Source organism: Argiope bruennichi, chromosome 6 (genome assembly GCF_947563725.1).
Source record: "Argiope bruennichi chromosome 6, qqArgBrue1.1, whole genome shotgun sequence".
Classification (NCBI taxonomy): Eukaryota; Metazoa; Arthropoda; class Arachnida; order Araneae; family Araneidae; genus Argiope; species Argiope bruennichi.
The window spans coordinates 134,246,518-134,534,875 of record NC_079156.1 but is presented as its reverse complement, the minus strand read 5'-3'; the positions used below and the strand labels follow the sequence as shown (position 1 = coordinate 134,534,875).

Below are 288,358 nucleotides of genomic sequence, written 5' to 3'. Positions count from 1 at the left end.
TATTTTTCGAAATATTGTAAATGAATTCGTATTTCAAAATGAATACATATGTAGGGTTGTCACTTACTAATGTTTTTAATTACAATAATTTTTGATCCTATGTTGCTGAATCGGGCGAGTGATTCGGTGCGATCGTATGCTTATTATTTTAAATCGAAGAAAGTAGTCATGTTGTTAAACGGTTTGTTAATTTTTATTATCAAGGATTATTCTTCAGAATTTATTCGGTGAAAATTTTTTATCTGCTTGGCATGCATTTTTTCCCTAGGTTTTTTTCTGGATTCTCAATGTTCTAAAAGAAATGTTATTGGATGAACTGATGAATTCAAACATCGCAAGCAACATTAAATAAATTGATTAAATTTACGCACAACAGTTCGAACTACTGTATTTTAGCTTTCCTTAAATACGATCCTCCGCTATTCAGTGACTAAGCAAGTATAAATGGCACTCGGACATAATGTTATTTTTTAATACACACATCATAGTTGGCGTTGGCAAACGCACTAACATTATAATTACATAGCATGGGGTATAAACCATACCTTTATACTCCATATGTTTTTTTAACGCACATCCGAATTAGCCATAAGACAGGTTTTAATATCACACGAACCAAATTCTTTTTAAGCTTGTACAGAGTTGTTAACGTCCGATGGAGTATATGAGACAACAATTTTACTGATTATATTAACAGTGTTAATTTCGAATGAATTCACAATCGAAAATTCTTTGAAGGAAGGCGATTTTTTGAAGTTACTCTCTGAAGGGGAAGGGGGGGAGGTTAGTCACCATCCAAAAGAAATATACGGTGGATGAGCGAATACTTATCCTTGAAGTTCTCGGAACAGCTCCAGCAACCGAGCATTATATTTTTCCTAACACGAATCCTAGATCGCCATGGAGAGAATCGAAGCTTTTTCCCCGCCCACCCTTTCGTTACGTGAGACCTTGACACTTTTTTTTTTTCATTGCTGCCACCGCCGAAAAGTTGCGCCACCCGAATTCCTCGTGACAGGTAAGAAATTCCGGGTGTTCCTCTGTATGACGCTTGCCGTACACCTACCAATGTGAGGTAATTATCTACATGTGTGATTTTTTTTTATTTTTTATTCCTCGTTAATTGCAAGCTCACGCTGATCACCCAGATGCGGAATCGGGTTACACGTTTCGAACATTTTAAATTGGCTCACTCGTTGCCAACAATTGAGCGGGAATTGTTTAAGTATTTCGAGTAGTTTCTAATGAATTTTCTTGTTGCTGCTGATGTGTCGCAAGAGTATCTTGTTAGTGCTAATAGATTAAGTTGTAATGAATGAACTGAATTCTTTCGGTTTATATGATTAGAATATTTGCTGATCGATTTTCAACTTGTGGACAACGGAAGCTTTAAACATGTTTCTACCCCATAAAATATAATACATGAAAATATGATGCTACCCCATAAAATATGATGCAGGTTAGCTTTTATTTCCATAAAATATGGTAACACTTTGATGCAGGTTACCTTTTTGCCCTCATAAAATGTGGTAACACTTTGATGCAAGTTACTTTTTTACCCTCATAAAATACGGTAACACTTTGATGCAGGTTATATTTTTATCCTCATAAAATATGGTAACACTTGATGCAGGTTACCTTTTTCTCCCACAAAATATGGTAACACTTGAATGCAAATTACCTTTATTATAGTGTTTCCTGCATTTTAGGGCTATTGTTTTTAAACTCTTGCACGTTTCTTCTTTTTGGAAAGGAATGCTTTTACTTAAGACATTGTAAAATAATGATCTAAAAAATAAATTCAGGCCTTAATTCATAAATTTAAAAAAAAATTGATGATTTTTTTGCAGTTCTTTGTTAAATATTTTTTAAATTGATATTCTCAGATACAATGCAATTCGAAATGCATAAAAACTTCTTTAATATGTCATTTAAAGCATACTGTTCTGAAAATACGTGTTATCCGATCCTAGTTCAAAAATGCGATGGATTACTTACTGTAGATATAAATTATAGCGATATAGGTCTACTTTTTAGTGCGCTATAATAATTATTTTTACATTCAATTATATTTATCTTTTTAGACACCTTTTAATACATTCCAAAATGTTTTTAAAATTTTTGGTATTCTTATATTTTTAAGCATTTGAACAATGCCTAATCGAAATTACAACATTTTTATTACCCCAATAATTCTTGAATAATCATTTACTATCACTTCTTTTTTATAAATAAGCTACAAAACATATTGCAATATGCATTTCTCAATATTAGATATATCGCAATATTGTGAATAACTTTATAACAGGATATGGAATTTTCTTTCTTTTTGGAAAAGGGAATTTGCAAGACTGAATAAATCTAAAGCTTGACTGAATGTTTTATTTTACTTCTGTTTGTTTCAAAAGTCTTGATGCTTGAAGTTGGATTTTAATCAAATCTTTATGAATTGCATCGATATTATTAAAATCTTTTTTTCCTCCTATGGTGTTAAAATACTTACGTCGAAATAACTGCTCTGAATTATAGATTTTTTATATATTGCAATGAATTATGACCATATCAAAATGACATCCTTGCAAGAACATTTTAACAACTATCTAAAGAGGTTTCAATGCATTTTAATTTCAGTCACAAAGTGGTATTTATGCATGGAGAATACATCATAAATGTTTGTGGAACATCTTAGATTTTTCTGAATTCAATCCATTTCTCAGAAAAATTGGTTTTTAAAAGAAATTACTTGACCATTTGAAGAAAAACTTATCTCCAAATGAAACTGTACGTACTAAAAAAATGGGCGCAGCTGTACAAAACTAAATTAATTAAAATGTATTTTGGAAAAAAATTAATTAAGATGTATTTTGGAGTTGATTTTCTACTGAAAAACCATGTTGAAATGTATTCCAGGCTTGTACAAAAATTTATGCGATACGAACTGAAGATTTTATTTTAGTGAAACTTAAAAATTAATATTAACTGGCTTTGTAACTTCTCATTTTTTTTATTTGTTTATTGAAAAGTTTTGCTTATAAGATAGAAAAATTGCATGAAAACATTTTGTTTCGTTTTAATCGATGCTCAAGAATTCTGTCTGTGGTATCACTGTTCTCCTGGAGAAAGAGTGGTTGGAACCGACGTAGGCTTCGAACCAAGTCAAAAAAGAAAAAACAAAACTAAGTTATCTTTTTCTTCCTTATATTTTTGCGCCCTTATGACCGGATAACCAACATTTGGTGGAGTACATTCTGCTCTCAAAGCATCCTCTGCGTATCGCTGAACTCTTATGCCCTACCATAAATCCGTCTCTCACTACAGAAACCGTCCACGAACCCATAAATCTGTCTGTCCGTCGGTCACAAATTTCTCCTCAGCACCTAATCGAGTCACTTGTCTCGATCGGGCATTTATCGCATCCTCAGTGCACTTTGTACAAGAATGTGACTTCTTTTTTGTGTGTATGTATATTTGTTTTAATGGCCGTATTTGCGCTTCATCTCCGAAGTGTCTGTCAATTACGCTCGGATTTCCTGTTCTGCCACGAAGAGGCGATGTTGACATCTTTTCTGCGCTGTGAGGCGGCGGAATCGATTAAAGAGTCATCAGTTGCCTTCAAATCCAATGTGGAGGTGTTCTTAATTCATTGTTGTCTCTTTGACCTATGCTTCAGGTGAAACATGAACTGGTTTGATGAGTTGTTGAGTAAAGTGTATGCGCAAACTTCAAGGATTTAATTTATTTTAATTTGCAGAAAATATTCGTGCAATTTCAGATTTATAATGTTACCACCGTTGTAGTTCAATGAAATTGTAGTATTAAAAAAAGAAAAGAAAGAAAGGAAAAAGAAAAGAAAGAAAGGAAAAAGAAAAACGCAACGGTATTTTTATCGCTTTGAGTTTTCGGTTTGGGCATCAAAACATACGAGCGGATTAAATAAAGTAGGAGAGGACAACTGAAAATCCGTTTTGCGCGTTCAAATATAAGGCTGTGTACAGGCATTAAAAATAGTATATAATTATAGCTATTAACAGAAAAGCCATATAAAATGGGAGATGTCGATTGTTAAGATGTATTGTGATTTTTTTAATAATTTCGGTATCATTCATTCATTCGTTTGTTTTGTTTGCATCCTTCATTCTAATATATAAAGAGAGGAAGTGCTTGCACTCATCGAAATTTAAGACCTCTAGATCTAAAAAAAACACAGAATCGACCCATTTTGCCTTGCTAATTGACAGAAATTTAAAAATACATTTCTGTTGTTACGTTTGTCTATGAAGGGCAAAATTTTGTATTCCTCTTACACCGTAATTAGTGATTCCTCTCAAATTTTGAACGGAATTTTTCCATATGAAGTCAGTCTTACCATCTGTATACATGTAAATGTGATAAAATGCAAGAAGTTAGTAGAATGGTATTTGTTATGGATCTCAGGAAAGGAAACTGTATTTACATATTAGGTTATCGATCTATTAGGTAAAAAAAAAAATGAGGATTATATATTCAGTTCTCTATATTATATTACGATGTTAATTACAAAAGTTGCCGTGTTGTAAGAGTGTGAAGAAAAGTTCAAAGGAAAACATTTTCTCTGATTAAGCAATTATTCTTATTTGGATTTTAAATAGGCAGTAATTATAGAAAAAGTGGGATATTTGAATATCGGAGGATGATTTCTTTTCCATTCTTGAAGAAACAATTACAGTAGTTATTTTGTTTATACTAACCGTCTTTGGTGACTAGTTTGCTGGCCAATTTATTTATTTTTTAGGCTGTTTAATAATTTATATAAAATGAAAAAATTCACTTGTTTATTGGATACGACTGGAAAACGAATCCAACTGAATCAGTTTCCCACAGATTAAAAAGTGTATATATTACGAAATAAAAGATGAAGTGAAAATTCTACTTTTTGGAACTAACAGTTGATATAAGCACGTAATAGAATGTTTTTGCGGGTGAGTTTTAATTCCATTATAACATTTTAAAAACATTGTATCAAATCAAATTAAAAATATCATTAAAAGTAAGGAGGAAATTGTACAGAAATGAAAAATTGAATAGCATTAAAAAGATACATTTTTAAGTCTTAAAGCAGTACAAAGACGAAGGTAAAACAATAAGGTAATAAATGCAAAGAACATTTTTACCAGATAATTGTTTTAAGAGATATGAATATTCAATTTCTACAGTCATGACGATTACCCATCTGGCGATGATTAAAACCTACTTTTTAATTACTTTTATATTCGCTTTCCTTTGATTTTGGTGACACAGTGAACACTCTCCAGAACATTTCTAATACCTTTTTTGCAGCTCCATTAATTAACAAAGTGAAGCGCTCAATTCAGTGCAGCTGTAAAAACGTTCATTGAAGAAATGTGAAATTCGTCCGATGGTTTTGTTTACATTTGACTGTTGCCATTGATAATAAATAATAAGAGCGATTTCTGTGCATTATACATTAATGTTTTATGCATGTGAATGCTCTGTGCAATTTTACAACATTGTCTGTAGATTAGTTTACTTACATTAACGCCAAGTTAACGTAACGTTACATGAATCTAAAAAGCAAGCTTTGTTTTAAAAGTTTCTGGACATTAACTTTATTTTTAATTTCTGAAATATCTATTTGGTAATAAGTCAATTCATGCTCACATGATACTTGTCAAATTCAATTTTTGCATAAATTGATACCGTTGTAGAAAATGAAAATTTTTTGTGAAACATATATTTTCGTTAAGGTGTGAAATCCGTTATTGCTTAGAATACCTAGTTATTTCACAAGATAACAGATCAAGTCAGTTAAAACGTAAAAACTTATTTGTATTTTAAAGTTCAATGAATTATTTTATAGGATGACTATCTGTACCCCATTTAAAATTTCATGTTAGCATCATCAGCTTCTAAGCTCAAAATTTAAAAAAAAACCAAAAAAAAAAAAAAAAAAACTGTAAATTGAAGGATCTTAAAACACATTCATGTGATACGCAACATATAAACAAAACATATATTAGATAATGTTCTATGTAATTGAAAGTGCTGTTTTAGTAAGTCTTATTGTTATAAATAATTTATATTATTTATTTATCTGTTTATAAATAAAATTCTGTATTCAAATAATCCAATTATTTCTTATATTTTAATTATATATCATTAATAAATTTATAGACTAAATTAATTAGTTAATATATATTGAATTATTAATTAATATGTGCAATTATTAATATATGACACACTTTAAGTGACATTACCAATTGCGAAGTAATTAATTATTTTTTGGAATAACCAAATTTTATACTTTAACGATATAGAGAAAAGTATATTGCATGAGAAAAAGAAAACGATTGCACTCTAATATAGATTTTATGATCTGGACTGTAGAAGTTTACTCAAAAATATAACTGACGAATAATAGATTCATTTTCGAAAATAACATTAAGAAAAACTCTGTAACCTAGAAAAAAAATTTTGAGATAAAATCAAACATTTGTTTGTTTACAATGAAAGAACTTTTGCTCTATAAAAGCATCGCGGTAAAACAGAGCGAAAAAGCAAAAGCATTTATTCATATCAGGCATCTATTATTAATATCTTTCGATATTTCCATTGTTTAAAACTTTTTTGCATTGTTGGTGCTTTCAGTTTTCTAAGAGCCACGCGTCGCTTGACGGGCGCAGAGCCAAGGTCAGCCTCGATAACACCCGCAAAAGCAGCCCTTTCCAGCCTCCGATAACCATCAGACCGGGTCATCATCCCACTAACTCAGTTTCTTCAGCCCAACGTTTCATCCTGTGCGTCTCTGCAGAGCGTGTCGCTGTCGATAAACCGGGGAAAATAGTTTTTCGCACGGATAGGATCGGCAGTCAATCCGAGAGATGCCATCTATTTTTACGAAAATTATTGTTTTGATCTTCGACAACGTTTTTGCCGGTGTCTGTTCATTTCTATTCAACTGGATATTTAAGAATTTACAGGCTGCTGGAACTACTCTATAGATTTTTTTTTTCAGACGAGTTTTCGATCACCAAACCCGTTGGTACAAGCCTACCAACCTGACCGAAAAATATTGTACAGAAATAAGGTTTAAAATCTTTTCTCGCCTTGATTCATGTAAGAATCCGTACTTCTTCATTTTCCCTACTTTACATAAAAATAGACACTGAAGAACAAAAACTATCAGTATTTAGAAAGTAGTTAATTTCTAAAATGTACAAAAACAACCAGCGGGTTTTTTTCTTCAAGACTTTTTCATTTAAAATGCTTTCTCTTTAATTCACCTTGTAAAAATTTGTATTCCCGTGTGTATTCCAAGTCATAAAAGAACAGCAAAAGTCGGAATGTGAATAACACGACCTGTGCCGGAATAACACAATGTACGGTGCGTTTAGGTTGCGTAGTATCTTGAAGAAACCCGGATGTGACGTTGGGATACCTTCCTTATGGCCGATTCGGTATAAAAATGTGATAATGTTTATAAGTTTGGTCACAAGAATACATACTAAATTTAATCATGAAGTTCTGTACAGTTTTGAGTTATCGATCCACGTATATACGAGTAAACAGAACGACAGATGATCAGATCTTTGACGCTCTTTGTCTATACTTTGCTATATGGAATCTTTAAAAGAACATATTTTATTGATGGAGTAAAACACTTTTTAAATATTCTTTATAAAGAACTGTCGGAAAAGTTGAGCAATTGAAGGAATCGAAGTAGTTCTTTGGGTTCGTCATGATGCCACTGTTTGGCATTTTGGAGGGTATTGGGTTCTGAATGAGTTGCCGGTTCTCGGTTTTGTTCTTTAGTGTTTTCACTTTTGCTTCAACTTGAGCGCAGTTATCTTATCAAGCTCAAGCGGTGTTGAAGCTAGAAACGAAATTTCATTTTTCTAGTTGAATATTTTGTTTTTAAGTCATTGAGTGTATTGTCACTGAAAGAGAAATCCAACGACAGTTTTTATTATTATTATTATTATTATTATTCAGGGAACGCTCAAATGTGAAAATGTGCCACAAGGTGTCGAATTTTTTGTTGATTGCAATATTTTTCTTTTCATATTTCTGACAGGGAAAATGCAAAAATAAGTTGAGAGAACCGCTTATTGAAGTACACGCTGTCTTCAATTTACAACGAGCTCTGTCTTACCGACAAGCCGGATGTTGGAACTATAATTTACCAAACTATTTTCATTCAAATGTGTTATATAAACACATTTGAGTGTACATGATAGGAAAACACATAGTATATCTATCCTCTGTTATACGTGCCGTAAACAAAAATACAATAATTGTGTTTTATTTTGACATTTTACTTTTATGGTCGCAAGTGCTGATGGCCTAAGTCGAAGAAAAGGTGTATTGAAAATATTTGGTCTACTTTCTCTGTTTAGTGCATTTTTGGAATTAAAAAAATCCCTTCATTTTTTTATGATGTATGATTTTATCTCTAAAATCAACTGCATGGTATTGGCATTTTACCATTTATAAATCTATTAAGATCGGATACAATGCATTTTTGGTAAAATGTGTCATATTTATATGACAATGTATAATACAAGAATATTGTATTATAACATTAATGAGATCATAAATAGTAAAGTTTGCTGCCACAGATATTTGCATTTTTTTAGAAGTGTTGTGTATAGAATTTTATTGGACGAAGAAAACAATTGAGATTCCGAGATGTACAGGCTGATCTTATTTTTGATATATTTAAATTAATTTTTTATAGAATTAACTGCAATTGACATAAATTAAAACTTTTTTTCTGTAATGAATATAAATAATTTCTGTAGGAATTACTATTCCTTTATTTCTTTATTATATCAGAAAATTATCTATTTCTATGATTTTTTTTGGAAAGTTGTTCACTTATTTTTCTTCTCTTCGACTATAATCAGGGTAGATTATCGCATTTTTTCCATCTATTATTTCAATTCTTAATCCTTCCTCGTTTGCTGATGTGTTGTTTGTAACTTCGATTGAGTTTAGTTAAAGTTCACTTTTGAAGCTACACGAGGGCTATCTTAGGACATACCTCATATTCTCGAATTGAGATCAGATGGGGAGTGGATATTTATAAATTAGCAATCTCTATCCATAATTCCATGCCACACCAGCGGAATGACTTTTGTCTCTTGAAATCAAATTTAATATGCACCAAACCCTCATTTTGGTTTTGAAGTTGCAATAATCTCCGCAAGCCACTGCAGCACCTTTATAACCTTAGAAGCATCAACACCCTATAAATCTTCGAATGAAATAATGATGTTGAGAATATACGATTTTTTGAAAATTTAGCGTTTTTGGCAAGTCATCTTGAATTTCGGTATAAAAGTGCTTTATACCATCAAGGCAATTATATTCTTTGAAAGAATATTGACGTGAAAATTACTTGGAAAGAAACTGAGGAATAATGAAATATTGGGCTGGATACCATTTTCATTTTCGAAATTTAGATAAACAAGATTAGTTGTTCTCCTTTGGAAAGTATCACTCTGATTATGAGTAATAAAATATGAAGTTTCAAAAAGAAACGAAATATACTGGTCTTTGTTGATTTTCCTTTTTTTTCTTCTGCAGTTCAGTGGTAATCTACTTCTTATTTTTCAACATTTATGAATGAAAGCGTTAATTATTGGAAAGCAACAAAACTCACTTTATAGCTGTATTGAAATGTGACATTTCCTTAATCAAATTCTAGATAAACTATGTTTATCCCGTGAATGACACTCCCTCTTAATGTCCTCGACCTCCTTTGCCGCAGAAACATGCTCCTCCCTAGAAATTCTTCGCACAAAATTAACATCTGTTGTCAGGCTAAGGCATTTAAAAGATGTTTTTCTGAAATGTGAAAACTTTTTTATTGCATTTTGTAATCCACTTTCGAGCATTCTAGTTATTGATAAATTTTAAAGTGTCTGATTTCTGGTTCAGTGCTAGGCTGCTTAATAAAATTAAAAATACTGGGTGCTTCAAAACAATTATCAGATTTTAATTCACTATATTTCAATATGTATTACAGGTATAAAAATAATACACAAAAAAAGTCGAAAACATTTCAGTTTCAAAAAATTTCGAATAGTCACTAAAATTCTGCAACTGTAGAGATATTTACCTCATCTCTACAACTGTAGAGATATAACAGTGTGCATTTCTGAGGTGGTTCCCCTATAGAGGCTGGAACATGTTTTTCTCTCTTTTGGTAAAAGGTAAAAGCGTAGATAATGCAGTCATTGCGCTAGCTCACATTCGATTTTCTGACAACAGTAGGCACGTACAGATTTTTTTTCGTTGTCATTTCAAAGAAAGAAATCGCTTATCGTAACATCTGGAGTCCTTAGGGCCCACTTAAATAGGACTAGGTCGGCATCCCACATCAGCCAATCCAATGTCGAGGATACGAGTTCCATCTGGAGACTCGCATGGAAAAGTGAAAGTATGCAAGCTAAAATTTGGCATCGGGTTCTATTTTATTCAATTAATATTGAAATATGTAATTTATTTAATATGATTCTTACAGCTTATCAGTGGATACGATTGCTTTTAAAAAAGAAACGACTAGAAAATGTGGCATATTGTTTTATCATTACGATTGAAAAACGGAATAAAATTGTTGAACTAATTCGTTGACAGATTGACTACCCATTTACATAGCCGAGAACGAAAAAAAAAAACCTAAATAAATAAAATTTGATATTTGATTTTTCCACCAACATTATACATCTGTTGCTAATTTTAATTGCAATGAATCTGCAGGAAAAAGTCTAAAAAGCGTTCTCGCTTTTAGACTTCCTCTTGCATTTCTTACTGTAGTGAAGTATCTTCAGTATGAAGCATAATGGACGCCATATTAAATATTGTGGGTCTGCAGGAAAAGTCTGAGAAGCGTTTTTGCTTTGACTCACTAATGTTCGTCATTTCTATGAAGTGACGTCACCTTCAGATAACGTTACTAATTTATCGTTTGGTTTCTTACTTTTAATTCATTAATCTTGCCCACAAAGAATCTAGAAAATATCGTTTGACGTTTCCGAACTTTTTTTGCTTTCATTATCGCACTTTTAAAATACACAACTTATATTTATTCTTTAATGAAATTTTATATTTCTTTTACCATACTTTACGACTTTAACCGTACTCTTAGGAATTGTGTTTCTTAAAAGATTCTGTAAATATCAGAATATAATTTTGAAATCAAATTGGCATTATACTTATTGGATTTTACCACATATGCAATAATTTCCAGAATATTCCAATAATAACGAACTTTTGTCGAATTATTTATTATGTTGAGTTATTTATTACTTTCAACTACTACAATGACAACTACATTATGAATCATAATGCACGCAATATTGTGTTAAACTGATATGCGAACACTCCAACTTATTTCTTTATTCCTAATGCTAAATCGAGTGTTTACTTCGCGAAACCGGTCATTTAGGCAGTGAAATCGTTGCTGAAGGTCGCTTCTGGAAAATCAATTAAAGAACGTCTTCGCATTGCTACAAGCCAATCGGCTACTTGAAATGCGGACAAGGTTTCTTCCTCTAAGAAAGCTGTCATGCCCCAATAAGTGGAAGATCATAGAAGCGAGAGAACGCGTCGTCTTCTCTGTGATTTAAGGGGCGGACTGGACGAGTTAACCGTACCTAAAGACCCATAATGGTCGGGTTGGTGAGTATCCAAGTGAGTGCTTCCATTGATTTGTGAGCTGTGATTTGCCTTCCTCTTCGTATCTACCTCTGTATTTATTATGGGGGGAGCGATTTCACGGGAGACTTCATTTGACGTGCTAGTAATCGGATTAGAGCTAGTCTTTTTTTCCCCCCGTGTTTGTGTCAGAAACGAGTGTTTTTTATTCAACGACTTTTCGTTGTATATTGTTATTTTGAAGTACAGTAAATTCTCGATTTTCCATCGTTTTTTTTTTTTTTCCTTTCTCCCAAGATACTGGAAAAAGCTTTCGATCACAAATTTAAAACAAAGGCACTTTAATGCCAAGTAGGAGGGGGAAAAAACTACTTTTTTTATTGTAAAAAAGTGAACCTTTAACTTGTGAATTAATACACTGCGTATTAATTCATTCGTAGTTATTGGCCTCTTATTATTAATAAAAACATTTCAAAGCTATTTCTGTAATTATCCTTTTTTTCAGTCATTTTGCAGAATTCCCTCAACCATGACTTCTGCAAAGTGGCCCATTCATGAATATTTCCATATTCCTAAATTTCCGCTTGTAGAAGTGTTCTTTAAATGTTGTTGTTGTCGTGTCCATGGAAATGCAAAAAGTGAAGAAAGAAAGTCTCAGATATTGTCAGAGGTCCGGAGGACCACTGCCGCAGCGTTGGCTCTTCATGACTTTAAAGGATCTCCCGAAGTGGATGCATCATCAGCAGCCAGCCAAGCTTTAATATATCTGCTGTAAGAGATGGGCACTCGAAGATGTATCTCGGTGTGAGCTGAGTTTCCGGGCAGTTCTTGCAGTAAATATAGGTTCTTGTCCCATCAGAAAGGATCTTCATTTCCTTATAATGATTTTGTTCTTAATCCAGCCAGTGTAGTTCTTGAATTTGTAGGGAAATTGTTTTTTAAATGTTTTTATTTAAAATAATTTGTTTTATGTTATAAAATTGATGTTTTGTATTTGATTTTACGCTCCCTTCCTAATGTGCTATAGTTTCAAAATGTTTTGCACTGTTGTGTACTCAATGACAATGTACCGTTTAATTATTTTCAGAACCATTCCTTTGTTAATCATTTAATAAATTATATTTTGATTCCGTATCTGTGACAAAATTTGCCAGTGAGTTTGAGAATAAATTTAACTCAAAATTTATAAGTGGAAAATAATTTTCTGCTGTTTGATAGGTTAACTAAAGTTGAACAATAATAAAAACATATATAGAAAATCTGTTTTTAATTAAATTTATTACTTTTGACTTTAAATTCAGTAAAATATATTCGAATTATTGATGATATTTTCGCATTTTATTAGTGAGAAATTTAGTATATCAGTTAACCATTCAATTAAAATTAAACATTTTCTGATTTTTTTAAAAAAAATTATTACTGGAATAGGTGACAGCCCTCTGCAGGTGTTTCAATGACCCTAGGCCAGATGTTTGAATCTGCAAATAGCCAAACGCCGTTAAATATCTTCTTGATAATTTCGAAGATACCTCGACCGCCCTGAGGAAATGCGGCGGATGATGAAGCGCTAAAAAAACCTCGCTATCTGCGACATTTATTTCGGTGTTTCCTTTTCCCTGGGGTCTTATCTTCAGGGATGTCAATGGCAACGGAAAGAACCTTCAAAAAGAAGAAAGTAGGCCACCTTTTACGGACGATATTCGAGATAAGATTCTCCCCTCGGACGCTACTTGAATAGCGATGCGCGACATGCTTGACAAAGACCCTGGTCGAGCATCAAGGTCCGATGTTCTAAACTTGGTCAGCCTACCATGGAAAGGGAAAAAGTCTCCGCGGCAAACAACAAAAACTGCTGGCCAAAAACAATCGAGAGATTCGAAGAAGTGGAACGCTGGACTCGATATCAGAGGAAAATTGCTGGAATAAAAATGAATTTGTGTTGTGTTTTGTAGTCAACGAGGTTTTTTTTGCTGAGTGTCGTTTGTCATTAAGTTTCACTGGGATCGTTTCGAGGATTGATGGTAAGGTGTTTCGCTTTCATCTTCGTTTTATTCACTCAGTCACATTTCAAGTGATTTATGATTGCTAGAGAAAGAATTTTTAACGTAATAATTAATTTTCTTTCAATATTTGGGTCATATAAAATGGTAGGTAAATTATTTATCTTCATGTCTGCGGTTCAATGATAATGTATCCAATTTTTATTATCATATTTATTTTTTATTATCATGTTGCATTCTATAGATCAAGGCCTTGTTCTTATATTAGCTCTTATATGCCTTGTTCTTCGTTAGAGAGAATAAAAAATTAAACTCTTTTGCATATAATTTTTTGCTAATAGCATATGTAATAATTAATTTTTTCAAAATTTGTAATATGAAGTTTTATGTTTTGATGTACAATATTTTTGTTGGTATAAACTTCGCATTTTCAGATTTCTTTGCGAAAAAGATCATAATAATTTACTTTTTCCTAATTGATTCACTTTCCAAATTTGAATATGGCATATGCACACGATATTTCATTACTTTTTGTGCTAAATTAGATATGATTAATAAAAATACTTTTTTATTTTTTATTTTCATTTAATTACTTTAATTGCTCGAATTTTATTTATTTATTTGTGTTATAAAATCTTTTAACAATGAAACATTGTAATCCTTTTATAAAATTTGTTTAAAATGAAAAATTTTCCTGATTTATTAGTATGAATTGATTAAACTTTCCCATGCAAATAGCCGCTAGTAACACTTGCATCTGGCCGTGAGAAAATAATTTAGAACAGTTCTTAAAATATTTTGCATAGTCGCCTTTATTCCTCTTTGTTCTTAACGCTTGTTTTGTATCAAATAAATTTATTATTGACATTGGTGTACTGAGGACCAAAATTTATTCTAAATTGAGAACCAAACGATCATTTTCATAAGTATTGAGAATAATGAGATTTTGAAAAATAAAGAATAAGGATTTGGCATTTCTACTCTCTAGTATAAGACAGTTATAACTTTTGAATTCTACTACTGTTGAAAGAAAACATGATTTCGGTTTCAATAGAACGTCTAGCGAAAATTATACATTGAAAAATTGATTTTCAAGATATCACTTGCTGTATGGATTCTTGCTAATATTTTACAATTTATTTTAAAACTAAATAATATGATACTCTACAATATTGTCATTCTGTTATCTTCATTTAGTCTTATCTGCTTACGCCAATTTGAATTTATTCTATTGCGATTTTTTATTAGCTTTTATTTGCAATTAGCTTGCTAATGTAGAAAGTTGATTGGTAAGCTTTTGAAACAATTTTTTTGTGAAATATATTTTAATATATACTTCTTATGTAATTTTAACTTTTATTAAAAAGTGACTTTTGATTTATTAGAAATTTATTATTTATTTGTAGACCATTTAATACCTAATATCCGAGATTTATCTTCTTTAAAAAATAGTCTATCATCATCACTTTGAATATCATTGGATTATTCTGCGAATATATCCTAGTTTTCTTAAGACGCATTTTCCCATGTAATAATTTTTTTTATTACTATGATTTTATCAATAAATTTAACTTTTGATACTTAGATCTACTTTTGCTTATATATTTTTTAAATGTCATACTTCAATTCCAATATGGAATTTGTAAAAAAAAAAAAAAAAAAAAAAAATCGTATTACTTTTACATATTCTTTGCTGTTGTTTATAGGTTGTTTGTTAATTTCCGAAAGATCTTTTATGCTTCTGAAAATTAATTTAAAGCTTGTTTTAGATAATAGTGTTAATTCTCTGAGCACTAACTTTCTTGCGGAGATATTTTCATTTGCACATGAAGAATTTTGCTAAACATAAAGTTGTGCTGAAAAACTCATTATCATTTTGCATATATATGATTTCAACAATCAGTTACTATTTTAATAAAATTAGAAATATGAAGTTAGTCAATCTGCATTTGTTAATTTTTATTTCTGAATTAGTTGTAACTAAGAATTAATAGTAATTATCTTTCGTACTAATGTGAAATTTAGTTATTCATTTTTAGTTTTTTCTTAAACTCCTTTTCCACTAGTATAAAGAAATTCCACTGAATAAATAATTTTAACACAAGTTATCTTTATTAACATTTTTTTTGCATTTACATAAGATTTTTTTTTGTCATTATATGACTTAATATCTGTAAACAGCATAATGAATAGTTGATTATTGATGATAGTTTTTGGCAAAACTCTGCGCCATAAAAAAGCCAAACACTCAGCCAAGCAAGCGTCGGATTTCATCAATGCCGCTGATGTTGACAGCAGTGATTATTATTATATTTTTAAATTTTTTTTTTGTTCAATTTAAGTTTCGGCAAGAATTATTCTCGGCATGTTAAAATTATTCTCGTACTAAAATTCTTAAGTTTACTAGTTTTAAAATTCATTGTAAAAAATTCAGAATCTGCAATATTCATAGGAAATACGTCACAGAAATCACATATTCTAAATTGAAACAGTTGAATAAATGTTTCATTTAAAAACTCTCGTGAAATTTCTTCATTTAAAAGGCTATATTCTCATTCTCCCATGGAAAATATTTTTATCTCTTTCCAACCGCTAAATGGCCATCTCATCTCATTCCACCCTAATTTTTGATGTTATGACTTTAAATCAGGGGTGGGTAGTAAGTAGACTGCCATCGACCGGTGGACCACCAAGACATTTTGGGGTGACCGCCTTTACTAAGACGCGTATACTAAAAGAAACACGTTTATGGGACATAGTATTATCTTTATCTCTTGAGGAAAGTGAAATTTTTCTCCTCCAAAATGACATAATTTTAAAAGCACGTTGTTCAGAATCTAAAGATAACGTTCAGAATTGAATAGACGTATCCTAATTTTTTTTTTTTTTTAAAGTTGCATATCATTTAACTTGATTCTTTGACTCTACCTACCTGTGCGAATCTGCATTTTCAACGATGAGTACAATTCAGACAGCATATCGTTCCCGTCTCACAGACGACCCCTTAGAGTCCAGGGCAAGATTAGCAGTTAGTTATCATATAACGAGATATTGGCGGACGGCATATAACCGAACTATAACTACGAGAACTAACTTTAGATGAAAAATGATTTTCCAATGTATTTTGAATTGTTTGATATTAATTGCACCATTTGATATTATTATATTTGTGGCTATTATTATTATATTTGTAGTTATAGTGGTAAGTGCATTTTTAGCCTTTATTATTAAGTTATAATAAATATTGTAGACTTGCGCCTCTGGGTGAACCGCAGCACCTTGAAAAAATTAGAAGTAGCTCGTACCCTGAAAATGTCTGCTCACCCCTGGTTTAAATAATTTTTAAGTTAGCTTCAATAACCTTCAAAATTTATTGTCATCGCCATTATATTGTTACTTAATGTTAATCTCCATAAAGCCCTTACAGCCGAACCTTATTTATTTTATAAGCTACTTTATTCGGGATTTCACCATATTTCAAAGAACCACTCAGGGAAAAAAAAAAAGAAAAAAGCACTCGCATTAAAACTGTAACGAATATCTAGTTCAAAGATCTTGTTACTAGGAAACACTAATAAATAAATAATAATTAAAAATTGTAATCATTATTATTTATAAATATTTATTTTAGTTTTCAGATAAATATTTATGTATTAGTAATTAGATAAAGCAGTTTGTTTTAATTATAAAGACAGTGTAATAATCTCTCCTCCCTTTACAGGAGTATGATCTGGAGCAGAAGATCGACTTGGAGATCAAAATGCAGGAGGGCACCAATAAGCTGCTGGCCGCCTGTCGCTACCAGCTGCAGTCCCTGGAGGCCCTCAAATCACTCCTGACTTCCAACGAAAGGATCAGCGCTTATATGCTCGAGCTGCAGCGTCGGAAATCCCTCAAACAAACAAAGTTAGTTGGTTTTGCTTACTAACGAACGCTCATTTAGGGTAATCAAACTCACAGAAAAATTTGACTTATTTTGCACCTGCTTTGTCTTTTGCTAAACATAAGATTATTAGCTGGTACGGTTTTGGCATTTTTATTATTTGTATTTACCATGCTCCCACTGGGGGACACCATAAAAATGCGGTTGATTAGCTTCCGGTTTGGTGGTTGGTTCCCACTTCCCCTGTAGGTATAGAAAGAGGCGGGGGTTGGCTACCTCCCATCGATGATGGGAAGTACTTCCCTAGAGAAGGGTTGTGTCGTTGCCAGTGATGGACCTTAGGACTCAACCACAGTTCCCGCCAGTGTTGCTGTCGCGGTGGTTCGGTCATTCAGTTTTAACCGTGTGCTTACGAGCAGGTAGGAGTAGTCAATTAATGGTTACCACAAAAGATTTTGTCTACTCTTATTGCGTTCGAATAGTTCATTTATAAACGTTAGAGATGGATGGATATATTCAGTTAGCCAACTGATGTACCGCTGAAAAGATTATTAAATCCAAATTTTTATTCAGTCTTTTCGCCCTATTAATCGTATCTTGTAAAATATTTTCGAAGCTTTAAAATCTTAGACTAAAAATAATTCACACTTCTATGACAAAAACTGATCGACTTATGAGCTTAGATATTCTTTATGTGTACCTAATCAATGACTGCCGTAAACAAGTGTACGAACCAAACCTCGTACTGACATCGAGTTTTTAGTCCATAATTTTGCATTTTAAATTATATATTTCCTTTCTGAAAATGACAAGATACGAAATTATAATGAGCGAAATTTAAAGTCTCATTTAATTTCCATAGCAATAATTTTAATTCGTCAATACGCTTCTGTTTAAACAAAAATGTCGGTAAATGCGGTATTTAATTCTCTTCTGAAATTGATTATTTAAAACTACTGTACATGTTTCCCTGATTTATTGAGGAAGCAAAGTTTTGGAAACTACTATTTTGAGATGTTCTTTGAATCATGTGTGACTGAATTTATCCATGGTTATTATCTGATCAGCGGTGCTTTTCAATTTTCTTTTATAGTTTTTACTTCTAATTTCCAATACTTTTTAAACTGTCATTCCCCTCATTTCTTTCTGTAATTGCCTTATAGAGTCTCCTCTTATTAGAATTGCCGATCAATTATTGCAGAAAATAATGATGCTAAATTTACCAAATGTCCCTGAAATTTGATTTGCTTCGATAAAATGTGACCTTGCTATTTCTGTCTGTTAAAGGACGTAATGTCTGGTGTTATAACTTCACGGACTGAGGTCAGTAGGATCAAAACAAAATATCACTGAAGGCCCATTGTCTGTTTCGAATGGGTTCATGTAAGTTCGTCTTAATTCAGAACTTACTCACGTTTAGGTGATGCGGAAGTTGAAAAAAAAGGGATCACCGGCCGAGGTGTCATTCTCATCATTTCAAAAGAAGACGCATACCACCGTGATTTCCATCTCTCATATCATATTCATAGCTTCTAATTCAAATTATAGTCTCGATGGAGAATATGTCTAAAAATGTGCGTTTTCTACTATGAATTCAGTCTTAAAAACTCTTCGGTTAACCGAATTGAGGGGGATTTTTTTTTTCTTAACCAAGTATACACTGGCCACGGTGTATTTTCTGTGCATCAAAGTTGTTTCTTTGACCAAAGTTTGACTTGTCAGTGTGGCACCGAAGAAAGATCTATAAATCACGTGATCAAAGCCTGTGCACGATGGTGAGAACACAGACTCAGATAGCCAAGGAATTGGATATCTTTTGATGCCGAAAAACTCATAAAAATTCCAGTCATTAAATCTTCTATTAAGGGCATTTTGTCAAAACTTTTGTCTTTAGCTCTATCCTAATGTAAAAAGTGAACGCTCATTTAATGTATTTTATGCATTTTTAATGTTTCACAACTTAATACGTAATGTGTTTTTTTTTCTGTTCTTTTTCTATACCAATATGCGTTTTCCCTAGAGGGTCCTTTATTGTTTGCAAAGGTCCAATGTCATCAAGTGTAGTTTCTTCCTTCGTGCTAAGTGGAGTTGCTCTTCGGTGGCCCCATCAAGTTCCCCGCATGGCCTCTGGCTTGGGCGGGATATCGCACATCTACACTATGAAGTCTAAGGAAAATAGGAACCATGAAATCTCACTTATTCATTTAAATATGTGGTTTTACATACTGGTCACACTCTAACAGATATTAATAATATTGTGTTTTAAATGTGTGGGAATGGCAATTTAGTAACGAATACAGGGTGTCCTACAAGGTATGCAGTGTCTAATATTTACAAATTCGGATAGAACACTTAAGACGAGTATTTTGATGTATAACATGCAGGATCCTTGAGTAGTCTAGTCATAGTCTAATTACCCACATGCTATACATTAAAATACTCGTCTTAACGTATTCTATCCGAATCTGTAAATATTAAACACTACATGGCTTGTGGGACACTCTATACTTTCTACGTGCAGTCAATAAGAAGAGAAAAAAATTTATTGAAGAGGTTTTTGTTCCTGTAGCGTTCATAATGCTATTAATTGATATTTCTGAATAGTCTATTTCCTGGTTATTACTCTTTATTAATTTATTTAAATTTATTAATTAAAAAATGCTAAAGATTTAAAATAAAAGTCCGTTACCAATATATTTTTAATATAATGAATTAAAACATTTTCTTTTTCCTACAGGAGTCCTCAGAAAACGCCTCTTCTTCCATGTTCGGGAAAAGTAGCCATAAGTGGTCAGTTGCTCTTTTATATACATCTTTGTAAATTTTGAATTAATTATATCATTTGCATATATTTACTGGTTACCTAAGTTGTATTACTTCAAAAAGTGAATTCATTATTATTTTCGAAAATTTCCATTATTTGTTCAAATTATAAAAGACTGCATGAAGTTTTAATACAAACTGTATTAAAAATTGAAGTATAAAATTGTATTAAATATTGAAGTATTAAATTGTATTAAATATTGAAGTAGTAAATTTTAATTTCAGCGTACAGATTAGCATTGTTACAAAGTTAGCATTTCTTGTCAAAGACTAAATCAGACTATAGTATAATGAGTTGGTAGGGTACTGGATTCGCATCCCTTGGGTTGTAGGTTCGAACCCCGCCGGTCGAAGACCCTCCGTGTGCAAGGCGGCTGGTGCACGTATAAATCTGTCGCAACCACAAAGTCCTCCAACTCGTGGCAATACCCCTGGGGGTACTGGATCAGAGGTGACCGTGCTCTGATTCAGGTCAAAATTACAATCTGTGGATGAGTGGAGGAAATGTATCAGTGAAGTCAGCCCCGTAAAAAGGGCTGTGACGCATGAGTAGATAAGTCGTACTTTTGGCCTAGATGCAAAACTAAAACATTGCTAGACTAAAACAAGAGACGCTAAAACTCGGCTTAAAATCGCTAACTTCGTCAACGGGCTTGTCTATGATCAACAACAGCATAGTATAATGAAGGATTTTTTGTCAAACAAGTAAATAAAGAAACTTTATTTATTTATTTTTGCTTTGGTTTTTAGGATGATTGTTAGTTTTCTCGTTACAATTCCACACTGATCCTACAGAAATGAGAAATTGCTTTAGAAGTTGTACAATGCCATTCACAATAAAGAAAAGTAGATGTTCTTTATAAATATTTTAACAGGAAAAAATAAGATGTTGTAGTGTCAATTTTTCCCTCAACTATTATGATGTAATTAAATCTATGTAAAGCTTTCAAGAAAAAATACCTCTCTAAAAGCTTTTGATTTTAGGAAGACAAAATTATTTTTAAAATAAGCCTAATTCATTTATTCTGACAAATTGAATATTAATACTCATCTAAAAAACACTACTTCATTTTTTTAAGTGGCAAGGGATGTTTGCTTGGATCTTTCAGTTTTTTTTTTTTTCAGGTGTAACTTTTTTTTTTCAGTTTTCGATCGATGAGATTCGTCAATAGTTATAGAAAAATGTCCAATAGAGCAAATTATTAATATTTTTATTAACTAATAACAGGTATGCGATTCTTCACGGGTTCGCGGGTTTCCAGTTTTTTTTTTTTTTTTAATAAAAAAAATCTGTAATTTATTAGACTGTAGGAAAGTTCTACCGTAGATGGAATGTAGAAATTATTTCTTTCTTTTGACACATCCCTTCACAGCTATCTTGCAAGGCTGTCAAATAACAGAGAAATATTCATCAGATCCCGAGGTTTCAAAAATTTCTTCCACATCTGAATCTTGATAATGAAGCTGATAATTGTATCAATGTAGCTGATATTCTGAAGCAAATTATGAAATGCCATTTGAGATATGCCGATAAAAGACCTGAAAAAACAAAAAAAGCCATTAATATGCCCGAGATATGCATCAAAGGTCCATTGACCATTTAAATATTTAATGTTTGTTAAAATATGTTACTGAGGTATATTTGCAGTAATTTATAGTACAGGTATATTACAGTAAAGCTTTTCGCTCATATTTAAATATATTTGTTGTTCTATATGCATACATTTTACCTTTGTCCTGATAATATACTTCTTAAACTGTCTTTGGGAAAATCTTATGCTATTGATTGCTAATTTTTATAAATATTTTGAAATGAATATAAAAGCCAACTGGTATGTAGTATTGCTAGTTGGACATCGTTTATAGTTGTTGGATGGCTTTCATTGTACATTAATTATTTAATTTATACTTTTTGTATGTTTTTTCTTTGTGCTTTGTTTTGTATCACATTATTGGATTCTCTCTCTCTCTCTCTCTATATATATATATATACTTTAAACTAGAAACAGAAAAAAAAATCGTTTGGGTATCAAAAATGTTTACAGTGAAAGTCCCTTCTATTTATTTAGTCTACTCTCTAAATCTACCCTCAACGAACTTCATTTTTATTTCCATATAGAGGAAGAGATAGTGAATTTCGATTTGATTTCCTATGTTGTTTTTCGGTGTCCTTTTCCCTCCCTTTTCACTTCATAAGATGCTCAGGATCAGGAACATGAAGTGAATAGATTTCATCGAGGTTGACTGGGTTTCTATCCTTGCCGCTTGGAGGGCTTCAAATGGTAGTTGATAGGATATTTTTTAATATTATGTGTATGGGCCAAACAAAAACTGCTGTTGAAAGGAGTGACCGTTATTTAGGAGCGGATACTTAAAGAAGTCTCAATGTTATTTTAGGAGTCAGCAAGAGACCCATATGCTTATGCTTCAACATACCTCATGAAACAGAGGAGTAAGTTCCTGAGTGTGTAAGAATTAAGATTAAGATTCTTAATTTATGACAAAATGAACTTCTTGTAAATTCAGATGTGTCATTCAAGAGAAAAGTAACATCATTGCTCAGTAGGATTATCATGGATATATATATATATATACAGTAGACTCCCGATTATCTGCGGGCGGGTTATCCGCGCCTGCCGCACAAAGTTTTTTTTTTTTTTTTTTTGACTGATTTTTTCAAAAAGGTGCAGTTTTACAGTTATGCTTTTGTAATTACATAATACATTACAGTATTAAAACAGTACATATGTATTCATTTTTCTGTGTATCCTTGACGCTTCTCGTAAATACTAAGCACTTTTCTGTTTTCATTAACAAAATGCATTTTAGGTTAGTTTTGAGTGATATTCTAAAATATTAAGCGTTAGTTAAACATTTCCTGCTGTTTATTTTACGTTTTATTGTACATAAAACGATTTTTCAAAGTTGGAATGACTGTTTTCTCTTTTATTATACCCGTTTTTAGCTTTTTTCGGATTATCCGCGATTTTTGTTATCCGCGGCGGCCGCGCCACCCAATTCCGCGGATAATCGGGAGTGTACTGTATATATATATATACTAGCTGACCCGGCAAACGTTGTTCTGCCATATAAATTAATTCTAGTGAATATTTTGGTTGTTAATTAAAAAATAACGAATGTATTGTAAGTGGGGGGGGATGGGATCTATGACATAAAGAGGAATGGAGCGATGTAGACGATGATCGCCGAGAAAAAAAACATTCATTTTCTTAATACAATGTATTTCATTAACGTAACGAACATATACATTGTTTGATCTCTTAAAAGTTAAACGTAAAGTGAAAAAAGTAATATATTTTTTATCCTAAAGTATAAAAATGAAATAAAGAAAATCAATATTCATTTCGAAGATCAATTAAATGTATGATATTTTTTGTCAGTCCGTCTTTAGCCAACACAAATAAACTTGACGATTTGCCCACGCGAGAACATGCCACGTATAATTGTCCATAAGAAAAACGTGGTGTTCCCAAATCTAAGCTGCAAACAGTACTCACTCATACCTACCAAACCTACTCATACCTACCAAATACACATAAAAAATTTCATAAAAATCGGTCGAGCCGTTTCGGCGGAGTACGAACACAAGCACCACGACAAGAGATTTTTATATATTAGATATTAAATCCTAATTAATTTCCTAATTTTTATCTTAATTTAGCCCATATTAACTTCATGTTAAAATGCTCCCTTATTTACTGATTCAATTCTACATTTTTTGTTTAATTAATGCTACCGAAACTCTGAAAAAATGCTTAAACAGCGGTTCTCACACTCCGAGTGAAGGGATAAAAATTTGTTGATCTGAACAAATTCTTTTAAAAGATCCCTATAGTTAATTCCCTTACCTAAGTCGACACCTATAAAGAAATAACTATCAGAATCTCACAATATCATGGGGATAAATATTTCGTTGGCTCTTTTCTCTTTTCGCTCTTGTGTCGCGCTGTGAATTGACGTGCCTCGGCGTGTCTTGCTTCTACATAAATTATGCCTCTCGGGATGGAATAAAATTTTAAAATTACAAAAGTGCCCTCCCTCTTCGGCGTCGGAACTGCTCAAAAATAAGTGTTTTACATTATATATATATATATATATATATATATATATATATATAAAAGCTTATTGTGTGTGTATGTGTTGGCGCTCTACAGGCCAGACCGTTCGACCTATAGCTACCAAATTTGGCACATGCATACCTTGGAGGTCGGAAATGTGCACCTTTTGTCCCTTTTTTGAATTTTTAATTAGAATTTTAATTATTAATTAAAAACTAACTTTCCCGCCAAAAAAATCTTTTCATTTCCCCACCGCCAAATGAGTAAGGCTTCAGTTTTTTTTCCGACGCTAAAGAGGATAGGCTTAAGAAATTTTCGGCAGATTATTTCAAACGATTCTATTTATTTTCTTAATGTTTGATGCATTTAAAGTTAAACATTGTTAATTAATAGATCTTTCAGATTCATTCTGTAGTACTTTTGAATTAAAATAGAACAGAATAAAGGAAATTAAAAATTTCTAATCTGCATAGTGTTGCCCCAACTGGAATAGAAAATTCACGCATTTGCGTTGCCATAATTGGCGTTGAAAATTCACTCATGCGCATTTGTTCTGATTGTTGACAACTATTTTCAACGGATACGACTTGGTTTTGAAGGTTTAATATGTTTTCGACAGATTATTTCAAACGATTCTGTTTATTTTTTTAGTGTTTGATGCATTTAAAACTAATCATTTTTAATTAATCGATCTGTTCATGATGAATCTGAGAAAATTTTGTTGAAAACTTCTTGAGATATTATGTAAATTATGAAAAATATTATTTAGTACCCATAAGGTTTAAATGCTCAGCAACTCTGTTTTCAGTACTCTTATTGAAAATAGATGCTTCATTTCAGTAAATATATATATATATATATATATATATATATATATATATATATATATATATATATATATATATATATATATATATATATATATATATATTGCAGTTTAATCATTTCCATAAAGCATAAATTCTACGGGAGCTAACAGAAAATTAGAGAAATACATATTACGTTATGGCTGAAGGCTTTTATAATATTATGAATGAATTATATGACTATTAAAATTTGAAGCTTTAAAATATTTTAATGAAGAAGCAATTAAAATGGGAGTTCCATAAAATATTTAATTATTAAAATTTTAACGTGCATTAAGATTGGCGAACCGGCTGGTCGCCAAAGGCGGCTAGTATATAATATGTCGCTTTGTAAAACATCGCAATTAAGTGAATAGTAAATGATTAAAGAGAAATATATAGATAAAGAAATGGTTCTCCCTTATGACTGACTTTCTTTTTCTTTTAGATATCCGAATGCCTTTGATCTGGAAGGACAGCGACCATTTCAAGAACCGGGGCGATTACCGGCGCTTTGCTGTGTTCTGCCTGCTGAAAGTCGGCACCGAAGTATTCGACACAGCGATGATCAATAACGTGGATCGAAGTATGACGGATATCGCATTTGAGGACGTCATTACGTTGTATGTATTTGTTGCAAGTTAACTGTCGTAATTTAAAAAAAAATAATTTTATTATTTTTAATTTATTATTTATATGAAGCCAGAAGCATGCTCAGATTTCAAACCAGTTTCTTACATACTGCTTTCTTTAACATTTGCACATATATATGAAATACAAGATTCAGAAGATAAAAACATGATACAAATTAAATTAATTCATTTAAGGTTTTGATATTAATTTGAAATTGACGAGAAAGATAATTTTTATATTCTTAGGCGATAGTTTAAGTTATCCAATCCATAATCGATTGTTATGAAACCACGAAATTCACCGTTGAAGTTTAAAAGAAGAAAGAGATAGTTGGCAACGCCTCTATAGCATGTATAAATTCAAACTTTTGCCAGCTTTCCTCATTTGGAATGGGAAACTAAAAAGTTTCTGTGCCATCCATTCAAACTGAAACTTTCGATAATGGATTGCTTCGAAAAATAAATCTAGCGAAGTCGTAGTTCGGTTTTCAGAATATGAGTGGCTTCGACAAAAAAAATCTAAGTGACAGAGTAATTGTATTTAGAGCATATATATAATGAAATAAATTTTTATGCACCTTAAAATTGATTCTTTCCCAGACCACTTAATTTTAAAATAAAAATCTTCTAACTTAATGAAAATATAAAAGCATTTCTGCTTTTCTCTAATACAGTGGTTCTCAACCAACCGTCACACGTAATCAGCGAGACATGTTCGACAGTCCATATAAAAAAGCTGCCTAATGGATATGGATTTTAAGAACGATGTTTTTTTGAACAAGATGGGACGAATATATTGAACTGTCAGGTGTGGAATTAAAATTTCATTTATAATAATTATTATTGGAATATGATACAGAATAATTTTCACAACCTATGCATGTTTAAATGCGGAAAATTAATTTTTACGAATTTGAACTTCATCACATGAACAATTCCAGTTCTGGAATGGTTCTCTCTGCCGGTGCGCGCGCACCGTTAATCAGTATGTTTTAATTCTTGGCTGAGATTTAGGATATCTAATTCTGAAAATTGAAAGAAAGGTTGTAAGAAAGTGAGTATCTTGTGTTCTTTATGTGAGAATTTATTATTATAAATGTTTTATTGTCCGTCTTTTCTGAAGTGTGATATTTTAGCTGGTAAATGCACTATAATAGTGCCACAAAATGTATTTATAGTATCCTTTTTTTCAAAGAAGGATTCCTGGATCTCCTTTTGCCCGAGGATATATCATGTCCTTCCAAAAATTCGTCCCTCACGCAGGAGGGCTTCATACTTTGTTCAATTTCTGGCCTGCAGATTCTAGGAGTTGGAAACTACTTATCTAATGAGTGGACCGAATTTTCTCTTTTCTTAATATTGAAAATATTGTACCTAAAGAAGTACAATGGACTAGTAATTTGTTACAAAATAAATAGATTAATAATAAATAAGTTGATACCAATCTTTAGCAGGAATTCCTTCACAAGCTCGTCAGTTTCCGAATTAGATTGCCCTTCTTTGCACAAATGTGCAAATAAATTTTAAATTTACTCACAATCTGCAACATGATTGATTGATCGGCCGTTTTTCTGGAATTCTAGCGTATGTTTTCACTCAAGTAAAGTTGATCTAATTTCAAGTTAAAAAAATATTTTCTTTAATATCTGAAATGATAATGAACCTATTCAAAGAAGAAGGAAAAGTACCAAAATTAGAAAAATTCCCCATTTAAAAAAAAAATTTATTCCATTATGAAAGGACTATCCGGCTGCAATATGAGTTGGAAACTACTCAGCCTGAAAAACGGAATTAGAATGACTTAGGCTTAAAAAACACAAGAATACGGGAATTGAGATAATTGCTTTACTTTATACGTAAATTCTATTACCGTGTCTTGTTTAAGTTTTCATTCTGTTGAATTTTTGGCATTGTTAGCAAATGCCAAAGATACTGATTCTTTTGAAATGCGTTATACTATAGTTCATAATATCGAAGATTATTTTATTGAAATTTTTCGATATATATATATATATATATATATATATATATATATATATATATATATATATATATATATATATATATATATATATATATATATATATATATATATATATATATATATATATATATATATATATATATATATATATATATATATATATATATATATATATATATATATATATATATATATATATAATATTGCTATCTGTATATTTTTTATTATAAGAATTTTTTTAAAGAATAATTTGCAAAATGCTGATTTTAAAAGGTTAAATGAATATCGACAAAATATATTTGTATTAAATTAAAGGAATAAAATAAATTCAGAAGAACTATACTATCAGTCATAACCTCACCTGCTACCTAAATTCTGCTGTTAGTGCAATGCATTTCTCATATTTCTTTCAGTCTGTCTTCCTCTGCTCTCATTTAATCGTAATTCATTCTTTGACAGCAACAACGTACCGCAGGATTTCGAATTCCGTCTTGAAGTTTACAGTCACGTCTTGCAGGAAGATCTGTCAATCGCCAGTGCTTCTAACAAGCTCAAGAAAAAGATATCGTATTCAGTCAGCAGAGCCATAGGAAAAAGGATGTCAGATAATTTTGTAAGTATGCAAACCTTTTCAAATACCCTAGAGCTGCTTTGAAACGGGACGGTAATATGACTAAACTAAGTTAAACGGACTAACTAAACTGAGGGGACGTCATGGAAATCAAATGTTATGTGTTATTTCTTAAAAATTAACTACGATGAGGGTGCAGAATTAAATAAAAAAAAACTATGTTTCGGGTGCAGTTATATCTTGCCTCTAATGAAGATTGGATGTGAAAAATCATATTATGTATATTCACTTCGCCATGCCAGTATTCATCTTATCGGTAACCTTTACATGTTTTTGTTTAAGTTTTCTTAGCAGATGCCATTCTGTGTCCCATATTTAATGATATCAAATATTTGCCATGTTGCACGATGTTGATCTGGTCACCTGAATATGGCACTGGTCTCACTTAATGACTGCAATATTTACGCATTTACTGTCGCATTTGCGATTGCGGATGATTTATATATTCATGGACACTTCATGTTATTAATTGGCAGATTCTACAAGACACACTACTCGGAAGAAAATTTATTCCAAACGAGAACCAGCGAATTAATTAAGCCAAACACCATATCATCCAATTACACTTATTTTTTGTCCAAAATAGCCTTAATTTTTTGCATCTGAGTATTGAATTAATATATTTCGCCGTATGTAAAGGAATACTTAGGTGCCATTTGTCACATAAAGCAAATCCCTTAATCTTAATCTTTCTCAAATCATGAGGGAGGCTGCAGTAACCTGGTGGTAAGGTCTCGGCTTCGAAATGGAAAGGTTTTCGGGCTCGAAACCCAATTCCACCGAAGAACCGTCTTGTAAGCGGGTCTGGTGCGCTTAAATAACTTGGGGCCAAACTTTCTCCTTCTGATGTGACGTGGAGGTTTGGAGAGGGGATGTGCCAGCCCTGGTGTCGTCCTTGAAATCTGACCACGGTTCAAAATCACGTGGTCCGTCTCAAATTAGCTCTAGCGTAATTTTAAAACTGGGCATTAATATAACTGAACTAAACTCCACAAATCATGACTGAAAGTGAGTCCATTTAATAAAAATTGATTATGTAATTAGTAATAATGTAAATAAAATGATCGGCAAATTGTTTCATTGACGATTTTCTATTTCAGAGAGAAGATGGGAATACAAAAAACGGGTAAGTATATATTCAAAATATTTTTTTGTAAAGCGCGCTTCTTTCGTAAATTGATAGCTTTGTAGAAAATTGCATTTATTGAATTAGAAGTTGTTTTAATATGTATTCTGTCGTTACTTTATATTAATTATAATAAGTTTTACAAATGTTTAAATAGTTCTTTTTTTTTCTTTTTCTTTTTTTTTTTTACAATTTCAAAACAATTATAATTTCTAAAAGTTTATTCTAAAATAAAAAAATTTATAAGCTAGATAATATCTAAAAATTACGATATGAGAAACAAAACCGGCATGCACGATTCAAAACTTGTTCATAATGAGCCTACAGCTACCAAATTTGACGCGTAGCTACTTCTTGAGTAATAAGTGCTCAATAAGAATGAATTTTTTCAAAATATTGTTTAAATTTTTAGTTAAGATGAATCGAAATGAAACTAACTTTTCCCTTCAGAAAAGATTATCTCTTTCAAGTCATTTACACCGGTTTAAAATTTAAAAAAAATAATAATAATTGCTTTTCAGTTGTGCTCATTTTATTTCCTAGGTTTTTTTTTAATTCTAATTTTTTTTAAAATTAAGTATATTGTGTTACAGCTCTTTTTATTGTTTTATTTACTATGTTTATACACACGTATGTTGCTACGATATATATATATATATATATATATATATATATATATATATATATATATATATATATATATATTTACTTTCTCGTAGACAAAGTTTAGAGAAATCTATTGCTGTCGTCTAAAAAGTCGAACAAAGTTAATTCAGAAACGCTTTGAGCTAGGTGGATGAAACTTGGCATAGGGTCTTTACACCAAATTTGTAAATTTGAGCAAATATAGAGGAAAACTCCATTGAGAAGAAGTCTACCTGCCCAGTTGTTCGAATATAAGTTAACATGATAGTTACAGAAGGAAGAAAGCTAAGTAGATAAAAGTCGGCACTTAACATCTTCATTGTAGACACGTATCAAATGTTGAGCCAAATCCAACGCGAGGTTGGCGTTTAGTCGGTCTGTACTCACAGAAGCATGTAAAACGCAATAATATATCAAATTTGATATATGATTTTGTGACTTCAATTGTAGTTTTGTATCGAATTCTGATTTCAATCGGTGAGAAAAACAAGAAGAAGAAGGAAAAAAAAAAAAAAAAAAAAACGCATTAAAACATAAAATCACCTTTAGTGAAGAGTATACGAGAAAGTTTTGAAGAGACCACTCCCACCAGCTGTGCATTATCTATAATTAACAGTAATATTTTTAAAAGAAAACAAAGACAGACGGATCGAGCCTTAAACATTATCATGCTATTATGTTTCGAACTTGTAGTTCGAATGACTTTTAATTATTTTTTTTTATCTACAGCTATTCTGACTTCGAACTAGTTGCCCATGCCAAACTTAACCTGTCCGATGCCAATTCGCGCATCAAAACTTACGATCTTGTAATGGAAACTACAGATAAACATAACCAGTTACCTCTCTTCGGGCATTTTTGTTGCCGTCTTGCTGTGCAGCCCAAGTGCATGGTGGAAGAAGTATACTCAGGGTATTTAAGTCTAGTCCAAGTGAGTATTCTGTGTTTTGATTCCAAGTCAACGGAAAACATCTGTGTTTGTTGACTTTACTGAAAACACATGTATTCCGAACTAAATGAAAACCATATCCTGTTCTTGATATAATAGTGTCTCAAAATCATAGAGCGAACTTTAAAGATAGATCAAGCTTACAGGAACTTATCAGTTTTGCTATAGTATTTATCGGAAGCGCTGAAAGAGATCCCCAAAAGGTGACTTTGTCACTGAATTAAGTTAGAGAAAAGGACAAACCTAATAAAATCTACTACACAGATTTATCATAGACTAACTATTCCGACCCGGTCGATGGCACGTAGAAAAATTTGAATGACCGGACCGAAGCTATAGCAACACTGGCGGGAACTGTGGTTGAGTCCTCATTCCGTTCAAGGTACAACCCTTTCCTAAGGAAGTATGTCCCGTCATCGATGGCAGGTAGCCAACCCCCACCTTTTCCTATACCCACAAGGGTGGCGAGAACCAGCCATCATACCGGGAGCTTCTCATCCTCAATAACGAGGTGCTCCCCTTGGGAAACATCACAGGTTTAAAAGCATTCAAATTTGCCATAGCACAACAATACATTTCCATGATTTCAGGTTGCATAGAGTGTGACAAATACGATGATATCAGCAACAAATCGCTTGAATAATTTAAGTATATATTCAAGAGACTTGCTCTTTGAAGCAATAGGACTGTGATGGCCTGGTGACTTCAGGCTGGAAGACCCAGGTTTGAAACTCGGTTTTAATTATAACAGTCATGTATACGAGCTTCTGTATATCTGACATCATGTGTTTAATATCCTTCTGTTGGTGTGTTGCGGAAATATGGAGCGGTGACTCCAGCTCAGATGTCGTCCTCAACATTTGACCGGAGTTCAAAATCTCAAAACCTATTATAAAATACTTCTCTTGTTTGCTTTTAAACGGGACATTATTAATAATTAAACCGAAATATGAAACGATACGCTTCTCCTGTTATTATTTATGAAGTTGCTCTGTTGTTCTATTGCACATTCGCGTTTCATTAACCGTTTCACTACTGACCTGGTCAAACGGGTCGTGAAAATTTTATACCGATGGACTTGTTTCTGTCTCAAATGAGGAGTGCATGATATCAAACGATTGCTTGCTTTACAGGATGCCAAGGATGGCAGAAATTAGTCCGCCAGTATAGAATTTGCACAGTGGGTTGCGCCAGGATAGTAACGAAAGGGTTCATTCTTCGTTGAGCAATTTATCTATCGTATCATTTTCTTTTATTTAATTCAGATAAAGAGCCACTTGTAGATCACCCCTCCCTTTACGTTTCCGATTCTATGTTCCATTCCATTGTGTATGCTTGACAGGCCTTTAAAGATTGTCTCATGATTGTGAAAATCACTTCAATAAATTTTTATTGTTTTTCTTATTAAACTATGTAAATGAGATAAAAATTAAATTTTAAAAATGTTCGAATGTAGCACATGAAAGGTGGTGCTTATTACTACATACAATTTAAAACATTATTAGTATTTAGTCCAGAGAAATATAAAATTAGTTTTTTATATGTGCTGCTATTTGTCTTTGTTTAGCAAATCGGGAACATAACTGGTTCCCGAAGAATGTTATGCTCTCTGAAAAACTTCACTCTCTCCATGTGGTCCAATTTCGCCGATGTCCATAGTTCAAATCCTGATGTGGTTATACCAATCAAAACGGTATGTTGTTTTTGTAATTTATAATTAAAAATTAGAAAGAAATTTATAATGTTTCAGATGAAATAATTTTTTGCAATATAAAATCTTAAAATTTTCTTTTTCTTTTTTTTTTCTTTTGATTTTATAAAAGAAATCCATATAAGCTCATTTTTGTTGTTGTTGTTGTTGTTGTTGTATTTGTAACATTTTTAATTCAATTTAAGTTGGAATGAAAGCAAAATAAATATTAACGAAAAATGTTTTAAATTAATGTTCTATTTGTATGTAAGAGAAATAAATATTAACGAAGTCACATTATTAAATTCCTATGAGATACTAAACAAAAAACGAAATCAACTTTTATAGAAATAACGTTTAGTTACATCTGCATGAACTCTAATGACAGCTTACGTTTTTTAGTTCATCTTATCACCATGGAGCCTTATAACATCAAGCGAAATGGTGCCCCAGAAACTGCGAACTTAAGGCTAAATTTCCGATGCCATATTAATATTTTTCTTGTTTATTTTTGAAACGGAGCAGATTTCATTTAATCAAATCACTGATTCTATATATACTTTTATCTGAAGAGAACAAACCTCCTGCTCTCTCTGAACACTCAGGGTTCCCTGGATACCCTGCTGCTGATGCTCTTGCACCTTAGAAAGGAATTGAAGTTTTGAGATTTGGGCAGGAATCATGTTGAATCTTTGCACAGATGGTGTCCGTGTTTCTTGCAGAAACTCTCAGATTTCTTTATGATGAGATACATACTCGTTTTTCCAAGGTTGCTACTGCAAATTGTTTCTAGGATCATTTTTATGAATAGGGCCGCAGTGGCCTAGTGGTAAGGTCTCGACTTCGGAATCGGAGGTATTCAAATTTGAGACCCGATCCTATCGAAGAACCGTCGTGTAAGCGGGTCTGGTGCTCGTTAAATCCGTCGGGGCCAAACGTTCTCAAGCTAGTGTGGTGCGGTAGTTTGGAGAAAGGGGTGGGGTGCCAGCTCAGGTGTCGCCCTCGTCATCTGACCGTGGTTCAAAATGACGAGGTCAGTTCCGAAATAGCCCTAGTGTTGCATTAAAACGGGACGTTAATATAACTAAATTAAATTAAACATTTTTATGAATACAATCTTTCATTCACGTAAGATTTACCTGGTAGGAAAATCAAGATATTCACTGGATTGATTGGCCAACCAGAAATCTTTACCTAAATCCTGCAAAATATATCTGCAATGCTTATGGGAGACTAAGCACTGCTACTACTTCATCAATCCAGTGCAATCCATGATTAAAAATAAAAACGTTGCTGAACATGGTATCGAATTATAATCTTCTTCAGTATCCAGTTTTGTTCATACTTTGTATATATTCTTCATGGCTGTAAGAGAGGAGCGTACATGTTGCATATTAATCAATTCCTTTTCGATATGCTAATTACCTTCGTTAACTCAAACATACGATCGTGTTTGAGCACCATAACTGCTGCATCGTTATTTTATGTATTATTTGTATCAGCCTATGTCTATACCTAATTTCATTCAGATAGTTTTGAAGATAACCGACCAAACGTGTGAATTAATTTTGAAAAATAGAAAAGTGTATAGGATTCACTTCTCATGACTCGGTATTCTATTACTGTAAACATTTTCTGGCGTTTTAATTTCTTTTCCCGTGTAAATTGCATTATGTCTTCTTCCAGGGTACCAAAGTGACCCCTAGCTCCAAGGCCATCTCCTACCCTAGGTTCAGTTTTAGGGTGGAGTATACTGATGACGATGAAACGAAAGAGCACCTCCTGGCCGCAGATTCCCCGATCCAGCTGAGCGAGTGGCTCAACCACATCTCCCAACACATCAAGGATTATGGTAGAGGGAATCTTTCCGCCTACTCTCAATAATATTTTCACTCCGTAATGTACTTATTGTGTTTTTCTCTTTCTGTGACAGGCTGGGCACACACATGGACGAATTTCTTTCACATATTTTTTTTTTATCTTTTTGATAAAATCTCTGCTATTTTATTTCCCTTTGCACTCGTGCCAGCGCGACAGCTTGGCGACTATTTTGCTATAAAGAACGCCTACCGGTGAAATTAGCTTTCATTCTTCGTTTTGAATAATGATCATTTTTAATTGAATCTACAAAAATGGAAACTGAATTGGCAAACTTGATCGGGAAGCAGTTATTCATCTTGCGAGTTCTCTTTGAAATCAAAGCAACAAGAAAGCGACAAAGATAAAATAATTCTGATACAAAAATGCCCATGTTCACCTGGCCTTATAAGTTTGGACGATCTTTGAAATTGCTGACTAACCTTCATAGTTTCCAAACAGATAAACGCACCGAAACCTCTTTAGTCCCGAGTTTTTCAATCGTTTGTTTGTCATTCTGTCTTCGTCCCGGTTCATTTCTGTTGGTTTTAATTTAAAAAATAATCTTTATAACAAGTATTCGATGCATCATCACATACTCAGAAGATTCAACACATCGATGCTTTCTATTCAAATAAGAATGTTCGCATTTTTCTTCCCCGCCCCCTCGGCATTATAGAGTTGTTAATCCAAAGAGTGAGTCATGCCAGAAGACTCGAAGTATTCTTATATGATAATCTATTTATGACTGTTCACATTATTGCATCGTAAGGAAATGTGGTTGCGTTGATAATTCGTTGGACTGCATTTGAAGCTTTTATCTACAACATATCTATTTCATTTTATTACTTTTTTCATTTAATTAAAAAAGTAAGCACTCTAGAAAACTGCAAATCTTGGCAGGTTCTCACGTTCCGAGTGAAGGAGTAAAAATCCTTTATGTTTACTAAATTCTTTCAGAGACACTAAGTGACACCTGTCATCCTTTACTAAGTTTGCACCTGTCAAAGAAATCCCTATCAGAAATTCATACTGAAAACCATTGAAGGAAAAATTTCGGTCTCCTTTGCTCTTCCGCTCGTGTGTCGCGATGTAGACTGATGTATTTTTTACCTCTTTTTTGGTGCCGGTGTCCTGGCATAGGAGTAGCGCGTCTTCCTTGTGATCTGGGCGTCCCAGTTCGCGCATGGTTGTTCTTCTTCTATGTTCTGTCTGTGAGGTGTGTGAATGTGCCCCCCTGTAAAAAGGGGTTATGCAAGCGAATGTGACGTATGAAGTAGCTAAGTCGCTACTCAAAAAACAAGAGACGCTCACTCGCCTTAAATCGCTGACAGATAACTGTCAGCGGACTTGTAAAGTGCCCTAAGTCGCCACAACCTCTTTTTTGTATGTATAAATTATGTCTAAGAATGGAATAAATCAAAGTTTAAAATTTTCAAAAGTTTCTTCTTCTTGGCCACGCAACTACTAATATATATATATATATATATATATATATATATATATATATATATATATATATATATATATATATATATATATGCGTAATTTAGGATAGAAAAATTACGCATAAAAATTTGAATAGAATATTAGATGATAGAATTAATAGAAATAAGATAGAAATAATAATGAAATAGAATATTATAATGAGAGAAAAATTCAACTATATTTAGTATGACATTACGAGTTTCAATACCTGAATGATGTTGAAATGAATGAAAACCTGTATAAATGAAATGGAAAGATAATTTGTATGTTGTGGAGATTAAATTATTGATTAGATTTCCTTCACATTTTGCTGATATAGTGAATGAAGCATGAGGTAAATCTTAGTGAAGATTTTCTAAAACCATTTTTAATTAAAATTATTAAGATTATTTTTAAAAATTATTTATTATTAATTAATAATTTTTATTAATTAAAAACTGAGTTTCCATATGTGCTAGTCTTTTTTAATGCTAATGAATAAAAGTTTTACAGAGATTTCAAATCTGAATTTATAGTCTTATTTTCTCATGTTAATACTACAGTCTGTGGTTCGTGAGTCATTATTTCATTTTTCTTTATCCGCAGAACTGTGGAAGCCGGCATCCGAATCTCTGATGGAAATTTCATCGCCAGGCGTCTGTAGAAATTCCCAGTTCATCAGACATCGGAACAGTTCGTTGTACGATGAAACGCCATTCCTTGGTAAGTACATTAAAATGATGTTCATTTATCCTCCTGCGAATAACAATAAACACGTTTCTTGATTTTAAAAATGCGGAAAAATTGTCCAATCGTAATCGGTATTTATTGCTATATGTGTTAGTTTCTAAAGAAGCAGAAAATTTAAATTAAATTATCACACAAATTTGTGCATTACTATTCTGAATATATTTCTTTTAAGCAAATAACTTCGCCGTGTGTGCTCTACCGGCATATTTTTCTGTGTATATTTTATTTATATATTATGCTGGCTTCAGATAGACAATATGATGTCCCATTATATCAAAATCTGAGTCATACACGTTCTTTCTGCATTCAGGAATCCAAAATTGATCGGGATTTCAAAACTCTCGTGAGCCAGCTAATTCTAATATAAGACAGCAAAGTTACCTTAGAACAAAAATAATAATAATAATAATAATAATAACATCGACAAACTCTAGAAGATAAAGATAATTTTTAGATTAAAAATTCCATAACTAAATAAATCTTAACAAAAAAAAGATAAATCAAAGAAGAAAAAAATCAATAAAGACAAAAAATAATAATATAAAAGAAAAGAAAAAAACTTAATAATAGTCAATAAAAAAACTAATGCATAAAACATAATAGTGGGAGGAAAACAAAAGAGAACCGTGAAAAAAAAAAAGAAGAAAGGAAACAAGCATGATATTAATTCAATAATACAAGACAGTCCAATCTTTCCAAGCAGAATGACAAACGATAGCGACATTCTTACGGCCTTTGGTTGTTTTTTTTTTTTTTTTTTCTTTTAAATGCTCTGAACATGGATACTCTATTCCCAAATATATATCCGCCTAAATTGATTTTTTTTCATAAAATTCTCATCAAATATCACTATTGTGTGTCATTTTTCAACTTTATTTATCTTATTTGCAGATGATGGAGAAACGTCCAGCGGTAGTTACGGCAGCAGTTCGACCATCTACGGTAAGAATGGCCACCGAGTGTCCACACCTCCCTTCTGCTCCTGGTCGTCCAGCTCGTCGTCCACCAACAGTTCCCTGGAGTACCAGCCCCACCCTACTTCCAGAACGCTGTACAGGAAATCTGTCAGTGCTTACTTCCCTTCCTTCTTTCACTCCTAAGGCGATGAGAGACCACCTGTTGTTACTGCAGGAAGAGGAAAACCCTAGTCATTCCACATAGGACTGCGACTGCACTTCGCGGCAGTCAGATACGAAAAGAAAGAAAGGAAATGTAGCATGAGAAAAAGGAATGAAGGATTTTAATGCAACTGGAAATGTGCAGTTGAGCGATGAATTATGTGATTGTGAATTCATTCCTTTGAGAAAAAACGGGAATGAAGGATTTGGATAAAATAGCAAGTGTGCAATCGAAAAATGTGATCCTAAATTCATTTTTCATGTCTGAAACGGAACCTTCCAGAGAACCTCAATATCCGCCTCCGTTCGAAAGATAAAGTGATGCTGCGAGTTTCATAGTACAAGCATGTCAAATTATCGGGCTCGTGTGGGCCAAATAAACAAAGTTTGAGTTGATATAGTGTCGCAGAATTTTTATTTTTTATTTTTACGGAAATGGAAATTTATTTCAAAAAGTATTGTATCAATAAAGAATGGTAAAATGAATGGTGTCGTACTGGTATTTGTCATTTCTTATCTGCAATTATCACACATATTTGAAACTTCCTAATGACACATCCTATCTGAGCCATTTATTAAATGACTTTTGAATTTTAAATTACTTTTCTTCACTGAATTGCAAATTTAATATTAAAAAATCAGTCATTTCATGAACGAGTCAGACTCGTCATTGTATGTGGAAGGGTTAACGAAATGATATATGCTAGATATAGCAGCACGTCCAGATAGATATAGAGACCCAAAAGTGATTCCCCGGCCAAAATTTGATCCCCCCCCCAAACCCCCAGCTGCCATCAGAGGTTCGCAAATGTAAATGGGATGACAATTTTTGCACAGCCTCATCATATTTCTCTAAAAAAAACTCATTAAGATTTTGTATCCACGGCGCTCCGCAAGCCAGATGTCCGAGGCATCTATACTCAGGGATGGATTTAGGGACTTAGCAATCCTAGGCCGAGAGCACTATGAGGTCTCACTTTTAACAAACGGGTCGATTTTTTTTCTCTCCTTTAGCCATTGGAGTGTAAAATTTAACCAACACTTAGTAACTAACATCTTACGTGAGTAAAATTTACTCTATTTCCTATTATAACAGCATATGTATATCTGAAGCCCAGATGTCGTTCTCATCATCTGATTACGGTTCAAAATTACGAGATTCATAACAAAATTCAGTCATTCATCACAAAGTTGCATTAACAGGGCGGAAATATAACAATGAATTCCACCCTTCATCTCTACATCACTGTATTCTCAATGACATATAAGTAATTTCTACCGTCAATAAAGTATTCAAAATATGAAAGAAAAAAAAAATGTATGTAATTTTTATTTCCAAATTTAGTTGTGAAATTCGAGCATACTATTTTTATTTAGTTCTTAAACTTGAAATACATTCTCGAATCTGATCAAAGCGGTTTTACAGGAACTTCATTTATAATTTATTATAATACAAATTTTAAAAGATTCTGCTTTGATTATGAAACAATTAATAAATAAAACTTTAACTCCAGAATGAAAAGAAGGCCGCTGTATCATTGTGGTAAGGTGATGGCTCCTGACCTGGATTGTTCTGTCGAGACCCGCTTTCACCAAAAAACCGCCAGGTTAGCGTGTCTAGTATACGTTAAATCTGTCGAGATCAAATGTTCTACCTTCGGTTTGGAGCGAGGCTGCCAGCTTAAATGTCGTCTTCGTCATCTGACCGCGGTTCAAAATCACAAGATCCATTCCAAAATAATTCTGGTGTTCACTAAAACGGTACGATAATATAACTAAACTAAACTTTAGATTCAAACGTCCTGAATTCTAGGCTATTTACACACTGATATGAGTTTATAAATTCAATAATACTAAACAAAAATAATTAAGAAAAGACCACGTTGAATTAATTACCAAAATCCAAAACCATGTTGAATCATCATATTAAAAATCATGTCGAGTTAATCATCATATTGAAAATCATGTTAAATTGTCAGATTGAAAACCATGCTGAAATTTATTTTTAATCAATGCGTTCATTATTTGTCTCATGACTTTAAACCAAGTACAGTCTTGTGAGTACAATAAGTATATTTCTTACACAAGTCTCAATTTCATTAGATTAATCTGCCGTAATTATAATGTGTATATAACCACAAATGGAATAAAAAAATTCAGGCATTAAAACATTATTAAACATTTAACTTTGATATTTTGTATTAATATATATACAGTAGACTCCCGATTATCCGCGGGCGGATTATCCGCGCCTGCCGCACTAAGTGTTTGTTTTTGCTTCCAAGCAAAGAGAAAATGCTTCCAAAGCAAGAAGCAAACACAAATGACTGATTTCTTCAAAAAGGTGTCGTTTTACAGTTATGCTTTTGTAATTACATAATACATTGCAGTATTAAAACAGTACATATGTATTCATTTTTCTGTGTATCCTTGACGCCTTTCTAAGTACAAAGCACTTTTCTATTTTCATTAACAAAATGCATTTTAGGTGAGTTTTGAGTGATATACTAAAATATTAACCGTTAGTTAAACATTTCCTGCTGTTTATTTTACGTTTTATTGTACATAAAACGATTTTTCAAAGTTGGAATGACTGTTTTCTCTTTTGCTATACCGGTTTTTAGCTTTTTTCGGATTATCCGCGATTTTTGTTATCCGCGGCGGCCGTGCCACCCAATTCCGCGGATAATCGGGAGTGTACTGTATGTGTAAAACATTTTTTTAGCAGTTGCGTGGCAGAAGAGAAGGCACTTTCGAATTTTTTACTCGATTTATTCCATAATGGAAGTCAAAATTTATGTATAAGAAAGAGTGGTAGGAATTACGTCAGTTCACTCGCGGTACTAGAGCTAAAAAAAAACCGAAATTTTTCGCCGCGTATCGATTTAGGTAAAGCAATTTAGGTATATTTAAAAGAATGTTGCAAACTAGTATTTTTATATCTTTACTCAGAGCGTGAGAACGTGCTGATTAAAGCAGTTTTAGAGAACTCACGTAGCATTAATTAAGTAAAAAGTTGGAATTCGATCAAAAAATAAGAGAGCATTTTAGCATGAAGTTAATATGGGCTAATTTAAGATTAAATTGGAAAATGAATTAGGATTTAAATTGGATTTTGAAATATTATTACAATCCCCCCATGTCCCCCTTTGACACACAATCCTACTTTACAATGATGTCTAAATAACAGATTAAAATTTAAATGGCTATCAGAAGTGATACCTAAGTTTCCTTCATCTTTACATTAATATAGTAATCATTTTCAACAAGGATTTTAGAAATATATAAAGATAAAGACTTATATTTGCAAAGATATTATGTGCACTTAAATAATCAACAATAATAACAAAATATTAATAAATTAAAAATTATAGTGCACGGATGTATTTCAGACATTTTTCTGTAAAAGCTCAACTCATGAATTTAATTTGATAATGTTAGTCTATGGTATGTTTGCCTATATTATTCTTAAATATAAGAATATTTGACTCAACAAAATTAATAAATTAGCAATAAAATATTAAATAAAATATCAATGTTGTTATGATTTCACCCAAATGAAATATAAATACATTTCAAATTTCATAGAAAATATTTAAAACTGAAAATAACAAACCCAAGAATTTCAAAAATTTCATATAAAACACTTGTATATAAATGTAATAATCACAAGATTCAAAGTATTGTTATAATAAACAAATGTTATTAAATAAATAATAAAAAAAATATTCGGATAATTGAAAAAAAATCATTTGTATTTAGAAACTTGGGAATATTCTTACACAAGAGATAATAGAGGACAGCTTAATTACAATCAGAGGTGTAGAAAAATTTTAATTTAACCTTGGACTTCAATAGATCTAATTTATTTGGGTAAATCTTTTTCCTACTCTTAACAGTATTAAGGTAAATTTCCAGTGCAACACATTTTAATATAATACATAAATTTTAAATAATAGATTTGAGAAAAGGTATAAGAACTCACAATATTTTAAATGTTTCCTTAAAAAGATTATTTGCAAATGTACTATAATTTTAATAAGCAATTCAAAACAAATTCAAAAATACACAATACAAATTTTAAATCGCTGTTAGGAATGATGATATTATTAATGAATGCACTTATAGTTCATTTGTTGAATCAGGGACATATACTAGAAAATGATAGAATCGATAAACCTTTCGAGATATTTATATTTTTCTAAGAAATATTTTTTCCTCTGGATCATCAATCAAATCTGTTTCATCATAGTTTAAAACATTCAGTTAGAGGACTATCTAAAGAAAATTACAGGGAGTTAAAGTATTTCTTCTACTGATTTACTCCAACGTTAATTCGAGTTCAACAAATATTCTGGCACTCGCGTTGTTGTTGTTTATATTATTTAACAAAAAAAAAAGTAAATTAGATAGCTCTGAATTGTTCATGCATGCCTACAGAATCCTAGAAATGTGAAAACAAATGACCAAACATTTTTAAGGAGTAAATACTAGTTTAGTTTGAAAGCCATATTATTTTCATATGATAAACAAATTAAAATACTACAACAGAAAATTCCTTGTCGTATGTAAATATATATATATATATATATATATATATAATTTTGAATGTATTGCTTATTCTAAATTTTTTTGATAAAAATTTCGAACCACATATTCAGCTTTCCTTGCTGATTTCAGAGAATTTTAAATAATGCCTCGAAATTATTCCGAACTGCGAATTCTTTCGTTTTATTATTTTTTACAATCAGAAAAAATTAAATGAAAACAAAAATATTCAGACTAATCTAATTTATTGTTCAACGTGACGATTAAATTATAGCTTAACTGAAAACAGAAAGGAGCCATTTCCTCGGTACAACGAAAGTGGCGTTGCAATCGCTTGTGAAATCGGTTTCTGGGCGGAATGAAAGTGGCGCTACAATCGCTTGTGAAATCGGTTTCTGGGTGGAATGAAAGTGGCGCTGCAATCGCAAGTGAAATCGATTTCTAGGTGAAATTTCTTATGAAAATACAACAAACAATATTTATTTATCTAATTTTCACTAAACCTCTTCAAGACAGCTTTTCAATTTAAAAATCTACGCCGAAGATCAAGTATTTTGAAGTAAGGGGTAAAGTAAAGAGTATATATATATATATATATATATATTTCTGACTTGGGGAGATTCCATGTGTCCTATAACTTGGTTGAGGAATAAACTGGTTAGAACGAAAAAAAAAAAAAAAAAAAAAAGATAAATCAGTTTTCCTGATGCCGGATCTGCAAATTTTAAAATAATTATCTGATTTGATAGAATTGATCACCCTTTTTAGATATCCCTTATGACATATTATTTTCTTCTCGTTTAGCAATCAAATTATTTCATCATAATTTAATACTTTAACTGTAAGAATATGTGAAGAAAGTTTCAAATGGTTAACGTACTATTTCAGCTGATTTATTCCAAAATTAAATCGAGTTCCAGAAATATTTTGGAATTCGTGTCGTCGTTGTTTATGTTATTGAACAAAAAAAAAAAATGATACATAATAAGTTAACTCTGAATTATGTAATGGCTGCACATGATATCCTAAAAATCCTTCAGCAGACCAGCATCATCAAAACGCATTTTCCAATCCATACAAATATGAATTTATTTGAAGATCTTATTTTCCTCATCACTATTTAATGAAGTCTGGAATTCTGTTTCATCTGAATGAAAACACTAATTATTTTTGCACCTTTTCGGGGGATATCATAGTTTTTAGATGCTTTTGTGATCATTTCTTTATAAACCGCAGCAGATAGCAAATTGTGATATAATAACATTGTAATTTTGATATTTGGAAACTCCTAGCATGGTCTTGATGCGTTTTGGCATCAGAAATACTTATAAACACAAAAAACACTCAATTATTATACTATGAAAGAAAGTGAGTTAAAAAAAATGTAGTTCTAGAGTAGGAAAACTGTTACATTTTCATCCAGACTTTTGATGCAATATTGTTAAGTCACATTAGTAAATAGAAAGGTAACATAAGCTTCGCATCTAAACGTCTTTCTGAAATAGAATTATATGCTGAAGTTAAAAAAACAAAAAATCTTCCGTTTCAATGAAAGGATTATTCAAATCATTGTAGTTGACAAACAAAAACTCTTGTTCTAGGTAGTTGGAAAAAAAAAATCTCTAATTGAAGCTTACTAACTGAAGGATTAGAAGGCGCGAAAAAGAATATTATTAAATTCTTCTCTATTCAAGGAAATAATTACCAATTTTAATGCCCAATTCAGGAGTTTGGTAGGGTTGCCAAATATTATTTTTTTAAACATGACAAAGTTGTCGCAGTTTAAAATATTTATATACATCTCAAAATCATCTTAACTTTACAAATAAACAATAGCAACAATCATAATGTTTCATGACTTAAAATTCCATTACAAATTGACTCCTCATAATCAAAATAATCTAAGAATTATATAAAACTTCATCCTAATACTGAAATTCTGATTATGTGAATGCATTATTTACTATTCCAGCAATATTTCTTTTGTACTATAGAAAACCAATTTGATCTTATCTTCCTCAATAAAATTATTTTATTAACTGATAATAATTAATAATAATACGATTTTGGCAATAATAACCAAGTTGCAATAACGTCATTCAGAATGTATTATTACTCAGTCATATGTCATATTTTTACGAATTACAGTGTGTAATGTATAGATGGCGCTGTGTGTATTCACTTTCATTTAAATGCATTACATATTCTTTCTTATACATGAGTCAATTCTGTAAATACCTCATGCAATAAATATGTATGTTTCAGAGCTCTGGAGTTTTCTCTTAATAAGGAGTAATATGATATGCAGGCCAAGTGCAGGGAGTGAGTCCTCTACACATATAATTCAGCAATAAATCTGAAAACAAGTGACCAAAAACAGAAGTGAATGCAAGCTGGGTTTGAAAGCAGTATTATGTTTGTATAATGAACAAATTGTAATACTGAGATAACAGCATTTGTCACTATATCCCACATTGTTTACATTGAAGTTAAATTATAGTGTTACCACAATACACATTCACAGAAAAATTCATTATGTTATATATATACAAAACGAAAATAAATTTTTGAAATGTTAAATGGTTTTTTTTTTTTTTTTTTTTTTTTTTTCCAAATTATATTTTATAAAAGTTTTGAAAGCTTCTCAGAAAGTTTTAACCAATTCTTCGGGATCGCTTTAAGCAGCAATTTCATTTTTATCACTTTATATAATCAGAAAAAAATTAAATTAAAATAAAAGTATTCAGCATTAAAATTTGTTTTCTAATGTATCATTTATTGTTCAACGTGGCGATTAATTTATAACTTCTTGGAAAAACAAGGAAGTTTTAATCGATTAGCTTAGTTCGTAAGTGGCGCTGCGATCGCTTATAAAATTTATACCGTGGTGAGGTTTTTCAGAATAAACACCAAAAATATATTCTGTGAACACTTAAGACAACTGATCAATTAAAAAATTCTGCTTCTTTAAAATCAATTTAAAAACTAAAAGCAGCGAGAATTCGATATCACCTCCCCCCATGCTCCAGGAGTATTCTACTCCCTTCAGCCGAACAATGCAATTTTTCTTTATACATTTAAACTCCCGAAGGAGTTTCCAAAAATTGCCTCAGCCGACGGTATTTCACGTCGACAGGGCGGGGTATTGGGAAAAGTTTTCAACTAGCAATAGTCACGCCTCGGTAGAACCTCATTGGCTATGACACTGCCTCTGCGCAAAGCTGATATAATATAGAATTCAGAAATATTATAAAAAGCCTTTCCTATTTAAAATAGTGGTAGATTTTGTGCTCCAATTATTTCCAAATCGGTTCCAAATAATAGGTCAAGTTGTTTAGGTAGATTTTCAAAAGCTTATTAAATCGGCTGGCCGTGAAGGACTTAATACAGCTTATAGTGAAATTTGGATATCATCTTAAATCTTTATCACCACCGAACAGCCTTAAAAAAGTCGATTTTCGCTGTTTATTTTTATTAAAATAATGATTTTTTTTTTATTTCTGTAAAGGGGAAGGGGGGAATAAAAAAGAAATAAGTTTTTCTAGCTACATAAGCTATATTGAAATGGTCCTAGTATACACATCCAAATTCTAGTTTGATTTGTGTTTTGAATTGACACAATAACGGATCACCGCTTTATTAAATTATGGTAGGGATTAACTTTAGCAATGTAATTACTATATTGCATTCATTGCACACACATTCTAAAAAACTGCATACCAATCGAATAAAAAATGCTATGAAATAAGAGGAATATGTAAATTAAAATATTAAGTTCACAATAGGGAGATAGATACAGTGGTTCCCAAGAGTATTCATACATTTTTAAAATGTGAAGGAAAAGCCTGTAGCTTGGAATTAATTAACGAATATGATGTCTGGTGGGGTTTTTTTTTTTTTTCCCCTTAACATCTTCACATTTTTTTTTCTTGTCTCTGGGGCGGGGGGTGGGGGGTGAAGGAACCCGAATTCATTTTATTTCGTTTGTAAAAATGCGAATGCATATAGGCAAAGATAATGAACCCACAGAAATGTTAGTGCATCAAAAATTTTTCCGATAGATTCATTATTAATATTATAATTTGTCACTTTTTTTTTAATTTTTAAATTTCGCTAATATTGTAAAAATCGTTTGGCTTTAATCATTGCTTGCTTACTTCTATTTTATTTTAAAATGTCTCGTAATCGTAAGGACAAAACAAACAGCATTCGAAAAGTAATTATTTTTTATCACTAAATCCGTTTGGCATAATATTTACTTTTAAATAATTGATAAATTTACCCCCTTCTACAAAGCAGTATGCAAAAAAATAAAAATAAAATAAAATAAATAAAGAGTTTTAAAGGGTAGGGGGGGGACCGGAATCGAAGACGAGGTAAGAAGTTATTGAACTAAATTAACTCATGGTAATATGAGATTTATAATTGAAAAATTCGCATTGAATTACAAGGATTTTCAAGTCGGCGAAAAACTTTTGTTCATGTAAAAAATAGAAGGCTTGGGATCATCCTCAAATCATTGATAAATTAGACCGAAACGTGTTAGAAACATGTTTATTTGCAGATGAACGCAAATCTAACTTTCTTTTTCTGGCTGATGTGCAATTATAAAGAAAGTAAAAAAAAAAAAAAATCCAGAAAAATGTATTAATACAGTATAGCATTGCATTAAAGGCGTTTTTGTGTGTGAGTATCAGGATTAAATCCTTTATTGTTTATTGATGGAATAAGAAATCATGTTTATTATTTAAATTTTTTATTCAAAATTCTCGGCCTAAAATGTGCATATTGGAAACAGTATTTTTTATTAAAAACGATCCTATCATGGCTGCTTTCAATTTTCGTCTAAAGTGTCTGTATAATTGTTCACACAAATTGAAAACACCACAGTGCGATTTAAAAAAAACTCTTTCGAACATATTCGTTGAGAACTCGAAATTAGTGAACGAAAATGAAACAATAATATAAAACTCGAATTAAAAGCAGTAATGATGAAAGAATGGAAAGAGATTAATGCAGAAATAGCAACAAAAGAAAATACCAAACTATACACCTAGACGTTTAAATGCTGTCGTGGATGCTTCAGGATAAAATTATAATTAAAATAATAATTGATCAGGAAATCACAATATTTATTAATTTTTAAGATTTCTTTAAAGTGCATGAAGACTTTTTGATAGATCATTTTGTTTCTTTTTGATTAAAGATTTTTCAAAAATAATATTTTCTTCAAATAATTCAGGAAGTTTTGTTAAGAAACAGTATACATATTATTTAAAAATTATAAGTTTACGAAATTTTAGATTCTCAGTAATTTTAGATTCACAATAATTTTAGATTGAAAGTCACCAACAGAAGATAAATTCGGAATTTCAAATATTTGACTTTTAATAGTATTTCTTTGTATCAGTAGTTTTAAATATAAAATTAATATCATTGACCTTGTATTAATGCACTCAAATTATAAATAGATTTTCAAAAACGATTTACTATCTTTGATAATATTTCAAACTTCTTCATCTCGTAATTTTAATAAATGAAAATCTTTGTCTTAAAAGAACTGTTTTGCGCTTCACATTATAAAATGTTCAGAACAGAGTTTTCTTGAGGTATTTCTAGGCACATTAAATGGTTTGGAATCAAACTATACTTTTCGTCATTCTGCTGATTTCATTTCCTCATTTTCTATCTTTTGATTTGATAGAAAAGTCATTCCTATTTTGCAGTATTATAAGCATTTGCTGGATACTATATTATAACTTCCAAAGATCATGTTGATTTTTTTATAATTCGATAAAAAAAATGGATGCTTTAAACGCATTTTTATGCATAACGTTCACCGAATTTCAGTTTACTTTTTATAGTCGATGTAAGGTTCTGCGATTGGGGCGCTGCGATCGATGACGAGTTCTCTCACGAGGGCGCTGCGATCCTTTTGTCAAGATCCTGAGTGAAACTTTTGATTCTTTTTCTACGTGCTGTTAAGTTACAGTTTTTACTATCTAATAAATTTTTAGTTTTGGCCCTTTGAAAGAAAAGTCGAATGAAAATAATTTAATTAAATAGTTAAGTGCGTAAGAAATTAACAGAAATCAGAGGGGGGAATATTTTTGAAATCTTCATTAAAAACGACGTATATTTTTTACAAGTAAACAACATGAAAAAAACTTAAAATACAAGGTACGTAATATTTATTGATTGATGCACTGTATGAAATTGTAAATGATTATAAAGAAATTAAAATGATTCAAGTTAACATCAGAAAAATTGCACTTTTTTTTAAAATTATGTAGGAATTATGAAGTAATTATGAATTATGTAGTAATTATGAAGGAAGCAAATAAAAAAAATTACTTATGAATCAAGAAGCAATTTTAATGAAAAATTGCCTGTAGTGTTAATTTCTCATGTAATTTGAGCAATAAAACTGAATAATACAGTAAATATGTTATATCAAACATTCAATATAAATATTTTGTTATTCAAACTCTTTTCTTTATTGTCAAAGTAATTTTTAAAAAGGTTTAAAAAATCACACTTCTGATTCCTGTTGATTTTTCATGCACTTTACAGGGCCAGCCATCTGGGGGGTGCGGCGGATGCTATGCACCGAGACCCCGCGATTTAGGGACCCCAACATGATCAAGAACTAAAATAATGTTCTGAAGGATAATAGTGGGATGAAATTTAACTAGAACAATAGATGGGTTTTGAAATATACGAAGTTCACATATATATTACAATTTAGTGCAAATATGTAACATATTATAAACATAAAGAACGGTCATTTACCTCACCTGTTAGGTTAAACTGCATATATTGATCATTAATACTATAAAATTTTTAATATTGTTAGATCTAATCATGTCAATGCCAAGGAAACTCTCTCTCTCTCTCTGTGTCAAGATTCGGTTTCAAAAAAGTAAATTTAAAGAAAAAAGAAGAAAAGCTAAATTTCAAAAAGTCCTGAGTATATCTGTTTTCTTTCTGGGCTGAAGTCGAAGTAATTCTGGCAATGAAATTACTTCGACTTCAGAAGTTACAATCCAAGCTTCAATAGGAGAAGAAAGTTCCATAAAAACAAAAGTTTGTATTGCTTATTTTCTGCGTCTACAAAAAGATGGGAAATTCTACAAAAGCATTAAAACATTACTCTGAAACCATTATGCGCCACTCGTTCGGAAGCCAAAATCGATACGGTTAAAGCAGTATATATACAGTTTGAACAAACTTGTAATGCCCTAGAAGAATTTATTGATGTAAATAACGATAATACAGTGGTATACGAAGCTAAATATCGATCGGATTCAATACAAGAAATGACATTTATTTTATGTTTAACAGTACGGTTTACAATATTGTCCGAAATTAGCACTATCTATAAACTATTTCAAGTAAAAACAATTGTTCTCGACTGGGCTTTTAATTTAATAAAATTAAAATACAAAATTTAAGAATAAAATTTAACTCATATTTAGACGAAGCAAAAGCGATAGTATGTAATTTGAATCTTTCAGAACATTTTCATGAAAAACGAATTCGAAAAAGGGAAAAATTATATTTCGAAATAGCAGAAAATGGAATTGTAGAAAACTCGGTTGAAATATTTAAATGTTATTTGTAACTCTCTAACTGATACTGTTGTTGTGCAGATAGAAGATAGATTTAAAAGTATTTCAAATTAATAACTGATATAAAAACTTTAGAAAAACATGGATTAGAAAATAGTTCCAAAAACTTCGTAACGTTTTATAATAACGATGTAGACGAAAACCTAATCCAAATCATTGTTTTGATACGGGATTTGATTTTGAAAGAAAGTGATGTAAATAACACACAACAGATATCGCAATATATACTGCCAAATTTGTCTTTTAAATTTGTTTATTTATAACATCACAGTCGGACAAAACATACAACATAAAACGCATTACATAAAACATTCACAACATATAAACAATAGGAAATTCATACATTACAATATTTGTAAATCCATTCCCACGATCATTATTTTAATCCACAAGATAGAACACCATTACCAGGCATCAATGCCCTTCACTCTCAACACCACATAACACAACACATCACGCTGACTCCAGCCGGAAAAAATCGTCTGCCAAACGTACTACCGGTGTGATGCCATCATATTTTTTATCTACATCAATACGGTGCTGACATCTATCTTCTGGCAGTTTTCGGGTCTAATTCTAATTAATAATTATAATGATTTATTTCGAAATGGATTAACTGTGTTAAAACTTTTCTTTACATTGCCAGTTACTAAAATAAATGCTGAGCGCTCTTTCAGCAAATTGAAATTAATAAAGAATTGTCTTCGGTCAAGCGTGTTTGCATAATGCTTAAATGCACTTGATATATTAAACATCGAAAAAGAAATTGCAAAAAATTGTAATTTTCCTGAAATAATTAATAGGAAAAACAAAATCAAGCATTAAATAGAATGCATTAGTAATATGTGTTCGTATTTTTTTTTTTTTTTTTTTTTTCTTCCTCAAATTGTTTCTTGCACCCGGGCCTTTTCATAGAGAAATCCGACTCTGTGTATTTAGCTATTTAACTAAATTTCTCATAAGGTATTTCCTTTTTAAAGAAGGACGAAGCATTTATTAGATATTAAAACTGTTTTCGTAACTTAACATTCGTCTTAACTTACATTCTACAGCATATTATTATTTTTTTCCAAAACATCTGATTTTTGTCATTCCACTTTATACATTATCTCTCTAATAACGATAAATATAAACTATCCTGCTTTTGTTAGTTTCATATAAAGTATGATCATAGTAGATAATTTTCAGAAATTGAGTAGGCTTATTATAGCGGATCAGATAGCATTAATTTTTTGAAGAATTTTATTTATTTACTGATAATTGGTCTAAATTTATTTCACTAAATGATCTGGTTTAAAACTAGATAATTAAGATACTTAGAGATCAAATTTCAAGAGCAAATAATCACGCTGAGAAGGGCACTTCGACAAACGTAACTCCTTTAAAGATAATTCTGTTGTGACATTCAACGAAAGTAAGAAGATGTATGGAATTAGGTACAATGAAAGAGGTGATCCAAAATGCTTTAAATTCAACAATTTTAGACATATTTCAAAGGATGTCCCATTACCAAAACCCGGTTTAACATATAAAAATTGAAACAACGTAGGGTGTAAAATGAAAAATTACGTTGCTGGAATTGAAAACAATTATTCAAATGATAAAGATTTATCTGTTAGACAAGTTGTCGAAATTTTAGGAGAGATTTAACTCATATTTAAAAATGTAAATCTGTTAAGTGTAGAATTGATAAGGGGGTTTCTATTATCTTCTAGGGATTTCAATGGCTAGGAAACTTCAACCGAAACCTCAACAAGCTATCAATGAATAATATGGCCTTAGAACTCAAAGTGTACCTGCAATAATTTCTATAGGGAGAATCAAAGCTGCTTTGAAAATGATAGAGTAAAAGGCCAATGCATAAATGTATTTCTTGTTACTGATAATGTCTAGCCAATTGTTTTTATCATCGAACGGACATCGCTAAATCTTCCTCGTATCGCTTATATCAGAAATAGGAAAAGGATTTCACACTGAATACCGTAAAGAAGAAGTATTTCATAAGTTCCAAATTGATGAAGAAAGAAATTACATCCGCTTTAAGATTCTTGAAAACACAAAATTAGACAAAAATACGGTTTATCTTACCAATTCTGAAGCAATATTTATAGTCAATGAATTCATTATCATACAAAATTCTTCCGAAGATATTGGTTGTTTATTAGAAGTTAACAACAGAAAAACACTTACGAATATCTGAAACCAAGTCTAGAATTTTCCAAAAATAAATGTGTTGGCATAGCTGAAGTTGTCGATTTATGTTCAAATGGTGTTAAAAGAAAATCCACAAGTTCTCTTTGCAGTTCCGGTAATTTTAAGAAAAGAATTCTCATAACCTCGAACGGAATTAAAATTGATCCCAATATTGAAAATTAAAAAAGGCAAGAATCGTTCAACTATTGTATAAATATAGGAATTGTTTCACTTTGAACATTTCTAAATTAGAATGCACTGATTTAACACAAATATGTATATAAGGTATTGAAGGATCGAATCCCTCATGTATGAAACCATATAAAACGAACAAGTCCAAAAGAGGTACTATTAAGACTAGAACTTCCAAAAATTGACATAGACACAGATTATAACTAAGATTGACCATTCATTTTGACTCCAGTAATTCCAATGAGGGAAAAAAAAAAAATGTGAAAGACTGGAGAATTGAGAATTGTGAAGAGGAAATAGAATTTTGTGTGACACTTGATGACCTTATGCAATTTTTGTCATATTGGTTAGGAAGAATGGTGAGAACAATCTGATAATTGACTTTTGACATCTTAATAGTCAGACTATAGAATGTAATTTCATGTATCATGATTATTATCTCAAACTTTTTGGTTTATTGAGCAATTAAAAGGATGCATTTTTACGCAATTCTGAAATCATATAGGTATTTACAAATACTGCTAACCGAAATAAAGCTAAAAATGACTTTCATAACACCTAATGAAAAAAGCAGCCTCAGAGAATGATTTTAGGCTTAAGAAATGCTCCAGTAGAGTCTCAACGTTTGATATACTTTGCATTAAGTCTCTTTGCAACAAGTTCTATGAAAGAATACAGCCTCTAAATATGTTCTTAAATCAGTGATAAATTTTGTTGAAGATTTTGAATTACCGAATAACATAAAACCAGATCGAGGTTAATGTTTCCTTCCACATGAGTTTCATACAAGACATTCCATGCATCATGGATATAATTTTTTTAATATTTATATTTAATTCTTTATTATTATAATGTATATCAATATTTAGTTTAACTGAAGAGTCAGGATTGCTGAATGTGATCATATTTTGTTTGCGACTGATAAAAGTATACAGTTTAACATTTATCATTATTAGAGTGAAAATGCAGAAATTTTCTCGGAGAGTTTGTTTTTAAAGTACTCACTATTTGCTAATCAGAATGTTTTTATGTTTATCTAAACGAGCTTGATGGTTTTAGCAAAACGAAAATCTACTGAATTTGCTTTACGTAAGTATCGTCTTTGAAAGTATGTGAAAAGATTCATTGACTGTTAAAAATCCGTGATTAATGTAGCCAGATGTGAAAAAACAGGTTCGTGTTTTCTGAAAGTGGAAGACTTGTTCCCGCAAAAACAATAGAGAAGGCTGGGTTTCAGGTGGAAGAGAAGAAAGCTTTCAACTTACACACTAGCACCATTATCGTCATGTAGTCGAAAAATTGGTTATTCAACTTTCTAGAAGATGACGAGGAACATTCTGTGATATCCGTACAAGTTTCAACTTGTGCAGATATTACTTCCACATCATTTCAAGCCTCGACAATGGTTCTTACTTTACTTCCTTTCTCGATTTGAGGTTGATTCAAATTGGCCTTAGAATATTCTCTAAACAGGCGAAGTGCACTTTCATTTGGACGATTTAGGCTTGCTCACAGTTGTCCAATTTGGGAACCAGAAATCCGTATTCAATCTTCCAGATTATGTTGCAGTCACCTGAAGTAATAGTGTAGTGTAGGTTTATTGAATTATTTACTCTTAGCTCTTATTTTTTCAAGAAAGTAAGTTCCAGTAACATGCTTGATTACTGGGCAGCGATATGCATAGCTATTATAGAATAAAATTGCTCCGGATATTCAAGCACGTGAGTGCCTTTCGCTTACAATTTTTATGCACGAAGGAATTCCTCCAAACATAAGTTTTTGTTTTAAGGAAGTCCTCAAAAATCACTTCAATAAGAAAGTGCCACGAGCCACCATTTTTGTGATCTTTGAACTTCAAGATACCCAGATTTTAATCTATACGACTTTTAGCTATTGGAACATTTGAAACTTCTGGTAAGTCGTTATAATTCAAAAACTTTACCTGATATCAAAGAGAGCATTTCACGATATGACTGTAACATTTCCCAGAGTTGTACCGTGATCAACTGGAATATGCATATGCTACCTTTCGATTCCAAATGATAGTTAAAAATGATGGCCGTCATATTGAACATGTTTTACTGTAATTTGTAAATTTTCTTAATTATATGCAATAAGTAATTCATTAAAAAATATTTCTAGTGACGAAATTTTGAAATATATTTTTTTTATGTTCCCAAATAAATCTCCGTCCCTTCATTATGTCTTACAGAAAATTTCATACTATTCTGAACAATAATCTCGTCTATAGACAACTTCAGAATAGCATCGTATAAACATCCAGCATACATTACTGATCGACGCTCATGAAAAGAACTCAAACTCAATAAATAAATTAATGCTCATTCAGCACTGTAATTCACTTTTAATCCACATTCAATAATTTGACAAAAGCCGATGGTACACACATCTCTTCCCGGCTGCTCGCCACTCAACTCACTGTTTTACACAAAAACTCTTTTTTCATACAGATGGCGCGACGGTAGTATGCGCAGATACAAGACGTTTATAGGATGAGATATCATCAAAACTTTTCAATATATGCAGTTTAAAACATAGTACCCTGTATCATTAAAAAGTTTATTCCTGCAAATAAGAAAATCTCCGATACTTTTTAAAAAAACTGAAGAGCATTATTTTATCTAAAACTGCCATTAAAAGATTTAGCTCTGTTGGTAATAAGAAGTTTAGCCCATGATCAAGAAACTTTTTGCCAATGACAATAATTAGTGATATCCTCATCAGACATGAATCGGTTTCGAATAATTAGTGCAACTTTGTTAATGATATGTGACCGAGTGCCGCACGATGTTGAAATCTACAATTTTTTCACAAAATAGGGAAATCATAATTAATTTTTAAAATAAAAATTTTCTCACCTGGAAGATCTGAATTCAAATTTTAAAAAATTAATGTCTTAGAATGCTTAGTTTAAAAATTCCACGAGAAAAGTTCATTTGGATTTAAAACGGACCTTTGAATCGATCCTCACGATATAAACTGTCATACAAAAGCAGTTGCTGCCTTTTTTTTCTTTCTCTCCCGTGAATGTTCATATTTATTTGATGTCTACATGTTGCAAATTCCGTTAATAACATTAGGATATAATAAAAAATGATCGCTAATAACATTAGGATATACAAAACACATTAAAAAATTTGCCTGTTTGCTGTGATTATAGAAAGAGTCAATTGTCCACAGTGGCAAAGTTGCATACTCCATGCTATTAGCATCATCACATCTCACCAGTATGACCAGAGAGGAAATGCTGTGCACTCTCTCTCCATTGGTAGTATCATATTTCACCAGTGAGGAGTTTTTTCGTCATGGTAATAGGAATTAAATGGTGCCTTGAATATGATTATATCGATTTTTCGATATCAGTTTTGGAAAATAATCGATTTATCGATAGCATGACGAAGAATCGCGATCCATGAGTCAATAAGCACAATTATTTTTGTTTTCGATGCCTAACACCCATTTACTCTATCTTTTATTATAGGTGCATTTGGAGAATATTTACAACTGTATGTTTTACTGTTGCATTGCCCTTCTAAAATCCATTTTAATTTAATTATCCTAAAGGGAAACAATTCGTTTTGTAGTAAAGGCATAGAAATACTTTTTTTAAACCAGGAATTTCATTTTATACTTATTGGTGATCAATGGTTTTCTCATTTTTTAAAACTATTGATTAGCTAAGCGAAACATTGAAACGAGTGCAGTTGTAAAAAAATTCTCAATGAAGCAATTTGGCCTCAATTAAAGACTACGATACAATCGCCCAACTAACTTTTTGAAGGCAATAAAATTGCTAAATATGGAAACCTAAACTATATTCTCTAATTAACATTTGAAGTTTTCGACTGTATGGCAGAGATTGGCATAAATTCTGCAATATGCTTTTTAGTTTTAATATGTAATATATACACGAGAGATCGGCGATTTTCTTGATTTCTAAACATATTAATAAGATAGCAAATGTCTAAGTTGCTTGATGCCGAAACAAAAATTTGGGTTAGTTCATTCGATAATGACGCCATCAAAAGGACTGGTAAATTTCAAATTCAGCTCAGTATTACAGATTTCCTTGAACTTGTATTTCTTTTCATACGCAATAGAGTATTGCATGTTCTTGTGATGTCCAGACAGTTGCAGTGATGAAATTCGGGAAACACAGATCGAAATAGTGAATTAATGCTAATCGAAGCCGAACTGAAACATTTACCAGAAGAAAAAAAAAATTCTTATTCAATACTTATGTGATATTTTGGATGGTTTTTCGTCTTTATTGCTGTGATATTGTTTCTAAAATTTGTACAGGGAAAAAAAAATCTGCGCATCTTGGTGCAATTATTTAAATTTTGAGAAAAAAAAAATTAATTTTATTTTCGAAAGATTTTAAAAATTGAAACTAAAATTACCGCATTTAACGTTTCAATCCCGTTATCGTTTTCACTTTTTTAGACGATTATTAGAACATTTCTAATTTAAAACAAAAAGGATTAAAATGACATTTTAATTTTATTTTTAATCATTAATAATAATTTTACTTCATTGATTTGGCAAGGAGCCAAATTTGGAAATCAGGAATAATGAAATTTTTTATATAATTCTAACAGTACGTAGCAAACATTCTAGTCTCCGTTTTCTTTGTCTTTTTAACGTATCTTTATTTTTAATAACTTTTCGTTTTGATTGCTTTAGTTCATCAGGCAATATCATTGTTACATAGAAAAGTAAAATCAATATTATGTTTGAATTGTTTTCATAGTGCGGTGAAATCTTATAAGCCAGTTAACAGCTACGCTACACGAGCAATTGCTTTTGTAGTGTGGTCATGTTACTCGGCTGCGAACCACAAGGTCCCAGGTTCTATTCTCGCTCATCACAATCTTCCACGATAGGTTTTTTTTTTATGTAGTTGTTTTGATTTTACTGACATTCACTATGGCAAGAACAAGACTGTGTGGGTATTTCTAGCTTATAGTAAAAAGTATTTTTAATTTCCGAACTCGCTTGTGCACTTTTGCTAGAGGAGGTATAGAGGTATATCGCATTTTGTATTCCATATTTTTTTTAATGAATTTTGAAACTTGAAAATAGTATTAAAAAATAATGCTCTGTAACATGATAAATTATCATGTAACAATGTTTTTACATGTTGGAATCCCCTCCCCTCATTTGACCAATAAAAAATAAACAGACAGAATAATGCATGCAATATAGGTAATTTATTTATCTTCTAGTCAACATCCTTTGAGAAGCCACTGTTATTCTCAAGGACTCAGGTAAATAACAGGCACACATATCAATACACTTTTTTTTTGCCTTTTTTTTAAACAGAGCATGGAAACACAAAAATAACCTCACTGGATCCTTCTAATCGGATAGAAACCATAAATCAAACAACAACAATAAAAAAAATCAACTGCGCACACACAAACACATTACAAGAAACTAAACAGCAAACAAACTGGCACAGATAAGTATCGGAAAACAAGAGCAGCTGGAGGAATCTTGAGGGAAACTGCTCTTAAACACAAGAGAAAGGCCAGTTTGCAAATTCTTTTCAATTTTTCAGAATATTAAGTTACGACTCTCTGCAGTTGTCAAATCACACTAAGTTTGGGAGATTTCTGCCCAAGTAGAACTGGAACCCAGTGAGGTTTCACAAACTTAATTTTAATTCTAGATCAAAGTTAAATACTATCCCTGGTTTCTCCTATGGGGATAGGAGAATCCATTTGAGCCCTGAAAATATGTGGAATGCAGGTCATAAAAACATTTTCCCCCTCGTTTTCTTAGTTAGCTTACAAACCAGCAAAGACTGGTAATGGCACTTAACATATGAACAGCTAAAAGCTTTATGAATGACAACCTTCACATAGATATAAATAAGGTACCAGGTAAAGTCTTCATTCAGTTGTTTGATCCTAAAAATAAAATGTAGCGCAAAAGTAGCCAAGCTCATTAACCCTTCAACAGGTTGTGATTTTTTATCAAACCATCTTTATAATAGTTTTTTTTCTTAAAAAGGAGTAGTTTTTTTAGTGATATGTTATTAAAAAATACATTTTCTAACAAATAATAAAGCCAAAAGATAGCAAAACTAACAACAACAACAAAAAAACCCCTCTATTTTGATTTATATGCGACCTAACACCCTTTTCAAACTGAAAAATTAATCGAATGTTCCTTTGAAAGGCTTAAGAACAGTTTATGTTCCTAGAATAACAAGAATGAATTGTACATTAAAAATTTAGAGATGCAAAGATAAAAACGAATTCCAAGAGATTTTCATTGATTGAAAGCAAAAATACTCTTGTTTTTACAATTCCTTTTTTCTGCAATAAATTGGTTCTATAAAAGATTTAAAAAAAAATGTTTTAAAGGGGTTTCATATTTGAAAGGAAGTACGTTTACAAATTGTTAGCAAGAAGCACAGGATCACTTATTTGACATAAGTTTTCTGTACTCAAAGATAATAGAAACTAAAATAGTACTTTTACTTAATACCTACATAAATGATAACATATAAAAGCTATTAATTTTATTATCATGCTCTCATAATAATTCAAACTTTCTCACTGAGAAATTTGTTTCCATTTAGATTAAAGTTTAATTGTTTGTGGTTACTAAGAAACAATGCAAGCAAATAATTTTAAATTTTATAGTATTAAAAAAAGAAAATGTTTCCGAACATCACAAAATAACCCCAAAAATGTTTCACTAAACCATTATGGTTTTTGTCACAATCAGACTTTACCAGGCACCTTTATTTCCTGTGCATATGAACCAAACTGTATTTCCTTAACTCATAGTTAAAGCAGAAGATACTGACTTACAAAAGGAAGGATTTCATGAAATAATAAACATTATCAGTGTCTTGATTCATTAGATAAGAAAAAGTTTGAAGCTTGTTTAGGTTAAACTAAAAATAATAATAAAACATCACTCAATTTAAAAATGAAAAGGATAATTACATATAAGAAGCAAATACTAGGAAGTTACCCTTTTATTGAAGAGTTAACAAATTCTTTTGTCTTTTAAACAACAAGTTAAATTTTTTTTTTAATTTGATTACATAATATTAATCTTAAGTTGGAAATAATTCAATTAGAAACACAATTGATACTGAGTAATTTTTATTCTGTAGATTATATTTTTTTCACTCATAATAAATTCAAGAACAAAGTTAATACCAATGCATGAGATTAAAAAATATCAAAAGATGGAAATAATGGTAACTCAATGTATTTAATACCTTTCCAGACAAAATTCTAATTTCTTAATCATCTTTTAACATTTATATAATGTTTTCTAATATCAAGACAGGATTTACATATATCGTTTTGCAAACAAATTTAATTTCTTTTTGTTTTCCAAAAAAAAATATATTAATTTACAGAATATCTTACTATTAAAGTAAAATTAGAATTTTATCGAGCTTTCATAACATATTTGTTACGTCCTATAAAACAAACTTCTACGAGCATTTTATTTTTATAATTTCAATAGCACAAAGATAAGAAAACTTCTTAAACTAGTTTTTCTACAAGATCAGCGGCTATTCAACTTTTTTTTTTTTTTAATGAAACAAAATTTTGGGTAATTACTAAAATGCAATTTAGTTATAATATCTGGCTTGAATCTAAAAACTAAGACAACTGATTACTACAAATTTTGTAATAAAAGAAACAGTAATATCAAACAATTATGTTTTTCGTTTTACTTTAAATAAAATAACTATAGAAAAACTGTTATATATTTCAATTTGATTAAAATTTAACAATAAAGGTTTATTAAACCATATATTATTAAATTAAGAAAAATTAAATACCTTTTATGTTGCAATATCTTCTTGATATTACACTAAATTTATTTTAAAATTAAAATATTCAATGATAATTATAAAAAAGGAATTATCAGTTATGTGTTAAGGAATATACAATCAGGATCAGATCTTGAATATGCACAGATGGACACATTTTTTTTCTCTCCTAAGAGCACAGTCCTGTACATAACTGGATAAGAAGGAACTTGCGAACAAATGAAAATAATCTGTTAATTTTTGATGAGCCTAAACCACTACAATGATATCAATATTTGATTGTGGAATGATAATTGAGAAAAAAAAATGAAAATGAACAAAAATTGACTGAATAGAATGTATATGATATCAAGCTGATAATTATAATAATAAATTTAATTTCTTTATCCAGACAAATATAATAGGATGACTTCTACACACACACACACACACACACAAGAAAAACTCTGTAACGATATAATATAGATATGAACACAGAAAAATACGAACATAGTCGGTCAGTCGTTCCAGTCGTCAACGTGATATCAAGTATTTTTGCCTTGGCAAAATAGGTAGACATTGAAAAAAAAATTCTTTTTTCCCTTCATTTGATACTTTCTGAATTCAAAATTATTTCAACTTATCATAATATTCTTTTTTACAAACAAAAGATCACTATGAGTAATAAACTTCAAAATGCTGCTTATAAAATATAAATCACATGGCTACAGCATAAACATTCTAACTACACAAATGCATTTTCATCATAACTATATGCTATCAGCTCTTTATCACACAAAATTCACAATATTTTCTTAAATTACACTGCTCAACATATTCTGCTCTCTTACATATAACATAAAGGCCAAATTATTATCTAAATAAAACAAAGTATAGCCATTTTTCCATGAATGACAGAAAAGGTTAAAGCAAAATCACAACCTTTGATCAAATGTTCATGACTACAACCTAGTGACTGAATTTATGAATTATTTTAAAACTTTTAATTGATAATAGAATATTTTTAAAAGCATTCTTGATTTCTTACAATGTAAGAATTCTATTTAATTATTTTTTCTATACTCTTTCATTCAAGATACAATACTTATTTTTTTATTACTTTTGTTATAGAATTTTATCTAATATATATCAGTTTTTTCTGCAGATGGTGGGAAAAAAAAAACTTTTTTGAGAGAAAAGCTGCTTATAATCCAAATGTTTAAAATTTCACAAAATGTTAACTATTCTTAAATATTTTATATATATGGGACAAAATCATAAAATATATTAAAGAAACAGTTAAACTACTAGATTACATGTGCTGTAACTATACATACTAACACAAGGATGCAAACGATAGAAGTTGATCATTAATTTTATATATTTATTGGAGTTTAATTAACCATATTTGTATTGATAATAATTAGATTAAGGTTCTCAAACTTTTACTATATAGTGTGGCAGCTAAGCTACCCTATCATCTCACTGACCATTTGGAATAGTAATTTCCTTTGAAAACTGATACTGACATCTTAATAATGACAGGTCTCATACAGATATCTAAAAAAATAGCTGGGACTTTTCAAGCCACAACTGAATCCACATTGATGAATATGGACAAGAGATGCATGCTTAACTGTAAGAGGTTTAATGGATATTTAACAGTAACATTTACTGCTAACAAACTTCAAATCTCTCACTCTCTCTCAAAAACTTCCATTATGCAAATACTATCTTAGTACAAAAAATTAATTAAATATGTAATCTTGAATTCACTTAACTAGATCTATTTATCATTAAAATGGTTGAAGATCTCTAAAGTTGATGCAAATCTTTTCTCTCTTCATCTTAAATATTTTGTTAGGATCTCATGAATATGGGAAAGGATGAATGTAAGACAAATTTTAAATAGATTAAAAAAATTCAAGTTAATGATTTCAAACTTTTATTTTCCTTGTTCGTTTCTGAAAAAAATAACTAAATTGTCAATTAAACTCTTTCGCCAAGGCTGCTTTTATATTATCTTGTAAAGTTTAAGAAGTTCTAATTTCATTAAGTTTCAAATCAACCAGCTATAGCAAATTTATCACTAAAACTACTATATGTAAAGAAATTTAAATTTTTTATTTTATTACTATTTTGATTCGACAAGATTTTTATAAATTTAAAAATTAATAAAATGGAAGAAAAAAAAAGAACATTGTTTAATAAAAACTTTATTTAATAAAAATGAAATGAATTAAATTTCATTAAAGTTAGTATTAAATAATTTGTATATTGAAAATTGAGCATTTCATTACATTTAATCATAAACAATAAATCTGATTTTAATTAAGCTAGTTGAAGGGTCCCTAGGATTGTCTAAAATTCATCAGTAATGCATTTGTCTTTTTTTTTTAAATATGAATATGAAGTTTTAAGAATTATCTGTTTTATGTGTCAACAAGAATGCTTTTAAAATTAATTCTACATTCAATGTAATTCAAATGCTGTTTTATGAAAAATAACCTTATTGAAATTTAATGTGTTTTCCTTCATATTATGATGTTACATGTCGCTACACAATATTAATGTTATTACTTTCACATTGATTTAAAAAAGGGAAGGAAGTTCAGAATAAAATTATCTACAACAAACCAATGTACAAGCTTACAATTATTAAGAAAGTATATACATTCTCCCAACAAGTATTGAAAGACCTCCCTCAATATTTGATAGGAATAAAAATATACTGAATATGCATATTTGAAAGAATAAATAAAGTTATACTTTCCAAATTTTAAGCACAACACTGGAAATATGAAAAGCACCAACTGAAAGCTGATCAAAATTGCATGGAAACAACCTTTCACTTTAAAATGCTTAATTTAGAAAATGCACGAATAATATTTCTTATGGAATTTGTATTTCTCACCGGAAATTTAAAAAATATATATGGAGAAATAAATATCATTCACAAAATAATGCAAATGAACAATATGGAATAATAGACATTTGGCGATCTTATAACATCATTTGCATCTGCATCAAAATGATGATCAACAATTTCAAAGACATGAATTTAGATAGGTTACAATTGTGAAAACTTTAGTTCTGAATCAGAAATAAAATGAGAATGACAATATTAAAGAAATTTTGTATGTTATGGTCAAGAGAAAAAAATTGCCCAAAGTATCTTTCCTTCTTTTCTTTAGTTCTCTTTCTCCAATCTCCATCTTTTAAAATTATTTGAAAATATTACTGCATTTAGTTGTTTGGTTTCCAAAAATTTAGTTCTATATAAGAATAACATACATTTTGAAAAAAATGATTTAAAAAATTATAATTGTAATTTAATTTATTTAACAGTCTAAGCAGTCAAAGTGGTCTTTTCTTTTCCAGTTCAGTTAAAAGTAAATTATTCAGGTTTATATGGATATCTTCTAAAAATTCTACTGATAAAATAATGTAAAGATTCGAATAAATGCAAAAAAGCTCAGTTAGTTCACTATATAAGGTAAATTTTCAGACCTTTAAAGCTATGAGATCAAAACATTTGAATGCATAGAATTAACAGTCATATAATGGAATGATGTAGATATGCGAAGATTGCACTTGAAATTTCCAATCTTGTACTTGCCAGTATTAAGAATTCATATTCTGCAATTAAACTTTTAGATAATAATCAACTAATTAAAAAAAAATTCTGTATTTAGAGTATACAACACAAATTTTTAAAATAACATTATTACAAATTAAAGAGTATATTTCACATTAAAACCTCAGGATTCACAACACATTTTTAATGGATTTAACGATCATGTTGGTATGTTTAATTTCATTCCGTACTTAAAGGCAGTTCCACTGTGTAATCAAATTGAGCAGTCAAGCTAAATACAACTACTAAAAGTTAAAGGTGGAAGCACTCAAAAATATTATTTTGATTGAGACAATTTGATATGAGAATTGAAGGCATTAATTTTTTAAATCCTTTAAAACTGAAAGACACTATGTGTTATCTTTTAGAACAAACTGATTTTTCTAAACCTTTGGCACTCAATAATCAACAGGGAAGAGGCACTTAATTAAATCTTAAGTAGTAAAAAAAAAAAAAAAAAAAAAAAAAAAAAAGAGTCTACCATATTATGCTAAAGTTACAATAAACATTTTTTAAATACCAAACAATAGTAGAAAGTTTGGCAGTCGATGATAGAATTTAAATAACATTATTCAATAGTTTTAAAACTAACCTTTATAAAAAGGGGGAAAATCATCAAAATCCACTAGTCTTCCTTTTCATACAATAAAACATTTAAGCTTGCCACCATTTTTGCAATAACATATCTATATAAACTCAATAAAAAATATTCTCTTTCAAAACCCAGCGATTGAATTGCCAGGATAGAAAAACAATCTAACAGGATTTAAATTAATAAATAGGTTCAAAAATTTTTTAACAATTATATGTAAATACTGTTCATAAAAGCATAACAAAAGAAATTGCTTCTTTAATATTTCCAGATATGCATGGAAGTAATTTGTTTTATCCCCAAAATTCGTTTACGTCGAATCCAAGGTGATAGTGTCCTAAGTTTGCTTGGATGCCAACTGCTAGGATTTTGCACACTGGGCATTGTCATATTCCGTGACTAATCTTTTGATGTAGGCCAATTTCCTGTGTAAAAAGTTAAACTTTTTGAGGGCTTCAATATAATTGGGATCTTGCTGATAAGCTCTGTATTCCTTGTAGATCTTTCCTTTGATTTTCTGTAAAAAAAAAAAAAAAAAGTTTTTTCAAATAATTATGCAGAAAGTAATAATTAAATAATTAAACAAAAATGCAATAAAAATAGTTTTTAAAAACATTTTAGCTAATGTACAAAAAAACTAAAATTTAATCAATTTTAAAAAAAAATTTAATTTTTAAAAAAAAATTATAATTCATTATCCATAGTTAGAAAAGAAATCATTTATTTATCCATAGTTAGAAAAGAAATCATTTATTTATGAATATCTGCAATGTCTGACAAATCTGTCATGTTTACAGTTACAAAACTTGGTACACAAGAAGTAATAAAAATGACTGAAAGCATCTCAAATTCTGAATTTGAAAATTCAATGTCCAGAATTTTTTTATTTAATACTCCATGTTGTCTTGGATGATTTTTTTTTGCATGCATTTTTCTACAATAGGAAAGAAAATATCAAGTAAAATTATAGAAATAACTCTTTGCACCATTGAAAAGAACAAATAATTGTTATTTTAAAGAAATTTGTTTTGCACTTCTGATGCAATTTTGAGAATTTTTTTTAACAATTTTATAAAAGGAATTTCAGGAAAAAAATTAAGAACTATAACAAATTTCTGCAATCGATATTCTAACATCTATACAAAATTTTATGAGATGCTTATTCAAACATGTTTGTTTTTTAGATTGTTTTAAAGAACAATCAATATGTCTTTTTTGTCTCACAATTTGTTAATTGTTTTTCTGATGAGTTCAAAGGTTTTCTTGCTAATCTGTAATAGAAAACATGGATCCTTAGCAAACAATTATATTAAGAAATCAAGAATCATAAAAATTATTTTTATATAATTTAAATAGTATTGTTTGCAACATATTTTCTAACCTCTTTCTTAGAGAGGCTATTTAGCTTCCTTTTAAATTATTTACTTGGATTTTATCATCTGTAATTGAACAACATGTACATTGATACATATCGTAATTTGTAAAGGCTATGAAATGATTCTGATGAAATTTAAAATTGGAATAGAATAAAAAATTAGTTGATCGTAATTTTAAACTGGCTCGATTATTAGAGTACATGGTTAATTTTCTCAAAAATTTGGGTTCAGAAAAGAAGTTTGGTTTTGTAGATGGATTAATGAGATTATCAGAGAATGAATTATTTTTGACAATGCCACAGACAATTTTTAATAATGTCACTAAATGTTAAAAACTGCATTGCTTGTGTTGAATTAATTAGTTGTAGAAAGTTATAAGTTTATGTGATCTGGAAAATTAAAGTGTATGCAGTGCAGTGTATAAAGTGCAGAAATTTGACATGAAATGCAAAAACCTAAATATTAAAACAATATTCGTTTCCAGATACATGCATCATATCCTGTAATGATTTCATCAGCCACATAAACAGCATGTTTTTACCAAAAATAATTTTAATTATTAAATATTATACCTTTTTATTTATTTAACATTAAAAAAATGATTTTTTTTTTGTTTTTGATTTTAGATTTGAAGTTTAGAAATTTTCTTATTAAAATTCGAAATACAGTGCACAACAAGACATTTTGTGGAAGCATCTTATATTGGAAGTTGAAGTTTGCTAATTAAAGAACTGTACAATTCCTAAGAATGATCACAGAATTAAAAGTTTCAATAATCAATAAAGTTTCCCTCAAATTTTTTGATACAAAAACATGCACTTTTGTTGATGAGAAGAATAGTATTGAATACCTTTTTAAAATTTTCAAGGATGTTCAGTATATTATAACATTAAAGGTGCAGAAAATGGGTGGGGCATGAGGGCACGCATACAGCCTGAGCATGATTTGAGGGTGCCATGAATTACTTTCATGTTACGTTTTTAAGGTGAAATACCTCAAGAATAAGAAAAAATATAATGCCATGATCAGGGCACCATTTATACTCTTTACATCAATGCTAAGAAGCCCTCCCCCCCCCCAAAAAAAAACTATTAGGCCTGAAAAACTGGTTGAAGTAAGCATATGCAAATAAAGGAATTATGCTACCATTCAGTGTAACATAATGCAATTAGTAGTGATTATATAAGACAATAGGTGTCTGACAAAGCTTTTCCAAGTTTTAAATGATTGTGAACAAAACATTAAAAGTCTACACCTTAGAGATGGATAAAGCATCAAGACAGCAATGAAATTTGAATTGTCGTACTCAAGAATTCATGGACTTTATATGTCAACTGGGGACTGTTAAGTTTGGTGGGACTTCTAGGATATAATGGAATGTGTACAATTACTGTGATATGGAACCACTGATTTGCCAAAAGAGGGATTTGAAAAGTGATTCCTGTCTATTCACCTACACCCACCATTCATATCCATTGTATATTCAAAAAGATTTTGTTAATTTCAACAGGACAATGCACACATCAAGAATTGGTACTGAGGGGCTACAGAAACACTCCTGTCGCTTTCATTTTATTGGTCACTTTAAGCTTCAGACAGGAACATTATTGAACATATCTGTGATGTTCAGATGAGATCTCCATACATCTCACTCTTATAGCTGGTGGACTGCTTTGCTGAATTCACAACATGAATTGCCCCCAGTAAATTTTCAGACATTAGTTGTGTTCATGCCCTGTCATTTCATTTTGGGGTACTTCTGTGTGCTTGTAAGGGCTCTACATGATATTAGATAGGTATACTAGTTTTCCCAATTCTTCAATGTAGTTAATAGAGGACAGAAAATATGGTGTCAGAGCTTTAGTCACGTAAATATAGTCTAATCTATAAGTTTAAATACAAAGACAAAAAAAAAAAAAAAAAAAAAAAAAAAAAACAATTAAAAATATAAGTAAAAGATTAAAAATATTTATGTATTTGTTTCCAAACTTTGCATAAACTTTGCTTTTAACTACTTTAGGTAGTAAAATTTTTTATGAAAAATCATAACTCAAAAATTAATACTCAATACAAATTATTATTTAGCATAGAAAAAGTAGACAAACCTTAAACTCTTCTGTTCCTTCTTGACAGTCATTTAAATGGCGTTCTAAAGATGCAAATTTTTTAGATATATCGATAATTTTTTTGTGCAAGCATAAATACTCTTCATATTCAGCATTGAAATGAGCTTTATAGAGAGCTCTCTGCTCACTAGAAACAATGGTGCTGTATTCCCTAGAATAAAGAATAATTTCATTTTAACTCTCATAGACACAATTTCCAACAGCTTTAAATTGCTAAATCAATTCTACAATTCAAGTAAACACATCAAAAATCATTCAACTTTGATAGAGAAACATGTAAAATGCTATAGTAAAGGCAAATGTTGTCCACATACGATAGGAATAATTTTAATCTAACTTAGTTTTTATGTGAAAAAAGTTGATGTGTTTACTTATTTTGATAAGAAATTAAATTTTAAATTCTGAGAGTTTTTTCTAATCTACTGAATTTAAAGCTGTTATCTAAAGATAATTTTATTCGTGTGTAGTTTGAATTTACAGAAATTAATAAATGAATGGCTTTGTTTGTAGAATTAACATTTTGAAACTACAGTATAAGACATACTAATCTTATTGTGGCCAAGATGATAAAGATGATATCATCCTTCAAAACTAATATGGTATCAATATAATCTCAATATTTCATTCGTAAAGCTTGACAACAGGCACAGAAGTGCCATCATGCAATATATGTTTGATGTAATTAGAATCTTAAATCTACCTTTCTCTCAAATTGTCTACGCTATTGCTTATAAAAATTTCCATGATATAAAAAAATCATGCAGTTATCTTCCAGCTTAAGAAAAATATTTTATTATATATGGTTAACAGATTAATCAATCTACAGAGAAAAACGATATTTCTGTTTTACACATGCAACAATAAGCACTATTTAAATAATGCTACTTAAACAATGCATCCATGATAATGATTAAAAACAGTGGTATTTGAACAGAAGAGTGAAATGAAAATTGTCAATATGACTATCTTTCATGCTGTTACAGTTTTAAAAATATTGAACAAAAAAATTAAAAACATCTTGGATATAACAAACTTTTGCTTACTTTTCATACTCTGAATTATCACACAAGGTAGGAGACTCAGTTGGAGGTGGAACTTGTAAACTGTTATCTTTAGGGAAAAGAAAATCGTATTAAAAACAACATTTTCAATGGCAATAAATATAATGAGGTATAAAAGATGAATGAAATCTATATAAATGAAATTGTAAGTTCATAAATGTTTTGTTTGCTATAGAAATTCTAACTATTCAATAGATTTTTTTTTTTTCAAAATTCTGCTGAGAAATACACAATGAAATTTTTAAGCTTAAGTTTTTATAACAATAATTAAATAGTTAATTTTTTTATTAAAATATTCCTATGTATAAAAATGATTTTTTATCTTTATGTTGCAATTTCTATTGATAGAAAATATTCTAGTTATTTTTAATACCATTAGAATTGCTGCTAGCACTATTTAATTAAATTTTGAGTTGCTATTAAAAAGTACTAATAACATACTAAGAAATTAGTTTTTCATAATTTTTAAAAATTATGAAAAAATTCGAAATTTTTTGAAAAACTACAAAATTAAAAACTTATTTGGTGCAAATGACACACACATTTTAAATTAAACTGCAAGCAGACCTTACACATGTTTGCAACAAAATAAAATTGAACTTCATAAAATAATGAATTCTGCTAAATATGAAGACCAAAAAGTACAATATGCATGATTAAATGAATAATGAAAGAAATAAATTTATATTAAAATGGCATCAGATAAAACAAATACTGTAGAATTGTTACATAAAAAAATTAATCAAAGTCGCGAATGATAAAATTCGAATCCTAAAATGCTGGAATCTGAGTTTCTGAGAAAATGTACCACGAAGCTGTGAAGGCAGGAAGTAAGATAATGTGCACACTATTATTTTATATCAAAACATGTGTTTGTATATGCATTGGCACTATGTTGGGAATTAAATAAATTTTTTGGTTTCTCACATACATTGTTACAACCATAACTGTCAACAGTCAATTTGATAAGTGATAAAAGCAACCTTCATTGTAGTTGGCAAATATGCATAATTTTATTCTCCAATATTGAAGAGTATGACAGATGTCGGAAAAGAATTTTGACAATTATTTCGATAGTTCATTTCTTTATTAATATTGAAATTTGAATCTTTTTATGTAACAAATCTATATCAAATAATAGTTAAGAAAAAATTATAAGTACATCTCCAAATTAATTTTTCAAATTATTTTATAGCCTTCTGAAGTTAGTTACATAAGTTAAATTATTTGATAATATGAAATAAGATTAATGATTTAAGTAGAATCAACGTTTCAAAAATAAAAAAGGCATATAACATAAGCTGAATATTCTAAAAAGAAACAAGGAATTTTCTAATACAATCTACTGAACAAGGTTCAAATTAAATCTCTTACAATTGCAGTTACAGTATCAATCTAACAACAAACAAACAAAAAGCTATTACTTACGATTATAGTCCATGCTGTCCCGGCTATCACAACTAGAGTGAGGAGAATTACTACAGGATCTATTTGTTGTGGAAGTCACTTTTGATCTATTGTAGGAAGATTGGTTATTACTATAATTGCTTTTATTAATACTATTATTATTCACATAGCCATTGGTGGTAGTCTTTGAGCAACTGTCTTCCTTGGCCTGTTCCACACGATACTGGTTATTCAAGTCGGGCGACACCTTGGAGCTGCTGACTGAGTCCACTGATTGTGGATGACTTAGAGTTTGGGATTTTCCCATATCACTATTTACATAATTTTTTGGAAGATGTGGGTTGGAAGAGGCACGATGCTGGCTGGGCTCTTCCACATCGTGCCTCGAGTTCCGTGATACTGGGTGTGTCTTTTGGAAGGTCGGTTTTCGCAGGAGGCCAGCCATGGGCGGGTGACTCCGGCTATTACTTTTCTCGCTGTCTTCTCGAGTCCTCTGGTTAGTTGGACTAGAGGTAGAAAGCACATTATTGGATAAGCTTTTTGGAGGTGTGGTTGGATAAGAATCACTGCCATTGCTCACAGGAGATTTATGATTCGAATCCTCATTATGTATGACTCCATTTGGGATGCTTGACTGTACAGGTCCAGGTGAGAAACTCTTCTTAGGGAAGTTGCCTGGAGAAGATTCAGAAGTGGATCCTCCATAGGAGGACCGTGGTTGCTGCTGATCAGCTACATAAATTAAGATGAAAATTAAACAAGATTGAACAATTGATAGATAGATAGTCTACTATTTAAAAATTAAATCAGTATTTTATTATTTATTGTATATTATTAACAATAATAAAATTTAATACATTTTTGAATAATAAAACTATTTAAAAACTTATTGGTGTGTTGTAAAGAATTTTTTAAAAATTATTTTTTACATTTTAGATATTAATTAATAATTTATTATAATAGAGATCAATGTCTTTCTTTTTCTTTTCAAATTTATTGCCATATTGCATTATTTATATGGAATCAAAATTAAACTGATATTTAAATTAATAAATTAAATAATATAAAAGTTAAAACATAATATATTGATTTGAAATTAACTAATTTTTAACGAATATAATTCATTTTCTACCTTTTTCATTATATAAAAAAATCTGAAAATTTGTTTTAAAAACTGTTGCTCTATGAACAAAACAACTTTCCAATTTTGATTCAGCAAATCTGTAGAATATTAAGAAAGTTTTTTCAAGAAATCAAGTCAAAAGCTTTGCGTAACAAAAAAAAAACAAAAACAAATAATAATAATAAACTACATGCTCATATAAAAATAAAGTTTATGAACAATTTGCTAGAGTCACTGAATAAGTAATGTAAATCATCAGAAGGTTATCATAAGATTAGAAAGTAATTATTGATAAAAAGTACAATTAATTGATACATTCTCACAAGGAAACAAAATCATAAATTTACCTTTGTAATGAGATATCCTTTGTTTTTTGCTAGGAGGATGTTCAGTTACAGCCTCGCTGACAAAACGTTTCTAAAAAAATAATTAAGAAATTAACAGCAGGTAAGAACAAATTCAGAATTTTATTTTAAAAATAAACTCATGTTTCTGCTGATTAAATTCGAAATTTGAATTTAATCAGCAGAATAGCCTATAAGCATGCCATTCATAATATAAAAAAGCAAAGAGTTAATGATGTATCTTACTTGTAAAGGAGAAGTACTCGTTTGGGTATTAGATGGCGATGTTTCACTCTCAGAATTAGAATTAAGATATTGCTGTTTTCTTCTGCAATAATATTATAAATTATTTACAATTAACAAATAACACAAAGATATTGACTAATAATATATATAAATATGAACAAATACACAAGAAACAATGAATATTCTGTTAATAAGAATTGTCAAGAGGAGAATTATTTCTTATACATATGTTTTTCTTTCTTTCTTTTCTTTTTCTTTTTAATATTCTGTTTTGTTCAGTAATGCAAAATTTTATTTTAAAAAATTTCACTGAATTTACAATTCTAAACATTAACCAATTTTATTCCTATTATTATTACCCAATGAAAATCAATTACACATGGCAAGAGATCCAATTCTTTCTTTATATTAAATAGGTGATTAGACACTATTTGAGATAATTCAGGATTACACATGAAAATATGAATTTTTCATTAATTATTAAAAATTAATTTAAATGTCACAAAAATTTTATAAAACTGACTTTTTTTTATTTTTTAACATTAAAAAAAAATGTTTTATGCATGTACATACGTGTTTAAAGTTTCCCAATTTGTTGAATATAATACATAATAATTATTTTCAAAATATGCTTTAGTAACCTTCAAATATTAGATGTGAGAGAAAAGCAAGAATAAATAATAATAAGCAGCTAATGAAATGATAACTAGCATAATGTAAGGGATTAGGCTAAACCACCATATTATTAAAAAAAATATATCTGAAAAATTACTCTTTAGGTAAAAATAAATATTTCAGAATATTTAAACATCAATATCCAAGGATATTTTATGTTTCTGCTGGTTTAATATTCATATAACTAATCTTTCAATGACATTTTCTTTATTGGTTACATTAGATATTTTGAAGTTATTAATTAGTCCCCCCCCCAATTCCATGCCATGATCTCACTAATTTGCATACGATCGGGGCATGTTTGGCAAATCTTTGTTGACAACATTGAGTGGTACGAAAACATGTCAAAAACAAAAATAACAGTTCTATTTTTATCTAGAAGTAGAGGTTGATTTTGCAAGAAGCGAAAGTGTTGATAATATGTGCATCGAGCTAGTTTTCTTTTTTGTTTGTTTGTGAAAAATTTTACTTTATCTTTTATAAATACTCCAAGAAGCAAGTTATGTTTTATACGGCATAATAATAAATTTGTGTTTTTAAGAAACCCTGGCTCTTCATTTTCAAGCATGATCAACAATATTTCAAAATCCAAAATTCATGATATATTAAAACTGCAATCCACACTGTATAAACAGGGACAAGTTTCATGTTTTCATTGGTGCACTTTATTATAGCAAAATATCAAAAGAATCAATAATCTTATACATTTTTTAAAGTAATTCAAATTAGTTTCTAAATCAATAATGAAGCTATATTACATCAAAAATATGAATTCCCAGCATCAAATTAATGATAAATTTGTGCATAAAACCATAAGGAAAAGAAAATTTCAAAAAGGTAGGAAACATATACTTACTTCCGTATTATTTCTGCCTCTTCCTGTGTACAGAATTTCCAGTTGTCCTGAACTTCATTCCACAGATAATTGGCAAGATAATAAATGTTTCCTTTTAAAACACTTATTTGAGGTAAAATTGAAGTCAATTTGTTTTTGTCTTTTTCTCTTACACCCTCTGAAAATAAACATTTAAAAAATATAAAACACTTCAGTAACCTCTTTATTAATTAATAATTGTTAATGATAATTTAATAAAAATAAGACTTTATTATATACTATGGTAGTTTGTCCCCATCTCACTTTTGCTTGCCAATCCCGATGTTGTCCAATAATGTACTTAACCCTTTGACTACACATTTATTTCAAAGGACTTTTGTATTTGAAGCACTTGTGAAGGTAGTAGCTTTTACGGAAAAATTCATTTATTTCTTATTATTCAGAATACATACTACTACATGATATTGAGATAATTTATAAAGAATGTTCCAATATGTCAAATATACCCAAAGGGTTAATGTCCGTCAGCTCCAGCTAGCACGTTTATAAACTCCACTGGCCATTTGCTCAGAATTAGAAACTTAATCTTTTCGTGATGACAACATACATTTGCTATTCGGCCTTTTCCAATTCAAAACTCAAGGGCCATAATGAAAACATTCTTTGCCCATATCTACAACATCTAAATATTGATTCAGTTTCTCACATTTTGCCTCCAACATAGCAGTTTCATGATCAGTTCCCCTTCCAAAATTGGTAGCTCTTGCTTGCTTGCTCTTTCTTCGTTTTCCCCCCCTTTCTTTCTTCATTTGATATCTCTGGACATCTTACTACTAAAAAAACAAAGCAGGTTTAACATGTGTATGCTTAAGAATTCAGACGATTGCCAGCTGAGAGACGAAAAATTGGTTACACGAAAAAGTAAAACTGAAAAGCCATTCATTAGAAAAGAGTTTTTTAAAAGTAGAATTAGCAAATAATATTGTTTAAAATTCCTCTGCTGTTAATTAAAACTTTGATTTCCCCTCTCTTGACACAATTTCACTGTCAAGTGCAATATAAAAACTTACTAAGACATAATAATAATTTTCATTGAATATTTCAAACAATATTAGCAAAAGAAATCTCAAATGACATTGGTCAGGTAATCCGCTACCTACCGATCACAAAGCAAATAAAACACAATGTTCACATAAAATTATAATATATATACATATATATATCAGAAGAGAGTGAAAACTCAAATGATTTCATTATGCTGTTAGGATATAGGTTACCAATAGAAATGCAATTAAAACCATTCTTTGCATTAGTGATCTGATGTAGATCTATAACTTAGGTAATAATTGATGTATTGAAATTTATTTCATTTTATACTTTTGAGTTAATGAGCTCACATACATATGAATATAAAGTAATTGATTGATGAATATGATCCAACAAACAATTTTAGTAATAAAACCATATCCCTGTAAAGTCAGTGTTTTAGACAAACAAATTTCAGCAGTTATATTTATTGTGTTTACAGACAGCAGCCATAATTTTTAAAAAATGGCCTTTTTGGTCTCGGGGAAGTCAAAATTGTGGAAGTGTAAAAACACCAACTTCAAAGTTCATTTGCTATTATTTTTGTCTGTACACGAGACAGTAAATTATTTAAAAGCTCACATAATGCATTTAAGAGAAGGACAGTGTGATTTTAATAATTGTAAGAAAAAATTCTCTAAAATAAATAATGATAGAACTTATAGTAAATATCTTAAAGAGAAACTGCTGTTTTTATTAAAAAGTAGCAGAAAATGAATATTAACCATTCATGTACTGACTACTGACAAATAGGTTTGAATTAGTTGTCTCGTTCAAACCTAAATAAAGAAATAAAAGTTGCAGCTGTGGCAACAAGAAAGAATAGAATTCAAGAAGAATTATACAGAGAGAGAGAAAAAAAATCATATTTATACTTCAAATTCTTTTTTTCTTTTCCTTAAAAGAAATCATTGACACAATGAAGAGATACTGAAATAAAAGAGTAGCCTCTCCTGAAATTTCGATTTGACACATAATTACAGTGAAAATTAACAAGTTTCAAATGATGTTGAATTAAAGTCGTAAGATTGAAGGATGTCCAAGGTCTGCTTTTGTTGGTCAAAAATTATCTTTAAAAGCATTTCTTTTTAATCGAATAGATTAGGAATAAATAGTAATTTCAATAAATATTAACTGAATTTTGATTACAAATTAAATATACATAGAAACATTCAAAACATACCATGTTTAAGTCTCATTAATAATTCTGGCCTTTTGTATGGTCTTACAGCTAAAATGTGAATAATTCTATCCCTGTAAATGAAAACATCATTTCATAAATGAATAAATTCTATATTATATATATGAGTACACTTATGACAAACTACAATTTAAAATCCTAAAAAATAGATTTCAAGGGCTGAAAACTTATAAAAAATTACTATATACATATAATTCAAAATAAATCAATCAATGATATATCTATGGAAGGTTTTATTGATGAGGAAAACAAATCAAAAGAAGTTAAAATTCTAATTGCAATGAAGAACAAAAACACAAAAGAAAGAAAAGGAAAAGGAAAACGTGTCGAGGAATGTGAAATTAGAGATATCTAGATAATAATTTAGTGTTCTAGTCAGAACCTAAACATTTTTTTCAAGTCAAAAATTTCAATTTTTTTAAATGAACGTGGAATATATTTTAAATTGTAGAAATTGCAAAAGATAATAAAACAGAATTTATTTTATTGTTAGAATCTAAAGTTACCACATTTAGTTAAGTATAAGATTAAGAAAATTTAAACAAAACAGTAGAATCCTAAAATAAATTAGCACAATTTGTTACAAATCAATTATCGAGTAAAAAAAAATAGTATAGAGGTGCATAATTTTTTTTAAAAAGCTGAACTATACATTCAATAAATCTAAATGATATGAACAAGAAAAAAGATATAATATTTAAAACAAAATTCATACCTAATTGGTTGACGTATTAGCTCAGGATTTTTATGGGGTGCAGGTGGTGGTGGAGGTTTAGGCTTTGGAGGCTCAGGTCTTTTCACTGGAAATGAAGATGGAGGTGGAGCAGGTGGAGGTATGTTGCTCACAGGCTTCAAAGGAACAGATTTGTTTATCATGGAGGCAGTAGGAGGGCTGAATTTTACTGGTGATACTACCAATCCTGGACGTTTCACCTTTACTTTCCGCCCTGAAAGAAATTAAGCTCTACATCAGATTGCACATGAATAATACCATTAACGTAATTATTTTTAAAAAAACATGCTGCTGGGATTATTAAGCTAAAGACTGCCATTATATATCGACATACAATATCAAAATTTGTAATGCTTCAACTGATGAGCTACAAATAGCAAATGAAAAACTGCCACAGGAATAGGATTTATGATGAAACAGTCACCTGTCATAAGCGAAAAGAGAGCAGACAACTTTAAAGTATGCAAGCAGGAAGAGAGGGACATTAAGAGAAGGGTTTGTTCTTATGAGATGCAAAATCAAATCAAAATATTTTCTGGCATTGTTCTACATCATGCCAAAGCTTGTCAATAATAACCAATTCAAGAGCAGCGTTTCCTACCATCATTATGCAATTCAATATTACTCCTACTTTCCACCTTATGATTTTATAGTTTTTGATAAATTGCAAAAAACTTTGGGAACAACATTTCAAATCAGATGTCGACAGGAAGGAAGCAGTTGGAAAATGGCTCTTAAAAGCCCCGAAGAATTTTATGAAAATATTTCTATTTTTTATTCTCATAAAATTAAATACTTTCATAATTATGCTAAAAGTTTTTCAACTGCAATAAATATTTAATGTTAAAGATCTATTTTTTAATAACTGATTTACCCTAATGCATTTTGTCTTGATTAAAAAAAAAAAAAAAAAAAAAAAAAAAAAACAGGCAAATATTTTGAGAATTAATCTTGCAGCAAGAAACATAATTTAGTCAAATTGGTAAAAATGTTATACTTTTCTATATTTCATTTTAAAGAGGTTTTAGTCCCTTTATATTCATGTAAAACATTTTCTACAAAAAGTACAAGACTCTATTAATCTTCAAAACAACAGCAATATTGTGTTCAGATGCTAAGTTTTTACAAGTAATCAAGAATGCTATATTTGCTCTGTTGGAAATAAGAAGTATGTTAGTAAAATTTGATAAGAACAGGGGGAAAAAATTCATACAATAGATTATGGTATCTTTATTGCCTAAAACATTGGTTAAATATTACAATAGTATAAAATAGGTATTACAATATATAAACTAATTTGGTTTTCAATATTAATATATAGCTCTGATCATTTCATAGAAATTAAGGAACATATCAAATAAAATTGAAGATACAAATTAATTTAAAAACTATGTTAGATAATCAATATATAAAACTTTTAATCTGGAATTAATCTTCCTGAACTTTCAAGAAATTTGAAAAGATAACTTTAGCTCTTTCACAATTTTTCATGTAGATATTCAGTTATCGGTTAGAAAATTCATCAATTCTTTTCTTAAGAAGCATATAAGTGCTTTTCTCAAATAAATGTGAAATTGCTTAGGTAATAATGTTCATGATATACTTTTTTTAACTCAACATAAAAACTTTGCAAATATATTGTTGCTTTAGGATATGTTTAGCAAAGAATCATTATATTAATGAAATATATAAAAAAAAACATCACAAATACATTAGTATTTGATCGCATCGTTATCTTTAATTAAAGGAAAAAGATTTTTGTAAAATTCAGTCTTTCTAATTATTAAATTATGTAAAAATTTTAACTGATGAAGGAAAGAAATAATGTAGTTATTTAGTAACTCTCTCTTACTAATTACCAATACTGAAAATTACTAATGCTATCAACAAATATCCAGATACTTTTTTTTTTTTTTTTTTTTTAGGAAAGTGTAATGACTTTTTACATAATATTTTCAGCATATACTTTTTACAAATTTTGCTTTGCCCTCATAATAATTAAAGTAAATTTGCATAATATTACAATAAAAGAAATTTTTTAAAAATTAAATTTTTTGCTTATAGATACAAGGTTGCATTTTAAAATAAACAATAAAATAACATAGAAAATTTTATTATTAAGAAATCTAAAAATAACCCAAGTTTAAAGGAAAATAAATTAAAGCCCATTATTTTAGGTCCACTCACAGTACCTGTAACAATTAGTCCCTGGGCAGTGTAATATTCCACTCTAAATATAAATCCAGATAAATATACTAAAACTTAAGATCTACAATGCAAAAAGGGGAAAAAAATCTAACCACAAAACTTTAAAATCAAATAAGAGATGAAAGATTCATGAGAAGTTCATAGATGAAAAGAGAACTTAGAAAATGAAAAGCTATGCAAAAATCGGAATACTTTATAAAATTTAACACATACCCAAATGTGCTCCAGCAGGTTTTATTACTTTCGTACTGAAAATGATAATATGGATTAAATTAGTAAAATCATTTAAAGTTAATACACCACTCACCACATAACTGTTTTAAAATGAGTCTCACCAAGATTTTTTCTGTTGTTCTTCAACAGCTGCCATTTTGACTTTAGTATTTTCATAGCTGTCTTCTGTTGCATGGATATGCATCTTCACCTGCATGCACCCCAGAGATTCCATAGATCTACGCATAAAAAATAAAAAGTTAACTTAAAAACATACACACTTTCTCATTAAAGAATGAAGTATTAATTGAAAATCAGTTTTCAAATATCACTAGATAAGCAATAATTTTCTAAATAAAAAAAAAATTATCTGAAACATATTATAAATTTTTACAAAAAACATCTTTCCAAAAAGATAAACATGCCGGCTTGTAGCTTAATTATACTAATGCATTTGAAGGTGTACAAGGGCTATTGTGAGGGAAGTAATTTTGAATCATGAATATTGAGCATCACATTTGAACTGGCACTCCCCTTTCCAAATGGTAAATTTCCTTTTTAAAAGCCATAATTGACAAACATTTTGTAAAAGCTTACAACGTAAAATAATAAATGATGAAATAACATAGTTATATAAAGAGTTATATTTTAACCGTGTCTCTTGTATTTGTTCATTAATATTGATTTGTTTTTTCAGGGCAAAGCTATGGGGAAAATTTACTTTTTCCATTGTGATATAAGTATACCTTTAAATGCAATTTTAATATAAATGAAAATATTAAATACATTTCGCACTCTTATTACAGTTGCCTTTGATTGGTTCTGAAATTTTTTTAAAAATAAAATTTCTTATAATTAGAAAGTAGTAGCAGACATAAATTCAACACAACAACCTCGCTCATGTAAACAGACTTGATACTCAAATTGGGGGAGAGGGGGAGGGGTGGATCCCAGTGTTTTTCCTGTATCTAATCTCAGTATAGCAAGGAAGCATGCAAATAGCATTCATCTGCTATAATTCAATATTACCTGCTATCATTCATTTGCTATAATTCAATAGTTACAACAGAATGACAATACTCCACTTGTTTTTATCAGGGGAAAAAGCAAAGGATAGTAAGCAATAATTCAATATTACCTAAAATAATATTGTATTTTAAATGAATGCTTATATTTATATACAGAAGAATCTCTTAACTATACCCTAGAATTTTTCAAGACAAATTTACTTGCAAAGAGGGAAAAAGATAAAATTTATCTCATGTTCTTTAACTTAAAATCAAGCAAAATTAAGAACTTTGGTGAAATAAAACAATAATATTCTTGTTATCATAATACAAATCATTGAACAATAACAAAATACATTACATTTTTTTTTGGTCAATTCATACATTTGAATATAAATTTCTGCAGTTTCTGCCTATTTTTCATTCATTTGTCCCCACCCTTCTTTTACAAAAATTTAATTTGAAAATAGGTTTTGTGTTTGTTGGATTCTTCATCACCCCCCCCCCCGAACACTTCTCTGCTTTTCTAAAATTTCATAATACCTCTAACTTTGCATACTGTAACAAATTCTTGAGATTGAAATATTTAAGATACTTCCATAAAAGTTTATGGCATGATACACAGACTAATTAAAGAACTTTCTTTCAGAATTTTAATAAGATATCCATGTTAATACTTAACCCACTTTCTACAGTTCATTGTCATGTAACAATAAAAGAATTATTTTTATGGCTTCTCAAAATCAGAAAATTCTTTGGACCTCAAAACATTAGAAGAGAAATGATTTAAACAAATTTCTTCATTAAATTAATCGAGCTATTCTTTGAATTCAGTTTTTAGTTTTTTCTGGAAAATTTCAAATCGAATTGCTGCATGTTCTGAACATGCAGAGGAAATTTGTACTTTGGAATAAAGAAGCAAATAAACTATTCGCTTTGCACAAAATTCTGCACTGTTTTTCAAAAAACATGAATTTAAATAAGATACAGCTTTTAAAATAGCAAAACTTTTGGACACACATTAAATTTTTTTTTTATGTAGTAATCTTTAGAAATATAAAATATTCTGCTAAAATATATATTTTTTCAGTTTCAGTACCTCCCTTACTATTCAAGTAACCATAGTTGCTATTCCGATATCTGCATTTTTTTCTCAGTCTTGGAAATGGGACTGATCTACGGAGAAGAGAAGGAGAATGGGTATAAAAGAGATGAGATTCCACAAATGGCCTTGTCTAGTTTTTACAGCCATAAAAGGATATTTTATAGCTGCAATTTTAATAAGATTGGTATTTTTTTTAGGAAAGATTTTAAGGAAATAAGGAATGAATTTTAAATTTCTTGTTTTTTTAGGCGGAAAAAAAACCCTCCAGGAATTTAAAATTTCCCGAATTTCTCCTGTTTCATAGATGATTTTTAAATTCATCGTCTTTGCCTGATTTTCAAAGGGCCAAGGCAACAACATTACAGAAACATAATGTAATCCACATTACATAAACTATCATAATTTTTTTAAAATTAATGCAAAATGCTCAAAACTTTTCCGAGATGAATAAATAAGTGCAAAAAACAGCAACGTTACTGTATAAGATCTACATATATTACGAGTCCATGAGTAAACACCGTCTCACTTCATTAAATAATATATCAATTCAACTACAATTTATCAGTACTGTTTCTTAAAAAAATTCAGATGCAGAGATGGTGATGTTATTTTACCTATGTCCAGTTTGTCGAATGCATTCGAAGCTACCATGTGGTCCATCTGCTTCAATATTGGACAAGGTAAATCCATAAGATAATCTGCTCCCATTTTGAAGCAAGCTTATCATCTAAGAAAGAAAAAAAAAAGAGAAGTGTTAAAAAAAATTTAAATATCAAATTGAATGCATTAAAAATTATATTTATGATGCTGTTGCTGCTTATGGCACCTTCATAGACAAGCCCGCTGATGAAATCAGCGATTTTAAGGCGAGTTTTAGCGTCTCTTGTTATAGTAGCGCCATCTAGTGCCAAGAGTACGTCTTAGTTACTCATGCGTCACATCCCTCTTCACAAGGCGGACTTCTTCATACATTTCGTTCACGGATCGTAATTTAGACCTGAATCAGAGAACGATCACCTCTGATCCAGTGCCCCCAGTGATATTGTCTGGACTTGGAGGACTTTGTGGCCACGACAGATTTATACATGCACCGACCACCATATACACGGACAGTCTTCGGCCGGAGGAGTTCAAATTCACAACCCAAGGGATGCGAATCCAACGCCCTACCAACCAGAATATCCCGGGCGATTAAAATTTTTTCTTCATTGAAAATACAGTCCACCATTGTGTATTAAAAATTTACAAATAAATAAGCATTATATATTTTTAGGATATGAAAACATACATTTTGAAAGTATGTTTTCAAGAATAAAAATCGTTAAAATAAAGAAAAATCAGTTTTTATTACTGCAGTTATATTTTTGTAGGATTATTGAAATATATGTAATTCTGTGATAAAGATGGGTAGTTTTAACCACTTGTGATGACATGAAATTTACAGGTGCGAGTGCCCAAACAATCTATTGTAATTCGCAGTGAGGCTACACAAGGCATCCGATACCTTATAGAAGTGAGAAAAAGATTAACACTTTTCTAAATTAATTGTGGCCCGACAAACAATCAGTCAACGGGGCGCGAACTCATTTTTATATCTGTGATAATTGCTTGCTGACGTGTTTGGTACGTCGTGGACAATTTTCTGACAAAAACAATTGGACGTGCATGGCACATCTTTCCACCGCAAATGATCAATACTGATGTTAGAAGTTTTTACGGAATTCTAATTAGAATATATATAGTTCTTTTCTTTTTTCCAAGTTGAAAACGATAATGCTAATATTTAATAGAAAACTCGAGCATACTACATTTATTGCAATGCACAGACATAAAAAAAATGTTGTTTAAAAGGAAGTTAATACTCCACTTCGATCATTATTTTCATGGAAGAAGAAAGATTACATCATTACTGAAGCGGTAAATGATTGGCCCGGGAAAGAAACCCGCGTACACACCAAACAAGGAAAAACACATTAAGAGCTTTTAATAAATACAAGAGAGTATTATTTTTATAAAAATAGTTCGGCACAGGAAACGAGAACAAGCCCAGCGACACAGAAGGGGGAAAAAAAGAGAAGAAACACTTGAAAACGGACCCAAAATTTCCTGAAGCTACACGCAGCTTTATTCCCCTCCGATATCTTCTCCAGTTCAAATTCGGTTATTGCCCTAGAAATCGTTTGAAAAATCCCGCAAAACTTACCTTTTCAGCTTAAAGGCGCACTCACAGAGAGAGAAAGAAACAAGAACAAAACACCGAACGAGCAAAATCGCATTCCAGCCTGACAGTTGCGAACTTCGGAGAGAGGCACAAAATATGGCTTCCGGCGACCGACCACTTTTCCTAACGAATTTTTCTATATGACGAGCAATAAAAATTAACAGAACGTGAAGTTCTGCATTGCTCGATTAGTAGACGATTTCTAAACACGAGATGGCAATGCCATGGTAAGAAACGACTATAGAATTTATACAACTGTATGATACATACGGTGTCTCAAAAGTACACTTCCGATAGTCACTACTTTAAATATTGAAGTTTTAAAAAATTAATTTTTAAATGAATTAGTTAGTTATATTATTAACACTAGGGCTATTTTGGGACGGTTCGCGTAATTTTGAACCACGGTCAGATGACGAGGGCGACACCTAGCTGGTAACCCCTCTCCAAACTTTCACACCACACCAGCGGGAGGTCGTTTAGTCCCGACTGATTTAACGTGCACCAAACCCGCGTACACGACGGGCCTTCGGGGTCTTGAACCTGAAACCCTCCGGTTCCGAAGGCGAGACCTTACCACCAGGCCACCGCGACATTTTTTTTAAATGAAACGAACACCGAATGACATCAAGTGATTGATATTGTCGCTCTTTTATATTAATATGACTTCATCTCAGAAAGCGGCAAAGGTTGTTGTGCGGTTTATCGATTTCAAATATACAACGCCGGAATAAATAGCATTAATTCTGAACGACACAAATCCCTATTTTTTATAGTTAAGCTGAGACACCAAATCCATCGATTCTCAAATAATACTCAAAACATTTCTAAACAAAACTTTAATATTTTTTTTTTAATTTAATACAATAATCCTAAATGCACATTACGCATTATACGGCACTCAGCGCAGCAACTGGATTTTCAAACTTCGGGCAAAATTATGGAGCGCAGGCACTTCCTCTGAACAACTTTTGCACAAATTGTCGCAAAAGTATTTTGGAGAGTTTTGCGAAATCTAAAACCATTTTAAACATAACTCTCAAACAAGGTCGAATCAAAGGCAAGCCGGCTTGATCTGAACTGTGTAACTTGAATGTTTTTTTTCTTCTTTTTTCTAACGATTTAATCTAATCTTCCGACTCAAAATATGCACTACAGCCATCTTTAATCTAGGCATGACAGGTACACATCTATTTGCTGCAAATATTCCATGATAATAATAATTCAATGAGTAACAAGTTTTTACCATGACAGCACAATAGGCGGCTGTGTTAGTAAGCCGAGATTAATGGTGTTAGTGACATCTTATAAAATAGTAGATGATATCCAGAAACTATATTTGGGAATACCAGTTTACTAGTACTTAATAGACAAAGAACAACCACACACTCCATCATCAGTCAAGGTAGGAGGAAAACGAGACGTGGTTTCGACATTTTTCAACTATTTATATGCCTTTGTAAGCTATTTTTAATATCAACCCTCAGAAAATTGAATAGGAGGAAAAATAAAAATCAAATCTTTTCAAGCATTTTTTTTTCTTTCAAATTTAATGCAGCGTTCTTAAATATAGACTCTAAATGTTGTTTTATTTTGAAAAGTATTTTCATACTGTTTATTTCAACATAAAATGCGCTGTATGAATCTTAAAACTATACATTTCTGCAGTGTTTGAAAATATTATGAAAAATTCTTGAAAAGTGATGGAATAACACTGAATTAAATCTATTTCAAAGCTAATTTTAACTTTATATTTGCTAATGTTTTAAACTAATTGTCAAAAACATAAAATATTATGAGTATTACAATTGATAGGGTTACTTAAAAACGAAATAATAAAACAATTTTTATTTGGTATTCGACTTATATTTATCGACACTGCATTTAAGTGCCGCAACGGATGTATATTTATTCATAATTAACATAGGCTTTATTTCATCCGAACAGCTAACTATATGATAGCATAGAAAGCTATGGAAAATATCGTAAATAAATGGATACATTAAAGTGATGAACATTAATATGCATTTTTCTTATCAGAGTATGAATAAAAAGAACAATTCCCTTTTGAGAAGTTTTTAAGTAAATTAAGGCACTTAAATTAGTTTTATAACGTGCCATAGCTAGGAAAACAACCGTCCATTATGAGAGGTAACAACGGTTATAATTTAGTCTCTTTCTATAGCGAAAAGCTTAAAAAACGAAGCATGTGGTGCCACTCTGAAAGGCTAAGTGATGACACTTTACGAACTTGATACTTTATATCAGGTACACCGAACTCTGTAGACTAAGAGTATCAGGCATTCATGACCAGGAAGCATTTCGTTTCTTTCTATACCAGAAAGCTTAAAAAACGCAGCAGGTGGCGCCATTCTGCAAGGTTAAGTGTTGATGCTATATAAATTTGAGACTTTATATCAGGTACACCGAACTCTACAGACTATCAGGCACTCACATCAAGAAGCATTCACAGGGAAATAAATTTCTGTCCAATAATAAAAACGAACACATCTCAACTTATCAATTAAAAAGACATTAGATGAAATGTTCAACAAATAAATAATTTAGTTTTTTCTTTATCATGCATAGTCTTTTAATTTTGATTCCATTACAACCTGTTTTAACTGCTTATTGCATTCTCTTTTCCGGACATAGTATTTTAGGAGGCGCCAAAAGGATTCCTAATACTGATTTTAAACGTCTTCGAAAGAAATGACAGCCGGTTTTTCGAGTCCTCTGATTACCTTAGATGGGCCTGCAGCTCAAATCAACCCCCCATTCCGAGGGCTTTGTCCTTTTTACTGTCATTAGTTACCACAATTGAGTTTATTATTAAAAAAATGACCATGAAAAAGTGTTTTTAATTGCACTAAAAATGAAACATTTATTTATCGTGTGATCAACATTCACTAAGATGAATGTTGTATATTATGTATCCTTATGCCCGAAAATATAGCTTACATTTAATAATTATTGCAGTACAAGTTAAGTAAAGTAAATTTATTGACAATGCATATAACTCAAACTACGAATTCATTTGAAGTGTGATCTCTTTCCTTTTAGACTATCCTAATAATATTCTAAATTCATCGATAATCTCCCCTAATGACGTTTTACCTAACTGACTGATATAAGGAATCTTATCAAAATCTCACTTGCCGTTCATTTACGGGTTGGAAACCCTCCGCGCTTTTGCACGTGCGTGAGAAGGCATTCATTTTAGGAAAAAAGGGTTAAAGAATAGATAAAGGGAGATGTTCACGTTTAGCTGTAAGATGACTATGACGCAGACTATTCGCGGAATTAGGACGTGTAATGACTATTCTTTTTGTATACCACCCCTTACCGACGATTGTACTTCGGTAAGGGGTTCGAGTGCTAATCTCGAAATCTTGAAAATAACAATAATTGCTTCAATTTTTATTCTTTCTTAAAAAAAATAAATTACTTTCATAAACACGGCAGATGTTAGTATTTTTTTTTATGCAAAATATTTTCCTTCAAGCAGTTAACAGTTTTTGATGAGTATACTCGTCATGGAAAAAGTACAACATTTTACGTTATGACGAATTTATTCAATTACAATTACTATATTTACCTAATAAATGTTTAATTATATATATATAAGTAACCAAAAATATTAGCATTAGGTAATTAAAACCTATAATTGAAACAATATAAAATTAAAAATATTTTGGAAACGAAACTAAATTATTTCGGAATCGCAACTAAAAAATTATTTCCAATTCAAACTAAAAAAAAACAGAAAAAGCACCATTGTATTTAGAGAGTGCAAATGCAGCTACCACTAAAACATAGATGAATCAAGACAATAGTAATAAAAACCAAGTTAACAGAATAGGAATCAAAAGTGGACATTTTAGTCTGGATTCCTCACAGAAAAAATCCCCCCCCCCCTTTTTTTTTAAGGAGACCCTTGAGAAAGTCTTCAGGCCGGATTCTTATTTTATTTGGTTTAATTTGATACTACTTTTCCTATTAACTTGGTTTTTATTATATATATATATATATATATATATATATAATGCCAATTTAGATACGCATTTTCCGACAACAACTAGTTAATTTGGAATTTTTAATTTAATAGTATTTAAAAGCTTATTTACAATCACAAGTTATCAAATAGTTATACCCGATGCAAATAAGATAATTTATTTTTCTTTCCAAGCGCGGCACCAAGTACGATGATTTACGGTCCGAAACACGAAAGACCCCCATCTCAGTTTCACTTTTCCCTCCAAATTTCAAGTAATGAAAAAAATTCCGTGACTAAATCTATGGTAAATGCTTTAAATCTATATAGAAGCCCCCCCCCTCGCACGGTTAACGGTCGAAAGCCTTTTTAAAATTAAAGGAGAAACAATTCCGCCCGAGATTTTCTCGTCAATCGTCCTAGAGGAGATATATGATAAACCTGCAGAAATAGCGGAAGCCATACGCGACAGATTAACAGGGGTGTTTGTGGGACCCCAAAAAATCCCCGGAAACTTTTACGGACTTACTACCGACATTTTGGAGTTTCGAGAAGGGGGGGGGGGGAGAAATGAAAAATTACGATTATGAAGTATTGAATGACCTAATTATAAAAGTTCAATGAATTACTTTTTTTGCAAAATTAAGACCTTTGAACCCAGGTCACGTGATCGCACATCTGGTCGAACGAAGTCTCTCCCTTTTTTTTCTGCCGCGCCTACTTGCCGAAAAGAATCCAGAAGAGAATGTCCGAGAACCGGGGGAATGAGTCATAACTCGCAATAAGGAAGAACAAAAAAGAAGTTTTTTTCCCCCTTTTCACGCATTATCACTGCCTTTGGAGAAAGAAAGGAAAAGTTTTCACCCCACACACTGACCTTGCGTTTTCTGCTTTCAAAGCAAACAAAATTACCCAGATCAAAATAAATAATTCATTATTATTCCTACTTCCTTTTGAACGACGATCCCCGGAATTTCCGGGTATCCAAGTTCAAAATCCCCGGAATTCCGGGGTTTCCCCGGAGCACAAACACCCCTGGATTAATAAATTATTTTATCATTTAGTTTTCAATAATTTTCAAAATGCATCACAAATAATCAGACAAAATGCGCAATTTATCACCAACTTGGACATCCGCATTCAAAAACTAATTGAGATAATTTTAAAGCTGCATGCTATGAACAGCAATATTTGATTTCATGTTTAAAAATTAAGTATCAGTTTTTAATTGCAGAATGCGATCATTTCTTTTTACCCACTTTTTAAAATGTAAAACGTATTGTAGCAGACCTCCCAATCTAAAAGAAATGATCACTACGCATTAAGTTAAGGCGCATAAAAGTCATGTGCTAAAAACAAGATAATAAGCTCCAGTGAATTGACTCAGCTGCCATCGAACTTCTATCGAAATGAACACAAGAATTAATCTGTTCTCAATAATGTACGTTCCACTGACAACTGTGGAGAACGTAAAAAATTTCATACAAACTAATAATACTACTTTAATTCACATTTTTAGGAACTGTATTATTAAAATACATTCAGATAAAAAGTTAATTTATTTTCTTGCAAATGACAGAAATTCAAGGAAACTAATAGGCGATTTAGTTTAGTTATATTAACATCAAGTTTAAGAGCAACACTAGGGCTATTTTGGGACACACTTCGTAATTTTGAATCGCGGTCAGATGACGAGGACGATACCCGAGCTGGCACCCCCCAAACTTCCACACCACACCAGCGGGAGGACATTTGGCCCAGACGGACTTAACATGCACCAGACCCGCTTACACGAAGGTTCTTAGGTGGAATCGGGTCTCGAACCTGAAACCCTCTGGTTCCGAAGCCGAGACCTTACCACCAGCCCACCGCGGCCCAAACTAGTAGGAAGAGACATACTAAAAGTAAAAAAATAAAGCTAGCAATATTTTAGATGAATTTCCACTTTTCGTGTCACGGGGGGGGGGGGGAGATCATTTTTGGAATCATGTCAGAAAACCATGACACAAAAAATGCAAGACTCTAGAAGAATAAAATTTGGAGCATAGATTCCACACCAAAATTACAGGTTATATCCGTATGATAGCGATAACTTTAAAAGTATTAGTAAGATTAATGAAATTTTGCACATAAATTTCCCAAAAATTGCAGATTTGACACATGAACGAATACATGTATTTAAAGAAAAATAACCACTTAGAAAGCAATGTAATTAAACACTATAAGTAAAAGAAATTGAAAATATGGGATATATATTTATAGAAAGTTTTTATTCTTCAATAATATTTTAGCACATTCAATATTCTACATTCATTCCGCGCATCTGTTACACAAATACTCAATTTTGTTTGTACACTTTTCGCAAACAATCTTTTCACATTTTTTTACAGGTGCTAACAGCAATTACAACTTTCAAAATGTTTTCGCACTCTAAAACAATTCACGTTCTGCGTGAACCTAGTGTTAAAAGCATCCAAGTGCCTACTGGTTTTCTTTATTACGAAACACATAACTCTCATACGCGGAACTCAAGAGTAAAAATTTGAACATTTGCGACGTTTGCCCCAGGTCCACAATTGTATGCGGGGTTGGGGAATAGGATAAAATTTTTATTAGGTACTGCATATTCGGGAAATATTTTACCACTGGTTTAGAAAATTCACTGTAGTGTAGAAACAACGAATCTTTTGGCGAAGACAAAGCAATCTCTAGTGAACTAGGTTGAAAATTCCTTTTGTTTATTAAGGGACTTCTCTGAATTTCCGGCAGGGCCTCGCGCGTCCTTTCCCTGCTGCCAAAGAAAAAGGGTGAATGGGCTCCCAAGGACGAGCGGAAGAAAAGCACCTTCAGCGGAGGAGCACCAAGAATGCGGCATTTCTATTGTGTTCTTTCGGAACGCTGAATACGCAAACGACACAGTAGCAGACTGAGAGAAGGGATTGAAAAACTTTTGGGTGAGAGAGAGTTACCCTCTTTTTGAAGACCGAAGGCTTAATCAGGACGGATTTCACCTTACGACTCTACTTTTCTATCCCACACACCAAATTACATCATCACTGGACTGATTTCTATTCGTTTTAACTTCTAAATCTGAGGGCAGACCAGTTCCTTATCCAATTAAGATGTACGAGTAAAGCCGCGTTCTGATGACCTGTGCGCGCTCCGAGACCGACGCATTTTGCCCTCTCTTGTGGCTTTCCACAGTTCTTTGATGTTTGTTCATTTTATTGACAATTTGCAGGGAAGCTCCGGACCGACGTCCACAGGCGGGGGTGGTCATACAATAGATCAGTTGGCAGATTTATAACCATATCTGTAAGGCCAAAGATTGTCGGAGCGCAGCTTAAAACTAGATTCAGTCCTTGATTATCAAATTTTGAAATTTCAATAACCTAATTTATATATAAAAACACGCGGGTGACACAGAAATCGTCTTTATTGTTGAATGGCAGCAGTCAAATGTAAACAAACCATCTTACACATTTCAAACTGCTTCATTGAACGTTTTTAACAGCTGCATTGAATTCAACACTACGCTTAGCAAATTAATTAATAGAAGTGCAAAACATTATTACAAATCTTTCGGAGACTGTTCGCCACGTCACCAAAAATTCCATTCAATCAGAGGAACGAAGATATAAAAGGAATTATAAAATAGTTTTCTAACAGAAATTTTTAACGATGCAAATACAAGCTTAACTACCGCCAGAGGGCAATCACTATTGATTATAGAAATGATGTTCATATCTTCCAAAACATTAATTTTTTAAAAAAAAGTGCTTGGATTATCTTAAGATTAAAAAAAACAAACTTTTTAACGATATCAATTTCTCGTTTCCGCATTCTATTTCAATAATATTTTTTAATTCAATTTGATACACAATTGATCTGGCACAAATCTGTTATGACGGAATTCAAAGTCATCCATCAAAACTTCGAATTGTGCACTTTTGCCAATCATTATTATCGTGTTAAGATTTCGACTTCTATTTTATTTCATAATATAATATTTTATTTCATTAACTCATTTGAATCCACGTTTTTCAGTCGTTTCAAAGAATAAGGTGGATTTCCTATGAATCATTTAACAGCCTAAAAAGTCAATCTGGGCGAACAACCTGGTCATCAAAAGCGGTTAGCAACCTCATCATTTAATTCATCAGTGCTAAGTTATTTATACTATATAAAAAGTAGAGTAAGAACTGAAACTAAATGAAAGAAAAAAATGAATTTACAAATCTTTTCACTCAGAAATAAGTGAAAAGTTAAAAGGGGCAGGGGAGGGGGTTAAATGATATAAAGTAAAATTATCAGAAAAAGTACGCCACAGAAAAACAACTCTTAAACGTCCTGTTGCCATTATTATTATTTGTATTATTTTAAATAAATGCACGACAGCAAAGAGATGACTAGTAGACTAGCGAATCGATGTAAGACATGACCGGAGAATTTGAATCTCAGGATAAAGATTCACGGTTCTTTCCATCTTGATTGTGTTTTTAACCAGAATTATTCGAAAATTTGTACACAGCCAATCTGAACTTGTTTCTGAAGTTAAGAACAGGGATCTAATCATCCATTAAGAATTTCCTAAGGCCCATTACAATTTTATAGCCTCGAGTTTCTTTTTTTTATACGGTATTTTTAGGATAATCAAATTTTATGCTAAAAATGCTATTCACTCTAACTTATTACAACCAACTGTTGTTTAAATTTCACAACATTAATTTCAGGAATCTTTTTATATCATCAAACTCGCTTCGATATCTGTATCGCTTAAATGTTTGTTACAGTTGGCTGGCGAATTCAAGGCTAACAGCTCTGGTAACATTTTTTTTTTTTTTAATATAAACAATGTTTTTTTATTTTTCTATCAAATTGTTTAAAAATACTTTACAAATTCGTTCATACACCATTACCGAAACCACTTCTGTCGAGAAAAATCCAGTTAAATATTTTATTATTTCAGTTTGTAAAAATATTTGCTATTTAAAACTAACCTCCTATACTATAGAAAATAATATCAACAAAAGGCCACGGAAGTCAGGTACGGGGAAAAATGCCTTTTCGAATTTGCTTTGCCTAGGACATCTTACGAGTCCTAATAAGGCCCTTAATAACACAATTAATAATAATAATAATACAGAAAAAGAGCAATATTTATAAAAAAATAAAGATTTTTTTTTAGTCTGTTCTGATACTTATGTTTAAAGTCGAAAGCAACGGATGTCCGTCTGAAAGGCCAAATTTAACTAGCATAGCAAAAAAAAAAAAGCATTCGCCTGTTTTATTCTATCAATCTGCTAGTGTTACCATTATATTACTACTAAAAGGTGCTAAATTAATATATAATACATTCTTAGAATATTCCAAAAATATAGTCCATAAAATATTAATATAAACGCTATCCACTTCAATCATATCTCAAATGTTACTTTCTAAAGCCTTACAGATAGTAAGTATTACTTTTAATTGGAAAAATGCGTTAACTGACAGAAAGAATTGTATCTTGTGATGTAAGAGTCCATAAAAATAGAGCGGAATAATTTACGAATAGAGTCTCCTGAAGCTATTAGACATGTTTAGTAAAATAGGCTTGGAACCGTGACACTTTAAACAAGACAATTCCACTCTTTGTATAAAACTGATCATGAGTCACTATTTCAGATCTTCTGGAGGAAACGAGGATCTTGATTAAAACATCCTCCTTGAAATAGTCAGAGTTCATATACTTTTTTTTCAGCAGTACAGCATTTATTCACTAAACAAAAAACATAATTCTTTACGTCATTTAAAGCACCCTTCTAAATGGAAGTATGTGCTTATCTCAAAAGATTTAAATCGATAATTTAACTACGATTACTTGCCCATTAAATATATTAATATTATATATTTAAACGATGATTTTAGAAGATTCGGTAAAATATCTCCTCATATAGAAATGAAGAAGTATGATATAGTTATTGGGATAACAGTAACTAATATCTAATAATGCGAATGCACTAGTACTTTTTTCTTTCAGGCAATAGTTTATTCTACAGCACAAATGTTTAGTGGTCCAGAAAGCAAAACGTCAAGGGAGAAAGTGAGGCGGCTTCCAGGAAAAAGTGTTCCACTGCAGCTGGGAAGTCAACCGAAAATTAATTAAACGCCTCGTTTGTCATGGAACTACACTTCCAAAGAAAAGATCACTCGGACGGAAGGCTATGCAGTATGAAAAAAAAGGAGAGAAATCTTACTCAGAACTAAGTTTCCATGTCAAGTGATTAAAAACAAAATAAATCGATGAGTTGAGATAAACCGATGGAAAAGGTACGGACATCGCAGCAACAGGTATGCTCTCCATTCAGTCAGGCGAAGAGGTGACGCAAGACTGTTGTGACAAATGATTCAATCTTACTCTGACAAGCGGAAAACGGAAACACTTGATCAGCGCTATGAATGCTCACACCAATGTAGCATTCGCTTCAAACACTTATGGAAGAAAATGCTACACTGATGTGAAAAATATTTTGCAAGCGAAAGTATGAATTGATATCACCGAAATGTTGTAAGAAGGCAAGACTCGTTTACACATCAAACATGTATATCTAGTACAGGGCTACTCAGTACTCATGGACATGGGTTACCCAACATCATCGTTGACAAGTTTTCTACATGGCAGTTTTTTACTCAACGTTCCGTTCAGTAACATCTTAGCCAAAGTAGCATCGATAGGGTGATTCTTATGAATTCCGTTGAGGATTTCGTCACTCTAATATTCGTTGAGGCTGCACAAGCGAGAAATGGTGCATGAGCTGCACACTGGTTCTTAGCAAACATGTATTACCGTACACCGATAAAATTCTGATTTATTATTTTAAAAACTATATATAAGCAACGCTATTAAGAATACTTTGTTTCTTCTTGTGTTTTTGTATCAACGATTCACTTACAGCCATACATTCCTAAGGGGCGGGGGTGTCGCTTGTTTAATGTGCTTCATTATCTTTTAACGTTTTGCCCATGAGTTCGGTCTGTATAATGGAGCTTCAGATTCGGAAATAACAACTCCCGTCTCTTCTCATTTAAATTAGATTTTCCTAATTGCTATCAAATTACTGCCAACAGTGGAACATACACAACAGATCATAATAAAAATCTGAAATGAGTACAAGGTTGTCAAGGATTGAATTTAAATGAATTCGAAGATTCTTGGGGCATACAGTAAACAATTTTAGCATATTTCTATACTTTTTCAGATAAATATTTGTTTTTAAATTCTTTACCATACAGAACAATAAATGAAATATTTTCTGAGATTTGTTTTAAATAAAATTGCATGAAGGGAAACACTTCGCAATACAAGATGAAAATGATAAAAATAACATCCAAGATTTCAACATTTGATCATCAACGAAACATTGCAAAAACTCAGAAATGAAACTATAGGAAATTTTCAAGAACAGAAAGAAATATATAAGCAAAAATTCATTTTCTAGGTATGCACGCGTGAAATTCTCTTGTAGAAGTCATGACAATTGGTAGATGTGACTCAGCGACCGAATATTAAAGGAAATTCCAGGGAAAAAAAAAAAAATCTATCAGCTTCCTTACATTTCCTTCTCTTTTTCTGCTTCAGTCATTGAAAAGGTAAACAAACAAAATTAAAAAACGAAGGTTCCGAGTTAAAAGGTTGCTTCTGTTTTGAAAGTGATCAGACCTGCTCGCCTTGCGCGGACTGCCCAGGGCTGAGAGGCGTGGTTCGTTTAACAATAGAAGAAACTGCATGTTCCATTGTAAAACTGAAGTTTGCACGCCGCGCCCCTGTGTGTTTGTACGAGACCTCTCGTATTTCCTCCGGGCCCAAATTATAGCCATCAGATAAGGGTACAGAAGAGAATATGCTGTCTGTAGTTGTCATTATGTAATTGGTGTGCTTTTCACTTTCTAGATCAGTGCTTCCTATTCTTTCATCATTTCGATATTGTATCATTTGATCTGAAACACTGACATTTTCGCTTAGCGCTTTCATAATACTCAACAGAGGAAATGGATTTCCAATAAAAGTTACAATAGAGTAATAAAGATTTGGGTTAAGGCATCACATGATTTAGAAACATCAACTGTAAAAAGTTGCGAGTTCTATCTTTAGGTTGTGTTCTTAACAGTGTCATTCTAAAATGGGCAGACCGAAGTGAAATTAAGCGACGAAAATTTCGAACATTTCGGCTGTTCGAAACATTCTTTCAAGTGTTCAATCAAGACAAGGATGATTTAAATTTCAACAAAATTTAAATATTCCTCTTTAAAGTCTTCCAGGGAAGTATCCTTTACGGGAGCTAAATCAAACTGCCATTTCACTTCACACTGAACAAAATCAGCACTGGTCAACTGCCAGAATTTTTTTCTACATAGTCCACCAAATACAAATAATATATTTCAAGTAAATAAAATGGATGAAGTATTTTACAGATTTACAGAGTAATCATCATATTTGTGGCGATCTATAATAGTTTTAGTACTAATCTGAATCATTTGAAATCGTCAACATGCTTCAACGCCACAGGCTTCGCAAAATCAGCCTCAAAAGATACAAAGAACACAAACACACACACAAAAAAAGTTTTAATCTGTAAATCTAGCTAACAATGACTGCTACAACGGTGGAATAATTCAAACTTCACAATTCAATTTCTGCGACCTTGTTTGGTGTTGCGCACTCCTAAATGACCCAGAACGCACTCCAAGGTAAATGCGCACCACCCGGTTGGTAACTACTGATTCATAGCATCATATTTCAAATTTTCCATTCTTTCCCACTTTGGAGAAATTTGGATGATGAAAATCTTTAATAGCAAGGGTTTTTAAAAAAGCTGTTAATGAAACTACTGCATCAGAGCAATCTTACATGTTACTTTTACTTTCAACATTTCCTTTAAAAAAAAAAAAAAACCGATAAATAATGTTTCAGACGTTTACTAGTCTCAGTAAATAGACAGGCGAAATTGCATTAAATAATAGTAACAATAAATGTAGGATGCACGACGGAGTGCCCATAATGAAAATGCAGCGAAATTTGACATTGATGGAATCTGGCAGCAGAAAACCGACTCGAATGCTTTTACTAAAAAAGTGGCTGCAGCACTGTTGGGCGGGCCCGCGAGCATATCGGTTGAACTGTATATACAACGTTGCTGGTCAGATGAGTGACGACTCCATTATCAAGAGATAACGATAGGGTCTGAATAGGACACAGATACTGATTTGCCCTGTTTGTACGTAACACGGAGTGAGACCTCTGGTGAAACCAAACATTGTCTAGAAATGATCCCTGGAGACTATTTACAGCCATTCGCAGACTATATGTACCCAAAACAATGATGGAATTTCCCAGGGCGAAAATGCATCATGCCGCCGAGACAAAATCGTTCGTGATCGGTTAGAAAAATATTCCAAAGAATAATTTCTCTCGAACATACACAGGACATGATCCATGACTTTTGGCACTGCAATGAATATTGCAGCACATTCGTAGTTTAAAATAAAATCTAAGTTAAAATCAATTTACCGTTTCGATCAACTTTAGATGGAATGTGCTGGAAACATGGTATAAAAGGCAGACTAATAGTGTAATGTACAGTTACCGTTATCTTCATAAGTCTATATATCACTGAGGATGGTAATTCATACGAGTATGTAGAGTATTTTAAACATAAAATTTAATAGCATTAGGATTAAATTCATTCTAAACAACAGTATTCGAGAAAGTCTGTCATCTATAAACGGTAAAAGTGACTTCACATATATTAACAGAGTTTCGAGTATTTCGCGCTTCGTACTTTAATTACAAGCTGTGCTATGGGCTATATAAGTGGTCGAGAAGAAGAGTACTTTAAATGTCAATACATCAAAATTATGAAAAAAAGTTTTGAAACATCATAATAGTTTTTTTTCAGCCACATCTTATTTAAAAGTTGTTTTTATGGACTCTGTAATTTTAACACATTATTTAGATTCATCGATACATTAACGATTACAGTATTTTCTCTTTATATACGAGTATACATACGAATAAATAAACATCTTGGATAGGAGAGGTCAAAAAAGGGTAAAGAATTTCAAGATTACATAATCATTTCAATTTCGCCCATCCAATTTTTACTATACGAAAGAGGAACGTCAGAACCAAGTTCTCATCAAAATGTTATATTCATGCACGAGTCTCATTCGTCAAAGAGATTCGCTGAAAAGTTTATCGTGACCAACACTTCAGAATAGGAGATTAGGGTGCACGTAAAGCGTCGCCTTATCAGGCACTAAACAATCACATGCACAAATCTTGTTTATGACACCTGTCAGAGCGAAAAGACAAAGACTAAAAAAACTGCGCAAGTTCCTCATTGGACATCTCGAGTCTGACTTGTTTGTGTACGTTTCATTTGACCGCATATCAGCAACACATCAAATGAAAATGCTTGCGAGTTATCAAATTGAGGGGAAATAAAGGTTATACAAAGAAAAGGCTTGTAAATCGTCCGAGAGTTTGTTTTAGAAATTTTGCAATTTACTTTGGCATGCTTTTTGATATTAAAATATCAAAATAACTCAACAGCAAATATATATTATGAAATATCATAAGGAAATGTGCATTTCAGACAAAATCTTCACTAATATGTTTAGATGTAATTAAAGTAGTATGACTGTAGAACAGCCAAAGTTGCATACAAATACTCTAAATTTTATAAAAATTTTCGAAGCTTTAAAAACTATTAGCTACCTTATGGTTATGCTGTATGCCGATTATTCTGTAATAAATAAGAATGTGTCAAATCCATGGCTGATATTATTAACAGGTCATTTCTTGGTAATACCACAATAGTGGGGTCCCTAGCTAGAATGGAACTGAATTAGTTCTTCGAATTCCGTTTGTCATAATAAATAGTAAAAAACCGCAGAACGCATTCGGATTTAATTTTAAATGAATTTTGAAGTATATTAATGGATTTATAGTGTTTAAAGTGCAATTTAAGCATTTCTTTTTTACTTTGAACTGGTCATGGCACAAATTTTGCAAAAATGTTCGTCACATTAATCTTATGAACAAATGACAGGAGACTTTTTCGACTTGCAACAGGAAGACCAAAGAAGCGAAATTTCTTTTTGGCATCAAAGAACACAAATAAATAAATAAAAGTTAAAATCTGAGGAGTAAATACAACCGATGGAAGTTCAGCTTTTAACGACAAAGAAATATTTTTAGGATAATTAATCCTGAAAATAATACAGAAAATTCAATTAGAGAAATACTTCGAGTACAGTATTTAAATGCATTTAATATATTAGGAAGGTTTTTTTCTGAACGACAATACTACGTAAAATTCATTATTCACCTAAATATTTTGTTAACATAACGAATATTCTGGAATCGCGAATTGTTTCCCCTGTTTGAAAAAATTTAGGAATTTAAGATAAAACAAGAAAGCAAGCTCTCTTAGCGATCACATTTGCCAAATATTTCTATTCCATAAAACATACTTAATATATTTCAGTAGCAGAAAGTTTTCCAGGAAAAAATGCTTCTAAAAAGAAAAACCTGGAAAGAAATCTCGCTCGTCATTCCAACTTCTTAAACCCCCTTTAACCCACTTTGGCGCATCTCAACCTGACCGACTTTCCAGACCCCATTCATTGCAGACTGATTTTAAAACCATAGCTAAAATCCTGGTTGCACCACTGATCCTATCCGAAGCATCCAAAGACAATTAATCAGTTTTCACCAGCAAGTGGCCTTGGAAGGTGAATCCCCCTTCACCATTCAGTCTGGACCGGTAGCAATGGATACGGTCTAGCCAGAGCCCACACGCATGGCTGCATATTGAGGTTAAAAACTAAAACAAAAAGGAGGGGAAATGGCATTCCACGGAGAAATGGGAAACAAAAAGAGAAGCAGACAATGTAACTTTCGCCATTTGCTATAAAAACGCCATCGTTTCTGCCAAAAAATCACACTTTGCGCAGAACTAGGAAAATGATGGAGGCAGCAGGAGAATCTGGCAAGTAGCGGAAACTAGGAAGTCATTCATTATTACAAGAGGTTAAACGCTTACCACATTTAAAAAGCATTAGGCGTGAAACAATAACACGAAATCGCAACTGACAGCGCATAGCCATATCCTGCTGTTTTTAAAATTTGAATGAAAATGCGAATAGATGACAGTTTTTCAAGGCTGTGATTGTTTTGGCAGAAAGATTGTTTTATGTGCCAGCAAATAGTATGATATCTTTCCAAGTGTTTAATATTAGTCAGTGACTGCTACACGTTTAAAACGTGAAGGATTCTATTGCTGTAATGGATCGTGAACCACGTCCTCACAACCATACGATGAATAAAGAAGTTGAAAGTGACTTCATTTTCCTTCAAACTAATAAGTAAGACAGTATAGTATTCTATTTTTTAGATACTCGATATTCAGGATTTATTGGGTAGATGGCGCAGACGAAAGGCGCGCAACACAGAATTTTATTTAGCAATATAAATAAATGAATTTGAATTAATAAAAAGTAAATACTATGAAGAAAGCTATTTGGAAGGAAAGCATATAATAAAGAATTTAGTTTTCATAAATATCAATTAAAAATTTGACGATTTCAAATTAAAAATGTTGTATGAAATGGAGTTATTTTGATAACGATGGCTTCATAAAATCTTCAGTTCTTCTCATAAGAAGTTTTTCTCATCAAGTGACTTTTTTATAGCAAGCTAAGGTCTCATTTCCGACAGCAAGACAAATCTAGACAAAAATGCGTCATATTTGATGTTGTGTGAATACAAAGATCCACCATTCAGCTCAGGAACATGGAATAGCCCCACCTTCTTCACGAAACGTCGAAACTTCTTGGAAATCGAAGTAGGCAGATAATACACGCTCCATAGAAATGGCTCCATTGCTCGGATTCCGAGTGATCAGAGGTTCCCAAGAACAATCTCAGGCAAGTCGAATCACGTCCATGAGAATAAGGTTGAATATTCAAATTCCTTGCCTTGCAACTATAATACGTTCTTTATTAGAATAAATTGTCTATTAAATTTGTTATCGCCTGTTTCCTTACGAGGTGAAATCTTCTATCATGCTTGTAACTGTCTTTTGATCTCTTTTTGGATCTTCGCCTGAGTTTTAATTTAGTTATAATAACGCCCCGTTTTAAAGCAACACTAGGGCTATTTTAGGACGGACCTCATAATTTTGTGCCGCTGTCAGATGACGAGAATGGCACCTGAGCTGGCACCCCCTCTCCAAATTTCCACACCACACCAGTGGGAGGACGTTTGGCCCCGACAGATTTAACGCATACCAGACCCACTTACAGGAAAGTTCTTCAGTGGAATCGGGTCTCGAACCTGAAACGATCTTCACTTGAGATGTCGGCTTCAAGAGCATCTTTTAATTTACATATAGCCAGCTCTTTGCTATGTGAATCTATCAACTGATTCGCATCATTACTATTAACTTCTAAATTCAATGGCGTCAAAATTTATCTCTACCTCATAAACGAATTCAATCAGTTTCTGCTGGTATATCCCGGTTATTAAAAATAAAATAAAAATAATAATAAAAGAGTATACACATTTTAAAAAAAATATTTCTGAATTTTCAGAATATCATACCACTAAAATGAGGAACAGTATTACTACGAATCCTTTTTGAATCAGAATATTAACAGAGCAACTTTATAATTTCATATTAGAATAAAATGCCGACAAAAATTATTTGAGCAAACTTCTTCCTATTCATGATACACATTCTATTCTCACTGATCAGAAATATTTTTACATTATAAAAACAGCAATACACACATCTGAATGCCTTTATAATTTTCAGTTAGATGGCATAGATTACATAATCATATTTTTTTCGCATTAAAGTGCCAAAACTTTCTAAGACAGTCAATGAAAAATCAGATACACAGATTACCATGAGGTCAAAAACATAATGGAGTGTGTGATAAATGGCATTTATATTTGCGTAAACACAAAATAAAAAGTCTCATGCTAAAAATTACAAGTCTCAGAATTATGAAAAGCATTTTCACTGTATTCTTACAATAATTATTGATGATTAAAAATTTGTTACGGGAGGAGTTTTTTTGAAATTATTGTACTGAAATTATTTTTTTATTTCATCTTGACACACTCGCACGCAGCTTTATTAAGACGGATAAGGAATCAAATAAAAACATCAAATAACCGCAAATGGCCTTTCAGCCAGCTTCTTTAATTGCATTATTAGGGAGAACGTTGACTTCGCGAAGAAAGGATTGGTAAAAACAAACCGAGCTATTACGTCGATTTAACAAAAGGAAATGACATAGGGGATGGATAATAAAACATCTGCATTATCGAAGCTAAAGCGACGAATCGATACTGCCAAGAAAAGGGTGCTTTTCTTCAACGCAATGATTTAATCAGATTTTACTGAAGATAAGAAACCTCAAGCTTCACAATATGCATTTCGGGGGGGGGGGCAGCATTATTCAAATGTACATATGAATTGCATGACAAGATAGCAGTAATAGCTTCAAATAAATAAAAACGTTCAGAGAAAAATTTTCTGAACTATGAAAGCCTAAATTTGAAAACGTAAGAGATACGACTAATTAACAAAGGAATTATTTAATCTGATTATCTATTTCTATAAACTAAAATCTAACAATGACTAATCAAATACTGAAAATATCAATTTTTGATAGATGGAATTGCATATTACTGCAATGAAATAGAAGCTGTTCGTAAAGAGACTCAGAATATTCTTTAAGAATATTGTAAAGAAATAAATGAGTCTCCGATCGAAAGTGAATTCATATCAAACAATAAGAACCACAGTAGAGGGGGAAAGAAATCACCAGAACATTCAATTTCAAACCCATATGAAATAGTATCTTCTCTTTTTCAAATAAAATTAAATAAGCAAAACTGATATGCATTTTGTAAATCTTTGTCAACGGCATGGGTAAAATTAAATATCCAGATTTATTTTATTTTATTTTATTTATTTATTTATTTGCTTTTTTAATTTTAGCAAACACTTTATTTTAGAAATTAGGGCAATAAGAATCTAAACAAAAACAAGCTCGCAAGCAAATTTGAAAACGGAGTAATTATAGATATGCGAAAATATCAATACAAGCAATTTTTCCTACAGACATTACTAAAATGAAGGTAAATGACTAAAATTCTGAAATCATGGAATTAACAAAGCGTCTGTTGTCTAGGTTACCAGCATTCTAACTGAATTTTCATTTCTAATGAAGGGGGGGGGGACGATAAAAATATAGCAGAGCTCTCAAAATAGAAAGTATGCAGTTTATTAATCTCCCTCCTTTGTTCATTTTATTATCTATTTAAATCAGAATAATCCATAAATGCATCGGAATTACTGTTTATAAAACTATCCATTTTTGACGAGATATCCATCATTTCCTGTGTAAATCCGCACGTAAGCATAAAAATTAAACAATCCGATTAAGTTCCGTAATCTCTTGCTCATTTTCAACGTTTACAATACGAATCTTTCAAAATCACTTCGTTCAACACAGCGAACGCACCACCTCCGAGACTTCATCCGCTTTCGCATAACAATTTACTCCAGGCAAAACGGATACGAGGTTATAGCACTGTCACAATTAACAAATCAACCCTGAAGAGCATTATGTACAATCAATAACCAATTAGGAAATCCATTCTATGTTCCACTGTTTGTTTTTTTTAATTCAAATGTCCTATCTCTGAGCAAAAGAATTGGAGAGGCTACAGATTTTATGTAAAAATTTTCCGCGACAAAATAGAAATCAGATTTTAAGGGATGAGGTGCATCGCTATGTTTTCCAGTAAAATACAAGTCGAACTAAAATTGCCTAAGTCGGAATGACTGAGAAGTTCCAGGAAGGTTGCGAAGATAGTTTATACTCTTGATTTGCAAAAGATTTAGTTAAGAACTTTCCTGGTGAAAGGTTTCTTATAAAATTCATACATATGAAAGAAAGAGAAACAGTCTATTTCAAGCTTGTACTTGAATATAATTGAACTGATTTTTCAGTTCCTTAAATTAACATCTGTTGACTACCCAAAATAATAATACTAAAGAAAAAAAAAAGTCACACAAGACTTTTAGAAACAATAAATATTGAATCAAGATCGCCAAATAGAAAATCCATCAGCTTTTTTTTTTTATTATTATTATTGTTGTTCAAATTTCTAATTCAGAAATATTTAATTAGTTATAAAGCTAGATAGCCAAGAGAAGAATAATCGAATTCTGTTTAGTTTAGTCTTGTTATATTAACGTAACATTTTAAAGCAACACTAGGGCTATTTTGGGACGGACCTCATAATTTTGAATAGCGGTCAGATGACGAGGACGACACCTGAGCTGGCACCCCCTTATCCAAACTTCCACCCACACCAGCGGAAGGCCGTTCGGCACTGACGGATTTAACGCACTCGACGGATTTAACGCATCGGGTCTCGAACCTGAAACCCTCTAGCTCTAAAGCCTATACCTTACCATTAGGCCACTGCGGCCCATAGAAGGGGGTGGGGGTGATATAAGCCATTCAAAATACAGAGGCCAAGTATATTGCTTTCAATAAAGTGAGTTACATTAAAAAAACTTAAATTGATATTTTTTGTAACTAAGTAAACAGTTTGTTTTTAAATTAAAACTACTAGGCACTATAAAAATTATATATATAAACATGTTGTATATAAAAGCACAGAAAAATCAATCAATTTTTAAAAAGAATATTCTTGTTTAAAATGAATTCATAAATTCTTTTAAAAAATTTAAACAGGAACACAAACTTTTCCACGACTCAATCTTGAAAAGCAAGTACATTACTTTAAAATCCAAAAATATCACTCAAAATGTTTATTTACAACAATCAATACTTTGTCGCTAGCTTGAGCGATTACGACACAAGCTTCTAATGATAAAAACGTAATCAGATAGGAAATGAAGCTTTATTTGGAAGTTTCAAACGCGATTGCTGATTAATAACGGTAATAAAAAAAGCGGTACAGCAGCCGTACAAACGGAGGTTTCTAACACGGGCAAAAACAATGGGAAGCGCAAAGACATTGCATAACATTGCGCAATGGGGCGCAGTGACTGGTGATGAGGAAAATCCCAGCACGGGTTCTATGCAATCCTCTCACTTAAAACTCAGCAGACAGAAAATGGAATAAGCATTTAGAATGTTTATTTTATAATTATTTTTTTTAATCCAACTACTGTCTCTATTAAAGTCTTTTTTTTTTTCAATGAATCTTTATAAAAAACACAGATGAGCGGGAAGGCAATAAAATTTATATTTTTGTAACTATTATCGCATCCCGTGACTCAAAAGATATTGCATTTCAGAAATTAAAATTTCTATGAAAATTTTTTCAAACAGAACCTTTTGATGATTGGTTGTATGGTATGGAAAGTTATAAAGTCTATATTCAGTTTTTTTTTTTTTAAATCTTCCTTTTTCTTGGTTTTATAATAAAGACTATTAGATCGTAACGCAAACGAATGTAGAACAATATACATTAAAACTGATAAAATAATTATGAGATGGAAAAGAGGTGACCAAGTAAAATACGTAAGAAATTTGCGTAATGCAGTTTTACAGTTAAGAAAACAAACGGGAATTTCAATTTTTTTAAAAAAAATTATATTTATTAAAATGGTTATTTGCACAAGACATATTTTTCAATCATATATCGATGTAATAAAATATATCCAATAAAACAAATTTAATTCAAATTAAATGCGGTTTAGAATTTAAAATGACCAATTACAATAGATATTTGATTCAGTCAAGCTGAAGTGTTAATGTACAAAAGTCTGAGCTATTTAGGATCTGAAAAAACGGTAGAAAAGACTAAAGAATCGAAAATAATTTTAAATGATAAGCAGAACAGAGAATTTATCATTTCTTACAGAAATATAAATCTCAGATGAAGTATTGAAAGTATACAACAGTGTAGCATGTACACTACTCTTATATTCTCTTTTGGATACTAGATGGGGATGTCTGATGAGGCCATCCCATAATGCATTGCGAGTGTAATTAGAATGAGATGAGATGACGACCGCGTGAATGTCTTGTCTTTGTGCTTGTTTAGTGTGTGAATGTGATTATTAAAAGAAATGTTCCTCAAAACATTCGCCCTGTTGCTTCCTGTACGGATCATAATCATCTACATTCCACCACATTGGCCCCAACAGTAAAAATCTGATTTCCCTCATTCTGAAACGAAGATACTTCCTATTTTTATTCTAAGAACCTTAAAAAAAACTGATCAATGAAACAAATAGGGCAACATTTTCTGGTCGGATCAAATTGGAAGGATTAAGGAACCAATGAAACAAACATGCCCATTTAAATATCTATTTTCTCATATATGAAAAAATGCTGTTAACGGTGAAAAAGATCCAAATTCAAGATTCTGGAGATTTTTACATCTTCCTGAATCTGCATAAAACCAATTTTGGGATTATGAACACGATACTTCGAAATCAGGGAAAGGTAGACAGCTGAAACTTGATAGATCCACTTCACACTAAATTTTCGTTTTCTATCGAATTTTCAATGAAACCGTCAGTTGGTTGACTGTCTGAAGGACTGTCGCTTTATTTATATGTGAATGCGATGGCTTATGTGAATGCAATAGCTTAAATGTGTAATCATCTGTATAAACCCTTTGAACTCGGAAAAGCAATTCGACGCTAACTATTCACCTAATACAAAGATTTGTTTATTGCTCCGAAAAATAAATATAATCGTTTTAAGTTGAATTCTCCCATTTAATTCATTTGCATTTTCTTACTACTCTGCAGGTATTTTAACAATCAAAATGGAATAAATAAATAAAATGTCAACATGTCGACCGTCTTGAATGGTGAGCGAGAGGTACCATTCGAGTGCAAAGGGTCAATTTCTGGACCGGATTCATCAAAAGGAAGGTGTACAAAAGCATATTCGCTTCTTTTTTACTTTATGACGAAGGCAAACACAAAAGGGGATATTTTGTGGAGGTATACAAAAACGTCAACGATGGAATCTCCCAGTAATATAATGAAGGTCCTAGGTATAATAGGAACCTAGGATGTGTAGATTAACCTAAGGCGCATTGACTCCTAGTACTGAGGGTCTCCCTTTTCATATAAAATTTCTTCCTGCCCATTTTTAATGCTTCCTGCTTCATGTGGAATTGCCCTGTAACTAAATGCACTGCAAAACATTTAGAAATCTTCTCCATTATAAAAAAACCTAACAGTCTCTTTTTCCTTTCTAAAATTTTCACCTAGCGACCACAGAATCGCCCAACCGAAGCAATACCTGGAATGCCAACAGGATATGTAGAGAGAAAGAGACCTGTTAATCGACCCCAACTTCAATTCAACGGAACTATTCGGGTCAAACAAACCTAATAAATAAAAAGATATCGGCCGACAACTTTCTCCGATTTCTAGGTCGCTCTGTGGAACGGGTCTTGTCGGTCTGTCTGCCTGAGAAGTTCGATGACTAAAAGTCGGTGTTTAACACGTAAAAGGTGTCCACACCGAAAAGGTAATTGCTTTAGTAAAGTGAGTAACTTTTCCACCTAGAACACACTGGAATCTTAATCCCACACACAACCACCTGAATCAGCTACCTTTTATTCGCCGCGCTCCATTTCCGCATTACACAGTCACAGCGAGTGTTCATGCCGCCCTCACCCCCCCCCCCCCCGTGCGCCGAAGCAGCAGACGACTCCCCCTCCCCATTTCTACCCTTCTCGACTTTTTAAAAGCGCGGCCTACTCTCAATAAGCACTGAAAATAAACAGGAACTAGACAAGGAAGGAACTATTTCTAATTGAATTGGATGCGAAATACTTATTGGAATTCTCGTTTTCTCAGGAATGAAATGGAATAGAGAGAGAGTAAGACCCGAATTGTAGTAATAAGTAGTAAATCACGGCATCTTGTTCATAGAGTATTAGAATTCTACACGTGATGTTGTGTTGCGGATGCAGTTGCCCTTCACGCTAAATAAATGTTATGGTAAAGCCTCGTAAACTATGAGAACAGGATAATATATATATATATATATATATATATATATATATATATATATATATATATATATATATATATATATATATATATATATATATATATATATATATATTGTTTAAATTATTACTTAATTGATATAAACGTTGCAATTTTCCCACCGAAAACTTTTTTATGGCCGACTTTAAAAACGCGAATGTATTAAGTGGTTAATTGGTGAATGTTCAGAATACAGTGTTAAACAAATTTTCTTCAAAACATTTTGTTCCACGAATTCTACACTTAGTAGTACGCTTAAAATAAATGATAGAATAAAACTGAATTTTCAGAACATCAAAACTTCGTTACATCTCCAAATTGAAACTGCTTCCATAGTTTACAATGACTGGACATGAGGAAAATAAAAATAAACGCAGACGAATGTATATTTAAATGCACATGACTTTTCATTCTGTCTTTAAAATTATATTAGCATTATGGTAATTTGCTTAATGGTCTTGTTACTATTTTCCCACAATTTTCAAGTTAAGGCAGTTCAATTTCGTTCTTCAAAAATTTAAAGAAAAATTGCAGAAATGTTACGTTTTTTTTCCTGAGTTCCGTAAATAGCATGCAGGCTGACAAATCTTTGATAAATAAAAAAGATACCTTATTTGTTTCTTAGAGAAGTTTTAGCACATTTTGCGCAAAGATACCGTGATGGTTGCATATCTGAACAAACTTTTTACAAACGGCTGCACATAATAATTACTGTTAAAGTAAGTTATACAAAATTGAGGTGCAATGCATATATCACAATATCGAAATCCAGTTTCTTACTAGAAATATATAGAAATACAAGCAAAATCGTGAGGTCAATATTCACCATACAACTTGATAAGATGACTTTGACATGCAAACAGCAATATTATAGACAATATTTAATAAAGAACAAAACAATAATTATGGAATAGCTAACCATTTTCAAACATCAAAATATACAAAAAAAAAAAAAAAAAAAAAAAAAAAAACCCGAAAACTATCCCACATTTAATACGGATAAAGATGTAAAGACTTGATTTCTCTTTAAATATAGAACAAAATTGTTATCAAAATACACAGAGCATTTAAGATCACTAAGCAATACAACTAGACGCAATTACACAAATCAAACGTCTATTGTTTAATTAGAAAAATCTCAACCGCAAACGTCTTAGTCTTCATTTTATGGAATAGTCATCAGTTTTACTAAATAACGAAAAAAAAAAAATTATCATAGGTAGTATCAAGACAATTTTGAGGGTTACCACCAGCAATTTGATTAAAACGTTTTGAAAAGATAGATAGAAAGAAAGAAAAAACGATATGTATTTAATAATTTTGATGTTTGTCCAGAAAAATCAAAAGTAAACATTAATAGAATTTATGACAAGCAGGTCTTGCGATATATAAAGATGATGTAAACTGCCATTTAAAACTCAACACAGGAATAATAAACGATAAGAAAAATACAATTTTAAAACGGCAGCTTTTCAGCAATAAACTATTCACTGAATGTTTTTTTTTTCTTCAAATACACGTAATTCGTACACAGTAATTTAGTAGAATTTTAAAAAGTAAACATTTTCCGGATCATTTGCGACTTAAGGAAAATCCAGTAAGCAAGAAAGTACTTGAACAATTATTCAATACCACAAAACAAAGCTCATATTTATTTTAATGCTTTACTGAAGAATAAGATTTAAAATTCTGATCAAAAAGATTGATACTATCCTTTCGCCTCAACAAAGGTTATCAAGTCAGCGATATAGCGATAAATGACCCTCTAACTTCAGCACGAAAAAGTGTTCAAAAAATACTCCAACATGATAATTAACTTAAAGCATGTAAAATTAAAATATATATATATATTTTTTTAAAAAAGGAACGATTCCATCAGTCATTGTTTACAAATTTTAAGATCGTTATCTTTCGACCAGTTCTCAAGGACGAGCTCTTTGAGAATCTCGAGCGGTTTCCCGTTCACCTTCGAACGAACACGAGCTTCCTCGCGCACTCTCGAGATAATGAAAAAACAGGCTAAAAAGTGAACAAAAATGTAACTTGACTACCTGAAACCTTTAGAAATGCTATTTCAAAGGTGTTATCATTTCACTGCTGAAAATATTTGTAACTTTGCGCGCTCAATGCGCTCCCAAAGCCCGCACATTTTTGAACGCTCTAGAAGCATGCTTGGCAAGCAATAGAATGCATATATGCACATATTTACATAAAGTATTCTTAAATATTAATATAAATTTTACATTTTAACTGTTATTTATTTCACAGACTTGAATAATGTTTTAGAGTGTAATGTTTAGTAAAGCATATTCCCTTGTACAATGGCGTTCGGCCCGATTTGCAGCAGTATCTTGTGTTAAGACATTAAGGACCGCTCACGAATTTTCTTGTGTTCCGCGCCCCACTGGTTACAGACTGCTCACGAGTTTTCTCCTATTGAAAAATTGCTTTATAAATAACAAAGTTATGATGATTTTAGAACGTACACGTTTGCCCCAAAACGTGCTGTTACAGGCGTATTACAGATTTCTTTGCGGTACTTAATGTGTTAAATATTTGCCTCTGGTTGATTATGCATCGATTTAGCCGCAAAAACAGGAAAACGAGATGTCTCGTAACTCGGCCACAACGTTTGGTCTGCTAAAAACGAGAAATATCGTTACCCGTACGCAATGTGTTAATAGCTGAGTAGTAAATGACTAGCAGTGATTCAACAGTGGCGCCCATGTTTTGAAGTAATAACGAAATAATAATAACGAAATCTCAAGAAAGACACGTGCGCCAGAACCATTTATCCCTTTACTTTATTCGTAAAAGAGTAGAAAATAATTGTTTATGGCATTTCTTGACACTTTTACACATAATAAAATATTTGCAGTATGATTTTTAAAATAACTCTTCATCACATATGTAATTTATCATCATTGACAATAAATTAAATATGAAACCATATAATATAGAAAGTGAATTCTGAATTATTCATTAATGACAATACATTGAGCAAAAAGTATTCTTTATTCAAAACGGCAACCTGAATTCATTATAATCCAGGAATCTTAAATTTCAACACGTGTTGCTTTGGTAGCTTGAAGAGTTTTTAAGATAATACAATAATTCTCGCTACACGTTATTCAATATTAGTCCAGTAAATACTACAATAGTACAGTAATAATAGATACTATATTATTTAATTTATTAATAAAATACATAATGCTAGGAAAGAAGATACAATATTTAGGATATAAAATAGTATCCTAAATAAAGTTTCTGCTCTCGTAGCATAATGCATTTCATTATCACGAATTGGCTCTGTAAACACCCACAACAACGTCTTATTTAAAGTTGCGTTTCATTAATAATTAAATTCCGATTACCTGCTTGCATTAATAGAACGGTCGTGTCATCTATTACGTAGTAAAAAGAAAAAAAACTATAAAATGATAATGTAATGAAAAATGTTTCTTTTTCCAACAGTTATTTAGAAAATAATTTCCTTCTAACATAAGCACTTTATTGCATTTTTTTTTATTTTTTTATTGTAGAAAAGGGCTTAACATTATTTGCTTACTTTCCTACAAGTATAATTAATAGGGGGGAAAAATGCACTACTTAAATATATCAAAACATCAAAAACCAAGTTTTGAAAGGAGAAATTTTTCATTTATTCTTCACTTTCTTGATTATCAGCTTCTTTTCCTGGAGTCGCGACAGTCTACTCAAAGTCAGCATATGAAAACAACAACACATCAAAACCAGATCATTTCTTGTTTACAAAGCAAGGATCATACAGAACACTGAAGAATGATTTGTTCTCGGCATCTTGAAGTTCCGACACATCAAGAAAAATTAAAATCCAACTAAATCATCATTTAATCTACACACGCCATTGGGAGACTTCAAAGAGCATTCATGAACTGACATCCCTCCATTCGAAACACGACTCAAAAGATCTAAGACGTTTAGTTCATCAGCTGCACACTATTTTTTTTAAATAAAAAAAATATGCTAATTTTCCTTTCAATGCCCCTTTTTTCAGTTGACAAACATGTACGAAATTATATCGTGTCTGCAAGGTCACCTTTTCATCTCTTTCCCTCTTTTTATAACAACTCGTTATGAGCCTTGCAGTCTGCCACTGTGAAAAGAGAATAATCCAAACAAGACAGGCCGAGAAAAAAGATAAAATGCCCCAAGATGAAGAAAAGTGACATTTTGACAACACGTGTTTTTATTTTGCACGTGTTTTCCCCAGTAATAATTAGAGAAAATAAAGGGAGACGGTATTATGCTCACTATACGAATAAAGGTCCTCTACCTCTAATTTATTTTAACTCTACCTAACGTATCTGGTTCCGTAAGTAGATAATGCAGTGAAATGTAACCTCTTCACCTCTCGATCTTTTAGCAGGCGCGCATACGTATGCCACACCTATTAGTTCATAAGTTCTCAAAGGTCAAAGAAACTTTATTGTTTTTTTCTTTGCCTATTTCTATAATTTCAAAATCTTGCCATTATTTTCTTCGCAGAACGCGGGTCATTATTTTTAGGCAAGACATATTTACATAATAATGGGAATAAAGATTATCATGTTTTCGGAATCCAGAGATGATGACGGGAGGATTGCACTTAAAATGGCGGTACCACGTTCTTCTAAGCATGAAAAGTGCACTGGCGGAAAATCATATCTTACTAACTAACCGCCTTTGGCGGCCCGTTTCTTGCACAGATTGACTTTTTAGGCAGTTAAAATCAATATGGAACGCATTTAAAAAGCATTTCACTTTCTTATTTGATACGACTGAAAAACACGAATTCAATTGAATAAGTTTACTGCAAATTAAATATCATGTATTACGAAATTAAAACGGAAGTGAACGTATTGCTTTAGACGAAATTAAACCGGAAGCGAAAATCTTATTACAGAGTTAATTACAGTTCAAAAATATTCGATTGAATGTTTTAATGGATGAGCTTGAATTCCATCACAGCGTTCATAGACAGATGAGACATCAAACTGAATTAAAAATAATTTTTAAAATAAGGAAAAATTCTATGGACATAAAACCGATTTCATTATTATAATTTTTTTTTTTTAGTCTTAAGATGATTTCAGACTATTTTTGTAATATAACTGAAGACATGAACATCAAGCAGAGATCACGCCATGCAAAGGAAGGGGAGGGGAGATAAGTAGTAAAAGAAAAAGCCTTTTAGCTTCTTTTTTTAAAAAAAAAAAATATTAGATCGTCACAATAAAAGATAGAATCCTAATATTTATATATATATATATATATATATATATATATATATATATATATATAGAGAGAGAGAGAGAGAGAGAGAGAGGGAAGAAGAACAATTAATCAATACATTTTAGTATACCGAAAATAACGGATTACCTTCTCCAGTTAACACAATTTGCTTTAGACACAAGGTTCAGCCGATGCCATTCATTAAATGAATGACATACTTACGATACAAGGATAATGAAAGTGAATCGATGAAATTAAGATATGTAAATCAAGTTGCCGCAAACCAAATGCCATGGAATAAAATGGGCACCTAATACGATAACCTCCTTTTATCAAGAGCCCTTAAGAACTTAATGGCTGCAAACGCATTCTGCTGGTCAAATATGGATTAACACAAAAATCGGTTGCAAATATCTGCACTCCGTACTAAGGATCGACAAAGCATCTGCTTTGAGCAAAATCTTTAGAATGCAAAATAATTACATATTAAAAGAAAAATCTTAAAAGATTTCTGGAATTTAAAATCAGCTATTGTATGCAACGAGTTCAATAACTTTTTGCAAAAAGCAAGCAATCAAAAATACAAAACTCAATCGTTTCACTGGATTAATTCTATCTGAACAATTCTCCGATTCTGTGGAATGAGAATTTTGCCCCTACTTTATAATTCTTTAAGAAATGACATTTTAAACAGCATATTACGAACGTTAAATCGATTTCACGTACATAAAAATGAGTGACTTATAACAAATAAAAAAATTAATGATATCCTGCAAATGCTAATGGGGGGGGGGATGCTAACTTCTTATTTTTCTACGAAAGCCACCAGACGTAGCGCTAACACTATCTCGCTTTAAACGGCAGAAATTATGGAAGTTAATTATATCAAAGAGACGGCGGCTTGGCCGATGTGGCGCTGACAATTTAGATTTTTTCATTCATCTCCGGATTGTATGGATTGCGATTTCCTACTTTCGAATTATATTAAATTGTCAGGTTATAATAAATGATTTCCACGACACCATAACTAATGACGAACACGGACAATGACATATTCCTGGCAAGAAACTGACTGCCGTAGAGATGGACGCCATTAACAAAAGAAGATTATGTAACTTATTTGACTACTAGATACAATTTTCTTTTTGTTAAATATTATTTAGTTTCATAGATTTACTACTTTCTGCATTACAGTAAGTTACAAGCCAATGAATATTCTATATTTATCTATTAACAATGAAGCTTTGTCGTAAACAACGAATCGACACCCTATCAATGATTGACAATAATGAGTAGCAGAGAGAAAAAAAATCAGTTGACAATTCAATTTTTCAAAAGTTGCTCAGTTAAATACAAATAATGATTCATCAGCTCGACTCTTGAGGCTGTTGTCGACATTACAGTATGAATTCAACACGCGACGCAAATGTGGTACATTTGGGTAGCAAAATAGAAAATGATATGTTAGGTAAAATTTAAACACTATTGTATTTTAAGATTTGTTTTGATATAACACAAACCAATTCACCGTGCTATTTAAGCTGAGTCACTAAAATTATATACTGTTGGAATATTATATATATATATATATATTGAATGAAGTAGATTGTGACATTTAAATATTTTTCAATATTGCACGCGAATGAAGACATCATAATTTTTACCGACAGCAAACTATTTTTCATTAAAGAGATAATGCCCATTATATTTCCATTATCAGAAGTAATTGAAGAAGTCAGCTCGGAAGTATACATTTTCGAACTTTTTTTTTTTTTTTTTTTTTTTTTTTTTTTTTTTTTTTTGCGATTTCATTTATTTCATCTCAAAAGCAAACGAGGTGAAATTTTTCAATTTATATTGCATCGATTATGCACAGAAATATTTCAGAGAAGCATAAGATTCACAGCTGTAATAGTATAATAATCAATGTTTCATTTTTGGACGTTAAATATCACTATTCTTCAGAATTTTTATAAAAATATTTCAACAAAAAATACCCAATTGGGTAAACAAGATATTGCCAATAAATTTGATATCAGATTTAATGCTGTTAACTGGACAGTAAAGCGTTTCAAGTTGCAGCAATTTTTTTTCCTTTTAAATATTAAATATCGCTCACATTTTTATAAGCGTGCATTTAATTTGTGCGTATTTAATTGTGTGCTTGTTATAGATGCAACAAGCCTCCGGTCAAAGTCAAGAATGAATTTTATTTTGCCAAAAACCGTCAAAGACGATTTCACTGGTGCTTAACAGTTTATAATTAGCAAAAGATCTGGGGATTTTTTTACCATACTAAGCGACGAAGAAAGGTCTAGAAATATGAACAGCATCGAATTATTTCCAGTCATAGATTATATGCGAGTTAAATATATCATTAATTTTGAGGATTACAGTTAGCCACTAATAACTTTTTTCAAGAATAATGAAATTTGAATACATGTTATATATATTACTGACAATCGCAAGGCAATGGTAACATTCTTAAGCTTGATGAAGAAACTTTTCTGCGATCTGATTTTCTAATCTGAATTTTTGTCTATTTTTAACTATCTTTCGGCAATTATTATAGTCAGTTACCTGGATATCCTCAATTTTTGAAAACATGAGATATTATGCCATTGAACATGAATTTTTAATAAATTATATATTCGTGATAAACTAAAAATAATTCTAGGAATTTCTTGTCAGCAAGCAGACAAAGTAAATAGAGACTGCAGATGAACACACGCATTAGTGTTTGCTTACAGGCTCTGTTACATAACGCTCTTGCGTATCGAAGAACACAGCAACAAAATAAAGAATGTATGCGTGCAAGAAGCAATTAATATCAGCAGAATTAGCGGTTAAGTAAATAGAATTCAGAACTTTTTTCTTCTGACATTGTTAGCTTGTGTGCAGAAATGAACTAAAGGTATCTATTCGCAATGTACATAGAATGCATTATGTATTCTGACATTCTAATGACTATTGTGCAATGATATGATATAACGAATTGTTCTAGTTAATCGAATGCTCCTAAAATTAAGTGAATTTTCTTTTTCTCATTTATTCGCAGTCTCTTTGTTATATAAAACTGCCATTAGAGGGGGGGGGAATTCGCAGAAATTACGCTCTATAAGTTGTTGGCGCAAAAATTTGATAATGCATTAAATTATAGTATAGATATTAATTATTAATATTAATATTACATCCAGATAACAAAAAAATAACTAAAGATAGATAGATAGACGAAAAGTAGAACTGGTTGCGACATATAAAGCTCCCGAACAGATTTCTTATAGAAATCTGCTTAACTAAACTTCACATATTATTACTACTTTTCGCTCCCGATTAAAAAAAATCCTCTCGACACGTTGGAAGGCAAAGGCAGACTCTTTTACATAGTAATTTTACCACCTGGTAACATAAATTGTTGATGTCAGAAACAATCAAAATGAGGCCCCTCACTTCTAAGATATTGCAAATATCGAAAAACTTTAAATACAAAAATTGTTCGTCTTAATGAGGCGCTCATTTGGCTAATAGGCTTTATATTTCTATCTTCATTACTAAGTTACACGAAATGAAAATTTCAACTCCCCACCATTTCCACCCTTCTTTGAGCTAGATGGGCCATTTACGAACTTGTCCAAGATATATAATTTCTTCAGTTCTTTACCGATCATAGTTCCTAGAACCTAAAACCACACTTCGTTCAAAAGTTTATAAACTTTTGAACGAAGTATGGTTTTAGGTTCTAGGAACTATGATCGGTAAAGAACTGAAGAAATTTTTCCGTCATGAGAACCATTGAAAAAAATAGTCTTCTTATAGGAATCTACTAAAATTTATGAATTGCATTTCTAGAGTAGTAATTATGATAATAATGGAGAGAATTAATTCATTCGATATTATCATTATCAGATGATTATTGTAATCCTTAGGAAACAAGCTTTGAAAGATTTATGTTACTAATGTTACCACTAAAACGAATACTTGTTAACACATTAAACAAACATTTATAGGCAAAGACCTTATCGATCGATCGACCGAGAAACGGCTCATTTGAATATCACATTTGGCCAAACGTCTTTCGAAATTATACTCATTCAAAAGAGAGACTAAAATTTCAATTCATAATTTCCTCTTTTGAGTGAATAGAAGATCCATATGTGGTTTTTAAACTCCTAGAGAGTTCGTAAATCAACGAAATATTTACCTGAAACAACACACTTCGATAGCACGACCTTTTTTCAAATACACTCATTGGCGGATGCAAAATTCGTCCATAAATCGTTGTTTTTCCTTCAAAGGCTATTCTGCGATGTTACGATCTAGCGCTTGTAAAAATAAATGAATTGCGATGGAATCTCGGGACATTAAACAAAATTAAAGAAAATGTCAAGAGGAGTTTCCTCATCAATTTTTTCACAGTTCCTTTCCTCAAGAATTTCAAGGGCATGAATAAACTGACGCATTAGCTTTTGCGCGGGGTCCACGACATGATCCTGACATTACGAAATTATTCTCGACATTTATCGATGCTAGATTGAATAATGTGCATAAAATAAATCAGAAATACAAAAATGATCGAACACTTTTAAACTGTGGACTTAGAATTTAATTTAGTTTAGTTATATTAACGTCCCGTTTTAAAGCAACAATAGGGCTATTTTGGGACGGTCGTCGTCATTTTGAACCACAGTCAAATGACAAGGACGACACCTGAGCTAGCACCTCCCTCTTCAAACTAACACACCCCCTCAGTGGGAGGGCACAGGCGGATTTAACGTGCACCAGACCCGCTTACCCGACGGTTTTTCGGTGGAATCGGGCCTCGAATCTGAAACCTTCTGGTTCCGAAGCCGAGACCAGGTCACCGCGGTCCTAGGCCCAAGTGGCATATTTTGTACGAAATCGAGAATCGGTTTGTGTTGCTTCTAAGATTACCAACGGAAATCGAGTATTTTATAATTATTTGCAAACAGTGGGCATACAATACAAATCTCAACTAATAAACGTATTTTTCCTACTTTTTGTAAGAAGAGATATCTCCATACCTTACATCGTCTATAAGCTCACGACAAATTGATCTGAATTCCAGCATAAACTTATATAAATGGATTTCAATACATTAAACTTTCATTTATCCAATTTAATATAGAGGAAAGGAAGGCCGGATAATAAAGATCGAAGTTCTTTAAAATGCTCACTTTCAACCATACCGTTAAAAATGATCTTTTTAGATTTAAATCCGCTTTTATTCATAGTTTGCGTCCTTTTAGTATAGAACAATACTTAATTAACCCCTTTGCATACAATGGCGATTCTGACTCGCGCATTGAATTTTTAATCTGCAATTAAGTGAAAGTATTAAATAAGTTGAAAAAATCACTTAGAAACGTTTTAATATCTCAAATGTTCCTTATATAATAGTAGGAATTAAAATAAATGTTCTAGGTAGGATAAATCATCTAATAAGGAAGTTCAGTAAATTTACACAAAAGAGGTAAATAGTTGTTATGCAGTGTGAATGTTAAAAAAAATCACCGGTGAGGAGAATGAGGTAAAAAATAAAAACTATACATATTTAAATTTTAATAATAAAACTGAATTTCAGAAACAAAATTATTTAAACTTATTTTAGCGCTCCGTAATAAATGACTGTTTAATTTGAAGAAGAAGCTTAGGAAAAACAAATTTTTCCTAAGTTTTCTAGACATTTTTTTCTTTCTTTTCTTTTTAACTACACCGGATTGTATACTTTTCCAAAATTAGAATTTTTTTTTTGATTGAAATACTTCTATACAATTGCAAAGTCCCTTTCATGATTTATTATCAATGTAGTTGATAATGAATTTTTATCGAGAAAAAGACAATCAATGAGGTATGAGACAAAAAATACTGCAAATTCCAGAAGAAAAAAAATCCACAAAATGCATTATGTAAGGGAAAGATTTTACACTAAAATAGTATTTTGTTTAAAGCCATCTTCCTCTTTCATCACCAGGGACACAATCTTCAATATATATTGCTAAAGAATATAACGGAAGGGACGGACAAGGTAAAAAGACTTGTGAAAAACGAAGAAAAAATTTAAACTCGACAAAGACACACATTAAAAAACAAATAAATAAGAAGCGAAGGAAGAATTTGAATACCTAAGCTTCGAAACAGACCTTGTCACTTCTCGCAAAAACCACCTGTTCATCCTTCACTTCCAATTCAAAACTGAAATTTAAGACTGCTTCCTTTAGCATGCTGCGTGATTTGCCCACGGAGGAAATTCCGATTTTTCACATTTACATGAACTTACTTACGTTTGCTGTCTGACAGACAATATTTGCGATAATAAATTTAACAGGCACACTTTTTTCACAATGGGTTCACCAAGAATTTTTCATAAATTAAGATGTCAGTGGAGATGGATGCGATCTTCTATTTTTACTTTCTTAAAAGTATTTTCTTTGAAACCACTAGCTGCAACCAAGTTTCTTTTAAAGTCGGATAAATTATGATTTTATTGACTGTCAATAGTAGAACTAATGTTATATAATGACAGACAAAAAAAAAATTAATAAGTCTACAGTAGCTTCAAAAATAAATTATTTTAAGGATAATGAACGTCCGCTTCAAAATAAATATAGAACTGAATTTAGGCCTTCATTTCAAAGGCAAAGAGAGAAAATAAATCACCCTGGGATAAATTATTTTATTTAGTGATATTTCGAAAATTTCTACATTACTACTTTTTGTGTATTTTCTCAAATTCATCACAAAATATCGAGTGCAATTTTCACAGCCCACAAATGCGGAAAACCTGCCAAGATAATGAGATTCAACCATCTGAAAATAATTCACATTGTGTCGGAAGTTTTAAATTTCTCTTGTAGGGCCGTTAAGGAATTCAGAAAAAAGTCCGAATTGGTGTAACATTTATTTACAGGTTACGTTACACACAGAAAATTTACATACAAAAATTTAGAATAATTTTAAGATATATATAAGTGCATGGATCAAATCATGCAGCAGATGCCAGCGCTGCCTGATTTGAACTGGATCGTGCTAGATCTGAACTGAGTCGTGCAAACAGGCATCAGAGGGTGCTGTCTTTGACGTCATCATAGACGGTTATGGTGATGACCTGTGGCCTTATGGATTTGATCATAAATCTGCCAACTGATCCATTGTTGGCCCCCACCCTACCTGTGGACGCGATCGGGAGCTTCCCGCAAATTGTTGGTAAAATGAACAGACATCAAAGAACCCCAGAAAATCACAAGAGAGAGGAAAGAGGGAAAGGTTTGCCAGACTCAATCGGAACAAGGCTTTATAAGAACGGCTACCTTTTTACGAATCTAACACAAACGAAACAGGTATCAGCTACCAGAAAAATTTCTTTTTTATTAGATTTTCAAAACCCTAGATTCAAAAAAGTGAAATATGCAAAATCTCCAAGTGTTCTATCTTGCCTTTTAGTAAAAATTACAGCCTGAGTTCACTTAAATAGTTAGGGGATGGGGGAGGGACTTCTTATGATTTCTAACTAATTCATTATTCAAAGAAAAGATAAGAGAAACTGAAAAAATGGAAAAAAAGGAAAATTGGCACGCAAACACATGAAGTGACAGTGAAGCCTCCATAACTCAGTCACAACTGATTTCGTCTGTTTCACTTGAACGCCACGGTGATTTCTGGGACTCGGTTTTCCGAAAGGGCCAATGTCACATAAAACTGAAGAGCCGACTACAAAGCCTTTCCGTGCCGTCGAAATGGAAGAAAAGACAGCACCAGAGCTGGGGAGGGTAAAATAGAAAGAGAGATAAAATATGCCGCTATTTCGATTTAGAAAAATCTACAAATTGCAAAATAGACAAGACCATCTCATTTTAGAATGTCGGATTATCTAATGAAAGTTTAAATCAGGGGTGGGCATTAAGTCGATCGCTATCGACTGATGGACCGTCAAGACATTTTGGGGTGACCGCCTTTACTAAGACCTAAGACGAGTATACTAAAAATAACATTGACGAAAAATTTCAAAAATATTTCTGGCAAGCTGTTTAAAAACGGAGATACATTAAACAAAGAGAAATATTATGATGAAATAATAAAATTTCATTCCGAATTCGTGGGATGTTTTCAAGAATTTACAAGACCAGAATCAAATGTTACATTCATGTGTTACTTATTTGGCAATGTTGATGTGGAAAAAATAACTGAAATATAAATTATATGTTCTCTTTGTCCCTTGAGGGAAACGAGGTTTTTCCCTTTCCAAATGGCATAATTTTAAAAGCACGTAGTTCAGAACTTAAGAACAACTTTTGGAATCTAATAGACGAAGTAAAGTAACCTAATTTTTTTTAAAAAAGTTGCAGATCATTTAATATCATTCTTTGACTCTACCTACCTGTGCGAATCTGCATTTTCAACGATGAGTATAATTCAGACAACATATCGTTTCTGTCTCACAGACGACCCCTTAGAGTCCAGGGCAAGATTAGCAGTTAGTTATTTTGCACCGAGATACTGGTGGACAGTATGTAGCCGAAGTCTTCTAATAACTGTAACTACGAGAACTAACTTTAGATGAAAATGATTTATTTTCTAATGTATTTTGAATTGTTTGATATTAAATGCATCATTTTTGATATTATATTTGTGGCCATTATTATTATGTTTGTAGTTATGTTGGTAAGTACATATTCTGTATTTATTATTAAATTATAATAAATATTGTAACTTTTTTTAGTTTACCACATCTACGCCACTGGCACCCGCAACACCATGAAAAAAGTAGAAGTAGCCCATAGCCTGGAAAAGTCTGCAAACTCCTGGTCAAACTTTTCAGTAACTACCAACTACAAGGAAACGAAAGCCAAGATGATTTCTCACAAGAGTTTCCATTTCTTTCGAAAATACACAGCATTCGTCGTTATTTAATGACTAGAAGATGTGTCCGTCTAGACGGGGTGTTGTTCTGTTAACAATATCTCGCATCTTATTGTCACAAATTAATTAACAAAGTAGCAGCAAAAAATATCATGCACATTGGCAGAGTGCTTAAAAAATTATATATAACACATTAAATATTAATATAAAGTTACATACCGGCATTTAAAAAAAATAAAATATGGTTTTTAAAATTACACAACTAATTTTTTCAATAGTAACAATTTCATATCTTTCAAAATTTTCAACCATTACTCACTACAACAAAATTTAAATTTCTCAGTGCATTCAAGTAAAAGATTGTAAATTTTTAATGACTATTTTACCGCTTAAGCTCACTAAATTTTTTTTTCTTCTGTTGTCTTCTGTATTGCAAATATATATATATATATATATATATATTAATATTCAATAAATTATAGATGAATAAATATTGTCTCATTGCTAATAATCGTCTTGCGTTTGTGTATATATCTTTTCAGTTATAAACTGCGGGAAGACTGAATTCTGAAGTGCAGAGCAACATAATGATTTATTGTATTTAATACAACAAAAATATTTATGTAAAATCAATAAAGACTCCAGCAAAATGTAATTCAGCAAATGCAGAAAAATGAACTGATGAGTCGTCCTTATACGTGAATTATTTAACAGGCTTTCGTAATGTACAGACAAGAAAAAAAATAATAAGCAAAATAACTACACAAAATATCAATTATTTTTGCTACAACGTACTATTCTCAGTGATAGGAGACCTTCAATATAAAGAGAGGGAGGGGGGGAAGGAAATAGCAGCATTCAATATATTTACCTTGAATGAAAAAATTATTCTAAAAGAAAAATTTCGTTTCACTCATTCGGGTTTATTAACCCTTTCCAGGATCAAAAAAGGAAATCGCGACCTTTCGACTTTATGGAGGAAAGTCAGTGTACAATAAAGAGCAGGAAAAGAAAGAAGAGAATATGTTAGTAAATATGCGATTCCAGTCCAATATAACGAGAATCCAGTCTCCTTTTTTGCTTTCATTCCGTTCATATATATATATAAATAGATGTATAGAAAAATCATAATAACCGTAAAAAAAAAAAAAAAAACCTTGATCCCGAAATATGAAACAATTCAAGATTCAGATTTCGAGGTCGGTTAAAAAGAATTTTACAGAACATAATTATATATATATATAAAAAAAAAAAAAAAAAAAAAATGCACTGCTGGAGATATGGACTTGACACCAAACTTTGTATTAAAATTTCAGACGAAATCTGTCGACAGAAAATCTACATGCACGTGATAATTTAATAATGCAATTCATTAAGGAGATGGATTTCAGAACTGCAGAAATGAATTCATTTTTTTCAATCCATTCGTCATTTGTCTCTCTGTTGTGCACATATGGACAAAATAAATAAATAAATCAGCAATAATCCTTCCCTGTACTTCCTCACATACTCGCCAAGAAAATGAATTTGTGTTTTAGGCACTTTTCTCCCAGCTCACTGAAATCAAAACTTGACAAAAATCTACAATTATAATTACAAAATCACGCACCAAATTTTGGAGTTATTACGTTTAAATGTTTCAGAAAATTTGCGGATGAATATAGTCCGAAATTTGAAAGTTTTCAGCTCTATAGATATTAAATCTGTGTGCCGAATGTTATCTTTCCCTCTGTTTGTTTTGCAGTTTCAGTTGTATTTCGTTTTGTAGTATTAACTTATATTCGAACAGTAGAACAGACAAACTTTCTATGAACAGAATTTGTTCAAAATTTGACAGAAATCTACCAATTCTAAATATACTAAATTTCTAATACTAATATTATATACTAAATATATATATTAAAAATATTATATACTAAATATATATATTGATTATATACTAAATTTCATTCGTCTAGCTCAAAGCGCTTTTGAGTTAACTTAAACACAGACGGAAAGATCAACCTTTTTTCCTACAATGTGTTCTTCGGAGGTCTAAAACGTGGAGATTCGTCACAATCTCGCGTTCGAATTTTTTGACTATTACAGCACTTTCTCTATACTTCTCCATGCATACGTATCCGAGAAAGTAAAAACACAACATGTTACACAAATAAAATTTGGATTCCAGGTGTTAATACGGAAATCATAGATTTATATCTCATTTTAATCCTTAACTGAAAAAAGGAAAAAGTTTTAAAATGCAAACTCAGTTTCCTTCAGCATGTCAATACCTGGAAAACTTAAAGATTGGGAGCGTATGAGAAAGTCAGGGGGGAATATTTCCGCTGATACAATACTTAAGTGGCATTTCAAAGAATGATACTTTGGAAAATAGTACTTTAAGGTATGATAAATTTCATTTTAATAGGAAAAAGTAAAAATACTTCTATATCCATCCCATCTACTTCCAAAATAGCATGTGCTTTGCCTGGAATGCTATCATAAGAAACTGGATATTTATGTGAACACTTACTGGAAATCCTCGTTTCATTTGTCGATGATTAGGAATTAAGAAACAATTAAAAAATGGATATTTCTCTAAGTCTAATTTCAACTTATCTAATTTCAGCAGCTTGCAACGAAATTTTGAGCTAAAAATTTCGCCATACATTCCAATAATCTTTAAATCCTTTAAAGATATAACAAGACTAAAAACTGCAGAGGTAAACATCTGGTCTACTCATTATTCTTTTGATAATTATTAATAACAATTTACGCCTATAAATTAAAATCAATTCTACTGCATCTCCGCATATAATAATGGTAGCTGATAGAGCGGATTCTTCCTGAGCAACTTTGCAGTCATTAAGAAGTTAAATAAATAATCATATCTAATTTTGCGTGATGGTTATTGCCTCCACCCTACCTTTGCGCTTCTGGTAACTATAAAACTTTCATGTTTTGTTAATAGAATGGTTAAAAATGCACTACAACATTTATAAAAATCTTTTTTTTAACACTTGTTCAAGTTTGTAAAGAGAGCACTTTGCAATCGATTTCTCACTCCTTAATATGTTAGAGGATTTAGTGAGTTATTGCAAAAATATCTAAGAAAACCATGTTGCATCAATCGATGACTAGAGAGCTGAAATTTTGTATATATAAGTGTATTATCGACGACGATATACTATTTCACTATTTTCAGAATTTAATATGCAGTATTCATTTATCAAATAGCTCTATAGATGAATGCAGTTTTAAATTTTTTCTCAGTTGACGACGCCTATCCGCAAAAGGGTTAAATTTTTGATTCCGCATCTGTAGTGCAACTTGATAGTGAATATATGAAACAATAGATAACAAGATTAAAAAAGTAGATTTTTTTTTTAATTTTCAAAAAGTTGATGAAATTTATATATTTACTATAATTGTTATTGTTAAAAACAGTTTCAATTTCACTTTAAAATATAAACTGATTTAAAGCGAAAAAGAAATTTACTAAAATAAAGTGATAAATAAATAAATAAAAAAGGTAAAAGCGGAAAATCCAAGATTTTGAAAACAATAGCTCATTTTTTCGAAACAATCACGGAAAAAAAAATTAAAAATATCACGGAAGTAAAATGCTTTACGATTTTGTTTACCAACAACTATAAAAAATATTAAACTTTTTTTAATCTAATTTTCTCGGAATTACGGAGGGGGAGGGGGAAGTCCAACTACGCTTTTGGCCAAAACATTTTAAGGTCGACTGATTCCGTTCCAAGCAAACGAACCATTGTCAATTTCACTTAATAAATGTGTATTTTTTTAAAAATCATTACACAGAATTTAAAAAAGGCACCAACTCGAGCAAACAATCGAAAGCGACGGGGAAGCACAACACACGTACTTGGAATAAAATTTCAATTCAAACAACGCGGTTAAAGTTTTAAAGTAGGTCGTCTGACAACAAGTAGTAGTTTTTTCTCTCCTTTCATTTAGTTTTCATTTGTATTTTCATTCCGAGTCGTACGTAAGGCCGCTGGCCTGCCAAACTACGTTCCACCAGCGTTGACGAACTGGATCAGGGTAGTCAGGTAGGTCGGTTCGATTCGCGAAGGAAAAGGAAAGAGTTGAGTTGAGATACGGTGGGGGGAAAATCAGGTCAGCTCGAGAGCTAGCTTTCTTGTTCAGCATTACGAGTTCATAATAATAATGATAAAAAGAGACGTTCCTTTCTCTTTCGATTCTTTGAGAAGTGAACAAGACAATGGAAGCGCATCTGTTTTCTTTCTGGTTTTTTTGCTGGTGATAATAATCTGGAAAATCGTCTACAAAAGAATGCCGATAACTATAAAATGGTTTATCAAAAACGACCTATCGCTTCGCCTTGATCAAACAGATGTCTGGCAGGGAGTAACATGCGTGCCGCACCGATGTTAATTAGCTGGTAACAAGCGAGTTAGAAAACAATTGGTTATCCACGTCTAAAAATATACGAGTTAAAAATAAATCGGTAGTAACCGAAATGCAGTTGTTTCGATTTAGAGATATAAAAGTGACGCATGCAAGAAAATCTCCAGAATGGTGAAAAAATCATGAATGCATGAGTGTTCAGATGCTTATTTTCAGACTCCTGCAAAAGACACCTTATTATTGACTGGCTGAAATGAACATTTGAAGCAAAGTCAAAATTTCAGTAAAAAGATCGAATATCAAATTTCATTTAACAAAGTTAAGTGGGTTTTTGAGTTATTGCTTTTACATTCGCGTGAATGCACGCACCGATAGACACTCGTGGACGGACTGGGATCAAAATTTGATTCACATCAACACTTCAGATGATAAAACTTAGCCCCAAATTTCATTTACCTAGCCCTATAGTTTAATTATTCTGTTCATTTGTGCTTGGACAGGTAGGTCCACAGACACATTTTCTGAAAAAAGATTTCATTCAATTGCGTTTTAAAATGGGTCGATGAATAAATTTATTCACGTATATCAAAAATATGACTGAATGCACGCATAAGTCATTTTTATCAATATGACTGAATGCACGATGCTGTTGCGATCATTCCCGGTTTGATGAAACAAAATGGTTTTCGCTTATAAGCCTTTATTTTAAACCAAATTTCCTGATAAATAATTCCAATAATGGTTTTCTACTCCTGTTCATTTTAATTTAAATGAATTCTGAATTTTATTTGCTACCTTTTTATTCTCATAATGAATAAATTCGGTCACATCCAAGAAAAGAAATTTTTTAAGGATTACAGATTCGAACACCTTGAACAAATCCTGTGGCCAGTTTGAAATGTTTGCAAAAATAAATGGAAAAAATGCCAAGGCAGAATTCACGTCAAAGTACAAAAAATCCCCCTGCCCCTTTTCTCTTAAAATCTCTCAAGACTTTGGAATTTCAAAAACAGTAATAAACATTAAACTTTATGAATGATTTATGTATGTTAACTTTTAAAGCTTCAACATACATAAATGAAACGCAAATTTAAATATATTTAAAGAGCATAAGTCATTTTTATCAATTAATTAGCATAAATACATTATAGAACAAAAAGAGAAAGGCTTTCAACAATATTAAATGAAAATATGATAGTTTAATTCTAATATTTTTGAATACAAAAGTTATTCCACGTTTCATCTTCCCACATTCACTATGATTTAGCACCCCTTTAAAGGGGAGAGGGGGCATTGTTAAAAACCACCATTTTATTATGAATGTCGCATACAAGTTCAAAACTCCAAGAATAAACATTAAAAAGGTTTAAAAAGTTCGAGGGAGTTAAAAAAAAAAAAAAAAAATATCCCCCATGCAGAGCTCATCCTAACAATCGATTTCCTCACTTCCATCAACTTCTGCACTTTTTTTTTTTTTTTTTTTTGCACAAGCAAAACTTTTTACTTTGGTCGTGGGAGGTACCAAATAGGGATGCGGGCGAATGGAACAGGACACCATAGAAACAAGAATTTCTGCTGCAGCTGAGGTCGATGTTGAAAAACCACCTGCGTCAAAGCATGATCCGATGCCACACAAACGCAGATTTAAATGTATTTCTTGTTGAAACACCAGCATATATTTGAGCAAGGCGATATAATTCAGGGATTGCGTCTTCAACAAACACAATAAAAAATTTTGCCATTGCATAATCGATGATTCGAAATAAACAGAATTTGAACAATATTGTTAGTCACAATTATTTACCAAAATGCTTTTATTTGAAGCAAATTCTTTTAAAAAGTATAATTATATTTCAATTGATTTATTGCTGATTTAATTATATTTGAAACGTTTAACAGCGGAATCTTTATGAGTATTGCCAAATTCAAAGACGCTTTCCGAAATGAAGTTATTATTTAATAGCTAATTAGATGGAAAAGGATGATTTGATTAGAATAGTGTTAAATTAATTCCAGATCAATAAATCTCGATTCATATGAATTTCCAAGCTCGAGTAAGAAACTCATTCGTTGGGGGGTAGGGCATATCAGTAAAAAATGTCATTTTAATGAGGGATAGACTGAAATTCACAACGAGTATCTCATACACGAAACTCTCTCCAAGAGCCATTAACAGGTGCGTCGCGCCATTTGCGAGCCAAACAATGCCATTATTGTTCCATCATAACAATAAGAAACTGCTAACTTAAACAGCAAATTTTCATTCAATGTATGATGAAAAAGTACCGTGCCAATAGCAGAATTTAACTGAAAACAAACTTTTTCAATCAAATATACAAGCAAATATCAATTACTTTCATTAAATGTGCTATTTTTATAATGTTAAAGGACATCTTAGGTCATTTTTTTTTATTTAAAAATAACTGATTTTATTAAAAATAATTTCATTCCATTTAATTTAAGTCGAGATTTAAAAAAAAAAAAAAAAAAAAAAAAAAGAATCGTGTCTTATTCCTGAAAAGAATCGACTTTTTACTATACAAATTTCTTTTCGTTTCTTTTTTTCGACTGAAGTGAGAAAATACCAAATGAATACTGTCTGGAAGTTTCCACCATTTCTAAATGATCAATAACAGAAAAAGGTTTGGTTTTATGGAACACGGAAAAGATTTGGCCATTCTGCACCACACATTTGTTAAGCATGGTTTTCCTATTAAAAAAAATTAAAGTTTCCTAAAAAAAAGATACAATTAAATCTGATGTAAAACTAAAATATCTTTTAAAAAGGCAAAAATATTGGTATGCGGGTTATCACCTAAAATGTCATTTAAGTTAAAAACAGTCAGGCCGAAATGAATTTGTCGTTGCGTATTAAAATTTGGGCATTCGCACAGAATATGCTTAACCGTCAGAACACAATAATAGAAAGTAAAGATACTGATTCCACACAAAACATGATTTTAGTGTGTAATTGGAAAAACTATTCAATCATAGCGATACCATTTTTATTCCTTTACATATTTAAAGTCATCTACCCCAACTCGGTTAACCGCTAAATACACAATAAAAAGTTGGAGAAACAGGAGTATAAAAAAATGCAGGGCGACTATTTGCGCAAAACGGTTTTATCTAAACCCAGAGACTGATAGAATCTTTATCAATCACTCAACTTTACACCATGTGATAGCTGAAGTTTTTTAAACCTCAACCAGCGCTGAAACCGTGTATCAAAACATTAATAAAATAAAAGATGAAAAAATAAACCTTGAGGAGTTGTACGGATACAAGAAATTTAGCACAACAGTAGCTGTTCTGGACACATTTTTTTCCCCTTCAAGAACTGAATCGTTCCTTATCAAGCGAGACACTGTAGTTCTTCCAGCTATCTTTAGTGGCTTCGTAAGCCTCTTATAAATTTACTGAAGTGTCCGAGTTTGTTTGTCATTGTCTGTTAAGATTTAATCACATATCTCTTATTCACTTTCTTTTTCTTCCTTCTGACACACACGTCATGTTCGACGAAATAACATCAAATGTTCAAAACGCCATAAACATTTCGCTAATAGAGAAATGTACATAAAAAATGCGCAAATTAAGAAATAAACGTAATATTTCATTCTGCATTTATAATAAACAGTTCAATCAACTGAAAGACCAGCTAATGTTTGTTAAATTCTCAATTCGCGACGAATTCGTAAAAAAATATGGAGCGATTTTTTTCATCAAAGCGTTTTTATCTTTCAATGTGTTAATAAACACACAATTAATAATTGTAAGTAAAAAATTTATATATCGATAAACCAGCTAATCACTCATAAATCCCCTACGCACTATCATCATTGATGAAATATTTGATACATTTTTTTCCCAACATTCTTCACACTTTTCAAACAAAAAAGTCGTGCCTTCCCCCCCCCTCCTTCCGAAAGATTCCTTTGATGCAACAAAATTCCTGACACACTACTTTTTCCCCAACGAAATACAAAAAGCTTACAATCGTCAAAAAGAGACGTGTACAGATATGAACGACTTACAAGTTTCAAACATCTAGTTCCGAAAACTATTTTTGAACTAAATCTGCCTAAGGATATATGAACATTTTCACTCAAAACTGCAGCTTAATTACAAACGGGAAGAGATACAATTTAAAATAACTCAGTTCTCTTCGACGATTTCTATACGACAAAGTAAATCACAAAATGAATCACTATTATGGAAGCATAAGAAAAAGACAAGGATAGAATGCCAATTTTTTTATTCCATTGCGCTCCTCAGATTAACAAACTTGTAGAAGACTTGACTTCTTGGGAAGACAAGTCATGTTAGTCAAGTCAAGTTAGACGGAAGTCATGTGAACATCTAGAATAAGGTGATGTGACGACGTAATTATATTACCACGGTTCAATGTTACGAAGTCCGTCCGTAATGTATTTACATAGATTCGAAATGGGACATTTGTTTAATAAATCACTACTTTAAGAAATTTATAAATACCTAAAAAAAAATTAACAGGGAAAAAAAACCCTCATCAATAACAGACATACTTTAAGAAGAAATAAAATATATTGCATGAGAATCATAGTCCACTCATCCTGGTATACTTTTAAAGTAAAATGCAAGCCAGCTATTATATTATATGCTATGAATAACAATGAGGAATTGCAATGACTAAAGCGAGACTGAAGAAGTCATGCCGCCATACATTAGGCGTGTTCTTAATAAAATGAGAAAATCAAATGCAAGACGACATAAACATTTAATATTTATATGGCGTTAAATATAACGACCGAAGATTAACAGAAGTAGCGATAATGCGTATATCAAATCTCTGAACAAAAGTAAATCAACAAAACAGAGTTGAGATGTCACACAACTTCTAAGTTCAATAATAAAATGTTTTAAGTTGCGCGAGAGTTTATTTTTGCTTCTTCGTTGCATAACACAATTACTATAAATGGAACTAAAATATTTGTATCCCGTTTTTTAGAAGTAATTATATTTTATTAAATATAAATTAAATGGCACTTTTCAAAGTATCTTATGACGCTTCTTGCCAATTCCTCAGAAAGTATAACAGCCATGAAATATCGGTAACAAATCGGTTTAAAAAAAATCATCTCCCGTATTCGACATAAGACTGCTTTTCATGCACGAAATTTAATTGCTTCCTTTTACTTAATGCAAAGACATTTTTAGCAAAGAAGTCCGTCGTGATTACATATTTCAAAGCTAGTATAAATCCTCGAAGATTCACCGATATATATTTTCCCCTACGGCTCTTTATGAGCTATATGTCTACTATTCTAGAACAGATTTACATGGAACAACTTCATAAATTAGAGCCGTCATCAGGAGGAATTCAACAGACATTGGCATTCTTCCTCTGGAGTTCTACAATATATCAGCATGACAGATGGCGCAATGTTGTCTATTAATTCTAACATGATAAAGTTAGTTTCAATAAAACAATTGAGCTCTTTTAAAGCAAACAGGGAATATAGGCCAAACAGAGTAAAATATGTTTCGCGTTACACCTCCTGCAAACAGTAAAAGATAGCGATGCGGGTCTTAAAGTAAAATGACCTGTAGAATTCTGAATTTCTAGTCAAAATAGTTATATCAGAAGTATAGAAACTATTATAATCAAACAAATTGCATCTCCATGTTTTACACTTCCATGAAAAACCATTAATGGAAATTGTCTTTGTCTTCTGCGAATGTGTTGATTCCAAAGCGCGACGAACTTCCATTTGAGGTCTTTACACCGGAGTTGAAGATTTCTATCAAATTTTTAGGAGAAGCCGTTCTACAAAAAATATGCTTATTCATCCGTGTGCATACGAACATAATTTGGAAATAAAACAAGCTAAGTGGATGAAATCTGTTTTATTACCAGACTTGCACATCTGTCAGAATCTGGATTGAATCCATCAATGGGTTGGTAATCTTCAATCCCCCCCTCCCTATTTATCGATATTTATATAAAGCTCAATGTGTGTGTGTGTGTGTTGGAGCTCTACAGAAAAGACCATTTGACCTACCGCTACCAAATTTGGTACGTGTATACCTAGGAGATCGGAAATGTGCACCTGGGGTCCCTTTTTTTAAAATTTTAATTAGAATTTTAATTATTAATTAAAAACTAACTTTCCAACCAAAAAAATCTTCATTTCCCCACTGTCAAATGAGTAAGGCTTCAGCATTTTTTTCCCCACGCTAATGAGGCTTAGGCTTAACATTTTTCAGCCGATTATTTCAAAGGATTCTGTTTATTTTCTTAATGTTTGATGCATTTAAAATTAAACGTTGTTAATCAATCGTTCTTTCAGATTCATTCTGAAGTACTTTTGAATTAAAATAAAACAGAATAAAGGAAATTAAAAATTTCTAATCTGCATAGCGTTACCCCAACTGGCGTAGAAAATTCACGCATCTGTGTTACAATAATTGGCGCTGAAAATTCACGCATGCGCATTGTGTTCTGATTGTTGACAACGGATACGAACTTGGTTTTGAAGGCTTAATATGTTTTCGATAGATTATTTCAAACGATTCTGTTTATTTTTTTAGTATTTGATGCATTTAAAATTTAACATTGTTAATTAATCGATCTGGTCATGATGAATCTGAGAAAATTTTGTTGACAAATTCTTGAAATATTACATAAATTAAGAAAGATATTCTTTAGTATCCATAAAGTTTAAACGCTCAGTGACTGTTTTCAGTAATCATATTACAAAAAAATGCTTCGTTTCAGTCAAAAAAAAAAAATAAATATTATTAGATTTATTGCAGTTTAATCATTTCCACTTTAATTTAAAGCATAAATTCTACGGGAACTAATAGAAAATTAGAGAGATACATATTACATTATGGCTGAATGCCTTTATAATATTATGAGTAAATTATATGATTATTAAAATGTGAAGTTTTAAAATATTTTAATGAAGAAGCAATTAAAATGGGAGTTCTATAAATATTTAATTAAAATTTTAACGTGCATTAAGATTGGCGAACCGGCTGGTCGCCAAAGGCGGCTAGTAGTATGTAAAATGAAGTTTCCTGAAAGCATCTGTATGTTTGAAAGAGAAAAACTCGAGAAATACTTAACTGATATTGGAGATATTTGTACCAATTTGTAGGACATTTATTGGGGAAGGTTTTAGTGTATTAAAATCATATCAAAATAAATAAAAGGAGTTTTATAATAGCAATATTATTTATTTTCCTACTACGATTCGCGCATGCATAAAACAGAAGTATCTGTGCTCTGCACTTGTCTGCGCATGTGCGAAAACCTCAAACTGCGCATGCGCAAATAGCAAGAGCTGTGGTATGTATATGCGATACATTTCTTTGTTAACGTCTGATTTTAAACAGCAATTCAAAACTCATTATGCCCCCCAAAAATTAACCGATATTGAAGATATTGGTACCATTTTGTAGGGCATTTATTGGGAAAGGCATGAACATATCGCATTTTTACCTTTTTGACAGTCTAAATATTTCTGAATATGTGATATAAAAATTGTTTCGTAGTAATTTTTGATGATTTCTAAATATATTTTTATGTTTGTTTGATGTTGCGTGACATGCCCATGTCATATCAGGTGGAGGCTATACTTAAATTTAAAGCTAATTTTTCCTCTTGGATGTTATGCCATGGGCAACGCTGTGCAGGTACTGCTAGTATACTATAATTGAATGCTACACGATAAAACATGAAACACAGTATACATTCTAACAGTTTTTGGACGCAGTCGGTGAAAGTAAATAAAATGTCAGCTTACGTCAATACGCTATGACATTCGATACAAAATGTGTCACATTGCGCAAGAAAATCGGGGTGAAAACATTCCCGCGAGCAGATCTGATCCGATCCCCCCCCCCTCCATCCACCTCAAGCATTATCGTCTGTTTCTGCTCGCTTGCTCCAACGTATATAATCCACTAACTATGAATAGATACAGCTTGGCTAATTTTCAAACACTCGTTTTTTCGGTCGAGACACACATAACAAAAGATTTTTCCTCACTGAGAGAAATTTAAGTTCCTTTTATTTCAAAGTTAGAACTGCGTATCATTTTAAATTGTGTCCATCTGTTTTGATCTCACTGGTTGCCCTTAGATAAGAGGAAACTTCAAGTTATTATCTGCAAGCAGAAATTGGAAAATCTGATTCCCCTGATTTGCACGTTTGATAAGATCACTGTCCACACACATGTGCTTTCTTCCCTGTCGTAGAAAATGCATCTCTTTACAGTGAATTATGCATTCGGTATGAAAATGGAATTTTTATTCTTGAATGGATTTTAAAAATTCGGGTAAATTCTCGGGATTACGATTAAGACAGTCTTATAAACTGTTATATTGACAGATAAATCAGAATGAAGGATTTTTCAAAATTGGCAGCAGCTAGCACTTCTAAAATCATTTAAACGCATTACATTCGCGAAACACAAACATATGCCCACAAAACAAACATTTTGACTAATTTCTGGCCATAAAAATTGACTATTTTGAAATATTCGAAAGCGGTTTCGAAGAAAATCACTGAGCATTTAAACTAAGACGTCTATTTGAAATAACTCAATAAGAGCAATTTTTTATACGATATTTTCATTTTTTACTCTTTTATACAAAAGGGGAGGCATTGAAACAGTAAAAAATTCGACCTCGAGATGTGAATGAATCTTCAAGTTTCAGACCTTCTGGAGACCGGAGAAAGGGAAAAAAATTTATACTATGTCTGCATGTGAACAAGATTAACTCCAAAACGTAACGAGCTATAAGTTTAGTTAGATTAACGTCCCGTTTTAAAGCAACACTAGGGCTATTTTGGGACTGATCTCGTCATTTTGAACCGCGATCAGATGACTAGGATAACGCCTGAGTAGGTAACCCCCTCTACAAACTTCCACACCACACCAGCGGGAGGACGTTTGGTCCCGATGGATTTAATGTGCACTAGATCCGCTCACACGACGGAATCCGGTCTCCAACCTGAAGCCCTCCGTTTCCGAAGCCGAGACTGCCAGGTCACCGCGGCCCCGTAAACTGTTGAGAGAAGGTAAAATACACCTCTAGTTCTCTTGACTGTTAAACCTTATTATTATTCCTCCCTCCCTTTCTCTCAGTTCTGTTCATTCTCAACACTGTATTTCACATACATTTATTGTTGTATTCAATAAAAGAAGCTTCACATTGAAAATCAGTTCATTCTTTTTCTAATAGTACATGTTATGTAGAACCATTACAATTCTTATAAAAATTTCTACAATAAAATATACAAAATATTTTAGTTTTTTTTCCAAAAATAGCTAAATTTGAACTTACAATGCACATATCATAATTACAACGATTTAGGCGTAAGTAATACTTTTTTTTTCTCCCCCCCCCCCCAATTCTAACCATTTGAAATATTTTGTTCCTCTTCCGCTCTTATTTTACGTGGTAGTAGGGTTGCTTACTTAATTTACAATAAATCTAAACGCCACGAGTCGATTTAAATTTATCTAAGAATAACTTAAAAGTTATTTCTATTAGATCATGCTTTTTTTCTTTTCTTCTGTCTATTCTAAGAAACACAACCTTGTTGCCATTTCGTTTCAGAAGAGCTCTACAAGATTTAGCTATGAACTCAGGAAGAAATGAATCTGAGATGCATAATTGAAGCAAGAACAGAAATCCTAGAATTCAGAGCTAATTTTTTTTTTTAAATCTTTCTATGAATTATTAATTCACTATTTCACAGATTTTATTTAATTGAAGCATATAAAGTTTGCATACATTTCTAAGATCAAAATCTAAATGTAGGTAACAGCCTTAATATTGAAGTATGATTTAAATGCACTTTAATGTATAGGTTAATATAATTAAATTCTTATATTTTATGCGTAAAGAAAAAAAAAATATTGTTTGTGATTAAAAAATGTCACCTGAAAATTAGGTCCTCATAACCTTTAATTTCTAACACAATTACTCTTCATAACAGCATAAAATTGAGCTACAATTTAATTTCAGCTGGCAATATCTATTCACAACCGTGGATAATCCAAAAAATGCGAGTGAGGTATGACGAAAGCGCAAAAGGGTACAAAGCACGTGTACCGCCATGATAATTGTTATCTGAAAAGGCTGAGTGCTTCTAATCGATGAATCTCTGCTGACAAACATCACAAGCTCGAACGCATGGCCTTTGCATTATTACGCTTGTTGTTTATCAAACTTAGCAGCAAGACACATGCCTTGTCAGCCGCATTTCCGAAGATGATCCGCACATAAACGAAACCTTCTTCATTCGGCATTGATTTTCGATTCTAAACCAGCAGGAGGGGTCTCGACAAAACTTTTCCCAATAGAAGTGAATTCGTGGTTTAGACCCAATCCAATGAAAGCAAAATTTGATATGGAGCTGCCATTGTAGTCGCGAAACCACATACTTTTATATATTCAAGTCATTGCGTTTTTAAGTTATCACATTTGCAGGTTTCTGAAAGTGCAGACAGATAGACAGCACTTTATATCTCTTGTTGGATTAGGCTCGAAATTTGATAGATGTCTACAATATAGATATTAAATCTGTGCACCGTATCAAGTTCCTTTCGTTCTGTAGAAATTCGCGCGTATAACGTATATTCGTAACGTATTCGTATATAACGTATATTCTTGTCGCGTTAACGTATATTCGGGCAACCGAAAAGATTTGCACAAAATTTGATAGAAATCTATAAGTTTGGAGAAAAAAAACTATATACCATATTTCATCCGCCTGGCTCTAAGTGTTTTAGAGTTATCTTTGCCATAGATGGAGGGACACAATGGCAAAAATATATTTCTCCAACTCAGGGACGTCTGAAACGTGGAGATTCGTCAAAATCTCGAGTTCGAATTGTTTCGACTATTACAATACTTTCTCCATACTTAGTACACAAGAAAGTAAAAACGAAATAATAACAGAAAAGAATGACCGCCAAGAAGATCGAAGTTTTAAAAATATATTCACACAATGCATCTTCAGACACAGTATTTTCCCATAAAAATCAGTACCTCCAGTATTTATTTTAAAATTCTTGTGAAGTATTACATTTTGTATATTTCTAACCGATCGGAAAACTCAACAGGCCGATAAGAGGTACTATGGCTTATGATGAATTTCAAGTGTAAACTGTTTTTTGAAAAATGAAAAATTTCAAATGCTCGACAAATATCTAAAGTGACTTTAAAAATATATTATATATATATATATATATTTTCTTCAAGTTTGTGACCAAATGACTTCACTGAAAATATTGATACGAAATATATTTAAATCCCATTAGTTGCCTAAAAAATTTCGAATAAAGTAAGCTATAAATTATATAGTCGATAATAAATATTATTGTAATGTTTGTTCAATTTGAGAATGGTTAGTATTATTTTCACTTTCGCTGTTAACTATTACACCGGAAAAATAGACGGAAATCAATGCCATACGACGAAAACAAACTACGTTAGAACATCATCATAACAGTCTGAAATTAAGATCGAGTCTAGAAACAAGATATTGTGTATTTAAAATCATGAAGTTATTTTTATACATAAAAGGAAATAATTTTACTAAAAGGCAACTTACTTATTTACATACTGGAAACTGACGATTTTTTTTTTTTTTTTGCTTTTATATTATATATTAATTTTATTGTGTAAGTATTACAAAAGGTGGCTCTAGCAGGGTTCCAAAAATCAGGCCAGGGCAGCACTTCAATTCAAAAGCCAGTGAAGAAATAAAACACAGCTGATATCATTTACTTGAGGTTACAAGTGCAAGAAGTTTAAAAGCAGGATCAAGAAGTTGCACAAAAGGCATATTCGTTTCAGCAGGTCAGACGAAAAGAAAAGGATTTAAAATTATTTTTAAAAAATAACCTCCATTAAACAATGATTTTGCCCACAGCTCAACAGCCTTTTTATATCCAAAGTAAAGCCAATTTTGTATCTGGTGTAATAATGGCATTTAAAATGTAGTTAAACTTAACTTAAAAGCCGTTCAAGGTTGTTGTTTTTTTTAAGTCTCGATGCAAGCACGAAACCGACAGTGACTGAAATACTGAAGCAAACATCAAATTTTGTTTCAAAAATAAAAATAAAATACACTTTGTTTAGACTGACAGGTGGCCTTTAAGGCGCTTCTCGGAGCTTTGAATTTCATAGTTTATGTCTTATTTCAAAGCGTGCCGTCATAAGCATACTTCGTAGAATAAGAAAAAAACATGTCGCAATGGGAAATCTAGACATAAAAATTTACTCCACCAACAATAAGCGATGTGAAGTCAACAGTAACTCGACCGTAAAATACAAATAGAGTAGGAAACTGTTTATAGCTGAATTTAACTAGACGCATATATCGTTACTGGACAAAAGTAAGCATTCGCTGTAAATTAGATTTATATACCACTCCCTCAAGTGTTTATTATCGAGCAAGTTACAAAATTATATGATGGGTCAGAAGTTTCCAAACATGTTTCATTGGCAAAATCTAAAAGTGAAGGAAAAAAAAATTAACCTGTCATTAATGTCAGAAAAGATTTTGTTCTTTATCATTAAATTTCAACTATAAAACTGCCTGGCACATTTGTATCTGAGCAGAAACTTTTATAGAGTTTCAGCAATACTATGAAATTTCAAGGAATCAGTGTCAATAAACATGGCATTTTAACTGATGGTGTAGCGAGGCAGAAGGGGGGGGGGGGTAAACAGTTTTCTGAGCGTCTTATCTGAGTTGTTGGATAACTTTAGCCCAATAAAAGCTGAAACTACTCATAATACACAGCTTAACATTTCACAAGAGTTTGATTTAGCTATTAAAATTATAAATTGACAGTAAATGGATGATTTTATAGCTTTAAGTTTTTGAGCTCGCATTTTACAACTACATTGCGTGTGACAAGAAAAATAATACAATAAAAAAGTTTATTATAAGTGAGATAGATTGAAGGACAAATACACTTTATGAAAAAAATGTGATACAAGAGTTGTCATGCACAGATTGTAATGGCTGATACAATCAACCCAGAAGAAAATAAAGCAGTTACTTAAAATATCAATATACTCGGATTTCAGATTTAAAATCGCTTTTATCATTTTTTTAAAAAAATTTATTCCAAAAAGCAGACTACTCTGTATTGCTCGATCTTTTTCGGGTCAAAACCTTCAGAAAAAAAAGATGGTATAAGATAAGAGTCTATAGAGGATAATCATGAAGTCTTTTCTCGAATGCAAAATATTATTGTAAAAAAATTATTATAATTTCGCACAAGATTATGCTGATGTATTATTGTTAAGACGTTTGTAAGGTTTCTAATAAAACCACTTACGTTAGTAAATTTCAATGTAAGCACCTTGGTAATTCGAAGAATGTCAAAGCAATAATCATATTCTCATCAAGTCTGTCCAACATTTTAACTGCCACAATAGATACAGCATCTGTGATTCTAATTTTGTGTGCATTAATATTTTCAACTGGCACAGCAAACACTCTGTCCTTTATATAATTCCAAAATCGACATTGAACAGTAATGGCCTACTTGAATTCAAGTAAAAATAGAACACAGTGAACTTTTACTTTCCTTTACGACATTTTGATAATAATCGAATGTGAAATCACTATTTCTGTATTAGTTGCGCTAGATAGGATTTAAAAAAAAAATTAAAAAAAATTAAGAACACGACAATCCCATGTAAAAATTTTATAATATATTCATTGGTTCTTTTGCAATAATATTTTATCATTATCACCATCTTGTATTATTGACAGAGTAATAAATAAATTTTAATAAAATAGTTTACAAACATGTAATAATTTTCTTTCATCCGATTTTATCGTATGCAAATTTAATAATTAGAAAGCGGGGATTTTTCAGAACCCCTCGTAATTTTTGGAAATTAGTGTAGGAAGTAGGCGAGATTTCCAAAACTTTTTAAATGTTCTTGTGGCACTTGATAATAAGTTGAAATAAAGACACCTATCTCAAATATTCTAAGAATCAAGCGGGTTAGTAAACCTGAGTTAAATATATATTTCATATTAAAAAATTAAGTGTCACCAGGTCAGTAAATCAAATAAGAACAATATGGATCTGATTTCATAATAATTCATATAGCTATGAGAGAATTCATATAGTTTCATTATAATTCATATAGTTAACATTTAAAAACTTTCTGACATACATCAATCCATCCATTGAGATGAGATTCATTTAATTCTATTAACAAATATTTTTTATTAAAAGTACGCAAAAATTTTCAACTCTGAAGAATCTTAAAGACAACTTTTATCGACAAAATGGAATATATTATTTTCGATACTTCATTCATGAATATCATGAATCACTGACTTAATCATTTTTAATTCCTTATTTGTTTTAAATATGTCTACCAAAAAACAATGCTAAAGACAAAAAAAAAAAAAAAAAAAAAAAAAAAAAAAAAAAAAAGGCATTTGCATATTTAAATTGGATGTATTTTCGATTCAACTCGGATCGAATTGGGCTTCAAAAATTATGGTTGGTTGATTGATTGTGGTTTAATGGTGCGAAATGCGTTTGAAATTCAAAGCATATGCGCATCAATTCAATATGAATTTGATTGATTACTACGGCAATCAGTTCAAAAGACGGCATAACGATAAGCCAAATACAACTACGCATACTCAAACTCTTTTTTCCTCAAGTAATATTTGAGCGCCTTTCAAAATTAATAGTTGCGGTCCTTTGATGTGAATTACATGAACAGGAACTGATTCGATTATAAACCTCTGAAGTTCCAAAAAGGCGTCCCATTTTAACTATTAAATATTTTCCCTCTGCGATGACAAAGCGTTTCAGATTTTGCCCACAAATTATTCTTATGTATACCTTTTTTCTATGCTGGCAGTATTGGATCGTTCTTTGACTGAACAAATTTCTTTAAAATTGCATTTTCAAAATCCCCTATAAACCCTGAATGCTTGAATAAAACCAGAGAAGAAAAAAAATCGATCACAGCAGCTTCGTTGTCTCGAAACAAAAAGGAATATATTTCTTGGATCTAATGATGTGTGAAATACTCTTGGAATGACGTAAATATCAGAATCAGATAAATGGTTTCGTCGCATTTATTTCATAAAACATTTTACCTCATTTCCGAGGAAGCAAAACTTTGAATTTGCTTGTCGAATTTAGGTCAATTTTACAAAGAAAACAAAAGTTAAATTATGTTTAAAATAAAAAAATTAAAGTTCAATACATTCGCAATAGCATTAACAGTTATTTCGATTAATGTAGAAAAAGCTGTCAGCGCGGTGATAACAAAATGACACTGAATAAAATAACCATTATAACCATATTTATCTTATCACCAAGCATAATCGTTAAAAGCAAAATTCTTAATAAAGAAATGGAATCTCGCTTATAAATATTATTTTGAAATTGGCTCAGAAATAGTAAACATACTAAACCCAAAAAGATACTATATACATAAATTTAAATTTAATAATTTTCGAAGTTCAAAACCATTAAAGAAATTATGAATTAATTAATGAAAAATATCAAAATATTAACAAAAACAAAATTTATTATGAAAAACTTTAATATTTGTGACAAAGAAATTTTGGAACGATTATTCTCAAAGGCAATCTCAAAATTATTTTATGCAATTTTGTGTTGATATATTTTTTTTTATATATAACATTGTCTATATTATACGTTACAGATAATCCATCCAATAAAACAAGATGAAATTTGAGATCTATGGAGCTTAGTCAATATAAATCTAAAACAAAGGACTATGTCGTTCTCTTGTAAGTAGCAGCAGACCCTATAAGGACAGGCGCTATTTAACGTAAATAAAAACAAGGCATTATCAGACACCGTGAATGACCTGTAATCGCGATTAATCAGATACGAGAAAACATACACAAAATAATAATAATAATAATAATATGTCCCCCTGTGCTTTTTCATTATCTTGTGTAACCATGCTTTCTCACAACGTGGTATGGAAAGAGAGGTATTTGAAATGTGGTCATGTGGATTCAATAAGTGGAGAAAAAAAAAAAAAACCCTGGCAGCTAAAGCACACACTCGAAGCTCTGTTTATTAATCGTCCACTTAACACATACGTATTGAGGTCTTGATCCCAATTCCGCCGCTGTGTCAGGTCCCCCTTTCATCAAAACGCCGAGGTCGAAAGAAGGGTTTCCGTTGCTTTTGGAAAACCCGCGTGGTTTGTCACGTATTTCGGAATGAGAAATCTCAACTTTTTTTTCTTTTAATGTTTTAAAAAAAATGAATGACAACAGTTAAACATGGCAGGCGGCAATAGAAATATGGGCGTGCCAACTAACTACCCATGTATAAATCTTCCGAATTTAAATCTTGGTATCTTCGTTTGTTTTTCTATCAAAGATAAGATTTCAGTAATTAGGCCAAAGCCAAACTTTCAAGTGCACTAATAAAAAAAAAAAAGAAAGTTATATTAAGCATCTCAGCATACAGCATCTGACTTTACCATGGTAAAGAACAGTACATGATTTTAATGGTAAAGTACAGATGATCATTGTACTTTACACCATAGCAAAATGCACTAATTTATCTAATAAATCAATTCTGCCAAATCTGTGATAAGCGAACACTCAAATATGTAATGGCCATTCCGGAATATTTTTTCTAAAAAATAACTAATAATGAAGGAAAATAAATAGGAGGGGAGTAAAAGACTAGTAAATAATGAATGTTAAGTTCTGCTTTAAGTACTATTAATTGGTAAATCGAAAGTTCCAATTAAAAGAGAACAGATTTCTTTAATCGGATTAGTATTAAATCAAAGAAAAAAATACTTACAATTTTTTATTGCACAAATATGGTAGAATTTATAGTTTTTAACCATTTTGACGTTTTTAAAGTATATTTAATTATAGTATTTTTATAACAACTATTTTTTCACAAATTGAAATCACGCAAGAATAAAAACAATGGTAATTATCACAATTTTAAATATTTTTAAAAGATAAATATTTATTGAAAATAAACAATAAATGACAAAATGCTTATTTTTAAGATCCATAATTTTTATTCGAATATTTCTTTCACTGAAACGAATCCAATAAAATACAATGAATGCTACAAATATTAATATAACCTGAAAAGTTACATAATTTATTGCTTCAAATAAATAAAACTAAACATAAGAAAGGCAATTCAGATTATCTAAGAAAGGCACTTCAGTTTATTGGGTTAAATCTGACCTTTTTTTCTATTTTTATTAATTAAAAACAAGTCATTTATATAAAAAAAAATCTTAAACTGTAAGATTTTTTTAACAAAATAGCTATTAAAATATATCTTAAAAAAAAACTTTCAAGGAAGTTTCTTTCTTTAACTTTTAGGATGTTAAAAGAATGATTTAAATTTCTAAAATGAAAGAAGGAAAATCAGCATTACGAATTTTTTTTTACAAATTCATTTCAGGTCCAAAGAAACTTCATATTAAAATAGTGCCCAATAGTATTAATTCAGTAAAAAGTTTAAAGTTAAATGGGCTAGACTAAAAAAATTTGATACACAAACCAATTTTTCGCCAAACTGCAATTTTTTAAAGGTAAATATGCAATATAAATGTATTCTTTAGTTAATAATTGGCGAGTTTACAACTTTGACACGATCTAGCAGATACTGGAGAAAACTGTAAGTCGCGTTTTTCAGTTTTAATGTTAAAATGAAATCATAGAATTTTTTCTAAATTTCTTTTAGAAGGAGGTAAACAAACAAATAGCTCTATAATATGTAGATATCAGCAAAAAAACGGGTACAAATATATTTAAAGACTTAATCGCCAACAATTCTCATATTACAGAAACCCTCTCTTAACTCTCATATTACAAAGCAAAAACGTCTTAATTTTATAAATCAGTTTAATTACACTGGCGATTTTGCGGCGAACTTTTGCAACAAACTCAGTAGAATTCTCTGCAGTCCATAAGCTGACACCTTATTACTAAGGTACGGCGGCCTCAAATTCCTGTCAAAGTCGCATTATTTCAAAAAGTGATAATCTATCGGGAAAAAAAAAACGCAGACAAATTATTTTTTTTAAAAAAAAAAAGAATGTTCCTAACAGAAACATCTAAAAAATTGAATGAGATACAATCGTTTCGACTTAAGTTCAGAAAAATAAAATATGCAGTATTTCTGTAAATATGAACAAAACATACAATCATTAAAAGGTGAAGGAGGAATCGCACGAATGTAAAACTGTTGTCTTATTTACTGACAGTGAGCTTTAATCAATTCTTGGTGATCCGAACTACTTTTCGCCACGCAAACGCCTCAGACATAATAAGTTTCTGAAAACTCGAAACTTATCAGTGTGAATGGAATAATGGGAAACAAAGATATACCGAACAGCAGACTTCCAGTTTTTCTTTATCAGGACAGAGAAATCAGTCAACTTTGCAAAAGATTAGCTTCCCCATTTCCAAAAAAAGTTGCGCATGAGAGGAGTTTTAAAAAGAAAAAAACCGCAGACAATGTTGAGTAAGCCAATAAATGAAAATTCCAGATCACAATCTATGCATAATTTTTAAAAAGTGGAATAAGAATTAAAATTACAACAAAGCTGCGCCTGTTTCTTTATTTGTGATTAGTGATACATGGTCGAGAGATAATGGTAGGATAAATAAAACATTTATGAAAAGCGATGATGAGTAATTTATAAATAAAGAAATGCAAGAAATATGAAACAAACACAAAGAAACTGAAGAATAAATTTCAAGCTGCTATGTACTAACATGAATGTTGACAGACACATGCTAAGATTGTAAATTTCACCATATCGTTCCACAAAATATTTTAAAATTCTACCATATCCAGGCCATCTAAACAAAATTTACCATTTCGAAGTTTCTATCCCCCGTTAAATATTTGAATAATAGTACAGGGCCATTAAGTTCCGAAAATTACCCCAGATTCATAACGAGTTACTTCAAACGGCAGCAAATGATTCGACTATGACCAGCTCTAGAAAAAGATTCTACAGACTCTACAGCTCTAAGAAAGACCAATTTCTACATACATTTCCCGTCCGTAAAGAATTCACTTTGTTACCAATCTGGTGGATTAAAATTGCTCAAAATTATTCCTGTTTCGGCCTTAGATAGCTACAATGAACTACACACGTGAAATTGCTGGATTTTTTTCAAAAATAATTAATCAAAATATTTAATTCAGTCCCCATAAAAAGGTAAGTAAAAGGCACGTGCTACGCAAATTCATTCAAGTTCTCTATTCCCCCTAAATAATCAAAATATTATTTTCTATTAATAATTATATCATAAAAATATTAATTTAACAACTATACCAAATTTCATAACGTTAAAACTTTATGCGCTCGTCTAAAATAGTTTCAATTAATTTTAATCTTCGCTGAAACTTATAAACTATAATTGCTATTCTAGATTATGTGGAGGTGCTCGTGACCACTTTGTCACGCCACTGAACTCCGAAACATCACGATGTTGCCGTTGCCGTACAGAGCCCAATTCCGTTCTGATTCTGGCATATTTGGTAGCAAGACTCCCAGAAACAAAAGCCTCAAAAAGTGCATCTTTTCAATATCTTATTTCTATGCATTCAAGTCGTACGCAATCAATACGCTCCTAATCGAAATTACAAAGCCAAACTATATTAGTCAAATAAAACGGTCATACATAAGCGTTAAACATAATTACAACATTTAAAATTTTTAACAAACGACGATATGAGTGAATATTTCTTTAAACAATGTCGACGCCATTGGTTCCGAGTCATTTTTGAAACGCTTAAATAAACGATATTAAATAATTTATTCCGGTAAATGTAATGTAAATATCCATTTACTAAGCTTAAGATAAATTGATAATCCAAATCGCTAAAACCGGTGCCTAGTGAGCGAAATAAACCAATATTTTTTTTTAATACCAGTAGTAGGAAAAAAGTAAATATTATTTTTAAAAAAAGTTCTTGAAATAACATTCAACTGGGAAAGGTCAGTCGATTCAACGAGGAAATAAATTACTGTTAAAAAGTAGGCGTCGAAATAAAAAATTAGCATATCTGCCAACTACAAAATTCCACGAAGTTCAAAGCAGAAATACAGTACAGCCTCGCTTAAAGAACATAATCCCTTCTCGTCTCCTATATAATATGAACCACTCTTTAAATTAAACATTTTTTTCCCCACAGGAATCCATGTAAAATAGGGCAATATGATCTCTACCGACAAAAATACTCGGACAAATTTATAATTTATTAAATATAATTAATGCTTTTTTTTACAAGAAAGTTGACTAAAACAAAAGTTGACATTGGCAAAAATGAGACATAGGAAAGCAACTTTCGAACGGTCTATTACCTTTACGGATATGGTCGTAAATCTGCCAACTGACTCATTGTTGGACCATCCTCGCCTTGGACGGCAACCGGGAGCTTCCCGCAAATTGTCAGCAAAATGAACATTTATCAAAGAACCCCCAGAAAACCAAAAAAGAGAAAAACCACACTCAAGGCGGGCACAGGTTATCGAAACAGGGCCTTAAAACTGCCTGATTAGGGCGATGCTACACAACAACCGATGCAAAAATTTCCCATGCTTTCAGCAGCTCCTTTCTTTCACTGGATGGGTGTAGCAGATATTGTTTGTTTCTCTTCTAATCAAATCTCATCCACAAATTTCTACCGTGGCACAGAATGCAGCTTCATACGCTCTTCGGTAGTTCTGGCTATGTTCTTTATTATCTCATCGATTTCTTCGTTATCCACTTCTAGTTTCATAATCTTGGTCAGAAACATAATCTCGTGGATTAAAACTTCACAGAAATTTGCTAAAATTCTTCGGAGTCGCGTTCGACAACGCCATCCGGTCTAAGCTTCTTTCGTGCAGAAATAAGGATTATCTTCATACAAACGACCAACATAAAACCGAGATAAAGACCAATCCTGCATCTCCTCCAATCCATGTTTCCTCGTTCTACGAAACATTATTCGATAATTTTTTTTTTAACATTCTGTTTTGCTTTTGCGAAACACCCGTTACGAGAACTGCTCGTTCAAAGCGTGGTCTGACAGTATTACGGTGGTAAACCAGTACGCGAATTCGGATATTCAATCAATTGAAATATATGAGAAGGGGGGCTGAAACTGAACAATGAATGGTAAGACAATATTCTTTAAAGATCTGATGAAAGAAAGTTGTATAATGACTTCTCTAGATTGCAGTTCCTCCAAAATAATTTGCTTTCAGACAGATAAGATGATGTGAGCGTAAAAACGAAAACAAGTAACTGCATGTCGATTTCAGTGACCTTGGTGCGACGTAAACAAAAACAATGCTGCTCGTTTTTTTTTTTTTTTTGGGGGGGGGGGGGTTACGTCTCTTTTCCAATTTCGCAATATTTCTCAGTATAATTTTGAAGTTTTTTTTTTTTTTTTTCAACCATACAACCATACATTTGGATTTTGCGGGGAAAATTTATATATTTTGCTCTGGAAAAAACTAACTGAAGGAAATGGAGATTTTATTAAATGGGTACATATTTAACATTAATTTCTCGACGGATTATTTAATTTTATGAATTCAAAGAAAGAGGGAATGTAATGTTTTCCCGCTCACTTTTTTTTTTTACGAGTCGGATTTAATAATTCAAACAACATTCAAAGCAAAAATAAATTCTTTTAACAAATTCTTTTCTTTCAATAAATTAGTATTGAAAATACGAAAATGAACGACTTTAAAATTACGTATTGACCAGCACTTCAAATCACACATTTCATTTGAACAGTGAAATGAAAGAATTGTATTCTTGCTGATACAAGTCAATATATATATATATATTTTTTTAAATGGTAATTTATAGTTCTCCTTACCATTTGATGTATAAAACTTAATTGATTCTAGCATTTAATATGAACCGAGTTTACAGAGACATGGTTTTTAACATATTCAAACTTCACTAAAGAATGCTTTCAGGGTGTATCAACTTTTCTTCAATATACTATAAGCTATCGTGTATCGACGACAATGGACGTCTGATTCACTTCATTAATTAGATTAAATAAGCTTCTTATTTCTTCCTCTCCACATTCTGTGTCAAGTTGAAAGGAAAGGAAAGGAAAATCTCAGTCTAAGGGAGGGGAGGGGGGGGAGACATTATACCCAAAATGCATTAACAAACGAATTCAAAATTCAGCCCTGGTGTCTTTTAAAGTAATAGAAAATGTGAGATCTGTCTTCATAAACCCTGAATATTTTTATCGATTATTGCCAACCATCTGAAAAGAGATCGTTGAAAGTAAACTCTCTTTCATACTTACTGTTCGTTTCAGTATTCTGAGACGACCCCTTTTCTACAACTCTATCTTACTAAGGGGTGAGACACGGAATTATGAGTGCATTGCCGAAATTCGTCTTAGACCTTGATTCCCAACCTATTAGATAATCTTTCGTTCCATTTCTTTTCTCCACGTGTATGTGAGTATCGTATCGTTCTTGACGTTATTATTTTAATTCAGTCTGCGAGACATCCGAGTTTACCTTATTGTTAAATGTAAACATCTCTCCCTTTCAACTTTCCTCTCACCCCTATTTTGATGAATTGAACCCATTCTGGCGCATGCACAAATGTTTTAGAATCCGTTGTCAAACCTTAGTAATCTTATATCTAGTATCGAATGATCACGAAATCATTAGAACATGTGGAATTCAACAAAAATTCATCGTGGGCAAGATAAAAAAAATGACATCATTATCTTGGTATTTTATTTGTATTTTCCCCCCATTAACCATGACAATGAAGACATAAAAGGAAACAACCACCACCACAAAAGAAAAAAAAGAGCCAAAACCACTCAGAAATAAATAAATCTCATCAAATGAATCTATACTTCAAAAGAAAACAGCTGCTGCCTTAAAGACCTCCTTTTTTGATAGCTCATTCAGTTAATGATGGTCGCAGTGATGACAAACCGCATGAAGAGAGTTGACAGAAAACGTGGTTCCAGAGGAGTTTCTTTCATACAAAAACAAAATCAAATCCATCCTCTTTCAAATGACGCAGCTCATCAAAGAGTCAGCAAATTATTTAAAACGCAGATGCAGGAGGATGAAAAAATCTTCAGTGTAAATGTAATGGGGAAAATGACGACAGTGAAAAAATGATGTTGAAATGCACCCTCATTGTTCAGCGCGCACAGAAAGGGAGAATGCACGGATCAGATACCTTATGCATAAATAACGACAGCATCTCATGTGCGAAAATTGGACGCAAATAATTTCGGTAAACCCGTGGAAGATGGATGACGATTTAGCGTCTCGATTGTTGCTCTTTCTTTTCATTACATAGGGTCCCCTATGAAATCGACACTAAGGTCATGGACAAAAATGTTCCAGCAGATCTAGTACAATCTTCGTAAAAAAAAAAAAAAAAAAAAAAAAAAAAGCGTCAAACGTAGAAAACTTTTTTACCGAAATCTGCTGTATATACAATACACTTCCGATTATGTGGTTCCCGACTACACTTCCGTACTGACCGACCTGGTGTTTTTTTTAATCGTAATTAAATGAGGAAGGCAAGGAAGGCTATTAAGGATGTATATTATGACATCTATTAAAGTCTATTTCAAAATCTAAAAATTGTAAGTTTTGACTCTTATCTTCGGGTTACTTTTTCATATCTGTGTAATCATTTATCAGTGAAAAATAAAATCAGTTTAAATCAATTTTCTTCAGAACTAAGCCTACGATTTACGTTCATGTTTTGTTTACGTACTTGCATTTAAGTTGGGCATTACAGAATTTATGTTAAAATGTGAACAGTTTATAAGCTTTAACTTACTTTTTCTCTATTTCTTGAAACGTGCAGTGCAGTATATAAACCTATATAAACTACCAATACAGAGCCTTCTGTTTAACTCGACACGTTATTGGCAACTATTTATATGATTTACCGGGCCGCGGCCGCGTTCACATTTTACGTAGCTTTAGATAAATGGGAGGGCATAGAACTCAATCTGAATGAGAAATACTTATTGTAAGAGTTTTGGTATGAAAACTTTTGTCTTCTGGTATTAATGGGCAAAGAAATACGCTCATAGAACTCGGGCCAGACCGGCTTTTTTTGTTATCCGGAAAGTCCTTCAGCCACATTAGGCCGGATACTCGGGAGTTTATTGTAATTACAATTGATACCAATTTTAAAATAACATGGTAAGACATTAAACACTGATTTAATAAAGTACATTTTGCACTTCAACTATCAAACTATTGCTATAATTTTCAACAACAGAATCTTAAAGAGTATGGATAAATTTATTTCAGGCTTCATTTAACTGAACTAATGTCTTGTTTTAAATTTATCACGAAAATTTGGAACGACCAGACTGATTTCGAGGACAATACCTGACAGGCTTCTTTCAATTTTTCCATATCACGTCAACATAAGTTTCCAACATAAGTCAACGGGCCCATATATATACCGGATCTTCAGTTGAATCAAGTTTCGAACCCGCGATTTCTCCAATTCTGAAGCCCATAAACCTTACAAGGTCAATGCGACCTTATTTATGAAAGGAAATCACAAATCTTAATCTAATGTTTACTAAAGCTTAAAAGTTGCATTAGTGGGCAGTATGAATTGCTTGGTTTACAAAGAGTGTCGGACTCTACCTACAAACTCTTATGCTCCTATAAAAACAATTTCTGCGACAAACCAAGAGGTCAAAAACGCTATAGGGTATAGTTATTGGGGAATCACTGCCAGTAAAATATGCAAATGAGGAGGAGTTGTATACCAGATTAAGTATACAACTCTGATTTAATAGAATATAAATTCATATAGACGTCGACAACAGAACTTTCAGACCTTCCTCCTCCTCCATCATATCAACGAAAATCTTTGGAGTGTTCAAAGAACTCGTCATTCGAAACGTGAAGTTATTCATGCTAATGCAAATTTGTATTCCATTAACCCTTTCGTATAATACAATTATGAGCCTGAATCGAGCACCGAGTTACTGAATTTTTACTTTTAAATGCACGATTAAGAAAAAGCAATTTAAAATTCAAAAATGAATGAAAAACTTTATCTCCAATGCTCTTATATTATAGGAAAATAATTTTAAATGTCCCAAAAAGGTTATGTCATCTAATTAGGAAGTTAAAATCGTAGGTCAAAGGGTTAAACTGATTTGTATACTTTATATGGAGTATCCTTGTTTGTTTTTATTTGATTTACTGATAAACAGATTTTATAAGGTTTGAGTTCTTTCTGTTCTTTTTTTTTAATCCGATGTTCTATTGCAAAAGCTATTTGTCTTGATATGTATGATCACCTGTAAGAGTTTGCCGAAGTTTCAGATTTCCCTGCATGCATATCATATAGTATAAAATCTTCGTTTGTATTGATTTCTAAAGTTCATGTAAAGCGTTAAGCATTAATAATCCTTTGACTACCAACGAGACATTTACATCCCACTAACTTTTTTAAATCAACTTAAAAAGTTCTAAGGAAAAGTAGTTTTTTTTGGTGGAGGGAGGGTATATTCGGAAGTTTAAAAGCATCTGAAAAAAAAATCGAATAAATTTGTCTAATACAGAAGCTTATTATTTTCATTTTCTATACGATTGCAGAGAAAAAGATTTTAAAAAATTGATAGTCAAAAGGTTAAAAAGTTCTTTCTTATGGAGGTCTCCATTTTGACGAGAAAATTCAAATAACTCGAATTAAGAGTTATGTAGCATGCAAATAAATAAAAAAAAAACCTCATACATCTGAAAAAAAATCTTGGATTGAGCACATCAAAAATAAATTGCTTATTACTACGCTGCAAATAAAAAGGGCGTTCACAAAAGCAGTCAAATTCAAAAGACACAAATACAGATTAAGTACATTTCGGAATGGAGGAGCACGAGGTTATCTCCGAAAACATATAATTAGAACACCTGCGAATCTTTTGAATGTGGCAGAATGACAAAGAACCGTGACTCAGAGAAAGAAAAAAAACATTTCCCGAAACACACCGCCTGGAAGATAATTATGCAGAAGAAGGAATTTTTAAAAAATTAAAGCAATGACACCGTGACCTTATCCTCCGTAGATTTTGACACCAACTCAAGAGTTTGTCACCGGGAGTCGTGGGCACAATAAAATTTCGGGTGGGAAGGATAGACCAGGAAATAAAAATAAAACAGCATCTATCAACAGTTTCGGCTGTATTTTTCTTATTTATCTGGAAAGTTGTGGTGAAATTAGGTACACTTTGCATCAAGGCTTGAGATAACAGTCGTAAGTGCATTTCCATCAATTGAGCGTGAGAATTGCTGGCAAGTATTTTTCTCCACTAATTTAACTTTAATCAAAGGCAACGTCGTGATGTTTCCGAGTTCCAACGGTGTGACAAAGTGGTCACGAGCACCTCTACATCATAGTTTGGAATAGCTACTTTAATTTGTAAGTTTAGGGAAAGATTAAAATGAATTGAAAGTAGTTTAGACGAGACATAATGCTTTAACGTCATGAAATTTGGCACAATTATTAAATTAATATTTTTATGATATAATTATAAATATAAAATATTTTGATTATTTAGGGGGGGAATAGAACTTTAATGGAATTCTGTTGCACGTGCTTTCTACTATGTGGGACTGATAATTTTTATAAAATAACTATTTTGATTATTTTATAAAAATTCCAGAAATTTCACGTGTGTAGCTAGCTCATCGTAGCTATTTAAGGCCGAAACAGAAATAATTTTAAGATTTTAATCCATCAGATAGGCAACAGAGTTAATGAATTCTCAGTCTTTATACGGAACGGGAAATTTATGTAAAAATTGTCTTTGCTGCCCTATGTCTTTTCCTAGAGTTGGACACAGCCGGATCACATGCTGGCATCTGAAGTAACTCGTAACGGATCTGAGGTAATTTTTTTGAAGAACTTAATTGACGTTCTTTTGATAAATTTCGAAACATGTTCAATTTGGAGGTCATCATGAAGTATTTTCCTTCTGACATACCAGGGTGCATTAACAATCTTCATCAGATGTTTATTTTGAAGAACTTGCAACTTCTTAATGTCTTGGACAGAATCAAAGATATTATAGCAAAACCGCAAGAAGGGTCCGGCGTTGTTAAATTTTTATCAACGCTACTACCTTACTAGTCTACTACCTTAAAATCATCTCAAAATATCTCAACACTTTAAAATGCTCAGGACCGAATAAACAAAAATTTACTCTTTTGACCTTCTATCTGTATAATAATAAAATTGACTTGTTAAACTATCCCTCAACTTTTAATGCCATAAATTTTGAGACACCAAATATGAAGGTTTATTTTACGTAGCTATCATCATTTTACTTTTTTTCGAATTACTGATTGTGATTGGACATCTATTTTAAGAATCAGTCACGATTTTCCACATTTTATAACGCATAGCGAATAAACCCAGCTACTGCACACAATAGTAAAGACGCACACGTTTTTCATGCAAATAACAGTCAAGCGTTATAAAATTGGGATTTTCCCACCTTTACTCTACTACCTGCAAAGCGGCAACTTGAATTTTTTATATTAAAATTCATCTAATGAAACACTATTTACTCGAAAGCTACAATTATAGGTGGCAAACATTTAATGCTAAAAATACTCCGTCAACTGAAACCAGAATTTTACTTAATTAGCGAAGTCGCAATTTTAGAAATTCGAGAGCAAAAAGGATAGGTTAATGGAAATACTAGAAAATATATTTTTATCAATCTAATTTTAGTCAAAATATATTTTTGGTGCATTTATTAGCTATTTCTTTTTATTCACCATTATCTTCAGAAATTGAAGCTGATTTTAGATTATCATTATACCTTGTCATATATTTATTTTTTTATTTAATAATTACATTAATCATTATTTATCTATTTTAAGATGCGGGGGTTTTTCTCGAAAGCATCTGTTAGCTTCTTCGCAACTTTTCTTAGGAAAGGCATGGCGTTTTTCCTCAAAATCAGATATTTCAGTGTTTAGACTCAATTACGATGTATTTTGTCTCCATTGGGTGTTGTTCCTTTGGAACTTGAAAAAACAAAGGAAAAACTTTTACTAAGAAAACAGAGAAGCAACGCTTCTTTTCGTCAATGTGAATTGAAATGTTTGAAATTTCCTGCTTTTATGATGTTCATCTAAGGATTTCATATCCCACAGCACAAAAATGATGAAGCATAATTCGAAATATACATAATCTCAAATACTCGAAAAAGAAACTTGGAAGTTTCTAACAAAGATTAAATCAAAAAGGCGCCTCTAGATTGGCGATAAGCTGTTATCCTTATATTCGACCACGAACGATGAAATGACGCACAAACCGTTTAATTAAGTACTATTTTAACATATAATCTAAGACGAAAACGATAAGATTACTTTTTAAGATACTTCTAAGAGTGGATTTTTTTTTATATGAACATAATCTAATTCGCAGATTATCCAACTGCAATTATTCCACCCGCAGAGCATATTTAAATCAAAATTATTTACAATGTTTTTTACTAGGAGAGGACACGGAAAATTCAGTTCGGAATTAAATTTAGTTTAATGGTATTAAACATTTAAGTCTTTGTTAATTAAAATACTAAAACACATCAGCAAGACAATTCTGAAAAATAACGTTTTTAGTTATAGCTTATATATTATATTAATAAATTATTTTCCGTGTTCAGTAACCCAACGGCGTGATTGTTAGGGCTTCGCAGGTGAGAAGTGAGAGTTCGATCAAGATGAGTTTTATTATTTCTTTAATTTTTTCAAAATTATTTAAATTAACAATTTACAAATGTTTTAAATTAATTTTATTTATTTTTAAGCCAAAAATAAGTGTTTATCCACTTTATATTTGAATCATAATTTAATTTTCAAAAGAATAATTATAAATGTAGCTTTACGATTATAAATAAAATGTCACTTTAAAACAATTATAAATATTAACTTTTTTGGATTTTAATAGTGATTAATTATTTATTCTAACTCAACGAAATTGTATTCATATCAGATATTAAAAAGAGCTGTTGATTAAACGTCATCAAATATGTAAGCAAATATTCAAGATATTAATAAACAGAGTAAAGCAGGTGGTAAATTATTGAATGCATAAGCAGATGGTTCAAAATTTCACTGACCCTTTGAATTCGAACGAAACCTGAGGAAGCAAGAAAGCATTTTTGGAATGTTTTATTCGGTCTTTAATTAAGCATAAAATAAAATATTCTGAAATTCAATACTGCTCCTGAATATTAATCGTTAATTTTGCAAAAAAATTAAAGAATTAAAGTATTAAGAAAATAGATATTTACGCATAAAAATTAATAACATATTAATTAAAACTTTGTAAATTTTTAATTTAAATAGTTTTATTTCTATAAAAAATACCTGCATTTATAATTGTTCTTTTAAAAATTAAATTATAATTCAAATACTGGGAAAATAAACATTCCTTTTTACATGAAAAAAAATAATAAATATTTTTTTAAAAAATTGATAGAATGTTAATTTAAATAATTTTAAAAAATTAAAAGCAAAAAATAAATAAATACAAATAGAATTGAACTCTGGCTTTTCGATGAGGAACTGATTATCTCGACAACCAAATCTGAGTTACTGAACTCGAGAAGCATGTTAACTAGCACATATATAAGCTATGACAAAGTTTGAAGATTATTTTCTCAAAACTGTCTGGCTATTGCATTTTTTAATGAAGGAGCATCCTAAAAGTATACCATCATACTATTAAATCTCATTCCGAACTATGCTCTCTCTTTGTTAGATCGTTTCTGATTTACAGGTTTAGTAAAATGCGAGGAGAGGTTAAAAGAAGAAAGAAAAAAAAAAAAAAAAAGATTTTAGATGCCAATAGATTAGAATGAATCATTTTTTTTTTTTTTTGTTTATTTTATTTTATTTTGGATACTGGATCGCTTCAAAAACCTGGAACCAAATTAGGTCAAATGAGTGAATAATGTGAGGGCTTTTTACGTGGGATCCACGATATGCATCATAAGAACGTGAGTGGAAATTTTATGCATGCAAATACAGTGCATATATAGAAGAAACTACTAAATCTGAATGACAATTAATTATGATAGCAGCTAATTATATGGAGAACGATTACCTTAAGACATGTTTAACAACCGCTGTTTGAATGGGTATAAATATAATTAGAATTTCTAATCTAAAAAAAGAAATAGTTACGATGATATGCCACTGCGAAAACAGATTTGCCAATGTTAATGATCTTCATAGTTTTGAAATGAAAATGGTGCAATAAATGGTCATTATGGCAATTGGTTTTTTTTTTTTCTTTTTCCAAGTACTAAAAGCAAACCTTCTCAGAAGGTAGGAGCAGATGACAATCTCGAATAACATAATGTAGATTATTTAAGTATTTGTGCGATGAAACAGTGAAAAGAAGTTGAACGGAATTTAAAAAGAGAAACTGAAATGATGCTATTATTATATCAAATGATCATAAAATAACAGTCATAATTTGCTGTCTGTTTCAAATCTACAAAAGTTAAAACGCTTCTCAAAATGTCACACAAACACTGGAAATTTTGGAAGAGGATTTTCAAAAGGAGCTATACTGTCTAATATAATAAGAGAGATACCACCAAAAATATAATAATTACAGAACAATGAATTCTCAATACACCATTTTATAGCAGTTAATACATGCTGCACTAATCTAATCTGATAGATAATGTTATGATCCCACCGCTTATCATATCTTCCTCGAGATAAGGATTTTGTTAAGAGTAGTTTTAAACCCTACTCATTTACCACTTGTTTATTGGTTCAGAATAGTTAAAAGCTAATATAATTATTATAATTTGGAAAGATTTAAAAACTTACTTATGGAAAGGTTAGAAAGATTTTTAAAAATTGAGAATCAATGCGGATTTTTATGTTCATTGTTTACATATATATATTTTTATTTTTGTAAGTAACTTATTATTAAATTTTCTAGCTTTAAAATCCACACTCCCTTATTATTTTTTTAACCAAACATATATATTCTAAAATTGCTTTAAATTTGATTTTAATAATTATTCGATGCAACTTTGACAGGTAAAGAGCAACAATGTTTATTTAACATTCAGCATAGTGCAATACATCACTGATGGATATTTATACTATGAGCCTTGTACTAAAATGAGTTGCTACGAAATAATTAATAAATTTGATTTTGGAATAATAAGAAGATGGCTTAAATGACAAAAACATATATGAGAAAATTGGCAAATTGTTGGGAATTTGAGCAACGAAAGAATTCGAAAGTAAATTGTTCGAGCCTTTTAGCCAGTTACTAGGTCACTCCAGACAGCAAGTCGGCCGCACGATGCCATTTTCAGACAACAAAACTCTTTTACAAGGAACTCGTTCGACGAGGAAAAGAAACTGGTTCTCACAGTTGCGAAGAAAAGAATCGAATGAAGCAGCAACTGGACTAAATAATGCATTTAATTTCATCAAGTTTCCAAGCTTTCTTTCTTTTGCACTTTCTAAAATGGAATCTCGTTTTCCCATAGCAACGCGATCCGTATAAATCGTGACATCTGCTTCACGAGAACAAGTAATGGAGGAAAGAAATATCGTTTGCGTAGTTAAGAATAAAAATCGGCTGTAAAATAATGGAACTGATATGTATCAATTGAAATTTAGAAGACAGAATGAAGCATCTCCTAAAGACGTTATCAAAATTTATTATCTCTTAAGCTATGAATATAGAGAAAGGGTAAAAAAAAATTCTCTAAACCATCAACAACGTGGAATTAAAAAAGGAAATTATAATGTAGGAAAAAATTAAATTTGTCCTTTAAACGATAATTACAAAAGAAACAATAATGGGCAAGCGATGAGTGAAAGTAATGTCGAGAATTAAGAACATTTTAACCTTAAAACATCAAGGAACATTTCAAAGTTTTCTTCACTTCATGCTAGACAAAGTTTAAGAATATAGAAAATAAAAAAGAATTATTCTGAAACATTCATCCGTCATGTACCATATTAGTTCAGACTTTCACCCAGCTATTATTTTAAAATGTAATAAGGAAAATTAAAATATTTGGATTAGGTCTCAATAATAACAAATGGATATTTTTTTTTTCAGACAGGAATATCAAATTTTAAAAAATGAATACAATTCCTAAAATTTATAAACAGAAACAATGAATTTTGGCGATTCGTCTGCTGCTCTTTTATATTCTGCGTGCACACAATTATCGTTAGATAATAAACATATTGAAGTAAGCATGTAATTCAAAAGAGTAAAAAAAAAAAAAAAAATAAATAAATAAATAAAATAAATATTAAAGGGTGAATTTTAATGCAAAGTCACATGACTTGCTACAGTCGGTTGCATCGTTCATAAAGTTTTCTTTCAAAACATAATCCATTCTTTTAAACGTATACACATTTATAAAATCTTCATGAACACTCTCCTCTAAATTTTAGAGAATAAAGAGAGGTGGGGTGATTACGATTTCATAAATAACTCGCACAAGATTTATTTAGATTTGCATTCAATTCGTTATACATCCTAAACAAGGAATCAATTAAATGTCTGAATTAAATATATGCCCACAAGAATGAGAACAAAGGCACACAGTGAACCACATTCTTATAATGAATGATACCAGGTCATTCCTTCTTTCAGTAGCACGACAAACGCAACATTTTTTTCCAAGTAAAGTTCTTGACAAAATACCTTGCCTGAAACTTGCAAGGCAGGCAAGAGCAAGGCCAAAAAAATCTCAAGACCAGGCCAAGGCTTCATTAAGGACGACTAGTGATAAAACACAGTTAACACTGTAAGCTCTGCTTAAAGAGATCGTAGTGGGATCCAGGTAATCGGATAATTATTTATCGAGTCTAGTGGTGAAGCTTAAAAAAACGCATTTAGCACATGATTAAACTAGGAAAACACATTCGGTATTTATCTCGAATTTTAGAAGCTCAAATAATGAAATAGAGTCAGTTTACATTAACAATTTCCTCCGCTCCTTTTCTACGTAACCCTAAAGAAGATTTTTAATAGCTTTATGAAAATCACTCGTTCCATTAAAAACTCACTACTTAAGATATGAAAAGTAAAAGAAAAGAGTATTGTTGGAGTTTAATTTTGTCTAGCATTCATCACGCACATTTAAACGCTCGAAAACTGATCAATTTAACTGAAAAATTGACCAAAAAATTATTTAAGTATTTAGCAAAATTTAAGGATTGGAATCGAAGTATTTTGATGACAGTGAGCAGTTAATAACAACTACAATATAATTTATAGCATCTAAAGTAGTTAAGAACCTTATTTGCTGTAAAAGCCAAAGAAAGCCTTTAAAAGACAGACGCACAGTGACAGACTAATGTTCCCGACAAATACTAGAAGGAGGTGCTATCTACAATTCATCGCACTTCAATGACGCACACCATAAACAAGGAAGACGTAGGGAATCGAAGACACTTTTTCTTCAGCAACTTCAGCCAAAGAGGGTTTCTGCCAAACGTACCGCTGGATTCTGTCCAACATACACACGCACACACACACTTTTTTTTTCTTTGTATCATCCGCTCTCATCTCCTTCTCTACTATTAAGCATCGAAGAGGCATCTTATTTTGTTCCAACAATCACGATCGTACGCCAGTCTCGTTTAAGAGCAATTCGGAGTATCTCACAGAAACAGGTGGCACCAAAATAAAAATGGAAGGAAAACGACAAAGAAAGCACAAATTACATGCTGAAAAGAAGACTCCAAGAAAAAATAGGCAAATACAAAGGACGATACTGTCATTCAAATACTTGGAACGTAAATCACTTTTTGTAGCGAAATTACTCGATTCAGTTGGGAATGGAGTGGATAAGGAATCAAGAGAATAAATTAACAAATCTATATATATTTTGAACTCTAGAATCATTTCCATTGTAACAACACGTAAATTTCAGAAATTAGAAGGAAAAAAAATCAATATTTTAATATCTCCCTTTTTCTCCAAAATTCAACTCTAGCTTGAATGGCGAGATTAAACAGATGAAGCGAAGATCGGATTGGACTCCAAGATTAAAGGCAATCCACTTGTGAGTGCTACGTCATCAGTAGGTGGTTGTCACAAAAAAAAAAAAAAAAAAAAAAAAAAAGTGACAGGATCTGAAGTGAAATATTTATAATCTTACGTTAATATCTGTTCTTAATTTCTTGCTTTTGCAACTAATTTACACATATCGATACGTAATTGGAAACAACCAAAAATAAATGGCGCTTTTACCTTGCTTTTCTTATGGGAGTCAGCATATTGATTCTTCAAAGTTCTGTGGTTTATTTGCTATACCATCATTCAATTTGCGCCGAATGGACTTTTAAATAGTTATGGTTTACAGTGGAAAGTTAAAAGCTTTTCTAAAAATGACCATCAACTCTGGTATGTGACACCAAGGAAAAACAGTACGAGTAGTAAGTAAATCAATGTCTCAAAGAATCCAGAGAACTACAAGGTTACTGAAATTAAATTTTTGACATGAAATGACATGAAATTTGAATGACAGAGGCTCAAGATCATGTGCTCAAGACTTATTGGGAGAAAAAAATTAGAAGTAGTCATTGATATGTGGCGCTGCAGCAGCGAGGCGCATCATTTTTTAAAGACAAAATTGCTATACGATTTCCCTGGTTATGAACAACCTTTTTCTATCCAAAACAGTATGTTACACAATAGAATGCAATAAATCCACATTGATTCCACAAACATACCGAATAAAGCTGCCTTTCAGAAATGACAACATTGAGATAGGTCGGTTCTCCATCGGATATGTAGACGTTTCATTATTGTGATACCAAGAACAACCCATAAGAGTGCCAAGGAAGAAATTATGTAGAACTTTTTGTCGCGCTACAGCTCTCCATCGAGGACTTCTTGTGTTCTCTTTAAATAAATTTCGAGCGTATGATTTGGAAAATCTAGAGTCCAAATTTCGTGCCATTATGATCAATGTAAGAGTTGTACGCCTCTCTGACAAGGGGAAGTTTCATTTCGGCAAACCTATATTTACATAAATCAAGCGACATTACACATCGAAAATGAACGGAATAAGTAATTTGTCTCGGGCACTGTAATGCAAATTGCACCACTATCTGTCGCATATAGTCTACGAAAAATTAAATTTGGGAAATATGAATTGCGGGCCGATTGAAATAATATACGCTTCGTTGTTTACCACATTATACCCATTTATAAGTTCTGGGAGTAGAAAAGTATAGGATATAAATTAAAGATTAAAAAAAGGGGGGGGGGTCCAAATTAGATTTGAAATGTTTGAAATAATAAATCGGGATATTTTCTTGAATTTCAAAGGTTTTATTTAACTTGAAGGACTTTAACCACAAATATTCGAAGGAAACTGGAACGTAAATAGAAGAGGACCCCTTCGGCTGTTTCTTCTGAAGTTCACGCTTCGCTACGTTATGCCATAGGAAGTACACAGAGAATGTGCATCTAGATGAATGCAAATGACTGAAACCCATCAGCGTATCTGGCACAAACGGAGCGTAGGAATATGCCGTTCACCGTTTGCTTCCCGTTGGATCAACAAGCCGATCGAATGGTCCTCTTTCAAAAGGAAAGAAAGAAATCGAGGACGAAAGTTAATTTCGTCCCGCATGTTTCATTGACTCATTCGTTTGACATTTCAGTTTGAGGGAGTGCGATTGCGTAAATGGCTGGTGACACCAATCAATGAGGATGCGAAAAACTTTGGGTATCGAATTCTTAGATATGTCATTTGAGTTACTACAAATGGCTGCAGAAATAGGGGAAAATGAAGCATAACATTTTCTTTAAATAGCTATCGATGACTTCATCAAAAATTTAATCGAGATATACTCAAGCTGTTGGTCAGCTGAACAAATGTAATGTGATTCACATGGTGAATACAAATTAATGCTTCAATTTGGTTATAATAAAAAGCCATAAAGAATGGACTTCATAATATCGACTAAAAATAATTTAATCTAGAGTCCAATTTTCTACAATATATTAACCCCTTCACAGATTTATTTTCTTTACTATGAAATTACATGAAGTCTCCAATTTTAGAATGTTTTATCGTTTTGATTCATTTAAAAATTTATATATAACATTTGAAATATTTATTTATGAATAACTTAATTGATGTTTGAAAGAGTAAAAATGAGATAAATAGAGGCACGCATGGCGTACGTGCAAACCGGTTAAGGGGTTGAAGAGAAGTAATCTGATCTATAAAATATAACTACCTTAATCAAAATTATATCAAAAGTCGGGACTTGAATCCAGATCTAAAATTACTAAAGATCTTAAAAAGAAAATAAATTCACCTTAAAAGGACACCGAGAATTTCAAAACTAACTTATGATTTTTATTCAGATCTTTCTAACTTTCTTCAAATGATGAATCTGTACATTCAAAAATTGAATACAGAGATAATACATCCAATTTCGAACTGCAACAGATTTCAAGCTATTGAGTTAAATGAAACTTCATTGATCAAAAATCGAATGAAACTTGTACGGGGAATAAAATAAGAAGGTGCGTAGTTAGGATTCAACGTTGCTTCCGATTTCTTTCGCGCTTATAGAATTGCTAAAATTGTTTCATTTCAATTATGCTGAACTGGATAAAACTATAAAAAAGTAGTGCTCCATAAGATCAAGCAAGAGTCAATTTCATGGGTAGAGTTGAATGCGCTCAGTAAAGTCGAAATAATTTGGATTATTCTTAAGCTAGACAAAAAATTATTCAGTTGTATACCAAGACTAATGCACAAAAGAAATGAAAACATAGCGCGATCGGACAACTACTGATTCTTGAAAAAAAACTAAAAAGCTGTCGTTTTATTATGTTGATTCTAATCGTTGATGACACAGAACTCTGAAGTGACACCTAAATAAGGAGATGTTTCGAGAGATACCACCGACGTACTGTTTGATAGCCGATACCTGCTGTAACCGATTCCGCATGCGATATGTAAAAGCTGTGTGTGCACAGCTTCAGCGAGATCGTAAACAGAAACAGAACGCGTTCACAAAACCGAATTGCACCGAGAAGCGCTCATCATTTAAAATAAAGCCGCCTGAACACACAGCTTGTGGACTCCTGAAGAGCGTGGACAAAATCAGCTGGTATAAACTGCGTTTTAAAAATTAAACATACGGGTTCATTTAAAATCAAATAATGAGTTGCCAACAATAGAAAAGAACTAAATAGTCTATTGATCATGGTAAAAACTTGATCACAAATGAAAGTTTCACCTAGACGTAGCAAAACAATCGTCATTAAAAATAAGAATTTACAAAGGAAAGTACCCTTTACAACTTCAAAAACTTAAACCAAAAACTATAGTTAATACACTTTGTCCTCTTTCAGCTGAAAATTAATAATGATTCTGAGAATGCTGAAAATTAATCTAGTCTGGTTTGATGTGAATGCCTTTGAAAGAAGGTTTATGCCATACAGCCCAACACAATCCCCATATGTGCATTTATCTAATACATGCGATATTCACTGTATTATATCTATGTTAATTATACATCAAAAAGGATAATATTACATAATAATAATAGTCACAATTTTTAAAAAGTTTTTTTCCCCTCGTAATTTGAAATAAAGGTTTTATTCTCAAACATTTCTCGTTGTTTCCATCAACAACTTTCCAATTTTCTGTTTGGGTCGACCCATTTCGCATTTATGGTCTTTTACATCACTCAACGTTCTAAAAATTAACAGTTGCTGTTCAATCACCTGCCATTTTTTAACAGCTAATAATAGATAGAATGCAATAGGTTCAATCGAAATTCAGAGATTTAAAAATCCGCACAGGAAAACTCTTCATAACAAATGCTTCTTGCCCTTGCATCGAAAATGGACGATTTTCTTACCGTTTATGAATGTAAATAAACGCGATTTCAGATGTTTATGCTGAAAAGTCAACAACCCAAGAAAACAAAAAGGTAGGTAGGTGGGAGAAGAAAGAGAAAAAGAAAAACTCCACGAGGCTCTACAGCTGGCTCCTGAAAAAACAACTGGAACTCGCCAAACTTGATCTCCTCCTTAAAGAGCCCTAAACCAGACGGACACCCCTAGCAGAGGACCTCTCACACCCGGAAAGGTTTCTAAGGTATAGTCTAGGATTCACTTTACGTCCTTGACCCTAACCTCTCGTTATCCCTCTCCCATAGTATCCAGAGAGCAGAAGGGGGAGGGAGGGGTGAACAATCTTTCGAACTCTGAAGACCTCCCTACCTTGTTGCAAAATATGTTAGGAAAGTGATGTTATTACAAAGGGCACACACGAATCATTGTCTTTTAATTAAATTTTAATCATCAGATAAAAACAAGAGAAATAGCAAAATTGTGACATTTAAATCATATGAAATAAAAAGGAATAAGCAGCACCTTGAAAAGTAAGTTTCAGCTTATAAAAGACTAATAAGACTAAATTCTGAAATCGATTATTTAAAAATAAGATGAAGCTTCAAAAGACTATAAATGATGCTGCTTAATTATACTTTAGAATAAAGTAATTTTTAAGGCTATACATACCAATTTTTAGATCCCTAATATTAACATATACTAAGATTTGATTAATAAATGTCATTTATTTGCAAAAACAAATTTCATAAAATGAAAAATTTAAACAACTATAACAGGGTTCAATTTTATAGAATTAACAGAAACAAACTAAAAAATGAATTATTAAGTTATGGAACAGATATATAAATAAAATAAAAAAATTGCTTCCTTGTATAACTGAAATCTAATATCAGAGAATTAAGAAGCAGCTGGAGATGTGTTGTAATGGAACTTCCTCTACCATAGTACTTCTAAGAAACCTGATTTTATCAAAGGATAGGTTATGTATGACCTGCTAGAAATCACTGTAGATTTCTAAAGAGGTCATCAGGCTAGAAAAGATTGGAGATTTTTTTTTTTTTTTTTTAACAGAAAAAGGTTATATCGCAACCAATTCACTTTTTATATATAAAGATAGAATAACAGTTCTTGCTATTTGCTAAAAACCAAACTACCATCAAAGACGGAAAAAAATCAAAGCACTTAAAAAAACCAAGCTTTATTTTAATTTCTTTATACATTAGTTTGAACTAAATTTTGCAAAGATTTAATTAAATTTTTATTAACAAATAATTTTTCTTTTTTGGTTTTTGTTAGGAATTAATCTAAATAATAAAATATGCTTTATTGATTAGAAATCCGATCTCCTCCTGTTCCAAAAGCATAGTAAAACATTTAGACAAAATATATTTCCTAGCATAATTTTAGTCATTTAATCACTGTAAAAAAATATTAAATTTAAGAGAAAAGTTTAATTAGTTACATATTTTTATGAAAACTTAATGATGAAGTAAAGGCAATCTAAAAAACAATGTGTGGTTTGTTTTCGCATTTTTGAAAGACACTGGCAGTTGAGATTATTTTTAATTTAAAATTGGGATCCCACAGTGAGCATTAGATTTTCAAACACAATCAAGGTTGTATAATTAGAAATCCCACATCATTAATATCAGCAATATCTAATTTCATTTGTAGGGCAATATTTCAGCTCATGAAAATAATTAAAGTCCCTTTCATGGAAATATTTTTTAAATAAAGAAATAAAATATGAAAAATTTGTACTCACCCCAGTGGAATTTTGAAATTGAATTGTTGGCCTAGCTGTATCCTATAAAGATATTTCAAACATTATAACAACAAAAGGACAATATCCAATTTAAGCAAGAATTTTATTGAAATTGTACTTTTAGCCATAGAAAAACAATAAAAGTTCTTTTTGTTAAGGTAAACCTATATATCAATCATATTATATATGTCAAAAATATGTAAGAATTAATGACAGATCAAGTTGACAATGCATAAAAAGCTTATCTCAGTTTCAGCATTCAATGTCAAATGCTTCCTTGTATGACAGGGTAACAAAAGAAAGACACATGTAATTAAACAATTTCAATTAAAAAACATTTTATTACACAGAATATGAATCATCACCATATATAACTAAATTCTATTAAAATATATAAACAGGCCAATTAAAATCGCATTAAAAATAAATTTCATATGGTTCAGTAAGATAATGAATAACTTTCTCTACTTTATCAACTTGAATTGGCATTGGGTACAGTCAAAGGCAACTTATGTGAAGCACTGTATAACTGCAGCACTCTACATTTCTTTAGAACGTAAAATTAACACTAATTTGTTCAAATCGCCCATAATATCCAAATCTATCAGCATTCTAACACATTTTAAAGCTTTAGTGTTTCAAGGAAAATGCAAGAAAAAACAGGATATCTCTCTTTGGAGAAGGAGAAAATTTTTCTAAGAACAGCATTATATTATTATCCACTACTATGGAATAGTTACAGAAGACCTCTTCCATGAGGAAAGAACCCAAGGCTCAATCATCAGCTAGTTAAATCATGGCCATATTCTTAAAAAAAATTTTAATACAAAAGTGTTTTGTACATTGAATTTATGGGTAAAAGAACAATAATAACAGCACACTCATACTGCAAAAATTTGATCTCGTACATGTCTCCAAATTTCTTTAAAAAAAATTCAAATGGCAGGTTTGCCCAGCATACCACAGACCTGACTTAGCACTGTGTGATTTCCATTTATTTGCACAAACCAAGAATGATTTCCCTTACTAACACTTTTGAAAAATGCTTGAAGAGATTTCTATCTACTGATAACTGTACAATGTGAAAAATACATCATTCATTTAGAGAATACATCAAAAAATAATTAATGTCCATGTTTTAAATCAATAATCATCATTTACACTTGTCTTTTTCATTAGTGTCATTTTTACTCAATTATAACTTACTTTCTGATTTGCCCACACAGATAATGTTAAGAATGTAGTCATAATTGAGTGCCACTGTTTATATATTAATAACAATACAAAGAAAGATTAAGCATGCTTCAAATAAAAATCTTTAACTGCATTAGACCATTGAGCAAATTTTGTTCCAAATGAAGAAACTTTATCAAATGGAATAAAACATTTGTAGTTATTGTTTTGCAGGTATTAATAAAAAATCCTGCAAAGCCTAAAATTCATTTAAATATGAAAAAATATTTCAATTAATTGCTTCTAATTAATATACTAAAATCTTAAGACTTTTTTTAGTATAATTAAATGATAAAAATATAGGTAAAAAATGACATGAAAAAAGTAGAATATAAATATATATTCTATGATAAATTATGTTACTTTACAAATGAAACAAAAGCATAAGCATATGTTAATACTTTTCAATCACCATCCTTTAATAATAATAAAAAAAAAAAACTTAAAAATAGAGATGGAAATTCAGAACTAAAAGTAGAGGAACTAATTTGAAACACCTAAAGCTACAGAATAAGGAGAAAAAAAGAAAAAAAAACATTTTAAAGGCATTATAAAAATTATGAATTTAAGGCATTTAAAGTACTCTTTCTTTGATTTGAGGTATAAAAATTACACCATACGAAAAAAAAAAAAAATGGACGAGTAGGAATAAGGAAAAGACAAATTTCAATTAAAAAGATGTTTTTACATTTAAATGTGACTGTGTAAAGAAATCAAAATCTAAAAATCATGATGTATATATAACTATCCTGCCGTTAGAAAAAATGAATTATATTTATAATTATTTGAAATAACAAAATATCTTTTTTATTAAAGTATGTGCTGTAATTCCATTCATACTTTCTCATTCATATCTTTATTTTTAATATGTTATGCAATGTTCATTCATGTTAGCATTCAACGATTCAAAATTTACTAAGGAACTAATTTAATCCCCAATTAACTTAAATGCCTACTAATACTACAAAGAAAATTTTAATCCAATCAATGCAAAAATAATCGGATCTCATATAGAAAATTATACAACTATCAAAACCATCAATCATTATTGGTATGGGTGTTCAATTATATATAGTAAATTATAACTAAAACACTGCAATAATTTTATAATTTAAAGGAAAATTGAAGTTTTAAGGAAAAAAATCAATTCTGTGAACACTCGTACTGCTACATGCAACAAATTTAATCAATAAATTATAAAAATCTATAAACAAACTTAATTTGGAACACAAACTGTTCAGATAAATACTTTTAAACCAATTAATAAATTTTAAAAATTAACTACTACTGTAATCAAAATAAACCCATAAGCATAAAATAAGTCTAAATTTCAAGGAACATTTTTATTAAAAGTGGGGAATACATAAAATCTACCAAATCTTAATTAAAATCTTTTTGAGCAACTAAATTCACACCTGCCACCAGTTGGCATCTTACTAGTAGAAAAGTATTAAAAATAAAGAGTGGATAACATTACCAACACTTCAGGTACCATGAACTTTTACCACTGAAATACGGTCTATTGACAATTTGAAGTTCAATGCATATTGCATTCAAGGCATGCCAAATATATTAAAATGAATTAAGAAAATAATTAAAATTGGAAAAAGGATAGTATTTTATATACACACAAAAAGTGCAGTAAGTACATAATATAAAAAAATAAACCAGCAGAACTGGCCTCTAAAATTCCCAAAAACCTTCTAAATAAAGGTATTATTGCCCTATCCTCCCCATAGAAAAAAACGGTGGACCAATAAGTATTCAAATTTTTATTTTTGGTATCTCTCACATGATATTTCATATTTCATAGTATAGCGAAAAAAAAATTGCATTTTGGATGCCTTTCTAAAAACTGGATGAAACCAAAATTTGATACAGAAACCACAATTTTACTACAAGATCAGATATCAAATTTCATTCAACTAAGGCATTGAATTTTTGAATTCTTATTTACAGGCATACAAATGAACAAACTGACAGACAATCAGCTCACACAAATAATGGTTTAAAATCTCATACACATCTATATATTAAATGCTAAAACTGTTTATCAAATTTCCATGATTTAGCTTTTTTCATTTTGTAATTCTTATAAAGGCTTGTAATCCGACAAGCAATTCCCATGAAGAGATTTTGTTCAAAATTTGATAGAAATCTACAATTTAATGTAGAAACCATAAAACCAGAATTAATAAGCATTCTTGTTTTATTAATACTAATTTTCAGTCTAAAACCTTAGTAAATCAATGTAATATTCCAATAAGCTGCATAAAATTAAATTCCAACAAAGTATTTTTAAAAACACATTCTTTTAATTGTTTACGTACATTCTTTAAATTGTAATTTAAAATAATTTTTAAAAACAATGTGGAATTATTTCTAAATATTTATCAAAAAAATTCTAAGAAAAAAGAATTATGTTAACTTTATTAAATTTCTTATAAAACATTTTCTTTAAACTACTTAAAATTTCTACATTATTACTTCAAATATCTTCTAAATACCATAACAAATATTGAAAATTCAATTGGCGAAATTCGTCAGAAAGCACATTTTCATAAAATATGGTACAAAGAACTAAACATAATATACTATATTTAAAACTTTTGTGCTCTAAGTAAAAATAACTATATCATTTACATTACTTAAAACACTATATTAGATAATACTTTATATAGTAAAATTCACATTGCTACATTTTATTATACAAATAATCCTTATAATAAAAATTATTGAATTTGACACTAATTTTTCATATTTATAAAAATAGATTTTGTTTTCAATGCCCTTAAAAAAATTCAATCCTTCCATCTCTCCACTGATTTCTTTACTGTTATTATCATTACATAATTTAACCAATTAATATATTATAATAGCCAAAATTTCAATATTTAATATATTCTAAGACAGTTTAATTATATCCAAACATAAATAATACGATACATATTATTAGCATAGAAAAACAAACTCAATTTCTAAAGAAGTATTATATTTAAAAAATTAACTTGACATCTGATGAGAGAAACCAATCAATATGAGACAAACATGAACCATGATATTATAAGTAGTAGAGAAAACTTGTTAATGAATAATATGTGAATAATCAATATTTTATGCAAAAAGATCCGTTATTAGATAAAATAGAAATTTATAGCTATAAATGCAAAAACATACTTCTATTTCAAGTTACTAATTATTCAGTTTTGAATTATATAGTAACCAAGCAAAAATAAGCTGCTTATGTTATTTACAAAATTTCTAAATAAAACTAATTTATAAATATAAATACTAAAATACTTCAAATTACATTAATTACATACAAATTACTTAAAATTAATTAAGAAAGGTGCATATAAATTTAAATTGATTAATCTAAATGAGACATAAAATGTAAAAAAACATATTTTAAATAAAATCATTTAAGAAATGGAATGTCAAAACACAGGATATAATCTCTTTTATATGCACAAAGATCATAAATACTTTTTTTTTTCAAAATTCACAAAAATTATGAAACAAGTTTATCAAATATAAGTTACTGTTAATGAAATATATATTTTTTTTCTTAGACACTTGCAATTCTGATGTAATACATCTAGTTTTCTAGTCTATGTCAACAATTTTCAGCTACAAAAGCTGACAAAACGAATTTTTCCATACGATGATTAAATATCAGAATATATAGCTATTTTAACAGAAAGAATTAATGATGAATTAACTATCTAATGTTTTTAAAGAACAAAAATAGTTTTCCATATTTGTTTTTAACAGTTTAATGCGAAAAACTACTACGTCAATTTTAATTACATTATTCGGTCGCATTTCGAAATTTTCTTTAAACAATGAAAAACATGATTATTGAATTATTAAAAAAACACATACACAGTAATTATTTTATTACATTTTAAAGAAATTCACTTTACGTTTCATATATTCCCATGATAAATCGACAATTTTTATTAGTTTCAGTTTATGGTACTCGCACAATATTTACGTTAATTCCGGAAACATATCTAAAGGTTACTACATAAAATATTTTTAATTTAAATATTTAAGAATTATTTGAAAAAGGTACTTTGCAAAAACATCAGTTACAAATGAAACAAGAAATAATCTTATTTAGAAAATCGGAACTAAAAATATTACTCAACACGTACACAATATCAGATTTGACATCTGTTCTACAATTGCACGTTAAATTTTAAGCTATATAAACTTTTACGGATTTTTTCTTACATTTTATAAATTAAAATAAATATATAAATCAAAAGCTGAGATATTATTTTAAAATACAAAATAGGACAAATAAAATTTCGACGTGTAAGCAGACGGGAAGATACTTTTTAACAGGCTTTAAAACTAATACAAATAAATTTAAATTCACTTACCTTATTTTTGAAACATTCCTCAATTGATCTTAGTGCAGAATCCGTTAATTTAACAAAAATTAATGATTTTGTACAATTAATTTTGTCCTGAGCGGAAAGGCCATATTGTTGCCCTTCTACGAGAGCAGCCATTTTAGACCTTCTCGGGAATTATTTGGCAACCGCGTATCCTATACCTAGAAGGCATATAACTAATAGCACAAAAAAACATTCTTGTCACCAATCGCTGATTAGCAGCGATAAGTAGAGGGACAAGTAGGGAAAACCAGGGATAATGTTATTGAATTACAAAATAAAAGTCAATTGCAGCTTTAAAATGAAATTTTATAGCTAAATTAAATGCAAAAAGGAAATAATTTAAACATTAAGAAATTTGATCTAACCTATTACGGAATAAAAATTAAAATATCCAGCAATCCAAAAAGTAACGTAAATCAATAAAATCTCTATTATTTGTTCTAAATATTTTCATTATTTAATATAAAATTTTTTTGAAATATTATTTTATATTAAGCATTCCATTATTTTACACATGTTATCAATGTGGACTACGGGTATATTTGAATATGAAAATTCCTGAAGCAATTACTTATGTTTATTATATTAATTTATTTTATATTAAAAATTAATGCATAAAATACTTTGAATTTGAACTATCAGAGACTCAATTTCTTATTTGAAAGATGTATCTTACATTGCAGACGTATTTTGACATTAATTAACAAACCGAAACTAAAATAATTATTGGAAAAATAATGACTTATTTTATAGAAAATTCTCATTTGCTTTTAGAAAAATAGCCCAGTGTGCTTCTTTTATAGAATAAATATTCTAATTTTAATTAAATAAATTGATTCCGAAACCAACTTCTTAATCTTGATTTCACTTCAGATATTAAGAAAATACTTTTACTTTAATAAAAGTATTTGTTGATATTGTGAGGTTAAGCGGTGAAAAGTCGTGGGTAATAAAAACATTTTTTATTTAAAGTCTTATTGCTATCATGTTTCTAAACAAAATTATAAGTTCTCGGACTTTAAACTTATCCAGTTTAATTATAGTTAGAAGTTTTAAAAGTGAATATTCTTTAGATCAAATATATCCTGAGAGTTCATTGAATTTGTCCAAACCTAAGGTAAAGTATTATTAAAAATGCCAAGGTTATTAGTACTCTTTTATTTCCTGTGTTTTTAATAATTATAAGCGTTAGACAATTGTTAAACATATTTGAACGTAATTTCTCCGAAGTATTTGGCGTTATTTTTTAGATAAATATATAACTTAATTTTAAAAGATAATTGCTTCCTGGTGATAATAAATAAAAACTTTTTTTTTTAAAATGTCTCTTGATAATTTATAATTTTGAAAAGATTTTGTAAATATAGTTACATGTTAGTATTTCTTTTCTAGTTCATTGTATTAGTGAATGTAAGTCATTATATATATTCATATTTTCCCTCCAGGAAATCAAAAGCATTGCTGGAAAATTTTCTGGTTTTATCCCATTAGGTATGTTTTACTGGAATATCTTATAAAATTAAATATTTGCTCTCATTTATTTATTTTGGTTGTTTGACATTGCATAATACTCATGTATTAGTGCCTATAAATATTTGACTAATAATGACTTTTGAAAACACTTATTATGTCATTCTAGAATAACACCTAATTTATTAGTTAAAAAGTGAGACTATGTTTTAGGAAAATGAAATTTTCTGTGTTTCGTAACTTGTTGCAATGAGTCCTTTTTATTATATTGCTTGTTTGTACCTCATTTTCATTAATATGCCATATTGCATACATTTTTACAGATTTCTATTCATTTCAATTTTTAAAAAAGTACTATAGTATTCTCACTATTATTAAATTGTGTGTTGCACCAATACTTTCATCTTTCTGTTTTTAACTCAAATTAATGAAAATGGTGTAGTTTTTCTTATGCATTGTATTATTGATAAGGGAAATTAATTCTAATTTTGTGTGCCCCTGGTGTTTGTTGCCAATTTGACAATACAGAGAAACAGGTTAAGTAGTTTTAGTAACCCTATTGCTGATTTGTTTTCTCTTATTGTACACTTATTGCACGAATTTGGAAGAACTGAAAATCGAAAATAAATATCGATTGACGAATTTATTGTGCATTTAATGTCTTATAATTAAAATCATTTTGGAAACTAATAAAAATATTGGTATTTTTATCTAAGCTGCAAAAAAAATATTTATTCTCTTGCAATCCTAATGAATTAGTTTATTTTACTTAAAATTGTATGTTCATGAATGTTATAAACTAAAAATAAAAAAATGTTTTGCAAATATTTTGAAATTCTTTGTCTTTACTTCACAGTTTCTCATTTTATTATGAAGTCTTGTCATTTTAATAGAATTTTGTGTGATCTATTGTTCTTTCATGTCCCTTCATAATTTTTTGCATCAGGGATTTTTATAGAATAGATACCTTATTCATTCCATATTCAGACATATTATCCAGAATATTACGCAGGAGAATTTGGTACCTATATGACAGAGTATTTACCACAGCACCAAAATAATGCCCATGTTATTCAAAAGATCAGCTTGTTTTATTTTGATATCATCCCCTATCCAAACAAAACTATAATTCTTTCAAATTTCTTCTCTTGAAAAATATCCAGTAGCTTCACTGGTAGAAATGTATATATATATATGTAATGATATTTTAATTTCAATTTAATTAATTTCCAAGATTTTATCTTAATTTAGCCCATAGAAACTTCATTCTAAAATTATTCTCTTATTTCGTGATCCAATTCCACTTTCTCTACTTAATTAATTCAAGATATGCTTTATAAAACTGCTGAATCGGCTAAATGCCGACACTTTCACACGCTTGGCTTGAAGGGGTAAAAATGTCCTGTAAGCACATTCTTTTTTAAAAGATCCCTGTGTTTCCCTTACATGGGATTGACATGCATCAGAAATCACTATCAGAATCTTATTAATATATTAGCACTATGAAGAAATATTTTAACCATCAAAATCGCAGGTTATATAAGCCTCGGGATAATTTATTTCGTTCTTCTTCCCCACTTCGACTTTTGTGCTGCGCTGCGGCGGACACGCAATGTCCGCGTCGTTGTAAATAATTATGCTTTCCCGATGGATTAAAAAGAATTTAAAAATATAAAAAGTCTTTTCACTTTCTTCAAAACTGCAACCTGCTTCACTTAAAATAATGTTACATATATATTATTCTATGCTATTATTATAATTCTTGGAGTTTGTAATTTCATTGTGCTTCTATTTAAAAATCTGGATCCATAATTAAATTATTCTATTTTAAACTATTCGTTTTTGTTTGAAATAATATTTTTGCCCAATAATATATTTATTTTATGGAACTAATTTATTAATTACATGCTAGTAATTAATCACCAAAGAACACATGCTAATACACTCATTTGTAACTAGAATTATTTCAGTTGAACTATTCAATTCTGTTTGGAGTAATATTTTTGCTTAATTGTCTATTTATTTTATGGTACAATTTATTAGCAACTAACCACCAAAGAACATATGCATATACTCTTTTCCAACTAATGGGTAACACTAATAACATGCAATTTCTATTAAAGCTTGCTAGTGTCATGTCCGAGTAACTATTTTAATTAACTGGGATTAAATAAAGTTTAAAACTTTATCTCTGAATTCAGATAATTGGTAAGCAGTTTTATGAATTTAGGTAAATAAATGAAATATGTAACAACCGATATCATCAGCCAACTCTGGACTCATTAACATTAATAATGATGGCTGAACTATTAATATCAAGCAATAATAATAATTAAGGCAACATAAAATTAAATTGTGTACTTCCTGAAAAATCCAGTTAGCATTAAACATCTGATATATTAATGTAACTAGTAAAAAGTATTGATTTGTAAAAGGTTTACAATTTAACTAAATCTTAAAGTTATTCTTTTATGTGAAAATTTGAAATTATTATTGCTTGTACTGAATGTGCTTTTACTCCTTAGAACTGAATATTGTATTTCACAAGGGAAATGGAATTGAGAGATCATCTATATATGGTTTCAGTATTAAATGTTGAATGCAAATTACACCTTGAAGTGTTATTATCTTTAAAAATTAAGATGAACTAATTTAATTAAATAAATTTTTAATATCTTGCTTTAGATTCATTTTTGATAAATGATGTTAAATGCTCCTTTTAAATAGTTAATTTGATGCTGAATTTCAGTTATATTTTGTTTTTATAAAATATTATTTTTTGCAATTTTATTTTTATATAAGCTAAATTAAAGTATTTTATTTTTGCATAACATTATAGATAAATTACAAATAACTTATTCAAAAAGTACTGGCCCTGGTGGACAAAACGTCAATAAAGGTAAATATTTTTTTTTTTTTTAATAATTGTTTAAGAAACATATAGTTTTAATGTGTTATAAATCTGTTACATAAGAAAATATTCTTGTTTATTTCTAACTGATTTCCTCACAATGTTTTTAAAATTTATGGATGAAAATATTGTCTTGCACCTATAATTATTCCTCTCACTGAATAGTTTGATGTGAATGGTGGAGAAATTTTTTAAAATCAATCACAGATAATCATATTATACAATTTTATGTTACTTTATTAGGCAAATCTTGGTTTTATTTTCTTTATAATACTTTACTTTCTTACATTGTAAAGAATAATATTGAGAAAAATAAATGTAAAATATGAGAGAAAAGATGATATAATTGTGTCAAACATAAAAATGTTCTGCTTTTTTATTGTGAAAATATAATTATGGAATAATCATCATAAAAAGAAGTATACTAAGAATAATGATACTTATTATTCTTCAGTACATATTGAATGGATTATCGTAATATATACTGTACTCTGTTTCAAAACTTCATATTGAGCAGAATTCTGATTATTTTTGAAAATTCCTTAAATTTTATTTTGCCAAATTTTGGACCCCAGAAACTTATTTGATTTTCCATTGATTATTTGATACATCTTTGAAAAGTAGATGAAGTGGGCATTCTGCTTTTCTTAATGAGGGGGGGGGATGATAGAAAACTTATTTGTGCCTTAATTTTACTGTAAAAATTCTGCCATTGGGAAAATGATTTGCAATGAGAACTCTGTCAATCATTAATCTAGCAGCTATGTACAATTTATTTTCTATTATATTGTTACAATCTTCAGAGGCAGAATTATTTATGAAATGTGCGGTGATTTACTATTCATATTATTCTTGCTAAAAAAACTTCAGATCTGTTTCAAGAAATTCTTGTCTGTTACTTAATTTCATTTAGTGTTATATATCTTTTAACATTTGAATCAGATACTCTTGGGATGAAACACTCCCAAAATCAAACATACTAAGCAAATAAATTTACATTTTAGGTGTGAATTTAAAAAAATAATAATAAATAAATAAAAGAAGTTTTAACCAAATATGTCATCTTTTATGGGTCGTTCCACATCCAAAAGATATTTTATTAGGAATTCATAATTTTGTAGAAAAATTGGATTTCAGAAGCATTTTATATATGTCAATAGATGGTCCATCAATAAATTGGGAATTTTTTTTAATACAAAATGATAAAATGACAATTTATTTATACATAAGAAAATTACATTCACATGGAACATTGATATCTGTTTATTTAACTTATATTTTTTTCAAAGATTTTTAAGAAAGTGATGAACTTCCAAAAACTTTGGCAAAACCAGTTGATTAAAAAATGTAATTGCTGCTCAATCAGCAAATGAAATGTCCAATGGATTTATTATTATACATTGAGACTGTTGAAATAAATTTTAATGTGAAAAGAATTTTCAGCATTGATTTTAAATTGGAAAACTTGTAATTTGCATGCTATCAACAATTTATTTATATATATATCCAAATGGGATATTGACTTTCTTTTATCTGGTGTGTATAATATACTTGAAAGATTTGTTAGCAAATAGGAAAAACTACCTAGAATTTTCAAAGAGTGGGACACTTTCGAAAATTTTTTGCAGAATTTAGTTAGTTACAACATTTGGGGATTACATTGGCACCAACATTTTGGTGCCAATGTATAATTATTATGAAATGAGTAGCCAAAAGGTGAACAACATAGTATGTTCATATTGTGCAGAGCATTTAAAGAATGTATTGAGGACATTGAAAAGATTGAGTTTTCTATATCGAAATCAAAATCATTTTTTACAAAGTGTAACAAAGATTCAAAGTTACTTGTCAAACTATGGTTTTTTTTTTTTTTTTCATTGATCAAAATTACCCAACTATTTTAATAGCTATCATACAAACATTTTTACTTTTTATATTACTCTCTGCCTTTCATCTCCACATGCCTAATAGCTTTTTCTGAATTTATTAAATTGTAAAATTTAATGGTGTTTTTATGTTGTCATAGTATTTAAGGTATGTGTATATAAAATAAGCAGGAAAATCAAAGAACCATTATTCTGGTCCTGCCATTGATCTGATCCTGCCAATTTAAAATTCATATGAAATTTCATGAGCCTTAGATATGACATTAATGGTTATTTCCTATCAAACCCATTTTCAAGAAAAATCTCAAAATAACTATTTTATATTCTTTATTGGAGAAAGGGGACCATGATAGAGTTTCCAGCCTCGATTACTGAGCCAATTTCACTTTTAAAAAAATTCAGATGAAAACTCTTGACATCTAGATACATCTTCAATGATCACCTCTTCCCAGCAGCACACCAAATTTGGGAGAAATCTTAAAAACACTATTTTTCTGTACATTCTTTGGGGGGAGGGGACCTTGAATCAAGTTTTCCTGTCACAACAATTCTTTTGATTTTGGCAACTTTTATTTCTTATAAAATCAGATATCTCCTAGATGTATCATTAATGGTCAATTGCCCTCTACTGCAGTTGATTGAGATATTGTGAAATAAGACTGTGATTGAACTCTCAGTCTCAACAAGTGTATTAATTTTGTAAGTTAATTTGAAAATATTTCTTTCAAGCATAGCTAAAAAAACTGGATTCTATATGTTTATTGTACAAATATAATTTTAATATTTTTTTATGATAAAATGAAGTTGATTAACATATTGGCATTAATCCTGTTTATATGGCAAGTGAACAACTGATTGCTGAAGATGATTATTCTTGATATGAAATAATTATAACTTATATGTCAATATAAATATGAGTCATTATGAATTCGATGAAATTTTTTTGTTGGTATTACTTACAAATATCATAACCTATATGTATCTTGTGAATGTGTTTTGTCTTGGCTATTGAGCACAAGGTACTTGATGTTGGAAAAATAACAGTTACACACTGGAGGCACATTATTAATGATATTCTTGATATGAAAAAAGACTACTTTAACAGCATTTTGAGCTCATCGATGAACCCTGCAAGAACATAGTTAAAGGTTAAGGGAGTTGAGAAAAACCTCTGTTTTCACTGAAGAATTTGACTATCCTATGAGTTTTTTCGTTTTGAAGGTTTGTCTTAGATTTCTTGTTTAAGGTTTGGTACTGATTTCCTGTGTCATGATATTATGTGATTACATTCCGTAACATGCTGAAATATCAAGGCAATCTCACCACAGCTGCAATGCTTACTGTCGGAAATATGGAATCTTTTGAAACAGGCAGGAAAAGGATTATAAAGATAAAATTATCTCTGATCCATCTAGTAAGATGAAGGCATGATTTAAAACTCTGTACAGAAATTCCTATCTTTTACAAGTGGTATTAATGCTATATCAGCAGAATTTTTACCATTACTTACATTTGGCTGACCAAATTACTGTACTAATCAACAAATGATATTATAATCCCACTTGATGAACTTATTTATTTTGAAACAAACTGAAATGGTAAGGATAGTCATTAAAACAGAAAGTCAACTTTTATATTGATAAGCTTACATTGCATTGGTTTTCATTACTGATGTGAAGAAATAAAGTATGTATTCCACATTAAATATTAATTTACAATGAAATGTCCATAATTGTCTTCAATAAAGATTAATATTTAAAGTAATATTTAGAAAGGTAGTTTGTTTTTTTTAATTTAAATATAAAACATATTTTACTGTGTTAAATATTTTTTTTAAAATTTATTTATGAGGTGTTTAATGTTCTTGTACTGATGAAATAAACGAAACTATTCCAATATTTGAATCATAGGCTATAAATTATCTATATGTGTGCTGAAGAAATTTTGGGTTCTTATACTAAGAATGTGGAACTGACTCTATATAAAACAGTCATCTAATTATTGCATTGTTATGAAACAATAATAAGCATTCAAATGTTATGTATGCATATAGCATTTATTGAATTATTCATATTTATATATGCATACAGTTTTACAATAATCATAAATATATGTATTAAATCTATTAAACACGTCCCTTTAAAATTAATTTCTTTTCTAGTTTCAATAGTTGTTTTAGTAAGTTTTTCGAGCCTCTTGAACATTTGGAATAACAGGTTTTTTTTTTTTAATTTTTATTATTATTAATTTGCAACTCAAATTTTGACTAAAACATGTCATGGGATGAAATATCCAAAAAACATTTAAAAATATTTTAATTATCTATCTCTTTATCAGCTATCAAAAAATTTTTAAGACTTCAGTAAGAGAATTTGATATCTATGGTATGACTGAAATCTTAAATAATGAATACATCACTAATTTTATACATATACAACAAATTTCTACATCTACATATATCCATAAAATGAAAAAATCTTTATTTGTTCTATTGTTATTTGTTATCTGTAATTTGAATTACCAAAATACTATATTAAATTCTGTTTTTATGTTAGTCATTAGTCTAATGATATTATATTTAGAAAGATGACAATATGTAGAATATGAACGCTCTGAAAATGTTATATTCTTTGAAAAGTTTATTTATATTTTAGTTATAGGTTTTTCTGAATATTAATTAAAAGCTTTAAACAAAAAAGAATTTGATTTAAAAAAAAAAAAAAAATTCCGTAATATTTTTTTTTTTTTTTTGTCTTATGATGTTGTACCTTACAAACATCCTGAGCAGTAAAATCAATTTATAATAGTTGCAGATGACTAATATAAAATTAAATGTTATATTATTCTGTATGCATTTTGGAATATTTCTTAGAATGAATTCATATAATTATTAATCATTTTGTTCTTTTAATTTAATAGAAATAATTTTATTTTTGTGTTAAAACTGGCCCATTTTAAAAAATATTGCAAAACTGAAGTGCAATATTCTTTTGTTTGTTTGGTAAATAAAATCTGCTGTCTTTCATTTTCTCTTTCCAGTTAACACAAAAGTAGAAGTGCGTTTTCATGTTGCCACAGCTTCTTGGATACCAGATCTAGCCAGAGAAAACTTATTAAAATTAGTAAGATATATTTATTCTTTAAATTAAATCTGTAAGTTCTATCATATTGTGAATTTGCCTTTGTTACCTATTAATTCTTAAATATTAAAACTTTAAATTAAGTTCAATGCCTTACTACTCTTTTAAATTACTGATGCAATTGATAGCATTTAATGTTATTTGTGACAGTCTGAAGTATTACAATGATGTATTTGAGTGGAAACAAAATAAAAAGTAAAACCTTTGCAATCTAAATTATGTTTATGCTTTATTATTATTGACAGTGCTATTTCTAATGTTATTAATTATTGAGAAGTTCTTTTTATGACCATGAGACAAAACGTTTTGCATTATTTTAAAATATTTGAATTCTGATTTTCATTTTTAAAAATTCTCTTCCCCCTCTCCCCTATATTCTATAATGGCAGGGCTTATTTTAGTGACTTTTATTATTATTTTGTTTTGTTTTATATGTTATAAAATAGTTTTTCATTCAATTTATAGATTAAAAACACACAAAGTTTAGCTGTCCCACCCACTAGATTTCACTGAAAATTTATTAGACATCTGTTATAAATTGCATTTAATCTTTCCAACTATTAAACTGCATTAGAATATTAAGAATTGGTTATCTGAAATATTTTTGATGAAGTGCAAACATCAGCACGCAGGAAAGAGCCTGCTTGAAAGTCGTATAGATATGTTTTTAAAATGTTAGTTATTGGAGTAATTCTATGAATGAGTTCTGTTTGCATTTATTTGGGGGGAAAAAAGTTAAGAATTAGCAACATCATTCCTCTAGTGTTATATCTAGCTGTTTATTAGTTACCAATTTTTGGAATAAGAATCTTATCTTGTAGTTAATTTGTCTGCTTCACCAATTAAAAATGATTATATGAAAAGACAATCCTACCAATCATACAATTTTGGAGTCCGAACATTTTTTCAGCAGCCGAGATTTGTTTTGAATAGTGTAAGCCATCTGAAACATATTTTTTATTAAAATTATATATGCTAATCTGTTTTTTTATATAATAATAAAGGTAGTAATCTTAGTAATTGTCTAAGAGATGTCAGTGCACGATTCTACTCTGCATGTTGCTTCGTTATTTTCTGTTTATTTTTTTTTTCCTACTATTATTTTCTTCTACTATGAACTACCAAACTAGAAACTTTATTTAATGCATTATTAAAACAGGTGATGGGAACATGATATGCTAGAATCTGCACACATATAAATAATGTGATGAGTTTTTAATGCAATAGTAAGCAGGCTTAGTTAAGATCATTAGATAGCTGTTACTTAGCAAAATTACCAAAATCACAGTATTTGTGATAAGTTGCTTTTCAAAAAATAAATAAATAAAAGTAATGTCATCGTGATATATTAAGCTATTGAGAATCAAATAAACCAGTTTGGAAGAGAAAGATTTGAAATTTACTGAAATATTGTAAAGGAAACTTAGTAGTGATTGATGGCTAATTAGTCCAAGTTGGAACCTTTGCTGAACTTCAATAATGCAGATGATATCAATGATCAGAAAAACTGTATGACTTCTACCCCAAGACAAATAGCTATGATAAATCTAGGATGATGAGTATTATTACTGATACAGTGTATCAGGAAATCATGGATAAAAGGACTGTACAGGAAATCTGGGAGGTTCAAAAACAACAACAGTTTGAAGCCACATCAAAGACAAATTTAAAATTTGTACTGATTTTTTTTTTTTTTTTTTTTTTTTTTGCTTTTAACTGATTACTTGACAAAGTTTTTACACATATTGCTGAACTGAGGAATCTATGAAATTAACTGAACAGTGGTTATGAAAATGGAAGGAGTGTAAGTTACGTATCTGATGTTAATGTGCAATATTTAAATATTTTGCCAAGCAACTTTCAGACATTTGATTCTAGTTGAATGCTGATAGCCAGTAATGAAGAAAGGACTTTTAGTTAGCTTATAAATCAATTGTACATGTTTGAAAGAAATTGTACTAAATCAGAAAGTAATGGCAAAAGTTTTTTGGAAAGTTATAACAGCTAGAAATAGCATATTTCCAAAAGAAAATTCATGAAGCAGTCAAGAAAAAATAGCATCTATTGCAAAAATGGAGGACTCTGGGTCAAAAATGGATTTTTGATGAAAAACTGAGAAGAAAGAAAGTAATGAATGAAGTGTGTAGAAACTTAGAGAATGCTGCTGTGTCTCTGAAGTACATTTGTGTGAGAGTCTATGCAGCTGAAATGGATTTGATGTCTTTCTGGGTTGATAGTGGAGTAAATAGTCACTTCATAAATTGCTGAGAATATTTATAGACTTACATAGGTTTGTATAATTCTTGTGGCATTAAAAATGTCAGAAAAGGTATGTTAATTATGCTTGGAATGGGTGCAATTCTTGTTAAAATCACTGTTGGTATGCATTGCCACAAAATTGTTGCAAGATATTTGGAATGTACCTGAAAACAGTAAAAACCTTTTTTAGTGCTAGTTGCTCAAAATAGGAATTTCAGTAATGAATTTAAATCATCATCTACTGAATGATGATTAAAAGTAAAAGTTTAATTGCATGAAATATGTATTGTGAATGGAATGTTTTTCAAAGTTGCTATTAAGTCAGTTTCCTGATATAGATGCAAAAGAGCACAGAGGCCAATTGCTCCTTATAGTTGTATCAGGAAAGATAAGGTCATCAAGATAAATGCTGTATTAAAGACATGTTTCAAAAAGAATTAGAAATCGATATTTACCTATAAATCATGGATTTATGAAAAAAGTACATCAATTTTCAGTTGGAATTATGAAGAAAATTTCAAATTTGGTGAATTGATTTCAACAGATATGTGTGACCTTTTGATTATTCATTTCAAAAGAAACATTTCTTAATTGAATCAAAGTCATTCAGAATTCAGTTTTACTACGGTTTTCTAATAATAAAAAAAAATCTGAAGTTACAAATCTCTTAAGTTCATGATCACAAATTCGCTATGTTGTTTATCTGATTTGTTTGAATAAACAATAAACCATGGTATTGAAAACTGAATTTTTTAGCTTCGTAAATTATATGAATAGTTGTCAAATTTGTTTCTTTTAATGACATATTAAATGTGCAGAAATTATATAAATAATTGGTTTTAATTATTTTATAAATAAAATATAATGTATGATGTTTTTTTGCAGCATCACAATCAAATCACAAAAGATGGTTTCATGATTTTAAGATCAGATAAAACTAGACTTCAGACCTTGAATCTTGCAGATTGTATGGATAAATTAAGATGCTATATCAGAGAAGCTGAGAAACCACCTCCAGAAATACTACCTGAAACTTTAGCTTTGCAGAAGAAAAGGTACACAGCTTAAATTATGTATATTGAATTTCATTAGTAAATTTAAAGCTTTCAATTGTAATAGAATCACTGTGAACAGGCAACAACAGTTCCTCCCTAATGATCAAAAAAGATAAATTTCTTAAATTACCAGATGGCCATTTTTGCATCCAACCATAGTATAAAATAGATGAGAATATTAGATAATCGTTTATAATTATAATCATACTGTGATTGTTTGAGTAGTTATTTCCATCCACAAGAAAAAGTGAAAACCACTTATACAATGTATTTGATGTTCAAAAATTTAACCTTTTAAAATCTAGATAGTAATTAGATGTATAATCATTTTCAAATTGAATTCAGTGTTTGTCTCTTAAAAGTGCAAGAGAGAAATATCTCTTGATTTTTTGGAGATGAATGTATAAAGTGAAAATGTGATGATTAAAAAGAAGGTGGTTTTATATCAAAAACTAATTAGTCAGTAGAAATAAATGAAACTTATGCTAATATAGAGAAGAATTATGTAAATATCATTATTGACTTCTTTTTTTTTTTTTTTTTTTTTTTGGTAACTCTATTTTGTATTTCATAAAGACGAGGAAATTACCACAGTAGACACTTGACTACGCTCTTTGTTTAAAAAAAAAAAGTACTTAATAAAATGAATAATAATTTTTCTTTACAAAGGCATCAAACTTTTTTGGAAACTAAATAATTTGTCAGTTTAAATCTTTCATCATAGTTGAACCTTTTAACATTAATACAATTGTTTATCAACAAACAATAAAATCAGTTTAGATGATTTTAAAAAACAATGAGACTTGTGTTTCACATTAATGTTTTGTTTCTTGTGAAATTATACATATTTATACTTTACAGTTTACCTGATTTTGTTTCTTGGAATTAAATTAAGTGTTATCAGATTTGTACTAAAATTGATACACTATTTTTATTCTTGGACTTTTTTAATATTAAATCTTTAAAACATGCTGCAAAGCATTTAGTAGAAATTTATAATAGATTTGTCCTACGTTTGGATATTAAAAAAAAAAGTTGAAGTGTAGTTTATTGTGCCCCCGAGTTTGTCTCCACTTTGGTAACCCAACAAAATGATCTTATAACTCTAATGTTGTTTTGTTTACTATTTTTTTTATAGTGGTTGAGTTTTATGAACTACAACTAATATATGAAAAATGTTAAATTAAAAATAATAAATATCAATTAAAGATTTTAATTTTATTTTGTATTATAATTAAAAGTTTTTTTTTATTGCTAATAAGACACTAATGTTATTTTTAAGGTAAAGGTGAACAGAAAATATTTATTCTTTTGCAATACTTGACTGTTGGTATGTGGTTTAAATGCTTCTTTCATCGTTCTTTCTTTTCTTTTGATTATGTACTATTTCTGTTATCCACACAATCCTTTAGAAATTGTCTAAAATGGTATTCCTTGCACTTTTCGTAATTCTTTTTTTTTTAATCCAATGATTTTCTTGATAATTAGTTATGTCGTTAATTGTTCAAGAACGGATGTGTGGTGAATGGGATGGCAGGAAATATTTTGAACCCACAGAATGGATGAAGGAGTGGAATATATATATATGTGTGCTTTACGAGTTGATAAAGTTGAGAAAAAGATAGAAATTTTGTATGGAGAATGGTTTAATTGCTTCTTTCTTCATTCTTTTCTTTTGATTATGTACTAGTCCTGTTCTCCACACAATCCTTATGTTTAAAGAGCTAGCGAAGCTGCTAGGATCCTGCTCCCACTGCTAGCAAAGCTGTAGAATGTTTTTTTTTTTTTTTTTTTTTTTTTTTAAGTTAAAAAATTCTGCCTGGTGCCTTCTTCAGATGCCGAAAATCATAATTTTCATGCAGAAAGTGGTAACACTAACTATTTTGCAGAAGTATTTGTTTCTTTTGTCTGCCATCTTTATTGGCGACTTGGCAACCTTGGCGCAGTAAGGGGCACAATAAACTACACTTTTACCAAAAAATATATATGTTTAATTATTAGTGTAGCAATAAGCTTGGTTGTGAACTTGTATATGTAGAACTCAGGCTGATTCAGTTTTCCTTTCCTTCAAATTATGCTAGGTAGATGGGAGTCTGCTATATGTAGTTCTGGGTAACAATGAATAACAGAATTCTATTTATTTTTCCAGGCAGGAAAAAGCAGCTGCACAAAGATTAAGAGAAAAGAGACATAGCCAGTCAATAAGGAGGTTAAAGAATGAAGGAATTGACAATGTTCAGATGTAACTTTTTGTGTCATTTTAGTTAAATAAATTTTAAAAATAAAGATGTTGCTTCTTATTTTATACACTTTCAACTTCATTTATTCTCTGTTTATAAATGTCTAATTTTGTAAACGATTTTTCCTATTTTGCTGGAGGATTTGATGTCAACTACAAAAAATCTTATTCGATCAGGACATTTAAGTGAATATGATGAAGTATTTAATGAGTGGATTCGAGAGGGAATTATCGAAGTTGTAGATGAAGATAAAAATAAAGGCACTATTTACCTCATTACCCTTTAATAAAGACTGAAGATACAACTACAAAGATTCGCCCAGTTTTCGATGCCTCAGCAAAGAAATTGCTTGAATTATTATTTAGAAAAGGGTCCAAATTTATTAGAATTAATGCGAAAATTGATAATGCAATTTCGCAAAACTGCTATAAGAATAACATCAAATATTAAAAAGGCCTTCTTACAAATCAACCTTCACCCAAAGGATAGAGATTATTTTAAGTTTTTATGATGGAAAGATTTTTCAAGACGAGAGGAATTGATCACCCTGAGACATTGCCGAGTGGTATTTGGTGCTTCTCCTAGCCCATTTTTACTTGAGGCAACGATAGCTCATCATCTAGAGAATGTTCAAGATGTTAGGAAGGAAACAGCGCGTCAACTTCAAAAATCTTTTTATGTAGATAATTGCATAACTAGAGAAGAGGCTGCCAAATTTATTTCTGAAGCTAAATAACCGATGTCTGCAGCCAAATTTGATTTACGAGGTTAGTTTACTTCTGAAAAATTTGTAGAAGAAACAAAAAAAGAGATATATTCCAATACTAGAACTTTCCTGGGTTACTGAAAATGATGAACTTTCTTGTAACAGTGCTATTAAAATTTCAGAAGAAAATATAACTAAACGAACATTATTATCGATTGCTCAACGAATTTACGATCCAATAGGATTTACGAGTCCAACTACTCTAATCCCAAAGATAATTCTAAAAAAAACATGGAAAAGAAAAATTAATTGGGATGATGTGCTTCCACCAGATATTTGTAATGAATTTTTAGCCTGGTACAAATATGTAAATCTGCTAAAAGATTGCAAAATTCCAAGAAGACTGATTTCAAATCCTTTTGTAAAGATTGTAAGATAAGTTTTCACTGTTTCAGGGACGCCAGTGAAGTCTCTTATGCCGCATGTATTTTCTTGCGTGCTGTATTGCGGATTTGATGTTCTTTAATTACCACTGATCAACAAAAAAGAATCCACATACCTTTCTGATGAACAAAGTTCGAACCAAAGTGTCCGGGATAGAGCTTGCCTACACTAAAAATATCCAATAACTTCTCTACTGACCACATGACAAAAGCAGCGAGGACGTTTTCTTTAACATTTTTAATGCAGATTATTAAAATACAAGCACTCCTTTAGGAGTTCTAACCGACAACTAGTTAATTCCAAAAAAACCAATATAATAATGATCCCTTCTGGCGCCACCAGACTGGAAATGAACAGATGCATCATATAAAAAAAATAAAAGCAAATAGAAAAAAAGGAATTACAGGAAACTAAGAAAAAAAATCAAGTTTGTTCGTTTACCGTTGCAACATGCTGAATATAACGGGAAAATTTCAGTTCAATTAGTAGCAAGTAAATCAAGAGTGACACCAATAAAGGAAATTACAATTCCTCGATTTGAACTGTTGGGAGCTCTTATATTATCCCTATTATATTGCCAGGTGACATATGGACTTGAGGTAAAATTAAATGAAGTATACTTTTGGATTGACTCGACTGTTGTCTTAACTTGGATTAAATGGGATAGTTCTTGGAATACATTTGTAAGAAATAGGATAACTGAAATAAGAAAATATACCAATTCTGATAACTGGCATTTCTTGCCAGGTCATACGAATCCAGCAGACCTTCGTTCAAGAGGTTGTGATGCAAAGATTTTATTGAAAAGTAAGTGGGGGAAGATCCAGAATGGTTATCAAAGTCACAAGAATTCTGACCATTGAATGAGAAACAAATTATTGATGAAAATTTAGTTGAATTGGAGAAAAGGAAAACAATAGTAAATAATGTGGAGCATGAATCAGTTAACTTTATGGACAATTTACTTTATTTCTCGAAATATACGATGATTTTAAGAATGCTGGCGTGGATGCTACGTTTCATTAAAAACTGTCGCCTTAAAGAAAAATGTAAGGAAACCGAATTAACCTATGAAGAAGTCCAATCAGCTGAAAACTGCTTGCTAAAGCTAATTCAAAATGAAAATTTTGCAGGAAGCAAGATGAAAACATTGAAAATCATGCAAACTTTCATAGATGATTCCGACGTTCTTAAAGTTAGAACTAAGCTCATACTGGGAGATGAAGAGAATTTTAAGTACCCAATATTGTGTCGGGTAATCATAAAATTATTCGTCGATTGATACAACAGAAGCATTGTGAGTTGCAGCATGTGGGACTTCGAACTCTCATTTCCAATTTGTGGGAAAATTACTGGATTATTCCTGTCAATAAAATAGCAAAACAAGTGAGCTCTCATTGTATTACTTGCAAAAGATTTAAAGCCAAGCCTACTGAGCTACCTTTAGCACCTCTTCCAAAAAATATAATTAAAGTTGCTGCAACATTTGAAGTTACAGGGATTGATTCAGCAGGCCCATTGTTTTTGCGTTCTGGAGAAAAGACATGAATTGTCCTTTTAACCTGTGCTATTTATAGGGCTGTTCATCTTGAGTTAGTCAATTCCTTTTCCACGGAAGCCTTTATAATGGCTTTAAGAAAAAATTTTTGCTAGGAAAGGTCGAGTTAACATAATTTACACTGATAACGGCACCAACTTTATTGTTTCAAATAATGCCTTGAAAAATCTAGATTGGGAGAAGATCATGTCGTTCACCACTGTCTAGAAAATTAAATGGAATTTCAACCCTCCAACTGCTGCATGGTGGGGTGGATGGTGGGAGCGGATGATCCGCATGCTAAAAGAAATACTAAAGATAATTTTAGGCAGAAAGAGTATTGATTATGAAGTATTGGAAACTCTTATCTGTGATTGTGAAGCTACAATAAATTCCAGGCCACTCACATATATTGAAGATAATTCAGAAGGTCTAAGTCCACTGACACCTGCTTGCTTCTTGCAATGCATTCCTAATAGTGATACAACTGATTTAGATGAAATCGACAGTAAAAGCCTAAATAGAAGATCACGTCTTATTCAAAAACTACGGCATGATTTAAGAAACGAGATTTAGCAACGAATACTTAGCAATGTTAGTGCATAAAGATCGTCACAACCGAGATGAATCTTTGAATGTTGGAGACATAATTCTCCTTGAAGCTGATGGAAAACTCTTTCACTGGCCCTTAGGATTTGTAACGGAAGTCCTCCCAGAAGCAGATGGACATTCAAAAGTCGCCAGAGTAAGAACAGCTCAAGGGAAAAAATTAAGACCATTCCAGAGACTTTATTCCTTGAAAATCGGAAGTTTTGAAAATTTACCATTCATTGCTCAGATAAGGGATAAATATACGAACACTCAACTTCCTGCAACTCCAGTTGTTTCAGATCACGATTCCAGTGAAGATGATGATTATATAATCAAAGTAGCTCCTGATGTTGTCACTAAAGCTGGTTGACGTACTAAAATTCCCAAGAGATTTCAATTTATAACTTTTGTTGCAATTTCAGGTACTCCATAAAATTGCAAGGTGGGAGATTATGTAAGCGCCATACCAGTTGCAACTCAACTCCACTCCAATGTAATTAATTCAGATTTCGTTTCTCGATGTAAATATGCTTTCGAAACTTTCTATGTAAATATTCGCAATTAAAGTGTTCTCTCATATCACATCCATAGCAATTATTAGAGATATTTTACACACGGTAACTATAAGACGTTTGAAAGACATCGGCCTCAGTTATACTAATGATCCTGCTATAAATAAAATTGCCTAAGAATATATTAATCTGGAAGATGTAATATCCATATCTAATATCATTAAAGAGACAGTATCAATTTGTAACAGACTTTTCATTTTTGCATGGTTATGGTTCCATCTTCGGAAATGGAATTGAAATTCTCACGAAACTTTTCAGGAATTAAATAGCACTGTGTTCCAATCAACATTTTAAAAAATAAGTATAATTAGAATTCCTAGATATATTACATCAATTTCAGATAATCCCATTTAATTACACGGATTTGTTGATGCATCATCTCCTGATTTCATAGCTATCATTTATTGTCGCCAAGGATAAGGAGACGTAGTTAGTGGAAGTCTCTACGACTAAAGTCGCATCTGTCAAGCAAGTGTCCATGCCAGCATTAGAGATTTGTGCTGTTCGTCTTTTGGTAAATTTGTTTCGCACAAGGACTTTAGAACAACATAAATTTGAAATTTTCGCATGGATTGATTCCAAAGTTGTCCTTTCCTGATTCTTGGTCCATCCTTCAAATGGGAAACCTTTGTTGCCAACAGAACTTCTAAAAGTAGTGATTGACGAACTTTGCCATCAAACGTTCGACAAAAATTTTGGATTATAGGATGCAAAAGTTTTGTTCGTAGAGTTATAATATCATCAGTATGTCGTCTGCATTCGTTTTCGACAAACCAAGTCTCAACAATTAATGGGTAAATTAGAGATGCATAATCCGCGATTTTTTGAATAACAAATAATTTTGCTATTGTTATTTATAAATATTTGTTCCAAATATCTGTTATTTCAATCATATTATTAATTAAAAATTAATAATTACTTAGTATTAAAACTGTAATTTAATAATTAATTTGTATTACTTAGTATTACTTATTAATTATTTAATATTAAATATAAAATTTATTAATTGTAATTAATAATTTACTAATTTAAGTAACGTGTGATTAAATTTATTTATCTATTTCAGCTTACTTCTTAAATTTGATTTTTTTTCCAAAACTATTTATTTAATTTCTTTATTGGAGTAAACCATTTTCTGAAAAATTTGAATTAAATATATATGTCATTTGTCTAAAATGTTTACTTTAGTTCTATATTCTACCAATAGATGGCCCCAGCAGTAAACAGAATATATTCAAAGTCATGTCACAGGAATATCGGAAAGTCAAGGTCACTATCATGAAGTGGAGCGGTGACTTCACACTTTCCAGTGAAGTCACCGCTCCGATAAATTTCAGTGATATGCAATTCAATGATATTGTCATGTAGATACTTTAGTGTGGAACGCAATGACACACACAAGAAGTAGAGCTAAACCAATTTATTAACTCAACTCTAAACTGAGAAACAGTGACTGACAAATCTTCTGCTTTATACTAGCAGGGAAAGTTTCAGAATACTTTTCTGGGGACAGTGAGAAAATTCCAGAGCACTTGTCTGGTAAACTAAAGAAATGTCCAGTATCTTCTGGAACATTAAATAAAGGAAAACATAAAATCAAGGAATTAAATATTTACATATACTATGAATAGCATTGTCTCAAGCGGGATTCGAACTTACGGTCTTTTGATTATGAGACCAGTACCATGACCATTCGGCCATGGAGATTCGACTGTCTTTCTTCAATGCGGCAATATGATAATTCGAAGAATAATCGGTCCGTTCACTTTTCAACTCATTCACAGATTTCTCCTTTTCTGTTTTGTTCCATTGGACAGATCATATCGATTGTTACTTTCTATCGTGATCCAAAACCTGTAATCGAAATATCACCAGTAAGATCATATCAAGGATTTGAATCACACCCCTCTTTAAAAAGTATTGCTAACTGGTATTTGTGATTTTATGATATTGGTTGCATAATAACCGCTAGTTAAATATTCGTCATCCCGAGGGTGAATTACTAAAACATCGAATTACTAAGTCGCATGCTTTATTCTACTGATCCGAATTATTCAGGACCATCAATAATAAAATCCAACAAAAAGCAAGACTAGCAAACATGCCAAGAGTGATTTGCAATTTTTGTTTGTTTGTCGGTGAATACTGTTAATCTTAAACTTGTGAGTGTCTTGTCTTAAACACTTCCGACAGTTTCATAGTTACTTTTAAATGTTTCAGCAAAAGACGAGGCAAGTTAAAACAGATTCATGATTTTTTTTTTTTATTCTCCATTACAAACGGTGAAATTGTATCATATTTTCTTTCGCAGTGAAGAACTGAATTTTCTTTCATTCCTCCATCTTCTTCGCACTTTCGCGGTTTGTGAGAAGCAGCAGTGAAATCCCTGAAGTTCCATCTCAAGCGTGTTATCGGTAAGATTTTTCTGACTTTTGAGGAATTCGACTCTTTTCACATAAATAGAAATTTGCCTCAACTCTAGATTATTGAGGATTATTCTGACAACTTTTTAAAAACCTTTTTTCTTATCTGAAATATCTTTATCACACTCCTGGGGGTACTTCAAATATCGGAATTTGAAACTTCCAAAATAGTGGTTGGTTCTTGCCACTCTGACGGATACGGAAATCCTGTGTTGTCAGTTAACCCCTTCTGATGAGGGATTTGCCCTCGTACAGGAAGAATTATATTGTGGTCGGTAATGACCCTTAGGAATCAACCTTAGTTTCGGCCTATGCTCTCATGGGATAAAATCGTTCAAATTTATCCGAGTGCCTTTGGGTGGATAGGAGTAGCTGTTTATGGTTACCATGCCTCCTGATGACTGTAATTCTAAATCCAACTTTCCTATTCTTTTGAACACTTTCTTACTCTTGGCTGTTTGATTTAATGGAAGACACAACGAAGAAAACGAATTTTTCATCTTTACATTTTTTGAACAGTTTTTGCTCTGCTTTCTTCACTTGTTTTGTCATGCTTTGAATGAATCGAGTCTTTCTATTTTTCTTTTGTTTTATTAAGAGCAGTCACCATCATTATCTTCCGACTTTATTGCCGAATGCAATCTTTTTCTAAACGCAAATGTTTTTATGTGAATTCAAGAAAAATGGAGACCAAGCGACCGAATGGCAAGCATAAATTTCAAAACAAATGAATAGAACTGAACAGAACTGAGCAAACTCAAAAAATTTGGTTACGATTATTTGGAATTGAAAAATAAGTGTCTTTATTATTTGAAATCCTTAAGTTTATTTGAAGTAAGGGAATATTTAATGATGATGAGTTATAAATTTGCTGGCCTAAGTGAAGATTAGTGTGCACCAGCCGATTGTCGCCAATATTGCAACCCATCGGATCCCTCTTATAGCAACCGTACTGCTGTTTTGTTTACTACTTTTTACAATGGTTGAGTTGTACTTAAACTACAAATAAATTATGAAAAATGTTAAATTAAAAATATTAAAAAAATATCGATTAAAGATTTTACTTTTGTTATTTATTATAAAGAAATTTAAGCTTATAATTAAAAGTTATTTTCTTCTTTCTTTTTTTAATGTGAATACGAACAGAAAATATTTATTCTTTTGCAATTTTTAATTGTCAGTATTCGCTTTAAAAGAATCGAATACTGACATTCTCACTTTCAAAGACAGCTGCAAATGGAATTCTTCGCAGTTCTCGTAATTCTTTTGGTGTTATAACGGTTGGTTCCCTTCATAATTTGTTATATCGGGATTATTTCGAACCTGTAGAATGAAGAGCGAGTTAAATATGCATACATATATATTTTACGAGTTAATGAAATTAGGAAAGGATGCTTGTTTGAAATTTTGTATTGAGAATGGTTTGATATCGAACCGGCAGAATGGATGGAAGGTGAGTGGAATATATTCTTTTACAAGTTGATGAAGGTGGGGAAAGTATGTTTGTTTGAAATTTTGTATGGAGAATGTTCCGATTGCTTATTTCTCCGTTTTTTTCTTTTCTTTTGGTTATGTACTGTTTCTGTTTTCCACACAGTCTTTATGTTCAATGTGCTAGCGAAGCTACTAGGTTCCCGCTCCCGCTGCTAGCGAAGCCGTAGGATGTTTTTTTAAGTTAAAAAATCCTGCCCGGTGCCTTCTACAGATGCCGAAGGCATCTGTAGAAGGCACCGGGCAGGATTCCCTCTGAAATCCGTTCGTACAACATCCTTCATTCTTTCTTTTCAATTGATTATGTACAGTTCATGTTATCCACACAGTCCTTATGTTCAATGTTCTAGCGAAGCTACTAGGTTCCCGCTCCCGCTGCTAGCGAAGCTGTAGGATGTTTTTTTTTAAGTTAAAAAATTCTGCCCGGTGCCTTCTACAGATGCTGAAGGCATCTGTAGAAGGCACCGGGCAGTATGAAAAAAAAAAAATACTTATCAGTAAAAAGTTCTAATTAGATGGCGGGAAATAGTAACCGTAACTGTTCCGCGGAAGTATTTGTTTATTTTGTCCGCCATCTTTATTGGCGACTTGGCATTGTTGGCGCAGCTGGGTGCACACTAAAATTCACTTTTACCAATTTGCTAATTAAATAGGTGAATTATTACTATTTTATTTTACAATTTTCATTTGAACCATTTCGGAATTATTTGGGAGTACATGATCTAGCTAAATATATGCTTATATTCTGATTTTTTTGCATCTCTATATCGGTACAAGTATTGAATGATTTCTTGCTGTTTCATTTTATTTTGGATTTTCCAATTATTGTTTATCATTTATTTTAAAAAAATAGTGATAACAGCATTAAATGATTAATTGCTTTGAAATGTTTAGGAAATATAGACAAAATGATACTTTTGTTTAAACAAAATTTCTTGCATATCTGTTGAGAAATTTGTTTTTAGATAAAAATATAAACTAGGCATTTCTTTAAAAAAATGTACTTTAAAAAATAAAAAATATATATTTTTTAAAAATTAACGAATTGTGGAGATCTTTAAATTTAATTATGCAATGTTTATTATAAAGTTAATGCTTTATTTATTTTCCCTAACAGCAGCAACTTATTTATAACACTATTGTTTTTGAGTATCATTTAAGTATTTGTAAAATGTTGATTTTTCACATCCTGGATTACCTACTATAACAGTATTTGTGAAGTGATAAAGGTTTTTTCTGACCTTGCTTTTACTAATCTGATAAATTCAAAATGATTCATCATATATAGAATATCACATTTAAAATTTAGAACGTCTGATTTGACAAGTTTGGTATATTTTTAGGGATAGATACTAATTAACTAATTGCGTAATTTATCTCGATAGATATAGTTACAAAAATTTATTTGATATGCTTTTATGAAACTTTGCATCAATATATATTAAAAATAAAACTTAACTATTCTCTTCAAAAAGAAGTAAATTTATACCTACTTTTTGTATTGAATATTAACTAACTAAGCACTCTTTTAAAAATTATGTTCAGTTAGTTATTATATTAAATTATTTGGAAGCTTTTTTTTATTATATAGTAGCATTTGCTTTATATTATTATGCTATATCCCCCAAGGTCATCTTTTACTTTAAAATTTTTGATTTACTCTATTTGCTGACAAATTAATGTTGTGTAAGTTTTTGGGTTAAAACATTTTTATGTAAAAAAATATAAACTTGTCATTATATGAAAATGTATTTTTTTCTTATAATTTTTTTCTTATGATATTTACCAACCAAAATTTGAGCTTTCATTGTTTATTAAACAGATTTAAAAAATAGTAAAATTTCCTATCGTAAAAAAACATACGATTAATTTAAAGGCTTATTGATCTTATTACATGAATTAATTCTGTTATTAAATTTTAATACTACAATTTATTTTAATGTAATATGTATGTATTCAGATAAAATCCATTTAATCCTTTAAAAAATATCATTTTTTATATTTTTTTAGTAACAAATTTATGCAATAAAATTATTTATTATTTAATTTTATATGTCTATACTACAAATTATGCTTGTTTTGAAATTTATAACTTAACACATTTATTATAGATTTGTAACATTCATATATTACAATGAATATATGAATTCACAAGTATTTCTTACCATTTATGAACATGTAGATATTAGAAAACATATTAATTTCAGTTAAATAAGAATTTATAATAAAAGAAATTGTTGAACTTATGTTTTGCATAGTTTATTTAATGTCTTGAGAAACATGCTTATGACCAAGTTCATCAATATTTAAATGTTGTTGCTAAGCTTCTGCTTGGTACCACTTCTAATTGGAGCTAATTTTTTATTTCTAAATTCAGAAATCATATAAAATATTAATAATTTTTTTAATATGTAATTTAGATTAATAGAAGTAATTATCAATTATTTTTATTTTGAAATAAGGATACAAAAATTCCAATTCTTTGATAAAGATTGGTATTGGTGCATGCAAAATTTTTTCTAACAAACAAAATTCTTCGTTTCATTTTCTGAAATTCTTCGTTTCATTTTAAATTGAAGGCAAATAATTTGGAAAGTTTAAGATTGTAATGTTACTTGCTTAACAATTTTTGAGGTAAATTGTGTAATCTGATATAATGTGTTTAAAAACATACTTAAGAACAAAAATCTTTAATATTAACTGTAAAATTTAGTGAAAGACTTTTTTTGATTCATTTCTATTCATTAGTGCAAATTGCTGTTTTTGAAGAAAGAGTGTGATGTAACAATTCAGTGTAAAATACCTTCCATTTAGATGTTAAATGACCTACAGTTTTTAAGGTATGAATTACCTCTATTGACACTTACTTTATTGCATAATTATAATAAAAAATTGTTCATATATAATTCTAATTGCATCTTCTAATGTCCTCATGAAATCAGTAAATGTAATAATCTAATAAATATAACATTTTTTAATTATGTAATATTAATTTTATCTGTATTTCAGAAGCTCGTGAAAATTTCTGTACAAATAAAACAAATTTCTTAAATATTCCCAAGGAATAAAAAAAAAAAAAAAAAGCTAGAAGACTTTCAACCGATAGGAATGCAATTTATGTAATAAATAATATTAATAAATGAATACAATATCATATTACTATTTAGTGAAATATTGACTTGGGCATGGTAGTTAGTCGCCTGCAAAAATTCTTTAGTTTAGAAGTAAATTTCGAAACTAATCATTTGAAAAAAATCAACTAGTCCATATTTAATTATTATGATTGTTCTTAAACATATCTAAAAGTAAAATCCATGGATTTGATTTATAAAATGAGATAAGAGAATAGCTATATTTTATGCAATATTGCTATATTTTTGGTGAATTGCTTGGCATGTGATTCATCGAAAATCGCTGCAATTGCATATAATTATCCAGCAATTGTAAATCTGAAGTCTCAGTACACATTACTGAAATGTATTATAAAGAATAGTACAATGTTTTTCTCTGAAATACCAACTATTTAAAACCTATTATGTGACAGTTCTCAATATTGCAAATTAAACTTGCACAATATCTGTTTCATACATCAATAACTTGACAAATATTCAGTATTTGAGAAAAATGTCACACATTCGAAAATAGTATTTCATGAGTAATGTTCATTCATGTGCAACAGTTTAGGTAGAATTTCTATTTTAATTAACAGGAAAACATTTAATTTCAATGAATTTTTGTAAAATTATACAAATTTTTATTGTATAACATTTATGTTATACTATAAATATTTTTTTTTTTTTTTGAAAAGGTCTCAGAAATTAGGATTTATAGATAAATAGGGAGACTAAATAGTTTTCAGCAGATATAGGTTTGTTGTTATTTAGTATGGTTAATTATTCAAAAACTAAACAAAATCCTTCTATGTCAAAAATATATCGTGGAAATAATGTAGAAAATTGATTTATTGTATGAGTTTGTTATGCTGATTTTTTTCAGATTACCAATGATATTTGATTACCATTTTTTGATTGTTTTGTAGATTTAAGAACCTTGATAGTAATTTAAATTAAAAGCTGGTTCTATTAAATATAAAAATAATTTTCTGATCTAAGAAGTATAAATTGGAGGGTAACATTTAATTTTCTTAGGGTCAAATTATTTAGGGACCCTTAGACAGTGCAATGCTCGTGAACCAGATTTTCAAAAGCTAATCTTTTTTATTGATTTTAATTCTGATTAATTAAATTGTGTATTAAAAAACAGTTGAAGTGGCCTCACCAAAACTTTCACGCCTATTCTCTAACTCTCTAGTAAAGGTATTAACCCCCGCCCACACCCTCAAAAAAAAATGTGTGAATTTAGCATTTTTACTGAATTTATCGTATGATCTTTGGCGAGTTTTTGGCATTAGACCCTGGAATGGGGTTATTGATCCCATTCCAAGGACTAGCATATGAAAATCAAATTTTATGTTTTAAACGCCAAAATGTTTCACAGAACAGCAATTATAGTCCCAAAATGATAAATTTTAGTAGCATTTCAGATTAAAATAAAGATCAGGTATCTGGACTAAACATTTATTATCAAAAATTACTATAAAAAAATCGGACCGCTTTAATCTAACAACATATAAATAGAAGTTTACAAAACGCACTGGCGAGCAGTGAAGCAAATCACGCACAGACATAAAAAAGTACAATATCGCCCAAATGCAACACAAAATTATATATATATATATATAAATCATGCATTTTAGTCATTGAATTTTTGAGTAAACGCGTTTATACACTACCTGGATAATGAAGACCGCTGACTTGCAATTTTAGATGTTTTGTTAAATATCTAGAAAATTGGAATTATCATGAAACTTTAAACGCGTAAATAATATAGTAGACATCATATATTTCTGGGACCGATTTTTTCCCCCAAACCCCATGGGGGGGGTGTCCATCAGTAAGTTGAAGAAAAGCGAATATCTTTCGGATGATTACGCAAAAGTTTCTAAACTTTAGCACATGATTAAAAGGGCATTTGTAATAAACTGTGTTCATTTTTATGAGAATAGTTTACTCGTAGAGAAATTAAGGTTTTCATAAAAATAATTCCAAATTTCACCAAGTTTTTTTTCCTTATAATTTGCAAAGTTTTTAATACAAAAAAAAAAAAAATCTTTTCAGAAACCATGACAAGAGACATTGTACACAATAACTTGTAATCTGAATTAAAGAAAATACTAAATATTGGATGAAAAATGAGCAGTTCAATAATGTTTCACTGCGCGTGCGTGAATGCAATCAAAATGTAATGTCCATAATGTATGACTTGAATGTTTGGAGCAACTTTTGTGAAAGTTTCAAAAACATAGTTTGGAAACTCTGCAAGGGATCGCCGATAGAATAAGCTGGAAATCCGTTGTTTACAAAATGAAGAGATAAAAAGAGGAGCTGTATTACTCAACGGATGTCTGAGTAATAATGTCTTGGAAGGTGCAGCCTTCATTGATTCTTATCTCTAAAAATAGTCTATGAAAAACATGGGCAACATACTGTCATTACATTTCATTTCTTGAAAACCTTGTACGTTTCTTCTTTTGAGGATTTTTTTTTCTTTTCATTTTTGTCTGTATTGTCTCGTACGGAATTCCTGACTGCTGGGTAGAATTTATGTAAAAAAATTTAGCTAAGTTCAATGGATGCAGAGCTCAGAAAACGAAACCAAATATTTTATAAAATATCTTTATTAATGTTAACTAACTACTTATGAGCCATTCCCTCAGTTTCAGGTAAAGTTATAAGCAAGCCAACTAAAGAATGAATGAAACTTAAGTAACAACTAAAAACAGAAAGAGACTGTCTACTTAGATCTCTTATTTACACACTCGTGCATGATCAATTGAAGCTTAATATATAAATCATGACGTCATACAATTTACATTGAGTTAAGAATCTTTTTAGCAAGAATTGCTATGAAATTGGGTTGCTCAGGAATCGCATTCGTATGAATGATTGCAAACTGTAACCATTATGCAATTTGGAGGAAACCTCCAAATTGCATAATTCGAGTATTACTAGTTCTATACAACTACATAATTCGAGAACTAGTAATACTCGAATTGCATAATTCGAGTACTACTAGTTCTACACAAAGATTAACTGTTAAATGGGAAGGCGAAAAATTAGGACTTAACTAGGGAGGTGTAGTGTACGAGACCGAATATGATTTAGAAATTTTTCAACATATGTTGTCATTGAAAAGAGAATTGCCTTTGAACATACAATTTTTTCTCAAATTACATGTTACAACAAATAATTTTCTTGAAAAAACATATTGCATTTTACTTCTTAAATCGTATTTATTTTCTCTAATATACAAAGGTATATAGAAAACAATAAAATGGAAAATGGAACAGTTATATGAATTTAAAAAAAAAAAAAAAATGGGTAAAATTGACTCTTTTTTATTAATTTTTTTATTGGCATTATTTCTACGCAGAAACTTGTGAAAATTCGTTGCACGGTTTTCAAGGGCTTTTTAAACATACAGGTTAAGTACTAGTATAAAAATCAGTTTATAAATTCTCTAGATATTTCTGTTGGTATATTAATATATTTTAAAAACATTTCTAAATACATTATCACTAGAAAAATTAATTGTATTTGAACATACATATCAGAATCAGTCGAATGCGAACTTTCATCGAAAAATTCTGTACAATTATCCTCATCAATAAAATCACTTTCTGCTTCAGTTAAAAGTCCCTGGAGCTATGTTTCATAACGGGGATCAGTAAGTTTGCTGATATTTCGAGGACCAAGTTTTAAACCACCTGCTAAGCTTTGTGTAATACTGGAACACTAAAAGGGAGGAGTGGTCTCTCACATTCGCGCACAGAAATAGCTGAAATATTTTAAAAATCATCCGCTGAAACCGGTTGAAAAAGTTCACGTGTAGTGAAAGTCACGAGACAAGAAGTACCAGGTTAATCCATTAGCTAAAAGTAGAATAGGGGTGACCGAAATTCCAAACTTGAAGGCTCAGATACCGCACATTCCCAGTTAAGGGTGAAAACTATCAATAATAATAAATGGAACTTGATTTCTGGTCATGGCAGGCATTTAAAGTGAATTGAATTGACGCATGCTAATGGCATTCACATAGAACAATGCTATGCGGTGACTTATCTTTCGTTGTAAAAATAAATAAATAAATAATGCATAGTGCTATTGATTGTAGTTACTTTATTGACAGATTCCTAAATATCATTCAGGTATCTGTAATCTTATTGATTGGAATGTATGCGTAGCCTTAATAAAACATTTCGAATTCTTTCGCATTGTTTCATCATTTCTAACGCTTTCTAGTTTCGTAGATTTTCTGTTACCATGAATGATCCAATTTCGTTGGCTAATGAATGAGTTAAAAAATATTTCCCTATTTCTTCCACTCCCCAAATGTTAAACATTTATTTTGGCATTGCTATAGTTCTGGAGATAAACGAGTTATAAAATCTAGAGAAAGTAAGCAATTCTCAATTTCTTAGTGCCCTATTCAAGCAGACTGCGTAACGTGTTTTTCTGTAAATTTTTGTAGAAATCGGAAGTCTTAAATTAAGGGTTTTTAAAAAATAGATGTTTTAAATGTTATTTTCTACGTCTGAGGGTGTAGTTCATAATTCATATATGTATATATTATGGAATCTTGAAAACTAGTGAAACTTACAGGTATATAATTCACAGATTAATCTAATGAAATATAATATTTCATTAGATTAATGAATTTACGTATATGTCACTTAGGAAACAAAAGTACAGAAATTTTTTGAACTTTAACTAATTAGGAATTGAATATAAAATAGATATAAAAACAAACAAAACATTGTATTAACATGAAACCTACGAAATTAAATAAAAAGTTTTTTAAAGCTGTTGCGAAGAAGAATGTTATGCTCACACATCTCGTCAATCAACTAAAACTTCAGAACCTCCCCTTTAAAATGATTTAAAAAGTGACTTTAAGTTGTTTTGTGGAAAAGATATATGTTTTTAAAATTAAGTTATTCTACTCTGATCATTGGACCGCGGTGGCCTGATAGTAGAGTCTCGGCTTTGTAACCGGAGGGTTTCCGATTCGAGACTCGATTCCTCGAAGACCGTCATGTAAGCGGGTCTGGTGCACGTTAAATCCGTCGGGACCAAAGTTCCGATCGCTGGTGTGGTGTGGAAGTTAGGAGAGGGGGATGCCAGCTCAGGTGTCTTCCTCGTCATCTGATCGCTGTTCAAAAGTACGAGGTCCATCTCAAAATAGCCATATTGTTTCTTTAAAACGAGGCATTAATATAACTAAACTAAACATCTACTCTGATCATACTGAAACTGAAGGTTAATCTCGCTGTTACTAAGTGTTATAAGCTTCTTTTATTATTTAGAAGTATTTAGCGATTTAATATCCCAATTGTAAAATTGCATTAATTATTTAATGTTATTTAGATTTAGAAACTACGTTCTGAAAACCCTTGATGAATGCCATAATTTTGAAGTATGCCCTGGTAATGAAAACGTCTACTAGTCATTACGTCTTTCTGACGGAAGGGGACAACCTTGAAAAGGCGAGACCGTTTCAACAACCACAAATCCAGGTTGAAACAGATCTTAGATGAAATTCCATGCCATGAGATAGAAAAAGTTGGAAAAAGTCACTACTCTTGTAGATGTGTATATACATATTTTTTTAACTGTATTTATTTATTGTTTATTTGTATATGTATTTGTATGAATATTTTTCATCATCTACTGGACAGAAAAATTTTATGCTTATGGTTCCCTTATGGATCGTATTCCCAGGATCAAAATTTAGATTCCCGTCTTTTGATTCTTATAATGTAAAAGCACAAATGTTAAACTGAAAAATTAGTTCCTGTGTACCTAAAAAATTTTATTTGCAAGCTGAAACTGAAAGTAAAAGGGGGAATGCATATAAATTATGAACTAGAGTGCTATCAAAACCAGTTGTTTTAAGGAAGGGCTTGATTATTACTTACATAATGGAGGAGTCGTGCGTCTCTGAATTATGTAGTCAAGCATTTCCACGGCAACAAAATGTAAAGGAAAATTTACTCCATCATACAAATGCGAAACCTTATACTTGTGACATTTGTAATAAAACATTTTCTCACCACCAGAATTTAAGAAAACATTTACGGACGCATACGACTGAGAAATTGTATGCATGCGATATCTGTAATAAAAATTTTTCTTTGGAATCGTATTTAAAAGATCATTTAAGGAGACATTTTCCTCTGCAGCATACAAAAGAGAAATTGCTTTCATGTCATATATGTAATAAAACATTTTTTAAAAATCGAAGTTTACAAATACATTTATCGAATCACTCAAAAGAGAAATCGCATGTGTGTGACATATGCCGTAAGGCTTTTACTCATCAGCACTATTTAAAGATGCATTTAAGAACACATGAAAAGGAGAAATCGTTTGCCTGTGAAATTTGTAATAAAACGTTTTCTCGGCCAGCGGATGTGAAGGCACATTTACGTTCCCATACAAAAGAAAAGCCGTTTGTATGTGACGTGTGCCGTAAAGCGTTTACGCACCAGCAAACTTTAAAGAGACATTTAAGGATACATACAGGAGAGAAACCGTATGAATGCGAAATTTGTAATAAAACGTTTTCTCATCGAAGTAACTTAAAAACACATTTACGTTCTCATACGAAAGAGAGACCGTTTGTATGTAACGTATGCAATAAAGCTTTCACTCAGCGAAATGTTTTAAAGACGCATTTACAGATACATATGAAACCGTTTGCATGTGATATTTGCAATAAAACTTTTTCTGAAAATTCGTGCTTGCAAAATCATTTACGGATGCATGCAAAAGAAAAACCGTTTGCATGCGACATTTGCAATAAAGAATATCCTCGACTGACCCATTTAATGACGCATTTACGTGCTCATACAAAAGAAAAACCATTTACTTGCGATATTTGCAATAAAGCATTTTATCGGCCCTCTCATTTAAAAAAGCATTTGCGGGCGCACACAAATGACAAACCGTATGCATGTGACATTTGTAATAAAACATTTTCTCTGCAACCGTATCTAACAGCGCATTTACGGACACATACGAATGATAAACCTTTTGTTTGTAAGATTTGCAATAAAGCATTCTCTGTGAATAGGAGTTTGAAAACACATTTAATGACTCATACAAAAGAGAAACCTGATATTACTGATGTTTCTGATGAAACGTCTTTTCTGCAACGCAATTTAGATATTTTTACAGACACCAATGAAAAATAAATCGCTTACATGTGACATACATGTATTGAAAATAATTTTTTTTTGGTGATATGTTGAAGAAAAATCGTTTTTATGTTAAATGTGTTGTAAAAAAAAAAAAAAAATATTTGTAGTAAATTTTTTATTTTCGTTCAAGTTTAAATACTGCATATATTTGACAAACCATTTACATATGACATTGTTATAGAACATATTCTCAAAGTCAGATATTAAATCACAGTTACTCATTTATATGAAAATGATACAATATACTTGTTAGCATTTCAAATGAAACATTTTCTTTGAAGCAAAATGCAAAGACACATGGCAGGTTGCAAATGAAATCTTGTTCATCGCATTATTTACAAATGCTTATGAAAGAAAAAGCTTTTATGCGCGACTTTTGCAGTAAAGCATTTTCTTACTAACCTCATTAAATAGAACATTTATTGATGCATGCAAAAGAGAAATCAAATGCACGAATGTGATATTTGTAGTATAATATTTTCTCCTCGATGCCTTTTTAAGACACATATACTGACCCATATTATACAAAATGAAGAAACCATACACCTATGATATTTATTGAAGCATATTTTTACTGGCATGTGCTAAAGAGATGCTTGATGTTACACCACGCTTGTGGCAAATGTAGCTTACAGACTTTAAAAAAAATTCCTTTAAATAAAAACTATGATATTTAAGACAGATTCATTTATAAATAAACCAGTTCCTATTTCTTTCTTTTTTTTTGGCATGCAGATTACTTGAGATATATATAACAGATTTCATCATTCTACAATATAACACCCTGCCTTTTTCCATTACTATTATTTTCTTTCATTTCAATCAATAATAATATGTTGCCAGATGCATATTTTTTTTTTCTAATGTTAAGAAATTTTTATGGCTGAATTTTCTGATTGTATTTGTTAATGCCTTCTGTGGAATGATTAAATGAATTGTCATGTCATTTGAGTTAATTATATGAACTTCAAACAAAGTATATTTATTAATATTAAAAATATTTTATTTGCATGTATTGAATAAGCCAACAAATATTTACATTCTTCACAGAATATCAAGGAAAAAGTTTTTTGATTGAATTACTGTGTGTATTTATTACATATGGAATAGATTTCTTATGTGATGTCTTTAGTCTCCTTAATTTTCATTTTAATATCAAAGGAAATTTGTAAAAGCTTATAACTACCCAATTTGTATGATTAAATAAATTATTTTATTGGTATATACTAGGTTTTGCTTACATTTGAACAGAGAAAACATTTCTTTATGCATTTAATTTGGTAAGAAAAAAATTGAAATGTTTATAATTGTTATAGTGATTGGAACTCTCAGTTAAATTGACTAATTTAGTTAAAAGTTAAGTTTGCTATGTATATATAAGAAAAATATATTATTACCTTGCAAGAATATCATCAAATATTTAATATCTGGATCAAGAAATACTGTACAAGTTCCAAAAACAGTGTAATATTTTGAATTACTATACAAATTGACATAAAAAAATTCTATTTATAGAAATTTCAAATTTATTAATACAAATATAAAATTTTGTAAATTATCACAAATGTCCAAAATATGACAGTTATTATATATTCGTACTGATAATGTTGGCTAAGGGCATTGCAGTCTTTTCCATAGTATACCATTTTCAATTTTTGTGACTGAAACTACAGTTGTAAAATGATGGCTTTCTTGATAGTAAAAAAATCCAAAATATATGATGGTATACTATCCAGATGAAATGCTGTGAATGTAGAAGAAACTTTAAAGTTCTTATTCTATTATGACCATATGCTCAGTACAATTATACACTGAGAATTACTTTTGTTGAATTCAAAAAATTATGATGCATTTAAATGGTTATTAATGTAAGAACTATGCTGGTTTTTTAAAAGTTGATATATTTCATTTATTTTTATGTGATATATATGAAAAGTTCGTTGGTAACTTTCGGATTCTCTGTATATTATCTTATATAAAATATGAAAGATTTATTTCGATACAAGTTTAAGTTTGTCTGTATGAATCGTATGTTGATATAAATGTTGTTTCTTATTTCTTTAAAAAAAATATGTTTGTCTTTTTATCGAACTTTCTTACAAATTGTGTGTTTATGATATTAAATGTGTTTTATTGTGCCCTAGCCAATGTACCTAACGTTGTGACTGTGTTTATTTGTTTTGTAAATACGAAAAACAAAACTCGTGTAATTCATTTCATGGCGAAAATTTTTTGAATTCTTATATTCAACCCTTTAAGATGTTTAAACAGTCTCCACCTTAAGTTGAATAGTTGTTAATAAATTAATATTAACGGTTTAAGATTAAAAAAAAAATCTTAGTCCCGCTGTTTGACAAGTTGACTATATATATATATATATGAATATGGAATATGAAATTTTTAAGATGATACCATCAAATGTAAGTGATTAAATATTTACCCTTAGATAGATTAACAATTTTATGAGAAAACAGTCTAAAAAGTTGTTTGGCCTTAGATACTTAATACTTTCTAGATTTGAGTCATGCAGATATAAATGCATAAAAATCCTTTGAAAATATTTTAATTTCGGGCAAATTTTGTGACCTTCATTCAAACTCTTATTTATTTAGTATATGTGTAAGCTTTAACCCATTCACTACTAACCCGTCCCAGCCTTGCCTTGAATTTTCTGTGTAAATAGTCTGTTTTGGAACAGATTTCTGTTCCGCCTTTTGCTTTCAATCCTCTATCCCTTGTATGAAAAATAGATCGGGGGCCATTGGGTCTGGTGCTAAGGTTTCGGCTTCGGAACCGGAGGGTTTTCAGGTTCAAGACTCGATTCCACCGAAGAACCGTCGTGCAAGCGTGTCTGGTGCACGTTAAATCCGTCGGGGCCAAACGTCCTGCCGCTGGCTTGTTGTGGAATTTTGGAGAAGGTTTGCCAGCTCAGGGGTCGTCCTCGCCATCTGACCGCGGTTCAAAAGTACGACGTCCGTCCCAAAATTGCCCTAGTGTTGCTTTAAAACGGGAAATTGATATAATAAAACTAAACTAAACTAAGAAAAAAAATCGGCCCATTATTGCTGAGTTGGTTCTGGTTAGTAGTGAGAGATTAATATTTACAAACTAGTATTTGAATTTGGAGCCCTGATAGTAATATATGGGGAAAAAAGGGCCTTTTGATACTACAAAGTAAAAAAGAGGCTTATAATTCTCGATTAGTTATGCTTTAAAAATGTAACCTCAAAGCCGGTGCGATAAAATGCATAGTATTTCAATAAAAACCGAAAAAGTTTTCGAATAAAATAAAATCTTATTCATTAAGCCCGAAAAAGATTTTTAATATGCCAAACGAAATATTAAAAATTTGAAACTGCTAAAATATCCAACAGGGCAGCAAGAGAAATGCCAATAGTTTTAAGAGACTGTTTAAAAGCAAATATCTGCTTTCACATATTAACACTAAACTTATCAATATCAGTCAAAAACCGTCCAGGTCTATACTGATAGTAGTCTTACAAAAGATTGTACTGGCAGCGGTATTTATATTAAGCCCCCCACCTTCAGAATATAATAAAGCAACGCAATCCTAATACTTGCTCCGTCTTCAGGAGCGAGCTAATTGTGATTAATGTTGGGCTTCATGCTATTTTATCTTAGGATTGTGATTTTAAAGAACTATGGATTTTATCGGACAATTGCAATGCACTATAACATTTTAGTGGCTGCTACTCTACAGGCGATGAAACCAGCGTATCTGTTCTACTCAAACTAAGATCTCTCAGAACTATGACGTCCGCCTTAAGTAAATCCCGCCACACGTCAACATTAGTGGTAATGAGGTCGCTGAAAGATGGACCAAAGAGGGTAAGGATAATGAAACGGCTACTGGCTCTTCGCTTACATATCAAGAACTATACTCAAATGAAACATCTAAACTCAAATTAATATGCCGTATTAATTCAGGCGTTCCAATGGTACACGGGAACATTCCCTGGCACTGTGTGGGAAATCAAATGTGATCGTGGCTCCCAGACTGCTCTGGCTAGACTAAAAAGTGGCCATCTTAACTGTCTTTCCTTTGAAAGTGGTAGAACAATCCATCTCACTTGTAAAAAATTCTGTGACCATCCGGATTCACCGGATCACATTTTGCGTTCCATCGGACTTTCTAAGAGAGACTTAACATCCGATCTCCTTCTTATTATAGATCTTTTGGCGGTCAATAACCTACTGGAGCTGATCTGGCATATGTCAGATCTTCTGAGGATAAGCAACAACAACATATCAGTCTTCAACATATCAACCGCCTTCCAATGGCAGTCTATTTAAGTGTTGATACAAGTAGTTCTAAAAATTACTAAGAAGTGAAAATGAGGATAAAAAAGTTCGAGATGAAAAAAAAAAGTTAAATGTGTCTTTGATAGAAACGTGCAAGTGAGATTTAATTAAACAGTAAATAGGCGTATTGTTTCGGGGGAAGAAAATAAATGAATGCAATTATATATTAATACTAGCAGACCCGGCCACTCGTTGCTGTGGCTAAGGTTTTTGTTATATTACATAGTAGTAAACTATTCAAGGGAAACGGTAGGAGAACACCAGTCATGGTAACCACCATGCTTTTTTACACAGATGCCATTTGTAAAAAAACATGGGGACCTCCATGATTGATTTTCTACTACCGTTGATATTGAGCAAAAATCAATAAAAAAAATTAAAATTTCTTTATTTTTTGTATTGAAGTTTGTAACAAATGAGTACATTACAAAGTTGTTAGAAAAAAACACATAACACTTAAACTTATAAATGAGGTAGGTAGGGCAGATAGTTTTAAATATTTGACAATAATGTTTATTATTTTGAATTATAAATACTTTTAATTTCAACTTAATTCAGCACTAATCGGTGCACAATATTTTTGGTTAACCTGTCTTTAGCTAACACAAATAGATTTGACGGTTTTCCTACACGTGAACATACAACATATAGTTGCCCATGAGAAAAACATGGATTTTCCAAATCTAAATCACAAATGGACATTGTTTGGCCTTGAGACTTATTTATAGACATGGCAAAAACTAAACGAATTGGAAACTGTAACCTTTTGAAGGATATCGTAGATTCTGATGGTATCATCGGAACACGTGGCAACAGGACCACTTCTCCTTTAAACTTTCCAGTTAAAATGGTAGCTTCAAGTATATTTCCGGTGATCTTTTTGATGACCAAACGCGTACCGTTACATAATCGTGGTGGATTCAAATTACGCAGGAGAATAATAGGTGAACCAATCTTTAATCGAAGGTTATGTGGTGGCATTCCAGGTATATCTAGTGAATTTAAAAATTCAATTGGAAAATTTACACTATCATTTTCATCAACAACAGTATCGATTGATTTAAAAGACATCAGATCGCCTGGTAACAACTGTTGTATTTGGAAGTTAATTTCGTCAACATCAACATTTTTGGCTGACAAAATAGCCCGATCACTGAGCCAGTTATGATGCAAGTAATTACTCTGTATATCCGGAAAAATACTCTGAATCAATTCATTTTTTCCCTGAAGAACAGTGCAGAAATTGTCTGGCAGTTTAATGCATTGCGTATTTGGTTGCAGTTCTATTTTACCGTTCCTAATATCTAGTAATTGTTCAGAAAATATTTGTGCTGATGGATCATTTTGCAATTGTACGCGCATGTTTATGGCCAATCGAAGTGTTTCAACACTTCGCCATCAGAATGATTGTTTTAAACATGCATTTTAATTAAAGATTGTTGAACAATGAAGCACTAATAATTAAAATGCAAGAAGAATTCCACTGTATTACTTTTACTATAATATGAATTCAATTTATACTTCAGTCTAAATAATACGTGGTCGGCTTTGCTAATACCAAAAATTGAAAAAGTAAGAACAATTGAATTTCATTGTATTGCGTTTACTACGAAATAAATTTAACTTATACTTTAGCCTCAGCAACACGTGGTGGTTATGCCATTAAATTGTAGCTTATGTGAAACGTTGGTACTTTTAACACAGCGCCATCTGTTAGAATACTTACCCAATCCAGTCAACAGATATCGCCATCTGTTAGAATCGGTTGGAGCTAACAGATAATTGTGATTGTCAAATAATGAACAAATAATTTGTTCCTTCTTAATACCTTCCTTCTTAGTATAAACCCTTTATGATGTATAATAAATCCTCTAACTTCAGTGATACAGATTCTGGCTTCCTCAGCTTAAAGGAAAGATTTTTTTTTTTTTTTTTAAATGTTCTATATTCCGCACATGAAGTTGTCATGAGATTTATTCCGTCATTGATACATTTGTCTGTTGCAATAATTCAAAATTCATTTACAAAATGAAATCAGTTTCAGAAAATTTATTAAATAATGATAAGCATTGTAGCTGAAGTGAACGATAGCTGAGTTGATGATAGCTGACGTAACTTGATACGTACATGCAGTTTATTATTAAAGAAATGAAAAACTGAAACGATTATTGTAACCATTTTTTATTATCATATCTTCAATAATTTATATAAAAAAAGATTAAATTTCATTTAGCATACAAATGAGTTAATATTTTTTTATTATCCGATTAGAGGAACTTATTGGCTCGTTCACTTACCTTTTTTACGATATCCTTAACAAAAGAAATAAAATCATTTAATTGAAAATTCAATGAAGGTGTGGTGGTAACATTATAAGCCAGTTAACAACTTCCGGAGAAGAGTGTACACTTTTGTCTAGTGGCTTTGTTACTCGGCTACGAACCCTAACGTTGCGAGTTCGAACCTCAACCTGCACAAAGGTAACAAATGTTATTGCCGTGCAACATTTTTCTTAGTAAACAGTCAGATAAAGAATCGGAATTCATTCAAAACGAAAAGTAATAATTATCCGTGTGCACCTCCAAGTATTTTTCCAAACTTCTTTATAATTAAAAAAAGCAGAATTTTAGTATGTTATATTAATCAGTGATCCGTTAAAACGTTTGTAATTAATCATTTTCAAATAAAATATCTTATTTCTGAGAATTGCCACCGTGCACAGTAATACAAAATTCAAACATAAGATCGTGATACGTTATCCGTTGCAACGTATCAAATTTATTGTATGCATTAAAAAATAATTGTGGAAAATGATATCTTATTCCTGAGAAACGTTTTCGGACAGGATCATAAATAATTCGAACATTCGGATTCGAAACGTAACGCAAATGCGTGAGTTTTTCTACGCCAGTTGGGGTAACGCTATGCAGATTAGAAATTTTTAATTTCCTTTATTCTGTTTTATTTTAATACAAAAGTACTTAAGAATGAATCTGAAAGTTCGATTAATTAACAATGTTTAGTTTTAAATGCATCAAACATTAAGAAAATAAATAGAATCGTTTCAAATAATCAGCCGAAAAATCTTAAGCCTAGCCTCATGACTGTTGGGAAAAAAAAAAAAAAAAAAACTCAAGCCGTACTCATTTGGCGATGGAAAAAAAGAAAAGATTTTTTTGGCGGGAAAGTTAGTTTTTAATTAATAATTAAAATTCTAATTATAAATTCAAAAAAAGGGCTATCCTATCTTTTAAGTTAGATCAAACTGCACACGGTGTGCAAATTTGATTAAAATCCGTTAAGTAGTTTAGGAGTCCATCGCGGACAAACAACGTGACACGTAATTTATATATATTAAGATTTTCGTGAAAAAAAAAATCTAAAATCAATTTATCTTCATGGAACTCCTTTTAGGAGATACAGCAGATTTTAATAGTGCATTTAATACCTATAGATCGAAAAAAAACAAACAAAAAAAACGTGTGCTGAATTTTGTTTGATTCTATCTAGGGCTGTGGAATTAAATAATTGTGAATAAAGCAGCTTTCACTCGAGGCTAACTATTGTGCTCAATAGAAGGTGACGCTTACTTTAGGAAGATCAAGTGACCACAACGGAACAACCATTTGCCATTGTTCTCCCTAGGACAGCTCTGAATTTGACAACCAGAAATGTGGAAAGGAGAATTCGTTACTGGGACTTTTTCTCAGATTTATGCTTTTCAGTGTGCGTTTTTGATCATTGTTACTTCGTTTGTAAATAAAATAAAAGAATTGTTTGACATTGGATTGGTAAGTTCACCAAGTCGAATTATTAAAAACAAATTTTACAATGGATCGGAATTTCGAGATAAAAATTAAAATCTTCACAAGCAGTTTGTCTTCCTTTCGAAAATGTAAAAAATGCTATAATCAAATCCAATTTTGTAGTGGATATAGATATCAAAAATGAAATGTTTGAGTTCAAGTTTGGTTAATCTGAACTGACTGAAAGTGCAATTTGCAAACACAGGGGATTAAATGGTAGACTGTTTTGATGAGATTGCCTTCGAATGTAGTCAAGTATTTAAAAAGGTCAGAAACGTATTCTTTTAAGAAAGCGATTTATAAACAATGCATTCGTCGGAATTTCAATAAATACTGCAGCAATTTTCCCTAATAAACGTATGAGTGAGTTATTTGCCTATTAGTAAAAATAAACTAATCAATAAATGACTCGAACATTTATTTATCTCTTTTTATGAATTCTTTTAAATTTTATTTAATTATCTATATATTTAAATTAATAAAGGGAACCAGTGGCCCAACCTTTAACCGTTGGTTCAGTTCTGATAATTTTGTCTTCATAGAAAAGCTCTTGACCTCTAGATATGCCATTGAGGGTCACCTGTCGTCATTCTGGTTGCCAGTTGTTTAACCCTCTAAACAATTAATTATTTTTGAAAATAAACAGATTAATGAAGGTACTACTGATAAAATAATAATATTGGTTCATTTGATATATTAATTTTGTTTAATGTTAGATTTACGGCTGGAAAAAAAAGAAGCTCTAATGTTAAATATATATGAAAAAGATACAAATATTCGAAATATTGTTATTGTTATTTGTTTATTTAAATTAGTTTTATTCCAAAGTCCGAATATTTCTAATATTTTTATATAGTCAACTTCTCTTTCATTGAAGGGTTCATTACGCAAGCATTTTTTTTTCCAGGATTGGGGTTCGGAATATCCTGGTTGGTAGAACGTTGGATTCGCATCCATTGGGTTGTGAGTTCGAACACCGTCGGCCTAACACTCTCCGTGTACATGGTAGCTGGGCCGCGCATAAATCTATCGTAGTCACAAAGTCTCCAAGTCGAGACAATGCCAATAGGGCACTGAATCAGAGATAATCTTTTTCTGATTCAGGTCTAAATTACGAACTGTGGTAGAGTAAATGAAATGTATGAATGATGTCCGCCCCGTTAAAAGGACTGTGGCGCAGGAGTAGCTAAGACATATTCTTGGCTCTAGACGGTGCTACTGAAACAAGAGTCGCTATAACTCGGCTAAAATTCGCTGACTTCGTCAGCTGGCTTGTCTAGGACAAGTGCCATATGCAACAACAGCATACATTTTTGAAATTTTTGCTCTAAAAATCACTATAATACCTTGACAAACTTGACATTGTATAATCTAGAGTTCTTTCTAGTAGCGCAACTAAGGTGCACAATATATAAAATATGCAAGTACATGCCTATATTCAAGTAGTGTTAATTGACGCACACTATTTTCGCAAATTTTATGTGTATGAACACGAATATGCATGTCGATTCCTGTATCGACTGTTATTTGCATCGCAGTGTTATATAGACTGCAAAATCTTGTTAAATAATAGTTTTTATGTTAAAATTAAAAAGAATTAAGATTTATGTATCAAAAATCTCAATTTACTGTACTCCTTAAAATAACTTGTTTATTAAAAGTAAGTATACAACCAATCTAATAATCCGTAAATCTAATGTTAAAAAACACTATTATTTAAAGCCTTTAATGGCGAACTTCGCTGATGTCTTCCTGGTTTTATATAGTAAGTAGAGAAATCACTACATTTTTAAATTTATCACGAATTAGTGCTAGAATTAAATTGTATTTGATTTGTGGTAACCTGCTGAAATTGGTAATTGTAAGAAATTAAAGTTTCTGACTTCTGATCTCTTTTCCCGCTTTCTAAGAAGTGTTGCTGCAATCTCTGGTTAGTTGAAAATCAGTCAGTAATAGGAAGAAAAAAAAAGGGGGGGGGGAACTCGAGAAACACCTGTGAAAATATACCTGCGCATATGCATGCGCATATGCATGGAGGTGAAATTGATCAATATAGTTTAATTGGAAAAGAGAATGTTGTGTTAAAACTGTTGTGTAAGTCTTTAAAACATTGTGATTCATTCCAGTTGTTGGCTGCAACGTGTAATACTTCTATGCCATCATAGTTCCTTTTGTGTTTACATGCGAACTGCGATTGCCAGTTAAAAGTCCTCAATAGACTTGTTTTGTGAAAACTGTAATATCGTGATCCTGACCTATCAAATAAAAGATTAACGTAATAAAACTATTCTTTTATTCACAACCTTATATATGTACAAAAAAAAATCTTGCTTTCATATAGGTTAATGTAGTTTACAAAAATCACATAAAGTTGAAAGTTTAATTACGAAATAGTTCCTCGGTTAAATAGGAGAATAAGTCACAAAAAAAAAAAAAAAAAACGCTAACAGGCTCTTAGCTCTAAATGGCTACTTCAAGGCCGCTCCAGAGATCCACCGATCTTTATCGGGTGGACCCTAACACAAAAACCTGAATAACACGGAGCTTCTCAAAAGTCAGGAACAACTTCTCCAGACTCTGACGTTTCTCCGAATTCCAACTCAAAGCCTTTCTCTCCTCTCCTCTCCTCTCTTCTCGTCTCTCTCGAAACAAACTAAAAATAAATCCCGCATTTTATTTTCTTCAGATATTCGCTTCCGATTTTCTCACTTGTGAATTTGAGTTCCCTATCACCCAATTGCTGCTCAATAATGCTTCCTCAATGGTCTTCACTACATGGTTGGAGTGTCTTTTAAGGATCCAACTTTGTAGCTGACCCCTCTGGAACACATGTTAATTATAACAATTCGCAACTAACATCGGCTAAAGTCCACCTGGGTTTGACGCTTAACGGAAACGGTTGCTGGTGATTGACCGTTTCTTGATGATTTGAGGAGTCTCTTCATAAGTGAAAAAGTTTAGATTCTGGATGTCTTGACGTTCTTCTCCCTTGAAGACATGATGGATCTATTTAAAACGAAGAGACACACATTTGCGTCTCATCACCTGAATATAACAAATGATCAAACAAAATGATTCTACTAATGAAAAGGGTCAACATTTGGCGGTCCATATGTACTTTGTGTAAGAAAACGGGTGCCGTTACATTTGGACGGAATGCCAATTATCATGAGAAGGAAAAAAGAGGAAACGTTACATTACTAATTTACTGGAAGCACATGTTTCACAAACATTAGATCACTAATGCTACAGCATTATTTTTCGAATTTCTTATTGAGGAATATGATGCATGTGCAAATTTCCAACATTTGATTGATAACGAAGTACCTAGAGGTCGACAAACTTCGACTTAAAAATATGATTGTTAAACAAACATAGGCGTCAAAATATCTCTTTAAGAAAGAAAGAAATGCGGGGAACTATTAACAATTAACGCCTAATATCTTTAATAAAATATAAATACTTATAACTAATAGAATTTTCAAATGCACTTAAAGCAGTGGTTTGTTAGTTTAAAAACAAACGGTATTGGGAAAAAAAAAAAAAAAAAAAACTGGAATACAATTTTTAGAAAATATTAAACGAACGTCCGAAATTTTGTTTTTAACATCGCTCAACAGGTGGCAGTTATCTGGATATGTGTTTATTTTCACACCTATGTGAGGTAGTATATATTTTATCTTTCAATAAGATGAGGTCTCATCCCGTTGGAGTTGGGGGAACATTTGAAACTCATTTAAATGAGGAGATTTCCACAACGCTGGATTGGTCGAGCAGACACACTGATTTGCCCTTCGTCCCATGGACGCCAAGATTCCTGAATCTTACCTAATGTGATTTCTTTTTATGGTGTTGTTTGATATGTTATGAAAGTTTCACACATCGAACATTTTTAGTTAAAAATAATTGGAATGATTTTTTTTTTATTTTAATGTATTACTGATTATAGAATGTACAGGGTGGCTATAAAATAACTTTCCCTGTTTGGCGGCATTTACAGCTAAAACGAATAAACGGAATGAAATCACATTTCATATGCAGACCGTGGAAATTATGCAAAGATGAATTCAGTTGGAAAAAAAAAATTAGTGTCAAAAGTTGTAGATAGAAGAAATACTGGCGCTGCTGTCATGTACGAACAAGGACATTTGCATATGGGGATGGATTATGTAAAATTCCTGGTACAAGCAATTGGTACAAGCAACTTTAAGAGATTAAATTTTTAATTTAATAATTTTCTGTGAAGGCAATCTGAAAGGATCTCTATTCCATGATACTTAAAACTTGATTGATTTAACGCCTGAAAACCTTTCTTGATTTAATATCGCGTCTTAACATCAGCTGCTGTTAAAAACAGAATTTAAATAATTTTAAAATTTAAGTAACGCTAATGTAAATTTTCGTAAAAGAATTTAAAGTTTACGTACTTTTAAAAGAACGTGATTTTTTTCTCCCACTTTTGAAATTAAAAGAAAACTGGTTTTGTTTGATATCTGAGTAGTTTATAAAATAAGAGAAAAAAATATGCAAAAGTAGTTTACAAACTAATAAAATGTGAAGTTACAACACAGCGGAAGTCAGTAGATAAGTGAACTGCATAATACTTTTTTACGCACTTTGATGTCAGGTAATTTGACTCTATTAGAATGGTTCATGTACACAATAAAAAGAACAGGGGTTATTCTATTAAACTTACCCAGCTTTAACATTTTCTATTCAATTTAATGCAAGAATATTTTCTTGAGAGAATCATATATATTCAGTTTGCAGATAAGGGATTTATGTGGAAGTAAATACAACTAAAATCCCTGAGGAACCAAATGGTTCAAAAAGGTGGCAAAATACAAAATACAAGCAATAGTGAATTCGACTTTAATAGTGTGAAAAACGCATTTATAATAGATGTGACCATATAATAAAATGGTTTAATATTTCAAAAATAAATAAATAAATAATAAATTAAAAAGTAATCATTAAAAATTGTGTTTAACCCTATGAGCCCTGACCGCCCCGTTCGATAGGAGCCTAACTCAGGCGTTTAGATCAGTTTACAAAGTGAAAAGTATTTCTCGACGAGCGTTCATCTAACTTCATTGAACCTCCTCAAAGCGACTGATTCAGGCCCCTGTCGTACGGGGCGATATCGGGAGATCAGGGCTCATAGGGTTAAATTAATTTTTAGAAACTGATTAAAATCTGAGGTACTTTTGTTCGGAAATGGAGTTGGCATCAATAAAAAACATACACTAACGAAAAAAAAAAAATAAATCCCGACACCAAGAAAAAAAATTATTGTAGAGTAATGAAACTTGGACAATGCATTTGTCTAGTTAACATATTTGATTGATTAAATTTTCAAGATCGCAGGTTAATTTAAGCTCAAGAAAATGCATTTCAAATGTGAAATGCTGTTAATTAATGACCGGTGTAACTTCCAAAATTTTGAATACAAGTCTACAAACATGCATGCATTGTGTCATAAAGGTGCCAAATGTCACTTTGTGGTATGGAATTCTATGCTTGTTGTACTTGTGCACTCAAAACTGGGACGGTCAGTGCTGGCTGTGGGTGATGCTGGAGTTGTCGTCCAATGATATCCCATAGGTGCTCAATTTGAGACAGATATGGTGATCTCGCAGGCCAAGATCACATGTCGATACTCTGTAGAGCACGTTGCGTAACAACAGCGGTATGAGGGTGAGCGTTATCCTGTTGGAAAACTCCCCCTTGAATGCTGTTCATGAATGGCAGCACTACAGGTTAAATTACTAGACTGGCGTACAAATTCGTAGTCAGTGTGTTTGGGATAATCATGAGAGTGCTCCTGCTGTAGCAGGAAATTGCTACCCAGACCATGACTTCAGGTGTAGGTCCAATGTGTTTAGGCCGCAGACAGTTTGATTGCAGACGTTCCCGTAGCCTCCTTCTAACCAACACATGACCATCACTGGCACCAAGGCAGAACTGTAAACACAATAGATCTCCACTCCGTCCACCAATGAGCTCTGTCTTGACACCATTGACGTCGCAAACAGCAGTGGTGTGGAATGCACGCTACAGGGCACCTGGCTTGGAGCTGTCCTTGAAGTAACTGATTTCTAACAGTTCGTTGTGTCATTGTTGTACTAACTGCAGCTCAAATTTCTGCCGCAGATGCAGTACGATACGCCACAGCCAAATAAAGTGGTCTTCCCTCTCAGTAATGCCACGTGGCCACCCGGAACCTAATCTTCTTGAGGCATGATCATCCCTTGACCACTGCTCCAAACAATCATGCACAGTGGATACATTCCAGTCAAGTCTTTCTGCAGTATCGCGGAAAGAAAATCCACCTTCTCGTAGCCCTATTACACGACCTCATTCTAACTGGGTGAGCTGTTGATTATGGGTTTTTCGTCTTCCTAAAGGCATTCTTGGCTAACATCAACTCAATAGTGAAATTTCAAAGATAAATAATGCTCACAAACTTTACAGCACGCATTTAAAGCAATCCTGATTAGCACGTTCTGAATGACGCTACTAGTGCCACACTTATGCGCAAAATTTGAATCGATGTCATTTTTCATATGTATATACACGCCTACCAAATTTTATTTAACTAACACAAGTCTTTCTTGGTGTTGGGATTTTTTTTCCGTCAGTTTATATATATATATTGTTGGCGCCAATAAGTCAGCAGAACGTTCCGCCTACTAATTTTGTAGCGCCACCAAGTGGCGAAATGATATAACTTTTTAATGTGTGTTGAGAATAAAGCAATGGAGATACAGTTCGAGAGTTTGTGTTTCATTTATATGTGAATGAGTTTTATAAAAACTAAGCTATTGTGGGCCAAAACCTGGTCCGTCGAGCCAGAGACGACTATGCATCTATTGTATAGTGATTCATTATTTGAAATGTGTGATTCATTAGTGGAGATATCGGAGATGATGACGATACTTGGTGCGAAAATACCAAGAATGAGAATTCTGTTGTGGATAACTGGTCTCGAGTGACAGCAGTCCCAGCAAAGAGGTATGATCAATATTATCCTATGAGTTATTAACTAATTAATTTCCCAAGATGAAATTAATTTTGTTGAGTTATTACTAATTTCCCGAGATGAAGTTAATTTTCTTGAGTTATAATTAAAAAACTTGATAAGAGTTATAAGAAACTTGATATAAGATATTAAGAAACTTGATAAGAGTTGAGTTATAATTAAGAAACTTGATATTTAGGTAGTATGGATCATGGGGAAAAGAAAACTGCATTAAAAAAATTAGTTCAAATTTCGACCGATAGATGGCGGTTTTCATGTACGATAAAAATTATGTAAATTTAGAATAATTTAAAAAGCTAGTACTCACTGCCGCAAAATCATTCTTCGCCATGTGGTTAGAGAAGAAAGGAAGAGCTTTACTGTTAGTTGTTTTATCAGAACAGCATAATTTGTCATAATTACAGGTGCACGTTACCGCGACCTTCTTCAGCAACAAGTCATTCTTGTGTTACAAGAACGAGAATGTTTAAGGACTACTGTCTTCATGCAAGATGGTGCACCACCTCACACTGCTCGACCAGTGACGGCATTGCTTCGTGCCCGTTTCGAAGATCAACGGGTAATTTCAAGAAGTTTTACAACTACCTGGCCTCCGCGTTTTCCGGACTTGAATCCCTGTGATTTCTGGTTGTGGGGATTCCTAAAAGATCGTGTCTATGGATGAAGCATACGGACTCTGCATGAATTGAAAGCAAGTATAACACGTCATGTTGCTGAAATTGATCGAGAAACCCTTCGTGCCACTGTTGAACAAGCCATAACACGCTTTGAACATGTGCTTGACGAAAATGGAATGCACATTGAACATATATTGGAATTAAATAAAGTTTTTAAATTCCAAATTGTGTTTTTTGTTTTTCATGCGCCGCCTTCTCACCTGGTGGTTGAAATTTGAACTAATTTTTTTTATTGCAGATTTCTGTTCCCCATGATCCATACAACCTAAGTATCAAGTTTCTTCGACATCCTTCCACTAAAGTGGACACTACGTAGGTCTAAACAGGGTAACTTTAACTATAACCACCTTGTATATTGAATTTTGAAAAGTAGTTTTAACGCAATATGTTCTTAATATATGAAAAAAAAAACTTTTATCCTTTCTAAAGGCGCGTGGCAACTTTTTTTAATCTTTTTAAGTACTACTATACAGAATTATTTAACTAGCCATATCTGATATGAGAATTCCACTCGCATGCTTTCAAAAGTTCATTTTATTTTAAAATATAAATTAAGAAAGCATAAATAACACAGAAAAACTTTCATTTACAATATAGACAAACATATATAAGACAAGATTTGTGTGTATGTGTGTTTATCATATTTTGGTGGAAGGCATTGCAGATTTATTCAAGATCTTTTATAGCAAAGAAATAATATATTTTTTTAATATTAATAAGCTTGCTTTAAAATATCACATAAATATACATTTAAACGTTTCAAAGAAGGCAAGAAAAACAAATTATCATTTACAGCATTTTTTTTTTTTTTAATTTTTATTTTTAATGGTTCCAATAAAACAAACTAAAAAAAAGTTTGCATTTTGTGATGCATTCAGATTTAACAAAATTTCTTTTCGCGTTAAAGCATTAACTCTTAAAACTTTGCCGTAAACAAAGCATTTAATTCTCATTTTATAAATACATAGTTTTCCATCTTGGCCATCTCTTTACAAATTCATGGGGCAAAAGTGGCGAATTTTTTATTAACATTGTATTTGCATATCATACTTTAGGGATCAAAATATTTTTCAAATTTATTATATACTAGCCGCCTTTGGCGACCAGCCGGTTCGCCAATCTTAATGTTCGTTTTAATAATAAAAAAATTTTATGCAATTCCTACTTTAATAGCTTCTTCATCAAAGTATTTTAAAACTTCAAATTTTGATAGACATAATTCACTCATAATATTATAAAGGCCTTCAGTCACAACGTAATATTATCTCTCTAATTTTCTGTTACCCCTCGTAGAATTTATGCTTTAAATTAAAGTGGAAAGGATATATTCATAAATAATAACCCATAATGATGAATAAGAATAATTTTAAAGTACATAAAAAATTAGTTGATAATACTTCGGTTTGGTTTCATTATTTATATGATGAAAAGAATATGGTGGCACAATGTAAAAAAATGTTCATGAGTTATTAAATTGAACAGAGAAAGTGCAAGCGGACTCCATACACATTTAAAAACGAAATATGATACAAATTTGTTAAAGACGAAAGAATTGAATTGCGATGAAGATACAAATTTAAACACAATTTCTAAGCCAAGCCATCAGGAATTTTAGATTATTTTGAAAAAGAAGATAATATGTATGAAATTATAATTAAAACGACAGCATTAAATGATTTGCCATTTCGAGTGTTTTGCACTTCTACTGAATTAAGAAAATCACTATCCGCCAGAGGTTTGAAAAATCTACCAACATCGATAAAAACTATAAGAACTGTTATAAACTACAGTAATGGTGTTCGCAATTCTTGGAAACACGAGCTAATACAATTAAAAATAAATGGTGAAAAATTTAGTCTTATATTTGATGAATGGACAAGTGTAAGAAATAGATGCTATTTAAATATATATATTCATTCAGAAAAAAAATTTGGAATATAGGACTTACACATGTCTTGGAAAGTATGCCAGCCGAAAAATGTGAAGTGCTTAAATCTAAATTAGGGAAACATGGATTATCCCTGAAAGAAGATATTGTATCCATAACGACGAATGGAGCAACAGTTATGAAAAAAAGTTGGGAAGTTGATTGATGCAAATCAGCAGTTGTGCTATGCTCATGGAATTCAATTAGGAATAATGGATGTATTATACCAAAAAAAATATAATAAAGAACAGAACTTAAATAGTGTGGATATAGAAACTTCGGATTCCAAATTTGAAGAGAGTAAGAGTGATATTGACAATGAAGATAATAACAATGTAATTGTTGAAGAAGATATTGCTAATGAGGATGAAATATTAACCCATCAAGAATTGCTTCCTATAATTTATAAAGTTCGAAAAATTGTCATGATATTTAAACGTTCCTCTACAAAAAATACCATATTACAAAAATATATACTAACTGAAAATAAAACAAAATATATGTTAATATTAGATTCTAAAACACGTTGGAACCGTTTATTCCTAATGATGGAACGATTTTTGACACTGAGAAATCCAATCCAGAAAGCAATAATCGACTTAAACCTGCAAATTAATTTTTCAGATAGTACATTCGACTTAATAGCCAGAACTGTATCGGTTCTACTTTCAATAAAACTGACTGTTGAGGCATTATGTCGGAGAGATTCTAAATAAATAAATAAAAATTAAGAAACCAAAATACAATGCAGAAATATCCAAAACTATCCGACGAAAAATCGATTTATTTGAAAATGAGGGATTTAGAGGTAAATACTTGGAAAAAGTATATCGCGCATTGCTAACAGTACCACCAACTAGCGTAGATGCCGAAAGAGCGTTTTGGACAGCTGGTAATTTTTGCACAAAATTACGTTCCAGCCTTAATGACAGTACAACTGATGCATTATGGTTTTTAAGATGGCCTTTCAAAAATTTGTAATAGTACCACAGACTGAATAGTGATATTTACACTTTTTTGTGATTTAAATAAATAAGATGTTCCTTTACTTTTTTTGTGATTCTTTATATACTTTATAAGTTACAAAATATTTTTTGTGATATTTACACTCTCTAATAAAACAGGCAAATAAAACAAAGAAACTCCTATGTTTTCTTCCTTTTTCTAAAATTTCTACTACCGGCATTAAAACCGATATCCCGGTATTAAGATCTAAAAATACCGAATACCGGTATTGAACTTTTGGTTCAATATTGCAATCCCTAGTTGTATTATCTCATATCTCAAATAATTAGAGATATTTGACTTATAGAAATACGTGACTTGGCAAAAAAAGAGAAGTTTATTGATTTATAAATTATTATCACGTGAGAATTTGAGGTTTATTTTGAGTGTTTTAGTAAGAGGTTTATGAAACCACAAAATGCAAGGGCAGAAAATTGGCGATTTATTGCTTTTGAGGCATCAATTTTTCACTTTTAGGGCAGTTAGAAAATTAAAAAAAAGATCATCACATTTGACGATTTATCGCCAACAAAAAGCTAACACTTGGGGCGAATGTCCGCCATGTCTCGATTCTCCTGTCTGACTTTATATATATATATATATAATATAATAATATAATTTTGTTAAACTTTGATTTTTCAATTTTTCTCGCTGGCAAAAAAAGTTTTGGAAGTTCGAACAATTTTAAGATATATATATATATATATATATATATAAACCAATCTTTTTTCGAAATATCGACGCATGCGTAATCTCGAAGACACATGATTATTTCAAGCCGGTTTAAACTGGCTAACTTAAATTAATTAACACAAACAATGGCTTAAAAAAATAATGATCTAACATGATAATTTGCAATTTACGATTGGAGATTTCAATATATATATAAAGTTCTGTACAAATTACTTTGAAAAGTCTTAAACTACATTTGTTACGAACACTCTGTATCTTTTTTACATACATCAGTAAATATCTGTTGAGATGTTCTTATTGACAAAACGTTTACTACATATCACAGGTATAGGATTTCTTCACTTTCAACAGTACTTCAGCATATGCGTCTTTACAGATGATGGAGAAGAAAATTTTTTACTATGTATGTCGTATGCGAATAATTTTTTTGTGCATGTGCCTCAAAAGCATTTTCAAAAGAATTCCAAGCGATATTGCTTCATTACAAATGCCTCATACCAATGGCTTTTCACTCACATGTCAACATGAATTATCAGAAAAATGTTTTACAATACATGTCATGTGCAAACTATTCTCGTTTTGCTAGTGTCTGTAAAAATGTCTAGATTTTGTTGCAGAAAATAAGTTTTATCCGAAACATCGGCAGTGGAAGGTTCCTCTTTTGTATGAGTCAATAAATGGGTTTTCAAACTCCCATTCAGAGAAAATGTTTTATTACAAACATAAGGTTTATTTTTCATATGCGTTTTTAAGTGTTTGTTTAAATTCGATCGCTGTGAAAATGCTTTATTACACATTTCACATGCATACGGTTTCTCCTTTGTATGTGTCCGCAAATGTTTTTTTAAACCCTGAATCTCAGAAAATGCATTATAGCAAATATCGCATGCAAACGGTTTCTCTTTCGTATGTGTCCGTAAATGTGACATTAAATGTGGTTGCTGAGAAAATGCTTTATTGCAGATATCGCAAGCAAACGGTTTTTCATTGGTATGTGTTCGTAAATGTGCCTTTAAATAATATTGCACAGCAAATGCTTTATTGCAAATGTCACATACAAACTGTTTTTTTTCCGTATGAGTCATTAAATGATTCTTTAAATGAGATTTTGTACAAAATGCTTTATTACAAACGTCGCATGTATATGGCCTTTGTTCCACATGGGTCCGTAAATGCACTTTCAAATAATGATGCTGAGTAAAGGCCTTGCTGCATATGTCACATGTATATGGTTTCTCTTTTGTGTGAGTCAGTAAATGCACTTTTAAACTTCGTAATTGAGAAAATGCTTTATTACAAATATCACATGGAAACGGTTTCTCTTTTGTATGAGTCAGTAAATGCGTTTTTAAATTTGGTTTCTGAGAAAAAGTTTTATTACAAATGTCGCATGCGTAAGGTTTCTCATTCGTATGAGTACGTAAATGTTTTTTTAAAATCAGATTATGAGAAAATGCCCGATTGCAAATGTGGCATGCAAACGATTTTGTTTTCGTATGCGTCCGTAAGTGATCCCGTAAACACCACTTTTCAGAAAAGGCTCTGTTACACATGTCGCATACAAATGGCCTCTCATTCGTATGCGTCTTTAAATGTCTTTTTAAAGTCTGTTTCTCTGAAAATGCTTTTTTGCAAGTCTCACAGGCAAATGGTTTCTCTTTTGTATGCGTCCGTAAATGTGATGACAAATGAAGTTGCCGATAGAATGATTTATTGCAGATGTCGCATGCAAGCCGCTTTTCTTTGGAATGTATCAGTAAATGAGTGTTTAAATTAGACTGATGTGTAAAACCTTTACTGCATATGTCACATGTATATGGTTTATCTTTTGTATGAAACAACAAACGTGTCTTCATATTTTGCTGGTGCGCAAATTTTTGACTACAAAATTCATCGGTCACCAGCTTCTCCATTATGCATATATTAAGCTTCTCCATTATGCCCCACCCGTCTTTTTTTTTCGCTCAGAAAAATGCCCAATTCCTAAGTCACAAATAAATACTGAAGAACAGCAATAAATAATAATACAATATAGTGCACATCTACAGAAGAAATTATCCTTTTCTATTTAGCGATGCTAGATTCCATCCAAGATATATCGCATGTTGCAGCAGAGAAGTGTAGATATTGGAAGGGTTTAACTTAGTCCTCTTGATGGTGGAAAATGTGATGACTCTGAATCTGTTTTCGCAAACAGGACACACTTCAAAATTAACCTAGGGTCTCCAAAATGCAAATTCGAAATCTAAATAACAACAACAACAATTAATGCAATTTTATATTCGTAACTATTGAATTTATCAAAAGACTAAAATAAACTACAACACTTAATAGTAATAAAATTAATTCTCAGATACAATATAATTAGAAGGGCATGTTTCAGTTTTGAAAAGAAAATTTTTTTATACATCTAGGGTTCCATAAGCTTTCATATGAAACATATTTTTTTATCGAAACTGGGATAACGGCCTCGATTGGTGAACTCTGCCGCAAGATTTGTCCTTAAGGAATGCATTAAGCAGTTTCATTATTATTATTTTTTTCGATTTCTGTTTTAAAAAAAATGTAGCGTGAAAAAGGTGACGGACAAAGCTTCACAGCATATCTATAGATTAAGAGCTTCCATATGAAACCAACATTGAACCAATGGTTCGATCAGGAGACAGGTTCATCTGTTTTCTTTATAAATTTAATTAAATAGATGAAAGATATAGAATGCACAAAATAGATGAATAGAAGTTTGAAAAGAGACAAAACAGAATGAAAATAAATGAATAAAGAATGCACAAAAAGATATAAATAAACTTTTAAGTCATTAATTGGTTATTTTATTTTTATTAATGAGCAAATGACTTCCTGACACGTTTATCAGGCGGAGGGATATATCCAGCATTTATTGAATTTCTGTCGAGTGCATTGTTTATATATCGCTTTATAAAAGAATAGGTTTCTAAACTTTTTAATACTTGCCTACTTTCGATGGCTACCTCATCAAAATAGACTATCATTTAATTCTCTAAGTTTTCAGTATACACTTTGACGAAATAAACGCCCCCTGACGCTTGACCGAAACGCAGAGGGTTTGTAATCCGAGAATCCTCCTAGAAGTTTGTAACCTTGATACTCAAAATTTTATAAAGTCTACAAATTTGTTGTAAAGGCCGTGAAATAAATTTCATTCAACTAATTCAAAGTTTTTTAGTTATATTTGCCACAGACAAAAAGACGTTTTTCATAAATGTTTTTGAACTCAGGTAGGTTTAAAACGTGGAGATTCGTCAAAATCTCGAATTCGAATTTTTCGAGGATTTTAATACTTTCTTTATATTTAGTAAACAAGAAAGTAAAAATAGTTGGAAAAAAAAATCTGATAACTCAAAGTAAGACTTAGTAAATTACATTACGAAAAGCTGGAATCATTACTATTAATTAATGCAAATTATTATTTTTGTTTACTTTCATAAAAAAGCTAATAATATTTCATTGGAAATATTATTTTTAAATGCATCATTCAGCAGAGTTCTGCTCAAACAATGTGGGTGAGATGTGCATCTAGTAGTAGGATAAAGAGTGTGGCATAACAGTTTATTGTGGAATAGATACTAACAGACCACAGTTCTTAAGATATAAATCGACTCCTTTTCATTTTATTGTATAATAAAAATTACATATATTGATTGAATATCCTAATTCAATCAATACATGTAATAATTTTATTTAATATTAAACTTGTTTTCACAGTATGACATTGATGTTGCTTGAAATTTAGAAGCATGGAAAAATTATTTTAGAAATTATAAGATTACATAGAAATTATTATAGAAATTACACGATTACACTAGCATTTTTTTTTCTTTTTTGAAACACTATTAAAGAATAAAACAAAAAAATGTTACAAAACTTTAGGCACATAATAATGTAATTAATGTAAAATTTATATATTAAATAAGATTGATTAATGAATACAGCACTTACTAACAGCATTTACTAACTAGTGAAATGTTGATATGGACAAGGAAGTTAGCGATACCAAAAATTCTCCATTCATTCATTAGTTCAAAAGTAAATTTCTAGAAAAATAATTTGGAAAAAATCAGCAAGTGCATATTTAATTGTTATGATTGTTTTCAAACAAGTCTAAAAGTAAAATCCATGGTTTTGGTTTGTAAAAGGAGTTAATGTGCTCTTATGTTGTATCTTTTATGAAGTCATCATGCTGTGATTTTTAGTGAATTGCCAGACATGTGATTTATGAGAAATCATATTACATTTGCAGCAATTCTGAAAAAATATTTATTTTATGATCTTATTAAACATTACTGGATTGTATCATAAAGACTGCTATGATGTTTTCTCCTGAAATACCTACTATTAAAAACCTTTTAAAAATTCTTTCGGAATAATTTTCATTATGACAAACAAACCTTGCACAGTATACATTTCACTTTACAAATACCTGACAAATATTCAGAATTGTAAAAACTACCACATATTGGAAAATGGTATTCATAAGCAATGTTCATTCATTTGTAATAGTTTAGATAGGATAACTATGCTAAATATAACTATGCTAAAACTATGAAATGATTAAATTTCAATGATTAAACTATATTACACATTTAAGATTTTATTAATATTTTATGTGAGTATTAAAATTAGTAAGAGAAAGCAGCTTTAATGAGAAGTAGTATATCTGATTACACAGGTCATTTAAATATTGGTGAAATTGTTGATAATTGTTAGGTAATCCAATCTATGCAAAACAGAATTTAATAAATTCTCTTTTCTTGTAAATTCTTTAAGCTCAAATAAATATATTTGTTAATATCTATGTATTCTTAAATAGCAGGAGACATTTTTCAACTCAGTATATGCAGTGTTAATATATGAACAATAGTAATTAAGATTGAAATGTTAGTTAAGAACTATTATTTTTGTCTACATTTCTCAAACCTATCAAAGCAATTCACCACTGTTTCAACTTAAGAATAAAGAACTTAAATAATAAATTTCACTTAAAGAATAAATTTTTAAACAGTTGATGAATAATAATTGAAAAATCCAAATAATAATAATAATAATAATTCAAATAGCAATACAATTATTCAATATTCATACATGTATAAAGATATCGGAAATATATTAAAATCGGAATATATATTTAGTTTGATCATATAATCACAAATGTTTCTCAAAGGACAAAAAGAAGAATTATAAAATAAGATAATCAAAATTCACCTATTTAAGTAGTGATCAGAGAATTCATTGTCATCAAATATCTACAAACTTGAAATAAAGAATTGGAGATTTATAGCAACAGCGGCAATTTTTTCTCGTTTTCAGTCCCAAATTTATTGAAGCTGTATGAGTATTGTTACCGTTTGTGAAATATTTCTGAAGTCGAAGGATAATTGCAATTAGTAAACAGAGAACTGTAGCTTACCGATGCCGGATAGCTTTTGTTTTGATTTGTGAGCGGTTTTTAAACTTTCATACACTCCTCAATTCCAAAAAATTATTAAATTAATTTTTTACTGTAATTAAAAATAATTTTTATTTTTATCATACTAAATTATTTCTATCATACCAATTAGTTCATTCAAATATATTTAATTATTCTTTAATTATATTATCAACTCTTGGGAATATCAGCTTCTGTAACTGAAATATCTCCAAACCTGTGTCAATCAAACAAACAAAAAATGATTCTGTTTACATTCAAGTCTTGTTTTGTTTGATAGTGCAAGAAATTGGCGCGAAGGCAACATGTCAGAAATGTTTACTTACTAAACGTAAAGTAAAAGTGTCACTTTGTACCCTTTTAAAAGAAAGAAACAAAATGGTAAGAAGTAAGCTTTGATTAATTCATATGTATTTCAGATTTTAAAAGGGTCTTTTTTTGCTACATATCATAGAATTGCTAACATTGCTTTGTAGATGAATAATTTAAGTATGGTTTCATTTGTAAAGTGAAATCAAATAAAAGGAAATTTAATTTATTCTCCTTTTTTTAAAAAGATACAATGCTTTTTTTTTTTTTTAGATTTGCTATGACTAATTTCTTCAGTCAATATTTTAAATAAAAGATTAGATAATGCACCATCCCAAATTCATAACACGTTCATCAATATAACATGAGGATGACCGCCAATGTTACATCTTACCCATGTTATATCGAATTTCTAAATTTAGCATGTCACTACTTGAGAAATTTAAAATTAGTGGCCCTACTATGTTTTCATGCCAGTCTAAGGAAACTGAGTTAATTTCATTATTCCAAAATTTTAATGTGAAAACAGCTTTTTTCTTTGTATCCTACTATCATTTATATAATTTATTAATGAATAATAAGAATAATTTCTGTTTATTAAATTAGACTGTTCAAATTAATTTTAAATCTACTTTTTGCTATTCATTTCTAATGATGCAAATGGAAAGATCCAAGATTTAGTACCTATTAAATAATATTAAAATTTACTATGACTAGGAAATTAAAATTTTGCTATTAATTTGAATATTGCATGATGATGAATTTTGTAATGGTTAATTAAATAAGTGAATTATGTCTATTTTATTTTATTATTTTTATTTATGCGCTAAACGTTTAGGAATACTTTTGAGATTAGATGCTCAAGCTGAATGAATGTTTAAATTCTGTTTTGTTCACAGATATATGTTACGGTTCATATGATTTATTGCTTTTTATTGATACAGTAGTAATAACTTATAGGAATCATGGATTTGTCAGTCGGTTGGTACTGGTTAAAGTAGCATAAAATGGATCATTTATATGTAAATACATACAGAATTTCCTGGTTCTAGTGATCAGTATTTACAATGATCAGATGGGAAAATATAAAGCACTTGCATTAGAATTGAATGTCAAAATAATAATAAAAAAAAGATTTAAAACAATGTTTTCTAACTTATTATTGCTATTGAAAATATTCTTTCATTCTATTATAAGCTGTCTTCTGTTTTTTTTTTTTTTTTTTTTTTTTTTTTTTGTACGTTAACAGCTGTGATCAGTTAAATGAAGGTCACATGTTGAGTTTGAAAGTAAAATTTGAAATTCTGAAGGAATATGAAGTTTTAAAACTAAATCATGAGAAGGCTGTAGGTATTTTACAAATTACCCACTTGTTCCCTTAATTAATTGTCTAAACATCAGAATGATACTATATTTATAGTCTGGAATATTGGCATTTTAGCACATAAATGAAAATGATATAGGAAAGTTGGGGACAGGGTAGTATGCACTGAAGTAGGAATTTCTTAAAGTTGAAAAAGACAAATGTATGACAGACAGAACATTCCTTCATAAGAAGACCGATTGCATTGAGGTCAATCCACTAGTATACTGTATCTTTCGGTGAACTTTATTCATATGAATAGTTTATCTGATGAATACTTGATAACTTAAAAAATGTGTGTTAGTCTGAATAACTTTTCTTCAAGAATTAATGAATTTTGTTTAAGTTCTGTTCAATATATTGATTTTTAAAAATTAATATGAATTATTAATCTGATAACTGATTTATTATTATTTTTTTCTGGCTTTGTTGTATTCCTACTGAATTGTATTATTTTTAAGACATTTTGGTAGTACTGATTATTCAGATTTAATGACCATATTGGTTTAGATCTCAAACACTCACTATAAGTGACATTCATTGTAATAACCAATCAAAGTGATTGATAGATAATTAACTAAACTAAACATCTACTCTAACCATCCTGAAACTCAAGATAAATCTTGCTGTTACTAGACACTATAATTTTTTTATTATTATTTAGAAGCATTTAATGATTTTAGTATTCGAGTTGTGAAATTGTATTAATTATTTAATGTTATTTAGATTTTGAAACTACGTTGTGAAGACCCTTGATGTATGACATTATTTTGAAGTATGCCCTGGTATTGTAAACATCTACTAGTCATTTAGCCTTTCTGATGTAAGGGAGAACTTTGAAAAGGTGTGCTGTTTCAATATCCACAAATCCAGGCTGTAACAGATCTTGGATGAAATTCAATCCAGTGAAATAAAAGGAATCACTTCTACAGATGTGTATATACATATTTTTTTAATGTATTTATTTGTTGTTTATTTGTATATGTATGTGAATATTTTCCTTCATCTACTCAAGAGAAAAATTTTATGCTTATAATTCCTTTATAGATCATATTCCCAGGAAATAAATTTAGACACCCATCTTTTGATTCTTATAATGTAAAACCTCAATCGTGTAAAACATTGTGCTGAAAAATTAGTTGCTATGTACCTATAAAATTTCATTTGCAAACTGAAGCTGAAAGATAATGGGGCATGTATATGAATTATGAACCAGAGTGCTATCAAAACCAGCTGTTTTAAGGAAGGACTTGATTATTACTTACATAATGGAGGAGTCACATGTCTCTGAATTTTCTAATCAAGCCTTTCCACAGCAAAAAAATTTAAAGGAAAATTTACTCCATCATGCAAATGAGAAACCTTATATTTGTGACATTTGTAATAAAGCATTTTCTCACCAGCCGAATTTAAGAAAACATATACGGATACATACGACTGAGAAATCGTATGCATGTGACATCTGTAATAAAAGATTTTCTCTGCAACCATATTTAAAAGATCATTTAAAGAGACATTTCCCACTGCAACATACGAAAGAGAAATTGCTTTCATGTCATATATGTAATAAAACATTTTTTAAAAATCGAAGTTTACAAATACATTTATCGAATCACTCAAAAGAGAAATTGCATGTGTGTGATATATGCAGTAAGGCTTTTACTCATCAGCACACTTTAAAAATGCATTTAAGAACACATGGAAAAGAAAAATCGTTTGCATGTGAAATTTGTAATAAAACGTTTTCTCGGCCAGCGGATGTGAAGGCACATTTACGTTCCCATACAAAAGAGAAGCCATTTGTATGTGATGTGTGCTGTAAAGCTTTTACTCACCAGCAAACTTTAAAGAGACATTTAAGGACACATACAGGAGAGAAACCATATGGATGCGAAATTTGTAATAAAACGTTTTCTCAGCAAACTAATTTAAAAACACATTTACGGTCGCATACGAAAGAGAGACCGTTTGTATGTAAAGTATGCAATAAAGCTTTCACTCAGCCAAATGTTTTAAAAACGCATTTACAGATACATATGAAACCGTTTGCATGCGACATTTGTAATAAAAAGTTTTCTGAAAATTCATGCTTGCAGAATCATTTACGGATGCATTCAAAAGAAAAACCATTTGCATGTGTCATTTGCTGTAAAAAATATCCTCGACTGACACATTTAATGGCACATTTACGTGCCCATACAAAAGAAAAACCATTTACTTGTGAAATTTGCAATAAAGCATTTTATCGGCCCTCTCATTTAAAAAAGCATTTGCGGGCGCACACAAATGACAAACCATATGCGTGTGACATTTGTAATAAAACATTTTCTCTGCATGCGTATCTAACAGCGCATTTACGGACACATGCGAATGATAAACCTTTTGTTTGTAAGATTTGCAATAAAGCATTCTCTGTGAATAGGAGTTTGAAAACACATTTAATGACTCATACAAAAGAGAAACCTGATATTGCTGATGTTTGTGATGTAACGTCTTTTCTGCAACACAATTTAGATATTTTTACAGACATGAATGAAATATAAATTACTTACATGGGACATGTATTAAGAAGATTTTTTTTTTTTTTTTTTTTTTTTCCATAAGCCTTGGTGATATGTTGAGAAAAAATCGTTTGTATGTTAAATTTTGGAGTAATTTTTTTTTTATTTGTAGTAAATGTTTTATTTTTGTTGAAGTTTAAATATATATTTGAAACTGTATATATTTGACAAAGCATTTACATATGATATTTTTATTTAACATATTCTTAAAATCAGAAATTAAATCTCAATTACTTATTCATACAAAAGTGATACAATATACTTGTGTTATTTGAATCAAAACATTTTCCTGGTGCAGAATTTAAAGACACAATTCATTTGCATGCTAAATACATTATAAAGCTTTTTCTGAAAAATCTTGTTTTTGTATTATTTACAAATACTTTTGAAAGAAAAAGCTTTTATAAGTGGCTTTTGCAGTAAAGCATTTTCTCACTAACCCCATTAAATAGAATATTTATTGATACATGCGAATGAGAAACCAAATGCAGGAATGTGATATTTTTAGTATAATATTTTCTCCCCCACAAATTTTTAAGACACATACTCTGACCCATACCATACAAAATGGAGAAACCATACACCTATGATATTTGATGAAACATATTTTTCCTGACACATTTTTCCAGACATTTACACCTCTTTAGCACATGCTAAAGAGGTGCTTGATGTTACACCCTGCTTGCAGTAAATGTAGCTTCCAGATTTAAAAATAAAAATCCTTTATATAAAAACTATGATATTTAAGATAGAATTATTTCTAAATAAGCAAGTTCCTTTTTTTTTTTTTTTCTTTTGAAATGCGAGTTACTTGAGATATATATCAGCTTTCATCATTCTACAATATAATCGCCTGCCTTATTTCATTACCATTATTTTATTTCATTTCATTTAATATAATATGATACTAGATGCATATTACCTTTTTTTTTATAGTGTTAAGTAATTTTTATGGCAAGATTTGTTATTGTCTTTTATGGAATGATTAAATGAATAGTCATGAGTTAATTATATTAACTTCAAACAAAGTATATTTATTCATATTAAAAATGGCATTATTTGCATACATTGAAGCCAACAAATATTAACATTTTTTTACAGAATATCATAAAAAAGTTTTTTGATTTAATTGCTGTCTGTCTGTTGAATAGTTTTCTTATCTGATGTCTTTAGTCTAACATTTTAATATAAAATGAAGTTTGTGGAAGTTTTGATTACCAAATTTGTATGAATAAATAAATTATTCTATTTGATATATAATAGGTTTTGTTTACATTTGAAGAAAGAAAACAGATCTTTATTTCTTTTATTTGGCAAGAAAAAAAATTGAAATGTTTATAATTACTATAGTAGTTTGAACTATCAGTTAGATTGACTGATTTAGTTAAAAGTTAAATTAGCTATGTATATATAAGAAAAATATATATTACCTTATAAGAATATCTTCAAATATTTGACATCAAGATCAGGAAAGACTGAAAAAGATCGAAAAACAATGTAATATTTTAAATTGCAATACAAATTGACATAAAAAATATATGTGGAAATATCAAATTTCAAATTAATTAATACAAATATAAAATTTTCCAAATTATTATAAATGTTTAAAATATGAGAGTTATTATATAGTCATGCTGATAATGTTTAGGGAATTGCAGTCTTTTCCATAATATACAAATTTGAATTTTTGTGAGTGAAATTATAATTATATGATGGCTTTCTTGTTAATAAGAAATCCAAAAGACATGAATACTGTAGAAGAAACTTTAAAGTTCCTTTTTATCATAACCATGTGCTCATTACAATTATACACCGAGAATGACTTTTGTTGAATTCAAAAAGTGATCATCAATTTAATTGATTATTAATATATGAAATAATTTGGATTTTAAAATGTTGATATTTTTCACTTATTTTTATGTGATATTTATTAGAAGTTCACTGGTAACTTTTGAATTCTCTGTATATTATCGTATGTAAAATGTGAAAGATTTATTTCAATGTAAATTTTTTGTCTATATGAATCTTATGTTGATATAAATCTGTTATCTATATAAAAAGATAGGCTTTTTAGTAATTGGTTTTGTTTCTTTTTCTTTTTTCTAACTTTCTTACAAATTGTCTTTATCATTTGAATGTGTTTTATTGTGCACTAGCCACTGTGCCCAAAGCTGTGACTGCGTTTATATGTTTTGTAAATACAAAAAACAAAACTCGTATAATTCATTTCATTTAGAAAGATTTTTGAATTCTTGTATTCAACCTTTAAGATGTTTAAACAGTCGCCACCTTAAGTTGAGTAGTTGCTAATAAATTAATATTAAAGGTTTAAGACAAAAAAAATTCTTAGTCTGGCTGTTTGACAAGTTGACTATATATATATATATATATATATATATATATATATATATATGAAGTTTTTAAGATGATACCATCAAGTTTAAGTGATTAAATATTTACCCTTAGATAGATTATAGATTAACAATTTTAGGAGTAACAATTTTAACAGCCTAAAAAGTTGTTTAGCCTTAGATACTTAATACTTTCTAGATTTGAGTCATGCTGATATCATTGCATATAAATCCTTTTTCTGTTTCTAGAGTTTTAATGAAAGTTATTTAATTGTGACTTACTTTTTATCTAGATCTGTAGAAATTAAAAATAACTATGTATTGATTTATAGTTATTAATCAGTCTTTTAAAAAAAGCAACTTAATTTTCGTTTTTGGTAGTTGAACACATTTACTCTTGGCTGGCTAATTTTTTACTTTGGTTGACTTATTAGGTATATTTGATGTAATAATACATTCAGTGTCTTGATATTAACTGCTACTAAAAGCAGAATTCTGATAATTACAAAATTCAAGTTTGCTCAAGTAAATAATTTTCATGGAGCACATTTATTTATTTATTTTCTTTGAAAATATTTTAATTTCGGGCAAATTTTGTAATCTTCCTTCAAACTCATATTTATTTAGAAGATTTGTAAGCTTTAACCCATTCACTACTAACCCGTCCCAGCCATGCCGTGAATTTTCTATACAAATAGTCTGTTTTGGGACAGACTTCTGTTTCAGATTAGGAGTTGGGCCGCCTTTGCATTAAATCTTCTATTCCTTGTATGAAAAACAGACCAGGGGCCGTTAGGACTGGTGGTAAGCTTTCTTCTTTGGAACCGGAGAATTTTCAGGTTCGAGACTCGATTCCACCGAAGAACCGTCTTGCAAGCGAGTCTGGTGCACATTAAATCCGTCGGGGCGAAACGACCTCCCTCTGGCGTGGTCTGGAAGTTTGGAGAAGGTTTGCCAGCTCAGCGATCGTCCTCGCCATCTGACCGGGGTTGAAAAGTACGACGTCCATCCCAAAATTTCCCTAGTGGTGCTTTAAAATGGGACGTTGATATTGGAGAGGTTCAATAATGATGACGGACCTTTTTTGTACTTTTTAAGATTTTTATTGTTTCTCCGCTTTCGGGAGTTGGTTTGAGCTTTGCCTTTTGGCGTGCTGCTACGTCGATGATGTTACAAAGACTGACGGTTTTTCACATATACTGCTAGAGGGCGTTACAAGTGAGAGGCGGGGCAACATGCTTACGTAACATACTCCCGCCTTGAAATTGCACAATTTCAATATTCAGACACTATATGAATTTCACACATCACAATAAATTCGACAGAATTATTATAAAAAAAATGAATAAATGTAAAAACAAATAAAAAATACTGAAATAATTCTTATATATAAATTTACACAAAATAATACTGAAATAATTCTTATATATACGCATTTATACAAATGAGTTAAAGCCTCTATATATTATTTACAATCATATACACATATAAATCCAATTAATTTTTTGGAAGTAAACATATTTGACTAATGCCTCTTTTAATAACACCATTCAAAACTCTTATTACAACAACTCTGATTAAACCATCTGAACTTTTTATTAATTCTTGAATTCTACCCAGTCTCCATTTATATGGAAGCAAATCTGGATCTTTGATTACAACCATATCATTAAGATTTACATTAATTCTTAGCAAACTGCCATTTGTTTCTAAGATGTAAATTATTCAAATAATCACGTTTCCAATTTTTCCAAACTTGTTGTACTAATTTAGTTAATTTTTGCCATTTTGACAAATAATTATCTGATTTTTCAATTAATTGTGGTTCAGTAATTGAAGTTATAGGACGGCCAATTAAGATATTTCCCGGAGTCAAAGCTGTGTAATCATTAGGATCCGTAGATAAAGGTACAATAGGTCTACTATTTAGAATACCTTCGATTTCTGAAGTTAATGTTAAAAATTCTTCAAATGTGAGTTTTATAGAACCTACTGCTCTCTTTAAATGAAATTTAAAAGATTTGACACCTGATTAGGAGACCTTGGGGGAATAAATTTCCAATCAATACTTTCTGTAGTTAGATAATTATTTAAAGTATCATCAGGATTACTCATTAATTTTTTCAATCTTTTTAATTCTGAATTTGTTCCAACAAAATTTCTTGCGTTATCCGAAAATATATATGCACATTTACCGCGTCGGGCAAAGAAGCGTTTTAAAGTTGCAATTAAAGCATTAGACGTTAGATCGGTAACTAATTCCAAATGTATGGCTTTAGTTGAGAAACAAATGACGACTGCAATATAAATCTTTGAAAAATACCTTTTCGTTGGCCTTTATATTTAATTAAGAATGGTCCACAAAAATCGATACCACAATTTAAAAATGGTGGGCTAGGAGTTACTCTTTCCGCTGGCAGATTTCCTAATAATTGATTATAACTTACTGGTTTATTTTTGAAGCAAACAATGCATTCATTAACTATTTTTCTGGCCAAATATCTTCCTCCAACTGGCCAAAATTCCTGTCTGACAAGATGGAGTAAGGTTTGGGGACCTACATGTAAATACCGTTTGTGAAAAGATTCCATAATTATTTTTGTAAGTCTATGATGAGCAGGAAGAAGCGTAGAATGCTTTTCATTTTGAGTTAATGTAGATTTTTGCAAACGACCACCTACACGAAGAATATTACCCTCATCTAGAAATGGTGCTAAATTTTTAATCTTACTTTGTTTAATATGGATACCCTTGGTCAAATCTTTAATTTCCTCTGAAAATTCAGAAGATTGCACCTTGCTTACCATGAAGTTGGATGCTGCTTGAATTTCCTTTATTGTTATCTTACCCTTTTTACGTTCAGCAGAACACTTCAAATTATTAATAAATCTGAAAAGATTACTTAAAATTCGGCAAATTTTAGTATAGTTGTTACTTAAATTTAAAATATCACAAATGAAATCATTAGAAATATTAGTTAGTAAAATCAATTCACAATGAGTTTTAACTTCTTTCAGAAAATCATTATTTGTATTACAATTTACAGCATCCATTTTATGGGGAATTTCAGACTGTAGAAACTGGGGTCCATTGAACCAAATTTGACTGTTTATCAAATTTGTTGCAGACGTTCCCCTGGAGATTAAGTCTGCTGTATTGTCTATAGATTTAATATGTCTCCAGTCATAATTTGGACACAAACTGTTAATTTTTCTAACACGATTGGAAACAAATGGTTTCAATTTTTCTGGGGGAGTTTTTATTCAGGCTAAGGTGATTGTGGAATCTGACCACATATAGACGTGATTTAATGTCACTGGTAAGATAGAAATCACTTTTGATGCAAGTCGTGCCAAAAGTAGTGCTGCTGACAGCTCCAGACGAGGTATTGTTGATTCCTTGATTGGACACACTCGCGATTTGCTGCACAAAAGATTTGTTTTTACTTCACCGGATTTATTTTTTGAGCACACATAGATGACTGCACCGTAGGCCTTATTTGAGGCATCGCAGAAGCAATGTAGGTCTATGGTGGTGGGATTCTTGATTATAACACATCTTTGAATTTTTAACTGGTTCACTGCCGGTATGTCTTTTAAGAATTTTAACCAGTCATTCAAATCGTTTTGTGGAATTGTGTCATTCCAATTTAGCTTTTGTTGTCAAAGTCTCTGAAGAATATCTTGGCGCTGGTTATAATTGGGCTGATAAGACCCAAAGGATCAAACAGTCTTGCTATGACTGAAAGGACTTCCCGCTTTGAGTAATTGTTGTTCAAACTGACAGTCACTTCAAACATGAAAATGTCTGATGTGGGACGCCACAGCATTCCAAGCGTTTTAACTGTTAAGTCTGGAAATTCAAAATTTAAGTTTTGATTATTCCCTAATAATCCAGGATGGTTTCAAACCCATTTGTGAAGTTGCATGCCTCCTTTACTTAAAAGTTCTATTAACTGCTGTTGTAAAGCCTTGGTTTCTGGTAAGTTATTTGAACCAGTTAAAATGTCGTCAACATAAGCATCAGTAAGAAGTGTTGCAGATGCTTTAGGAAATTCACTTTTTTCTTTCTCAGCTAATGCCTTGAGTGTTCTGGTGGCTAAAAAGGGAGCACATTTTGTTCCATATGTCACAGTCCGTAGTCTGTATGTTTCCACAGGAGCAAATCTATTAGGTTTCCACATAATTTTTTGCAGGTCTCTATCTGCTTCTGCGACCAAAATTTGGCGATACATTTTCTTTATATCTGCACTAAATGAAAATTTATATGTTCGGAATCTCAAGATGATGCAAAATAGCTCCTGTTGAATTGTTCCGCCGTTCAATAAAATGGAATTAAGTGAAACTCCACTGCTAGAATTTGCAGATGCATCAAAAAGGACACGCAAAGGTGTTGATGTGCTTTCTGGGCGAAACACAGCATGATGAGGAATATAATATTCACTATTGGCAATTTCAGGAGAATCTAAAATTCGTTCCATATGATTCAACTGGAAATATTCATCCATAAAAGCCTTGTATTGTATTGCCATTGTTTTATTTTTATCTAATCTTTTCCAAAGTAAATTTAAACATCTTTCCGCCATTTCTCTTGAATCGCCTAGTGTAGAACGTTTTTCTTCAACTATTGGTAATTTAACAACATACCTTCCGGTACTATCCCTCTTATGAGTGGAAAGAAAATGTTCCTCACAGTAAGTTTGTTCATATGTTTTTGATTCGACTGATCTGTATTATCACCAGGAAGAGATTCTAAGTTAAAGAAATTTTTAACAGAATTCTCCAGATTATCATTTTTAAAAATTAATCCAGAAAAGAAATGAGAATTTCTGCCGTTGATTGTTCCAGTTACTAAATATCCGAACTCACTATTTTGTAACAAGAGTGAATTATCATATGATCTAAATTTTTCTGCCTTCAATAAATCAAAGAACAACTCGCATCCGAGTAATACATTAATTTTACTAGGAATATGAAAAGTCTCATCCGCAAGCTTTATCTCACTTGGGAAGTTAACCTTTGAGATATCAATTTCATTAGAAAGAGTTAAATGCGTTATTTTAGGCATAATTAAAAATGATAGAGTTCTTAAAAAATCATTGTCTTCACTGAAAATGGTAGTGGTTATTTTATTTTTAACGAAGAATTCTCCTCCGTTAATACCAGAGATGGATGCATTAACCTTTTCCCGCTTCAAATCTAAAGAATTGGCCAAATCTGCAGTTATTATGTTTACCGAGTCCAACAGGGCTTTTATTTTTATTTTTTGACCAAATGCGTCTTCAATAAATAACTGCGCGGTGCATAGAATGTTTGAAGATAGTTTCGAGTTACTTGTAAGCGCTGACTCAGCATCAGGGGTTAGTTTTTGTGGCAACCTCGACGAGCCAGACGGTTCATTGTTTACATAAAGTTGCTCCCCCGCGTCTGGGGGCGTTACCTCTGCAAGGCGCGTACTTAAGAGTTTAGGATCCAGATGTATCAAAGAATTATGGCCTGATTTTTGACAGCTTCGGCAGAGGAATGTGGATTTGCAGGGTGGCTTATGCAATTTCAAACAGTTCTTACAAATGTTATATTTTTCTAAAAGCTCAATTCTTTTAGAAACACTCAATTTTAAAAATTCAGAGCATCTTTGTAAAGGATGTTCAAATTTACATAAAATACATGGCTTTACATTACTTAGTTTATTCGAATTAAGAAGAAAGTTTTTCGGCTTATTTATTGCTCCTTGAAATTCCTTATGGAATTTGTTGCTTGTAGGGTATTTCCCTAATTGATCGAATACCATCGCTCTTGATTCTAAAAATTGCAAAAGCTCCTTCAATGAAGGTATTTGTTTTGATTGTATGGACATTTCAAATGCCTTTCTACTCTCTTTGTCAAGTCTTTCTAATATTATATTTACTAATATAGCATTTTTTAAGTCATTACATTCTAAATTCAAACTTTTTAAACCTCTCAGACTTTTATTTATTGTGTCTGTGATATTTCGCAAGCCTTTTGCAGACTCAAAATTTAATTTTTCTAGTTTTAGCATATTTCGAATGTAAATATCAACAACTGCTCGCTTGTTTTCAAAGCGTTCTTCGAGAGCAGCAAATAGTGACTCAAATGTATCGTCACTTGTTTCTATAAATTTAGCTTCACCACGGAGGGCAGCTTTTAAATAAAATAACTTTTGATTATTCGTTAATTCGGTATTATCGTTTATTAGACACAAAAATTGATTTTTGAAATTACTGAATTCTTCCATTTTTCCGTAAAATAGCGGTAAGGGAATTTCTGGAAGTTTCGTTTTTAATTCAATATGATTGATATAGGCTTTCAAATTTGAATATTGATCATTTATATTATGAATTACATTTTCCTTAACATTATAATTAGACAGTAAGCATTTCAAACTTACCTCTAATTCGTTTCTTTCTTCTTCGATATCCAACATTTCTTGATCGCACTTTTGGCTTAGCGTTTCATCTTCGTCGATTTCTAAATAATCCTTGAATAAAATTTCTAATTCTTGTTTTATTTCTTCCACAATTGCCAGCTTTTGTTGACATCTTAATATGAATTTATTTTCTTCTTCAACCGTTGAACTACTTTCAACAAACTTTTTAACACTTGTTAGTTTCGCCTTTATCCTTCCACGGATTCTATTTAACACTTTGAGTTTTATTTTTTTCCATAATTTCGCTAATTCGTCTCCGGGTCGCTAGGACCAGAATGGAGAGGTTCAATAATGATGACGGACCTTTTTTGTATTTTTAAGAATTTTATTGTTTCTCCGCTTTCGGGAGTTGGTTTGAGCTTTACCTTTTGGCGTGCTGCTACCTCGATGATGTTACAAAGACTGACGGTTTTTTACATATACCGCTAGAGGGCGTTACAAGTGAGAGGCGGGGCAACATGCTTACGTAACAGATATAACTAAATTAATCTAAACTAAGAAAAAACAAATCGGCTCATTATTGCTGAATTGGTTTGTTAATGAGTTATTAATATTTACTGGTTCTGGTTAGTAGTGAGAAATTAATATTTACAAGCTAGCATTTGAATTTTGAGCCCTGATAATAATATATGAAAAGAATTAAAAAAAAAAAAAGGCCTTTACTTCTTGATACTACAAAGTTAAAAAGAGGCTAAAAATTCCCGGTTAGTTATGCTTTAAAAATATAACCTTAAAGCTGGTGCGATAACATATAATGTATTTCAAGAAAAACAGAAAAGCTTTCGAATAAAATAAAATCTTATTCATTAAGCCCAAAAAAAGATCTTTAATATGCCAAACAAAATATTAAAAATTTGAAATTGCTAAAATATCAAGCAGGGCAGCAAGAGAAATGCCAATAGTTTTAAAAGACTGTGTAAAAGCAAATACCTACTTTCACATATTAACACAAAACTTATCAATATCAGTCAAAAACAGTCCAGGTCTATACTGATAGTAGTCTTACAAAAGATTGTACTGACAGTGGTATTTATATTAAGCCTCCACCTTCAAAATGTAATAAAGCAAAGCAATCCTGATACTTGCTCTGTCTTCATTAGTGAGTTAATTGTGATTAAAGTTGGACTTCATGCTATTTTATATTATGATTGTGATTTTAGGGAACTATGGGATTTTATCGGACAGTTGCAATGCACTATAACATTTTAGTGGCTGGTACTCTACTGGCTATGAAACCAGTATCTATTCTACTCAAACTGAGGAAGATCTCTCAGAACCACGACGTCCACCTCCAATGGATCCTATCACACGTAAACATGAGTGGTAATGAGGCCGCTGATAGATTGACCAAAGAGGGTAGTGAGAATGAAACGGCTACTGGCTCTTCGCTTACATATCAAGAACTATACTTAAATGAAAGATCTAAACTCAATTGAATATGGCTTATTCCACCTGCGTACCAATGGTACACGGGAACATCCCCTGGCACTCTGTGGGAATTCAAATGTGACCGTGGCTCCCAGACTGCTCTGGCTAGACTAAAAAGTGGCCATCTTAACTGTCTTTCCTTTCAAAGTGGTAGAAAAATCCATATCACTTGTAAAAAATGCTGTGACCATCCGGATTCACAGGACCATATTTTGCGTTGCATCGGTATTTCTAAGAGAGACTTCACATCCGATCTCATTATTATAGATTTTTTGGTGGTCAACAACCTACTGGAGCTGATCTCTCATATGTCAGATCTTCTGAGGATAAGCAACACCAACATATCAGTCAAATAACCGTCTTCTAATTTCAGCATATTTTAAGTGTTGACACATATAGTTCTAAAAATTACTAAGAAGTGAAAACGAGGATAAAAAAGTTAAATTTGTCTTTGATAGAAACGTGCAAATGAGATGTAATTAAACAGTAAATAGGCGTATTATTTCGAGGGAAGAAAATAAATGAATGCAATTACATATTAATATTTTGGTGAAAAAAAATCTAAAATCACTTTATCTTCATGTAACTCCCTTTAGGAGACACAGCAGATATTAATAGTGCATTTAGTACCTCTAAATCTTAAAAAAAAAAAAAAAAAAAAAAAAAAAAACTTGTGCTGAATTTTGTTTGATTCTATCAAGGGCTGTGGAATTAAATAATTGTGAATAAAGCTCCTTTCACACGAGGTTAGAAGGTTACGCCTACTTCAGGAAGATCACGTGACCGCAACGGGACAACAATTTGCCATCGTTCTCCTAAAGCCGGCCCTGAATTCGACAACCAGAAGTATAATAGCTGCGGAAAGGGGAATTCGTTACTGGGACTTTTTCTTAGATTTATGCTTTTCAGTGTGCGTTTTTGATCATTGTTACCTCGTTTGTAAATAAAATAAAAGAATTGTTTGACATTTGATTGGAAAGTTCATCAAGTAATGTTATTAAAATGAAATTTTACAGCGAATTGGAATTTCGAGATAAAAATTAAAATCTTTACTAGCAATTTGTCTTTCTTTCGAATATGTAAAAAATGCTATAATCAAATCTAGTTTTATTGCGGATATAGATGTCAAAAATGAAATTTGAGTTCAAGTTTTGTTAATCTGAACTGACTGAAAGTTCAATTTGTAAACATAAGGGATTAAATGGTAGACTGTTTTGATGAGATTGCCTTCGAATGTAGTCAAGTATTTAAAAGGGTCAGAAACGTATTCTTTTATGAAACCGATTTATAAACAAGGCATTCGTCGGAAATTCAATAAATTCTACATAAATCTTTCCCTCAAAACGTATGAGGGAGTTATTTGCCTATTAGTAAAAATAAAATAATCAATTAATGACTAGGACATGTATTTATCTCTTGCTTAATTGCTCAATTTTTCTTAATGTTAGATTTATGGCTAGAAAAAATACAACTCTAGTGTTAAATATATATGAAAAAGATACAAATATTCGAAACATTATTATTGTTATGTGTTTATTTAAATAAGTTTTATTCCAAAGCCTCAATATTACTAGTATTTTTATCTAGTAAACTTCTGTTTCATTGAAGGGTTCATTACACAAGAATTTTTTTCTGGGATTGGGGTTCGGGATATCCTGGTTGGTAGACGTTGAATTCGCATCCATTGGGTTGTGAGTTCGAATAAAGTCGGCCAAAGACTTTCCGTGTACATGGTAGCTGGAGCACGTATAAATCTGTCGTAGTCACAAAGTCCTCCAAGTCGAGACAATACCACTGGGGGCAGAGGATCAGAGGTGATCATTCTCTGATTCAGGTCTAAATTACGATCTGTGTTTGAGTAAATGAAATGTATGAATGAAGTCCGCCCCGTGAAAAGGCTGTGACGCATTAGTAGCGAAGACATACTCTTGGTCTTAGATAGCGCTCCTGAAACAAAAGACGTTAAAACTCGGCTTAAATTCGTCAGCTGGCTTGTCTAGGATAAGTGCCATGTTCTAAAAATCACTGTAATCCTTTCACGAACTTGACATTGTATAATCTAGAGTTCTTTCTAGTAGCGTGACTTAGATGCTCAATATATAAAATATGCAAGTACATGTCTATATTCAGGTAGCGTTAATTGACGCACACAATTTTCGCAAACTTGCTGTGTATGAATACGAATATGCATGTCGATTCCTCCATCGACTGTTATTTGCATCTCAGTGTTATATCGACTGCATAATCTTGTTTAATAATAGTTTTTAAGTTAAAAATGGAAAGAATTAAGATTTTATGTATTGAAAATCTCAATTTCCTTAACTCTTTAAAATGACGGGTTTATTAAAAGTAAGCATACAACCATCTCCGCAAATATAATGTTTAAAAACACTATTATTTAAAGCCTTTAATGGCGAACTTTGGATAGGGACGACGAATATTTTACGAGCGGTTATTACGTAACCAATATCAAAAAGTCACAAATACAAGTGATCAATAGTTTTCAAAGAGGGGTGTGATTCAAATCCTTGATACGATCTTACTGGTGGTATTTCGATTACAGGTTTTGGATCACGATAGAAAGTAACAATCGATACGATATCACTGAAATTTGCCGGAGCGGTGACTTCACTGGAAAGTAACAATCGATACGATCTGTTCAATGGAAGCTCTCGAAAGAAATCTGTGATTGAATTGAAAAGTGAACGGACTGGTTATTGGAATTATCGTATCGTATCATTGAATTGCATATCACTGAAATTTATCGGAGCGGTGATTTCAACGGAAAGTCCGACGCTTCACTGGAAAGTGCGAAGTCACCGCTCCTCGGGAGTGACCGATATTCGTATTTGATGATGCACTATGGGGTCAATTCATGTGACGTAAAAGTCACATGTCATGAGCTATTCGCGCATGGCATTTAAGTTTCATCCGCACCGCTTTCGTCGATTAGTCTGCCATTAACGTTCTCCGCCGAGTATGAAGCGGATTTTTTTGTTTACATTTGAAGTTATAATTTTTGAGTCATTTTCTTTCCTCTTATTATGTGTTAACAGAGGAAATACTGGTGTGCTGATGGATGCATGCTTTAATGTGAAACACAAGAGTGACTGTCATGATAAAATGTTTTCTTATTTTCCTTTCAACACTCCTGACTTGGGTTGATAGCTTTGGTATAGATTTTTTCAAGCCTTCGAAGTCGGTGATATGCTCCGATCATTTTGAAGAATTCATTCAGTGTGTGTCCATTTATTAAATATAGCTGTTCCAGTAATTTGGTAGAAAAACTCTTCGAAGAAAAAGAAATCGGTAAGTGATTTGCCATCAAAAACAATCAAACAAAAACGTGAGTGCATTTCTAATTTACTTTATTCACATTTGGTGAAATTTCTGATAATTTTGAATATGCTTAGAAGGTTTTAAAATGTTTACATGAATATTACATTGCGTTTTTCTACAAAATTTTATCTAAATTTAATTAATGTAAGTAAACAAATTCCTGTTGGAAAAATAAACAACTGCTATAATGCTAAACTTAGGTGGGAGTGAATAAATTTCTTAAAGATTTATTTAATAAGTGAATTCTTTACTAACTACTAAAAATCCAATTTTCTTATTGACTGTTATAATATATATATATATATATATATATATATATATATATATATATATATATATATATATATATATATATATATATATATATAATTCATGTATTTTATGAAAAGTGCTCTTAATTTGATAAATTGAATGCTATATATAAGAAATATATATATATATATATATATATATATATATATATATATATATATATATATATATATATATTTAAGTTTTGAAAACACATGTCATTTAGTTAAGTATATAAATGCAAGAGAATTGATTACTAAGCAAAATTATATGAATTCTGATTTCAGTGGAATGTACTCTGCTTCTTCCCAGACTATTACTTTTTCTGAAATAATCGACAAGATCAGCAATTTGCAAAATGAGCTACAAGAACTTCAGGATTCTATAAGAAAGAAAGAAATTCATTCCAGAAAATATTGGACTTTTTTAAAAATTTATTATTATTTATTTATTTATTTGTTTTCTATTTCTTTAACATATCAATCTTGAATTATAAAATTCTGTAAAAGCATAAAAGTGTTTGTTTCAACTACTCTTTATATCCTATTTTAATTCTCTCTCTCTCTCTCTATATATATATATATTTATTATGACCTTATGTTTTTGTTTTATTTTCTGATATTCATTCAACTTAATTTTTATCAATGTAACTTTAGCAAAAAAATTCATAAATATTCTGCTTTAAAAGTATATTGTTCAACATTATGTTTTTATTGGTAATAAAAAAAAAAATGTTGTTTAGTATCTAGGATGTTTCTGTTGAATAAAACTGATTTCATCATTTACATTGACATTCTTGTAATACTGTGTTTATATTATTTCTAAGTATCTAGAAAAATAGATGTTGATAAATAGTAAATAGTTTTTTTGAATTAGTGAGTGCATTAAAACATCCATTTGATCCTATTTTTCCCAAATAATTATCATATATATATATATATATATATATATATATATATATATATTGGGCCTAAGTGAAGATTAGTGTGCACCAGCCGATTGTCGCCAATATTGCAACCCATCGGATCCCTCTTATAGCAACCGTACTGCTGTTTTGTTTACTACTTTTTGCGATGGTTGAGTTGTACTTAAACTACAATTAAATTATGAAAAATGTTAAATTAGAAATATTAAAAAAATGTCGATTAAAGATTTTACTTTTGTTCTTTATTATAATTAAAATTTATTAAATAAAGAAATTTAAGCTTATAATTAAAAGTTATTTTCTTCTTTCTTTTTTTAATGTGAATACGAACAGAAAATATTTATTCTTTTGCAATTTTTAATTGTCAGTATTCGCTTTAAAAAAATCGTCTGCATTCTCACTTTCAAAGACAGCTGCAAATGGAATTCTTCGCAGTTATCGTAATTCTTTTGGTGTTATAACGGTTGGTTCCCTTCATAATTTGTTATGTCGGGATTATTTCGAACCTGTAGAATGGATGAAGGGCGAGTTAAATATGCATACATATATATTTTATGAGTTAATGAAATTAGGAAAGGATGCTTGTTTGAAATTTTGTATTGAAAATGGTTTGATATCGAACCGGCAGAATGGATGGAGGGTGAGTGGAATATATTTTTTTACAAGTTGATGAAGGTGGGGAAAGTATGTTTGTTTGAAATTTTGTATGGAGAATGTTCCGATTGCTTATTTCTCCGTTTTTTCTTTTCTCTTGGTTATGTACTGTTTCTGTTTTCCACACAGTCTTTATGTTCAATGTGCTAGCGAAGCTACTAGGTTCCCGCTCCCGCTGCTAGCGAAGCCGTAGGATGTTTTTTTAAGTTAAAAAATCCTGCCCGGTGCCTTCTACAGATGCCTTCGGCATCTGTAGAAGGCACCGGGCAGTATGAAAAAAAAAAAATGCTTATAAGTAAAAAGTTCTAATTAGATGGCGGGAAATAGTAACCGTAACTGTTCCGCGGAAGTATTTGTTTATTTTGTCCGCCATCTTTATTGGCGACTTGGCATTGTTGGCGCAGCTGGGTGCACACTAAAATTCACTTTTACCATATTTTGTAATGTGTAAATAAAAATTATGAAAATTTGATTTAGTTTGTTTTCCCTTAATGATTTCTACAAATTAAAATGAAATAACTGATTCATAAGTTGCATAGATTTTAAAAAAAGGTATCTATGCCTTTTATATTTCATAATTTGAAATTGTAAACCTAATTTATTCAATATATACTAATTTGAGTTTCATGTTCTTTCCTCTGAGCAAACATAAAACATCAAAGTCTCAATATTAATAAAAATAATTACATAAGAAAAAAATGTAATAATTTTATTAGTAAGCTTTAAAATATTAACTTATCTAAGAGTAATAATTATTTTTTAAAAGAACTATATTCATAAGATTCAACATTCAATAATATTTAAATAATATGTAAAAAAGAACATATGTAATTTTTCAAAAACACTGCCATACTCATTTCTCAAAATGTATCTTTTGGATAAAAAAGGAAGGGATATGTGAAAGGAAAGAATAAAGTGGCACCAAACGAATTAAAAAGCGATGGTAATTAATTATGCAAAAACAATAATTCCATTGAAAATACTAATTAAAATTTTAATATAAAAAATAAAATTATATAACTACGAAAATTTGGATTAAATAATTCAAAATAATATCTTTTTTTAAAAAATCAGAAGTTTTTAATAATTGATCGGCAGCGTAATATTTACAAAACGATGGTTTCATCAACGTTATCGACAGACATCACGACATGCGCAGAACGATTGAAAATTGAACAGAAGCGGTTTGTTAGGTACATGACACGTGACCGTGAATTGACCCCATTCCATACAGATCATTTTTAATTGCTCGTGACATGATTGACTTTGATTACATGTATTCTGTTTACTGTTGGCGCCATCTATTGGTAGAATATAGGACTAAAGTAAACATTTTAAAGAAATGACATATATTTTTAACTCACCTTTTCCAGAAAATGGTTCACTCTAATAAATAAATTAAATTAATAGTTTTGAGAAAAAAAATAAAATTTAAGAAGTAAGCTGAAACAGATAAATTAATTCAATCACACGTTACTTAAATTAGTAAATTAAGTATTAATTACAATTAATAAATTTTATATTTAATATTAAGTAATAATTTTTAATTAATAATATGATTGAAATAACAGATATTTGGAACGCATATTTAAAAATAACAATAGCAATATTATTTGTTATTCAAAAAATCGTGGATTATGCATCTCTACTGGAGTATCTTGCTGGTTTTATATAGTAAGTAGAGAAAACATTTCATTTTTAAATTTATCATGAATTAGTGCCAGAATTCAATTTTATTTGCTTTGTGGTAACCTGCTGAAATTGGTAATTGTAAGAAATTAAAGAGTCTGACTTCTGATTAGGGATGACGAATATTTTACGAGCGGTTATTACGTAACCACTATCCAAAAGTCACAAATACAAGTGATCAATAGTTTTCAAAGAGGGGTGTGATTCAAATCCTTGATACGATCTCACTGGTGGTATTTCAATTACAGGTTTTGGATCACGATAGAAAGTAATGTGCGGGTTGGGGTTCGAACTCGCAACGTTAGGGTTCATAGCCGAGTAACATAACCACTAGACAAAAGAGTACTCTCCTCTCCGGAAGTTGTTATCTGGCTTATAATGTTACCACTACAATAGTCCCCCACCAGTGAGTCGGTAGAGTTTATTGCGCCAGTTATGGCGAGCGACGAACGTGATTATCGCGCCAAGCGTTATGGCGAGCGACGAACGTTGTTATCGCGCCAAGTGTTATGGTGGGTGACGGCGAACGTGTGTGAGTGGTTGCTGCCGGTAGATGGAGCCACGACAGCTGAATGAAGGATGCGTTTATTCAGAACCAGGGTCACCAATGTGCGGGTTGAGGTTCGAACTCGCAACTTTAGGGTTCATAGCCGAGTAACATAACCACTTGACAAAAGAGTACTCTCTTCTCCGGAAGTTGTTATCTGGCTTATAATGTTACCACTACAGTAACAATCGATACGATATCACTGAAATTTGCCGGACAGGTGACTTCAGTGGAAAGTAACAATCGATACGATCTGTTGAATGGAAGCTCTCGAACATAACAGAAAAGGAGAAATCTGTGAACGGATTGAAAAGTGAACGGACCGGTTATTGGAATCATCGTATCACTGAATTGCATATCACTGAAATTTATCGGAGCGGTAACTTCACTGGAAAGTGTGAAGTCGTCGCTCCACTTCATGAGAGTAACCGGTCTTACTGGTATTCGTATGTGTTGATGCACTGTTCCATACAAATCGTTCTTAATTACTTGTGATTTGACTTTGCATATATTCCATTTACTGCTGGCGCCATCTATTGGCAGAATATAGAACTAAAGTAAACAATTTAAAGAAATGACATTTATATTTAATTCAAATTTTTCAGAAAATGGTTTACTCCAATACAAAAATTCAATAAATAGTTTTGAAAAAAAAAATTTAAGAAGTAAGCTGAAATAGATAAATTAATTCAATCACACGTTACGTAAATTAATAAATTAAGTATTAATTATAATTAATAAATTTTATATTTAATATTAAATAATAATTTTAAATTAATAATATGATTGAAATAACAAATATTTGGAACAAATATTTAAAAATAACAATAGCAAAATTATTTGTTATTCAAAAAATCGTGGATTATACATCTCTATCTGTAACTGAAAAATCTTTCAAACCTGTGTCAATCAATCAATCAAAAAATGATTCTGCTTACATTCAAGTCTTGTTTTGTTTGATAGTGCAAGAAATTGGCGGGAAGGGGACATGCCAATTAGAAATGTTTAGTTAATGAACGTCTAGTAAAAGTGTCTATTTGTACACTTTTAAAAGAAATCAACAAAATGTTAAGACGTAAGCTTTGATTAATTCTTATGTATATCAGATTTTAAAAAGGTCCTTTTTTTTTTGCTTCTACGTATCATAGAATTGCTAACATTGCTTTGTCGATGAATAATTTAAGTATGGTTTCATTGTAAAGTGAAATCAAATAAAAAGAAACAAATTTAATTTCGCTTTTTTTTTCAATATTTGCTATTGCTAATTTCTTCTGTGAATATCTTAAATAAAAGATTAGATAATTCACCATCCGAAAGTCATGATGCGTTCATCAATATAACATGAGGATGACAGCCAATGTTACATCTTATCCATGCTATATCGAATTCTAAATTTAGCATGTCACCACTTGAAGAATATAAAATTGTTGGCTTTACTACGTTTTCTTGCATGTCTAAGAAAACTAAGTTAATTTCATTATTCCAAAATTTTAATGTGAAAACAGCTTTGTTCTTTGTATCCTACTATCATTTATATAATTTATTAATGAATAATAAGAATAATTTCTGATTATTAAATTAGACACTGTTCAAATTAATTTTAAATCTACTTTTTGCTATTCATTTCTAATGATACAAATGAAAAGATCCAAGATTTAGTTCCTATTAAATAATTTTAAAATTTACTATGACTAGGAAATTAAAATTTTGCTATTAATTTGAATGTTGCATGATGATGAATTTTGTGATGGTTAATTAAATAAGTGAATTATTTCTATTTTATTTTATTATTTTTATTCATGCTCTAATCGTTTAGGAATACTTTTGAGATTAGATGTTCAATCCAAAATTTATGTTTACATTCTGCTGGTTCACACATATATGTTAGGGTTGGTGTGATATATTGTTTATTATTGATATAGTAGTGATAATTTATAGTGATCGTGGATTTATTAGTTGGTTATCCTGCTTAAATGTATGGAATGGATCTTTGGCATCTATAGGCATGCAAAATTTGCTAGTTCTAGTAATAAGTATTTACAGTGATCATGTGAGAAGTTATAAAGCTAGCAATACAATCAGTCAAAATAAATAAAAAAAAATTAATCAATGTTTTTTAATTTATTACTACTATCGAACCTATTTTTTCATCCTACACTCTGCAGTGAGCTGTCTCCTTCCTTTTAGTGAGTTGCAGTTATGACCAGAAATGATGACCTTTTAAATGATGATCACATGAAAAATTTTGAAATTCTGAAAGAATGTGAACTTTCCATACCAAATCATCAGAAGGCTATAGGTGTATTAAAAATTTCTTACTTGTTTCCTTAATTAATTGCCTAAACATAACAATGATACTGTATCTATAGTTCTGAATATTGATATTTTAGCACGTAAATGAAAGTGATGTGGGAAAATTGGGGACATGGAATATGCACTCAAGGAGGAATTTCTCAATGACAGATGTGTGCATAGAGCATTGCTTCATAGGAAGACTGATTGGCTTGAGATCAATTCACTTGCATACTGTATCTTTTGGTGGACACTATTCATATGAAAGTTTATCTGATGAATATTTGATAACTTAAAAAAAAAGTGTGTGTTACTCTCAATAATCTTTCTTAAAGAAATAAATTTTTTAAAATTCTGTACATTGTGTTGATTTTTTTAAAAATTATTATAAATGATTAATTTGAATAATGTTATGAGGTTTATTTGGCATTTTTGTATTCCTACTGAATGATATTATTTTTAAGACATTTGGCAGTACTGATCATTCAGATGTAGTGATGATTTTGGCTTGAATCTAAAGCAGTCACTATAATTGTCATCTACTGTAATAACCAATCAGAGTGATTGATAAATTTATTATATTGACTGATTATTAGCTGATTAATCAAATTGACTGTAATTTATATATCTGTAGAATATTGATTTTATTGTTGTTTGAATTATTTTTTAATTTTAGTCAATTATCATTTATATTAAAAAATAGAAGTAGGTTTATATTTTTTTGACATGTTATAAAATATACACAAAATACTATCTCTGTTTATAAATAACTTTTTTAGAGTAGAAGAAAAATTCATCAAGCAAGTATTTTTTTCATTAAAGTATAAACATGCAGTTCATTTTTTAAAAGCATTTTATTTAATTATTCACATTTAAGTATTTTTTAAATTTATTTTTGTATCTTGTAGTTCCTAGTGACAGTCCTAGTCCTGCTAGTGACATTTTTCATTCGGATAAAACCTTTTTGTCTTATTTTGCTTTTAACAAATTCAAAATTATTTGTCAGAAATAGAATGGCATATTTAAACAATAAGAAATCAGATTTAATAAAGTTAATGGGTTTTATATATAAATAAGAAATCAACACAATTGATTTATATAGATAGTGTTTTGTATTTTGAAACTGCAGACTAAAGAGGTGTTTTTAAAAAAATATCTTCATGTATAATAGTTGTCTACAAAATACAATAATATTCTTTAGATGTCTAGCAAACTTCTGCTGTCTTTTTTTTTTTTTTTTTCTTCATGGAAATAATGAATATGAGCAAACTTAGCACATTTGGATATCACTTAAGTTCTTTCTTGAAAATATTTTATATTTTATTTTCAAATCTATTATTTTTTCTGCTTGTAGATTGTCATTTATTTTAATCTAGTTTTAATGATTAGTTTTAATTTCAGTCTTCATGAACATTATACAGTCATGGAATTGGAAACTTCGTATTTTATCTACATTTTTTGATGCTGGATTGTAGCAAAAGTTTATATGCTGGAGTTTGCTAATATTTTCTTTTAGCTTAATTTTGATTTTGTATTTGGCACTGGATTTCCATAGAAACACAATTCTATGTTTTCTTCTTTGAATTTTGTCATTCTTGATATTGATTCTTTTTCTTTTATGTAAAAATTTTAAAATATTTTTGATATCTTGTTCATGTTTTTGTATAAATTGATTCATTTCACTGTTCATTTAAGAATATTTTACTTTTCTATGTTTGGCAAAATTTATTATTTTATAAAGTTCATTCTTTAATGTTCTAAGCCTGTGTCATGTTTGATTTCTTTCTGGTAGTGGGTCATTATTTGTTTCAAACAGATTTTAATAATTATTTTTGAGTTGAGTGTTCTTGAATATTATAAATAGAGAAAATCCTAATGCAGGGGAAAAAGTATTCTAATGTACTATATATTTCTTAAGTTTTCTGCCAGTGTACATGAGATTTATTGCTACAACTTTTATTAGTTAATCTGTGTCAAGATAGGCACATTTTTTAGTATGTATAGATTTATTATAATTTAAAAAAAAAAATACAGACATGTTTTTACTCCTCTAAATCCTGAACTCTTGTATTTGCTTTTTACTTTCCCCTTCACTTTTAATTTCCATAAACCTAGTGTCTCTTTGTAAATTTATTAAAATTTTAAGATTATTTCATGAAATTTTAAATAGTTTCATATCAAATACATATATAATTTAGAATCAATATGAAGTTAATGAAATGGTTATTGCTTGCAATTTCATTTAGCTGATAATTTAAACAATGTCACAAAGCTGATATGAAAATTTGCTAAATGTGTGTTTGTAGTAGTCCTTATAAATGTATGTAAAAAATAAAAACGAACAATAGTTAAAAAAGTAAATTTAGTCTTCCTTTTTTTTTTGTAGTATATTGGTTAATTGGTGTTTTTTTTTAAAATTTTTTTTAATTCCATGTTTATTTTATAGGTTTTTATTATATGCCATTTGTTCCATTTTATATTTTCTAGTTACCTTTGACACTCAACTGGTTAAGCAGAAATTTTAATTCTATTTAAAGCAATTTAAATCTCATTAATTTAATTATTTTTTCAACTAAGAAATGTTAAGTAAAATTGTGCTATTATTTATTGGTGTTATACCTGATTTGTTCAATGTGTGCGTAAGTCATTCTAATGGAGGGAAGTCCTAGGATATCATATTGTAATTAAAATGTAATTGTCTAATTCATTTTATCTTCTAACTTCTGTGGTATAACGTCACTTTTTTTATTGCTCATATAAACTACACAGATATTAAACAAAACGTTTTTTTCTTCATTTTCAACAATGCAACGAAATCATATGATTAAATATTTGATGAAAGAATGAAAATTTTGTTTCATTCGAACATTGTTAATTATTGTTGAAAATTATGCAAAAAAAAAAAAGGAAATTTATGTATGAATATTATAATTTTTATGTAAGTAAAATCTGCACAAAAATTTAATTTATATCATTAAAAAAATTTTGAATTTTAAAATGATGTAAAAAATATTCTCATGGAATAATATTTCCAAAAGTTATTGGGTAGAGACCCAAAATATTAATTTTTTTTTAAAATTAAAATTTCAAAAAAAAAATATATTCTTTTGGGTGCACGTTCTTATGCTCTTAAATATATTTGTGAAATTTGATTTTTGACGATGACGAAAGAGTTGATATTTTATCACTGAAAAATTTAGTAATAATATTGTAATTGAAATCCAATAAAATGTAAGCCAGCACTTAATATCAGATTAAATGGAAATAATAAGCCTCGCATGAATCCGAAGAAGCGCTGAAAAAATCTCTTTTGTGACATAATTATTTCATAATCTCATACATAATCTCAAATACAAAAGAAACATTTCGAAATTTCTATAGAAACAATTAATTTACAAAACCCTAAAAATTACGTTTTAAACTATATTAATGTGCCTCCCTGTGAAAAGGGGTTGTGCAAGCGAATGTGACGCATGAAGTAGCTAAGTCGTACTCTTGACCCTAGTTGGCGCTACTGAAAAACAAGAGACGCTCACTCGGCTTAAATCGCTGACAGATAATTGTTAGCGGGCTTGTAAAGTGCCATTAGTCACAACACAACAACAAATAATAAAACTTTTTTTACCTTTGCAAAATCACTTATCTTCATACTCTATTTTTAAATGTTGATATATTTTAGCTCAATTTTTTCCCCCCTGCGGTTCGGGACAGATCCATATAATAAGAGGATGCTTAGGAAGGAAAATTTCTTGAAAAAAAAAAAAACGAATTAAAATCAATACTTGTATCTAATTTCTTTAAAAAAAATGTTGAGATATCTACTTTAATTTTGTTGAGATATCTACTTTAAATTAAACAGTTTTTTTTTTCTTTAAATTGTTTATATTTTTATTGCATCGTAAAGTACACAGGATAGGGTTATATATGGAATAACACATAGCGAAAAGGCCTCCACGGCTTTGCTGACACATACGCACTCTATTGTCGAAATTTTCCATGACCATTTTGTATAAATGTGGCTGAATTTCGTTGATGCAGCGTTGAATTTCTTCCTTCAATGCACGTGTGCTTGTTGGTATAGACCTTTGATTTCGAATAACCCCATAAAAAGAAATCCAATGTTGTTATAACATATCATCTAGGGGACCATTTCTCAAATTTTCGCACCGTAGTCGCCAAATTTTCATTATTTTTGAAATATTATTCAACAGTGAAAACACGTTGTTCTATCGTGTAACACTCCATTTTTACTTACCCTAAACCATCAGCTGTCAAATGGTTAAAAAAAAAAAAAAAAAAAGGATTGCCAACATTTTAATGCACGAATGATGGCAAATTCAAATCTTGTGTTAATATTGGGGCACCCTTTAGAATAGTTTTTTTTTCCCTCCCTATCCATCCTCTTCTTAAACAAAGTAATGAAGGATATTCGCATTTATTTCTAGTTCTGATTGTATGATCTTCTTTGCCATATATAAATATATACAATGAACACTCTTATGAAGCATTCCCATATAGCATGAATTCGTATAATTCCATGAAGGAATTCTAATTGGCTTTCTTATAGCATGATAAAGTGTTTCGTATTAATCGCAAGATATTTTTTAAAAATATTTTCTTAATTATTACTATTATGTCTAAAAGCAAGTTATATTCTTGTCTGTTGTTTATATTTGAATTGTGAAGCTGAGAAAAAAAGACGTGACAATTTACTAGTAATACTAATAGTATACACATTTTACTAGTAATAGTATACACATTAATAAATGAGTGATATGTTTGAATTTGCATAAATTGATCAGAAAATTTGTGTCCCACACGCGCAAGACTTCCTATAATGCAGAACATATTTCCTTATTGTAGGAGAATCCATTACTCTGTGTAAAATAGATTTGGATCAAAATTTTCGAAGAAGGGCGTTGGCTTTTTGTTTTCTTTAAATATTCTTACTATTCGATGAACGATCATTTTAAAATCTTTAATCTGTTGATTATTTGAGAGTTGTAGGGTCTCCATTCTAATTATGGTCCAATAGTTTATTTATGAAATCTTAGAAGTAAACATACACTTACAATTAGAATAATGTTTTGAATGAAGGAAAGTATTGTACTTTATATTGTTTGGATCAATAAATGAAGTCCTGAAAATCATAACATTACTATTTTTATAGTTCCTCGTTTAGTCATATTTGGTAAAATATTCTTCATACTATAACGCATACAATTGAAATGCCCCGTTGTTTTATAACGAAAATGGATTGAGCTATAGCTGTTTAAAGTAAATAAAGATCAAATGAATGAATTGCCATCCGAGAAACATTAGTGCTCAAGCTTTCAAAACTTTAATTATCAGAAGTAAATGTAAAATATAAAACAAAACAATTTGAAACGCATTTTACAACATATTGTGCAAGCGTAGAATAAGTCAAATTAAGTAAAAGTATTTAAAATAAAGTATTGTAAAGAATGGTATTAGAACCAATATTTTTCGATAATTAAATCAAACTGAAAAACGTCTTTTTAACCCTTAAATGTATATTGTTGCCATCTGTCTACATCCATTTCCACTTAATTTTATTCAAAAGCCCGAGTGTGTCCGTTTCCGAATGCTCGTTCACAACCACAGACAATAAATAAATCATGCGTGAAAGAAAAAAGTTGACGTTACTTTTGGCGGGTAAGTTATATCGTTTTTTTACATTTGAATGTGATGGGTGAGAAACTTCAGTGAAGAGATAGTTTCTATTGTCGAAATCTATGTCTATAAAGGTGTGATCTATCTCATTGTTAAAGTATTATTTTTCATCTGTTATCAGGCAAGCTATCAACGTTTGACGTTGTATTTGACAATGATATTAGATTCAAGCTAGATTTTGAGGAAATACTGTATGTTAACAAAAATCCACATACAACTTTTTTCAAAATAAATATACCATATTATTACATGGATTTTTTTTTAATGTAAACTATTATTATTTTCCTATAATAAACGATTTTTTTTAAAAAAATTCAAAACAAATAATCATGCAATTATTGGTTAAAATGAAAAATTGAATGATAAGAGAAGCGTCTTTAAAGTGATTAAAAAACAAAATTGTAAGTTGTTTTGTTGAGGATTTCAGTTTTGGAACATTCTCTGTTTTTGATTTGATTTTGATTTTAACATTTAGAGTGCAAAATTACATTAATTTCCTTATATTATTTAGGTTTCCAGGTGTTTCTGTAGTGAAGAATCTAGATGAATGACGCGGTTTCGAAGTGTACTTTGATAGTGAAAACGTCTTCAGTGGCATCACATATTTCCTACAGACAGTGACAGCGATAAAATAGCGAAATCGTTTGGACATCCACAGATCTGGGGTGTTGGAAAGGAAGGCAAACCTTGGATGGAATCGAATGCCTCAAGATAGAAAAGAACGATTTGTAATATTGATGTGTTTTGAAACTTTTTTTATTTAAACTATATATTTTTATTTTTATTATGCATTTGTAAATGTTTTTGTTTACACACGTAAAACCGAAATTTTATTCTTTTGGCTGTTCGTGTTTCCAACAAGCAAATGTAGTAGTAAAACTTTTGATTCATACGAAGAAGCAACTCAAGTTTGTCATCTATTCATCAAGAAAATTGGTTTTACAAAACTTTAAAATTTCTTTTGCATGTTGAAACTAAATGAAAACTATGTGCTTGTAACATATGAACTAGAGCTTTTCAGGATGCTATGGTTTTGAAAAGTCAATTCTTTTATTGTTTACAGAATGGAGAAGCTTTGCACCAGTGATTTTTATAGCCAAGCGTTTCCACATCAAAATTCAAAGCCACATTTAGGGAATGATACGAAGAACAGACCATATGCATGTAGTATATGCAGTAAGTCTTTTACGCAGCAGTACAATTTGAAGGCACATTCACGCATGCATACGAAAGAAAATCCGTTTGTATGCCATATTTGTAATAAATTATTTTATCGGCAGCTACATTTAACGGCGCATTTACGGACGCATACAAAAGAAAAACCGTTTACATGCGATATTTGCAATAAATCATTTTCTGAGAATCAAAGTTTAAAAAAACACTTATGGACACATACGAATGAGAAACCTTACGCGTGTGACGTTTGTAATAGAACATTTTCCCAACTATCAAATTTAAAATCTCATTTGCGAAGTCATTCGAAAGAGAAACCTTTTGTTTGCAATATTTGCAATCAAGCATTTTCTTATAATCGTGGTTTAAAAGCACATTTAATAACTCATTCAAAAGAGAAACCGTATCTATGTGACGTATTCTGTGAGACAAGTATTGAACAGCACAAATTAAGGATAAATTTACAAACACATCCGAAAGAAAAACCGTTTGTATGTGACATTTGTAATAAAATGTTTTCTTTAAATGCGTTATTACAGAAACATTTACGTACGCATACGAAAGAAAGACCGTTTGCCTGTGATATTTGCAATAGAGCATTTTCTCAGCAGTATAATTTGAAAATACATTTACGAACGCATACGCAAGAAAAACCGTTTACTTGCGAACTTTGCAATAAAGCATTTGCTGTGCAGGCTTCTTTAATGGCACACTTACGGACGCATACGAAAGAAAAACCATTCGAATGCAACATTTGTAATAAAGCATTTTCTTTGGATCGATCTTTAAAAACACATTTACGAACGCATACGAATGAGAAGCCTTACGCGTGTGTCATTTGTAATAAAACATTTTCACAGCACCAGAATTTAAAAACGCATTTACGGACGCATACAAAAGATAAACCGTTTGTATGTAATATTTGTAATAAAGCTTTTTCTCAGAATCGGAGTTTAAAAAGGCATTTACTGACTCATACAAAAGAGAAACCGCATGTAAACAACATTTGTAATGAAACTATTTCTCTGCCTCAAATTTAAAAAATATATTTACGGACACAAAAGAAACAGAAATCGTTTATCTGTGATAAGCATTATAAAGTTGGTTAAAGTCTCTGAGTATGGCAGAATCATTAACGGGTGCATACAAAAGATGAATTATTGTTGCTATATATATATATATATAAAACTTTTTTTTGGTTTGCTTTATTTAATTACATTTGCAAATGCATACAAAAGAAAGACCTATTGGAATGAAACATTTGAAATAAAGTATTTTCTCTGAATTAGACTTCATAAACACATTTTTGTAAGTATACAATGAGAAATTGTATCTAAGCAACATTTGTAATTAATTGTTTTCTCATCAGTTGCTTTTAAAACTTATTTACAGATGCATACAGAAGAAGGAACTAAAAGCTTCTGGTATTTATTATTTTTTAAAAATTGATATTCTTCTTCTAACAAACTTCTGGTTTTTAAATGCTAATAAAAGCCAAGGAGATTGAAAGAGCCATAACCTGTGAAATTTAGTGGAAGGTGTTATAGCAAGCTTGTGACAAATGCGACTTAAGGTCTTTTTCTTTAAAAAAAATATTTATAAATCGTTTGTACAGTATGTATGATAACATTTTAAATAAAATGATTTATAAATTATTCAGCTTTGATTTCTTATCTTGATAAGGAAATTGCTATCAATTCAATACAGCTTCCTTCACTGTTTAGAAAATTTTTATGCAATAAAAAATGCAAATAAAAAATTATCTTGATTAATTCTATCTGAAGACTAAAAAATTCATTTACTTAATATGACAATAAATATAAACAATAGTTTTTCCTAGAGTATATTTACCCTATAGTATAATTTCTGCTAACACACACAAAAGAATACATTTTTATTAAAATATTCCTGGAAAATGCTACATAATTCAGTCTGATTTAAATATTTTGCATTCCACAATTCTTATTATCAATTTGATCAAAATACTCACAAATTTTTCAAAACAAATATATTTCATATTCAGACTGTAATTAATTCATTTTGATTAAATAATGCATGTTTCATGGTTCAATTTATTCAAAAACATATTTGATCATCAGACATAAAGATTTGTTTGTATTAGATAATGAATTTTTCATAGTTAATATGATCAAAAATATATTTGATATTCAGACATAAAAAATTTAATTATTTCTTTATATTTATCATAATTTTCATTTTTCATCTTTTCTGCCAAATCATTAAGAATATTTATGATGGTTATTTTTTTTTTATATAAAATTTACCATAGATATTTTTTAGTACTTTGAAAATTTTTTGCTTCCTACTTCCCTTGGAGTAGGATCGCTTATCACTACTCAAATTTTCTTAACAATCTTATATAGTTTATAGGTGTCGATTTTATGATCCAGAAAACTTAGTCTATGCATTTAAAACAAATCTATGGCATTAAAATGGAATATTTATCACTTCCGATTATTCTATCTTCGTTCATAAACGCTTTATTTCCTACCATTCACTGTAATTAATACCTCTTCTATAATGCTGCCAAATTATAGATACCAAACGCCTCAATTTATATATAAATCTCTCACATCTATTTAATCCTTTACTTATATATTTTAAGAAATTTCTGACTTTTTCTCCATACGTAAATATTGCTTTCAAATCTTGAAAAGAGATATTGTAGAATGATTAAATTAGGATTTAAGCTTACTGAATAATTCACCCACAGTTACACACTGTCATGTGGTTTGATTTACAACAAGTAACACAGGAGCTTCAGCGCTTGCAACTTTTTCTATAAGTGCGCTCTTTTGGTAGTTTTTTTTTTACTGTATTTCCGATTTAATCTTTTAAGACAAAGAGTATTATTCGAACCCTTATAAAACAAAGGTTTAATCTCGGATTTAAATTCGAGTTTTACTTCAAACATTTTTAACCGAAATCCTTTGATTGAATCATTTATTTTTCAGATGATACATTATTTCACGAAAAGATGTTCTCGTAATAAAACTGTAATGCAAATATTAAACACCGCTTCTCATTGTATATCCTGACACATATAATTTGATAAATACGCAAAAATGAACAATTGTTTAAAAAAATTCCAATAATTTCAAAGTTTTCAATAAATTATTTTACGTTTAAATACAAATTACACCTCATGAGGTGGGAATTTACAAAACTCAACAATTATAAAATATCTAATTGACTAATGTCTGGCTAATTTTATTTTTTATCTCGATTTAAACTTCAGCTATGTTGAAACTGACCTCTTTATTTTAATAGTCAGAGAGTGAAAATAAAATATGAACCGACATCCACTTTCCAAACTTCTCAGCCACATCAATGGGAAGATTTTTAATGACAAGTATTTTAGGCATGTATTGTAAAATACGATGATTAATTTTATAAAAAAAACCATTAATTTAAAAAATCCATCTTCAAATAAAAGGGCATAAGCAGGTGAGTGAATAGATTATAAATTTTTCTTTATGTATAACTTCTGAATAGATCGTAAGATTTGAATAGACAGATTATAAATTATACAATATGGGACTAGTGCTATTATGAAACTGAAAAAGTTTAAATTACTGTCCTGGCTAGTTAATTTCTGAAAGAATCACCCATATTCGGTTAATAGCAGAGACAGTTTTAGCAGGGTTTTTTTAATGAGTGTGTTTTTGTAAAGTGTGGTTGACATGATGAGTAAAATCTTTAAGACTATAGACACTAGCAAACATTTTCCTCAACTAAGGTGCGTAGATTTTACTAATGAGTAATAATTATAAATATTTCAAGAAAATATTGAATATGTACCATCGTGTGAAAAAAGGTATCATTGTTTTTAAGTAAATATAACATAAATCATATGAAAAGTTTATAATTTTACTTTCAAGTTAATCAAATTTCTCATGTTTTAACGTGCACATATTTTTTCATCTATGCAGCAAATTTGCATTCCAATTTGCTTTTTAGATATTTGATAAAAAGAAAAGCTAGCAAGATTATTCATATTTTTTCGAAATTTTTCAAATCTGTTATCATATTGTGAAAAATATCAGTATCACAGCATTTTTCCATAAGAAATACCGGCAGTCCATTCTCCAAACTTACTATCCGCTACCCATTCTCCATTATTACTATCTGTCTCTCTCCCTCTCTCTCTCTATATATATATATATTCTAGGTTCAAACCTCTAAGAAAAAAAAAAAAAACATGCCAAGTAACGTTCTATGGAATCTTTCATTATTTATTAATATTTAGTTTCCGACTCTGCAATTTTCAAATTAAGTATTTTACCGTCTGAAAATGAATAAAAAATATTTCTTCACTTACATAAAAGAGGGGGAAGAGAATAGTGGTGAAAATAAAAGATAGTTAACCTACAATTTTCATAAAAATAAATGGAAATAAATTAAACATATGAAAACAAAATTATCTGTAATGAACCAAAGATTATAATGAATTCGTGGACGCTGAAAATTGAGCTTTACCATGTGAAAAAATAACAATGGACTAAAAAGAATATTTTACTTACATAAGAAATATCAACTCTTCATTCTCCAATTTCCTTAAGCTTGATGCATTGAATATTAGCAAATATGTTACTTGCTATTTTGGTGTGTTGAACTTTAAGAGAAGAGTCACCATTCCCGGTTATCTACAATGTGGGATGAGAAAAATGGCCGCAGAATTTTCGTACGTCCGAATTGGATCAACAAAGTGAAAAGCAAAAACAAGATTTTCCAACTCCCATCATGCAAGTCATAGTAATAGTGATTAGGACGGTGAATATGACTTAAAATTTCTGGTTCTCTGAGATTTGTTACTAAAATGGGAAAATCTTGCAATCTCCCCCCCCCTTTTAATAAATATTTAATTGGAGAAAATCGTTAAAACGTATAAAGATAAGCAATCTGATAAAAAAAGTAATTTTTTTTGAAGATTTTAAAAAAAAAAAAAAAATGAAATTAGGGCAGAAATTATCAGGCTGTGCAGATTGAAAAGGTGAGAGATTTTAATTGAAATTCAATCATCAAAATGTAATAAAAAGATTTCAGGATTACTGTTATATTAAATAACATCTGAGAATAAGCTAAAAAAAATATTTTAAGATTTATAAAAAAGCATCCCAAACTCATGGCGCTAATGAAAACTGGACCTCTGCTGCCTCTACAGTGGCGAAGCGGGTGATTCATTTCTTTTTCCTTACGGTAACACGACAAATCGATCTAGGTCCGACTAGTTGGACCATAGCCGTCTAAAGATTCCTGACTGGACTTTTATTTCCCGAAGTCTATGGTTGGCCCCTTTGACTAGTCGATTTTAAAACCGCTTTATTCCGGAATTTATCGTTCTTTTTGTGGTATCGAAGCCGCTGACGCGGTTCGGAATGAACGACAATCATTAAAGTTCAGCTGATGAGAAAATATCTTGGCTTAGTGCTCTTTTTAACCTGATTTGAAATGAATAACTTTCGAAGCTTAAGTAATTGGTTAATTTCTTTAAAAAAAGTCATTAGGTCAATTTTTCTAAAAATTATCTATAAAGCATCTATATACGAGTTTCAAATGATCGTGTTCCGTGCTTTTACCGTTTCAAGTCTCACGTCCCTTTCGATTTCTATTTATGTTTATTGATACAGCAAACGAAAGTAAATTTTATTTTTATTTAAATTTAATTTAATTTTAAATTTATATCAGTTGCACAAGCTTTAAAGAATGTATTATAAAAAATGTCATTTTTTAATTTTACTTTTCCCCCCCAAAAAGCCTAAATGAGCAGTTTACAAGATTAATTAAAATTAAAATAGAGAATTAAATAATTGTTATTTGGAATAGAGGATTAAAAATAAAGAAAAATATATACTATAAAAAATATTGTAGTAATCAATCGCTAATAGTATTCATCATTGTGATTAATTAAATTAATAACAAATTTGAAGTCATTACTGGCGAAACCATATTTTTGAAAAAGTATTATCCAAGAATTTACTTCAACTTCAAAATGTGATTTGTGGTGTTTCAAATACAACTAATCAAAAAGCAGATAAAAACTGCTCAGAAGTATTAAATATGAAATATTGTAAGAATATGAATGAATAGGAATATAAAAAAATTTACTTTTCTTACATCGAATAAGAAACATTTTAGGTTTTCTAAAAATGATGAAAACAAACAAACATATAAACGCGGATATAGAAAATGTTTTTATAATATGTGCCCATTTATAAACCATAAGATGCATGAGACTGGAGTAGCTTTACTTGTTTCATTACGGAAATGTTCTGAATGTGGTAAAGAGTTCAAAAGCGCCTCTGGATTGTTGAAACATAAGAAGAGGATTCATTTTGGAAACGCCAAATTTTATGAATGTGACCAATGTGATAAGAAATTTTCAGAAAATTCTAGTCTTAAACAACATTATATGATACATACAGGAGAAAAACCATATGAATGTGAGATTTGCGAAAAGTGCTTTAATCATAAAGGTTCACTTTTAAAACATACTAAAATTCATGAGACTGGAATATCATCTCCTGTCCTGTTACAGAAATGCACTGATTGTGGAAAAGAGTTCAGAACTCATTCTGGGTTATGGAAACATAAAAGGACTCATTTTAAAGATGCAAAACTTTATAAATGTGATTTATGTGGAAAGAAGTTTTCTGAAAGTTCTGCCCTCAAACAGCATTATATGATCCATACAGGAGAAAAGCCATATGAATGTGAGATTTGTAAAAAGTGCTTTAATCAAAAAAGTTCACTTTTAAAACATACTAAAATTCATGTGACTGGAATATCATCTCCTGTCCTGTCAGAGAAATGTACCGAATGTGGGAAAGAGTTCAGAACTCAGTCTGGGCTATGGAAACATAAACAAACTCATTTTCAAAATGCAAAACGGTATGAATGTGATCTATGCGGAAAGAAATTTTCTGAAAGTTCTGCCCGGAAACGTCATTATTTGATCCATACAGGAGAAAAGCCATATGAATGTGAGATTTGCAGAAAGTGCTTTATGCATAAAGGAGCACTTGTAAGACATATTAGGATTCATGAGACAGGGATATTTTCTCCTGTGCTGTTACACAAATGTTTTGAATGTGAAAAAGAGTTTAAAAGCATTTCTGGACTGAAGAAACATGAAAGTATTCATTCTGAAAATGTCAAACTTCATGTATGTGACCTATGTGATAAAAAGTTTTCTGAAAATTCTGCCCTTAAACAGCATTATAGGGTACACACAAGAGAAAAACCATACGAATGCGAAAAGTGTAGAATGGGGTTTAATCATAAACGTTCTCTTCTTAGACATTACAAAGTTCATGAGACTAGGATTGATAATACAGTTCAGTTATAGAAATATTCTGAGTGTGAAAAGGTGTTTAAAAATTGTAGTGTATTGTTAAAGCATAATATAACTAATTTTGGAGGAATCAAAATCCATAAATGTGTTCAGTGTGACAAGAAATCTTCTAAAAATTCATCTCTCAAAAAATATTATGTGATCCATATGAGTGAAAAATCATATGAATGTTAGATTTGCAGAAAGTGCTTTTTATCATTGGGAATTACTTGTAAAACATGTTAAACTGCACCATTCTAGTTTATCTTCTCCCATTCCATTACCAAAATGTTCAGAATTTGGAATAGAATTCAGAAGTACTTCTACTCTTTGGGGGCATAAAAGAACTCATTTTGGAATTGCATAGATTTATAAGTGTGATTGATATAATAAAATGTGTTGTAAAAATTCGCAACTCAAAACAGCATTATATGGCCATACAGGAGAAAAACCATATGTATGTGAAATATATAGAAAGTGCATTAATCATAAAGTTGCACTTGTAAGACATACTAAAGTTCACGAAATTGGAATATCATTTCCTGTCCTTTAACAAAAATGTTCTGAATGTAATAAATAAATAAATAAAAATCGGAACTTATTCTGGACTATGGAAAAATAAAAGGAATTATTTTGAAGATGCAAAATGTTATAAATGTGATCTATGTGGAAGAAAGTTTTCTGAAAATTCTACCCTCAAACAGCATTAAGTGATCCATACTGGAGAAAAACCATATGAATGCAAGGTTTGTAGAAAGCATTTTAATTATAGAAGTGTACTTATAAGATATACTAAGATCCAAGAGGCTGGGATATTTTTCACTTCTAGCTATGTAAATACCCTGAATGTGGAAATGTGTGTTCAAAAGTACTTTACTATTGTTGTGATATGAAAAGACTTATTTTGTAAATATCATAGTGTGTATGTGACCAAGTGATTTTAATGAATTTTTCTGTGCAGAAGAAAATCCATTTAAATGTGAAATTTAGTTTTGCATTAAACTAGTTTCAAATAGCTGATAACTTGTGTTTTGCATTGAATAAATTTGCTATGAGAGCATTATTTAATTTACTCTGTAGATTTGAACTCTTATTACTAAAAAATATTCTTTTTAAAGTTATATATAATAGAATATTTACTAAATAGTTGAATGATATTAAACACATTCTCAAAGCTTTAGCTTAATTACTAAAACTAGTTCTAATTCCTTCAAAATGGTGTATTAAAATTTACCATTTTGGTTGTAACAGGGTTTGAATGCTTATTTCAAAAATGTCCTGATTTAATTTCAAATACTTTTTTTAATCTTGTCCTTGAAGGAGATTAATATAAATAATTATCATCTGATTATTATTTTTTGATTAATTTGTATGTTGTAGGTTGCACTGACATGGCTGCAGAATCACCAATTAATGATCAGATGGCTGAGAATTTAAGGCCTTTTTTTACTGAATATCCATCATGATGACTCTTAATCCTATTATGGTTAAATATTCTCTTGTTTGTATGATGCTGAAGTTTGGAGAAGCTGAAGAATAATGCTGACTAAACATTCGTCTTTATCATCTTATTAAAATTGAATATTGTTAAAGTTCTTTGTATCTTCAAAGCAAAGTATATATCTTACTAGATTAAACTATTAATATTTTATTAAACATAATTTTATATAATACTTATTCAAGGATTCAGTGAACATTTTACATATCCTTAAAATTGTACTATTGTTAATATAAATATTATTATTATTTATTTTGTAAATGTAGCATGCATTATTTAAGAGTGAAATATCTAGATTATTAGAGAAAATTGCTATGCAATTAAAGAATAGTATTTATTTCTAGAATTTCACTGTTGATTTTGTATTGTTTTGTGTAGTTTAAATATAGGGATTAGATTACTTCCAATATTTATTTTATCTAAAACATTTCTATTTTATGAAAGTATTTCAAATTCATCCATATGTGCCAAATACAATTGACATTCATTGACTTTACAATGTGAGATTCTTTTTATGAAGTCTACATGATGTAACTATGCACAAATTTATTATTAAGGCATCCAAAGAAAAGCATTCCTTTGTGATCAGAATTAATGTTTGAATGCAACTATCATTCTGACACACAAATTCTTTTTATTCTAATTGGGGGGATGCTCCCAATATTGTGGATGGTTACTAAGAGTAAACAAAATACCTTATTGCCCAGTAGTAAAGCCAACGATGTGCTTCGTGCACGGTGTTGGGGTGGAGTGCCGTAACAAATGCCCAGTAGTAAACAAAGCAAGCGATAGCTCACTGATGCTCGCTACCTGCTCATTTCTTCTCTGTGAATGTTATGATCAGTTGATCTGTTTGGTGTGAAGCTTTTCTTGTGCACTCACTTTAGCAAATAGTTACTTAATTTTTTTCACTCAGTGGACTCAGTGTGGAAATGCCAAAGTTTAAAAATGTGATATTCAAATTAAAGAGTTTTTTGAAAATTCATGCCTTAAATGATATCAAATTATCCATGAAGGAGAGAAATCATATGAATGCAAGATTTGAAAGTAATTCTTTATCCATATACATTTATAAAACATACTGAGATTCATGAGATAGGAATAGTTTCTCTTGTCCGGATACAGAAATGCTTTGAATTTAGAGAAAAGATTCTTGGATTATGAAAACGTAAAAACACTAATTTTAGAAATGTGAAACTTTATAAATGTGGCCTATGTGAAAAGAAGTTTTCAGAAATTTCTGTACTCAAACAGTATTAAGTGATCCATACAGGAGAGAAACCACATGAATATGAAATTTGCAGAAAGTGTTTTAATCATAAAGTTGAATGTGTTAAACATAGTCAGATTCATGAGATTTGGACATCTTTCCTTTCAAAATACGAAAGTTTTCAGATTTTGGGAATAAGAATTAAAAAATGTTTTAGTACACTAGATGTGTAAAAAAAAAAAAAAAAATCTAAATGCTATCCATGTTGTAAAAAGTTTTCTAAAAATTTAAATTCTAAAATATATTATATGTTTAGTGTAGAAGGGGAGTGGAAACCATTTGAATGGAAAACTGTAAGAAATGTTTTAATAAAAACTTTTTTTTAATGCGAACTTTGTTTAATTTACTCAGGAAAGGCAGAACTCTTGTTAATAGAAAGCTCGTAGGATAGTTATGCTTTAAAATATTACTTAAAAGTTAATTTAATACTTTCTAAAATGATTGATATTGATTTAAAATGGGTATGAATAACTAAAAACTTTAAATGGAACATGAATAACAAAACAAATTTAACTTTAATATATTTTAAATAATATTTAAAAAGTTGTTTTTTAAGCAGTTTAATATAAACAAGTATCATTTGATTATTTTTTCTTAATTAGTCAATCACTAAGTGGAAAACTGCTTCAACCTAGTTGAAGAGTCTTTGATAAATGAATGGGCATTGAAAATTCATGAAATCATTTCATAAAATATCCTTCAAGAAAGTGGTTTTAATGATTTTTGAACCTCTTAGGTTTAAACATTCTGTTATTGGTATAAGGAGAGTAGGTTTTGATTTAAGCTCTTTACATTTTCTATATCTTTAAAAAAGGTAATTTATCTTATTATATTAAATTGTTTGCAAGTTATTATACAATAGAATTAATAATTAGTTATATGAGCTTGTTTATAATTACATATTATATAATTTATTTCTTATAATCATAACAGTTTGTAATACTTTATTCACAGTTTAATTTCAAACAATTGTGCTAAGATAGCTCTATTGTTGCTGTAGAAAATTTTACTTTCATTTGTAAATGTAAAACTGATACAAATTAAAGACTTGTTTGGATAATTAATGAATTTGACAAAATTGTTCTAAAATTAGATTTATTTGAGAAATTTTACAATTAATTTTGCACTATTTTATATTGTTTGAATGCTAGGCATCTGTTTTTCTAGATCTTTTACTGTTTATTATTCTTATTTCTACACAAACTTATTTGTGAGAGCAACCAACATTCACACCAAATGTGTAAAACACAATGCAAATTTTGACAAATTTTACATTGTGAGGTTGTTTTTATAAAGTGTCTAAATAGTTCATTCATGGATTGGTTGGTTACTGTCTCAACAGAAGAAAATTGTTATTTATTTATTATTTTTTTTACCAATATTTATGTTTGAGAAAAACCCTTATACAAATGGAAAAATAATTTTTATTCTTTTTATTATAATTAACAACTATACTAGACATTTCATTTTATGTCTTAAGTGTAAATAAATTGCTTAAAATTTATTTATGTTGTGATGATTTTAAGCCTGATAATTAAAGGAAACAAACTTTCTAAATAATAAAATTCTCTTAAAAATCTTGTTTCCAAGCTATAGATAAAATCTTTTTTTTTTTTTTTTTTTAAATTGAAAAATTAATTGATTATGAAACTGTTATTTTTATTATCTCTGAGTAAATAAATAATCCATCAGCTGAATATTTTTTATTCACTTTTATTAAATACATCAAAATAAAATCATTCTTAAACATTTTTCATTTTTATGATAGTTCTTGAACTAAGAAAGGAGTATTTTAAATTGATATTTTTTTTTCATAAATTGAAGTTTTTCTTTTCCATGAATTAAAACATTCTTCTATGTTTCCTTTTATTCATTTAATTTCTTATTAATTAAATTTTAAATAAGAAATATTCTAAAATTCTTTTTGTTATTCTTCATATCATTTCTTCATCTGCTGCTATTTCATTTTAAGCGTAAAGAATAAAATTTAGTAGGTATAAGAATTTTTTATTTATTTTTCTATTAATTAAAATTCATAATTTTGGATAGATGATTATGCATGAAAAAGTTTAATTGTAATCATTCTTCATAGAAAAACACAAAGATATATAGTATACCATACAAATAAACTACTTTTGCTTAAAAATATTGCACATTATTTGATACTTTGATCATTGTGCAGTTTTGTGTAGATATTGCAGTAATATTATGTGGTGCCTTGTTTTATGTGTGTGCACGAATTATAATTTTTGTATAAAGTTTAAAGAATGATAGGTGAAGCATTGGGGACCTTAGCACCTGTGACCCGAAATGATAGAAATGATAAGAATTGCATGAAAAAAAAAAATGTATAATTATTTTTTAATTGCAAATATTTGTATGTGCATACCAGCATAATTTGTATGCCAGAATTATAATAAGGATTAATTTTATATTTTATATTGAAAAAATAAATGTACCTGTTCTGCAAAACACATAATAAAAACAGGATTAAAGTGGAAGAAAAATTTTGCAGTTACATGCAAAATAATATTTATTATTCTAAGTGGCATTGAAGGTGATTTTTCACATTATTAGTTAGAAAAAAGTAAGTAATAATTCAAAATTCTGTTTTCGTATGACTTTTAAATTTCAGACTTTGATCCCACCCATTGAATTATATTATTGCCACATCAATTTTTAGCAATATAATAGAGCATTTATTTATTGCTTTATTCTTAAGTTTAATATGTATCCAAACATTTTAATGATAAAATACTATGTATATCTTAAAATTTAGTCTTTCAAGAAATTTGCAATTTCCTTCAGATTGAAGAGAGTTCCATTTTTGGAGAATTAGTGTCTTGCAAATTATATCTTAAAATAATACCTATTAAAAAGAATATTTTAGAATGATTCTCCTTAAAACAACAAGATTTTTCTATAAGAATTAAAAATATGTTGAGGTAAATAAGTCGATAAATAATGAAGTGTGCCTTATGTGGACATTTACAACAGATTTATACAGTAAAAATTTTCAAATGAAATAACAGTTTTAATATCGCCTTTCTCTCTTTCCTTTGCACTTGAATAAAAGGGTATATATGACAAAATAGGCTCTTGTTCCCATTTCTTTTATATATCATTGTAAAAGGTAATTTTGAAGATTTTTTTTTATTATGGTCATTAAATTAATAATTCTAAGAAATTATAGTTTCATGAAATTGTTTTCGATATGAGATTTATGTTATATATTTTTTAGTTTACTCAAATAATAAGAATACAGAAAGAAGCATTTGGCTGAATTAAATTTGAAGCAACAAATCTAAAATTTAAATAAATTAAAATTTAGATATATTGCTTCAAATTAGGAGTTTTGTTTTTAATTAATATGTCAAGCTCAAAATAGTGGTGAAATTTGGAATAAATTTGCTTTGAAACTTTTTGCATTTAGAAAGTTGATATCACTAATATATAAGATAAGAATATAAATTTCTAGAATAACTCTTAATTAGAATATGATAATACACAATACAAATATCTTGCATAATTAATATACAAATACATATAATTAAAATACAGATATCTTACATACAAGTTTGAAAACTTTTACTTAGTATGCTGAATTAAAGTTACCTACAAGTGACAAAGATACAAGATTGACAAAGTAGTTAGATCTTACAAAACTATGATCATGAAATAAATTTCCTTTTTACTAAAACCATATTAAATTATGAAAATTAACAGAATAATTCATTATAGTAGTTTTTAATCATCTATTTACTCACTTTAAAATTACTCATACAAATAGACTAATTTTTTTTTGGTAAATAGTTTAAAATATTATGATTTGAATAGTATATTATTCACTTGAAAATATTTCCAAAAATTTTTTTTGTAGGTAATATATGATTTGTGAATTGTTAGTTAGTTGTGTTTGAGTAGTTAGGGGCATAATACCTAATGAAATTCTGTTTAGCGATATTCTTTTTTACTTTAATACTGGGAACAAGTTACATTAGTCTCCAAAACATCATTTACTTATTCTTTCTCTAAAGTAGACATTGATCAAGGAAGCATAAACATATTTATTCTGTTAAATTTTTTTTTACTCGAAAAATGTTGGGTAATAATCGATTCTATCTACTTTCTCATGAAATTATGAATATGAATTTTACATTTTTATTGTGTAATAATAAAATTATAAATTTTCTACTCATTTTTTTTCACATTGTATCTTTTTAATTCTGTATATTAGACAAAAAGTAAGAAGAAAGTTAGAATCCTAAAGAAAAGTAAAACAATCATCTGTGAGTACCAGTAAATCAGAGATCAGAAACAAAAGCATTTTTTTTTTTTTTTTTTTTTTCTGATTTAAAGGCTTATCCTGGACATGATCTATGAAAGTGAGAATAAAAGACAAAGAATAACGACATCTTTCGAAAGATTCTCGGATCGCAGACTACTTTCAATTTTATAAATAAGTTCTTTTTTGTGTTTAGAAAGTTTCTCTTTTCCCTAAATTCCTGTTATTTATTTATTGACATTTGTTTTATCTTAGCCATCCATCAAAATAGACCACTAGTTTTTTTTTTTTTTTTTTTTTAAAGAGAAGGCCGGGTGCTTTAGGAGTTTTGAAAAGACTACTCTTTTTATTTTAACGAAAGCAATAACATCTTTATTCTGTGCCAGTAATAAGCTGTGTGAAAGTTGTCAGGACAAATTATGTGCAAATTCATAAATAAAAAAAAACATCAACAAAAACATGTTTTATATGTAATTAGCAGTACACGCACAGCGTTACTCCTGCCATAGTATCCTAGAAAACAAATTTAGCTTTAAACTTTATGCCGGGTTTACACTCGGCTAGTAGGTCCTGATGGAATAACATTATGCCGCCGTATTGCTTTTTTTTTTCTTACTGCACATGCGTTGGTAGAATTGGCATTTTTTTTTTGTTTGAAAAAATATCACTTATCATAGATTAATTCCGACATTTTTTGCTCTTTGTTCTTTCTGATGTGAGGTTGGGTGTGTGTGTGCGTTTTTCATTTTATTTGCCATCTTTTTTTCTATAGTTTTTCAAATTGAACTGTGTCGACCTTTTTTTTTTTTTATTTTACCATGTTTTTTTGTGTAATTATCCATCATTTTAATAAGCAGTGAAAAAGAAAAATTCAGGGGCGCAAAAACTGCAGTTTATAGACAAGCATGGAATGCCTGAATCTATCTTATGAAATTGCGGCAAACATAAATCAGTCCCTTTTTGCGCATGCCCTGCCTACTGCCCGAGAGTAAACCCGGCATAAGTCTAGCCTCCACAGGATATGACATGGGCATGTCAAGCAACATCAAACAAACATAAAAAATATATTTAGAAATCATCAAAAATATTTACAAAACAATTTTTATAGCATACATTCAGAAATACTTAAGACTGTTAAAAAAGTAAAAATAAGTTATGTTCATAGACAAAACAATTCACTAAAAATATATAGCAGAAAAGCCGTTTTAAAATTTAAAAATACACAAATAAGTCACTATACCCACTGTTCCACACTTGTTTATCAACTCTGTATAATAATAAAAATGTCAAAAAGATAATGAAAGTCGTGTAACTTGAAAATCTAAAAAATATATGATATTTTGTATGATAAATAACCTGTAAAGATTAACACTATTGCGCAAAAAAAGTCTAGCAGGTGCATAATGTTTGTAAATATTGTTATATAAAATTTCATACGATTATAATGTTTAAAATGTGTTCCATGCTTACCGAAATTTGAAGAAAACGTTTTTCGAAAAAAAGGCAAGAAAATCTCTATTTCTCGCATATGAGTTCCTGTTAGATTCGCTGTTAAAGGATCATTTGTAAACTTTTGACATCCCAAACGAATACAAATGATGCATTTCTAAAATCAGTGAAATGCTCCCTATTTTATCAGATTAAAATTGAAAATCAATTTTTCTTGAAGATGCAAATGTTCCTACTTCCCTTATGCGCCTTTTAACTGCTTACAGCCATTTACAACTCAAATTATTGATCTGTTTGTTAATGAAAAGCCCTAAAAAACTCTAGATTAAGAATTAGAAAGCTCTGAGATATATACAAGATATAAAACAGAACCACTGTCCACTTTCTATAAATAATAGTTGTATAACAGCAGACACGTTTCACCGTTTCCGAAATGCTGTTTCAAAACGAAGTTCCGTGACGATCTGTATTGTGTTGAACTCACATCTTCTGCATACATGATAAGAACAAATAAATTCAACAAAAATAGTTTTAAAAAACATACTTTTCAGTATATCGGTGCTAATTTTGATATACATCTACAGATCTAGTGTTAAATCTATGAATCGAATTTCATGCTTTTTTTTCCCCATTGTATGCAACTAATGCAATGTGCAAAATATATTAATTCACGAAATGCAATGCAATATGTAAAAAAAGTTAATGAGGCAGCATCTGAAATTCATATGCTAAAAAATTATTTGATAAAACAATTCTCTAAAAATCTGGATGCAGTGAATATTATTTTTTCTTTATTTCTACATAATTTATAATTCTGTTAATTTTTTTTTAGTTACTCATTATTTAGAAGATGATAGTATATTTGTGCGTAAGCTATTTATATAACATAATTAAATGGCAACTTGCTATACAGTCTTTTTTTTTGCCGTAAAAATAAGCAAAATTACAATTTCTCTAAGAAGAATACATCTAATATATCTAAAAAACCCCCTAAAATCCGTAGCAATTTACATGTACTTTTTATATTCAAAATACATTACCTGGAAAATATAATTCAGAAATATAAACTATCATATAGCCATAGTAATGCATACAAGGCGAAAATTATAGTATCAGTCAATGGTGAACAAAATAAAGATCGAAAATATTCTTATGGTAAATATAAAAATATTCAAAATATAATAACATTTATATTTAAACAAAAATAATCTACATGAATCTGATGTCTATTTTAGTAATATAGATAAAAACAGCTGTTTGATTATAACAAAGAGTTTCATTTCCAAACGAAACAACATGTCACAAACCTTTGTAATTCATTATTATCATGTAGCTGTGTCAAGAAAGACAGATTAATCTGACAGACAGTATTAATTCGCAAATGGAATATTATCTATACTATTTACAAAAGCTTAAATCAAATATGTACGAAGTAATAGTTTACATTGTCTTGTATTATTTGGAAAGTAAGAAATGTCTTTCATTTGGGCTGCTAATAGAACGATCCTTAAGAGCTTTAATCAAATATACCCAATTTTAAATAATCCTTAAGAATATTTTCTTTGCATCAATCTCCTGCTTTCAATCCCTAAAGTCCAATGCATTCCCTTTCGCACTAAAAGCAAAGTTTTGTTTGAATTTTCAATCAATCCCAAAGCATGAATACATCACGTATACTATCGTGGCGAGGGAATAGCAAGAATTCCAACTTCCTACGAAAGTTCAAACTTCAGAACGGAAAGAAGACCTTTTATCGCATCCCGAAGGCAATATAAATTCGTTCCAATGCTTTTAAATGGACTTTAACCAACAGCTCATCTATCCCCGGAAGATGCAAACATTTCATCTCTGCATAAAAATATTCTTTAAAACAATTCTCTGTCGGAAGGAGATCGCTATCTTTGAATCACAATTTTAAATGAGATGCGCTTTGTGTAGCAGTCGATGAGGAATTCCTTTGCTTATCGAATGGCTTTAATAGAAGTTTCCACTCCACGAGTGTAATGTGATAAAAGTGTTCCGAAGCTTACAGTAACACACTATTTAATCATTTTAAGTGATTTATTGTAATTTTCCAACATATGGGACATTTCCTTAATGAAGTGTTTCTGCACTGTTCGTGAGCACATACCTTGTGCTCCTGTTTGCAAAAAAATAGAAGATTCTACGCAAGAAAAATCAGGAAACAGTTTTCTTGACTGACTAGTCATCCATTTATTCACATCGAGCCACTCCTCATTTTTATACAATTTCAGATAAGCAATTCCATGTCACGGTTGCAATTGTTTCTTACAGACAAAAAAAAAAAAATCATAAACTGCTAATTTCACAGGAAACTCGCTGGGTTTCTGCGTGATCGTTAAAATAAGGTACTCATCGCTTACAGACCACGTGAAAATCTACTTTTTTGACTTCCAAGCAAACAAGAAATCTTTTCTGCATAACTTTCAAGACAACGGGAATGCGCCGCCATCTAGGGTTAGGAAGGGGAACTAATACCGAAAGTAATTCAAGAACCCTCTATGTATAAGCATGATTAAGCTTTCACGTTGAGTAATATAGTTAGATTCCAAAATTCTAAACAAATTTAAGTGGAATGGTCTCCCCGCATACTCCTCACTTTTCTGGCAAATTTCCTAATAATGATGCTATTTAAATTTAAAAGATTGTGCAGGGGAGTAAGAGGCCATGAACACCACGAGTGCTTACATTTCTGTTTTCAGAATCTTACATATGTGAGCTTTGTGCTCCGCAGCATTCGCAACATTCAGCAAGCATTGAATCTATATGCATGCAAACGTGCAGATTGACAGACGGTCAAAAATGTTGACACACACACACACACACACACACACACACACACACACACACACACACACACACACACACACACACACACACACACACACACACACACACACACACACACACACACACAAATTGTTCTGGCTAGATGGATGACATTCGGTATGCTGCTTTTGTTGCTCTAATCAAGAATTGTAGATGTGGGTCATATTTTAAACGACATCCGTTAAAAAAAAAAGCCAAACCTCTCCATTCATTTGCTCCTGCACTCGAAAAATTAAAGACACGGTATGCATGATCAATGAAATTTGGATTACGGTTTGAGTGTCAGCAATATACATGTGCATCAGTTTTTGAAACATATCTATCATCAGATTGCTGCCTATCGGTTTGTTTCTTTGCATAATAATAAAACTGAATGTGCAGCTTTATTATTTTAAAATTAGATAAAATCTGAAAAGTTTGATACTAAATACAAATATGTGATTTAATTAATATTGATATAATATATTTCATTAAAAATTTACAATCAATCTTTTTGAATAGATCTCAGTTATACATAAGAGAAAAAAATTATAATACTAGTAATAAAAATGCTTTTCTTCATGATTTGGAGTTGGCATAGATGAATAAAGCAACAATTCGAATTGTAATCTAAAGAAAGGTACCAAGATATTCCAATTTTATCTTCTCTTTAGTTCTTCGCTTCTCTAAAGAAGGGACGATTTGTTCAGTGCAACAAAGCAATGCCATTCTTCTTTTTAAGACTCCTGTTGTCTCAAAGAAGACAACAACAGATTCTAAGACCATGGTTCTGTACCTCGAAATGATCAGTTTGTCAACACGGTAAGGAAAAGAATCAGCGTTTTTGTAAATCCTTTTCTAGTATCAGGTCATTTTCTTTCCTAATGAAATGAGCGATGAATGAAAGATATAGAAAGATTTCTTACTCCTTTCCTATTATCAACTCCAAAGTCAATTTCGATTTTGCATCGAAAGGGTATTGTTATTTTAATTTATTTTCTTTACATTCGTGTATTTTCATAAGTTTTATTGTTCATAAATGAGTTACAAATTAAACTTTAAAGAATAAAAGAATTAGAAAGTATTTCTTTAGAGACAAAATTTGTGAGTACGAAGTATAAATGAGAAAACTGAACCTTTCCTTTTAAAATAATTCAACAACTACTTCATATTAAACAAGAAATAGGCTTTTAGAAATCTACAAAATAACCATTGATATAATATACGCCTCATTTTCTAAGTTCGACTTCTACAGAAAATTGCACTGAATGATATTGGCAACAATAAAAATGAAATTGAAAGTAGTATTTATTAGTCGGTTTTACTTTTGCATAACCAAATTACAGGACATGAAAATCGTAAATATATTTCTTTCAGACCTTATGTAAGATATATGACAATCAATGTGAGTGAATAAAATCGAAAATGTTTAGTGCAAGGGATAATTATTTTCTTCTCATTAAGGAAAAGTTATCTACACAGTTATAACAGGGTGTTGCCGAATTCGACCGACAAATTCAGAGGGGTGATAGTAGGTGTCAAGAGAATAAAGAATCACCATATAACATGAGGTCCCAAACGTTTAATTGGTAAAAATCACAAAAATGTTGAGAGTCGGGGAACTGTCAAAATTTTTGTGATAATTTTTGGAACTGTAAAAAATTAATAAAAAAATAACAAATGGTGTTTCAACTACGAATTTTTTTTAAAGTGAAAGCACATTTCTAAAGTTTTTTTTTTTTTTTCATTCTGGTAACATGCGGATTTGATGATTTAAGGGATCGTAAATGACTGAAAACGAAAAAGTAGTTTACAACCTATATTTTCAAAAATATTAAAACTTGAAGAAAAATTAGAACTTGAAAATATAAGGAATTTTATAGTCTATAACTTGATATAAGTGTTTAGTGTGGGAACTGGTTAGTTTTAAAGACATTCAAGAAAAACTAAAATGGAAACCAGAAAACATCGCTGCAACATCAGTACCGATATTCGCAGAGAGCGTTGTCAAATTCGAAAGACAAATTCAGAGCAAGGATAATAGGCATTGAGTAGATGAAAAATAATAATAATAAAAAAAAACTAGGGTTTTCAGATAACATTTATTCAGTGAAAATTGCAAAACCAGACGTCGAAAAGATAATGAGTCTGGCGAAGAGACGACCCTATGAATGCGAGAATTAGGAACAAGGTAATCGAGAAGAAGCCTTCTCGTATGTAAATTTTTCATGCGTTCGAGAAAAATAAACGAAGCTAGTAAGGATTCATTAATGAGCATTGTAGGATCGATTGTCGTTATACTTCATTCGCAAACAACAAGTCAGATTTCATGAATGTTACCAAAATGTGCTGGTGCTCCATCATGCATTAACCAAATTGTCGATGTTCCCTGCAATAAATCCGGAGGAACGTAATGGAAGAAAACAAGATACATTTTGCCATTGAGGCTCTCGGGCCGAAGATACGGTCCAAATAGATGACTCTGCTCAAATGTTAATATCAAACTTGTGTTGTACGTTCAACGAGATAGTGACGTGGGGATTTTCGAATGACTAATTATTGCATTGTGCGCGTTGAAGATTATCTCGTAAAATAGGCTTCATCTGAGAATAAACTCTAGCAGAAAAGTCTGCAACTTCCTGTGTGGCATACATCATCCAGCGTGCAACTCCATCCGATTTGTGATTTTCATTGAAAAACGTTACCTGCGACTCTAGTTTTCTGGTAATTTTTCATCTACTTAATGCCTATTATCCTTGCTCTGAATTTGTCTTTCGAATTTGACAACGCTCTCTGCGAATATCGGTACTGATGTTGCAGCGATGTTTTCTGGTTCCCATTTTAGTTTTTCTGGAATATCTTTAACACTCCCTAGTTTTCACACTACACGCTTATATCAGATTATAGAATATAAAATTACTTACATTTTCAGGTTTTTATTTTTCTTCAAGTTTTAATATTTTTGCAAATAAGGATTCTAAACTACTTTTTCTTTTTCAGTAATTTACGACCCCCTAAATCATCAAATTGGCATGTTACCAGCATGAAAAAAACCTTTAAGAATGTGCTTTCACTTAAAAAAAATTCGTAGTTGGAACACCATTTTTTATTTTTTTATTAAATTTTTACAGTTTCCAACAGTTTGACTTCCTATATTTTTGCGATTATCACCAATTAAACGTCGTTTGGGACCTCATGTTGTATGGGGATTCTTTATCCTCTTGATACCTACTATCACCTCTTTGAATTTTCGGTCGAATTCGGCAATACCCTGTATAATGGATATTTTCCAGTGCAAACAGTACTTTTTCTATTTATTCAGTAAATCGACAAACAATATTTCAGTTTTACAAGCATATATCGTGTTGATTGCTTCGACAAAAAATATGTCCCCAAACGTTCGTTACTTATTAGATCTACCAGCGCAGCACGTAGAAATAAGCCAATTCGAGCTTCTCAAACCAACGAGGAACTGCAATAAAGCAATGAAGTAAATCGTTTACGAATTGCAAATTCAAGAGCTTCAGAATCTCAAGATCAACATAAGGCAAGAATCGAAAGGCAACGTTTATATGCTACATGATAACGCACATCAGAATCAAAAGACCAATATGCGGCAAGAAGCCGGGCAACTATTTTTAAAGGAAAATCAATTGGAGAAGATGTGCTCATTCCACGCATTCCCATTATTCCCATCGGTATGCCTATTGATTTCAAACGACTGCAGTTCCCCGTTCGACTTGCATTCTCGATGACCATCAACAAGGTACATGGTCAATTACTTCAAGTGTGCGAATTGAACTTAGAAAATCCATGTTTTTTCACATCGCCAGTTTGTATGCTAGATGCTTACGAGTTGGACAGCCAAGAAATTTATTTCTTTTTGCTGAAGATGGAAAAACAAAACTATTATCTACCCTAAAGCACTTGAATAACGAAGTAAAAAAAATAGAATAACTATTATTTGTATTTCTCCTTTATATATCAATAGCCGCCTTTGGCGACCAACCGGTTCGCCAATCTTAATGCTCGTTAAAATTTTAATAATTAAATATTTTATGTAATTCCCACTTTAATAGTTTCTTCATCAAAATATTTTAAAACTTCAAATTTTGATAGGCATATAATTCACTCATAATATTATAAAGACCTTCAGTCATAACGTAATATGTATCTCTTTAATTTTCTGTTAGCTCCCGTAGAATTTATGCTTTAAATTAAAGTGGAAAAGATTAATCTGCAATTAATATAAAAATATTTTTTTTTTACTAAAACAAAGCATTTTTTTATAATATGATTACTCTAAACAGAATCACTGAGCATTTAAACCTTATGGACACTAAAAAATAACTTTCTTAATTTATGTGACATCTCAAGAATTTGTCAACAAAATTTTCTCAGATTCATCATGAGCAGATCGATTAATTAACATTGTTTAATTTTCAATGCATCAAACACTAAGAAAATAAACATAATCGTTCAAAATAATCGGTCGAAAACAGGTTAAAAAAAACTACTTAAAAAACAACGTACGTAAAACTATAAGCATATATAAAAATATATATAACTAACATAAATACATTTTAATTACAAAAGCATGCAACTAATCTAAAAATAATTTAAATCGTCCGTTGATAATGGTTGTCATGTCAACAATCAGAACACAATGCGCATGCTTGAATTTACAACGCCAATTCGGTAACGCAAATGCGTGAGTTTTTCTACGCTAGTTGGGGTAACGCTATGCAGATTAGAAATTTTTAATTTCCTTTATTCTGCTTTATTTTAATTCAAAAGTATAGACTAATTAACAATGTTTAATTTTAAATAAACAGAATCGTTTGAAATAATCGGCCGAAAAATGTTAAGTCTAACCTTATTAGCGTAGGAAAAAAACTGAAGCCTTAGTCATTTGGCGGTGGGGAAATGAAGATTTTTTTGGGTGGAAAGTTAGTTTTTTATTAACAATTAAAATTCGAACTAAAGTTTCAAAGAAAGAGACCCCAGGTGCACATTCCCGACCTTCAAGGTATACATGTACCAAATTTTGTAGCTGTAGGTCAAACGGTCTGACCTGTAGAGCGCCAACACACACACACACACACACACACACACACACACACACACACACACACACACACACACACACACACACACACACACACACACACACACACACACACACACACACACACACACACACACACACACACATTGAGCTTTATTATTAGTATAGATATCGATTAAATTTAAATGACATCAAGAAAATAAATATCATTATTTTTATCATTCCTAATTAAACAAGACAGCTATTTTAAATCTTTTGGAACTATTTTTTGGAAACAAAACTAAATTATTTCGGAATCGCAACTAAAAATTATTTCTTATTGAAACTAACCCCTCCCCCCACCAAAAAAAAGTACAGAAAAAGCACCATAGTATTTAGAGAGCGCAAATGCAGCTACTACTAAAACACAGATGAATCAAGACAATAGTAATAAAAACCAAGTTAATGGGAAAAAATCAAAATTAAACCAAATAAAAAAGAACCTGGCCAGAAGACTTTCTCACGGGTCACCCTAAGGCAGGGATTGAAAAAAAGGGATTTTTTTTTCTGTGAAGGAATACAGACCCCCGAAAATCCCCTGACATTAGGCCTAAAACATATACCATTTTAACAGAAAAGAAAAACACAAAACAATAAATTAGAAGAATACGTTCACTAATGAGCAAAAATACAACATAAAATAACCATATATTAACACTCAAACCAGTTATGAAACCAAAAGGAAAGCACATACCAGCAGCAGACAAATTTTTTTTAAAAACTAAGCTTTCCCGTTGTGTTTCCCGAGCTCTACACTGTCCTAGCTAAGGGTATCTGCGATGCGAAGATCTGAGATGTGAAACAGTAAAAACAAATATGAGAGAGAGAGAGAGAGAGAGAGAGAGAGAGAGAGAGAAAGAGATTTTCAAACTGAAAACCCTATTTCAGTAAAGATCTACCTTTCATGTCAGACTAGTGCCTGTCTACCTTGGAATAGTATCGTCGTCCATATTCCCATCACTGGAAAGTTGAAGTCATATTTGATTTCTACTGCAAGATGAACCCATTTTGAAGTATTGATATATTTAATCAAACAGAAAATATTTTCATTTATTAAAATTCAAGCAGAAGTTGCAAACATCACGTTTTTATATGCATATCTAAGTAGCAGTTACTCATATTAAAAAATTTAGAGTTTAAAAAAAAAGAGCATTTTTAGTTATAAAGCAGTAGGTGAGTTACAGCCACCTAACCGGGACATATGCCTTGCACCCTAGGGCCCTCGGTCAAGAAAGCAGATATAGGCACTGTAGGCCTTGGCCCATATGGACTGTCGTGTCATTGAGTTTAGTTTAGTAGGTGAGCTACAGAAAAAATACCATTCATTACCATTCGATGTGTAAGAATTTAATATCTTCTTTTAGAAATCCAGGAATCCAACCTAAATGGGCAGAATTCTTGTTGATGAACTGCTCCGACTGTTATTATGTCAGTTTTCAATTTTCAAAGACATAGCTGATGCTTTTTGTTGAGAAATATAATTTGAGTTCCTCTTTAAAGATGGATGAATGCTCAGTTGGTTCAGCGCTACTTATAGTATCAGTATTGGATACATGATTTTGTTATATTATTCATATAACTAAAACTTGAATTCATTCTATTGTTAAAGAGAGAATTTCTTAGCCAAAAAAATCTCCACTATTTATTTTCTAATATCAGTGATCTAAATTAAAATAGATTTCAAAAATTCGTAACTTGTCATTATTTTAAATTCGCCACTGGAATTATTTTTACAGCTGCATTTAACCAGAAATAACAAAAGTGAATCATCCATCTATATGCCAATTTTTTATTAACCTTTTATTTAATACTAAATATTGATTGTTGATTATTTTTCTGTAAAAAATAGAAAGAATAATTATTTATGAGCCAACTAAATTAAAAGTACTGACACTGACAATACTCTTCTTTCGTATTTGAGTCACAGATATCTAGGAAATCTCTGCATCTCTATTGGAATCATGCCCGCACTGTAGAAAATGGATATCACCGAAAATAATGATGGGAAACCGACGAATAGAGCCACATGTATTGAAAATTCCCAAACAGATGATGGATAAATCATTAACTGCCCCACGATCCCAAGACATGCCAGAACATTAGCGGCGCTGAGTTGTCTTGCATATTTTCTAATATCTCTATAATTCGATTTCGAGCTTTCAAAAATTCGACCAATTCATCTGTCTCCAATATTTTCGCCGAACATTTTTTCACATTAGGAGAAAGATTTTCCAAGCATTTGTAACAATGATGGCAGAATTCATTAAACGTGAGGAGTTGGGAATACAAGGTGATAATTCATCAGTTTATAAATTCCAAAATCAGTTTATTATTCTGAAAATGATAGAATATGATTTAAATATCGGTTTTCGATGTCAATACCATAATTTATAGTTGTTAAATAAAACTCATCTCCTTTCTTAATAAGGCAAGTGAGAGTAAGTGAAGTATAGATAAAAGGTAGGAATAAAATGCCGTAAAATGCAAAGTTCGTTTTCTTCATGCAAACTTGCGGATTTATGATTTGCAGGGCAAGCAATAAATCAGTCAATTGTTGCTTCCTACGTGCGGGTAGAAACATGACTGCAGCGCTGGATGTAGCAAAAATCATTCCCTCTATTAAAAATTGTTTTATGAAGAATGGGTTTTGAAAACGATTTAAACATGAATCCAAACACATTTAAAATAAAAAAATATCTGAATCGTAAATGTCTTCACAAAGTTTGAAAGAGTTTGTTTTCTATGATTTTAAAAGCCACTCCAACGTGAAACTGCTAATAACAAATAATGCATTTTCAATAATTTTCTTTATCCTTTAAAGACGGGAAATACATGTTCTGTATGTGGTGTTTGCTGCAAAAATTTTTACAATTGAAGTCTCAGACTTCCGATAACAGCTTCATTAACAATATGTCTGCGATTTTAGACGGCTTGATAGCCTTATATTTTATGTTTTATTCAAATGTAAGCGAATCTTATTCAAATTATTGATTGCGTAGCAACAGTTCCACATGAATAATTTTCATTAAAAGCAATATTTTCATGATTTTCAATCAAAATGGAAAGAAATTATTTTTTTTATTCATTTAATTCGTATTTTTTAAGCATTTGAATTGAAAAGCAAGTAGCAAGTGATAAAAATGATAAGAAAAAAAAATTTAAATGACAAAGCTATTACTTACATAGAATGAAATATTTATGTAATAAATATTTTCAAATACCAAAGAATAAATTCTGAAATCTATTTAGAAAAATAAATTCAGTAAAAGTAAATAAAACGAAACCCTAAGGAATAATATAAAATAGATAATAATGAAATAAAATAAAATATTTTTTCAAAAAAAAAAATGTTTTTAATTTAACTTTCAAGTTCAAAAGAATATTTTACAGAATTTTCTTCCAGAGGGATAATATTTGCAGTAGGGCGATGATTGTTATTAGAATTCATGCATCAGGTCTGTTTATCGGTAGAAAAACAATCAATAATACTAAAAAAATATTGCAGCGTCTAATTCACTGTCGCTATTTCTTTTACTGTACTTTTTTCTGTACTGTGAAGATTTAATAGCCAAACGATTAGACGTATGTAGTAAGACGGTTTTATTTTTAAGAATCAATTTATAATTACCCCCCCCCCCCCGCCCATGTAAATTTAGTTCTTAGCCAGAAGGAGTTAAATCAAATAATTTATAATTATGGATAGTAAATTGAGTCTTAATATTGGAGACTAATTAACGTTAATTTTATTTTCTGGTTTTTTTTTTTTTTTTTTTTTTTTTGCTTTTTTAT

General features: G+C 30.6%; 8 protein-coding genes and 1 non-coding gene across 20 annotated transcripts in view; 6 read left to right on the top strand and 3 right to left on the bottom strand.

Moving 5' to 3' along the window:
• LOC129971409 (rhotekin-2-like) overlaps positions 1 to 38,623 on the top strand; it is a 112,985-nt gene extending 74,362 nt beyond the window's left edge. For 3 of the 6 annotated variants that reach the window (XM_056085155.1, XM_056085156.1, XM_056085154.1), the window contains exons 2-11: positions 17,380 to 17,564; positions 20,279 to 20,331; positions 25,737 to 25,911; positions 28,364 to 28,517; positions 29,636 to 29,661; positions 31,036 to 31,237; positions 32,823 to 32,948; positions 34,632 to 34,797; positions 36,876 to 36,992; positions 37,911 to 38,623. In XM_056085155.1, the coding sequence (XP_055941130.1) occupies positions 17,380 to 17,564; positions 20,279 to 20,331; positions 25,737 to 25,911; positions 28,364 to 28,517; positions 29,636 to 29,661; positions 31,036 to 31,237; positions 32,823 to 32,948; positions 34,632 to 34,797; positions 36,876 to 36,992; positions 37,911 to 38,119 (1,413 nt within the window). In that variant the 3' untranslated portion in view covers positions 38,120 to 38,623. Of the gene's footprint in view, positions 1 to 11,545; positions 11,695 to 13,416; positions 13,680 to 17,379; positions 17,565 to 20,278; positions 20,332 to 25,736; positions 25,912 to 28,363; positions 28,518 to 29,635; positions 29,662 to 31,035; positions 31,238 to 32,822; positions 32,949 to 34,631; positions 34,798 to 36,875; positions 36,993 to 37,910 lie in introns of those variants that run through there. The other 3 variants (XM_056085158.1, XM_056085157.1, XM_056085159.1) reach the window with 3 other exon arrangements.
• Positions 38,624 to 45,767: 7,144 nt separating this feature from the next.
• LOC129973135 (U4 spliceosomal RNA) lies at positions 45,768 to 45,908 on the bottom strand. The gene has a single exon (XR_008784966.1). It is a non-coding gene; the product is annotated as a U4 spliceosomal RNA (small nuclear RNA).
• Positions 45,909 to 64,603: 18,695 nt separating this feature from the next.
• On the bottom strand, positions 64,604 to 171,906 carry LOC129971183 (RNA polymerase II elongation factor Ell-like). Its single transcript, XM_056084725.1, has 14 exons — positions 171,717 to 171,906; positions 166,093 to 166,134; positions 82,104 to 82,216; positions 79,500 to 79,616; positions 79,378 to 79,412; positions 76,939 to 77,170; positions 76,206 to 76,276; positions 73,958 to 74,114; positions 72,427 to 72,508; positions 72,184 to 72,253; positions 70,735 to 71,445; positions 69,289 to 69,355; positions 68,225 to 68,396; positions 64,604 to 65,260 (listed from the first exon to the last, which is right to left on the bottom strand). The coding sequence occupies exons 1-14, from the start codon at positions 171,846 to 171,848 to the stop codon at positions 65,105 to 65,107; spliced, it is 2,157 nt and encodes a 718-aa protein (XP_055940700.1). The 5' UTR covers positions 171,849 to 171,906; the 3' UTR covers positions 64,604 to 65,104.
• A 723-nt stretch (positions 171,907 to 172,629) lies between these two features.
• On the top strand, positions 172,630 to 186,741 carry LOC129973078 (peptidyl-tRNA hydrolase ICT1, mitochondrial-like). The gene is made up of 6 exons (XM_056087453.1): positions 172,630 to 172,851; positions 173,180 to 173,225; positions 176,044 to 176,103; positions 181,041 to 181,123; positions 184,286 to 184,455; positions 186,605 to 186,741. Exons 1-6 carry the CDS (start codon positions 172,720 to 172,722, stop codon positions 186,699 to 186,701), a joined length of 588 nt encoding a protein of 195 aa, XP_055943428.1. The 5' UTR covers positions 172,630 to 172,719; the 3' UTR covers positions 186,702 to 186,741.
• Positions 186,742 to 193,728: 6,987 nt separating this feature from the next.
• On the top strand, positions 193,729 to 206,762 carry LOC129972801 (zinc finger protein OZF-like). 4 transcript variants are annotated; one of them, XM_056087073.1, is made up of 3 exons: positions 194,946 to 195,112; positions 197,208 to 197,299; positions 202,946 to 206,762. In XM_056087073.1, exon 3 carries the CDS (start codon positions 203,500 to 203,502, stop codon positions 204,772 to 204,774), a length of 1,275 nt encoding a protein of 424 aa, XP_055943048.1. In that variant the 5' UTR covers positions 194,946 to 195,112; positions 197,208 to 197,299; positions 202,946 to 203,499; the 3' UTR covers positions 204,775 to 206,762. The 4 variants fall into 4 exon arrangements, with proteins under 4 accessions (XP_055943051.1, XP_055943048.1, XP_055943049.1 ...); XM_056087075.1 differs by lacking the exon at positions 194,946 to 195,112 and adding an exon at positions 195,178 to 195,229; XM_056087076.1 differs by lacking the exons at positions 194,946 to 195,112; positions 197,208 to 197,299 and adding an exon at positions 193,729 to 193,802.
• A 17,685-nt stretch (positions 206,763 to 224,447) lies between these two features.
• LOC129972380 (gastrula zinc finger protein XlCGF57.1-like) lies at positions 224,448 to 229,696 on the bottom strand. Of its 2 annotated transcripts, XM_056086504.1 has the most exons (3): positions 229,492 to 229,696; positions 228,229 to 228,323; positions 224,448 to 226,498 (listed from the first exon to the last, which is right to left on the bottom strand). In XM_056086504.1, the coding sequence occupies exon 3, from the start codon at positions 226,188 to 226,190 to the stop codon at positions 224,811 to 224,813; it is 1,380 nt and encodes a 459-aa protein (XP_055942479.1). In that variant the 5' UTR covers positions 226,191 to 226,498; positions 228,229 to 228,323; positions 229,492 to 229,696; the 3' UTR covers positions 224,448 to 224,810. The 2 variants fall into 2 exon arrangements, with proteins under 2 accessions (XP_055942479.1, XP_055942478.1); XM_056086503.1 differs by lacking the exon at positions 228,229 to 228,323.
• Positions 229,697 to 229,959: 263 nt separating this feature from the next.
• Positions 229,960 to 233,967, top strand: LOC129972157 (zinc finger protein OZF-like). Its single transcript, XM_056086176.1, has 2 exons — positions 229,960 to 230,095; positions 232,113 to 233,967. The coding sequence occupies exon 2, from the start codon at positions 232,655 to 232,657 to the stop codon at positions 233,927 to 233,929; it is 1,275 nt and encodes a 424-aa protein (XP_055942151.1). The 5' UTR covers positions 229,960 to 230,095; positions 232,113 to 232,654; the 3' UTR covers positions 233,930 to 233,967.
• Positions 233,968 to 252,553: 18,586 nt separating this feature from the next.
• On the top strand, positions 252,554 to 262,432 carry LOC129972837 (zinc finger protein OZF-like). 3 transcript variants are annotated; one of them, XM_056087130.1, is made up of 4 exons: positions 252,554 to 252,693; positions 253,806 to 253,919; positions 254,009 to 254,213; positions 260,116 to 262,432. In XM_056087130.1, exon 4 carries the CDS (start codon positions 260,669 to 260,671, stop codon positions 261,815 to 261,817), a length of 1,149 nt encoding a protein of 382 aa, XP_055943105.1. In that variant the 5' UTR covers positions 252,554 to 252,693; positions 253,806 to 253,919; positions 254,009 to 254,213; positions 260,116 to 260,668; the 3' UTR covers positions 261,818 to 262,432. The 3 variants fall into 3 exon arrangements, with proteins under 3 accessions (XP_055943105.1, XP_055943104.1, XP_055943103.1); XM_056087129.1 differs by lacking the exon at positions 253,806 to 253,919; XM_056087128.1 differs by lacking the exons at positions 253,806 to 253,919; positions 254,009 to 254,213.
• A 4,388-nt stretch (positions 262,433 to 266,820) lies between these two features.
• LOC129972182 (zinc finger protein 501-like) lies at positions 266,821 to 269,886 on the top strand. Its single transcript, XM_056086212.1, has 2 exons — positions 266,821 to 268,877; positions 269,512 to 269,886. Exon 1 carries the CDS (start codon positions 266,881 to 266,883, stop codon positions 268,144 to 268,146), a length of 1,266 nt encoding a protein of 421 aa, XP_055942187.1. The 5' UTR covers positions 266,821 to 266,880; the 3' UTR covers positions 268,147 to 268,877; positions 269,512 to 269,886.
• The last annotated feature ends 18,472 nt before the right edge of the window (positions 269,887 to 288,358 follow it).

What these genes read in the sequence shown, in the direction of transcription:
- LOC129972182 (XM_056086212.1), top strand. Translation starts at nt 266,881, where the DNA reads ATGAATAGGAATATAAAAAAATTTACTTTTCTTACATCGAATAAGAAA.
- LOC129972837 (XM_056087128.1), top strand. Translation starts at nt 260,669, where the DNA reads ATGGAGAAGCTTTGCACCAGTGATTTTTATAGCCAAGCGTTTCCACAT.
- LOC129971183 (XM_056084725.1), bottom strand. Translation starts at nt 171,848, where the DNA reads ATGGCTGCTCTCGTAGAAGGGCAACAATATGGCCTTTCCGCTCAGGAC. An exon ending in ATTAATGAGACTTAAACATG is followed by an intron (nt 74,115 to 76,205) that starts GTATGTTTTGAA and finishes GTTTATTTTCAG; the next exon opens with AGGGTGTAAGAGAAAAAGAC. An exon ending in CGAGTACTTCTCCTTTACAA is followed by an intron (nt 72,254 to 72,426) that starts GTAAGATACATC and finishes TTATTTTTTTAG; the next exon opens with AAACGTTTTGTCAGCGAGGC.
- LOC129973078 (XM_056087453.1), top strand. Translation starts at nt 172,720, where the DNA reads ATGTTTCTAAACAAAATTATAAGTTCTCGGACTTTAAACTTATCCAGT. An exon ending in TTCTGGTTTTATCCCATTAG is followed by an intron (nt 173,226 to 176,043) that starts GTATGTTTTACT and finishes ATAACATTATAG; the next exon opens with ATAAATTACAAATAACTTAT. An exon ending in TGGACAAAACGTCAATAAAG is followed by an intron (nt 176,104 to 181,040) that starts GTAAATATTTTT and finishes TTCTCTTTCCAG; the next exon opens with TTAACACAAAAGTAGAAGTG.
- LOC129972801 (XM_056087076.1), top strand. Translation starts at nt 203,500, where the DNA reads ATGGAGGAGTCGTGCGTCTCTGAATTATGTAGTCAAGCATTTCCACGG.
- LOC129972380 (XM_056086504.1), bottom strand. Translation starts at nt 226,190, where the DNA reads ATGGAGAAGCTTAATATATGCATAATGGAGAAGCTGGTGACCGATGAA.
- LOC129972157 (XM_056086176.1), top strand. Translation starts at nt 232,655, where the DNA reads ATGGAGGAGTCACATGTCTCTGAATTTTCTAATCAAGCCTTTCCACAG.